This window comes from Heterodontus francisci, chromosome 8, assembly GCF_036365525.1.
Source record: "Heterodontus francisci isolate sHetFra1 chromosome 8, sHetFra1.hap1, whole genome shotgun sequence".
Classification (NCBI taxonomy): Eukaryota; Metazoa; Chordata; class Chondrichthyes; order Heterodontiformes; family Heterodontidae; genus Heterodontus; species Heterodontus francisci.
Window position 1 is genome coordinate 21239045 of NC_090378.1, and position 258314 is coordinate 21497358.

At 43.5% G+C, this 258314-nt stretch overlaps 1 protein-coding gene across 3 annotated transcripts; it reads right to left on the minus strand.

Moving 5' to 3' along the window:
• Positions 1-21179: 21179 nt before the first annotated feature.
• On the minus strand, positions 21180-207415 carry znf644b (zinc finger protein 644b). Of its 3 annotated transcripts, XM_068036755.1 has the most exons (8): positions 207079-207415; positions 138124-138279; positions 68640-68742; positions 41777-45009; positions 34649-35260; positions 28591-28713; positions 23753-23855; positions 21180-23427 (listed from the first exon to the last, which is right to left on the minus strand). In XM_068036755.1, exons 3-8 carry the CDS (start codon positions 68678-68680, stop codon positions 23235-23237), a joined length of 4305 nt encoding a protein of 1434 aa, XP_067892856.1. In that variant the 5' UTR covers positions 68681-68742; positions 138124-138279; positions 207079-207415; the 3' UTR covers positions 21180-23234. The 3 variants fall into 3 exon arrangements, with proteins under 3 accessions (XP_067892856.1, XP_067892857.1, XP_067892858.1); XM_068036756.1 differs by lacking the exon at positions 138124-138279; XM_068036757.1 differs by lacking the exon at positions 68640-68742.
• Positions 207416-258314: the final 50899 nt, after the last annotated feature.

Consider the following 258314-nt stretch of genomic DNA (forward strand, 5'->3'; position numbering starts at 1 on the left):
AAGCTGGTGTTTTCCCTGTAGCAACCAGACAAGCAGCTGGACACTGACAAGAGAAGACCCAAGTGAGGCTCCTCCTTCCTCTCTCCCCAATCCACTTTGCAAGCTTCGAATCCTGCCTGCTGACTGTGACCATTGAGGCATATCTTGCAGCAGACAACGACTCCTTGAAGGAAATCAGCCGCATTGCTATCTCCAGGAAAACCACTGAATCAGCTGTCCACAATTTCAAATCGGAAGCCTCAGGACCACCAAAGGAAAGCCACGTGACCACTGAATTCAGCCTAAAGTCAGCGAGTCACCAACCTCCACAGTCTTTTATTTCTCTGGACACTAATTCGACCAATCTATCCTTCCCCACTCTGTGACCTCTTAGTGTGTGTGTGTGAACTTCGAGTGTGTGTGTGTGCATGTGTGAAAGTTGGAGCATAGTTTATTATTTTCCTTATATCTGTTTAAGTACAATAAAGCTAACCACTTTCTTTGTTAAACCCAAAAACCTGTCCAATTGGTTCTTTTTATGATCCTGGCGCGTAAACTGTTAAACACTCACTGGATTGGCAAGTATATCCATTTCAAAAAGAAATAAACCTGTTGTGGTCAAACAAGGAGAGAGAAAGGAGGGGAGCTATTCGACCCCTTTTTACCTGATTGTAACACTGCATAGTAAGCAATTAAGAGATTTGATTACATCAACACTAGTTGCATACTTTTAGGTAGAACAGGTAGGCCCAGATATTAGACACCAGAGCACCCGTGGAATGCTCATCTTCCAGACATTGTGGAGAGAAAATTATTACATCAGGAGTCCACCCCTTTCACATTGCTCAGGACTTCTGGCATTTCTGAAAATGACAGGAATAGGGCTAAGGACAATAAAGAAAGACTTGCATTTATATAGCATGTTTCACAACCTCAGGACATCCCAAAGTGTTTTACAGCCATAAAGTATGATTTGAAGTGTAATGACTCTTGTAAATAGAGAACATGGCAGCCAATTTTTGTGCACAGAAAGGTGCCACAAACAACAATGTGAATAATGACCACATGCTCAGTTTGAATGATGTTGGTTGAGGGACAAATATTAGCCAGGACATCAGGGAGAATTCTCCTGCTCTTCAAATTAGTGCCATGGAACCTTTTAAACCCTGTCAAGTGGGCAGACATGACCTGTTTAACATTTCAACTGAACAACAGCACCTTCGACAGTGCAGCACTCCTTCAGTACTGTACTGGAATGTCACCTGAGATTTTGTGCTCAAGTCACTGGAGTAGGTCTTCAACCAACAACCTGGTTGCTCAGAGACAAGAGTGCTATCACTGAGCCATGGGTGACAACTAGGACAGGAATGAAGCAGGAAGGGACATTCCCAACCATCCCACCTCGGTTCCCTCTGTGCAACCAAAGGCTGTCCAAAAAGTGGATGAAGGGTTTGAAGGGCAGGCGACAAGGCAGGGGAGGCTAGTAAGATATGCATTGCATTTCCCTTCAAGCCTTCTAACATACTTTATGCCCTCAAAGCCTTCTGGCTTTAGTTCTCCAAGGACAGCCACAGATCCTCAGGCAAGTGACCAGTTTCACTGCTGTAGGCCCTCAAGACTGCAGCTGCACTTGTGTCCCTGTACCCATTCCTTATTGAAAGACCCTACATGCTGTGCCAGGTGTGCAACTGACCTATGCTAATGACCTGGCACATCAAATTTGGGCACGCTGAAATCTGGACAGATGCAGCGTAGCACTTGGTTGTGCTGTTCCTGTCCAGCACCCAGGCAAAGGGGGTAGGGAAAATCAGGGCCATAACAACAGTACAATTACTGATAAATATGCTGATATAATGGCAAGAAATAATTATACAAGATAGTACTTCCAGCAGGAAGCCTCTCCCACTGTCAGCAGAATTGGAAATTTGAGCCCACACTGATGAAGATTTTTCGATCACTTGGTTAAAGGAATTACGGGAGGTGCGTGTCCTGATTTCTCATTCATGCTGCCAGCAGGTTAAGATTCCCTCCCTTAATCATAGATTTGTAAAAATGCTCATATTAATGTCTTCTCTGCTTTCTTCACTCAAACAGAGACTCAACTGTCCAACAGTACAAGAATAGTCAGTAAAGCAGTAGCCATCCCTCATACTTGAACTAAGCCCCAGCCCAGATGCAGACACCCCATAACATTTAGAGAACAATGTCATGAAGAAGCAAGGCACTAGTAGTTTTGGAGCAGAAGACATGGCATCACTTTGAGATAATTTAGTGTAAGATGGTGTCTGATGTATTGCACATCTCTCATCATTTATATACAGATCTTATTAAGCCTATTTCCCAACATGTAGACAGTGCTGAGAACTCACCTAGGCTTACTCTATCAGAATTGCATTGAAAGATGGTATGAATAATTTGATCCAAGCAGTCAGCTTTGATCCACTTGGAGAACATACAATAATGAGAGATGGATTTAAAGATCTCATAGCTACCTACCTGTCAACATTCAGAGAAATCAACGGCTTCACAGGACATGCCAATCAGCAGTGGCACGAGTGGAAAAGCATAGGAGCAGCTATTTGGCACTTGTGCCAGCCATAGTCTTGTGCATCATGTAACTCTGCAAAAGTGACTGCATCTGACAGCACTGAACCCATAATGATTCGCACAAAAGGGCACTAATGCAGGTACATACAAGAAAGGCACATATATAGGCAGCAGGACTTCTGTATCCAGTGCAGATGGACAGTTGGTTGGAAAGCATCCCATCACTTCCACTCCTTCAAACACATGCATTGAAAGATAATAAAATGATTAATTTTAATATATATTACAGTATGTCATTTTTATTTAACAAAAGGAAATGTCAGTTGTGCCACAATAAAGCAAATGAAACATATTGAGTTCATGGTTAGCATCCTTCTATCTATAAAAGATGATGGACATGCAGCAAGCAATCCATTTAGCCGGGGTGTCTTCTCTTGCTGCACCTTTGTTGATGGCTGTGAAGGCCAATCCTTGAGAGGCAGGTTCTGCCACAAGTGCTGCACGTGAAGCTGCCAAGTGACGCTGTGCATTGTTGTTGTTGATGTTGGCACCTGTTGCCAAGCTGCTGTAGCAACTGGTCATCGTGGTATTGTACACCAGTCCACAGGATGTGTCGCAATTTCCCTGTTTTGCCAGCTAGTGACTCCCAGGTGCGACGGTCGACATTTAAGGCCTTCATATCACACTCGCAAGCATCCTTGAGGTGGAGCTTTGGGTGCCCCACTGGTTGTCTGGTCCCGGCTACCTCACCATGCCGAAGGTCCTTGGGTATGTAACTGTCTTCCATCCTGCGGATGTGTCCGATCCACCAAAGCCATTTCTGTTTGATTAGTGCCAACACATTGGGAGCTCTGGCTTTGAGAGGACTGCCGCATTTGTGATTTTGTCCTACCAGAATACATCCATAATGCACCACAGACAACAAAGATAGAAATTATTGAGCTTCTTTTCCTGGTTGCTGTAAGTCTCCCATGTTTCACAGCCATACAGCAAGGTGCTGAGAACACAGGCCTTATAAACCATCAACTTGGTGCTAAGGGTCAGCTTGGTGTTATCCCATGCACGTTTTGCAAGTAGGCCAAAGGTGGTAGCTGCTTTCTCTATGAGTGTATCGAGCTCTGCATCAAGGGACAGATTGAGTTCAGTGCAAACATATTCAATTTATTCCCACGATTCTGGTCCTGGGCCAACCTCTCCTTCTGTAACATGAGGTAGCAGACAATAGCCACTGCACTGTGGGGATGAAAAAAAACTCTGTGCTGTTTGTTTCTGTCAATAGTGATAGTTCCAAATCCTTACCCTTAATTCCAATTAATTGAGAAACTGAGAATTGCAGAAGTCCAAAGCAGACAGATTTTTAAGCATGTCTGTGATCCTTAGTTTCTGTAAATTTTATGCACTGTTCTGCCAAGGATGTATTACAACCAGAGCAAGCTGCGTTTTTCATGGCAACTTAAAAGATATTCTTATAGCGTTTTCATGTACCATTGACATAAATTTCTTTCATGTAACTAATCCTGTTCTGAATGGGTGTCCCGGGCGAGTTTTCCATATTTTCACACCCCCACCTCCCTTCCCTCCCCACACATAATTCAATATTTAATAATAAGGGTGGATGTGGAAAGGATGTTTCCCCTTGTGGGAGAACCTAGAACTCGGGGTCACTGTTTAAAAATAAGGGGTCGCCCATTTAAGACAGAGATGAGGAGAATTTTTTTCTCTCAGAGGGTCGTGAGTCTTTGGAACTCTCTTCCTCAAAAGGAGGTGGAAGCAGAGTCTTTGAATATTTAAGGCAGCGGTAGATGGATTTGATAAGCAAGGGGATGAAAGGTTATTGGGGGTAGGCAGGAATGTGGATTTGAGGTTACAATCAGATCAGCCATGATCTTGTTGAATGGCGGAGCAGGCTTGAGGGGCCGAGTGGCCTACTCCTGCTCCTAAACCGAATGTATGTACAGTGCCGAAAGATTAACATTACTTTCTCATTCCTAGGATATCATAGTTATTCAAGCAAATTAAAACTGAGAAATGCACACAAAGAAAAAACTCTCATGCTGGTACAGAAGGCTAGTTTGTTCATGGGGATTCAGGTGCTGTTAATGCTACTTTTGCCAAATGCACAGTTGTTTCAGAATTATTTTTTGTTACCAGGCCTGTTTGAACTGACCATCAAAATTATATTCAAAAACTTAGCTGTACTGAAAGAATAAGCAAATAACTGAAAGGCTTGCCCCTTCATCTGACTCAGTGCTGGGGGTTAATTTAAGGGAGATTGTCTTCTGCAAAGTGGCTGTTCCGAATACTCAGCCAGGTCCTTAACAGCCTTATTATCTGCCCTAAAATTCTACTCAGCTTAGAAAAGTAATCTGGTTAATTTCGATTCAGATGCAGAACCAAACTCCGTTGTTAAGAAGGTTTATTTTTATTATTCGTTTCATGGGATGTGGCCGTTGCTGGCCAGGCCAGCATTTATTGGCCATCCCTAATTGTCCTTGAGAAGGTGGTGGTGAGCTGCCTTCTCGAACCACTGCAGTCCATGTGGGGTAGGTACACCCACAGTGCTGTTAGGAAGGGAGTTCCAGGATTTTGAACCACCGACTGTGAAGAAACGGTGATATAGTTCCAAGTCAGGATGGTGTGTGACTTGGAGGGGAACTTGCAGGTGGTGGTGTTCCCATGCATCTGCTGCCCTTGTCCCTCTAGGTGGTAGAGGTCACGGGTTTGAAAGGAGCTGCCTGAGTAGCCTTGGTGCATTGCTGCAGTGCATCTCATAGGGCGGCACAGTGGCGCAGTGGTTAGCACCGCAGCCTCACAGCTCCAGGGACCCGGGTTCAATTCCGGGTACTGCCTGTGTGGAGTTTGCAAGTTCTCCCTGCGTCTGCGTGGGTTTTCTCCGGGTGCTCCGGTTTCCTCCCACAAGCCAAAAGACTTGCAGGTTGATAGGTAAATTGGCCATTATAAATTGTCACTAGTATAGGTAGGTGGTAGGGAAATATAGGGACAGGTGGGGATGTTTGGTAGGAATATGGGATTAGTGTAGGATTAGTATAAATGGGTGGTTGATGTTCGGCACAGACTCGGTGGGCCGAAGGGCCTGTTTCAGTGCTGTATCTCTAATCTAATCTAATCTACCCACTGCTGCCACTGTGCGTCGGTGGTGGAGGGAGTGAATGTTTGTGGACAGGGTGCTAATTATGCGGGCTGCTTTGTCCTGGATGGTGTCAAGTTTCTTGAGTGTTGTTGGAGCTGCACCCAGCCAGGCAAGTGGAGAGTATTCCATCACACTCCTGACTTGTGGCTTTGGGGAGTCAGGAGGTGAGTTAATCGCCGCAGGATTCCCAGCCTCTGACCTGCTCTTGTAGCCATAGTATTTATATGGCTACTCCATTTCAGTTTCTGGTAAATGGTAAATCCTAGGATGTTGATAGTGGGGGATTCAGCGATCATAATGCCACTGAATGTTAAGGAGAGATGGTCGTTGCCTGGCAATTGTGTGGCGCAAATGTTACTTGCCACTTATCAGCCCAAGCCTGGATATTGTCCAGGTCTTGCTGCATTTCTACATGGATGCTTCAGTATCTAAGGAGTCACGAATGGTGCTGAACATTGTGCAATTATCAGCGAATATCCCCACTTCTGACCTTATGATTGAAGGAAGGTCATTGATGAAGCAGTTGAAGATGGTTGGGCCTAGTACACTACCCTGAGGAACTCCTGCAATGATGTCCTGGTGCTAAGATGGTTGACCTCCAACAAACGCAACCATCTTTCTTTGCGCTAGGTACAATTCCAACCAGCGGAGAGTTTTTCCCCTGATACCCATTGATTCCAGTTTTGCTGGGGTTCCTTATGCCATATTTGGTCAAATGCTGTCTTGATGTCAAGGGTAGTCACTCTCACCATACCTTGATTAAGACTTTCCAAATTTTCCACCCATCCTAGGTCTACAGATTGTTAGATTCTAATATATTGACAGTCTGACCTACTTTCAGATTCTGTGTAATTGTAGGTAGCCACATTTTCTGGGGTTTCGCCACTCCCTGCTGCTAAATCTTCTCTGGTGACCTTCATCAGAAGTAAATCTGAACCAGTCTGTGGTTCCCTTGAGGGCAGAACAGTCTCACTACATGAAGACATATCTCTAGTCTCCAGAGCTCAAAATTAGTGTACAGTAATAAACAGTAACAGTCTTGACAATAGCTAAGAAAAAAATTGGTCATTTTCTACAGAGCATTACTAGCAAGGACACTGTCTTTTGATAGAGCTTTTCCAGGTCACTTAGATTTATAGACATATAGATCGGGTAACACCATGCCAAATGAAAGAAGATGTTATTGACAGTGCAATGTTTCAGATCAAGTCTGGAGCATGCTACACAACAAGGCAAGTCAATAAAACTAAAACAAACTAATTACTCTGTCGTACATGTTAACATAACCCTGAAGCAGAGTTTTCTGAGCTGGCTTTTAAAACAATTATTGGCACATACTTTAGAATATGCTAAAGGTAAGTGATTACAATTACAAATGAAATATTAGTAATGTCATACCAAATTGTATACTAAAATGTTAATATCAAATCAGAACAACTAAATATTTGTCAGCTCTACTTCTGTATAGAAGTAGAATTATGCTGTTCCACATAACATGGAAATTGAATTGTAGTACAAAAAAAATAAAAAACATGACTACCTACATAGTATTAAAAATCTTGGACAAGACATGCGCTCACTAACCTAAAGCATTAGTTGCAGTTGCTGTTGGTTGCATATTTAAATCAACACTTCTCACGCAATTTTGCTATGTCAATGTACTCACATTGTAACTGCAGGCTCTGGACACTAGACAGTTCTGCGAAGTCTCTCTCCCAAGTCTGTCACCATCATGTATACAAATAAGTATTATATTGGCCAATTGTCCATGAGCAATGCCACTGGCAATTTATTAATAATATATTAAATTCTTGTATATAGCATGCACATCCTGTAAGTGCAACAGGTGTAACCAGTGTAGCACTTTCCTGTCATGCTTTTTCCATCACACCTGTCTGTCACACTTAAACGTAACTATTTACTATACTTGCCTATGACTGAATCCTCCTCCCAACACAAACTCCGAGATTTTTTTCCACCGCAATACCCATTTAAGGGCTTTACAAATCTGGTCCCTTGCCTGACACTCCCTCCTGCTGCTTTTCCCCACACTCTCCTGTCACTTCTTGCACTTGTTACAACCAGGTAAGAAGGGGTCTAGGGGTTCTCTCTCAGCCTTTGCCTGGCTTAACTGTAACAAGGTTTAATTTTAGAAACACTGTGTTTTTAGCTCCCCCTCAGTGAATCCTTGTTCATTGCTCCAATTGTAACGCAAAGAAATCAATCAAGACAGGTTTTCATAATTTAAACAAGAAAGGTGGAAGTTTATTAATCTTAACATCTAATCTGGTTAACGACTACGAATATGCGATGCGACCATACTAGCATGCATACGCGATAAACACACGCGCAGATAGAGACAGAAAAAGTAGAAAAGAATAAAGGGGAAAAGTTTAAGGCAATCTCGGGATTATAATTATAGCCCTTTAAGTTCAATGTGGAGTCTTTGGTTGCTGGTAAGTCCTGCTGTTCGTTGGGGCCCAGTTCAAGCTTCAACTTGTTTCGATGTCGGAGTCTTTTCTCGAGGTTTGTGTGTTTTCCACTGGTCTGATAGCTTGAGAGAAAGTGAGAGAGAGAGAGACAGCCAGGAGAGAGGCTTCCTTGTTACAGCTTCAATTGCAAACTCTCTTCTGAATTCAAACTGTCCTGTGGCTAGTTCAAAAAACCTGGACCAGCCAGTTAGTCTTGTGACTAGTTGGTTTAACCAGTCCTGGCTATGTGGATTGTATCATCTTAGCAGTCCCTGGAATGCACTTCCTTACACCTTCAATGTCTGGTGATCAAAATCCATTTGGGTTAATTGGATCAGGGAGTAATTCTTCTGTCTCTCCAAGCACTGTCTCTTAGTTTGCAAATGTTCTTCCAGCCAAGTGTCTGGTGATCTTCCAAGTCATTTCTTCACTCCAGTAACAGTTTAAGAATCAGTGCTCATATGGCGAAATTAAAGTGCCTCATTCTTGGCAGGTGGGGGTCTACATGACACACTTCTCTACCCTCTGAGTCTCAAAGAATAGAAAAAACATGCACTTATATAGAACATCTGAAGACCTCAGAACATCTCAAAGCATTTGAAAGGCAATTAAATACTTTGAAGTGTTATCACTGTTCAATTGTAGGAAACACAGTAGCTAATTTGTACACAGGAAAATCCTACAAACAGCAATAAATAGATGATTTGCTATACTCTAAATTACATGCAGTTTAAGTATATGAGCTTGTGGCTGTGAGTATGAGATCGAGTGCCAGTGTTTCTTGTTCATCATGGTCTTCTTGCTGTTTCACCTCTTGCTCTTCCACCACAGCCTGGCCAGGTGACAGTCCTTGGGGTGGAAGACAAGGGCGCATGCTTATACCATCTGCAACCTGTAAATCAAAAAGGATTGTGGGATGAAGGTGAAGTGGGATATAAGAAAGAAGATTAGGTATGAGGATACCATCATCTTCTATGGTTTCAACACTGCCAAGGCCTCAGCAATGGCTGCTCCAATGATGGCGAACTCCATCTCCTTCATGTGGATAAGGACATGTAGCTATGCCTGTCTTCACCAGTTAGGTCCTGCTGCCCCCTTGTCCTGCAAGAGGGAAGGAAATGTGTCAGTGAGCAATATGTTTGGGTGATGTGGCTGTTATGGTTGAATATCTGGCAATGTGTACAAGCTGTGAGATGTGGGTGTGAGGCTTGTAACAGTGTGAAGTTTGTGATGTGTAGCTATGAATATTAGGTATGGGTGCTGATTGATAGGGTTTGTTGGTCGGCGAGTGATGAGTACGTGGTGTATTGAGCAGTGTGTGAGGCGAGTGAAGCAGTTCGTGACATATGGCATTTGAAGATGTATTCACTGACCTTGACCACTAGTGTGAGGTCATGGAAATTTTTGCAGCACTGCATCCAGGTTCTCTGTGCCAGATCCCTGACATTGACCATCACAGCTATCTGGTCCCACTGCCTTCACAAAGTTTGTCTGCAGGGCCTCCTGGTCTCCTGTGGATAGATGACATCTCTCCTCCTCTCCACGTTGCAGAGTGACTATGGCTTCTAATCACATGACTACATCTAGGTACTTAGCTCATTAAGCATACTGAGTTCTTAAAGGGACATCACTCTTAAGGCGATCATACAACATCCCCTTTCTTTCCAAAGATAAGTCTCATATGCTACAAGTAAAAACACATAAAATTGGATATCAAAATTAGTTATATGGGATAGGGATTATAAAATTTACAGATATAAGGACTGGGATTGTGACATTTATGAGTGCAGACACTTACACTGTTTTTGATGGTTTAACAACTTTCCAGATCTTGTTATATAGAGTCATAGAGTTATACAGCACAGAAACAGGCCCTTCGGCCTATCGTGTCTGTGCCAGCCATCCAGCACCCAACTATTCTAATCCCATATTCCTGCACTTGGCCCATAGCCTTGTATACTATGGTGTTTCAAGTGCTCATCTAAATACTTCTTAAATGTTGTGAGGGTTCCTGCTTTCACCATCTCTTCAGGCAGTGCGTTCCAGATTCCAACCACCCGCTGGGTGAAAACATTTTCCTCAAATCCCCTCTAAACCTCCTACCCCTTACCCTAAATCTTTGCCCCTTGGTTCTTGATGCCTCTGCCAAGGGAAAATGTTTCTTCCTATCTAAACTATCAATGCCCCTCATAATCATGTACACCTCAATCATGTCCCTTCTCAACCTTCACTGCTCCAAGGAAAACAACCACAGCCTTTCCAGCTGTGACCTAACTAGCATTTTATACAGCTCCATCATAACCTCCCTGCTCTTATATTCTATGCCTCGGCTAATAAAGGCAAGTATCCCATATGCCTTCCTAACCACCTTATCTACCCGTGCTGCTGCCTTCAGTGATCTATGGACAAGTACACCAAGTTCCCTCTGACCTTCTGTACTTCCTAGGGTCCTACCATCTATTGTATACTCCCTTGCCTTGTTAGTCCTCCCAAAATGCATTACCTCACACTTTTCAGGATTAAATTCCATTTGCCACTGCTCTGCCCATCTTACCAGCCCATCTATATCTCCCTGTAATCTGAGGATTTCTTCCTCACTATTTGCAACACCACCAATTTTCGTGTCATCTGCGAACTTACTGATCATAGCTCCTATATTCATGTCTAAATCATTAATGTACACTACAAACAGCAAGGGTCCCTGCACCGATCCCTGTAGTACACCACTGGTCACAGGCTTCCAATCGCAAAAACAGCCCTCGACCATTACCCTCTACCTCCTGCCACTAAGCCAATTTTAGATCCAATTTGCCAAATTGCCCTGGATCCCATGGGCTCTTACCTTCTTAACTAATCTCCAATGTGGGACCTTGTCAAAAGCCTTACTGAAATCCATGTATGCTACATCTACTGCTTTATCCTCATCTACACATCTAGTCACCTCCTAATAGTAGGAAAAGCTTCAGTTGTTCGATTTCATCAACACAATGGGCTGAATTTTAGCAGTCTCTTGACGTCGGGGGTCATGGCGGGGGGCCGTAAAATACTTGCGGGAGCGCTCGCCACGACCCCCAATGCTGAGAAGGTCCCGCTGCATTTTACCGCCAGCAGCGAGGCCTCGGAGCGGCACCCCGCTGCTCGGCGGCGGGGCCTTCATTTAAATGGTAAAATCAATGCAAATTAACTTACATATACTTACCTTGTCCCAGGGGCTGTCCCACGCCGATATTACGGCCACTGGCCACAACGCCCACACTTTCGGAATTCTGTACGAGTGAAATTATAAGGGGTGGGGGGAGCGGGGAAAACCTATTTTAATGGTTGTGGAGATGTTGGGTAGGGGTTGAGGGATGGGTTATTTTATTAATTGATAACTCAGTGGCGGGGGAGGGGCGTTGGAAAGGGGATTGAAAGTGTTTCTGGCATTTTGTTTGTCATTTCTGGGCGCCGACACCTTTAAAACTTTAGAGTCATAGAATTATACAGCACAGAAACTGGCCCTTCCACCCATCGTGTCTGTGCCGGCCATCAAGCACCTCACTATTCTAGTCTCATTTTCCAGCACTTGGCCCGCAGCCTTGTATGCTATGGTGTTTCAAGTGCTCATCTAAATACTTCTTAAATGTTGTGATGGTTCCTGCCTCTACCACCCCTTCAGTCAGTGTGTTCCAGATTCCAACCACCCTCTGGGTGAAACTATTTTTCCTCAAATCTCCTCTAAACCTCCTGCCCTTTACCTTCAATCTATGCCCCCTGGTTATTGACCCCTCCGCTAAGGGAAAAAGTCTCTTCCTATCTAACTTATCAATGCCCCTCATAATTTTGTATACCTCAATCAGGTCCCCTCTCAGCCTTCTCTGCTCGAAGGAAAGCAACCACAGCCTTTTCAGTCTCTCTTCATAGCTGAAATGTTCCAGCCCAGGCAACATCCTGGTGAATCTCCTCTGTACCGTCTCCAGTGCAATCACATCCTTCCTATAGTGTAGTGCCCAGAACTGTACACAGTACTCCAGCTGTGGCCTAACTAGCATTTTATACAGCTCTATCATAACCTCCCTGCTCTTATATTCTATGCCTCGGCTAATAAAGGCAAGTATCCCATATGCCTTCCTAACCACCTTGAGTACCCGTGCTGCTGCCTTCAGTGATCTATGGACAAGTACACCAAGGTCCCTCTGACCTTCTGTACTTCCGAGGGTCCTACCATCCATTGTATATTCCCTTGCCTTGTTAGTCCTCCCAAAATGCATCACCTCACACTTCTCAGGATTAAATTCCATTTGCCACAACTCCACCCATCTTACCAGCCCATCTATATCGTCCTGTAATCTATGGCTTTCCTCCTCACTATTTACGACACCACCAATTTTCGTGTCATCTGCGAACTTACTGATCATAGCTCCTATATTCACATCTAAATCATTAATGTACACTACAAACAGTAAGGGTCCCAACACCGATCCCTGTGGTACACCACTGGTCACAGGCTTCCAATCACAAAAACAACCCTCAACCTTTACCCTCTGTTTCCTGCCACCAAGCCAATTTTGGATCCAATTTGCCAAATTGCCCTGGATCCCATGGGCTCTTACCTTCTTAACCAATCTCCCATGCAGGACCTTATCAAAAGCCTTACTGAAGTTCATGTATACTACATCAACTGATTTACCCTCATCTACACATCTAGTCACCTCCTCGAAAATTTCAATCAAGTTAGTTAGACACGTTCTCCCCCTGACAAAGTCGTGCTGACTATCCCTGATTATTCCCTGCCTCTCCAAATGGAGATTAATCCTGTCCCTCAGAATTTTTTCCAATAGTTTCCCGACCACTGATGTTAGACTCACCGGCCTGTAATTAACAGGTTTATCCCTGCTACCCTTCTTGAATAATGGTACCACATTCGCTGTCCTCCAGTCCTCTGGCACCTCTCCCGTGGCCAGAGAGGATTTGAAAATTTGTGTCAGAGCCCCTGCTATCACCTCCCTTGCCTCACACAACAGCCTGGGATACATCTCATCTGAGCCTGGGGATTTATCCACTTTTAAGCCCACTAAAACATCTACTACTTCCTCCCTTTCAATGTTAATATGTTCAAGTACATCGCAATCCCCGTCCCTGATCTCTACACCTACAGCGTTGTTCTCCACAGTGAAAACAGATGAAAAGTCATTATTTAAAACCTCACCTATGTCCTCCGGCTCCACACACAGATTGCCACTTTGGTTCCTAATGGGCCTTACTCTTTCCCTGGTTATCCTCTTGCCCTTAATATACTTATAAAACGCCTTAGGATTTTCCTTTATATTGACTGCTAATGTTTTTTCATGTCCCCTCTTCGTGCTCCTAATTACTTTTTTTAGGTACACCCCCCCCCCCCCACTTTCTATACTCCTCTAATGCCTCCGCTGTTTTCAGTGCTCCGAATCTGCCATAAGCCTCCTTTTTTTTCCTGATCCAATACTCTTTATCCCTTGACATCCAGGGTTCCCTGGACTTGATGGTCCTACCCTTCACCTTAACGGGTACATGGCTCTATGTTGGCTTTATTGAATCTGAAGTACTTGAAGCTCTTTAAAAATGGCAATGGCACCTGCATGGTGGCACCGGACGCCATTGCCAGGGACGGAGTGTCCGCCCCCTCTACGTCATCGGGGGCAGCCGCTCTGCCCTCTCCATTTACATGAGCCCCTGTGCAAAGTAGCGTGGGGTCTCAGCGGTGGTGCTTCAGCGTCAGAAGGCTGCCGAGTTCAAAGCGCACCACCGCGATGTGTGGCGCACTAATAAAATTCAGCCGAATGTGTCAGGTTCACAATGTGAAACACCTGCTCATCTTCTGGCTGAGAATCGCTCTACTCTGAGCCTTGTTTCAGGTCTCTTTCACTGTGGACTTTGTGTATTGGCTTGCATTGATGCTGCTCTCTCGCGTTCTCCTTGCCGCTGTTGCCCTGTTGCTGCACCTGTCTTCTATTTGTTTGTATCCTATTGTGACTTCTGGCTGACTCTTTGGAGACAGATATCTTGCATAAAGGCCTGCTACCCAACCTGAAACCGATGACATGTGTCCGGTTCGGGTCAGGTCGAGTCGCTCTTCCAAGTCCGGCTTTCGGGCTCGGGTTGGGTTGGACACACACAGTACTCCCCGGACTCTGAGTCTGCGCAGTGAGTGTCTCTATGACGTCATTGCACTTATGCTGTAGCAGTGCAGCTTCCTTCCATTCCATCCATCCAAATGTGATAAGTACAGTGAGTGTACTATGGTCGGGTCGGGGTCGGGTCGGACGTGGGAAAAAATGGAAGGACTTGGGCCAGGTTGGGCTCAGGTCCAATGTGGCTCTGTCGGGTTCGGGTCGGGTCGGATTTTTTTTCCAGACCCGAACAGGCCTTTTAATCTTGCATAGGCGGGTCCAGTGTCCTTTTGCACCGCACGCCTTGCAAAGTCTTGAAATGCTGGACAACATCACGGTGAGTGGGACAAACCACACTTATGACACAATTTGCTTGCTTTTTGTGACCTAGTTATCGGGCTGATACTGTCGGCTGCACCTAATGCTTGTAGATGCTGTTATCCAGCTGCAATGGCTTCTTATTTCCTGCCATCTTCCAGCAGCGCATCACTGCTGTGACCTTTCTTTTTTCCCCAAGAGGTCTTTTTCAAATGCTTCAATAGGTGTTGAGACAATCACCAGCTCCCTTATTCGCTCCAACAGCTCAGTTTCTGAAAAATCACATTCATTACCCTTACTACAGCATCTACTAACGAACTGATCTATTGATTCGTGGCTGTTGCCCATAGAACATCAATTCCAGGTGATGAACTCTAAAATCCACTCTTACCAGGAGCTGATCTTCAAGCACTTTCCATATCTTTGCAGGATCTTTATGGTCCTCTTGAGATATGCCAGAGGTATTCATTCTGTGTAAGCCTCATTTCCAACTGCTATCACTATTTTCACAGCCTGCTTCTCTGGTTCTGTAACCGCTTGGTCTGTGAAGCATAACTGCATTCTTTAAGAAGTTTGAACTCAGATTGGATATCAATGGCCTTCCAGTTCATGCTGGGAAATTTGATATCCATCTTTCTGCTGTTCTTTTGCCTTCTAGTCTATATTTAACTTTGTTCAGTTCTGTGTGTGCCTTCAACGCTGTACTTATGACTTTTCTATTTGTGGTTTGAAACTAGTTTTGAAACTTGTTCCATTAACTCTGTGCTGTCCCCCCTTGAAGAAATTATCTTCCATTTAGACTAGCTGCTTTCATGGAGAGCAGCAGGTGCTTGACAGTTCTGTTTATTTTGCTTTCAGCACTTCAGCTTGTATGTTCGCACAGCTGTTCGATAGGCAGTTCAAGGGTTTTTCCTTTTGCTTTTTTTTTTGCTTGAGTTTATTTATGTTCTTCACGCTTGACTGGTTTACTGATTTTTTTCAGCTTTGGCTGTGTGAATGGAGACTCTGTTTTGTTTGGCGGTTTCCCGTGCTTTTTTTCCCCCCAGACGCCTCCTGTAATCACACCCACCTCGATCAACCTGAGAGGGGAATTGGGTTTTTCCTTTTTTCTCTCTCTCTCCCATGGAGCCTTTAACAAAAATCAATTTTCCTTAAGAACTTCAAAGTTTTTTTTTAAGAACTGGGATTCCTCGACCGTCGGCACAATGACTCACCCGATCATAGGAACTGATTTGCAGCCTGTCGTTCAGTGCTCTGTCTCCACAGCTGGAGGTAAGTTTTTTCTTCTTTTCACTGTTTGGGCCAGTATTTCTTTTGAACTTTCTCGCTTTTGGCTATAGGAAGGGCTGTTTTCACAGCTGTTTTACCCGTGGTCTTCAAGCTTAGATCTTGCATTTTACCACCGCTGCCACCATATTATGGTTTTGTTGTGTTATCTTAAGCAACACAATGAGGTGTGTGGATTCCAGTTTATTGAAGATCTCTAGGTTTATTAACAGCTGAACTAGTATATACAATACAGAGCAAACTATTTACAGAACCTTTGTCTAGGGTGTTACAGTTGTAGTGTGACGATGGCTTCTAGTCACGTGACTACATCCGGGTACTTAGCTCATTAGCATTCTGAGTTCTTAAAGGGACATCACTCCTAAGGCGATCATACAACTACAGTCCCACAAGAGGAGAAAGGGATAAACTTAAGCAGTTGTTATCGGCTACAACTGCATTCACCTACAAAATAAGGTTTCTGTGAATCTTTATAAAGCACCCTCAGCCATCTGTCCTATTTTTGGATGAATAAAACAAGCATAACAGTTCTTTTTGCTTGCCTGCTCAATTTGTAAAAGATTTGCAGTATGCAAACATGTATCCTTATGTGGTGAGGTAAGACAGTAGGGCTGAAGATTCATACATGCTGAAACTGTCTTCATTAACCTACACTTAACCTCCTCTGGGAAAGGATTTTTGGCGAAAGGATTTCACTCTGCTAGCACTGTGTTACATGGAATCATTCCCATAGTATGTTTTCTTCCTTGTCTGTATTTACATCTTCCTGACAAAAGTCACTTTTCAAAACTCAGATGTACTTGTCTCAGGTATCTTTGATTCACAGTAGAGATGACAAACTAGTTCCCTGCTCTCAGAATAGGGTTATAAAGACCTGTAACTTTGAAGGCAACACAGTCTAATACAAAATTATATTTGGCTTCTGGTTAGGCCATAAGTATTGACACTGTCTGCTGCAAATGCTCAGATTGTTGATAATTACTTACATAGCTGCTTCAAAAGGGCTCAAGAACTGAAGTGATATCAGTGCAATTTCCATATTAAATAACATTTGAACCATACAAGTGCCAGGCAATGACCATCTCCAACAACAGAGAATCTAACCACAGAACCATAGAAAAACAACCATCTTCCCCATGACATTCAATGGCATTACCATTGCTGAACGCACCACCATCAACATCCTGGGGGGGTTACCATTGACCAGAAACTTAACTGGACAAACCATTACAAACACTGCAACTACAACAGCAGGTCACAGGCCGGGTATTCTGCAGTGAGCAAGGCAACCCCTGACTCCCCCAAGGCCTTTCCATCATCCATGAGGCAGGAGTGTGATGGAATATTCTCCATTTTCCTGGACGAGTGTAGCTCCGACAATACTCAAGAGGCTCGACATCATCCAAGACAAAGCAGCCCGTTTGATTGGCACCCTATCCATCACCAGCGCACAGTTGGCAGCAGTGCATGCCATCGACGAGATTCACTGCAGCAACTCGCCAAGGTTTCTTTGACAGCATTTTCCAAACCCACTTAGAAGAACAAGGGCAGCAGACGAATGGGAACAACACTAGCTCGTTCCCATCCAAGTCGCACACCATCCTGATTTAGAAATATATCACCGTTTCTTTACTGTTGCTGTATCAAAATCCTGGAACTCCCTCCCGAACAGCACTGTGGGTCTACCTGCAACATATGGACTGCAACGTTTCAAGGCAGGAGCTCACCACCACCTTCTCAAGGGCAATTAGGGATGGGCAATAAATGCTGGCCTTGCCAGACACGGTCCCAAGAACAAATTAAAAAAATTCACTAAGTTGCTATCCAAGAACTGATGCATTATTATAGTTTCTTTAAAACTTTAGCAATTTAGATTCTCCGCCACCAAAACACTGGCCACCAATTCCTTCTGCGTTCATTGTATCAATAGTGCGGAGATAGAAAATTAGTCCTTTTTTTTTTGCTGTTTCCTCCATACACTCAAAAGTAAGTGTAAGTGCTAATTTGTGATAAAGTAATAGCCTGCTTGTCCCCAACAATGAAACAGAAAGCATCATTCCCAAGAGGTCTAGCAAGGTTTCAGAATACTAGGTCACCTTTTATATGGGTTGTAAGAAATGATATGTAGTATTAAACACCCTTGGTTCTGTTTTAGAAAAACATGCACTGCACAACCATAATGTGGTTAAAGGTAGAATAGTTAAAACACGAATTATGAATGTGTGTTTGAAAAGTGTGTTCTTGAAATACTTTGCAGGATTAGAAGCCTTTGTTTTCCAAACATCTCTCCAGTAGCAGCTGTCTTTTTAAGATTTCTATTGCAGGTACACAGATCACAGGTAAACAGATCACTGAAACCCAGTTTATGCATGCATCTGGGTTTCCGTCAATCTTCTTCTGGAGTTAGTGTTGCTGATTGGAAAAACCCACAAGAAAATTCTAGCTGACCATGTTCGCATAACTGGTCTGGTGAAAAAAGAAAGTAAAGTAATTGGCTTTATATATACAAAAATACAATAGTAAGGATGATCACATTTTCTTCTGACACTTTCGGCACTTATGGAATATTACTCCGAATGAGGATGAGGACAGCATAAGCTTATAGGAATGTAGAAATTGGTAGATAACTGAAGAACAGGGTCCATCTAATTCACTTCTACCAACCTGGTAGTTACATGATACAATGAGAATGAAGTTGTTGATTAACCATAGCCATCCATCTCTATCAATTAGTCTACACAGATTCAAAATGAGACGAGGAACACTCCAGTGGTGGAAAGTTTTGAGAACAAAGCCACCCATTTCCACCCAAGCTACACTTAGCACATCATGGGCTGAATTTTACCGGCCCTTCGACGCTGCAGGGGCTGGTTAAATGTTGCGGGGAGAGGCACGCCTCGATCCGTGAAGTCGAGAAGGGCCCGCCACACATTACCGGCGGCGGGGGGACCTCAGTGTAGTACCCCCGCCGCCTGGCAGCGGGCCGTTCATCTGCATATTTAAATCAACAGTAATTATATTCAAATTAACTTACCGGCCATCCCATGCTGATTTTATGGCCTCTGTTCGGCCTTGGCATGCCTTCAGAACTCCGCACGGAGTTCTGAGTCGAGAACCTGGTGGGGAGGGGAGAGTAATAAAAATTTCAGACGGGAGGGGTGGAGGAGCAAGGAAATCAATTTTATTGGATGTGGGGATGGTGGGAAGGGGTTATAGGCCAAATGTTATAAGTTTAGGGGGGTAAAGTTCGGGTAGGGAAAAAGGAATGTGTTGGTCATTTCGGGCATTGAAATGACCATTGAGAGGTTGGGGAAGGGCCATCCACATTTTATTGTTTAATAAAAATTTCATACTGCTGCCCGCTTAAAAATTTTTGAAGTAATTCTAAGGGCTTAAAGCCCTTTGAAAATTACGCCAGCCGCCTGCGGAGTAGCGTCGGACACCATTGCCGGGGACGCCGCCGCTACAAGTCATCGGGGGTGGGCGCTCCAGCCACACTATTTAAATGAGCCCCCGCGTGAAATACCACGAGGGCTCTGCAGCGGTTGCTGAAGGCGGGCACCCCCCGAGTCTGAGGGCGCTGCCGTAGAGCACCCATATCAGCCCCATATCTTGAATTACTCATATATTGTATTGCAAAATGTTATTTTCTTTTAAAAATTATCGTATTTAAATAAGTCAATATTAACTGCTTTCACAGACTCCTGAGGGAGCCTGTCCCACAGATTGACCATTCATTCACCAAAATATTGGGCTGAATTTTATCTCAGCGGCAGGGGTATCGGTAACAGGCCAGAAGACGGGGCCGGGGGAACGACCCCGCTTCAGTCCTCTGTCAGAGCTCCGGCTAAACTCAACGACAGGCAGGTAATTAACTGCCCACCAGTGATGCCAGAGGGCTGGCAGCTCAGCAGTACCAGCAGCGCCACCAGGAGCATTGGCCACTGCTGGTACTGCAGGAGGCCCACAGCAGCGATGATGGGAAGCAGGCCCTGGGACCAAGGTAAGTGGGTTTGATGTCATCGGGGCCAGTTATGCGGGCCCTGCTTTTTGTGGGGTGTGAGGGGTTATGCTGCAGGGACAGCCATTGCCGCCAACGGGCCCTCCACGGGGGCCATGGAGTGCCCCCAGAGGAGGGGCCCCACCCGTCGCTCCTACCCCACCCCCGAGCACACCCGGAGGCCACCAGATCACACCAGGCGGAGTCTCCATGCAGTGGCGGGCCCCTCCGACATTGGCTAAGTGCCAGTGAAGCAGGAGGCGGCCATAATGGGTCACTCAAGTGGCTTAATTGGCCTCCCAGCAGACTTCCCATCCGCCATGGTGCCTGCTGCGGAGAAAATGGCATGGGGTAAGGACAATGTCAGGGATGCCACCCCAAGCCATTTTGCAGCCTGTCTCCAAGGGCCCATTGTTTCTGCAAATTAGTTTTAAAATTACCCCTGTTTAACATAGGTCACTTCCTCTGTTCTGGACAAGGTGAAATAGTTGGTCATGGTCCAATATTATCAACTCCCTTTAGAATCCTGAAAACAGCAATCCTATCACCTCTGAAACATTTCTTTTCTAATGAGAACAAGAGAAAATATTATAAAAGATAAAGTTTATCAATGGTACTGACTCTGGAGTATCAAGATACAGTACCACAGAGTGAAAGGTCACAGGCCTACACACAGCTGATCTTCCAATTTTAGCCAAACTGTATGATCAGGTCTTAAGCTCATGCAGAAAGGAAGGGATAATATGAGTGGTGTATCTCCATCAGGGCACCTTCTGGTGGCAGGCTAAAGATGTCAAAGGTAGTTGCCTGAAAGCAGACCTCTAATATGTGAGATGTGTCCATGGTTTGAGGGGACAGCATCATGTGGGAGGGGGAAAAAGGAGGGTGCATAGCCTCAATGGAGAGCAATTTATCCTCATATACAGTAATATAAATCAAGAATTAGAAAAAAAACTTGATGGGATTTGTTGCTTGTTGTTACATCTGAACTATTATAGCAAGCTGTAGTGGAGCTCACTTTGTGCATCTCAACAATCTATGTCCTGTAATTAACTTGCAAAGAGGTCAATAAGAATCAGCAGGATTGCAAAATTAAAAAGAAATGAATCAAAGGACAATCAGATACAACACAGAAAGACAGCAGTTACATAATTCTCATTATTCGTGTTTGTAAACTGACTTTCAATATTGTTAAGGGATACTACTAAGACCATATCATTTGAATATACATACATTAATCAATTTACCGAACAAAGTAACTGCTAGACAATAAGGACAACTGCTGCTAATGTATAACTGTACATTTTATTTCTGCCACTAGATAAGTAGACTTGTAGTAATAGCACATTTTCACATAGTGTTTACACAGTTTACTTACAAATATGAGCGTGCACAATCACGTCTGAGCACTTGATATCATGTACCAGTGTACTTGTTCCATATACAGTAATTGTATCACCAATTTCATTAAAATGCTTAAAGGATATAACTGTTAAATTCTGGGAAACTCAACTGTACGGAGACCTCTCAGTTGCAAAGAACATGCTTTCCTTTACAGTTAAAATTGTACAGAAAAAATATAATTTTACATTATCCAATTGCTGAAATATAGGGAGCTCAGAAAAAAAAACATTAGGCAGGAGGAACTACTTTTAGCAAATCAGGAGCTACACTGAATTAGTATCTGTAAACCTATTTTTCCAAATAACTCAACTGGTTAAATACTATTTCAGCCTATTTTAGAAAATACAAATATAAAATCCAATAATATCCATCTCAATAGCAATGCACCCTGGTATTTCTGTACATGCTATACCTAGTAAAAGACAAGTACATACATTTTATTGAGGTGTCCTTAGGTAAGTGAATATTGACCTTTGTCAGGAACAAAATTTATATTTAAAGGTCTGTTTCTAAGAACATGACAATTCTAAAACATTAGTATGCTAAATGTACAGCAATACAGTAATCACTAGACTTAGGGAACTATCTACACACTACTACAAAAATGGTGTTGGCTACTAGAAAACTTGCTACTAACTTGTTAAATGTATTGTTATAGAGCTATAATTACTAGCAAATTGCTTAATAGCAAGTATCCATCTACAGATTTCAATTTCAACAAAACAGATGAAAATAATATCAGAAATAAATTGAGAACAAAATATGTAAATAATAATATTGCTACTTAAAAAGCACGCTTAGGAGGTTTTAGACCAGTAGAAAACTGCTTATTGTCAAAGATCAATGTTGAACTGTGCATTAAATGTATTTTTAGACTGGTTGCATTGAGTTTTTGCAAGAGAATAAACACTGTATACATCCTGCTTTACAATATTACCAGTGTCACTTTCTTCATATTTTTGAAGTGGCCTGGGAGTTGAAGTGGTTGAGTGCTCAACGTTCAATGAGGCTAAAAGTTTGAATTCAAGAGTAGCCGATCACTCTAATACACTTTCTTCAATTGGACAAGTTTTCTTTTTTCCTGTCACTCCTGCGCCCCTCAAATGAAGCGTGCCTCTTGCAGCCAATCACAGGGCAGTACTCAAGGCAGCTGTAGAAGAAGTGTACAGCTAGGCCATTCTGCCCTCCTGGCTAGAAAAGAATGTGTATCTGCAAGCAGTTTGCAACGGAAGAAAAATTAGGGTAGGGATGGAATTACATATTATAACAATTAATTTAACTCTCTTTTTCATTCCCAAAGGTACAATACTATGACAGTATATAGAAAACTGTATTTCAATTAAATGATTAAGATCCTGTGCAAATTTATGTTGGGTACTAAATTTTTTTCAAAATTATACAGCCTAATCATTTCTTGTGCAATCCAAGATAACTATCCACAGTTGATATACACAATGGTAAACAAGAATGTTGCTTCCTTACAAAATTGGAAGTTAGAATAGTGTTCGTAAATGTGTCAGTGAAATTGTATGCTTCATTTCCTGCTGCCATAAGGTTCCTCAGGCAAAAGGACTATCTTTCTGAAATGATTAGGGAAACATCTGATTAGCTGCGTATGTAAATACCTAGCAACAGCTATTGTAAAATATGTTCTTCATAGTATCTACAATTTTGACCAAATTGTGAGAAATTTTAACACAGAGTTTCTAATGCTGATTGACTGCTGGTGATCTATTTATTGATTTACAATTCTGAATATATGCATAATTATTTGAGTTTTTAAGGAAATCAAGCCTTTTCAAATAATTTCAAGGTTATAAATAGCTTACATTGTTGCACTGATCTATCAAGCCTTGTAATGGGAGGGTAGAACGAACTTTTACTAGGCGCTTATGGCAAAACACCACATCAAATTTACAGCAGATTAATTCATCACAATTCAGAAAATTTTAGGAAGCTGCCTGTGCCATTAGCAGCGAGAATGATGATTCAGTTACTGGAAAATTTTCTTTAGATGGCAATGAAATTTCCACCATTCCAGCACCAGTGCGAGGAAGATTCGCATTAACAACATGCCGCTGCAAGTGCTTGATCCAATCTTCTTGGACAGAAAGTGGACCTCGGAAGACTAGATCACAGAACCTGTAGATAAGTAACAAAAACATAATTCTGATTAATTTAGCACAATTACAATTATGTTGTTTTTCTTATGACTTTTTTTAAAGTTCATGACCACAAAATAATATCCAGTAAAATTACATTAAAAAAAATGAAAAATGCTTATTAAATTGCAAGGCAAATGATGGAAAGGAACCAGCCATATGAAGTTTAACTTCTCATGTTTCTCAAGAATACTTTATTATGAAACTAAAAACATTTAAGCTGTTACTTGGTAGTCTAACTATAGAGATAATAAATTTTGATTTGCAAACTGGGCCTGAAACAGCACTGTAGTCAAACTATTTACCTGCATTTGAGTACATAAGCATCATCAAGAGAAGGAACAAATAGGGAAGACTTCTTTTTGGTCCCTGACCGTGATCGTGACCTCTTTTGCTTGCAGTCAAAAGCTGAAAAAAGATAACTTTAGCTTTAGGAATAGATTGTATCCTTCATGCAAACAATAACCAATTTAAGCTGAAGGTACTTTATTTAGCCAGTTTTTAAACCAAAACATAAGAATTAATAATTTGGCGTTACTAACAAATGTGTTGAAAATTGTCTGTTACCAAATTTGTGCAATTACGAACATTTACTTGTTTGTAAAACCACCAGAGAAACTTAGCCAGCTGTTAGGAGTCATAAGCATTCCTCGGAAAACAGCTGTCAAGGAGTATATTCAGCATCTTGGTTATTTATTTATTATTTTATTTATTTAGAGATACAACACTGAAACAGGCCCTTCGGCCCACCGAGTCTGTGCCGACCATCAACCACCCATTTATACTAATCCTACACTAATCCCATATTCCTACCACATCCCCACCTGTCCCTATATTCCCCTACCACCTACCTATACTAGGGGCAATTTATAATGGCCAATTTACCTATCAACCTGCAAGTCTTTGGCTGTGGGAGGAAACCAGAGCACCCGGCGAAAACCCACGTAGTCGCAGAGAGAACTTGCAAACTCCGCACAGGCAGTACCCAGAATTGAACCCGGGTCGCTGGAGCTGTGAGGCTGCAGTGCTAACCATTGCGCCACTGTGCTGCCCAAAATTCAAAAATTTCTAATCGATTAAAAGGTGATGACACTATAGTTCCTCAACAAGCTCAGAGGGAAAGGTACATCATATATAGGTACATGGAAGGGCCCAAGATTGATCTCTCATCTGTGCTGACCCAAATGTTGTCAGCTGGGATGGTGCAGTAACTGGCTTTACTATGCCCTGATGATAGAAGGAAAAAACAAAAATCAGCTAGAATCCCATTTCTCTCTGCCGTCCAGAGTACCTGCTGGAAAATGTGCGGGTTAAGAACAGGATTTAGCTCAATTGTGATGATTCACATGAAAGAAGAGCCCACTATTGACCCACCTGATTCACACATGAAGAATGAGACCTGCCTGTCATTAACCAATATGAGTCATACTGCCCTTTGGAGGTGAGGGAAGATGAAATAAATTGGTGAAAGACAAGCACACCAACATCACCTACTAAAAAAATCTATGACGATTATGTCAATACTGTTGCACATATTATCTATTTTAATTGCATTGGTTTTTTAAAAAAAATTACCAAAATAGAGGATAATTCAGTATTATTCACGATAAAAAAAAATAAATACACAACTGGTTTACATTGATACAATTATTTCCCTCAGTGCACAGAACAACCTTAAGTGTTCAATAATTTTTGAAGATAAAACATAGCAACAGCTTTTAGTTTAACCGCTATGTCTAATATACAGATGGTCTCATCTGTATTATCAAACTTCAAATATTGTGAACTGTGAGTAGGATAGCGATAGCCTTCAATGAAACATGGACAGGCTGGTGCAATGGACGGATGGATGAAATTTAATGCAGAGAAATGTGAAGTGATGCATTTTGGTATGAAGAACAAGGAGAGGCAATATAAAATAAAAGGGTACAATTCTAAACGGGTGCAGGAGCAGGGGAACCTGGCGGTATATATGCACAAATTGCTGAAGGTGGCAGGACAAGTTGAGAAAGCAGTTAATAAAGCATACGGGATCCTGGGTTTTATAAATAGAAGCATAGAATACAAAAGCAGAGAGGTTGTGATGAACCTTTATAAAACACTGGTTCAGCCTCAAGTGGAATATTGTGCCCAATTCTGAGGACCACATTTTAGGAAGGATGTGAAGGCACTGGAGAGGGTGCAGAAAAGATTTACAAGAATGGTTCCAGGGATGAGAGCCTTCAGTTACATGGATAGATTGGAGAAGTTGGGGCCGTTCACTTGAGAGAAGATTGAGAGGAGATTTGATAGAGCTTTTCAAAATCATGAGGGGACTGGACAGAGAAGATAGAGAGAAAGTGTTCCTCTTGATGGAAAGGTCAAGAACCAGAGGAAACCGATGTAAGGTGAATGGCAAAAGAATCAGAGACATGAGGATTTTTTTTTTTAACGCAGTAAGTGGTTAGGATCTGGAATGCACTGCCTGTGAGTGTGGTGGTGGCAGATTCAATCATGGCTTTCAACATTGATTTGGATAATTACCTGAAGAGAAAAAATTGCAGAGCCAGGGGAAAAGTGGTGGAGTGGGACTAGCTGAGTTGCTCTTACAGAGAGCCGCATGGACATGATGGGCCAAATGACCCCATTCTGTGCTGTAACCATTCTATGATTCTATGAGTTTCTAATATAATTTTGTTTCCAGTTATTGCTGTGTTTTTCTTTGTAGGGGAGACAGGCATAGGGAACTTAGGTCCCTGTAGCTTGAGAAAGCTTGCCTGCTAGACGCACAAATGATATGAACACCTAATCAGAAGGAAACGAGCACAGGAGGGAGACAACCGAATCCTATGAATAGCCTAAGAATCCTATGTAGTGTAATCAAGAGGTTGACGAGGTGAATAATATAACCAAGGCAGGATGAGATCAGGGAAGGCTTTATGTGGGAGATGATGTAATTAAGAAACAGTTATCAAGTAAACCTCCTGTAAAACTGTATAAAATGACAACGGGAACAATGTACTAACAGAACTCCTACAATCATTCATGAGAGTAGGACTTCTCCTTGCATGCTCGTAAATAAAGATCGCTCGTTTGTACAAGAAATCAGACGCTTGAGGCGTTTCTGGGTACCGGGGCAAGCCCTCACCCTTACAGTTTTATATTTTATTTCTAAAATACACAAACATAGGTTTGAACAAGAGTTCTTAATAACTCATAACTGAAAATGCGATGCTTCCTGATAACTAAGGCAACATGCTGTTTGCTTTGAATCCTAGAATCATAGAAAGTTTAAGACACAAAAAGAGACAACTTGGCCCATCGTGTCTGTGCCGGCCGAAAAAAGATCCACCTATTCTAATCTCACCTTCCAGCATTTGGTCCATAGCCCTGCTACTTACGGCACTTGAGGGGCATATCCAGACTCCTTTTGAATGAGTTGAGGGTCTCTGCCTCAACTACCCTTTCAGGCAGTGAGTTCCAGACCATCACCACCCTCTGGGTGAAAAAGTTTTTCCTCCTCTCCCCTCTAATTTTTCGACCAATCACTTTAAATCTATGCCCCCTAGTCACTGACCTCTCTGCTAAGGTGAACAGACCCTTCACCTCCACTCTATCCAGGCCCCTCAAAATTTTGTACATTTCAATCAGATCTCCCCTCAGCCTTCTCTGTTCCAAAGAGAACAACCCCAGCCGATCCAATCTTTCCTCATAGCTGCATTTCCCAGTTCTGGTAACATCCTCGTAGATCTCCCCTCTACCCTCTCTCGTGCAATTACATCCTTTCTGTAATGAGGTGACCAGAACTGCACACAGTACTCAAGTTGTGGCCTAACCAATGAGTTATACAGTTCCAGCATAACCTTCCTGCTCTTGTATTCTATATCTCGGCTAATAAAGGAAAGGATTCCATATGCCTTCTTAACCACCTTATCGACCTGTCCGGCTACCTTCAGGGATCCGTGGATATTCACTCCAAGGTCCCTTATTTCCTCTACACTTCTCAGCATTTACCCATTAATCATGTATTCCTTTGCCTTGTTTGACCTCCCCAAATGCATCACCTCACATTTTTCCAAGTTGAATTCCATTTGCCACGTTTCTGACCATCTGACCAGACCATCAACATCTTCCTGCAGCCTACAGCTATCCTTCTCACTATCTACCACAAGGCCAATCTTTGTGTCATCCGCAAACGTCTTGATCGTGCCCCCTACATTTACGTCCAAATCGTTAATATACACCACAAAAAGCAGGGGACCCAGTACTGAGCCCTGTAGAACGCCACTGGAAACAGCCCTCCAGTCGTTAAAACAGCTGTCAACAATTACCCTTTGCTTCCTGCCACTGAGCCAATTTTGTATCCAGCTTGCTGCATTTCCCTGGATCCCATGGGATTTTATTTTTTTTATCCAGTCTGCCATGTGGGACCTTGTCAAAAGCCTTGCTAAAATCCATGTAGACCACATCAACTGCACTACCCTCATCTATCTTCCTTGTTACTTCGTCAAAAAATTCAATCAAGTTGGTCAAACAAGATCTTCCCTTAACAAATCCATGCTGACTATCCTTGATTAACCTTTGAGTGTAACTACCAAAAACTCTAAAGATTTCACATTTCAGTACAGTTGCAAGTATGCACGTTTCTATTAACTGGATCACTGGGAGTCAGAGCTTTGAGTTGAAACTCGTCTTAACTGCTGGGCCACAACTTCCAATGTAGATCTTATATGTGCATTTTTCTGCAAACTGTGTGTGCACTGGGCCACAAATTGAGATCAGGAAAGGTTGGGATTCATGTTGGGACAGGGGGTTCAAGTTATTTATCCTCTCTGGGATGCAACTATCTGTACTTTTAGGTTAAAAGTGATGGGGTGGGTTAGGATTATGAAACTATAGTGGGGCTACCACAACTTACAATTATCTAATAATTCTGATTATCTACCTCAGGAGAGAGGGGTTTGCTTCATTATGTTAGTTAACAGACAATCCACTGTTTGCCGATTTACTACAGTCATAATTAATTGCTTATATCAACAAGCCAAGGACTCTCAATAGTAACATAAATAAAATTTTATGTTTCTGATAAGGTTTAAAAATATTTTATGTCCCATATTTAAAGCACATCTGAAGAATCAGAAAAAGAAAAAAAATTAAGACTTACGTGTGCCAGTCAGATCCCCAGCTTGCTTTCTTCTTGCATAGACTCTGAGATGATTTGCCAGGCTAACTGCACTTGTAAAGGTTGCATGGCAATGGACACAAGTTCTTAATTTCACAGGATGTCCTTTTGTCAAGAATGGAAAGTAATAATTTGAATTACAGCTCGGTTAATGTAACTGATTTTATTTTTACTCAGAAAAATCAATTAAAGCTTTTGGAAGATTGCAAACATTCTTACTCAAGTTAACTTAAAACAATATTTAACACTAAGTATTAATGTCTGCACTTTATCAAGCATGCAGTATTAAGATTACATCTAACATATCTATTCTTATTTCACAAATTCCAGGTTTTCATTCCTGAATTAATATTTACTAAAATACCTAGTAAAATACAGCTGTAATTCTTATTATGCTCAAGGTTCTTAAGGAAAGTGATTAAAAGCCTCGATATTCAAATCGAAATAGGGATTAATGAATAATAAATAAACCTAATGTTTATTCACGATCACTTATGAGTTTTGATACTGATTCAGTACACGCGATATGGTGGCAGGACATATAAAAAGAAAAGGAGCAATCTACGATCCATCATAAATCAACAGACTGCACAAGACGACTTCGGAGGCATTCAGCGCACTGGAAGTCAAGCAGGACTAAACCAAAGTATTGATAACGTTGTAAATCCAGTGGTTACTCAAGTATTGTGAAAATCTGTTCAGGGAATGGGGAGACTGTAAATGGCTCTTTTACTTTATGTGAAATAGCTGATGAAGGCATGGGAGGTAAGGTGGTAAAAAAATAGACTGGTGAACAGCTGTTAAACGCAACACTTTAATTAGTGTTTTGTACAGTCATCACTTTGCATGTGCAGTCAATAATGAAAGCTAATGATTTGTAATTCTGATGCCTGCGCTCAAACTTTGCATTGAACAAAAGAATAGACAAACATCTAAGCAATTGTAGGAACAATCTGTATATGTTACAATGTGAATAAATGTATGTAGAGTGTCTTACAATATTTGTAATTAGTGATCATTATTACTACAAATTTACTACAAAATATGGTAGTCATCATCAAGTAATCTAAGACAGTTGTTTACACTGTAGTGGTTAAAGGAATGTACACTATTTCAGGTACATCCAAAAACATAGTAAACACTTGAGAAACTAATTAATTTGTTGAAACTAAACTAAGGGATTGCAAAAACCAGATAGGTAAATGTGTTAAGCATGCACAACACAAATAAGGTAGGATTGTCCTTTTATCCGATTGAACTATTGTTCAAAGTGATCATAAAATTCAACAAATAATGTAAAAATAAGTCTAAATACTTATAACATCCCGGAGTCAATTTTCAAGTTTCGCTCAGAATGGGCAAGAAGTGGGCAGCGATAGTCACATACTTGCCTGATGACATCTGCAGGATACAAAATATTTTCAGGTTGTCCAAAATAATGGGAAAGCTGACAGCACAAATCACTGGTCACTAGACAACTCAGGATTTGGGTGGGGACCAGGCTATTGAACGCTGGACTGTACCTCTTAAAGGCGAAGTACAGTGTACACTATGGAGCACTGGAAGTGCTGTTGTCAGCACTGGAATAAAATGACTGTTGTAAACACCCCAGTTCCTCCCTCAGTGCACTTGAGATATTAGTAGAGGAAGTCACCAGGAGGAACAAAATCCTCTTCCCTGCCAGACAATAATGGTCCAAGATCATGTGAACGATTCACGTATAGTACCTTAAGACCCGGAAGTAACACCATATGATGTTTAATGACAGACTCAGGCTGCTAAGACTCCTATCCATAGTTTTTTTTTAATTGCAAGCGGTCTTATACCACTTTAGTTTTAGAGATACAGCACTGAAACAGGCCCTTCGGCCCACCGAGTCTGTGCTGACCATCAACCACCCATTTATACTAATCCTACACTAATTCCATATTCCTACCACATCCCCACCCTGTCCCTATATTTCCCTACCACCTACCTATACTAGGGGCAATTGCTAATGGCCAATTTACCTATCGACCTGCAAGTCTTTGGCTTGTGGGAGGAAACCGGAGCACCTGGAGGAAACCCACGCAGACACAGGGAGAACTTGCAAACTCCACACAGGCAGTACCCAGAATTGAACCCGGGTCTCTGGAGCTGTGAGGCTGCGGTGCTAACCACTGCGCCACTGTGCCGCCCCTGTGTAACATCAGCAACTAAAAGCATTACCTTCCCAATGTGCAGAGTTTGTTTAGAGAGTACTTGCAAGTGGAAGCCCTCCCTGTTGACGTATACTGCAGGGTTTCGTGTTGGTGCATGCAAGATCATGGGCTGAATTTTATAAGACCCCTGACGTCGGGGGTTGTGGCTGGGGGGCCCGGAAAATACTTCTAAGAGAGGCCCGCTACAGGCCTCGACACCGGGAAGGCCCCGCCCCATGTACCAGCCTTAGGACAGCGCTTGGCAGCGCAGCATTCATTTAAATACTTAAATAAATGTAAATCAATGCTTGTCCTGACGTCCATTCCACGCCGATATTCCGACCGGTTGCCAGAAGTCCCGCCCCTTGTTAGGTCCTGGGGGAAGGGGTGGAAGAGGGGCTTTGTTCGTTCTTTCATTGTGAAAATTGAAAACACAGTTGCATTTCACTTTAAAAATGTAATTGTAAGGGCTTGAAGCCCTTTAAAAATGGTGCCAGTGCCTGCCTAGTGGCGCCAGACTCTGTTGCCAAGGAAAGAGCGCCCACTCCCTCTACGTCATCGGGGACGGGCGTTCTGCCCTCTCCATGTTAATGAGCCGCTGCCGTATTAAAATTCAGTCCAATGTGTGTGTAGTCAATGATGACCTGCATCTGGGAGAAGCCTTGTCTTCCTGCTTTGCGACTGCCATAGGGAAAGAGATTAAGGGCTGGATTTCCATTATGGAGGCGGGAAACAGGAATCAGATCTGGTTTTGGGTCAGAAAATGGGCCTCTGTGGGAAACTGATTCAGATTGCAATTTTCACATGGGTAGGCCCTTAATTGGCATGGAGTCGGGTTTCCTGTCTACGCAGAGCCAGTGGGATTAAAAATGGCAGTGGGTCTGATTAAGTGTGGGACTCATGTAGACTACTGCGGCAGCCATCACTGAGGCTGTTTGTTATCCTGAGGGAGAGATCTGCCTTCCACAGCACCATAGGGAAGCAAGATGTCACAGGGAAGCTAGAGGGCTGCCACTAGGGGCAGGGCAGACCCTCACTTCATCGATACCGACCTGGATCTATTGCCGCAGGCTGTGAGGAAGAGGAGGGAGGTCCTCTTCCCAGAGAGTGGCAGGAGGAGGCCACCTTATTGTGCATCAGGGCTCTTCTGTTCAGTGTTAGCCCCCTCCGCCCCCTTTTCCTCTTCCTCTCTTACCTCCTGCTCTGCCCCTGATGAGCTGTCTCCTTCCAGGGCCTCACTGTCCCTAAGGTCCACACTGCGCAGAGGGCCTTGTTATGGAGAGCACAACAGACCACCAAATTAATGACCGAGACTCTTGCATGAAGGTATTGGAGGGCTCCACCCGATCAATCCAGGCACCAGAATCGCATTTTCAGAAACCCAATGGCCTGCTCAATGGTTGGCCTGCTGAGCAGGTAGCATTGGTTGTTTCGCCTCTGTGTCTCTGTCTGGAGCTCCCATAGAGGGGTAAATAGCCATCTGTTCAAGGCATTTCCCTTGTCCCCTTAGATCCACCCACACACTTTGAGAGATGAAGTGAAGTACCGAGGCAGCCTGGATTGGCAGAGGATGAAGGAGTCATGGCACTACCAGGAAAGCGAGTGCATACATAGAGGAAGCTCTTGCTGTTGTCGCAGATCAGGGACATTGAGGGAATGGAAGCCCTTCCTGTTGATAGAACTCACTGGCCGGTCACTGGGTGTCTTAATGGCCACATAAGCACAAGTGATGATGCCCTGCACCTGGGGAAATCCAACGATGGAGGCTGCACCCAATGCCCTCTGTGCCTGCACAGGTCCATCTGTGTCAAAGTGGATGTAGTCCCCTGCCCTCCTGACAATGGTATCCGTGACTTGCCTGATGAGATGCTGCTGACTGCAAGAAGCCACCTTGGTCTACAGATGATCCTTGAATGACCCTTTGCATAGTGGTTTAGGACGGTGGAGACCTGGACTGCTGCAGGTAGGGGACTGCCATGGGGGCCCCGAGGCCTGAGGTCATTGTGGATCAGAGCACACAGGTCCGAGACCAGCTGCCTAGATAGACGCAGCCTCCTACAGCACTGGTACTCTGTCATTTGCAGGTGGCTGACGCTTAGGCTGTGCACCCAATGTCTTGGGTAGAGCCTTCTTCCCCTTGCTGAACTCTCCCCCACAATCACTGTGCTCCTCTGGCCCCCTGCTGTCCAGAAGGTTGCATCTGCTGAAGCTCATCCTGGCTGCGCTGTCCAATGTCAGAGTAGCACATTCCCATCTGAACTCCCTCAGCTGGGGTTTGTGCGTTCACTAAGCCTTGCCCTGCCAACCCCAGGTGCCCAAGTGATGTCGGCAGGCTCATGTCCCTCTCCAGTTTCCTGCCACTTATCACTACGAAAAGCAAGCCTTACAGCTACAGCAATGGTCACTTTGTGTCACTTTTGAAGCAGCTGAGTTTTTTTTTGGACCTCTGCAGTATTTTAATCAGTCCCTCCCATTGCCCTCATGCCCTCTGCTGTGTTCACGACTTGAACACCCTGTCGTGTTCCCCACATGGCATCCACCATATATCCAGCCTTTAAAAATTAAAAAAATTGCTGCTAGCAAGTCTGTTAATGAGCTCAACAGGGAATTAATTGAAGGTATGCACCCAACCCATTCCCTCCCACTCGGCAGCCCTTTAAAAATGGTGTCATATTCTGCAGGCAGCTTGACCCTTCAAATTGCACTCGTCTCCATGTTCACACTCAGCAGGCTTTAAAAATCCAGCTCAGGGAAATAGGTCATCTGTTCCTGTTAGGTGCAGGTCTACACAGACAATTGAACAATGTTGCAAATGTCACCTGCTGCATAGAAATGATCCAGAGGCATACAATTTCTGCACAAGGGATTTTCACATCCACAGGGAAGGAAGAGCATGACCTGGTGCTGAGTTGCAGTTGGTGTTGCAGCAAGTGAAATAGCTCCTGTTGGCCTTACTGGTAAAGCAGAGCCTACTGACAAACTGCTCCTCCCTGAAATACAGGTATGAAGTACCTGGTCTGTACACCCAAGTGGGCTAAGGCCTGGCATGAGTTTCTCTCCTTCTGCTTCTTTCTACAGTTGCGGGTCTCTAGACACTTGCCTGTTGATACTCCTCTTCCTCCTCTTCCAGCCATAATGACATCCCAATTACCACAACCATAAAGTGAAATGGAATTTGCCAGAAGCTCCTGGTCAAAATGCCACTGTAGACTCAGCCAGATAGATTCTTGGAAAATTTGAAGTCAAATCCAGTAACCAACCCAGCTAAGAAAGCAAAATCAGTACACTAGCAGCCAAAAATCAACAACTAATGATTTACCTGAGAGTAGGTGAAAATTCCTTTAAATAAAGCTGGAAATAGAAATCTCTTGACTATTAGATAGGTATATGGATAAAGGAGAATGATGGGGTATAGATTAAATTGTCCTTGACAGAGGACAAAGGATCGGCACAACATCGTGGGCCGAAGGGCCTGTTCTGTGCTGTATTTTTCTATGTTCTATGTTCTATTCCCACCCATGATTTGTAAGTCTATTGCAGAACTGATGAATGTTAATGGCATGTGGATCCTTACCTAAGTTTAGGACTTTAATTTACATTGTTAAATAGGGGCACATCGATTTCAGATGGGCAACTGGATACCTAAAAGGAGGAAAACCCAAAATAGCATCATGCACATTTCTACCAAGGAACAGTTGGCCAAGACTATGGCCAATTTTCTGGATACTGGAGGCCATGTTATCCCATTGAATATCAACCCTAGTCTTTGCGTGAAAATTTTAAACATTTGTAATTGCATATTCCATCCTCTCAATTCCTTTGCTTCTGCATGCATCAAAATTAAGATAAAGATGTCTTACCTGCTTGATAGGTTATATCCATATTTGTCAATGGTTGCGACGACGTACTAGGCTGCAGAAGTGAACTGCCGAACTGCGGCTGAAAGGGACGTCTGTGATTTGGCAGTCGTTTTTTTGCAGTTTGAACATAGCTTCTTCCTGGCTGCGTTTTTATTAGCGGTGATGTTTCCTCTCCAAATTTATTCTTAAGAATCTGCATCAGAGAACTTGACTGTACACGTGCCTCATTATATTTTTTTGGCTGCAGGTCTGGGAGGTCATGCAAGTCTGACTGTGGTAAAGGGAAGGATTTTGTTTTCAACTCATTTTGCTGCAGTTTTATAGTTATACCATTTGGAGCAAGAAATAAGCCATCACTTGTTGCGAATTTCTGGGATACAAATGGCTTGTACCTAAATTGTTTGCTACTTAACAATTTTGAGATATTTTCAGCCTCTGCTTCATTTTGCATCATTTCAGTCAAAATGCTGAGTGGGGATTTATGTGCTTCCAACTCAGTCTTCCCCAACCTCTTCAAATGACCACGGACATGGTTCGACAACCCAACTTTTGTGTCAAACCAACCACCACACAGAGGACAGGTATTCTCAGTTGACGAACCAGATTTTACTTCTGTTGAAACAAAATGTGAATGAATATTACCCAAACTACTACAATGGTAGAAAACTATGCCTATGTGGATTCTGAAATGAAAATATGACTGCTAACCAACTTGTCTAGGTTAATAATTTCTGGGAATAAACACCTGTTTTTAAAATGTTTGATAGAATTATAAAAGATTCATATAAATTAAACAAATGGTAGAAATAAATTTACATCAAGAAAAACTGCAAAACACCATATCGATTTCAAATATACACATATTTACACAAAGGAAAATCAGTTTCTTTTACATTAAGTTTAACAAATATAATTCACTACATATTGCCAACATTGTGGTCGTGAAACAGCTGGGTTACCTCTAAAAAAACAAAACTCATGTGGCAAAAGATTCTTTGTTTGGCACAATAGAGCTTTCCATAAGTTTCCCTGACACGAGATGAAACACAACTGATTACAAGTTTTTGAGTCAAAAGTATTAGAAGCTGAGTGCAGAAAATTGTGCTGATTCAAAGTGGTGTCAGGTCTTTTTTTCCCCCTTCTATTTAGTCATCTATCACAATTCACAGTAAGAGCAAAGTTTGAGGGGGTATTTATATTTATTCATGGGATGTGAGTGTCGCTGGCAAGGCTAGCACTTGTTTCCCATCCCTAAATTGCCTTTGAGAAGGTGGCGGTGAGCCACCTTCCTGAACCATTGCAGTCCATGTGGTGTAGGTACACCCATAGGGCTGTTAGGGAGGTTTTTGACCCAGCTACCCAGGAACGGCAATATAGTTTCAAGTCAGGATGGTGTCATGCCCAGTAAAGACATCATCTTCCTACTTTTAAGATATGAACTTTATTCAAGGTGGACTCTTTAAAATTGACTTTACCTTTTAAAAAAGGTGTACAATGAACACATAAGATGGCCACCAAAGATCAGACACCTGGCCTGTGTATTCGAACATTGCCTCACTGTCTTAAGGACAAAAGGATACATTCCAGGCTAAGAGGTGTCAATTACACCAATCCTGAAACCATCAAGAGACGTTCCTGAATTGAATGGGTTCTTCTGAAACAAAGAAGGTGTGAAGTAGCCACATCGTAACAGGATTATACTTATCCAGACATAAATGGATGGCCATGGATTTCACATCCTGGTCTATTGTATGGTCACACGTGGGGGGGAAACCATGTGTCAGGTACTAGAAATGCTAATGATGAATTGTGACCTTAAAAGGTAACCCTCTAAAGAGAAAGGGGTGATCACAGCAACATCACAGAAAAGCAGTCCAGCCAAGGGCTGTGGAAAGACCCAGCCTAGCAGGACAAAGCCTGCTAATTCTACACTTCAACTTGGTGCAGCAGAGAACCGAAAGTGACCGCCACCTCCAATCTGAAATCTTAACCACCAGAAAGCTGCATCATCTCAACAAGTCAAGACTATAAACATCCCAGGCCTGCATCTGTAAAAGACACTGTACTACTTAGAAGATTCAACAGGTTTACAGTAAACCACAAACACCTACCACAACCTGAATACCCTTTACCTTCTATCTATCTTCACTTGACAGTGCATGTGAGAGTGAATGAGTGTGTGAATGGTGTTGTGAATATTTCAGGGAATTAATATTGTTCAATAAAGTCAATCGCCTGTTTTAAACCTACAAGAAAACCTGTCACTGTCTATTTATGTGGCAAGTAAAAAGCTCAGGGGCTAACTCATCATTTTAAACAAAACATGATTGCGGTCAGTTAGGAGATAAAGAGTGGGAACCACCCACACCCTGACCACCTGTCCGTAATAAGAGTGTGTGGTTTGGAGGGGAACTTATAGGTGATGATGTTCCCATGCGTCTGCTGCCCTTGTCCTTCTAGGTAGTGGAGGTCGTGGGTTTGAAAGGTGCTGTCGAAGAAGGCTTGGTGAGGTGCTGCAGGTGATTTATTAGAATACGTTGCATCCATTTGCTCTGGTGCACCAAATATGTGCCAAATTTCATTATTTCTTTTCTCAGTCAGTTTTGGTTTCTATCCTCTAGAATTCAATCTCTTTTTCTCCCTGCTTATGGTTTATTTTTCCTTGTGCTTCCTTGACATTACCATTGCAATCTTGCTTGATCCTCCTTTCTCAGCATCTCCAAGAACTTGATATGTTAAAGCTCTGTGCATCAATGTGACTCTATAGTTACTTGACATTAGGGCTGATATTTTCCTTTATGAAAGCAGCAGAAAAACTGAAACAGACATGAAGCTCAACTGTGTTCATTCAAGTGACAGTAGTGTTGTCATGGATGATTAAAACAAGCTACTGTAACAGTTACATATTTGAAGTTAGAACTACATGAGAATACAAGAATACTATACAAAAATGCTGCATAAATAGAAACATCTCATTTGTGCAACTTCTTTTTACAGATGGAGGGGACGACTGTGTACTTCCTCTTAAATGAATACATTGGCAACACTAAAACATAACTGTGCTATACCTCAAAGGCTTGCACCTGGCGTACATACTCCACTCTTTTCCCATATACACGCTCAAGAAATTATACAACTCCAGAAGCTCCAAACAAACCTGCCTGCTTCAGGAGAACTAATCAGATTTCAAACATCAAAATATTGTGAGAGCCAACACTGGAGTAGGTGGTTCTATGGATAATGATTTTGTTACAAAAAGCAGTGCTGTCATCAACACGAGCGTTTAGGGTCTGCCACTGAAGTCATTCCAGCAGGATAAGTAGTTTGCCTGAAAAGTTATCATAGGCCCAAGTTTCCCCAAGAAAAAGTATGCAGAACATCAACCTTCTACTATGTGTGTAGGAGGATGATTTGTGCAGTATACTGCTAACAAACTCTGGAATCATGCATCAAAATAGCACTGGGTGTCATTCAGCCAATGGATCCTTCCATTGCAACTCCAATGAGTGATCTTTGCTTCAGGTCTATTCTCCATCAAACCTTAAGCTAAAAAGATGGACTACTCAGGACCTCCTGAGCGTGAAAAAACTCTGCGAGAATGCTCTTGCTGTTGGAACAGTCTTTCACTGTAAAAGATTGTGACATCAATTTTCTCTACTAAACTTAGAAAAAAGTTATACAAAAAACACCTTGACAAGTATACATCACAGAGAAAGCTATTATGTTCAATACAAATCTTAAACCTCCGAATCAGCAAAATCCTGAGGTCAAAAATTACTAAATCAGCAGTGAAGTAAGCAAGCCCATGTAGACTAAACGATACAGGCATTGACTAAAAAAAACTGTACTGCATCTAAGGACATTGCAAAATTTGTGAAGCTTCACATTAAAAAGAATTAGTTTTCCAACAACCTGTAATTATATAGTATCTTTAACATAGCAAAACATCTCAAGGCGCTGCACAGGAGCGTTAGCAATCAAAATTTGACAGTGAGCCACACAAGGAGATATTGGAGTAGATGGACAAAAAGGTTTAAGGAGGGAATTCCGGAGCTCATAGAGTCATAGAATCATTTATAGCACAGAAAGCGGCCATTTGGCCCATCGTGTCCATGCCGGAGCTTAGTGCTTTGGCAGCTGAAGGCACAGTCACTAAAGCTGGAGCGATTATGATTCGGGGTGATCAAAAAGCCAGAATTAAATGAGCACAGGTATCTGGAGCAGACTACAGAGATAGGGAGGATCGAGGCCATGGAGAGATCTGCAGATAACGATGAGAATTTTAAAATTGAAGTATTGTTTAACCAATGTAGCACTGGGATGATGGGTGATCAGGAAAGTAAGAGTTAGGATATAGGCAGCAGAGAGTTTTGGATGACCTCAAGTTTATAGAGGATAGAAGGTGGGAGGTCAACAGAAGTGCATTGGAATAGTTAAGTCTACAGCTAATAAAGACATGTTTGAAGGTTTCAGCAGCAGTGTCACTTGTGCTGCTGTGTCATCACAGTCTTTAACTACTACTTTGGAAGGTTCGAATTTACCCTGATTCATTGTTGTAACTTATTTGATTGCTTCCCAAATTAAGGTTAATTTAAACAATTTCAAGCATCTAAGCTCAACAAACAACATAGCTACTTACTATGTTTAAGCAGGAATAGATGAATATTATTTTGCTCCAACAAACTCACTTTAGTCTTCATAACAGAAGAGACTGAGTGAATGTTGGTTGGGCCATTTTATTTTAATCCTCTCACTATTCTACCAAGCAACACAGGTTAACTGTTCTGGTCCACATGCATCTTCCCTTTGAAAATTAGCAACAGGCAGCTGAAGTGCAGAGGTGCTTTGTGCTGGTCTTCACTTGTGGAAATGTTAATACGCCCTCTCCAAGTAGAGAAATCACTCAGCAGTTCTGTGCCTCTATTGGGTGCAATCAATCTGATTTCTCAGCAGTGCACAAAGTTGGGGCTGGTATATTTCTCGAGTCACTATGTACAAGTCTTGAAACATCATCTTAAATTCTAATCTGCACAACTGCCTAACTGAGGTCCATTTTGTGTCTTTCACACCCTTTTTCCAATGGTTTAACATATTCAATAAACTTCATTGCCCTGTTGAACCATGCACATAAGGTGTTTCTTTCTGATTTACCTAAAAGAATGAATTGCTGCCACCACAGCATCCCACCTGGGTGATTTGCATGTTCTTAAAATTACATTTGGTGTTATTTTTGGATTCTATAATCACTGGAAGACTTTTAACATGCTCCATGCAGTTAAAAAGGCTGTATCGAGATTGTTTTACGGTTTTAGCCTTACTGCTTCTTGACAGATAAACTACCTCCAATAAGTAGAAATGGTTACATCCAACCCTTTTTCTTTCCTTCCTTTTTCTGCTTATTTTGTCTCCTCTCCTTCTTGGACTATGGCTCTAGTCATTCTCCAATTCTTCACACAAGCAGCCAATGGACACTGCTCAGAGTGTGTCAGTGGGCTATTCTACTACAGGGAGCATTATAGTTGAACATAATTTTGTTCTTGCATGTCCACATGCTCACATTTCCAGTAAGAGTCGCTGGATAGCAGTCAGAAACAGGAGCCCTGGCTGAATTTCCCTCTTAAGAAGCAGTGAGATCAACTGTAGTGTTCCAACTGCTGTCGCAACTGAGAGAGAAAATAACAGCCCTACGTCCAAACTTAGGACTCCTTTGGTCTGTGCACTTAGGAATCGCTGCATTATCCAGTTTAGCCATCAAGGAAGGCCATGTCTCTGACTATGATGAAGATTCTTCTCAGTTTCCCCCCTTGAACACCAATCATATTTTGGAAGTTTTGAAATTTTAAGTTTGATTGCCCGATACCTTAAAAATGCACCTTTTAAGGCACCAGATAATCAGATCTACAAATAAATCAACATCATTAAATTATAAAAATTTTATGAAACAAACTCACAAGTATAATTCAGAGAAATTGTTCAGTATGATAAAATAGGAGACAGAAGTTAAAATTTCCAGAGTGCAAGAGAACTGTGGAATATGTTACCAGAGAAAGCCATTGATGCAGACTGTACAAATTGATTGAAGAGAAGTTTTGGAAAAGATGGGATCAATCCACGAAAAGGGACACATTTGTAAAACTTTATGGTCTTTTCCTGTTCTTAAAATTTGTTATTGTGTTCCAAGAACCTCCACTTTTCTAAAATGGAATGGAGCTACAGGTCATGGCTTCTTTTTTAGCTACTGGATGGTTCTGGCTTGCTATGTGCCATAATGGATCTCCATTGGAAAAGACCATGGGTGAGTAAAAGATAGAACATGAATGTTGTCCATCTTTCAGTTCCTTTTTATATCAAAGGATCGTTTTGACCCTTTTTGCAGCCTCACCTACTAATTGAAGTCATTACCAAAAATATTAATTGCCCTTAATATACCAAATAGCTAGTTCTGAAACATACAAGTTCTCAAAGTACTCTTGGAAGACTATGGTAAGATTGACAGACTCATCTTTCAAAGTCTGTTCCCTGGTACTACCTTAATGGACATCCATATATCAACAAGACCAGAAAAAGCCTCAATGCCATTCTGAGCTTACCACAGTGTTTTCCAAAGGTACCCTATAATCTCAAGATTAATAGGTTTATTGATCTGCAACTCAGTGCTACATTCCAGTATTGCTAGCAATGTTGGATCACTCATCAGCTGAAACTCCTTTAATAACTTTTGGGGGAGTTATTGAGAGGATGGTCATTCATAGATGTCATGAAATCATGAGTAGGTTCACAGTGTCCTCACAAGGTAGATCAATTCCCAGTGGGGATTTGGTTTGTCCTCTTTTTGGGAGGGAGAGAGGCTTTACATATTTTCTATTTAATTATATAACATTCCTTTTACTGCAGTTTCTCTCCATCTATTATCAGATCCTCAGAAGTTCAATATACTTCTGTTGTCTTGTGTTCTTTAGGTATTATTTCAATCTATTGGTGATTACTGACTGCTTGTTTCCTTGACATTGTTAACTATTTGTACATTTATCGCTAATATTTTTGCACTATATCGTCAAAAATTCATAAAAACTTAAAAACCCAATTCCTACGGATTTTATTGTAGACAAAAAAATAATTTAAGCTTACCTTTCTTTATTCTCCTAACAGGAGCATCAGTTTTTTTGATACGCCGTCTCTTGTCACTGGATGCTATTTGCTCTGGTGGAACCAGATGACGAGCATCATAAGTTAAGCCAACTCTATAAAGATGTCCTCGCACATGATTTGACAAGCCAACCCCAGTGTCAAATACAGCTGGACAGTAAGGACATGGTCGCTTCTCAGTATGAAAATCAGTCCAATTGTAGGTTATATTAAGTGAAGCATCATGTTGAAAAAGAACTGGATCCATAACTTCTATACATTTAGCATCACTATTAAAATGAAAATCTTCATTAACAAAATGGTTGTGGGCAGCATCTTGATACTCTGTAGAGTAAAGGCTTTGGTTACCATAGTCATTGTTGCCATAATCATGAATGCCATTATCAAAATCATCAAAATCATCGTCGTCGTCACTCTCATCATAAGTATCAAAACCATCATCAATGCCATTTTCATCAACTATCTGTACTTCAGTACTACTGAAGTAATGAGTTTGTTTATCACCATTAAAATCAGTCTCAGCAATAGTCACTGCCAGAGCATCATCCATACAGTTACCAGTTTCAACAATATTACTTTCAGGTGAGTTTTCTTCACCATCACATTCTAATGCATTTACACATGGCTCAAGTTTATTTAAAACCACAACAGGCGCTTTGTGAAACACATCTGGATATTGATCCAAAATATCATTGCCAACAGAGACACTAACCATGACATCCTTAACAGATTTTCTAACTGATACAGCTCCAGCATCTGCACGTTCTGTTTCTTCTGATATTTCTTCGTCATTACAGTGAAGAAAATTCAAAGTATGTTCTACATCTGCGTGCTTAGTCTCTATTAATGTAGATGTAGGACACAAGTCTTTTACTATCCCGAAGTCATTTTTAAATTTCCCATAAATCTGATGGCCAATAGACTGATCCTTCAACAATGGGACTGCATTGTTCCTTCTGACATCAATCTCATCCTGCTTTCTAATATGCTCTTGCTGTAGGAAGCTACTTTTTTCATTACCAGTGTTTAATCCTGTCACAATCTTTGTTGAAGATTTACTATAATCCAGCACAGAATCAGATGAGTGATGCATCTTTTTTGTGGCTATATAGCATGGCTTCTGTGTACCACCATTACCATAGACCTTACTGTACAATGCTGAGGAATTCCCCAGTGCTTCAGATGCTTCAAAATCCCTTTTTATATCTCGCCTTATGACAAATTTGTTTAGGTATTCAGATTGTTGCGATGTAGCCTTATTGCTCCTCACCAAATTAAACGGTTTTGAGCTCAAGCCATGTACCTTTGTTCCGTGTTCATTTTTATGCTGAATGTGGTAAAGTCGCTGATGCAAATATTTGACATGCTTTTTAAAAATACTCCTAGCTGGTGTGGTAAAAGGACATTTCCTACACACATATATACCTCCTGATTTACAGTGACTTAATAAATTTTCTAATGATACACCTTTCAAAGGTTTTTGGCTGGATTTGTTAATAACTGCATCATGAATATAAATTTGATGACCTTCAAGTTCATCCATTGATGCTGCCATGAAGTTGCACTTATCACAGCAGTAGTATCTTTTGTCCTTTTCATGTGTCTTAGCATGCTGCACAAATGTTTTAGGACAGTTTGTTCCAAATACACACTGTGGACACTGTAATTTTGCATTCCGGCCTTCATCTTGAAATGTGCGAAGCTCACGGATTTCCTCCATCAGCCTTTCTCTTTTTTCTTGATGAAGGCTCCTGTGCTTTTGGAGTGGTGCACGGTCACGAAATGCAATTCCACATTCTTTACATATATATGGTCTTGGCAGATTTGTTTTACTGTGTCCTTCTAAGTGATAAATCATGTGTCTCTGCAAATGCTTCTTTTCTCTAAAATTCACATTGCATTTTGTACAGGGGTAAAATGATGGTTCTGTCTCAGTATCATCATCTGATGGTGATTCAGATCCAGTTTGTACATCATCTATCTGTATAGCACTTCCTGGCGGAAAAACTGTTGAACCAAATGGTGAAGCTTCTTCTACATAAGTGGTTGTAGGTGCACTTGTTCTAGCTGCTTCTAAGTTTTTGACTGGAAGCTTATAATCACTAAAGATCAACTGTTTAATTGCTTCCACAGTTTCTTTGGGAAGATTTGATCCTGTCTCACCAACAAGGTTTTTTTTTGCAGGCAAGTATTTTGGTTTGACAACTGAAACTTTTGTTTCACTGTGTTCCATCCCCTCTAGAGTAACAGCAGTCTTTTTAGGTGTAAGGTGTGTATCTGCATTTTCTAGTTCGGAGAAATCTACCAACTGAACAATGTCCATTTTTCGTTTTCTTTTTCTTCCAAAGGACAGGTTTGGTTGGACTTGGGAACTTCCATCAACTTGACGAATACGATCATCATCCTTTTCTTTTGTTAGCAAAAACTGCATGAATTCTTTTTCAGGGTCCCAGTTTAAGCCATCATTTAAAATTTCTGTTTCACCCCCATGAACTTCTGAAGAACTCAAACCTCTTTTTCCCTTCATTTGTCCTATATTATTTTTTGTCTTTTCACTTTCTGTACAATACAACAACTGGCTTGTAGAAGCACCATTTGACTGGACTATAGATTTGTGATCCAATATTGGCAAAGGACTCAGCATTTTAGGCTGTGTATTAACTTGGCCCTGGAAAGGCACTAAATTGGGGACCAGTAACAGAACTGGGGCTGGTGCTAATGCCTGAACTTTATTTGAAGTACCAGACAATGTTGGAACCTGAACAGATTGAACAAAGCGAGATGATGAGCTAGAAGCTGCAACTGACTGGCACAGGGATTGAGAAATACTTAAAGAAACATCAGCCTGCTTTGCAATGGAAGATTTAGTTGCGGAGAGCTGTAGAACTGGCTCCCTCACAGCAGTTCCTATAGGCAAGGTAAGTTTTGCATTCGAAACAGTAGGAGCACCGGTTTGTATAAACGCAGTCTGCTGGGCTCCACTTAAGGCTTTTACAGGACTATCCCTGGACAGATGTTTAGACAAGCTTAAAGTATTGCTTTTTGGAACTGACAATTGATTCTCTGTTAAGGTCTGAGGTATACTAGTAGTAACAGTGGTTGATGGGAGATCTTTCTCATCTCCAAATTCGCCTTTAGCACCGTGAGAATTAATATGGGTCTTCCCACTATCTGTATTACTCATCTTAGATCCAGAGCCTTCAATTTTGTTCATCCTGCAAATCATAAAAAGAAAAAAGTTACTACATATGTACATATACAAAATAAAGCCTAATCTTTTAACCATCAATTTTAATAACAATGATTCTCTTGAAATTCAAAGACCATTTAAAATTAGAACGGCCCCTGCTAGCAGAGAACAATACAATTATCAGTTTATTAGTAATAAAATAGTGCATGGAGGTGGGTTGTCTTAATTTAACTTGTGGTTACAGCATTGTAGAGGCTCAAGAATGGCCCTTTATGGAAGAATGTAATAAAACACATCCACAATGCAGATTACTAAGACAAAGTGTACAGCCTAAAGGCTCTGCGTTTACCTGGTATGCAAATCTACACCTTAAATTATAACTTTGCTTACTTAATACTACAAGAAAAAGCTAGTTATACTTTTTATTCCATTTGTGTACTTCTAAACACATCTAAAAAGAGTAAACATATTTGAATACAAAAATACTATCTAAATATGTTGAACAACGTCAGGTACAAATTAAATGAATTTAAGCTGCCGATTTCTATCTGTAACGTAATGTGCGCCATATGTATAGTATGAAATAATGTGCTGGTAAATTTTGAAACAAATTTAACCGATGGATTTACAAATGATCATTCAAAATCTCTAGAATACACTCAATTATATTATTCAAACACTGCTCAACTGAATACTTAAAATAGACAATTAGATTTTATTTACAATATTTTTACCTTAGTTTAACTGCATGACTAAAATGATTATAAAGACATAAATCAACTTTGAATTAAAGGTGCAACTGCTTCATCAACCAAGATATTAGTGATTTCAACATCTATTACATCTACATCTTGTCTGTTGCTGAAGAAAAACGATTCCTGCTGTCTTTCTCAAATACTGGGAACTTTAATTATGTGTGAAGAATCAAGATTCCACACATTTTAGTTACAACCTTCCTGTTTCCCCTTCAAAACTCTCAGCTGCTGCTAAAATTGACCAATTTCCATGGGAACAAAATACACTTCCAATGAGATCATATTCAATGTTATCACTCTAAAATGGTGCTAAAACAGTTCCCAGCATGAGTCTCTGTGTTAAATACGCAGCAGAAGCTAAGGGGTGGGCACGTACAAACAGGTGCTAAGAATCACGACTGAAAATGTCAATGAATAGGAAAACAAGCCTGGAAATGCTATAATGTTTGTCTCATTTACCTTAACTGATTTTAATCAATATGAGCAACCTGTACAGAACAAGTGCTGTAAAATTAATTGCTGTGACAGTGAGCACTGGGAGTTTTATAACACATCCTTCCTTCCAAAAGCTCTCATTTAATTTGTAATCAAACAGAAAAAAAATAACAAGCATTTAAAACCAGCTGCAACACTCAGAAATGGTGAAAGCTTTAATTTCAAAATGACTCTGGTGTCCAAGATTCATAGCCAAATGTATGCTCAGTTAATTTAATATGCTGTACCTGTACTAGCTTTTCTCAACAGGAAGCAACGTTGCTAACGAAGTGGTAAATTCAGTGTTAATGAGTGGTGGCTTCACTGTTACCACCTCAGAGGTAAAACCTTCCGTGCTCCATATTCTACCCATCTGTTCTGGTGTTAGGGGTTCAAAGAAAGAACAGACGTTTCCCATTTAAAGCAAACTTCAATGGTACCCTCTGAACAGCAGGATAGCAAACCCTCACAATATCACGAATGGTCTCAAATTGTGGTTCTCATTATTAAAAGTATTCTATTAAGAGCCCTTTCTACAAGTTACATAGAGACAGCACATCCAAGTCCTTTAACTGCACGCCCTTATGTGCTTATAAATCAATGTCCAAGGGGGAAAAAAAATCCTATTAAATTTTGTAAGCTTAGCAAAAATTCACAAAATTGAGAGATACTGGTGACATATTAACATAAAGCAATACAAATTCTTTGCACTCTCATTATTGGGGGTGTTTGACAAGTCAATAAATGCACAAATTACAACATTGAAGTGTTGTAACAAAAAATGAACAGAGATGAGCATTGTGCCTCATCATGTAGCTTTCTAATAAGTTTTTTTATGCTCAGGATATAAAAGCTATCATTTATCATGATTTTACAAACATAATGAACATTATAAAGTGCAATTTAATCCTGATATTTTTGAAAATTATAGAATATGTTGAATTCCCTTTAATATTGCAATGCATATGGATACCTTCCTTCAAAGCTGTATCAAATTAATTGATACAAAAATCATGTCCATGAACAAAACATGTACATAAAAGGTCAGACATTTTCTTTCATTATGATAAGAGACTATAATGAAGCTATCCTTATTGACTTTCCTTAGAAATCTCAAATGTCAGTATTTTTGCAAACTATCAGCACTTGCTATAACACCCATATTGCACTACATCTTGAGGTTACTGCAGAAAAAATGAGGTGATAATTGCATATTAACATAATTATTCTGTAATCCCTTTGAGCAAGCTTCCTGGGTCATTTAGTAATACAGATTAAGTACAACCTTTCTGTCATCGGAGCTATGCTGCCCACTTTTTGTTCTTTAATCATCATTTATGATGCAACAGTCCTCTATTAAATCAACTTTGTTTATAAATAACGACCATTTCCTATGCCTACTGTTGGCTAATACTTTTGAATTAGAACTCCAACAACAAAGAATCCATGCACAAAATGATGAAATAATTCAACAAAACTAAAAACAATAAATGTAAATACCTCAAAAACCTTTAACAAGTCAATGTTGCACAGATATCTCACAGATAGTTAGCAATTCATGGCATTTTAAAGTTGGTTATTCAATTTTGTACATATTTTTAAAATGTTTTTTTTAAAATCAGGCTTAAACTGCACACGATAACGTTCATTATATTAGTGAGATCAAGACCAAACAACAACTTTTATATCCTGAGAATAAAAAAAACTTCTCTTAGAAAGCTACACGCTGAGGAGCAATGCTCATCTATGTTCTTTAAACCTATTTTTGCTTTGAAAAATGCTCCAACTTGCTACAGCACTTTGCTGAAAGACACCAAGACATGGTGGGACAAAAGTATGATGAGCTACTGTCATTAAAAGCTTTAATTGCAAAATCATTTGGATTCTCATTTATTTATGGTTCAGCCTGAAACCAAGGACTAGTTCAGACATTGTGGTCCCTGAAGCTAGTATTTCTTTCTTCCTCCTTCTCTTTCCACCCCTCTTTACCAAAATAACAGAATGATATTTGTAGAGCATAAATTATCAAACTGACATTACAATGAACAGCACATTGCAGCTGGTGTCTCAAAGAGCCAATGAGGTGAAGAACTGGGTCCCATCTATGCACAGCAATAACAAATTGCCTCAAGCTGAACTAGATAATCAGGAGAATATGGTGAGTTGGAAGACTTCAATTAATTACGACATTAAAAAATTTAACTGAATTCTTCCATTGCCGGTTCACTTTTTTTTTGGTCAAAAAAAATAAATAAAATGCACTGAAGGGAAGCAAACAGGGACAAGAGGAAGGCTAAGAAGAAGAAAAGACTGGCAGTCAACATTAAGTGAAATATCATGGGTTTCCAAAACTAAAAAAAGAAATAAAGTGTAGCCAAAGAAGGTATGGACCGGTTTGTTAGGAAGTAAGAAATCATATCCTTGAAAGTTCAACAGCAGCAGACATCTCACCTCAGTTTTTACCAAGAAGGAGGATTGTAGGAGTATCTGTGGAAGGTATAGAAGAACCATGAAGCAAGATAAATGTTCAACAGGAAATGGAATTGAAAAACTTAATGAAACTAAAAGTAGGAAAGTCACATGGTCCAGGTGATATACATCCCAGAATATTGAGGGAGGAGGGAGCCAACAGCCATAATTTTCCAAGGTCATGAAATTCAATAATCTCCGAAAACGAGCGTGGGGATCACAATGTTCAATTAACCTGCACCCATTGCTTCCAATGCAAGCTGCATGCCAACTTCATGCTGCCTGCTCATTGCCATGATTGTAGCAGGCAGCCAGCACTAACTTCAGTTTTGAGTGGCTGCAATTTTCAGGAGGGGCCCAAAATTGAGAGAGCTACTCTGCATTACTTAAAGCCAGCCTGCATTTCTTAGAGGTGCATTGTGGCTAGAGTAGGGGCTGGAAGTCAATCCACAACTTGAGGTGAGAGAGACTGCTCTTGACATCAAGGCAGCATTTGACCGAGTATGGCATCAAGGAGCCCTAGCAAAACTGGAGTCAATGGGAATCAGGGGGAAAACTCTCCGCTGGTTGGAGTCATACCTAGCGCAGAGGAAGATGTCTGTGGTTGTCACAGCTCAATCATCTCAGCTCCAGGACATCACTGCAGGGGATACTCAGGGTAGTGTCCTAGGCCCAACCATCTTCAGCTGCTTCATCAATGACCTTCCTTCAATCATAAGGTCAGAAGTGGGGATGTCCGCTGATGATTACACAATGTTCAGCACCATTTGCGAATCCTCAGATACTGAAGCAGTCCATGTAGAAATGCAGCATGATCTGGACAATATTCAGGCTGGCTTGGGTTGATGTGTGGTGCGAATGTTACTTGCCACTTAAGTGCCAGGCAATGACCATCTCCTCTTGACATTCAATGGCCTTACAATCACTGAATCCCCCATTATCAACATCCTGGGGGCTACCATTGACCAGAAACTGAACTGGAGTAGCCATATAAATACCTCGGCTACAAGAGCAAGTCAGAGGCCAGGAATCCTGCGTGAGTAACTCACCTCCTGATTTCCCCAAGCCTGTCCACCATCTACAAGGCACGTCAGGAGTGCGATCGAATACATTCCACTTGCCTGGATGAGTGCAGCTCCAACAACACTCAAGAAGCTCAACACCATCCAGGACAAAGCAGCCCCCTTGATTGGCACCCCATCCACAAACATTCACTCCCTCCACCACCGACGCATAGTGGCAGCAGTGTGTACCATCTACAAGGTGCAATGCAACAGCGCACCAAGGCTCCTTTAACAGCACCTTCCAAACCCACGACCTCTACCACCTAGAAGGACAAGGGCAGCAGATGTATGGGAATGCCACCATCTGCAAGTTCCCCTCCAAGTCACACACCATCCTGACGGAACTATATTGCCGTTCCTTCAGTGTCGGTGGGTCAAAATCCTGGAAATCCCATCCTAACAGCACTGTGGGTGTATCTACCCCACATGGACTGCAGCGGTTCAAGAAGGCAGCTCACCACCACTTTCTCAAGGGCAATTAGGGTTCGGCAATAAATGCTGGCCTAGCCAGCGACACCCACATCCCATGAATGAATAAAAAAAACTGATTCTGACCTGGAAATGGCACACCATGGCCGGAATTCCACATTGGGCGGACGGAAGCCGGCCACCGATTGAAAAGTCGGCGGCGAACCCGCTTCCGTCTCACCGGGGATCCGGCCCGCATTTTATGGGTCCCCAGGCTTTAATTGTTCCGAGGTGGGACTTCCACCCACTTGAGGGAGGAAGTCCCACCTCATTGAGCTGCAGGCCATTAGTCCCAGCAGCGCCACTGGGAGCGGTGGCCACTGCTGGGACTGCAGTCTAGCCAAAGACCTGGAGCCGGAAGACAGGTAGGTTTTGGTTGGTTCGCCGGGGGTAATTGGTCAGGCCCCGGCGAGGCAAGGGTGGTCGGTTGGGGGGGGGGGGGGGGGGGGGGAAGGGGGTAGTGTTGGGTGCTGTTTGGGGTATTCGGTAAAGCCTCCCGGAGCCTCCCGCTCCATTTTACGGCCCCCCCCACCCCACCCCCGCCACCATCCAGCTCAGTGGGTTGGCATAAAATTCCTGCCCATGGGAGAGTGCAGGCTCCTAAAAATGCCTTCAGTCAAGCATGATTTAGAGACAGTGTCAGCTGGAGAATTGAGCTCCAAAAGGGCACTGAGATATTAAATCAGTTACACACTGACTGATGTCACGGTTTGCCTACTCGAAACACTTACGATGGAGATTAAGTGCACGTGTGCCAGCACCCTCACCAATATGGCATCTGGTGTGACTCACACCAGAATTAACAGTGCACCCAGGCTGTCATTTTGTACCTCTAACGTCACTCATTGCACCCAAAAAACAGTGCTACACATCCAAATTTTGCACTCCAAATTTCTTTGTAAATTGTGGATAAAGAATTGAAGAGTGACAACCATTGGCAATAAGCCAGAAAATTACAGGCCAGTTCATCTTACCTCCATTGTGGGTAAATTTCTAAAATGAGAATTTCCGCATTGGCAGAATCTTGCAATATCTATGGTAGGACAGAATTTTCGTCCACCAGTTTGGCCAGGGGTTGACCTTGAGCACCTGCAGTCACGCAGCAGCTGAATTAGCTTTTAATTTTTTTAAATTTCTGAGGTGGTAGAGTGCAATCATCACCCTATGATCGATTACACTCCCTAGGTGGTGGGAGTTAAAAATATTTTTTTAATACCTCTCCGCCCACCACAGCAATGCTGATTGTAACACGTTGAGATTCTCTATGTCCAGTATTGCTCTGCCAGTAGAGCCATCATTACCAAGTAATTTGGGAATACACTTAGCCATTGTTACACTCTAAATAGTCAGGCTGCGAAAGACAGAACTGGAGCCTAATCATTACATACTACTAAGAGGGCATGCATTACCAACATGCACTTCCAAGACCAACAACCACAGTTTCAGTCTGCTCTTACAAATAGGAGCACAAGTGAAATCGGCAGATAATGCCGACCATCTGAATAAATTAAACGCTCATTTAATACAGAATTAATATCCATATTTCACAGATAAATCTAACACCCGCCACTGCCAATAGAAAATCCTAATGTGGCAATGACAGTCCAAAAACTGTCAGAGTGGCTCCCCATCCAATATTCTACCCCACCTCTCTCAGATTCAACTGATATCAGGCAGACTGGGAGTCCAGAATTGACCCAATAGAATCTATGGCAGTGGTTCTCAAATAGAGGACTGCAGAGAGCTTCCAGGAGATCTGCAACGAAGGGCCGGCCCACTGGTAGGCTGTGTGGGCAACCGTCCAGGGCACCATAGTCAAGAATAAGCAAGCATGCAGCAGCCGGAGACATGCTCTGCTTTCCCCCCAGCCTCCTGCGCTCTCCGCATGCTTCTGCTCTCACCATGGTGTGCTTCCCTGTTGCTCTGGCTTTTCGCCTGCTCCCCTATTGCTTTCCAAGTGCTCTGCTCTCCCTGGGCTCCTGCTCTCCCACCAAGGTTAGACAGACTCTGCAATGAGGCACACCCATTTCACTAATATCTGTAAGTAAATATCTGTTTTCATAAAAGCATTATTAAAATACTGCACATGCAACACAGTATTATAAGTTAGAAGGGGGAGTCAGTCATTACTAATCCAATTGAAAAAGGGACCTTCAACCAAAAAGTTTAAGAACCACTGATGTATAATATAGAGCACCTTTCAACATCCTCAGGACATCCCAAAGCACTTCACAGCAAATGCAGCAGCCAATTTGTGCACAGCTAGGTCCCACAAAGAGAAATTAGATGAATAACCAATTATTCGTTCTGGCAGTGATGGTTAATCAGGAACAGTCAGTATGGACCACTTAACTAATCCAAAAGAATTTAAGCAAAATAATTCCATGATCCCATGCTCCAAATGGAGAACTGCTCTGGCAGGAATGTGGGTCAGAGATAGAGTTACAACAATGCAATCCCAAATCTGACAACCAAAGCTCCACGAACACAGTACCCACACCTCCTCCTGGGGTGCAGAATTACCCCTAAAACAGAGATGAAGAGAATGTGTCTGATGTTGTGCAACTATGGATTTCAAAAGGTGATAAGGTGCTACACGAGAGACTTGTTGCAAAAATTAAGGCACATAGTATTAAGAGTGGTGGCTAGGGAGAAAGCATTGGATAAGGTAATGAATAGTTTTCACATTAACTGGTGCATGTAGGGTTGTGCTCCGAACAATTGTGCTGCAATCTCTTTTGGTCCCTGTTTACGATTCGGATACAAGAGTATTGCTACCAATACTTTTTGATGATACCAAGTTATGGATATGGCAAACACTGAGGAAGAATACAGGAGATTACGAGGTGACAAATAGGTTAGCTGAGTAAAACAAATAGGTAGATGTAATTCAATGCAGGGAAACGTGAAGTACTACAGTATGGCAAAAATAGTGAAAGTACTTTAAATTGTATGGTTCTTAAAAGTGGAAATAAAGGAAAATTATGGGATGCAAATATAAATCTTTAAACAGCAAAAAAGTCATTAAAAAGGCAAATGCAATTCCAGGTTTTACATTCAAATACACTGAATGCAAGAAGCAAGGATATGATAATTAATTTGTACAAGCTATTTGTTATCTCAAGATTACAGAACTGAGAGCACTTCCAGGCATAAGAACGATACTGGGTCGTCACTCGAATGATACCATGAATGAGAATGCTGGTTATGATTTTATAAAGTTCCCTCGGTTCCAGAACAGTCCCAGCAGATTGACAGTTAGCAAATGCAACACTGCTATTCAAGAAAGAAGGGGGAGAAAAAACAGGGAACTACAGGCCAGTTAGCCTGACATCAGTCATCCAGAAAATGCTGGAATCTGTTATTAAGGAAGTATTAACAATGCACTTAGAAAAGCATAGTATGATCAGACAAAGTCAACATGTTTTTATTTCAAATTTCCAACATCCGCAGTATTTTGCTTTAAATTAAAATATATTATATTAGAGCCAATTACTGTTGCTCTTATAAAATGTTCCTTCCTCCCTGAAATTTGCTCACGAGGACTATTCAGGCTAAATTTGCCTCATTTAGTCTTCTGTAACAGGCTGAGCTCAATAAGCTAACCCAAAAGTTAACGTATTATTAGTGGAAAACATTATGATTGTCAGTTTAATTTTTATTTAGCACATAGATGATCTTATAAGCCTTCATAAGGTGCACTAACAAGGTGCAGTTCTGGAAATGCTAAACATTTAGTTGAGGGCTCCAGTTAACGGTACTGGAGATATATTACTGTGGAGAAGAATCATCAGTGCTTTCTTGGCAAGTAGTCACTATTCTTAGCAAAATCATCGTTTTGGAGCATTACCATTCAATTGAAAAATAGGTTGCAATATATAAAATGTACAGTTAAATTTTGTAAATCCTGTTAAAAGTACCAATTTGTACATAATTACTATATTGGTGCTCATCATCATACAACTGCATACAATTTAAATATTTAAACAAACTAAATTCTGTAATGCAGCTTTAAATTGTTAGATCAAGCAATAATGTTAAAACTGTACACAAGGTAATTAAAATTCCTCTTTTCTAAATTAAGTAATACAAACCACAAAAAAGGGACACTCCAAGTGATTATTTCAATCTAAGCACATTAGGGTAACAGAAATTACCTCTCTTAACTAAATTGTTTCACTTCCTAAGAAGATCAAGAGCATTAATTTAAAATTCAAATTTCATGTGAATTCCATCGACCTAGTCTATTTGAGAGGCTTGCTAATTACAATTATAACAGACTCCTTTTACTGATACAGCAGGCTTATTTTATTGCACAAATCATATTCTGGTGACAGGACAAACATGAGTCTGTCCTGTTAAACTTGTAGTCAAGAAAAACAATGAAACAATATTAAGGCGAGCAGCAAGAATTAAACTGCTTTTACAAGGCGTGTATTTATCATTTGAATATAAACCGTTGTAATATTTTGTTAACTAATAATAAACTAAAGTGTGTTCGTACTAGTTTTGTGAATAAAAATTAAAGAACAACACATAACTACAATACTTTTTTTTGTGTTGCTGCCAAGCAGAAAACAGCTCTCCACTACCAGTGGAATAAGGCAAGTGAGGCAGCCAACATGGAGAGAAGCACAGATTTGCTGCACTCTTTAAAATGTAAAAGCCCCTTAAAGCTATGTTCACAGCAGTTCTCTATAAAACAAGGATCAGCCTTCAAAAAAGTATCAGCTCAATGGAGAATAAGTCAAGGTTTATTAAAAACAAAATCAAAAATAATTTATAACTCAAAACTCTGCAATTAGTGGCTCATCTCTCCATCATCTACATGCTTCATATCTAAACCATGATGGAATACTCACTTTCAGTGCCAGAGCTGCACTCAAAAATCGTTAAGATCGTACAGGATGCAACAGTTTGCTTGATTTGCAAATTCAATCAAGTTTGGGCTCAATTCATTCCTTTCATCATCAGCGCACTGTAGCTGCAGTATTAACCACAGTATGCACTGCTCAAATCACCAATTACTTTGACAGCCTCTCCGGCCCCAACACTCTGCTACCAAGAAGGAAAAGAGGTGCAATGTTTGGCAATATCACAACCTCCAAGTCACACTTAACTTGGACATATATAGTCATTCCTTTATTGTCACTGGGTGAGTATCCTAGAATTCCCTACATCATCACAAGGACTGCAACATTTTAAAGAAAAGACCCACCATGATCTATTCACGGCAACTAAGGACAGTCAACAAATGTATCTTTGCCAGTGTCACCACATCCTCAGAAAAAAACACAAAGGAAGTGGCAGGACAAATTAATAAAGCTGGTGAAAAAGCATACAGGACTACTGGCCTTATAAACAGACGCACAGAGTACAAAAGCGAGTAAGTTATGCCAAACCTTTATCAAAGGTAGAGACAGCCCTGGTAATTATAGACCTGTGAGCCTTACTTCGGTTGTGGGTAAAATGTTGGAAAAGGTTATAAGAGACAGGATTTATAATCATCTAGAGAAGAATAAGTTCATTAGCGATAGTCAGCACGGTTTTGTGAAGGGTAGGTCGTGCCTCACAAACCTTATTGAGTTTTTCGAGAAGGTGACCAAACAGGTGGATGAGGGTAAAGCAGTGGATGTGGTGTATATGGATTTCAGTAAGGCGTTTGATAAGGTTCCCCACGGTAGGCTATTGCAGAAAATATGGAAGTATGGGGTTGAAGGTGATTTAGAGCTTTGGATCAGAAATTGGCTAGCTGAAAGAAGACAGAGGGTGGTGATTGATGGCAAATGTTCATCCTGGAGTTTAGTTACTAGTGGTGTACCGCAAGGATCTGTTTTGGGGCCACTGCTGTTTGTCATTTTTATAAATGACCTGGAAGAGGGTGTAGAAGGGTGGGTTAGTAAATTTGCGGATGACACTAAGGTCGGTGGAGTTGTGGATAGTGCCGAAGGATGTTGTAGGGTACAGAGGGACATAGATAGGCTGCAGAGCTGGGCTGAGAGATGGCAAATGGAGTTTAATGCGGAAAAGTGTGAGGTGATTCACTTTGGAAGGAGTAACAGGAATGCAGAGTAGTGGGCTAATGGGAAGATTCTTGGTAGTGTAGATGAACAGAGAGATCTTGGTGTCCAGGTACATAAATCCCTGAAGGTTGCTACCCAGGTTAATAGGGCTGTTAAGAAGGCATATGGTGTGTTAGCTTTTATTAGTAGGGGGATCGAGTTTCGGAGCCACGAGGTCATGCTGCAGCTGTACAAAACTCTGGTGAGACCGCACCTGGAGTATTGCGTGCAGTTCTGGTCACCGCAAGGAAGGATGTGGAAGCTTTGGAAAGGGTGCAGAGGAGATTTACTAGGATGTTGCCTGGTATGGAGGGAAGGTTTTACGAGGAAAGGCTGAGGGACTTGAGGTTGTTTTCGTTGGAGAGGAGGAGGAGGAAAGGTGACTTAATGGAGACATATAAGATAATCAGAGGGTTAGATAGGGTGGATAGTGAGAGTCTTTTTCCTCGGATGGTGATGGCAAACACAAGGGGACATAGCTTTAAGTTGAGGGGTGATAGATATAGGACAGACGTCAGAGGTAGTTTCTTTACTCAGAGAGTAGTAGGGGCGTGGAACGCCCTGCCTGCAGCAGTAGTAGACTCTCCAACTTTAAGGGCATTTAAGTGGTCATTGGATAGACATATGGATGAAAATGGAATAGTGTAGGTCAGATGGTTTCACAGGTCGGCGCAACATCGAGGGCCGAAGGGCCTATACTGCGCTGTAATATAACGTATGCCAGCCAAGAGCGACGTCTCAATTCATTCCATCTTCGCTGCCTTCGGAGAATACTTGGCATCAGGTGGCAGGACTATATCTCCAACACAGAAGTCCTTGAAGCGGCCAACATCCCCAGCTTATACACACTACTGAGTCAGCGGCGCTTGAGATGGCTTGGCCATGTGAGCCGCATGGAAGATGGCAGGATCCCCAAAGACACATTGTACAGCGAGCTCGCCACTGGTATCAGACCCACCGGCCGTCCATGTCTCCGTTATAAAGACGTCTGCAAACGCGACATGAAATCGTGTGACATTGATCACAAGTCGTGGGAGTCGGTTGCCAGCATTCGCCAGAGCTGGCGGGCAGCCATAAAGACAGGGCTAAATTGTGGCGAGTCGAAGAGACTTAGTAGTTGGCAGGAAAAAAGACAGAGGCGCAAGGGGAGAGCCAACTGTGCAACAGCCCCAACAAACAAATTTCTCTGCAGCACCTGTGGAAGAGCCTGTCACTCCAGAATTGGCCTTTATAGCCACTCCAGGCGCTGCTTCACAAACCACTGACCACCTCCAGGCGCGTATCCATTGTCTCTCGAGATAAGGAGGCCCAAAAGAAAAAAGAAAGAATCTAATCTAAATGCTGGTTAGGCTCCAGCTGGAGTATTGTGGCCAATTCTGGGCACCAGACGTTAGGAAGGATGTCAAGGCTGTAAAAAGGGCACAGAGAAGGTTAAGGGAGGATTTTATAGTGACGTTCACGATTGAAGGATTGTGTTGGGTAAATAAGAGCCGCAGACTAGGAGATGCCTGACTCATAGGAGCATAGCTCACAGTAGTGTTCAGCCCAGCAGTTCATCTGTTTACTTCTGTCAGTGGGTACTTCACCATCTGCTGACTTCAGGGGAGCAACTTTGGCGATAGCAGGGCCAGCAGCCCTCTTGATCCCTTCGTACATAGCTCGTAGATTTCCTTTGTCACATGCAGTTTGGAATTATTGACATAAGTTGATCCAGTATTTGCACAGTATCTCCCTGTCCTTTGCACAGCTATCTTGACTACTTTCAGGTCATGCAGTGTCTCAGTTGTTGGGTTTATTTGTGCATCATGTAGGCTTTGTTTTTTGCATCAATGACAGATATCATTTCAGCTGAGTAGGTCTCAAACCAGTCCTTGTTGCGGGTTCTGCCTTTACCAAATGATGCTTCTGCTGCATCATCGATGATTGAACTTAGTGATTTCCAAGCTTCATCAATATCGGCATCAGTGCTTCCTGTTAAGGCTTTGGTGGGTAGCAAGCATTCCAGTAACAGTGCAAAGTGCTGGTATTTGGCATCATTGCTTATGCAACGGATGCTGATACGTGACGGGCTATCGTGTTTGGAGCTGTGGAACTTTCAGGGGTGCACCTTCACTCTGCTGCTTCTAAGAGAATCAGCGGTACTGGAATCTGCGCTGTGGCAGGTGCAGATGTGAAGAACACTGGGCAGATCGTGCTTCGTCATGATGGCCAGGTCTAGTTGGTGCCAATGTCCAGACCTTGGGTGACACCTGCCCTGGAAGAAGGTGTTGCTGATGCAGAGTTCATTCAGGACACAATGCTCAAGGTGTTGTCAGTTATCGCTGATCTTGCCCACACCATGACGACCGAGACACATTGGCCATGAATCACTGTGTGCCCCAACATGTGCGTTGAAGTCACCCAGGATGAATAGCCTCTTGCCATTTGGGATGTTCCTCAGAATGTCACCTAGGAAGTCACAGAAAAAATCTTTATCGGAGATGCTGGTGTTCAGAGTTGGTGTGCACACACATGATATTGACTGTGACTCCATCAGATAATAGCCGCAGGGAGATAAGGCGCTCTGAGGTTGCTACTGGTCCCAGTCTGCGCTTGACGCTCTTCCGTGACTTCCGGTCATGCAGGGGTTAGATGAAAAACCCTCATTACTGGAGCTGGAGAGGCCATAGACGGCCATGGAGAGGCCATAGCGAACAGAAGGGCACGTGGCAAGGATGGAATTCCAGCCGAATTGCTCAAAAAACATAAAGTTCTATCTATTATCACACCTTTATGACTTTCTCCTTCAATGCTGGAAAATAAGCAGTTCCACAGGAGATGCGTGACGTCAAAATCATCACACAATACAAAAACAAAGGTGACGGAGGAGACTGCAACAACTACAGGGGCATCTCACTCTTTAGTGTCACGGGGAAGGGCTTTGCTGGGATCATACTTAAAAGACTACAGTTACTTGCAGACCGAGTGGACCCGGAAGCACAGTGCGGTTTCCATGTTGGCAGATCTACCATGGATATGATCTTCATGTGCCAGCTACAAGAGAAGTGTAGGAACAGAGTATGCCCCTTTACCTTACTTTCGTAGATCTCATTAAGGTATTCAACAATGTCAGCAGAGTAGGGTTCTACAAGATTTGGGGAAAAATTGAGCTGTCCACCAAAACTCCTCAGTCTCATCCACTCCTTCCATGACAACATGCACTTCACCAACAGTTTTGGAGTGAAGAATGGAGTGAAACAGGGTTGTGTCCTAGCCCCACTCTATTTGGCATCATCTTCTCCATGCTCCTGACCTTCGCCTTCCCTGCAGATATGGAAGGAGTCTACTTGCACACTAGGTCAGAAGGCAAGCTCTGCAACCTATCAAGGCTGAAAACAAAGACAACACACGCATCCTGATCAGAGAACTCCTCTACGCTGACGATGCTGCACTAGTCGTGCACACGAAAACTCAGTTACAAAGACTCATGGACTGTCTCTCCCCCTCTGATCACACTAAACACCCCCCCACTGGAAGTGGTCAGAAAGTTCTGCCATCTTGGGTCCACGGTGACAGACAATCTCTCCCTTGATGCAAAGTTCAATACACACATAGGGAAAGCAGCGACCACCTTTGGCCGACTCGCAAAATGCGTGTGGAATAAGACTAAGCTGACCCTTAGGACCAAACTGCTAGTTTATAAGGTCTGTGTTCTCAGCATCTTGCTGTACGGCTGTAACATTGGCAACTTACAGCTACGAGGAAAAGCAGCTCAATAATTTCCATCTTTGCTGTCTGAGGCGCATTGTGGGTATATCCTGGCAGGACAAAATCACAAATGTGGCAGTCCTCTCAAAAGCAGAGCTCCCAAGTGTGTTGGCACTAACCAAACAGAGGCAGCTTTGGTGCATCGGACACATCTGCAGCATGGAAGACGGTCACATACCCAAGAAACATCTGTATGGCAAGATAGCCGGGCCAGATGACTAGTGGGCGCCCAAATCTATTCTTCCAGGATGCTTGCATGCGTGACATGAAGGCTCTTAATGCTAACTACCTGGGCGGCACTATCTGGCAAAAGAAAGAAATGGCGACACATCCTGCGGACTGGTGTGCACCACCATGACAACCAGTGGCTACAGTCAAAAGCAACTCACAGCGTCACTTGGCAGCTTCACATGCGGTACTTGTGGAAGAACCTGCCTCTCAAGGATTAGCCTTCACAGCCATCAGCAAAGGTGCACCAACAGAAGACACCCCACCGAAATGTATTGTTTGCTGTGTGTCCATCATTTTTCATAGATGGAAGGATGACGACCAACCAAATAAGGAAAAACAGTTTCCACTGCTGGGTGGGCCAGTAACCAGAGGACACAAATTTAAGATAATTAGCAAATGAACCAGAGGAGAGATGAGGAGAAATCTTTTTACACAGCAAGTTGTTATGACCTGGAATGCACTGCTTGAAAAGGGTGATGGTAACAGATTCAATAGGAACTTTCAAAAGAGTATTGTATATATACTTGAAAAGGAAAAAAATTGCAGAGCTTTGGGAAAAGATCAGGACAGTGGGGTTGATTGGACAGTTCTTTCAAAGAGCCAACAAAGGTAAGATGGGCTGAATGGCCTTCTTCTGTGCTATAAGATTCAATGATTCCAGGTGGAGGGTTTGATCTCCAAACCTCTTTCATGAATAGAGAGATAAGTTGGCATTTCCCCATGAAAAAAATAACTGTCACATAGTGAATCAGCTTGGCTCAGATGGTGGTATTCTCTCTTCTGAGTTAGCAGGTTGGGGTTGCCATCCTTTGTATGAGACATTAAGCTAAGGCTCTGACTGTCTGTTCCAGTGAATGTCAAAGATCCATTACACTAGTTGTGAGGAGCAGGCAGTTCTAAAGTTCTAACATTCTCCCTGTGTCTGCGTGGGTTTACGCCGGGTACTCCGGTTTCCTCCCACAGCCAGAAGACTTGCAGGTTGATAGGTAAATTGGCCATTATAAATTGCCCCTAGTATAGGTAGGTGGTAGGGGAATATAGGGACAGGTGGGGACAGGTAGGAATATGGGATTAGTGTAGGATTAGTATAAATGGGAGGTTGATGGTCGGCACAGACTCGGTGGGCCGAAGGGCCTGTTTCAGTGCTGTATTTCTAAATAAAATAAAATAAAATTCCTCCAACTCAGCACCAAAATAAATAACTCTTTCATCCTATTGCTGTGGGCTATTGTGTGTGCATATGACTGCAGCATTTGACTAGGTAACAACAGTCATTGCACTTGAAAGTAATTTGTTGCACGAGAAGCACTTTACAACATTTCAGAGAGAGAGATATGGCAATACGCTAATTAAATGCAACTCTTCCTTTCTGTACATATTCTAATAGATCTTGGATTGAGTCCCAAGGCTGAAAGGTGTTTAAAGCACTTAAAAATGCAACACATCTGACAATATAATAAAACAAACACATTCATGGACAATTTTCTCTGTTTAGATTATATAAATTTTGTTCCTAGTGTTTTTCAGGAAGCCACTAACACATCAACCACAGATGGTGCTAACCTTTGAGATAGAAATCTCTTTCAACAAGCAGGCTATCAATTTGAATCTTGCTGAATCTGTGAAGAAGCTGGCCCCTGAGTTGAGAAAGAACATCGAGATCTGGCTGGCATTACTCATCAGTAGAATGTTGCATTATCATAATTTTTGAGGGGTTAAAACCAATTTATTAAAATGAAGAAATCTCCAGAAAGTAAAAACGAAACCAATGATTGAAATGGAAGTGAAACATAAAGAAATTTTCTAGAACAATAGACCAACTGGAATTCAAGATTGTCTGTCTCTGCTCCAGGAAAGGTACAGCAGGAGCTGATTTACTCACTGTTGCACACAGATAGATTTCTGGGTAACAGCAAGTTTCAGAGATTTCCTAACATAACTTTTGGATGCACCATCAACCATTTATGTTTGCAGACAATGAATCAACTCTGTCAGCTGTTTAAAGGGAAAGATAGATTTCCAGGATCCACACTGAGATATAAACAGAAAATGCTGGACCAAGCCAGGCAGCAGGTCAGAAAACATTGCTCTGTGTCTCTCCACAGATGCTGCCTGGCCCGCTGAGTATTTCCAGCATTTTCTGTTAGTTTAGTTGTGTTGAGATAATCAGAAAACCTTGCCAAAATAATGAGCAATTCATACAGCAACCAAACAAAGGACTTGAGAATAAGCCCCTTCCTGTACGTGATAAGGTGGACCACTGTGTGTTGTCTATTAGAATGTACAGACTGGTTCAGGTCAGCGCCTGAAGCTCAAACCTATTGATGCCACACCTGCTTGGTCACCGTAAAAGAGCACTTCTAACAAACTTGGACTGGAGTTCCCCAGTGAACTAAAAATGTACAGAAAAGCATAACAACTAACACGAATGCCTTGAACTTGGATCTAAGGCATTAACTGCAGGCGGCTGTACCAAAACGTTTTGGTGGAGCTCTTACAGCAATAGGATCAAAGAAAAAAACCTTAAATTTAAACTGTGGAACAAACATGTAACTGACACTGAGGAAAGTAATCGAGACACCACCTCAAAGCTGGAGACACCCTCTGAAGAGATTTTAATAATTATTTAGAAGACCACAGCTGCCAGACCGTCATTGTGGAGGGGCAACCTCGCCACTGGATGGCCAGCAGCCATAGCTGTGACCCGACAGCTAAGGTGGGTGCGGGTTTCCCTAGCTGGATGAAGCGCTGCCCACTCTCCCACCCACCCCTGCCATCCTTTTGCCGTGTTTCGACCTCAGAGGGGAACCCAGATGCTGACTGGAATTCCAGTGGCTTCAGCTGAGTGGCCTTAATAGGTCATTTAACCCTCCTGAACCTCCTGGAACAAAAATGGCGCTGAGACGGGACCATGGCGGGAGACAAGCACGCCAGCTGGCAGTAGGAAACTGCAGACCCATCTGCCTCCAGTCATGCCTCCACAGACATTTGAAAATTTTGCCAATGATTTCTGGATTATTAATTCCGAGAATGAGAGTTCAAATTGATCTTATCCTGTACTAAGTGCAGGAAATCACTGTAAACCGAAAATTTAAATATTTTCATATAATTATGTAAAGTTGCAGTTCTTGCCAAAGTCTTCAAATTAATCTTGACTCCATTATGTTAAAACTGTTCGCTTATTAACTGATTTACTTATCAGTCATTCAAATTAAAATAGTACCCCCCCTACAACAACAAACTCAAAACAGAAATCAGATAAAATTGCATGCATTTTCAATACTTTTTAAACTAATTTTGTGTTTGTAGCAAGTTTAGTGTTTTAATTTTTTGCTGTATACAACAGCACCCTGAAAATCCATGCCCATTTCTCCTATAACACAATGTTTGAATCTCCAATCAGGTTCTGTCCTTTCCACAGTGCCAAAACAGCCCTAACCAAAATCACAAACAACATTCTCTGTCACCATGACCATAGTGTGATATCCCTCCTCATTCACACCATCATCGTCTAATGCCTCACCTTCAGTGTCCAGTTTAGTGGGACGGCTGTCTATGATTCCACTCTTGGCTATCCATTTGTAACCAAGGCATCTCCACAATGACTTCGCTTCTTGCCCTGCACCATTGCCTCCAGAGTCTCTCAAGAACCTATCCTTTCTCCCCTCCATGCGATCAACTTCCACACAACAGCATTAAGCGCCACTCTCGCCACCTCTCTCAAGAGTCAGCAATTGTTTTTGAACCTTTCCACAAATTTCTGTAACTTTGCTACCAACTCTACTTCCTTCTCCAGGTACTGACTCAGGTTAAACCAAACTGGTCACAAAACAGTCATCCTATTCGACCCTGAGCTGAACTTTCTTTTATTCAGTCCTGGGATGTGGGCTATGGCTATGCCACCATTTATTGCCTATCCCTAATTGCCCTTGAGAAGGTGGCGGCTAACACGACTTGACAGGGTAGATGCAGGAAGGATGTTCCCGATGGTGGGGGAGCCCAGAACCAGGGGTCACAGTCTAAGGATACGGGGTAAACCTTTCAGGACTGAGATGAGGAGAAATCTCTTCACCCAGAGATTGGTGAGCCTGTGGAATTCGCTACCACAGAAAGTAGTTGAGGCCAAAAAATTGAATGTTTTCAATTTGGGTCTAAAGGGATCAAAGGGTATGGGGCGAAAGCCGGAACAGGCTACTAAGTTAGTTGATCAGCCATAATCATAATGAATGGCAAAGCAGGCTCAAAGGGCCAAATGGCCTACTCCTGCTATTTTCTATGTTTCTTGAACCGCTGCAGTCTTTGGGGTGCAGGTACACCAACAGCGCTGTTAGAAAGGAAGTTCCAGGATTTTGACCCAGTGACAGTGAAGGAACGGTGGTATAGTTCCAAGTCATGATGGTCCGTGGCTTGGGAGGGGAACTTGCAGGTGGTGGTGTTCCCATGCATCTGCTGCCCTTGCCCTTCTAGGCGGTAGAGGTCATGGGTTTGGAAGGTGTTGTTGAAGGAGACTTTGAGTTGCTGCTGTGCACCTTGTAGATGGTACACACTGCTGCCACTGAGCGTTGGTGGTGGAGGGAGTGAATGTTGAAAGTGGTGGATGGGGTACTAATCAAGCGGGCCACTTTATGGAGATGGTGTCAAGCTTCTTGAGTGTTGTTGGAGCTGCACCCATCCAGGCAGGTGGAGACTATTCCATCACACTCCTGACTTGTGCCTTGTAGATGATGGACATCATTGGGGAATCAGTAGGTGAGTTGCTTGCTGCAGAATTCCCAGCCTCTGACCTGCTCTTGTAGCCACAGTATTTATGTGGCTGGTCCATTTCAGTTTCTGGTCAATGGTAACCCCCAGGATGTTAATAGTGGGGGACTCAGCAATGGTAATGCCATTGAACATCAAGAGGAGATGGTTAGATTCTCTCTTGTTTGAAATGGTCATTGCCTGGCACTTGTGTGGCACGAATGTTACTTGCCACTTACCAGCCCAAGCCTGAATGTTGTCCTAGTCGTGCTGCATCTGGACTCTGGCTGCTTCAGTAACTGAGGAGTTGCAAATGATACTGAAAATTGCACAATCACCAGTAAACATCTCCACTTCTGACCTTATGATGGAAGGACGGTAGGTCATTGATGAAGTAGCTGAAGATGGTTGGGCCTAGGACGCTACCCTGAGGAACTCCTGCAATGATGTCCTGGGACTGAGATGATTGACCTCCAACAAAACCATCTTCCTTTGTGCTAGTTATGACTCCAACCTGTGGAGATTTTCCCTGATTCCCATTGACTTCAGTTTTGCTAGGGCTCCTTGATGCCATACTCGGTCAAATGCTGCCTTGATGTCAAGGGTAGTCACTCACACCTCAGCTCTAGAGTTCAGCTCTTTTGTCCATGTTTGGACAAAGGCTGGAATGAGGTCAGGAGCTGAGCGGCCCTGGCAGAACCCAAACGGAGCATTGGTGAGCATGTTATCGCTGAGCAAATGCCACTTGATAGCACTTTCGACGACACAATCCATCACTTTTCTGATGATTAAGAGTAGACTGATAGGGCAGTAACTGACCGGGTTGGATTTGTCCCGCTTTTTGTGCACATTACATACCTAGGCAATTTTCCACATTGCCGGATAGATGTCAGTGTTGTAGCTGTACTGGAACGGCTTGGCTAAGGGCACGGCTAGTTTTGGAGCACAAGTCTTCAGTACAATTGCTGGAATGTTGTCAAGGTCCATAGCCTTTGCAGTATCCAGTGCCTTTAGCCGTTTCTTGATATCATGCAGAGTGAATCAAATTGACTGAAGACTGGCATCTGTGAGACTGGGGACCTCAAGAGCAGGCTGAGATGGATGAAAATGCTTCAGCCTTGCCTTTGCACCGATGTGCTGGGCTCCCCCATCGTTGAGGATGGGGATATTTGTGGAGCCTCCTCCTCCTGTCAGTTGTTTAATTGTCCGCCACTATTCATGACTGGATGTGGCAGGACTGCAGTGCTTAGATCTGATCCGTTGCTTGTGGGATTGCTTAGCCCTGTCTATTGCATGCTGCTTCTGCTATTTGGCATGCAAGTAGTCCTGTTGTAGCTTCACCAGACTAGGTAAGCCTGGTGCTGATCCTGGCATGCCCTCCTGCACTCTTCATTGAACCAGGATTGATCCCCGGCTTGATGGTAATGGTAAAGTGGGGGATATGCCGGGCCATGAGGTTACAGATTGTGGTTGAGTACAATTCTGCTGCTGCTGGTGGCCCACAGCGCCTCATAGATGACTAGTTTTGAGTTGCTAGTTCTGTTCGAAATCTATCCCATTTAGTAGTGCCATACAACACAATGGTGGGTATCCTCAATGTGAAGACCGGTCTTAGTCTCCACAAGCACTGTGCTGTGGTCATTCCTACCAATACTGTCATGGACAGATGCATCTGCGACAGGTAGATTGGTGAGGACGAGGTCAAGTAGGTTTTTCCCTCTTGTTGGTTCACCTGCCACAGACCCAGTCCTTTAGGACTCGGGCCGCTCGGTTAGTAGTGGTGCTACTGAGCCACTCTTGGTGATGAACATTGAAGTCCCCCACCCAGAGTACATTCTGTGCACTTGCTACCCTTCAGTACTTCTTCCAATTGGTGTTCAACATGGAGAAGCACTGACTCATCCGCCGAGGAGGGGCGGTAGGTGGTAATCAGCACATGGTTTCCTTGCCCATTTTTGACCTGATGCCTTGAGACTTCATGGGGTCCGGAGTCAATGTTGAGGGCTCCCAGGTCAACTCCCTCCCGACTGTATACCACTGTGCCGCCACCTCTGGTGGGTCTGTCCTGCCGGTGGGACAGGACATACCCAGGGATGGTGATGGTGGTATCTGGGACATTGTCTGTAAGGTATGATTCCGTGAGTATGACTATGTCAGGCTGTTGCTTGACTAGTCTGTGGGACATCTATCCCAATTTTGGCACAAGCCCCCTGATGTTAGTAAGGAGGACTTTGCAGGGTTGACAGGGCTGGGTATTCCGTTGTCGTTTCCAGTGCCTAGGTTGATGCCGGGTGGTCCATCCAGTTTCATTCCTTTTATTAGACTTTGTAGCGGTTTGAAACAACTGAGTGGCTTTCTACGCCATTTCAGAGGGCATTAAGAGTCAACCACATTGCTGTGGTCTGGAGTCACATGTCAGCCAGACCAGGTAAGGATGGCAGATTTCCTTCCCTAAAGGACATTAGTGAACCAGATGGGTTTTTACAACAATCAACAACTGTTTCATGGTCAACATCAGACTAGCTTTAGACTCTGACCTCATATGCACAACATTACAGACTGCCTACTTCTATCTATGGGCTGAATGGCCTCCTTCTGTGCCATAATTTTTCTATGCTTCTATACAATTTTATATCCCCTCCAACCCTAACTTTAGCCCATATGCTGCTGAAACCCTCATTCGTGCCTGACTCCCATCCTCCACCATCTGTATGAGAAGAGTGTTGATTGGTTGAATCGCTGGTTCATTCCTCAGGGCAATGCCTTGACCAGAGTCAAGCTGCCTGGTTTAAATTTCAAACAAAGCTTGGAAGTTAACTGTCAGTCACCATAAACTGGTGCATTCTCCATGGCAACACCTCTATCAGTCAGAGTCCACTTGCTAACCACTCAGCATTCTCTTCTCAAAGTATAAATTTGTTGTTTTCCCTTATGTTGGTATTATTGCGATTGTCCTGATGAGTGCAAGACAAAAAGCTTCGACAAAATGTCTGTTTTCAGCAATACTCTCCATGAATTAGACTTTCCTACTTTTCCAATATTTTAAATATGCCCATAGTTCTGATGAAAGATCACTGACCTGAAACGTTAACTCTGCTTCTCTCTCCACAGATGCTGCCAGATCTGCTGAATATTTCTAGCATTTCTTGTTTTTATTTCAGATTTCTAGTATCTGCAGTATTTTGCTTTTATTATCCCATAGTTTTATTTTTGGGCTGAATGCCAAATTTGGGGTCTTGATATTCCATTCTGAATAGGTTCATCTTCTCCTAAATGCTTTGCTAATTCCCCTGCTTCACTGCAATTCAATAGGAATTTAGTAACATGAACTTCTACAACCCATAAACTCTCTATTAATTGATAGCAGTGCAGTGAAGTGCGATGGAAAAAAAATTAGAAAAATTAATTTCCTGATTTCATAAGTTGCACATCCTAAAAGTTACAAAGGGAATTGTAACTACACTGTGATCCCTTCAGTAGGACATCTTGTTTTTAATGAAAATGACAAATGTTTTATGGACAGTTAAGTCATTCAAATTTCTACGGTTTTAAATATGTTAAGACACGACTGTAAAATACTCAAATCTAGACTTTAGACATTTTACCACTTTTTAAACTAATTAACTGAAACACAGCGATACTTACTCCTTACACTCCTCATCCATATCTGCGTCATTCAAGGCCATGATGCACTGCCTTGTAGTTGGAGTCAACAGGATCCAAACACTGACAATACTGATCTTGTAATCTGTTCAAAAAAATTACAAAAACTCATGATCATTGCTACAATTATTAATATATAAAAGATGGGGAATTCTTTAAAATAAAAACTTATTTTATCATAGGTTATCTAAGCTCGATAATACCCAAACAATAATGTTGCCATGCTTACAGATTTAAGACAACAATCATCCTTTTTAAATACTTAGCACTGTCATGCAGACCGCCCCACCTGCCAAAAATAAGGTACATTAAGTTTGTCATATGAACATTGTTTTGAAAACTGTTGAAGTGAAGAAAGGACTTGTTTTAAAAAAATCACCAGGCCCTTGGCTGGAAAGATATTTGCATATTAACAGACAGTGCTTGGGAAGACAAATGGATTACTTCCCTTATCTAATTTAACCCGCAATGGACTTTGAGCACCAGATGTTGAAGGTGAGGGAGCACAAATTTCAGGATGACTGCTGGGATGGCCAAATCCACAAAGAGATGTGGTCAGACCAGCTGGTCATGTGACAAGCCTGCTGGCAACCTGTTTTTTCTTAATTGTACAAACAGTTTGAACAGAGTAATAAAAGCAAAATACTGCGGATGCTGGAAATCTGAAATAAAAACAGAAAGTGCTGGAAAAACTCAGAAGTTCTGGCAGCATCTGTGGAGAGAGAAGCAGAGTTAACATTTCAGGTCAGTGACCCTTCTTCAGAACTGGCAGATATAAGAAATGTAAAAGATTTGAAGCAAGTAAAGCAGGGGTGGGGCAAGATATAACAAAAGAAAAGGTATAGATAGGACAAGGTCACAGAATAGCTGACCAGAAGGTCATGGAGCAAAGGCAAACAATATGTTAATGGTGTTTAGTTTAGTTTAGAGATACAGCACTGAAACAGGCCCTTCGGCCCACCGAGTCTGTGCCAACCATCAACCACCCATTTATACTAATCCTACACTAATCCCATATTCCTACCACATCCCCACATGTCCCTATATTTCCCTACCACCTACCTATACTAGGGGCAATTTATAATGGCCAATTTATCTACCAACCTGCAAGTCTTTTGGCTTGTGGGAGGAAACCGGAGCACCCGGAGAAAACACAGGGAGAACTTGCAAACTCCACACAGGCAGTACCCAGAATTGAACCCGGGTCGCTGGAGCTGTGAGGCTGCGGTGCTAACCACTGCGCCACTGTGCCGCCCGGTGTGTTGAAAGACAAAGCATTAGTACAGATAGGGTGTTAATGAACTGAAAACTGAACAGCCACAAGCACAAACATGAAAAAAACAGTGGGTAGGCACAGTAGAAACAAACTGAACAAACTAAAATTAAATAAACACAAAAAAAAAAGAAAAAAAAACTAAAGATAAAAGTAAAATGGGGGGCCCGTCATGCTCTGAAATTATTGAACTCAATGTTCAGTCTGGCAGGCTGTAACGTGCCCAATTGGTAAATGAGATGCTGTTCCTCGAGCTTGCGTTGATATTCACTGGAACACTGCAGCAATCCCAGGACAGAGATGTGAGCGTGAGAGCAGGGGGGAGTATTGAAATGGCAAGCAACTGGAAGCTCGGGGTCATGCTTTTGGACTGAGCAGAGGTGTTCCGCAAAGCGGTCACCCAGTCTCCGTTTGGTCTCCCCAATGTAGAGGCGACCACATTGTGAGCAGCGAATACAGTATACTACATTGAAAGAAGTACAAGTAAATTGCTGCTTCACCTGAAAGGAGTGTTTGGGCCCTGGGATAGTGAGGAGAGAGCCGGTAAATAGGCAGGTATTACACCTCCTGCGCCTGCAGGGGAAGGTCCGTGGGAAAGGGATGAGGTGGTGGGGGTAATGGAGTGGACCAGGGTGTCGTGGAGGAAACGATCCCTTCGGAATGCTGACGAGAAGGGAGGGGAAGATGCCTTTGGTAGTGGTATCAGGCTGGAGGTAGCGGAAACAGCAGAGGATGATCCTTTGGATATGGAGGCTGATGGGGTGGAAAGTGAGGACAAGGGGAACCCTGTCGCGGTTCTGGGAGGGAGGGGAAGGGGTGAGGGTAGAGGTACAAGAAATGGGCCGGACACAGTTGAGGGCCCTGTCAATCACAGTGGGTGGGGGGGGGGGGGGGGGGGGGTGGAATCCTCGGTTGAGGAAAAAGGAAGACATATCAAAAGCGCTGTCATGGAAGGTAGCATCATCAGAGCAGATGCGTCGGAGATGGAAAAACTGGGATAATGGAATGGAGTCCTTACAGGAGGCAGGGTGTGAAGAAGTGTAGTCGAGGTATCTGTGGGAGTCGGTGGGCTTATAATGAATATTAGTAGACAGCCTATCCCCAGAGATGGAGACAGAGAAGTTGAGGAAGGGAAGGGAAGTGTCGGAGATGGCCAATGCAAAGGTGAGAGAAGGGTGGAAAAAGAGTTGGGGGAGGGGGCCCGAGTAGGACTGGAACAAGGAATGTTCGACATATCCCACAAAAAGACAGGCATAACTAGGGCCCATGTGGGTACCCATAGCAACACCTTTTACCTGAAGGAAGTTTGAACAGAGTGTCTGTTTGGTCATGGACTAAAAAGATCTCTGCTGGCTGGCTCACCACAGCCTCTCCTGTCTGTCTGCTCCCATCTCTTTCTCACTTAACTCCAAATCCATTGAAGACACATGAACCCCAAGAGAGAAGAGTCTCCTACAGCGAACAAGGTTTAAGAATAATACTGGGCCCCAATGAAAAGCAAGATCTATCTACAATCAAGGACTCTGCAGTGAGCATGAAGATCCGTAACAAAAACCCTCTTCAGAGATTGCCTCAAACTTTTCCACTTTATTTCTTCTGCTCTGTTCTGTCTCTATCTGCATGTGTGTTTCGCGTCTGCATGCTCGCTTGGGTGTGTCATGTATCCGTAGGCATTAACCGAATTAGAGTTTAAGTTTAATAAGTTTCAACCTTTCTTCTTTAAACCTAAGAAAACCTGTTTGTGCTGGTTTCTTTGCCTTATAATTGGAAAGCAGTGAACAAGGGTTCACTAAGGGGGAAGCTTAAAAAAAAAGTGTGTTTAAAATTAAACCCTGTTACTGTCAGACCAGGTGAAGGCTGAAAGGGAACCCTAGACCCTTTCACACCTAGTTGTAACACACTGGACAGCTAAAATGCAGAATATAGAGTTGGCCAACAATGCACATCTCAAAATTCACACCTGTGGAGAGCTTTATATGTAAGGACCTTTTATAGTTTCACTGCTTAAGACACAACAATTTGTTCAAAAATTTAGGTGTCAGTGATATCTGAATTTTCAGGAACCTTAGTTCACATTAATGCAATAACCATTATGACTCGAGTACTGAAATGCTAGTCAAAACTGTCTTTGTTTGAAACCAACTTTAACATTTAAACTTGGTTATCCTCAGTGGTCCTTGGTTTTAGTGGCAAAGTATTGCAAGAGAAAATTTGTCCATAACTGGAAGAATCCCATCTCAACTCACAAAGCAAGTCTCCCAGTAACTGACATGGAACGGTGCTGATGGAGGCTGCAAAGAAGTCTTAATATCCTAACTGAAGAAGTGTCATTTTAGGAAAGCAACTAAGGACAGAATTAAATAACTGCCAATGTGAAACAAGAATTTTCTTTTAATAAATCACTCTGCTTTAGCAAAGTTGCCTTTTACTGTGAATGTCATGTAACAAAAAAAACCTAAAAAGTGCAAGAAAAATGCACTTTCCAAAATAAATATCCCCTTGTTAATAAAAATATGAATGTTAGAAACACACCCTTACATGCTACCATTTAACAGAGCCAACTGTCAACCTGATTTTTGCAATGTACTTCCTCATAATACAGAATCACAATGATATCACCAATAAAGTGACAGCACAATCCCTAGGATCTTAAGCATTTTTCATTACTCCTGATCATTCTGAGACTCAGTGACGACTTTGAAATCTTAGACAAGTCCTCATTTCATTGTTCTGAAACCTAGCTCCAGAGAATGTCATGCTTCAAGACAGTTACAGTTCTGATTTCTTCGTTAGTGAAGAGTTCTAACTGAACTAATATCTCGAGCTGCTTCACTATGGGGGTTGAATTCTGTGACTAGCTTTGTGAAAGACAGACAGTTAAATATTCTATTCTGAATGCTTTGATAATATAAGCAAACTTTACTGAGCAAAATACTTCCAATTTTATGTTACATCTGCCAAAAAAACAAAGTTGCTTGAACTGATTACAACCACAAGTGACGCCTCCTAGTAGGTCAAGAGAGCAATCTAGCAACCAGCCATTTAACTGTGGCACTGTGCAAGATGAAACGGAAGTGAAAGAGGAAAAATTTAAACATTCTTCTACTGAAAAAATACACGCTTTGGCATTTGCAAAACTGGGATGAAATTTAAAGAATGGCCCGTAGTACAATAATTATGGTTGAGATTAATTGCAGTACAAAAGAACATAAAAATAGGAGACGGCCATACAGCCCCTTGAGCCTGCCCGTCATTCAATAAGATCATGGCTGATCTGATCTTGGCCTCAACTGCAGTTTCCTGCCTGTTCCCAACAACCCTCGACTCCTCTATATTTCAAGGGTCTGTCTATCTCAGCCTTGAATATATTCAATGATACAGTTTCACAGGTCTCTGGAGTAGAAAATTTCAAAGATTAACAACCCTCTGAGAAAAGAAGTTCCTCCTCACCTCCATCTTAAATGGGTGACCACTTATTCTGAAACTATGCCCCCTAGTTCTAGATACCCCCATGAGGGCAATATCCTCTCAGCAACCACCCTGTTAAGGCCACTCAGAATCTCACGTTCCAATAAGATCACTTCTCATCCTTCTAAATATTGAGTATTGGCAGAATCTACTCAATCTTTCCTCGTAAGACAACCCCTTCATCCACAAATTAACCTAGTGAATCTTCTCTGAACTGCCTCCAATGCAAGTATATCCCTCCTTAAATAAGGAAACCAAAACTGTACGCAGTACTCTAGATGTGGTCTTACCAACACCCTGTTGTAGCAAGCCTTCCCTATTTTTATACTCCATCCCCTTTAGACAATAAAGGCCAATATTACATCTGCCTTCCTATTAACTTGCTGCACCTGCATGCTAACTTTTTGTGATTCATGTACAAGGGCACCCGGATTCCTCTGTACTGCAGCATTCTGAAGTCCCTCTCCATTTAAATAATACTTTGCTTTTCTATTCTTCTTACCAAAAGTGGACAGCATCACATTTTCCCACCATATACTTCATCTGCTAAATTTTTGTCCACTCACTTAATCTATTTGTATCTTTTTGCAGACTCTTTGGGTTGAATTTTTACATTGGGGTCGGGAAACAGAAGTTGGGGCTGTTTCCAGGTCCCAAACCCACACCAGCAGAAGCAGATTAAACTTACGATTTTCGGAGGGGCAACACCTTAACTGGATTGCGGTCAGGTTGAATAGTCAATTACAAGCTGGGGGAGGTGGGGCAGAAACAGAAGCGGGCCAGAAGAAGTGCGGGCCCAATTTAAACTCCCCACGGCAGGGAGTAAGCTGAAGATTGTCTTGGAGCCTTGGACTGGACTGCAGTGTCACTAAATGTCGCTGCAAAATCAAAGGTCTGACATCTGGGGCAGCGCAGCCCCTCAGTTCTCAGACAATGACCTTGAGGTTATGCTGGAGGCAGTGAGGAAGAGGAGGGAGTTCCGCCTTCCCAGAGGGTGGTAGCAGGAGGCTACCCTCCTAGATCAAACAGGCCTGGATTGAGATAGCAGCCAATAAGAGCAGCAAAAGTATCATTAGAAGATCCTGGATTCAGTGCCACAAACGGTTCAACTACCTCATACGCTCTGAGAAGTGAGTGCTAAAGGCCTGCTACCCGACCCAAACCCGACGACATACATTGGCTTCAGGTCGGGTCAGGCCCCTCTTCCGGATCCGGCTTTCGGGCTCGGCTCGGCTCGGGTCAGGCCGGGCCGCGCACACACGTTAAGTGCTCTGCTGTTAAGTATTGAAATTAAAAAACACCCAAGCTGGGAGCCCGGGACGAAACGGAGTCTGCATAGTGAGCGAGTGACGTCACTATGATGTCATTACGCATGCACTACAGCTTCCTGGAGGTCCCGAGTCCAAAGGTAAGTCAAGAGATGGTCGGGTCAGGATCGGGCTGGGTCGAGTCAGGGTCGGGGTGGGTCAGGCTTGGGGTAAAATAGGAGGGACTCGGGCTAGGTCGGGCTCGGGTCCGTTGTGCTTTCGTCGGGTTCTTTTTCCTGATCTGTGCAGGCCTTTAGTGAGTGCTACCCCTAACCTTCAGAACTGGCTTCTGGGCTTGCACTCTCCAGCAGACAGACCCTCAGGGAAAATGCTGCTCCTAAAAAAGGGCATGGTATGTGCCGAGGGCACTTACTGACCCCTCAGACCAGCTCAGAGCCATAGTGTTGTTGCACCTCCAGAGGATCACGCCAATGGAAGATGGAGATAGCCAGCACCCCAGATAAGGAGGAAGTCAGCCCTGGTGAAATGGGAACTCATTGTGGCGATTGTGATTCCAGAGCCAAAGCGCTCATTGGGTCGGGCGGGGGGGGGGAGCGGGTAGTATGCAGTGCTGTCCAATAATATGCCAAGCGTTGAACTGCACTGGGTAGCCTCAACACTGCAGTGGCTTCTATTCGCCTAGGCTACTTCTCATGATCTATTCTCGTGTCTTCCACAGGTTCAGGCATCCATCCAATAACACCCTCATGCTCTCCCTCTGCGGTCCCATAAGAACACCACAAAACCAAAGAAGCATCATCACACCTGGCAAGAGCAGCTTCCACAAGTGCAGGTCCTCTCACCTGAGTGGGTTCTGGCAGGTATTTAGATAAGGTGGCACTGGGTGAGGAGCATGGCACTATTGTGCAGGAGCAGGTGCCAGAGGCAGAGGCAGCTGTGGGCAATTACCCTTGAAGGAGGGAGGACAGACAAAACCCTGCTTAGCTGGGCACAGATGCAGGGCCTCAGCAGTCACAAGAAAGGCGGCTCCACCTAGAACAGGAGCAGATGTGCTCCCACATGTCAGAGCTCCCTGATGCAGTGCGGGGTCATGGACTGAGGATGGAGGAGTCCATCAGCTCATCTGTACTACCATGGTTAAAGGCTAGGAGCCTATGAGCTTCTTCATAGAGAGAGTGGCCAACCTTTTGGGAGAGCCATATGTGGGATTCACTTGAGTGCATGCAGGAGAAGTGCACTGACATGCACAGGAAGCATGCCACAATGCCAGAGGCCTCCCCCACAATGATGCAGGTGCAGAAGGCTCTAGCGATACCCCCAAGGGCACCTCCACGAGGAGGACGACCGCCACATACAAAGAACAAAGAACAGTAAAGCACAAGAACAGGTTATTCGGCCCTCCAAGCCTGCGCCGATCTTGATGCCTGCCTAAACTAAAACCTTCTGCACTTCCGGGGTCCATATCCCTCTATTCCCTTCCTATTCATGTATTTGTCAAGATGTCTCTTAAACGTCGCTATCGTATCTGCTTCCACCACCTCCACTGGCAGCAAGTTCCAGGCACTCACCACCCTCTGTGTAAAGAACTTGCCTCGCACATCCCCTCTAAACTTTGCCCCTCTCACCTTAAACCTATGTCCCCTAGTAACTGACTCTTCCACCCTGGGAAAAAGCTTCTGACTATCCACTCTGTCCATGCCGCTCATAACTTTGTAAACCTCTATCATGTCGCCCCTCCACCTCCGTCGTTCCAGTGAAAACAATCAGTTTTTCCAACCTCTCCTCATAGCTAATGCCCTCCAGACCAGGCAACATCCTGGTAAACCTCCTTTGTACCCTCTCCAAAGCCTCCACGTCCTTCTGGTAGTGTGGCGACCAGAATTGCACGCAATACTCTAAGTGTGGTCTAACTAAGGTTCTGTACAGCTGCAGCATGACTTGCCAATTTTTATACTCTATGCCCCGACTGATGAAGGCAAGCATGCCGTATGCCTTCTTGACTACCTTATCCACCTGCGTTGCCACTTTCAGTGACCTGTGGACCTGTACGCCCAGATCTCTCTGCCTGTCAATACTCCTAAGGGTTCTGCCATTTACTGTATACCTCCCACCTGCATTATGCCTTCCAAAATGCATTACCTCACATTTGTCCGGATTAAACTCCATCTGCCATTTCTCCGCCTAAGTCTCCAACCGATCTATGTCCTGCTGTATCTTCTGACAATCCTCATCATTATCCGCAACTCCACCAACCTTTGTGTCGTCCGCAAACTTACTAATCAGACCAGTTACATTTTCCTCCAAATCATTTATATATACTTCAAACAGCAAAGGTCCCAGCACTGATCCCTGCGGAACACCATTAGTCACATCCTTCCATTCAGAAAAACACCCATCCACTGATACCCTCTGTCTTCTATGACCGAGCCAGTTCTGTATCCATCTTGCCAGCTCACCTCTGATCCCGTGTGACTTCACCTTTTGTACCAGTCTGCCATGAGGGACCTTGTCAAAGGCTTTACTGAAGTCCATATAGATAACATCCACTGCCCTTCCTTCATCAATCATCTTCGTCACTTCCTCAAAAAACAATCAAATTAGTAAGACACGACCTCCCCTTCACAAAACCTACGCTAATAAGTTGGTTTGTTTCCAAATGGGAGTAAATCCTGTCCCGAAGAATCCTCTCTAATAGTTTCCCTACCACTGACGTAAGGCTCACCGGCCTATAATTTCCTGGATTATCCTTGCCACCCTTCTTAAACAAAGGAACAACATTGGCTATTCTCCAGTCCTCTGGGACCTCACCTGTAGCCAATGAGGATGCAAAGATTTCTGTCAAGGCCCCAGCAATTTCCTCCCTTGTCTCCCTCCGTATTCTGGGGTAGATCCCATCAGGCCCTGGGGACTTATCTACCTGAATGCTTTGCAAGACACCCAACACCTCCTCCTTTTTGATAATGATATTTTGATAATACATCTCAGCCACAGGCAGAAACAAGTGAGCAGGCATCCTCCGCCTCCTCTGAGGCCATGAGAGGAGCGCTGCATAGGAATAGTCGAACACGGAGACCACCGCATCGCACGGAGCACTGAGTGGATCACAAAGGCTTTTTCTTACTGTCTCTGTGTGCTGTTCCCCTATCTTATCACGGTATAAGTAATGGAATTTCAAGGCACATGTCCATGACTCCTTTTTTAAAATATTCATTGATGGGATGTGGGCGTCGCTGGCTAGGCCAGGATTTATTGCCCATCCCTAATTGCCCTTGAGGTTGTGGTGGTGAGCTGCCTTCTTGAACCGCTGCAGTCCATGTGAGGTAGGTACACCCACAGTGCTGTTAGGAAGGGAGTTCCAGGATTTTGACCCAGCGACAGTGAAGGAACGGTGATATAGTTCCAAGTCAGGATGGTGTGTGACATGGAGGGGAACTTGGAGGTGGTGTTCCCATGCATTTGCTGCCCTTGTCCTTCTAGTTGGTAGAGGTCGCGGGTTTGGAAGGTGCTGTCTAAGGAGCCTTGGTGCGTTGCTCCAGTGCATCTTGTAGATGGCACACACTGCTGCCACTGTGCATCAGTGGTGGAGGGAGTGAATGTTTGTAGATGGGGTGCCAATCAAGCAGGCTTCTTTGTCCTGGATGGTGTCGAGCTTCTTGTTGTTGGAGCTGCACTCATCCAGGCAAGTGGAGAGTATTCCATCACACTCCTGACTTTGTGCCTTGTAGATGGTGGACAGGCTTTGGGGAGTTAGTAGGTGAGTTAGTCACCACAGGATTCCTAGCCTCTGACCTGCTCTTGTAGTCACGGTATTTATATGGCTACTCCAGTTCAGTTTCTGGTCAATGGTAGCCCCTAGGATGTTGATACTGGGGGATTCAGTGATGGTAATGGCATTGAATATCAAGGGGAGATGGTTAGATTCTCTCTTGTTGGAGATGGTCGTTGCCTGGCATTTGTGTGGCATGAATGTTACTTGCCACTTATCAGCCCAAGCCTGGATATTTTCCAGGTCTTGCTGCATTTCTACACGGACTGCTTCAGTATTTGAAGAGTCGCGAATGGTGCTGAACATTGTGCAATCATCAGCGAACATCCCCACTTCTGACCTTATGATTGAAGGAAGGTCATTGGATGAAGCAGTTGAAGATGGTTGGGCCTAGGACACTACCCTGAGGAACTCCTGCAGTGATGTCCTGGAGCTCAGATGATTGACCTGCAACAACCACAACCATCTTCCTTTGCGTTAGGTATGATCAAACCAGCAGAGAGTTTTCCCCCCAATTCCCACTGACTTCAGTTTTGTTAGGGCTCCTTGATGCCATACTTGGTCAAATGCTGCCTTGATGTCAAGGGCAGTCACTCTCACCTCACCTTTTGATTTCAGTTCTTTTGTCCATGTTTGAACCAAGGCTGTAATGAGGTCAGGAGCTGAGTGGCCCTGGCGGAACCCAAACTGAGCGTCAATGAGCAGGTTATTGCTAAGCAAATGCCGCTTGATGGCACTGTTGATGACACCTTCCATCACTTTACTGATGATTGAGGGTAGACTTATGGGGCGGTAATTGGCCCGGGTTGGACTTGTCCTGCTTTTTGTGTACAGGACATACCTATGCAATTTTCCACATTGCCGGATAGATGCCAGTGTTGGAGCTGTACTGGAACAGCTTGGCTCGGGGCGTGGCAGGTTCTGGAGCACAGGTCGTCAGTATTATTGCTGGAATATTATCAGGGGCCATAACCTTTGCAGTATGCAGTGCATTCAGTCGCTTCTTGATATCACGCGGAGTGAAATCGAATTGGCTGAAGTCTGGCATTTGTGATGCTGGAGACTTCAGGAGGAGGCCGAGGTGGATCATCAACTCGGAACTTCTGGCTGAAGATTGATGAAAATGCTTCAGCCTTATCTTTCACACTGATGTGCTGGGCTCCCCCATCTTTGAGAAAGAGGATATTTGTGGAGCCACATCCTCCAGTTAGTTGTTTAATTGTCCACCACCATTCACGGCTGCATGTGGCAGGACTGCAGAGCTTAGATCTGATCCGTTGGTTACAGGATTGCTTAGCTCTGTCTATCGCATGCTGCTTACTCAGTTTGGCACACAAGTAGTCCTTTGTTGTAGCTTCTCCAGGTTGACACCTCATTTTGAGGTATGCCTGATGCTGATCCTGGCATGCCCTCCTGCACTCTTCATTGAACCAGGGTTGGTCTCCTGGCTTGATGGTAATGGTAGAGTGGGGGTTATGCCGGGCCATGAGGTTACAGATTGTGGTTGAGTACAATTCTGCTGCTGCTGATGGCCCACAGCGCCTTATGGATGCCCAGTTTTGCATTGAAAGATCTGTTCGGAATCTATCCCATTTAACACGGTAGTAGTGCCACGCAACACAATGGAGGGTATCCTCAATGTTACTTCGTCTCCACAAGCACTGTGCGGTGCTCACTCCTACTAATACTGTCATGGACAGATGCATCTGCAGCAGGCAGATTGGTGAGGACGAGGTCAAGTATGTTTTTCTCTCTTGTTGGTTCCCTCACCACTTGCTGCATATCCAGTCTAGCAGCTATGTCCTTTAGGACTCGGCCAGTTCGATCAGTAGTGGTGCTACCAGCCACTCTTGGTGCTGGACATTGAAGTCCTTCACTCAAAGTATATTCTGCGCCCTTGCCACCCTCAGTGCTTCCTCCAAGTGGTGTTCAACATGGAGGAGTACTGACTCATCAGCTGAGGGAGGGCGGTAGGTGGTAATCAGCAGGAGGTTTCCTTGCCCATGTTTGACCTGATGCCATGAGACATCATGGGGTCCGGAGTCGATGTTGGGGAGTCCAAGGGCAACTCCCTCCCGACTGTATACAACCCTGCCGCCACCTCTACTGGGTCTGTCCTGCCGGTGGGATGGTGATGGCAGTGTCTGGGACATTGTCTGAAGGTATGATTCCGTGAGCATGACTATGTCAGGCTGTTGCTTGGCATGAAAGGAACAGTGGTATTAGGTGGTGAAGGAGATCAAGGGTCCCTCCATAGTGACGGCAAAGCCTCTGGGCAGAGGTGCATCTTTCATTGGCGGTAAGTGTTAGAAGTTCCAGGCTTCGTCTTCAATGAATGTGTTAGCACAGGCACCCCATGCATCTCATGCTCTTCATCCTGGGGTCAGAGGGACTCAGTTGAAACATTCCTGAATAAGATAATCCCTGATATTTATGGCATCCCGACGAAACTTTGCGCACCATGCCATGTCCTGCCTGCTTCATGTGCAGGCGGCGTTCTGCATCCCCCCCTCCACTTCCTCCTCCTCCTCTATTAGGCTACCTCATTCCAGGGTCTCACCGTTCTCAAAGTCCACACCTCTCAAGAGGGCTACGTAATGGAGAGCACAGCAGACCACCATATTGAGTGAGACCCTTGCGGGAGTATATTGGAGGGCGCCACCCGACCAATCCAGGCACCAGAAACATCTTCAGAAGCCTGATGGCCTCCTCAATGGTTGTCCTTGTGAGCAGATCACTTGTTATATCACCTCTACCTCAGGCTCTCACAGAATCATTACAGTGCAGATGGAGGTCATTCGGCCTATCATGTCTGGTTAGATTGGAGAAGTTGGGACTCTTTTCCTTGACGACAAGGCTGAGAGGAGTTTTGATAGAGGTATTCAAAATCATCGTAGAGGGGTAAGTAGCCACCTCTTCAAGGGATATCCTTTGTCCCCTGGGATCCCACCACGGACTTTGGGGGGTTGGAGTGAAGCTCTGTGGCAGTCTGGACTGCTGTAGGATGAAGGAGTCAAGACAGCTGCCAGGAAAGAGACCACACACATGCAGGAAATCTCTTGTTGTGGTTTCAGACTAGCTGAACATTGAGGAACTGGAAGCCCTTCCTGTGGATGAATCTTACTGGCCATTTACTGGATGCCCTATGGCTACACTTGGGGGAAATCCAGCAATGGTCGGCGAATCCCATTGCTCTACAAACATACGAATTAGGAGCATGAGTAGCCCACAGGCGCCTCGAGCCTGCTCCACCATTCAACAAGATCATGGCTAATCTGATTGTAACCACAACTCCACATTCCCGCCTACCCCCGATATCCTTTCACCCCCTTGCTTATCAAGAATCTATCTACCACTGCCTTAAAAATATTCAAAGACTGCTTGCACCGCCTTTTAAGGAAAAGGGTTCCAAAGACACACGACCCTCTGGGAGAAAAAATTTCTCCTCAACTATGTGTTAAATGGGTGACCCCTTAATTTTAAAGTGACCCCTAATTCTTGATTCTCCCACAAAGACTTGCAGGTTGATAGATAAATTGGCCACTGTAAATTGCCCCTAGTGTAGGTAGGTGGTAGAAGAATGGTAGGGATGTGGTAGGGAATATGGGATTCATGTAGGATTAGTATAAATGGGTGGTTGTTGGTCAGCACAGACTCAGTGGGCCGAAGGGCCTGTTTCAGTGCTGTATCTCTCTTTGACTCTATAAGGGGAAACATCCTTTCCACATCCGCCCTGTCAAGACCCCTCAGGATCTTATATGTTTCAATCAAGTCGCCTCTTACTCTTCTAAACTCCAGCAGATACAAGCTTAGCCTGTCCAACCTTTCCTCATAAGACAACTCACCCATTCCAGGCATTAGTCTAGTAAACCTCTCAACTGCTTCCAACGCATTTACATTCTTCCTTAAATAAGGAGACCAATACTGTACACAGTAGTCCAGATGTGGTCTCACCAATGCCCTGTATAACTGAAGCATAACCTCCCTACTTTGGTATTCAATTCCCCTCGCAATAATGGATAACATTCTATTAGCTTTCTTAATTACTTGCTGAATCCGCATACAAAACCTTTGCAATTCATGCATTAGGACACCTGTATCTCAGAGCTCTGCAATCTCTCACCATTTAGATAATATGCTTATTTTCTATTCTTCCTGCCAAAGTGGACAATTTCACATTTTCGCACTTTATACTCCATTTGTCAGATCTTTGCCCACACATTTAACCTATCTATATCCCTTTGTAGCTTCCTTATGTCCTCTTCACAACTTACTTTTCTACCTATCTTTGTGTCATCAGCAAATTTTGCAGCCATCCCTTCGGTCCCTTCATCTAAGTCATTTATATAAACTATAAAAAGTTGAGACCCCAGCACTAATCCCTGTTGCACACCACTTGTTACATCTTGCCAACCAGATGTACCCTCTCTGTCCATGAGACCTCATCGACCGCGAAATGGATGTATTGTCTGGCTCTGGCAAAGAGGGCATCAGTGACCTGCTAGATGCAGTGGTATGCTGCCATTTGTGAAATGCCACCAAGGTCCGCAGCTGATCCTCGGAAGGAGCCAGAGGCGAAGAAGTTCAAGACCACAGACTTTGACAGCCACTGGCAGGGCATAGCGACCAATACTGTGAGGGACGAGGGCTGGAGAGTCACAGTCTTCTGTGACACTGGGTCTCGGTCATCTCCAGGTAGCTCCTTCTTAAGTGGTAGATCCTATGTAGAGAGTATGGCCTCTAAGAACAAAAACAAAGAAAATTACAGCACAGGAACAGGCCCTTCGGCCCTCCAAGCCTGCGCCGATCCAGATCCTCTATCTAAACCTGTCGCCTATTTTCTAAGGGTCTGTATCTCTTTGCTTCCTGCCCATTCATGTATCTGTATAGATACATCTTAAAAGACGCTATCGTGCCCGCGTCTACCACCTCCGCTGGCAACGCGTTCCAGGCGCCCACCACCCTCTGCGTAAAGAACTTTCCACGCATATCCCCCCTAAACTTTTCCCCTCTCACTTTGAACTCGTGACCCCTAGTAATTGAATCCCCCACTCTGGGAAAAAGCTTCTTGCTATCCACCCTGTCTATACCTCTCATGATTTTGTACACCTCAATCAGGTCCCCCCTCAACCTCCGTCTTTCTAATGAAAATAATCCTAATCTACTCAACCTCTCTTCATAGCTAGCGCCCTCCATACCAGGCAACATCCTGGTGAACCTTCTCTGCACCCTCTCCAAAGCATCCACATCCTTTTGGTAATGTGGCGACCAGAACTGCACGCAGTATTCCAAATGTGGCCGAACCAAAGTCTTATACAACTGTAACATGACCTGCCAACTCTTGTACTCAATACCCCGTCCGATGAAGGAAAGCATGCCGTATGCCTTCTTGACCACTCTATTTACCTGCGTTGCCACCTTCAGGGAACAATGGACCTGAACACCCAAATCTCTCTGTACATCAATTTTCCCCAGGACTTTTCCATTTATTGTATAGTTCACTCATGAATTGGATCTTCCAAAATGCATCACCTCGCATTTGCCCTGATTGAACTCCATCAACTCTGTGTCCTTCCTGCTCCTTGTTCCTCTCCTCTGCCCCCCTGATGTCTGGGCTCTGCCCTTCCTGCGGAGACTGTTATCCTCATTGCCACTGGGCCCAAAATCTGAGCGTCGTGCCCCCATTGCCAGCTGCTGCCTTCCTTGTGCTCAGCTGGTTGTCCTGTTGTCCTTGGCTGCCTTGCCCCCTGCTCTTCTGTCCCCACAATGCCAAGAGGGCACCAACTCCCTGCACTGCCCAAGCGTTGACTGCCCACTCTCCCCACCACCTGCAAAACCAAGGGAACCTGTCTCACAGTGGCCGAGTCCCTTTCTGTGCCATTAAAACTTTTATGGCTCCAAGCTAATTCCCTGAGGCAACCATGGCTGGCTCCCCATTCTGTACCAGTCTGCCTTCACCTGGTCTGTCCCAGACAGCACATGTAGCCCGTGTGCCCACGTGAAACTCTCAACTTCCCTCCCCACCCCCAATAAAAAGCTCTTAATGAGCTCTTCAACCACCTTAATTGCCTTTAATTGGGGCTCAGGCAAGATCACTGTCTGGCTCTCCATCACACTGGTGAACATGGCTGGTGCCAGGAATGGCATTGGAAAACCAGCACACCAGCCTGTACGATATTTTTGGGCCCCGTCCACTTCCGTTCCTGCCCCCAATGGGGGGCAATGGGCCTGAAAATTCAGCTCTTTGTGTCCTCCGCACACTCTATATTAATGATTTGGATGAAGAGACAGAGTAATGTATCTAAGTTTGCTGATGATACAAAGCTTGGTGGAAAGGTAAGCTGCGGGGAGGACATAGAGAGGCTGCAAAGAGATACAGACAGGTTAAGTGAGTGGGCAACAAGATGGCAAATGGAGTATAATATATGCAAGTTATGCAATATATGTAAGTTTAACATGCAGGTGCAGCAGGCTATTTGGAAGGCAAATGGCATGTTGGCCTTTATTGCAAGCGGATTGGAGTACAGGAATAAAGAAGTCTTACTAAAATTATATAGGGCTTTGGTGAAACCGCACCCGAAATACTGTGTGCAGTTTTGGTCTCCACATTTAAGAAAGGATATACTTGCACTGGAGGCAGTGCAGCGAAGATTTACTAAATTGGTCCCTGGGATGAGGGGGTTGTCCCATGATGAGAGACTGAATAAATTGGGCCTATATTCTCTGGAGTCTAGAAGAATGAGAGGCGATCTAATTGAGACATACAAGATTCTGAAAGGGCTTGAAGAGTAGAAGCTGAGAGATTGTTCCCGCTGGTCAGGGAATCTAGCACACAGGGACACAGTATCAGGATAAGGGCCAATCATTCACAACTGAGATAAGGAGAAATTACTACACTCAAAGGGTTGTGAATCTTGGGAATTCTCTACACCAGAGGGTTGTGGATACTCCATCATTGAATACAAATTAAGGCTGGGATACAGACTTTTGGTCTGACAGGGAGTCAAGGGGAGCAGGCAGGAAAGTGGAATTGAAGCCCAAGATCAGCCATGATCATATTGAATGGCGGAGCAGGCTTGATGGGCCATATGGTCTACTTCTGCTCCTATTTCTTGTGTTCTTTATCATCTATCTTTGTATCATCAGCAAATTTGCCTAATACACTTGGTCACTTCATTCTAATCATTAATATAGACTGTAACTAGTTGAGACCCCAGCACCAATCTCTGTGGCACCCCACTAGTTACAGTTTGTCAATCTGAAAATGACCCCTTCATCCCAACTGTTTCCTGTTAGTTAGCCAATCCTCTATCCATGCTAATATATTACCCCCAACACCGTAGGTTCTTATCTTGTGCAGTAACCTTTTATGTAGCACCTTAACGAATGCCTTTTAGAAATCCAAATACACCACTTTCACTGGTTTCCCTTTATCCATCCTGCTCATTACATCCTCAAAGAACTCAAATAAATTTGTCAAATACAATGTCCCTTTCATGAAAACATGTTAACTCTGCTTGATTAAATGTCCTGTTACTATATCCTTAAGTAATGGATTTCAGCATTTTCCCAATGACAGATGATAGGCTAATTGGCTGAAGGTTTTTTGCTTTCTGTCTCTCTTCCTTCTTTAATAGGGGTGTTACAGTTGTAGTTTTCCAATACACAGGGCCCTTTCCACAATCTAGGGAATTTTAGACAATTACAACCAATGCATCTGCTATCCCTGCAGCTACATGTTTTAGACCCTAAAATGCAGGCCCCCGGGTCCGGGGGATTTGCCAGCCTTTAGCCCAATCAGTTTTCCTACTACCTTTTCTCTAGCAATAATGATAAACTCCCCCCCACCCCCTGATTTTCTACTATTATTGGGATGCTTTTAGCATCTTCTACCATGAAGACAGATACAAAATATTTGTTCAAAGTCTCTACCATTTCGTAGAATCTTTCTTTCTCAATAGAATATATCTTTGTTGAGAATTAAATGTCTGTCACTGCTTATCTATCGTCTTACCTTTTACTCTATTTTCCTAGTCCACTTTAGCCAACTCTATCTTCATACCTTTGTAATTGTCTTTATTTAAGTTTAAGTCACTTGTTTCAGACTCGGGTTTCTCGCCCTCAAATTGAACGTGAAATTCTTTCATGTTATGATCACTCTTCCCTCGAAGATCCTTGACTATGAGATCATTAATTGATCCTGCCTAATTATGCATTACCAGATCTAAAATAGCCTGCTCCTGGTTGGTTCTAAGAAACTGCCCTGAATATACTCTATGAACTCATTATTTAAAATTCATTTGTGTGATGTGGGGGTCGCATGTCAATTAGGGATGGGCAACAACTGCTGGCTTTGCCAGTGACACCCACATCCTATGAAAGAATAAAAAAAAGTGAAGCCCATCTCAAAAGGAACTTCGTCTCTAGTACTGGTGCCAGTATCCAATAAATCAAAATCGGTTTCTCCCACACCAATCTTTGAGCTACGCATTCAACTCTCTGATATTATTGACCCTTTGCCAATTTGCTTGTGGCTCAGGCAGTAATCGAAAAATTACCACATTTGTGGTCCGTTTTTTAAATTTAGCTCTAGTTGCTCATACTCCCTCAGCAAAACATTTTTCTTGGTCCTACTTATGTCAGTGGTACCCACATGGACCACAACAACTGGATCTACTCCAAGTTCCTCTCCAGTCCCAATGAGATGATCTTAACCACCAGGCAGGCAACACAGCCTTCAGGACTCACGCTATCGCCTACACAGAACTGTATCTATCCTCCTCTATCCCCCTAACTATATTGTCCCCTACCACTACCACATTCCTTTTCACTCATCCCAATTTGAGTGGCCCTCATACCACAGTGCTGTGGTCAGTTTGGTCATCCTCCCTGCAGTCCCTGTTCTTATCTACACAAACTGCACCAAACCTCACACCTATTGGACAAGCGTAAGGGCTATTCCTCCTCCAATGCTCGCTTCTGGATCCTCATACCTCATCCCTCCTGTCCTTGACTGTGGACCAAATTAGAAGTATTTAATCTAAAGATGTGATTGCCTCCTGAAACGAAGTGTCCAGGTAATTTTCTCCCTCCCTGATGCATCGTACTGTCCGAGCTCGTACTCCAGCTCATCAACGCCTAGTCAAAGTTCCTCGAGCTGCAGATGTGGTTGTTGTGGATCACACTGGTGTCCACCAGCTTGTTCCCACATGCTACAGTAGTAGCAACACATCACCTGCCCTGCCATCTCTATTGTATTTTATTTATTAAGACTGTCAAGTTTTGAAATATCACTCAATTGACTATTACCTAGATTTAAAGTTATAAATATTGTTAACTTTATTACCTTTAGTGATATGCTTTAGGTCTTGACTGTAACTTCACAGACAGTCCTAATTTAACCCGATTTATTTTTTAATCAAGCCCCACCTCACTGAATTCCCACACTCGCCAAATTCCCTTGCACTGTGATAAAATCTCCACGCAGGTGAAGCTGCTCTGCGCTAATATTATTATTAATTCACTTACTGTTTTACTTACCCTGATTGAAATTTTTCATTTCCTGGCTCTTAGTTTAAACCAATGCCCTAATTCAGATGAAAAAAAAAAGGAAAAGAGAAATACTCATCAATTACTAACCTGCTTTCTTATAACATCACAATGTTTTTTTTCCCCGAACTCTTGATTTGAATGCGGTCAGTCTGCTCCAGTTTCACTCAGTTCCCAGTCCTCCTGGTCTCTGGACTCCTCTGCCACCGCTCTTTATATCCCACTCCAGTCTCGCTCAGCTACCACTCCTTCTGGTCTTGGACCTCCTCCGCCGTTGTTCTTTATATCCTGCTCCGGTCTCTCAGTTCCTGTTCCTCCTGGATTGTTTGTTTTCCCAATTTTCTCTTCACTCCTGAATATGTTCACTTATTGTTAGGGTACTGGCACATAGGCCTCAACACCTCACCCAGGTGGCAATTATTCACATGCAAATTCAACACTTAATACTGGTAGGCTGCTCAACAATGGGAGTCAACACAGCTGAGTCTAAGACTATCCTCAACTGACATCCAACCATGCTAACCTTACAGCAGGGAGTCAGTGGCTAGTGATGAGAAGCAGGCAGCCTGGCTGATTTTCCTCTCCCTAACTTGGAGGTGTCCAAGCCAATTGCAGTAGCCCTGCTGCCAATTCCAACTGAGATCCTTTACCTTAGCAAAAAACCAAGCATCGACCACTGGAACTTCTTGGTTCAAACACTCACTGGATAAAGTTGCTGAGGCATTGGGGGAGCCATATAGCAAAGATATTTAAACTGTCTCTTATTAACATGACGTTCATTAGCCTACTAAATTCAGCATTATGTTTACTGCAGAGGGACAAAGACTATCAAATTGTATTCACAGACCATGAGCTTCCATTTGAGGGTCCCTTCCCAAACTCCGATTATTCACATCAAAATTTAGCACCAATGCAAACTAGCAGCATGTGAGGAAGAATGGAGGCTAAAAAAAATAGATATTGAGGGAAAGAAAGGTGGATCGGATTATAATTCCTTTCTTAAATAACTTGAGTTGTTTCATTAATGCCCTGGGAACATGGGTTCAAATTCCACCTTGCAGCTGGTGGAATTTAAATTCAATTAATTAATAAAAATATGGAACTAAGAGCTAGTCTCAGTAATGGTGCCATGAAACTATTGATTGTCATAAAAACCCATCTGGTTCACTAATGTCCTTTAGGGAAGGAAATCTGCCGTCCTTACCTGGTCTGGCCTACATGTGACTCCAGACCCACAGCAACGTGGTTGACTCTTAACTGCCCTCTGAAATGGCCTAGCAAGCCACTCAGTTGTCAAAGGCAATTAAGGATGGGCAACAAATGCTGGCCTTGCCAGCGATGCTCACATCCCATGAAAGGATTTTTAAAAAATTAAGCAAGGAAATCTGGACTGGTTGGAGTACATCACAGATAAAGACAGAGTGAGAAAAAAAGGAACAGGCATGGAGAGAATAACAACAGCAGCGAAGTGTTGTGAAGAAACTGATACTCAGAATACCAGGAAGTTAAGAAATGTACAATGAAATTAGCCTCAGATTACGCACAGATTTAAAACAGATCTTCAGAAACCAAGGCAGTATCAGCACCATCTAGTGGTCACATTTTCCTCTTGATTTTGATACCCATTACAAGTTACATCACTAGATGTCACTATTATTAACAGTAAATTCACAAAAACACGTTAATTTTCTGCTGCAAGTATCACATAGTTATTTCACAGCAAACAAATTGTAAATATTGTGGCCACAACTTCTGTTGTTTCAATGACAATTATTTAAAAACACATTTTCATAAACTTGCCAGATTTATTCAGTTTTGTGCCAACTGTGAACTGTAATGGTGTTTTGGTCTTCATCTGTTGGGAAATGGGTATGGGCTGCCCAAACACATTTCACTTAGAACCCTTAGAGAGACTTTAATCCCATCTGTCTCAGATCAGTATTCCAACTCACACCACCACAGAATCATATGAATTTGCCAATTTTAACAATAAGCAAATAGCATTTTTTCAAGCCCCTATAACTGTAAATACAGATAGTAACTATATAAATCACTTATTTCTTCTGAACATACAATCAAATACTCATTTTCCATTTTACAAACAAACTGAGCTTTTTACTCAGTGATTTATGTCAAATCCGGCAAGACCTAGCATGTCAATTGCAATGAAGTGCTGCCATCCACAGGCTGGTACTTTCACTCAAGTTTATTTCTCATTGTATGCCTTTAAATAATTGCAGAAATCACCAATGTTAGTCTTCGAACTGTATTTGTATCAATACCTACTTCTCAGGCCACTGTTTTGTGGTGAATGCCAAATTCCACTATCATGAGATTCTGGGATTTTTAACCACTATTTTGGAGATTTCATTCTATTTATAATTAGACCCACTGATTTATTGTGACAGTTAGAAGTCACATTTCATTCTTATTACTTGGAATTACATGTTATGTCTGTTAAATGTGTTTCAAATAGTAATGCAACCATTGTTTCTTAAATTACATTGAAAATCTTTTAACAGAAACAAAAATGATGATACTAACATACACCAGTTTCACACCTGCAATGAAAAAAAGACAGCGATAGTGTCAGGTCTGCTCGACACTCAAGCAAAGGAGAAGCTGACTATTTTAAACACATGCACAGTTCTGCTCAGATGCCAAATGGCTCTTACTAACATTAAAAGCTTTAAGACTGTCCAGTTAAACACTTACAATCTTAAATGCCAAGTAGTGTTGCATTATTTGCCAAAGTTCAAAGCACAACTTAAAAACGTTATTTATGCTGAAGTTTATTTGTTGATCCTGCTGCACTGATGCAGAAACTACTGTATATCTAAACCCTGTAGAGCTAGCTGAATGGTTTCTGTTCTATTATGAAGTACTGATACTAGAACAGAATGTCAAATGTTAAAAGTAAATTTTATTTAATTTTCATTAATTTCACTCGCTACTCCGATATACCTCAAATTCTGCCCCCTAAGCCCTACTTCCATTCTAAACGGAGGAACATTTTGATGCTATATGTGAAAATTATATTCTTTCTGTATCCTGCTCAAATTCTCATCTGTGAAAATTGCTGGTGTGGCTTTATGAATATGAGTATAGGAGATGCTTTGCCCAAATAATATAAATGTTTCATGTCCTCAAATGGGGAGGAGGAGGAGCTTGAAATTACAACGAAAGCAAATACTAAAAAGAAAAAGAATTTTAGAGAAACTGACAACTCTTTTCACACACGAACTTTAACATATTGGAGAATGTGTGCATATATAAAGAGAAGATAATCACCAAAAATAAAATCTCCAAAGGTCAATCTCAGTTCAATTTTGATGGTTGCACTGTACTCTGTTTTGAGATTTTTTTTAATTCTTAGTTTGCACCGTGACAAAAGTGAGCTGTACCAAACAAAGGGTAAAACTGCAAGCTGAAGAAGCTTTCTTGTTTAAACATGCTTTTTCTTAGTGTCATTAAGATATTCTAAGTTTTCATATCAATTTCAGGAGCATTTTATTAAATCTCTTTCAATTTCTGCTGAGTAGTAAAACTAAAACAGGTTGCAACCAGGATCACTACTTTACATAAAGCAGTGCAATTAATGCAGCAAGTGAAGTCAATGCTCCTTAGTAAATTGGTCTCACCCCTTTGGACCACTGCAATCTCCTCTAAACATATGTCCTGTGTACCTTCCACACCTCCAATATTGGCCTGCTTCTCATTCCCCACTCCATCGCCAGCAGATACCAATCCAGCCACTATACTCTCAACTTCTGGAATGCCCTCCCTCCAGTTGTAAACTCTCTCTATGTCTTCAAAAACTTCAAAAGATGCTCCTCTTCAGCCATGTTTTCACTCCTCCTCTACCCTCTTCTTAATCTGTCCACTTTCTCTTCAAAGTGCTTCTTGTCAGTATAGAGTCTCTCTGTATCCAAAAAGTGACATGGAAATGAGAAGCTGTTGTGAAACAAAAACGTTATCTCAAATCATGTACTTTAGAGCTTAGTGGGGACACTGCTCATCATTAAACAGAACATAATAACGGTCAACTAAAAAGGGCTGAGTTTGTAAGGAGTATTCAGCATAGGTTTAAAAGCAATTGGCTGTACCGAAGAACGCAATTTTGTCATGGACTTCACAGAACTCATGAATTTCACTCCATCAATAAACAGTGGCTTTTTGCTTACTTTAAGCCCCAGCTCCAGGTGGCAATACATCTGGAATTTCACAATGCATCTGGAATGCAATAGAGCAACTTATCATTTATAAAGTGGCATTCATGCAGTAAAACATCTCAAGGCACTTCATAAGTATGTTATCAAGCAAAATTTGACACCGAGCCACATAAGTTGATATTAAGACAGGTTTTAAGCAGCATCTTAAAGGAGGAGAGAGAGGTAAAGAAGTTTAGGAAGGGAATTCCAGAGCTTCGTTGAAGGCACGCCCACCAATGGTGGAGCAATGAAAATTGGGGGTGCACAAAAGGCCAAAATTGGAGGAACGGAGAGATATTTGAAAGTTGTAGGGCTGGAAGAGGTTACAGCTATAGAAAGGGCAATGCCGTGGATGGATTTGAAAAGAGGGTATGAGCACAGGGGTAATAAGTGAATAGGACTTGGTACAAGTTAGGATAAGAGGTTTTACATGAGTTCAAGCTTATGGAGAGTACAAGACAGAAGGTCAGCCAAGAGAATATTGGAATAGTCAGGTCTAGAGGCAACAAAGGCACGAGTGAGGGTTTCGGCAGCAGATGAGGAGACAGAACAAAAGGAGATTTGGAACTAAGTGAATTTAATACATTACAGAAATTCTTAACAATAACCTAACAGAAAACAGTTCAAATGGGGAGATGGTGGCGCAGTGGCAATGTCACTGAACTAAGCCCAGGTTAATGCAGTAGGAAACACGGGTTCAAATCCCACCATGGCAGCTGGTGGAATTTAAATTCAATTAATTAATAAAGATTTGGAATTGAAAGCTACTGTCAGTAATGGTGCCACGAAATTATCATTGATTGTTGTAAAAACTAATGTCCTTTAGGGAAGGAAATCTGCCGTCCTTACCTGGTCCGGCCTACGTGACTCCAGACCCACGGCAATGTGGTAGTGTCATAGAGAGATACAGGCCCTTTGGCCCACCGTGTCCGCGCTGACCATCAACCACCCATTTATACTAATCCTACATTAATCCCATTTTCCCTCTCACCTTCCCTCAATTCTCCTACCACCTACTTACACTAGGGGCATTTTTTACTATGGCCAATTTACCTATCAACCTGCAAGTCTTTTGGCATGTGGGAGGAACCGGAGCACCAGGAGGAAACCCACGTGGTCACAGGGAGAACTTGCAAACTCCGCACAGGCAGTACCCAGCACACTAAACTGCCCTCTGAAATGGCCTAGCAAGCCACTCGGTTGTCAAGGGAAATTAGGGATGGGCAACAAATGCCGGCCTTGCCAGCAACATCCACATCCCATGGAAGAATTTTTTAAACAATTGCAGAAGCATTCCCTCATTCAAATTTTGTTTGTAAACACTCATATGGGACATTTTACTACATTAAAGACATTATATAAATGCAATTTGTTATCATTCTTTGACAGATGGTGTTTTAATTTTTTTTTCTGTTTTGTTGTTATTGTTGATTTGTTGTCAGATGGCCAGATAATGGTGCTACTGGATTTCTTTTATTTCATTAAACTGCATGTGGCTGAAAGTGGATCTGATTCAGAAGGACCGAGCGCCAACATTTTATGAATGTTTAAAGTGTAATTTCTCTACATGAAATGGGGCATATTAGACGCAAATGGGATGCATCTAGGGTCAATCTAAATTAATTTCATGCACAATGAAAAAAAAGAAAAATATTAATTTGTCACCTAACTTTTTTGTCCATAATGCAGTGAATTTACTCAGAGTATGTCAAAAAAAAAAATTAAGACAAAATTTATGCCACATTCTCTCACTTAATGCATTAGAGGGGCTAGGGTTCTTATTTTGTAATTTATTAGTGTTTAATTATACATCAATTCACAGTCCCATCAGATTGGAAAATGGAGAATGTAACTCTGCTATTCAAGAAAGGTGGGAGACAGAAAGCAGGAAACGACAGGTCAGTTAGTTTAACATCTGTCATTGGTAAAATGCTGGAATCTATTAAGGTAGTTATAGCGGGGCACTTAGAAAATCTCAACACAATCAGGCAGAGCCAACATATTGTTATGAAAGGGAAATCATGTTTGACTAATTTATTGGAGTTTTTTAAGGAAGTAACAAACAACGTGGATAAAGGGGAACCTGTGGATGTGCTACACTTAGATTTCCAGAAGGCATTTGACAAGGTGCGACATCAATGGTTACTAAGCAAAATATGAGCTCATGGCATGGGGTGGGGGCGGTGGGGTTTAACATATTAGCATAGATAGAGGATTGGTTAGCTAACAGGAAACAGAGAGTAGGCATAAATGGGACATTTTTGGGTTGGCAAGATGTGACCAGTGCAGTGCCACAGGGATCTGTGCTGGGACCTGAACTTTTTACAATTTATATCAATGACTTGGATGAAGGGACCAAATGTATGGTTGTTAAAGATAAGTAGGAAAGTGACTTGTGAAGAGGACATAAGGGGACTACAAAGGGATATAGATAGGTTAAGTGAGTGGGAAAAAACTTGACAAATGGAGTATAATGTGGGAAAATGTGAACTTATCCACTTTGGCAGGAAGAATAGTAAAGCAGCATATTATTTAAATGGAGAGAGATTGCAGAACTCTGAGGTACAGAGGTACACGAATCATAAAAGGTTGGTATGCAGATACCGCAAGTAATCAGGAGGGCAAATGGAATGTTGTTGTTTATTGCAAGGGGAAATCGAATATAAAAAGACGCGAGGGCACTGGAGAGAATACAGAAGAGATTCACAAGAATGGTTCCAGGGATGAGGAATTTCAGTTATGAAGATAGATTGGAGAAAGTACGACTGTTTTCCTTGGAGAAGAGAGGCTGAGAGGTGATTTGATAGAAGTATTCAAAATGATGAGGTATCTGGACAGAGTAGATAGAGAGAAACTATTCCCACTCGTGAAAGGATCGAGAATGAGAAGGCACAGATTTAAAGGATTTAGTAAGAGAAGCAAAAGCGACATGAGGAAAAACTTTTTCAGGCACGAGTGGTTAAGGTCTGGAATGCGCTGCCTGAGAATGTGGTGGAGGCAGGTTCAATTGAAGCATTCAAAAGGGAACTGGACAGTTATATGAAAAGGAAGAATGTGCAGGGTTATGTGGAGAAGGCAGGGGAATGGAACTGAGGGAGTTGCTCGTTCAGAGAGCTGGTGCGGACATGATGGTCCGAATGGCCTCCTTTTGCACTGTAACGATTCTGTGATTCTGTGATAAAAGTAGGGATGTTTTGCTACAGTTGTATAAGGTATTGGTGAGACCACATCTGGAGTACTGTGTACAGTTTTCGTCTCCTTATTTAAGGAAGAATATAAATACATTACAGGCAGTTCAGAGAAGGTTCACTTGACTGATACTTGGGATGGGAGGGTTATCTTATGAAGAAAAGTTGGACAGGTTGGGTCTATATCCATTGGAGTTTAGAAGAATGAAAGGTGATCTTACTGAAACACACAAGATCCTGAGGGATCTAACAGGATGGATGCTGAAAGGATGTTTCCCCTTGTGGGAGAGACAAGAACTAGGGGACACAGTTTAAAAATAAGGGGTCGCCCACTTAACATGGAGATGAGGAGAATTTTTTTCTCTGAGGGTTGAGAGTCTTTGGAACTCTCTTTCCCCAGACAGCAGTGGAGGCAGGGTCACTGAATATTTTTAAGGCATTTTTAATAAATTCTTGACAACAAGGGAGTGAAAGGGTATCGAGGGTAGGCGGGAATGTGGAGTTAAGGGCACAATTAGATCAGCCTTAATCTTAAATGGCGGGGCAGGCTCGAAGGGGCCGAATGGCCTACTCCTGCTCCTAATTTGAGTGTTCGTACGTAATTAGTTTGTGGAGCTGCATGAAATAAAAGGAATGGAAAAATAAATCTAATTTGGTTACTAAAAAGGATTTATGTGCCTGTTTAGGACTTTCACTATTATTTCCATTACTTTTTGGCATTTTTGACATGATTTTCCCAAAAAAACGTTAGCACCACAAAATTAAATTGTCATATCCAATCAGAAAACTGGCTTGGCAATAGAAGGCAGGAGGCGCTAATAAACCAAAAATAAATGTTGAGGTGGAGCAGAGTTCCACAAGGATCTTATGGGTTCTCTGCTGTTCACTTCTACCTTCAAAAGACATAACAGAAATTCCTGTGCCCATAATGAAATTTGCTGAGGATGCAAAACTTTGCAGCTAGTTTATCAACTGAAGGTTAAACAGAATTAGGTGCGATTGGAACAGTTAAAGCAGATGAATTAAGGAATAAAACATGAATTTTAATGTAGTTTTATGTAAGGTGTTGCTGCATGCACATGATGAAAGGGTCGTCATTAGCAAAGGCTGTAAATATTGATCATAAACTTAAATAAGACACTTGTCAAAACTAATCAAATACTAAGTTACAGTTGGACTATTAGTCAAAACAGTTATCTTAACGTTGTAAAGCTCATTGTTAGATCCACATAACAACGTTTTCAACTCTGGGTTCCCTATCATATTTGGTGGAGATTCTATGATTAGTAACGAGTATAATTTTGGGTCTAAGATACAAGGTAAAATTTAAAAAGTTGAAATTGGTTTCTTTGAAGAAAAGATTAAGTGAGGACACAATCAAGATTTCCTAGAAGGACAGGTTATAGAGATAGGTATAGACTTAGATGGTCAAACACTGCAAGGGGACTATATTTCCAGTCATGTTTCCCCAGCTTATCCCAACAAATGTAGAGGGCAGAAGGGCCAGAGTTGAACAGCTGAGATGCAAATATAGTTGAAAATTTTGCAATTTTACATGTTAATATTTGGGGATCATGAGTTATATTTGCAGAATCTCTCTCAAAAGATTAGGCGGTTGGGACAGAGTTCATAATTGCATGAGTTGTGTATCATCTGTAGAAGCGGCTTTGATCAACTCAGTGACCTTTCCTTATTCCACGCTTAATACCTTAAGGTGGAGTTTGATTTTGTTTAAAAAACAAATGAAGGCCTCAGAAGATAGAAAATCTACTATTCAGTGCTTCTACAAATACAATAGTGAGGGATCTTCAGTCTTGATATGCAGATTAATCTGGTGACTTTAAAGCACACAAACAACATTTTTGTAGCTGCTGTTTTGGCATGACAAATTCTTTTCATGTTTCTTTGTCCTCGACATCTTCCTTGTGTTGGAAGAATGGACAACTGAAATGATTATCTTCTTTAGTTATTCTATTTTAGTTTCAATTCTTTTGCATCAAGAAGTAAGAGGTGGTTTTGCTCTTCAAACTGCCCCATAGGACTACAATCTTCTATTACTGGATGCTTGCAGGCTTTGAAGAACACTGAAAATTGTTGCCCAAAAAGAGCAGAGCAGAGAATACCTACTTTTTCAGGAAATGAAAAGCAATGCTCATACCCATGTGTATTCTAATAGAATGCTGTTCATGGTATCTTCAATATAGTCAATTGGAACAACATCAAGGCGACACAGTGGCGCAGTGGTTAGCACCGCAGCCTCACAGCTCCGATTCTGGGTACTGCCTGTGCGGAGTTTGCAAGTTCTCCCTGTGACCCCGTGGGTTTTCGCCAGGTGCTCCGGTTTCCTCCCACAGCCAAAGACTTGCAGGTGGTAGGTAAATTGGCCGTTGTAAATTGCCCCTAGTGTAGGTAGGTGGTAAGGAATATGGGATTACTGTAGGGTTCGTATAAATGGGTGGTTGTTGGTTGGCACAGACTCGGTGGGCCGAAGGGCCTGTTTCAGTGCTCTTTCTCTAATAAAATAATAAAAAAAAAATACGAACTATTATACATGCAGAAGGAATTTGCTTTTTAGTCAAATATCAGAAGGCAAATCTTTTCCATTTAGCAGCCACCTTTTTCAGTAAATTTTCTCATCACATTTACAGTGGTTTTGACCAATGGAAGATGATGCAATGCCTGCAGCATTTTCTGCCAATAGCCCAGCTTAGTGCCAGGAAACAGAATCACAGAATCACAGAATATTATAGCACAAAAGTAGGTCATTTGGTCTATCATAATTGGCACTGTGGCTTTTTTCAAAGCCAGGTTGATCTGAAGACATGATAACATACAATAAAAAATTAACAAAGCCATAAATTAACAAATACAAATGGTAGAAACGCTCCAACAGAATGGAATAGAGGTGGAAGAAAGCCTGTTCAACCTTTATCATAAACAAGGCTGAAGTGGAGCTTACAGACAAAGAACTGCTAAATTCATCCTCCCCTCTCAGTATTCAGAGTACTACAATTATACACTTTAATATGCTCCTCCTTCCACAATTGCAGTAATGTTGCCCCATAAAGACTTTCTAATAATCAGGCATTACAATTTTGCTGCAAAATCATAATGATTAGAATTAATACAAGAGTAAATAATTATAATCCAGGACACATCTCGTGGAATAAGTCTTTTAAATAGTGGCCATTAGAACACATAATTCTTATGATGCAAGTTAATTAGTTGACATTTACCATATTATTCATATTGGTTTCAGTTTTTTAAATAATTAATATGCAAATACAAAAATACATTTCCTCCAATAGGATCTGGACAATGTTGGCAGCTTTTTTGCTTAGCATTTACTGATTCTTAAAATCACAATTCAATCTCCATAAATCCAAACACATCAGCAAATGAACTCATACTTTAAGATCACTCAATACCCAAATATAGGTCACTGCTTGAATCCTAATTATATTAGTCATTCTAACTAGTATTTCTTTGAAGGCAGGGAGAAAGTGCAAAGATGATGATCAGTTTTTAGGATAGTTGCTGATCAAGCACAAAGTGGGAGTATGCTTTTCCAACCACAAGGATCTCTGGATAGAAACCCAGAGCAGCAAACCTGGCTGACTTTGTTCCATTCTCTGGCAAGGATAACATTTATTGCCCATCCCTAATTGCCCTCGAGAAGGTGGTGGAGAGCAGTGTTCCGAACTGCTACAGTCCACGTGGTGTAGGTACACCCAGAGTGCTGTTAAATAAGAAGTTTCAGGATTTTGACCCAGCAAGTGAAGGAATGGTGATATAGTTCCAAGTCAGCCATGGTGTGTGGCTTGGAGGGGAACTTGCAGGAGGTAGTGTTTCCATTCATCTGTTGCCCTTGTTCTTCTAGGTGGCAGGAAGGGTTTGGAAGGTGGTGTCAAAGGAGCCTTGGCGAGGTGCTGCAGTGCATATTGTATTTGGTACACACAGCTGCCACTGTGCGTCGATAGTGGAGGGAGTGAATGTTTAAGGTGGTGGATAGGGTGCTGATTAAGCGGGCTGCTTTGCCTTGGAGTGTGGTCAAGCTTCCTGAGTGGTGTTGGAGCTGCACTCATCCAGGCCAGTGGGAAATATTACATCATACTCCTGACTTGTGCCTTGTAGATGGTGGACAAGCTTTGGGGAGTCAGGAGATGAGTTACTTGGCGCATAATTCCCAGTCTTTGACCTGCTCTTTTAGCCACAGTACTTATATGGCTGGTCCAGTTATGTTTCTGGTCAATGGTAACCTCCCCACCTCTCCCAGGATGTTGACGGTGGGAGATTCAGTGATAGTAATGCCATTGAACATCAAGGGGAGATGGTTACATTCTCTCTTGTTGGAGATGCTCATGCTTGGCACTTGTGTGGTGAGAACGTTATTTGCCGCTCATCAGCCCAAGCCCGAATGTTCCCCAGGTCTTGCTGCAGGCACAGATTACTTCAGTATCTGAGGAGTTTTGAATACTGCAATCATCAGCGAACATCCCTACTTCTAACCTTACCTTGAAGAGAAAGTCATTAATGAAGCAGCTGAAGATGATTGTGCCTAGGTATAAGGCAGAGACCCACTGACACAGCATGGGCCAGGGACCGAACCTGAGATTTTTTGCTCTAAATGGCTAAATAGAACAGTTGATGTCTTTATCCAATAAACCATAGGGCATCTATATATTATTTTAAAAACAATTACCAACTTTCCTCAGAAACTACCATTACATTTTAGTTGTTCGCCCATGCTGTACTGAAATGGACCTTCTTGTGGTTAGTAGTTACACTATTACCAAAGCAGAGTCCTGTCTCTTCTAGTTTTGAGTTCACCAGTTTGATACATTATTCATATTTTTGGCATATATTCATGCTTCTTCTTTGAACAATATTACTGCAGGAGAGCAACTGAATCTCAGCAATCTTCCTTTACAATTTCTGACCTAACGGCATTGCTAACCTACAAAGCCTGCAAAGATTTCCACTATCTTGAAGGCCAAGGCTTTGAACTTGTTCCTGTCAAATATTTGAAGTATCTGCTTGCTGCTCTCTTTTTGGGCAGGATTTTGCATTTTGTGTTGGGAACCTGACGTCGGGCTCAAATGGGGGGCCCAACCCTGCACTGATGTCAGGAGCAGCCACCCGACAGTGTGTTGAGAGTCCATATTTTTTTGTTAAAACATGGAATCTTGTGACCTGTGGAACAGAGGGACTTGTGCCTCCATCGTAACATATTAACTGGGGGCTCCTGTCAGGATTAAACCCAACAATGGTAGCGTTTAATTGTAAGTGGAGTAATAATAATTGAAAAAGGAAAAACAAAAGAACCAGGTTTCTTGTGTAATAGGGTAAAGTCTACACCACCGGAATGTCTGTAACAGTTCATGAAACTTTTCTGGGGAAGGAGAATGTTTCCCTCAGTGACTTGCGTTGCTTAACCAAGGTTAAACTGATGGCATTGGCAGTACAACTGGGGTTGGAATTGAAATCCGGAGCTAAAAAAGCAGAGCTTATTGAAGTAATAGCCCAACATTTGGAATTGGAAGAAGAAGAAAGTAAATCAGAGGGCTGTGCGGTTGAATTAGCTAAAATTCCGTTACAATTGAAAAAACCTGAGTAGGAACAAGAAATGGAAAAACTTAAGCTTCAACAGGAAACAAGAAAAAGAAATAGCAATAACAAAACCTGAATCGGAAAAAGAAATAGAAAAATTTAAATTTGAGTTTGAAAAAGAAGTGACAATGAAAAAACCTGAGTTTGAGGAAAAGGAGAAGAGCAAGAAAGAAAAGAGAGGGAAAGGAATTCGAATTAAAAAAGATGGAACTAAGACAACAGAGTGGTCTTGACGCCTGTGGAGATTCTGGTGAGGAAGAATCCAGCCCAGGAGCTAGCGAAAAGCTGTTTAAATTTATACATGCTCCCCCTAGGTTTGAGGAAAGGGACGTAGAGGCATTTTTAATTTCTTTTGAAAAGATAGCCAAACAAATGAAATGGTCAAAGGAAAGCTGGACACTGCTTATGCAAAGCAGGTTGATGGGCAGAGCTCATGAAGTTGATGCCATGTTTTCTGAAGAGGCTTCTGCAGATTATGAAATGGCAAGAAAGGATATTCTCACTGTGCATGAGTTAGTCATTGAAGTTTATCAACAGAAGTTTCGAAGCCTCCGGACATTGGCCGGGCAGACGTATATAGAATTCGAGAGGGTAAAGCAAATTAATTTTGATCATTGCATATGGGCACTAAAGATGGAAGCCACATATGAGAACCTCAGAACATATGATTCTCCTCAAGAATTTAAAAGTTCACTCTCTCCAGTAGTGAACTCATGCAGAGAACCAAAAGGTGTCAAGGTCCAAGACAGGCAGCGGAAATTGATGATTTTGAGCTTGTGGAAAAGCCCAAACCCTTTGCCTGTCACCCCCACAAACCCGAAAAGGATAGAAGGTGGGAGAGTGAAAGGAAAGTAAGCAGTTGGGAACAAGAAGGGACAGCTGGGAACGCCGCAGGTGCCCCTCCTTAGGCCAGAAAGGAAGGTGCTCAGGGTGGAAGTGAGGTCCGCAAGCCGAAGTATTATCATTGTCGTAAGGTGGGACATCTTCATTCAGAATGCTGGAAGTTGCGAGGTAAACCCATGGGACTTGTTGGGGTACACAAATTTAATGCAGAGAAAGGGGCGCTGACTGAGAGTACAGCAGATCAGGCTGTAACTTTGACGGCAGCTGTAAAACCAAAAACCAATATGAGTGAAAGTGTTGAGATTAAGATACCTGAAAGTTAAAGGGACTTCTTGTCTAAATGAAAAGTAATTCCTTATCCCTCGAGTGAAGCAGGCAAACCTATAGTTATACTTAGGGATACAGGAGCAACCCTAACTCCTTTGCTGGGGAAAGGTGTAACATTTCCACCAGAGAGCACACTGAATGCTAACGTTTTAGTGAATGGTATTGGCAGGGAGGAGATACCTGTACCTTTGTATTGAGTGCACCCAGAGCATGACCTAATACCTGGGATGATAACTGGAAGTTGTCTATGGTTTGCCGGTAGATGGAATTGACCTAGTCCTCGGGAATGATTTGGCCAGAGCAAAAGTATTAGTTCCTCTTGCAGTCACAGAGAAACCAAGTGAAGTTAAAAAGACAGAACAATTACAGGAAAAAGTTCCAATAATTTTTCTTTTGTGTGTAATAACCCGAGCAATAGCTAAACAAGTTCCATTGTCAGAGGTAAAATTGGCACCACAGACAGATAGCCAAATATCTGAAACTTTCTTTGGGGATTTAAATAATCCAAATGAAATGTTTAATAATTAGTCTCTGATCACAGCACAGCAAGCTGATCCAGAGTTAAATAAAGTGGCACAATCAGCTGTAACCGAAGCTGATGCAAAAGGAGTTCCAGAAGGCTATTATGTTAAAGGTGGGGTTCTGATGAGGAAATGGAGACCGCCTCACAGACCTGCAAATGAAGAATGGACGGTTGTTCGACAGGTAGTGGTATTACCTAAATATCACCAGGAATTATTAAGGTTAGCGCATGAAATTCCTATAGCAGGACGTATAGGGATCTGGAAGACCAAATCACATATAAGTCAACATTATTACTGGCCAGGTCTTACCAAGGACATGGTGCAGTTTTGTAAAACATGCCATATGTGCCAGATTGTGGAAAACCACAACCTGCCATAAAACCGGCACCCCTAATTCCCAAATCAGTTATTGGGGAACCATTTAGTAGGGTGTTGGTAGACTGCACAGTAATCTTGCCAAAAACAAAAGCAGGACACCAATATATACTCACGATCATGAAAATGGCTACTCGATTCTCAGAGGCCATTCCCTTAAGGACAATTGCTGATAAGGTAGTGGTAAAGAAGTCAACCTAATTCTTTATTAGATATGGATTACCAATTGAAATTCAGTCGGATCAAGGTTCCAATTTTATGCCTAAAATGTTTTAATAAGTGATGGGTAATTTGGGTATCGCACAATTAAAGTCTTCAGTATATCACCACAGACTCACAGAGCTTTAGAAAGGTACCATCAAACTCATAAAACAATGATTAGGGCATACTGTCATGAGTACCCCATGATTGGAATAAAGGGATAGACTTTCTTTTACTTACCACTAGAGATTCACCGAATGAGTCTAAAGGGTTTAGTCCTTTTGAATTGGTTTACGGACATGAGATAAGAGGTCCTCTAAAACTAATCAAAGAAAGGTTTCTAGAACAGAGTGATGAATTTTCTGTACTGGACTATGTATCCGTGTTCCGGGAACGCCTCACGAAAGCTTGCACTGTGGCTCAGGAACACCTTAAAGCTTCCAAACCACTATGAAAAAGTGGGCAGACAAGCATGCAAAGACCCAAATATTTCAACCAGGGGATGAAGTGTTAGGTTTTCTTTATTCATTCCTGGGATGTGGGCATCGCTGGCTAGGACAACATTTATTGCCTATCCCTAATTGCCCTTGAGAATGTAGTGGTGAGCTGCCTTCTAGAATCGCTGCAGTCCATGTGGGGTAGGTACACCCACAGTGCTGTTTGGAAAGAGTTCCAGGATTTTGACCCAGCAACAGTGAAGGAATGGAAATATAGTTCCAAGTCAGGATGGTGTGTGTCTTGGAGGGGAACTTGCAGGTGGTGGTGTTCCCATGCAGCTACTGCCCTTGTCCTTCTATGTGGTAGAGATTGTGGGTTTGGAAGGTATGGTATAAGGAGCATTGGTGCGTTGCTGCAGTGCATCTTGTAGACGGTACACAGTGCTGCCACTGTGCATCGGTGGTGGAGGGAGTGAATGTTTGTAGATGGGGTGCCAATCAAGCGGGCTGCTTTGTCCTGGATGGTGTGGAACTTCTTGAGCGTTGTTGGAGCTGCACCCATCCAGGCAAGTGGAGAGTATTCCAGCACACTCCTGACTCGTGCCTTGTAGATGGTGGACAGGCTTTGGGGAGTCAGGAGGCGAGTTACTCGCCTCAGGATTCCTAGCCTCTGATCTGCTCTTGCATCCACGGTATTTATATGGCTACTGCAGTTCGGTTTCTGGTCAATGGTAACTCCCAGGATGCTAATAGTGGGGGATTCAGCAATCGTAATGCCAATGAATGTCAAGGGGAGATGGTTAGATTGTCTCTTGTTGGAGATGGTCATTGCCTGGCACTTGTGTGCCACTTAACAGTCCAAGCCTGGATATTGTCCAAGTCTTGCTGCATTTCTACACGGACTGCTTCAGTATCTGAGGAGTTGCGAATGGTACTGAACATTGTGCAATCATCAGCAAACATTCCCACTTCTGATCTTATGATTAAAGGAATGTCATTGATGAAGCAGCTGAAGATGGTTGGGTCTAGGAACTCCTGCAGTGATGGCCTGGAGCTGAGATGATTGACCTCCAACAACCACAACCATCGTCCTTTGCGCTAGCTATGACTTCAACCAGCTGAATGTTTTCCCCGCTTCCCACTGACTTCAGTTTTGCTCAGGCTCCTTGATGCCATACTCGGTCAAATGCTACCTTGATGTCAAGAGCAGTCAGTCTCACCTCACCTCTTGAGTTCAGTTCTTTTGCCCATGTTTAAACCAAGGCTGTCATGAGGTCAGGAGCTGATGGCCCTGGCGGAACTCAAACTGAGCATCACTGAGCAGGTTATTGCTAAGCAAGTGCCGCTTGATAGCACTGTCTATGACACCTTCCATCACTTTACTGACGATCGAGAGTAGACTGATGGGCCGGTAATTGGCCGGGTTGGATTTGTCCTGCTTTTTCTGTACAGACATACCTGGGCAATTTTCCACATTGCTGGTTAGATGCCAGTGTAATAGCTATACTGGAACAGCTTGGCTAGGGATGCGGCAAGCTCTGCAGCACAGGTCTTCAGTACTATTGCCAGAATGTTGTCAGGGGCCATAGCCTTTGCAGTATGCAGTGCCTTCAGTCATTTCTTGATATCAAATGGACTGAATCAAATTGGATGAAGACAGGCATCTCTGATGCTGGGGACTTCAGAGGAGGCAGAGATGGATCATCCACTCGGCACTTCTGGCTGAAGATTGTTGCAAATGCTTCAGACTTATCTTCTGCGCTAATGTGCTGGGCTCCCCCATCATTGATGATGGGGATATTTGTGGAGCCACCTCCTCCTGTTAGTTGTTTAATTGTGCACCACCATTCATGACTGGATGTGGCAGGACTGCAGAGCTTAGATCTGATCCGTTGGTCGTGGGATCGCTCAGCTATGTCTATCGCATGCTGCTTCCGCAGTTTGGCGCGCAAGTAATCCTGGGTTGTCGCTTCACCAGGTTGACACCTCATTTTGAGTATGCCCTCCCGCACTCTTCATTGAACCAGAGTTGATCCCCTGGTGTGATGGTAATGGTACAGTCGGGGATATATCGGGCCATGAGGTTACAGATTGGGGTTGAATACAATTCTGCTGCTGCTGATGACCCACAGCTCCTCATGGATGCCAGTTTTGAGTTGCTAGATCTGTTCGAAGTCAATCCCATTTAACACGATGGGGGGTATCCTCAATGTGAAGACAGGACTTCGTCTCCACAAGAACTGTGCGGTGATCACTCCTACCAATACCATCATGGACAGATGCATCTGCGACAGGTAGATTGGTGAGAACGAGGTCAAGTATATGTTTCCCTCTTGTTGGTTCCCTCACCAGCTGCCGCAGACCCAGTCTAGCAGCTATGTCCTTTCCAACTCGCCAGCTCTGTCAGTAATGGTGATACTGAGCCACTTGGTGATGGACATTGAAGTTCCCCCATCCAGAGAACATTCTGCGCCCTTGCCACCCTCAGTGCTTCCTCCAAGTGGTGTTCAGCATGAAGGAGTACTGATTCATCATCTGAGGGTGAGTAAGGTAGTAATCAACAGGAGGTTTCCTTGCCCATGTTTAACCTGATGCCATGAGACTTCATGGGGTCCGGAATCGATGTTGAGAACTCCCAGAGCAACTCCCTCCTGATTCCATACCACTGTGCTGCTGGACAGGACATACCCGGGGATGGTGATGGCAGTGCCTGGGACATTGTTTTTTTCATTCATTCATGGGATGTGGGCATCGCTGGCTAGGACAGAATTGATTACCCATCCTGAATTTCCCTTGAGAAGGTGGTGGTGAGCCGCCTTCTTGAACCGCTGCAGTCCATGTGGGGTAGGTATGCCCACATTGATGTTAGGAAGGGTGTTCCAGGATTTTGTCTCTAAGGTATGATTCCATGAGTATGACTATGTCAGGCTGCTGCTTGACTAGTCTGTGGGACAGCTCTCCCAAGTTTGGCTCAAGCTCCCAGATGGCACAGAAAAGTTGGTGGAATGGGCAGACAGGTGGCAGATGAATTTCAGTGCAGAGAAATGTGAAGTGATTCATTTTGGTAGGAAGAACATGGAGACATTAAAAAATAAAGGGTACAATTATAAAGGGGGTGCAGGAGCAGAGGGACATAGGTATATATGTGCATAAGTCATTGAAGGTGGCAGGACAGGTTGAGAGAGTGGTTAATAAAGCATACAGTATCCTGGGCTTTATTAATAGGGACATCGAGTACAAGAGCAAGGAAGTTATGTTGAACTTGTATAAGACACTAGTTCAGCCTCAGCTGGAGTACTGCATCCAGTTCTGGGCGCCGCACTTTAGCAAAGACGTGAGGGCATTGTAGAGAATACAGAAGAGATGCACGAGATTGGTTCCAGGGATGAGGAATTTCAGTTATGAAGATAGATTGGAGAGGTTAGGACTATTTTTCTTGAAGAGAAGTCTGAGAGGTGATTTGATAGGTATTTAAAATCATGAGGGGTCTGGACAGGGTAGATAGAAAGAAACTGTTCCCACTCGTGAAAGGATCGAGAACAAGAGGGCACAGATTTAAAGTATTTGGTAAGAGAAGTAAAAGTGACATGAGGAAAAAAGTTTTCATGCAGCGCGTCGGTTAAGAGCTGGAATGCGTTGCCTGAGAATGTGGTGGTGGCAGGTTCAATTGAAACATTCAAAAGGGGATTATATGAAAAGGAAGAATGTGCAGGGAATTGCCCTTTGAGAGAGCCAGTGCGGAGATGATGGGCCAAATAGCCTTCCTCTGCACTGTAACGGTTCTGTGATTAGTAAGGAGAACAGGGCTGGGTTTGCTGTTGTTGTTTCCAGTGCCTAAATCAATGCTGGGTGGCCCGTCCAACTGAGTGGCTTGCTAGGCCATCTCAGAGGGCATTAAGAGTCAACCACATTGCTGTGGGTCTGGTGTCACATGTAGGCCAGACCAAGAAAGGACAGCACATTTCCTTCACTAAAGGACACTAGTGAATCAGATGGGTTTTTACGACAATCGACAATGGTTTCATGGCCATTATTAGATTAGATCATTAGACTAGCTTTTAATTCCAGATTTATTAATTTAATTCAAACTCTACCTTCTGCCATGGTGGGATTCGAGCCCATGTCCCCAGAGCAATACCCTGGGTCTCTGGGTTACTAGTCCAGTGACAATACCACTATACCACCACCTCCCCCATTATTACCTTTTAATACCTAGGTATTATTACCTTTACAGGGTGAACCATTAAAAGCACTGTTCAGCGGTCTGTATAAAGTGGTCAAAAGAATTGGTAAATTATTTGATTGACTGTGTCATATCAAAATGTTAAAACAATATTATCGCAGGGAGGAGGTTAAGCAAACACAGGTATGTCAGGTCGTAGGGACTGTGAAGAATGAAAGGGACAGTGAGGATGAGGCAGAAGGAGGCCTAGACAATTCTCAAATTAAACCTCCTACTATCCGGTTAGCTAATACGGAATTGCTAGGAAGATTGGACCATGCTTTCATATTTAAATATAGAACGAGAAGACCTAACAAGGCTATCACAGCATTTAAAAGAGTTGTAGGGATAAGCCAGGGTGTACAACCTTACCCACACATGATGTGAATATAAGGGAAATCCATTCCTATAAAACAGCATCCTTACCGCTTAAGTCCAAACAAACAGGCCCAAGTAAAAGCCAAAATCCGATACATGCTAGAAAGCAACTTAATTGAACCTAGTCAAAGCAGCTGGAGTTCACCAATAGTATTAGTGCCTAAACCTGATGAGTCAACCAGACTTTGCATGGACTACAGAAAAGTTAATGCAGTAACAAAGGCAGACTCCTATCCAATTTCTCGCTTGGAAGACTGTATCGACAGTGTGGGCAGTGCCATGATTCTTACAACAATAGATTTGTTAAAGGGATGCTGGCAAGTTTATTTAACAAGCTAAAGAAATATCAGCTTTTGTCACACTGGATGGGGTTTTCCAGTGTCAAGTGATACCATACAGGTTAGTGCGTACTCGAGAAACTTCTCGAAGACTAGTGAACCCAGTAGTAGCCAGTGTTCCTAACTGTGCAGCAGCTTACCTTGCTGAGGTGCTGGTCTATAGTGACATTTGGATGGAACACATGAATTAACTGGGAGGCTATGTTTGGAAGGTTGCAATTGGCTGATTTGATTAACCTTTGGGGAAAAATTTAAAACTCTGATTGCCAGAATATTCCGATGGAGTTTATTGTTGCAACCCTATCAATTAAGGATTGTCCACCTGTCAGGAAAAATAATGTTATTTTAGATGCTTTGTCGCGAATCTAACTTTGTTTGAGTATATGAGTAAAGGTGAGACCGCACCTGGAGTATTGCGTGCAGTTCTGGTCACCGCATTATAGGAAGGATGTGGAAGCTTTGGAAAGGGTGCAGAGGAGATTTACTAGGATGTTGCCTAGTATGGAGGGAAGGTCTTACGAGGAAAGGCTGAGGGACTTGAGGTTGTTTTCGTTGGAGAGAAGGAGGAGGAGAGGTGACTTAATAGAGACATATAAGATAATCAGAGGGTTAGATAGGGTGGATAGTGAGAGTCTTTTTCCTCGGATGGTGATGGCAAACACGAGGGGACATAGCTTTAAGTTGAGGGGTGATAGATATAGGACAGATGTCAGAGGTAGTTTCTTTACTCAGAGAGTAGTAGGGGCTTGGAACGCCCTGCCTGCAACAGTAATAGACTCTCCAACTTTAAGGGCATTTAAGTGGTCATTGGATAGACATATGGATGAAAATGGAATAGTGTAGGTCAGATGGTTTCACAGGTCGGTGCAACATCAAGGGCCGAAGGGCCTGTACTGCGCTGTAATGTTCTAATTCTAAAGATGGTACAAAGCAAAATTGTATTAATTGCAAGTAGAGTGAATGGGGGAATGATTGTGGGAAATGTGTTTTGAAATTTTTTCAACTGTTTCTTTCACACAATGTAATGAAACACATTCAAAAATGGTGTTTCATTTCGCCAAGGGTGGAGGTGTTACTAGAGTCCTTTTTTTTTGTTAAAACTTGGAATCTATATTATTTAAAACTAAGAAAATTTCATGGACAGTGAAACGTCTGGAGATAGCTGAACTTTATGGCTGCTTTAAAAAAAAGCAAGGTCAACAAGAGGTTCCTGGTTTTAACCAGTAAAGAAATACTGGAAAACAGGTGATGTCAAGGAAACCACAGTGGGGTTTGACCCAAGAGCTACCCTCTGCTGTGACAAGAGAGAATTCATGACTTAGCATGAGACCTGCTTGGAAAAGTAGTTTCATTCTGAACTGTTAAAAAGCAGGCTAAAGCAGGCAATTGGAATTTGATATGGACCTGCCTGGAGATCAGAAGAAAAACAGATAACTATTACCTCTCCTTAAAGAATCCTTGCTCTTGAAAAGCCAAAGCTTGTATGAAGTGGTACTGTTGTCTCCTGCATTTTTGAAGAAACCTGAATATTCGCAGAAACCTTGCATCTTTAAAAGGACTTTTGCATCGAATGTGTAATGAGAACTGACACCTGTTGCTGCACAGCTGATGGAAGACCTATGTGACACCTGCTGCAGTTGGATTTCTTTGAACGACTACCCAACACAGATTGTTTTCTTTATTATTCATTTTGTGGGATGTGAGCGTCGCTGACTAGGCCAGCATTTATTGCCCATCCCTATTTGCCCTTGAACTGAGTGGCTTGCTAGGCCGTTTCAGAGGGTATTTAAGAATCAGCGACATTGCTGTGGGTCTGGAGTTACATGTAGACCAGACCAGGTAAGGACCTAAAAGGACATTAGTGAACCAGATGGGTTATTACAACCATCGACAATGGTTTCATGGTCACCATTAGACTAGCTGTTAATTCCAGATTTATTAATTGAATTCAAATTTCACCATCAGCTGTGGTGGTATTCGAACCTCTGTCCCCAGAACATTAGCCTGGGCTCTGGATTACTAGTCCAGTGACATGATCATTATGCCACCGCCTCCCCTTCATCAACCTCATCTGGAAAATTCCTAGTGGCAGCCAACTGTTCAACTTTGGGACACCTCGCCAAACCAAAGGACTCTCTTCCAGATCTTTTCAGACTAAGTTTTTTTTTTCCTTCTATTCCTTTGTAACAGCTGCAAACAAAAATCCCTTTCTTTCCGGTTAACTGGAATTTCGAATGCAAGCGCACGTGCGCGAGGGCTAGGGGAAAAAATAAGGAGCTTTAATATCTCAATTCGTATATATAATTACTTCATTATTGATAAGGACTTGGTTTTATAACAAACAGATAATTCTGTTCTTTATGAAAGAAACCTGATTGGTGTGCTTATTCTGGGGACAAATAGAGTATCTAAATTGGCTATTTTGGTAAGCGGGAAAATTTATTGATATGCTGTGACCTGTGGAGAAGTGGAGCTGAATTAGCAGTGCACTCCTCCTGCCTCGGTCGTAACAAGCGATTTTGCCAATTAGTGACCAGAGGGTACATGTGCCGTTCAATCAAGTATGTCGGGCAGGTTCTCGAAGCTGGAGGGACAACAGGAGGCCCAATAGCATGGAAGAAGCTGCAGCCTGCTATCGCATGTAAGGCAGAGAGAGGGCGCCTCCATCTTGAGGCACCCTCTCAGCAACTTTAACAAATTTGAAATAAAAAATGGCCACAATTGTGACTGCAGCTGTGGCCAGGTGGGCCAGGAGGAGGCCTCAAAGGCATCCTGGAGTGCTGGCTTCCTGGTCCACTACTGGGAGGCTGCCTCCAGGCAGCTGCTGTGCTCCTGATGCCACAGGGGGCCCGCAGGCCGGCTGAAAAAGTCCAGACAGCCTCCAATAATTGGCCTAAATATCATAACTAGCTATCAACCACTTACGGGCAGGCCGCCATTCCGCCCCCAAACTGACCTCCAGCAAAATGGCTTGCGGGTGGGATGGTTCCAACAAACCAGCACACCGGCTTGTGGTGCAAAATTACGTGTCTGTCAGCCTCAGTTCTCACGCTTATTTTGGGGCGAAAATTCTGCCCCCTCTCCCTTGCACACAAAGATACAATACAAAAACCCACATAAATTCTTTTGAAATTTCTCCTCTGGGTTTTTTTCAAATACAGTCAAATAGATGCTATCGAAAGCTGAAAAGAACCAATGGCGTAGTTGGGCTGATTGAACACTACTCGTTTCCTGAGAAATTGGGCCCACTGCACATGCTTAAGACTGCAGGTTCTGCCATCAACCAACAGTCACAGATTTGGGCAAAAATAGAGCCCAGGCTTCTGGGAAAGGCTAAAGCCCATAAACTAAAATTTCATGAAGGTGTTTTTAAAAAAAAAATCACATAACACTTTAACAGGTAAATTTAATACTATTGTGAATTAAGTAATGCTTTGATTCAATTTAAAACCTTATTTGCACGGTAGAACATTCTGATTATATTAGCAGATGAAACATTGTTCTGAATGATTCAACTGGCAGTGGTGCATTTGACTGCCATTCTGCCCGGGTCACTTGCCCAACCAACAGCCTGCCTGTTTGACCAATCCCTACACGCACACATCACCCAAAAGTCCTTCCAGAGAGAAAAACAGAAAGTGCTGGAAATATATGTTTTTATTTCAGATTTCCAGCATCTGCAGGATTTTGCTTTTATTTTAGTCCTTCCAGAGCATTGGCCAGATACCTACCATGCATGACAGCCTTCATCTGCTGCTTGACTACATGTGTGAGTCCTTTCGACACCCAGTGAGTGTCCCACACCAGCTACTGGAAATACAGCCTGCAGCCCTCAACAGCTTCAATCGCTAACCTGTCTCTCTATTTGCCAACTGCCATTCAATAACAACAAAAAGAATGAGAAGCAGAAAAGCAAAATAAACAAGAAGCAGGGGCAGGATAAAACATGAAGAGAGACAAAGACATAAAGAGAGACAAAGACATAAATAGCAACATAACATTTACAGACAAGAAAGGGACTGGATATTCTGACTTTTTCTGAGCAATCATGGGAGACCTACTAAATATCGAAACATTTTATCAAGTGTTTGTTTTGCAAGTCACTTTTCAGGCCCCATAAACCCTAAAAGTCCATACACTAAACAAATGGACAACAAAAGTGTTGTTCTTCTATATTACATGGAGATTTACAAGGAAATTGAACTCAACTTGTATGAAACACTTAGACTATAAAACAGTTTACTAACTGTGAAAAAAAGACTTAGTACATTAACTACTCAATCATCCCTCTCAAAAACAAAAAAAACTCAACAATTTACTACTAGAAAAAGGAAGCACAGAAAAACATATCCACCTAAATTCTGTTCAGTATTTTTCTCCAAAATATATCCATTTCTGTAACCTGAATAATTTGAATGACTAGGTAATATTAATAAAAACCATATAATATTCAAAGATAACATTTAGAAGTTCAATATTGGTCCCCATAAAGTAATACATTATGTTGCCTCAAAAATCAAAATTTATGTCTGAAGCAATTAAAAGCATTTTTCCAACAGCATGACTTTTTTTGTAGGAAAACTAAATTGCAACTTTGATTTCTTGGTTCACTGTCAACGATATAAAGCTATCCTGATACAAGTCAGGATAATTTGGCCTCTGGAGATTTTTCTGACTACCATTGTGAAATAGGTGAACTTCCACAAATCAGAAGATAACTGATTACAAATTGGATTGCTAAAGATGAATTCCGATTTATAACAATGCAAGCTTTAAAAATATATGTTTCAGGTTGTGCAAAAGACAATCTGATTGACTAATTTACTAATAGGCTACCAAAACAACCATATTCAGGAGTACAAATGCATCACATGATTTAAGTTCAAAATAATCAAATATGTAGAAAATTTGACAGCTAAACTTTCACAAAATCTCTACAAATGTAAACAAATAAGGAAGTACACTTCATTATTTCATCCAAGACAACACATTACTTTGCTTCACAATATTTATGGTTTAAAATAATTATCTACTGTGTGTCTAAGACAGGTATGTAGCATGCTACAATTATAGTTCATTACCCAGAGCTTTGGCATTCAGTATACCTACCCAAAAGAGCCTCTAGTAATCAGCATTTTTAAGATGCAGTGAAGTGAACCAAGGGGCCAAATTTCAACAGGCTGAAAAGCATTGTTATTGTCTCAAAACAGACATGGTCCGAACCAAGTATGAAAGTGACTTTTGTTCTTTGCATTTTAAAAAAACTTGGATGGGCGCTTGAAGTGCCGTAACCTATAGGGCTACGGATCAAGAGCTGGAAAGTGAGATTAGGCTGGATGGCTAAGGGTCGGCCGGCACAGACACAATAGAATGAATGGCCTCCTCCTGTGCTGTTGTTTTCTCTAATTGTTTTTTCTATGAATTGTTGCCTGAATTCTCTACTCTCTAAAACCAACCACCTTTACCTCTTCTCCACACCATTTACTTTTGTATATGTTTTTTACCATTACTAGTGTTATGGACAGAGATGAGAAAATGAAATCCCAGCTCCCTTACCCTACTGTCCATAATCAGTGTGGTTTTTGTTTTGAAAAGAAAGATGGGTGTGTTTCTTAATCCCTGAGTGTATGGCTAATTTGCATAACCAGCAGCAGGCTTTTTGTGGGTTTAAATAAAGGATTATTTTTGTTCACACGTTCTCCCCAAAATTCTAACGTTACGTCACTCACTCATCACTCACCCACTCGAGAAAGAAAGCCGTTAAAAAGGACAGTACACTTTTAGAAATTACAAATGAAGGAATAGTTCCTAAGTCACATGATTTGGCTCGGCTTGGGGGAAAGGCCTGGGGAGGAAGGCGCTTTCACTCCTGAAATGCAGTTAGGTGGATTCGATAGCTGGAGTTGTATATCAATGTCGTTGCAGGATTCTCTCGAAAGGATAGATTTTCAGCAGGTCACGAAGTTAGTTGCTTGTAGTCTTATTATATCAGTTTTCTGTACTGGTGGACTTGAAAAGGAACAGGCGTGGAGGCCTTAAGATGCAGCAGTCGCCAGTTTTAAGACATAGGTGTTTTGCCTTTGCTGCTGTTTCTACAGTTGTAGTTTGCAGACTGCCCAGTCTCTCCCTGGAGCTTGAAGTAATACGATTTGATACCTGCAATTAGTTTCAGTTGAGTGACCACCTGATCAATACTTCTATTGTCCACCCAGAACAATGTGAAGTTCGAAGCCATTGCTACACAATGGGGGATGGATGGTGGCCATTCACACCTACTTACAGAGTCATAGAGTCGTACAGCATAGAAACAGGCCCTTTGGCCCACCGCATCCATGCCGACCATAATGCCTATTTATACTAATCCCACCTGCCTGCATTAATTCCATATCCCTCTATGCCTTGTTCATTCAAGTACCTGTCCAGATGCCTCTTAAATGTCGCTACTGTTCCTGCCTCCACCATCTCCTCAGGCAGCTCATTCCAGATACCCACTATTCTTTGTGTGAAAAATTTACTCCTTTGATCCCCTTTAAACCTCCTCCCTCTCACCTGAAATCTATGCCCTCTAGTTTTAGTCACCCCTACCATGGGAAACAGACTCTGGCTATCTACCCTATCTATGCCTCTCATAATTTTATATACCTCTATCATGTCCCCTCTCAGCCTCCTTCACTCCAGGAAAAACAGGCCCAGCCTATCCAATCTCTCTTTATAACTCAAGCCCTTCAAACCAGGCAACATCCTTGTGAATCTTTTCTGCACCCTCTCTAGCTTAATCACATCTTTCCTGTAGTGCGGCGACCAGAACTGCACACAGTACTCCAAATGCGGCCTAACCAACGTTATGTACAACTGTAACATGACGTCCCAACTCTTGTACTCAATGCCTCGGCCGATGAAGGCAAGCATGCCATACGCCTTCTTCACCACCCTGTCTACCTGTGTTGCCACTTTCAGAGAACTATGTACTTGCACCCCAAGGTCTCTCTGTTCAACAACACTCCCCAGGGCCCTGCCATTCACTGTATATGTCCTGCCCTGGTTTAACTTCCCAAAATGCATCACTTCACACTTGTCTGCGTTAAATTCCATTTGCCACTCCCTTGCCCACTTTCCCAGTTGATCTATATCCTGTTGTAACTTTAGACAACCTTCTTCACTGTCCACTATACCACCAATTTTGGTGCCATCTGCAAACTTACTAATCGTGCCCCTTACATTCTCATCCAAGTCATTAATATATATGACAAACAACAGAGGGCCCAGCACCAATCCCTGCGGCACACCACTGGTCTCTGGCCTCCAATCTGAAAAACAAACCTCCACTAGCACCCTCTGCCCCCTATCACCAAGCCAATTGTGTATCCAATTTGCTAGCTCACCCTGGATCCCATGTGTTCAAACCTTCTGGACCATCCTACCATGCGGGACCTTGTCAAAGGCCTTGCTAAAGTCGATGTAGAAAATGTCCATCGCCCTGCCCTCGTCAATCCTCTTGGTCATCTCCTCGAAAAACTCAAATCAAATTTGTGAGACATGATTTCCCATGCACAAAGCCATGCTGACTATCCCTAATCAGACCATGCCTTTCCCGATGCATATAAATCCTCTTTCTCAGAATCCCTTCCAATAACATTTCCACCACTGACGTAAGGCTCACCGGCCTGTAGTTTCCTGGCTTATCCCTGCTGCCCTTCTTAAATAAAGGCACAACATTAGCTATCCTCCAGTCTTCCGGTACTTCACCCGTGGCTAACGATGATACAAAAATCTCTGCCAGGGCCCCAGCAATCTCCTCCCTTGCTTCCCATAGCATCCTAGGATACACCTGGTCAGTCCCCGGGGATTTATCCACCTTAATGCACTTCAAAGCCTCCAACACCTCCTCCTTTGTAATGTTGATATGCTCCAGGATATCGGTGTCCCCTCCTTGAACTCACTAGCTTCCATGACCTTCTCCACGGTAAATATGGACGAGAAATATTCATTTAAGACCTCGCCCATTTCCCACGGCTTCACACATAGATTGCCACACTGATCCTTAAGGGGACCTACTCTCTCCCTCGCTACCTTTTTACTCTTAATATACTTATAGAATCTTTTAGAATTCTCCTTTATCTTATCTGCCAGGGAAATCTCATGGCCCCTTTTTGCCCTCCTAATTTCCTTCTTAAGTGTAGTTCCCCTATACTCCTCGAGGGACTTGCTCGATCTCAGCTGCCTGTATCTGACATATGCCTCCTTCTTTGTCCTGACCAGACCCTCAATATCCCTCGTCAACCAAGGTTCCCTAAACTTGCCAGCCTTGCCCTTCCATCGAACAGGAACATGCTGGCCCTGAACTCTTCCTATCTCACCTTTAAAAGCCTCCCACTTGCCAGAAGTCCCTTTACCTGTAACTTTTGAGAGTTCCTATCTGATGCCATCGAAATTAGCCTTCCCCCAATTAAGAACTTCAACCTGAGGACCAGTCCTATCCTTTTCCATAACTATAGAACGTAGAACAGTACAGCACAGTACAGGCCCTTCGGCCCACGATGTTGTGCCGAACCTTTAACCTACTCCAAGATCAAACTAACTACCAACCCTTCATTCTCCTATCATCCATGTACCTATCCAAGAGTCGCTTAAATTCCCCTAATGTATCTGCTTCTACTACCACCGCTGGCAGCGCATTCCACGCACCCACCACTCTCTGTGTAAAGAACCTACCTCTGACATCTCCCCGAAACCTTCCTCCAATCACCTTAAAATTATGCCCCCTGGTGATAGCCCTTTCCACCCTGGGAAAAAGTCTCTGACTATCCACTCTATCTATGCCTCTCATCATCTTGTACCCCTCTATCAAGTCACCTCTCATACTTCTTTGCTCCAATGAGAAAAGCCCTAGCTCCCTCAATCTTTCTTCGTAGGACATGCCCTCCAGTCCAGGCAGCATCCTGGTAAATCTCCTCTGCACCCTCTCTAAAGATTCCACATCCTTCCTATAATGAGGTGACCAGAACTGAACACAATATTCCAAGTGTGGTCGAACCAGGGCCTTATAGAGCTGCAGCATAACCTCGCGGCTCTTAAACTCAATCCCCCTGTTAATGAAAGCCAACACACCATACGCCTTCTTAACAACCCTATCAACTTGGGTGGCTAATCTTGAAGCTAATAGAGTTATGGTCACTGGTCCCAAAGTGCTCCCCCACTGACACATCAAGTACCTGCCCATCCTCATTTCCTATGAGGAGGTCGAGTGTAGCTCCTTTTCTAGTAGGGCCAGCCACATACTGCTTCAGAAAACTATCCTGGACACACTGAACAAATTCTTCCCCATCTGATCCCTTAGTATTAAGGCAGTCCCAAGTCAATATTAGGGACGTTAAAGTCACCTACTATTCCAACCCGTTAAGTCCTACACCGATCTGTGATTTCCCTACATATATGCTCCTCCACTTCCCTCTGACTATTGGGGGACCTATAGTATAATCCCAAAGTGATCACCCCTTTCTTATTTCTAAGTTCTACCTATATGGCCTCGCAGGACATTCCCCCCGGGATATCCTCTCTAAGTACTGCCGTGATGTCCTCCCTAATCAATAGTGCAATTCCCCCTCCTCTCTTACCTCCACCTCTGTCACGCCGTAAAGATCGGTACCCCGGAACATTGAGCTGCCAGTCCTGCCCATCCCTCAACCACGTTTCCGTAATAGTTATAATATCACAATCCCATGTACCGATCCATGCTCTGAGTTCATCTGCCTTACCTGTAAGGCTTCTTGCATTAAAGTAAATGCAGTTTAGCCTACCAGACCTTCCATGCTCCTTGTCCTGCCCCTGCCCAGCCTGCCTACTGGACTTGCTTGCTTTAACCTCTACATTTGCCTCAACTATCTCATCTGAGAGACTACTACTTTGGGTCCCACCCCCCTTGCAAACCCTCCCGAGTAGTGCTAGCAAACCTCCCCAAAAGGATATTGGTCCCCCTCCAGTTTAGATGCAACCCCTCCTTCTTGTACAGGTCACCTCTGCACCAGAAGAGATCCCAATGATCCAAGTAACTGAAGCCCTCCCGCCTACACCAGCTCTTCAGCCAGGCATCCATTTGCCTAATCCTCCTATTCCTACCCTCACTAGCACGTGGCACAGGGAGTAATCCTGAGATTACATCCCTAGAGGTCCTGCTTTTTAACCTTCTGCCTAACTTCCTATAGTCACTTTGTAGGACTCATGTCTCTTCCTGCCTATGTCGTTAGTACCAATATGAACCACGACCTCTGGCTGCTCACCGTCCCCCTTCAGAATGTCCTGCAGCCGCTCCGAGACATCCTTGACCCTAGCACCAGGGAGGCAACATACCATCCTGGAGTCTCGTTTGTGGCCACAGAAATGCCTATCTGCACCCCTTACGATAGAATCTCCTATCACTATAGCTCTTCCAACACTTTTCCTCCCCTGCTGTGCAGCAGAGCCCTCCGTGGTGCCACAAACTTGGTTGTTGCTGCTTTCCCCTGGGAGGTCACCCCCACCCCCCCCCAACAGTATCCAAAGCGGTATATCTGTTTGAGAGGGGGATGGCCACAGGGGAACTGCTGCACTACCTGCCTGCACCTACTACTCCGTCTGGTGGTCACCCATCTCTTTTCTGCCTGGGCAGCCATTACCTGCAGTGTGACCACCTCACTAAACATGCTATCCACGACTTCCTCAGCATCGCGGATGCTCCACAGTGAATCCACCCTCAGCTCCAGTTCCGTAAATGCGGGTAGCCAGTAGCTACTTTCAACTGGTTTCCTACAACTCTCTTTGTTAAGTTTCGAGCTTGGAGACAGTGAGTCTAGGAGTCCATAGATATTGAGTTTTGGGCAACACCACAAACAATAGGAAGTGTGAATTCCACAAATGGTTTCGTCTTGGTATGTCCATTCAAGGCAGGCACTCCACCCATGGTCATTCAATTAGGAACTTTCTGGAGACTTGAGAGACTTTCAAGTCTGGGCCAAAACTGCAAAAGTCACCTGACCCTCATCAGCCATCTTATGGAGCATTTTAATGTCCATTATGGCTCACTTAAAAAGAAAGTTCAGCTCCAGAAGATTTTCTATTGAATATAGTCCATGTTTAAAGTTATGACTAGAACATGCCTTTACTGGGCATGACACTAGTTTTCTCATTTTGTTCTTTACAACATTTTTAGCCTTTTAATATAAAGTTAATTTTTAAGGCTGCTAAGATAAGTGACAATGGTGCAAAACAAGCCACAAAAGGTTAGAAAATCTGGCTCAGATTCATATAGCTGGACTGACCTAACAGTGGTCCTGCCAAAAAAGAACCATTGTTTCATTTAAATATTATATTGCATTAAAGTGAAGCCTGATGCAATTTTCCATCCAGGGAGGACAGAACTGCACTGGACACTCCCTTTATTTAGCTGAAGTAGCTAAGGGAAGCTTCACAAATGATTAAGCGCATAGTATCCAAGGTTTTAAGTCTATTTTCAACCTTAAAGTACATTCTTAGTACAAGCGTCTGTTACTAATTATGAAATTTATTTGGTTCTTTCTCCAATTTGTACTTAATGTATGCATGGAATCTACAATAACTGATTATTACCTGTTAATTCACCAGAAAGTCAAATCTAACAGAAGTATTTAGAAGACTTTAGCGGAGGGGGCGTAAAAAAAAGCTCCTATTACATAAACTTTAACAGGAGGTCAGGAAGTAGCAAGCAATCTAAGTAATGAATCCCATGGCAGTCAGCACGTTGATTTAAAAATTAATCATGGTGGTTGGTTCTGAAGCACAACAAATAGAATATTTCATGGCTGAATTAGTATAACATGAAAGAAAGCATACCAGCTAAATCAGCACCACTGAAGCCAAAATATTTCCACCCACCATTATGCCAGCAGCCATAATGCAGGCCATAACACACATATCTCGCTCCTCAGGGTTACTGGTTAGCATCAGATATTGGAAGATCTCGGGTCATCTTCTGCAAGACACATGCAATCTGGGGACAGGACCGTCAGGGGCAATAGTCAAGAACGTCACTTTCTTCATTTCTTTTGCCCCTCTAAATCTTTCCAGCTTAGCATAGAAATCATTTATTTAACTCGCTGCAAACATATATATCACAATGCATTGTTGAGCGGAACACATTAACCCAATATACGAACTAGGAGCAGGAGTAGGCCACTCAGCCCCTCGAGCCTGAACTGATTTCTTCACATTACCACCAACCCCCAATAACTTTTCACCCCCTTGCTTATCAAGAATCTATCTACCTCTGCCTTAAACATATTCAAAGACTCTGCTTCCACCGCCTTTTGAGGATGAGAGGTCCAAAGACTCACGACCTTCTGGGAGAAAGAATTTCTCCTCATCTCTGTCTTAAATGGGCGACCCCTTATTTTTAAACAATGACCCGGGTTCTAGATTCTCCCACAAGGGGAAAACATCCTTTCCACATCCACCCTGTCAAGACCCCTCAGGATCTTATATATTTCAATCAAGTCACTTCTTACTCTTCTAAATTCCAGCAGATACAAGCAGAGCCTGTCCAATCATGCCTCATAAGATAGCCTGCCCATTCCAGGTATCAGTCTAGTAAACCTTCTTTGAACTGCTTCCAATGCATTTACATCATTCCTTAAATAAGGAGACCAATGCTGTACACAGTACTCTAGATGTGGTCTCACCAATGTCCTGTATAGCTGAAGCATAAACTCCCTATTTTTGTATTCAATTCCCCTCACGATAAACGATAACATTCTATTAGCTTTCCTAATTACGTGCTATATCTGCATACTAACTTTTTGCGATTCATGCACTAGGACACCCAGATCCCTCTGCAATCTCTTACCATTTAGCTAATATGCTTCTTTGTTATTCTTCCTGCCAAAATGGACAACTTTGCATTTTCCCACATTATACTCCATCTGCCAGATTTTTGCCCACCCACTTAACCTGTCTATATCCCTTTGCAGCCTCCTTATGTCCTCTTCACAACTCACTTTCCTACCTATCTTTGTGTCATCAGCAAATTTAGCAACCATACCATTGATCCCTTCATCTAAGTCATTTATACAAATTGTAAAAAGTTGAGGCCCCAGCACTGATCCTGTGGCACACCACTTGTTACATCTTGCCAACCAGAAAATGACCCATTTATGCCTACTCTCTGTTTCCTGTTAGCTAGCCAATCTTCTATCCATGCCAATATGTTATGCCCTACTCCATCAGCTTTTGTTTTCTCCAATAACCTTTGATGAGGCACCTTATCAAATGCCTTCTGGAAATCCAAGTACAATACATCCACCAGTTCCCTTTCATCCACAACACATGTAACTCCCTCAAAGAACTCCAATAAATTGGTTAAACATGATTTCACTTTAATAAAATCATGTTGACTCTGCCTGACTGCCTTCAATGTTTCTAAGTGCCCTGCTATAACGTCTTTAACAATAGCTTCCAAAATTTTCCCCAAGACAGATGCGAAGCTAACTGGCCTATAGTGGCCTGCTTTCTGTCTCCCTCCCTTTTTGAATAAAGGGGTTACATTCATTATTTTCCAGTCTAGCAGAACCTTCCCTGAATCTAGGGGATTTTGGAAAATTAAAACTAACAGATCAACTATCTCACTAGCCGCTTCTTTTAAGACCCTAGGATGAAGTCCATCAGGACCTGGGGACTTGTCAGCCCGCAGCTCCAACAATTTGTTCAGTACCACTTCCCTGGTCATTGCAATTTTCTTGAGTTCCTCCCTCTCTTCCATTTCCTTACTAATTCTGGGATGTTATCACTTTACAAAATGCAGCAAATGGCAACCATGTGGCCATCCTCAATACATCCTGTGTGCCAGTAAGAAAGAACAAATTTGCATTTATATAGCACCTTATGTGACCTCAGGACATCCCAAAGTGCTTTCCAGTCAATAAAGTACTTTTGAAAAGTAGTCACTGTTGTAACAGTGATGACTGTGGCATAGTGGTAATGTTGCTGAACTGGTAATCCAGAGACCCAGGCCATGGGAACATAGGTTCAAATCCCACCATGGCAGCTGGTGGAATTTAAATTCAATTAATTAAAAAAATCTGGAATAGTCATTTGGTAGGACAAAACTTGAGTACTGCTGAAAACAGAGACATGTTGTCGAAGCTTTTTGTCTTGCACTCAGCAGGACAATCCGCAAGAATACCAATGTAAGGGAAAACAACGACTTTATACTGTATGAAAACAGAGTGTGCTGACTGGTTGGCATTGAACTTATGAACTCGACAACTTGCGCAGTTGAGTTCAGTTTTAACAACACCATGTATGCCTGTCACGCAGGCCCCACCTGCGAGGCTCGGGGCCTTCACTTACCTTCAGGAGCGGAGAGCAGACGGACCAGTGTGGAAACCACCAGAACTGGGAGCGGATAAACCCAGCGCAAGGCTCAGGGCCTTCACTTACCTTCAGGAGAGGAGAGCAGTCGAACCTCTTCAGGCACACCGGAGTTTTGGAGAAAAAAAAGCCAACAGTGACATCACAGGAAAGCTGCAAAGTGATTGGTTGGTGAGTCACTGTGGTTAGGGACTAGCCTAAATAGCTGGGTAAGTATCTACGGTAAGAAAGGTTTACAGTTTATTTTCACATATAGTAAGCAGTGTTTTTTAGGGAGTTCTGTAGTAATGAGGAACAGGGAAGAAGGCCCTAGAGTTATTTATATTAAGATCTTCCAAAAGGTTTAATTTAAAGGGTTTAGTCATGGCAGGAGAGCTCAAAACCATGGTGTGCTCCTCGTGCTCTATGTGGGAAGCCGGGAACAATTCCAGTGCCCGCGACCAGCATGTGTGCAGAAAGTGTCTCCAGCTGCAGCTTCTGGAAGCCCAGGTTTCAGAGCTGGAGCGGCAGCTGGGGACACTGTGGAGCATCCACGAGACATACAGTATCATGGATAGCACGTGTAGAGAGGTGGTCACATCGCAGGCTCAGGCCCCACAGGCAGGAAGGGAATGGGTGACCACCAGGCAGAGCAAGAGGACTAGGTAGGCAGTGCAGGAATCTCCTGTGGCTATTCCCCTGCAAAACAGATATACTGCTTTGGATACTGTTGGGGGGACTGGCCTCTCAGGGGAAAGCAGCAACAGCCCAATTCGTTGTACCACGGTTGGCTCTGCTGCACAGGGGAAGAGTAAAAAGTGCGGGAATGCAATAGTTATAAGGAATTCAATTGTAAGGGGAATAGATAGGCGTTTCTGTGGCCGCAAAAGAGACTCCAGGATGGTATGTTGCCTCCCTGGTGCTAGGGTCAAGAATGTCTCAGAGCGGTTACAAGACATCCTGAAGGGGGAGGGTGAACAGCCAATGGTCGTGGGACACATTGGTACAAACAACATAGGTACAAAAAGGGTGCGGTCCTAAAAGCAGAATAAACGGAGTTAGGAAGTAAGTTGAAAAGTTGGACCTCAAAGGTAGTGATCTCAGGATTACGACCAGGGCCACGTGCTAGTCAGAGTAGAAATAGCAGGATATATCAGATTAATACGTGGCTGAACAGATGGTGTGAGGGGGAGGGTTTCAGATTCCTGGGACATTGGGACCGGTTCTGGGGGAGGTGGGATCAGTGCAAACTGGACAGGTTACACCTGGGCAGGACCGGGACTGATGTCCTAGGGGGAGTATTTGCTAGAGTGGTTGGGGAAGGTTTAAACTAAAATGGCAGGGGGATGGGAACCTTTGCAAGGATTCAGAGGAGGGGGGAATCAAAGGCAAGAACAAAAGACAGTAAGGGGAATAAGAAAAGTGATAGGCAGAGAAATCAAGGGCCAAAATCAAACAGTGATAGTGAAAAATAGTGGGAAGGGGCCAAGTTATGTTAAAAAGACAAGCCTTAAGGCTTTGTGCCTTAACGCGTAGAGAATTCGCAATAAATTGATGAATTAATCGCTCAAATAGATATAAATGGGTTTGATATAGTTGGGATTACGGAGACATGGCTGCAAGGTGACCAGGGATGAGAAATGAACATCCAGGGGCATTCAGTATTTAGGAAGGACAGACAACAAGCAAAAGGCGATGGAGTTGCATTGCTGGTTAAAGAGGAAATTAACGCAATAGTGAGGAAAGATATTAGCTCTGACGATGTAGAATCTGTATGGGCAGAGCTGAGAAACACTAAGGGGCAAAAAACATTAGTGGGGGTTGTATATAGACCCCCAAACTGTAGTGGTGAGGTTGGGAATGGCATTAAACAGGAAATTAGAGACGCATGCGATAAAGGAACATCTGTAATTATGGGTGACTTTAATCTGCAGAAAGATTGGGCAAATCAAATTAGTCACAATACCATAGAGGAGGAATTCTTGGAGTGTACACAGGATAGTTTTCTGGACCAGTACGTTGAGGAACCAACTAGAGAACAGGCCATCCTAGACTGGGTATTGTGTAATGAGAGAGGAATAATTGACAATCTAGTTGTGCGAGACCCCTTGGGGATAAGCGACCATAATATGATAGAATTCTTCATCAAGATGGAGAGTGATGTAGTTGATTCTGAGACTAGGGTCCTGAATCTTAGTAAAGGAAACTACAAAGGTATGAGGCGCGAGTTGGCTATCATGGATTGGGAAACGTTACTTAAAGGGACAACGGTGGAAAGGCAATAGCAAACATTCAAAGAGCGCATGGATGAACTGCAACAATTGTTTATTCCTGCCTGGCACAAAAGTAAAACGGGCAAGCTCATCAAACCATGGCTTACAAGGGAAATTAGAGATAGCATTAGATCCAAGGAAGAGGCATATAAATTCACCAGAAAAAACAACAGATGTGAGGATTGGGAGCAGTTTAGAATTCAGCAAAGGAGGACCAAGGGATTGATTAAGAAGTGGAAAATAGAGTAGGAGAGCAAGCTTGCGGGGAACATAAAAACTGACTGTAAAAGTTTCTATAGGTATGTGAAGAGAACGAGATTGGTGAAGACAAATGTAGGTCCCTTACAGTCAGAAACAGGGGAATTTATTATGGGGGAACAAAGAAACGGCTGACCAACTAAATGCATACTTTGGTTCTGTCTTCACAAAGGAGAACACAAATATCATAACAAAAATTTGGGAGAACACAGGGTTTATTGAGAGAGAAGAACTGAAGGAAATCAGTATTAGTAGAGAAATGGTGTTGGGAAAATTGATGGGATTGAAGGCCGATAAATCCCCAGAGCCTGATGGTATGCATCCCAGAGTACTTAAGGAAGTGGCCCCAGAAATAGTGGATGCATTGGTGGTCATCTTCCAAGATTCTATAGACTCTGAAACAGTTCCTACAGATTGGAGGGTAGCTAATGTAACCCCACTATTTAAAAAGGGAGATAGAGAGAAAGCAGGGAATTATAGACCAATCAGCCTGACACGGTAGTGGGGAAAATTCTGGAGTCCATTATCAAAGATTTTATAACAGAGCACTTGGAGAACAGTGGTAGAATCGGGCAGAGTCAGCTTAGATTTACGAAAGGGAAATCAAGTTTGACAAATCTACTAGAATTCTTCGAGGATGTAACTAGTAGAGTTGATGAAGGAGAGCCAGTGGATGTGGTTTATTTGGACTTTCAGAAGGCTTTCGACAAAGTCCCACATAAGAGATTAGCATGTGGCGGCACAGTGGCGCAGTGGTTAGCACTGCAGCCTCACAGCTCCAGCGACCCAGGTTCAATTCTGGGTACTGCCTGTGTGGAGTTTGCAAGTTCTCCCTGTGTCTGCGTGGGTTTCCTCCGGGTGCTCCGGTTTCCTCCCACATGCCAAAGACTTGCAGGTTGATAGGTTAATTGGCCATTATAAATTGCCCCTGGTATAGGTAGGTGGTAGGGAAATATAGGGACAGGTGGGGATGTGGTAGGGATATGGGATTAGTGTAGGATTAGTATAAGTGGGTGGTTGATGGTCGGCACAGACTCGGTGGGCCGAAGGGCCTGTTTCAGTGCTGTATCTCTAAACTAAACTAAACATGTAAAATTCAAGCGCATGGGATTGGGGGTAGTGTATTGCGATGGATAGAAAATTGGTTGGCAGACAGGAAACAAAGGGTAGGGATAAATGGGTCTTTTTCCAAATGGCAGGCAATGTTATGATACTAGTGGGGTACCGCAGGGATCGATGCTCGGACTTGAGCTATTCACAATATATATTAATGATTTAGATGAGGGAACTAAATGTAATATCTCCAAATTTGCAGATGACACAAAACTGGGTGGGAGGGTGAGTTGTGAGGAGGATGCAGAGAGGCTTCAGGGTGATTTGGACAAGTTGAGTGAGTGGGCAAATGCATGGCAGATGCAGTATAATGTGGATAAATGTGTGAGATTATCCACTTTGGTAGCAGATACAGGAAGGCACATTATCTCAACGGCTATAAACTGGGCGAGGGGAATATGCAACGAGACCTGGGTGTTCTCGTACACAAGTCGCTGAAGGTAAGCATGCAGGTGTAACAGGCGGTTAAAAAGGCAAATGGTATGTTGGCCTTCATAGGGAGAGGATTAGAGTACAGGAGCAGGAATGTCTTGCTGCAATTATACAGGGCCTTGGTGAGGCCACACCTGGAATATTGTGTGCAGTTTTGGTCTTCCTATCTGAGGAAGGATGTTCTTGCTGTAGAAGGAGTGCAGCGAAGGTTTACCAGACTGATTCCTGGGATGGTGGGACTGATGTATGAGGAAAGATTGAGTTGGTTAGGATTATATTCGCTGGAGTTCAGAAGAGTGAGGTGGGGATCTCATAGAAACCTATAAAATCCTAACAGGACTTGACAGGGTAGATGCAGGAAGGATGTTCCCGATGGTGGGGGAGTCCAGAACCAGGGGTCATAGTCTGAGGATACGGGGTAAACCATTCAGGACTGAGATAAAGAGAAACTTCTTCACCCAGAGAGTGGTGAACCTGTGGAATCCGCTCCCACAGAAAGCAGTTGAGGCCAAAACATTGGATGTTTTCAATAAGGTGTTAGATACAGCTCTTGGATTTAAAGGGATCAAAGGATATGGGGCGAAAGTGGAAACAGGTTACTGAGTTGAATGATCAGCCAGGATCGTAATGAATGGCAGAGCAGGCTCGAAGGGCCAAGTGGCCTACTCCTGCTCTTATTTTCTATGTTTCTATGTAATGAGGCACATTGATTTTGTCATATGAACATTGATTTTAAACTGTTGCTGGGAAGAAGAGAAGGCCTGTTACAAGGGCTGCCAGACACTTAGCTGAAAAACATCTGCATACTAACAAGACAGTGCTTGTGGAAACAAAGCACCGTTTCCTGACACAATAGATTTTGATCACAGAACACTGAAGTTGTAAGGAAGAGCATTCCAGAGATTTTTAAGGTGATACAATCCACAAAAGCCAGGACTGGTTAAACCAGCAAGTCATATGACTTACTGGCTGGTCCAGGGTTTTTTGACGCAGGCACAGCATTTTTGAACTCAGAAAGACTGTTTGCTCTTGGAGTGAGAAGACCTCTCCTGTCTGCTCCCATCTCTTTCTCACAAGCCTCTGGATCCACTGAGGACACATTAACATCAAGACAGAAAAGTCTCCTACATCGAACACGGTTTAAGAAGAATATTGGGCCCAAACGAAAAGCAAGACCTACCTACAATCAAGGATTTTACAGCGAGCTCGAAGAACAGTAACCAAAACCATCTTCAGATATTGCCTAAAACTTTTCCACTTTATTTCTTCTTCTCTTTTCTGTCTCTATCTGCATGCGTGTATGGATATGCATGCTAGCGTCGGTGCGTCTCATATTCGTAGGTGTTAACCGAATTAGAGTTTAGGCTTAATAAAGTTCAACCTTTTTTCTTTAAACCTAAGAAAACCTGTTTGGCTAGTTTCTTTGCCTTATAATTGGTAGTTAGCGAACAAGGATTCACAAAGAGGGAGCTAAAAAAACAGTATGTTTAAAATTAAACATTGTTACGTTAAGACCAGGTGAAGGCTGAGAGGGAACCCTAGACCCCTTTCTCATCTGGTCGTAACAGAAGTTTGGGGGCTACTGTCCTGGATTTTACCCACAGACAAACAAGAAAAATTGGAAGTGGGAAGTCAAATTGCTCCCAATCAAAAAGAGCAAGATTTCAACACAGGTTTTCTTGTGGTTGTGTGTGCTTCAATACAAACACGCCTGCAACTGAAGCTAGTAGCTCCCCAAGCCAGGGTGAAGTAACTTGGGATAAGTTAAAAGCACTGTCTATGGAGGAGTTGAGGAAAATGGCTGAGCAGTGTGGGATCATTGTACGTGGCAAGGCTAGGAAGTCTGAACTCCTGAGGCTAGTGGCCAACCATTTTTCCCTTGAACCTGAAGAAGCAGAAACAGGATTAGAAGTAGACTCCGACAGGGTATTGCTAGCAAAGATACAATTGGAAACAGGAAACTTGAATTAGAAGACAGGGAAAGAGAAAGAGAGACAGGAGAGAGAGAAAGAACCTTCCAGAAAGAATGCGAAGAGAGAGAGCTGAAGCGTCTTGAGTTAACTAGGGGGTAACAGAGTAAACCCAGTGAAAGCATGGCCAATATGGAGGAACGTAATTCAGGGCTAGGTACAAAATTGTTAAAACTAGCTCAACTAATCCCAAAATTCAATGAGGAAGATGTGGAAGCCTTTTTTGTGTCTTTTGAGAAACTAGCAAGGCAGCTAAAATGGCCAGCTGAGACTTGGCCTCTTTTATTACAAAGCAAGCTAACTGGAAAAGCCCATGAGGTTTATTCCCTGTTGCCAGATGAGAGGTCATCAAATTATGAAATGACAAAAAATGCTATCTTTGGGGCATATGAATTAGTACCCGAAGCCTATCACCAAAGGTTTAGAACCCTCAAGAAGCAAGCTAAACAAATTTATCTGGAGTTTGAAAGAAGTAAGCAGCTGGCTCTTAATGTACAGCTCAGCTAAGAGAATCTCCAAGAAGTAATTCTGAGAGGAATTTAAACACTCTCTCCCACTGTCCATAAAGACCCATGTAGAGAAGCAGGGGGTTCAGAGAGCCCGGCAAGCAGCCGTTCTAGCTGATGAGTTTGCTTTAATTTATAAGTCGGCTTCTCAGGGGAGAACCTTTCCTAGTCACCCCACAAGGGTGGGAAGGTGACAGGAGCCCAAGCAGTCCTGGGAGAGAAAGAAAAGCAGGAGACACAGGGGGCCCTCTTCCAGCCAAAAAGGTGCTGTAAATACAAATGAGACCTGGAGACCTGTGTGCTTCCATTGTTATAAGGCCTGTCATCTAAAAGCTGACTGCTGGAAACTAAAGGGAAAATCTGTAGGGTTAATCAGGGTACACCCGCTCAGTGAAGGAGAAGGAATCCTGAAGGAGAGCACAGCCGAGCAAGCTGTAGCTTTAACTGCAGCAGCAGAAAGACCCAGAGGAACTGCTACTGTGAGAATGGGAAAAGGTACGACAATCCCTGAAGGTTATCAGGGTTTTGTGTCTGAAGGGAGGGGAACCCCATACCCCTCGAGTGGGGCCAGTAACTCCATAATTATACTCCAGGACACAGCGGCCACCTTCTATGGGGAAAAGGCCTGATCTTTCCCCTGAGTGCGCCATGAAGGTCAGGGTGTTAATGAATGGTAGCGGAGGGCAGTAGCAGCCCATACCTTTACACTGGGTGCACCTGGAACGCGATCTAATTTCGGGACTAGTGACCGTAGGGATTGTCAATAGTTTGCCTGTGGACGGGGCTGACCTGCTCCGAGTAATGATCTGGCAGGGGTGAAGGTAGTAAGCTTCCTCAGTAGTGTTAGACAGACCGAAAGAGGTCGGGGAGACCGAGCAATTACAGGAGAAGGTCCCAGGCATCATCCCTGATTGTGTGGTAACTCAATCCATGGCCAAATCAGCTCCCCCAGGGGAGACTGAACTGGCACTGCAACAGATGACCCTCCCATCTGGTTGTCTGAAACATTCTTTGGGGAATTAGATGACCCAAAGAATGGACTAGACAGGTCTTCCCTAGCCGAGGCTCAACAAGCCAACCCTGTATTAAGGAAATTAGCACAAACTGCCCAAACTGAAAAAGCAGAGTGAGTCCCTGAGTGCTACTATATGAAAAATGAGGTTCTGATGAGTAAGTGGAGACTCCCCTCACAGATCAGCTGACGAGGAGTGGGCAGTGGTTCATCAGATAGCGGTGTCCCTGAGATACTGAAAAGAAATACTAAGACGGGCCCACGAGCTTCCCATGGCAGGACATGTCGGGGTACGGAAAACCCAAGCCAGTATAAGGCAACATTTTGACTGGCCAATACGCCAGAAAGATTTGGTGGAATTCTGTAAAACCTACCACACGTGCCAGGTGGTGGAGAAGCCCCAGTCTGTAATAACACCTGCCCCCCTAATTCCCATCCCCGCTTTTGGGGAACCCTTCAGCCGAGTGCTGGTGGACTGTGTGGGACCCCTCCTGAAAACCAGGGGGGGCCACCAGTATCTCCTCACCATCATGGATGCTGCTACCCAGTTCCCAGAGGCCATTGCCCTATGAATTATCTCTTCAAAGGTGGTGAACCGAGTGCCTAACCCAATTCTTCACTCGCTATGGCCTCCCGGTTGAAATCCAGACAGATGAGGGCATTAACTTCATGTCTGGAGTCTTTCAAAAAGTCATGGGCAACCTGGGTATAACTCCACTAAAGTCCTCAGCCTGCCTCTCCCAGTCCCAATGGGCATTGTAAGAGTACCACCAGACCCTAAAGACACTGAACAGGGTCTACTGCCATGACTGGGATAAAGGGCTGGGACTCCTCAGGTTTGCCACCAGGGATTCGCCAAATTAGTCCACCGGTTTTAGCCCCTTTGAACTAGTTTATGGAAACGAGGTGAGAGGCCCCCTGAAACTAGTCAAGGAGAGGTTTTTGGGGCACGGGGCAAGTTGCCTACATTGGACTACATTTCCACGTTCGGTGAGCTCACAAGGGCCTGTGCAGTGGCTCAGGAGCACCTCAAGGCCTCCCAGGCAGCTATGAAAAGGCAAGCCGATAAACATGCCAAAGCCAGAACTCTTCGGGCTGGGGACCACGTATTGGCATTACTCCCGATTCAGGGCAAACCCCTGAAAGCCCGGTTCAGTGGCCCATACCGAGTGGCAAAAAGAATCAGCCAGGTAAATTATTTAATCGACACCCCAGATCGAAGGTAAAAACAAAGACTGTGCCACATTAACATGTTAAAGCAATATCATAGCCAGGAAGGGGACAGATAGGCACAGGTCTGTCCGATAGTCCGGGGGAAGGGGACAATCAGGACCATGAGGACGAACTACAGGAAGACTTGGGGGACCTCCACATTGAACCCCCTCCTGCCCGGTTGACCAACACCAAAAAGTATTAACTAACCTAGACACCACACTCTCCTATTTAGAGGTGGAACAAAGAGGAGCCCTGGCCAGGCTGCTTGCCACCTATAAGGAAGTCTGCAAGGACACACCAGGGTGGACGACTTTAGCCCTACACGATGTGGCGGTTGAAGAGAGCACCCCACCCCCCCCCCACCCCCCACACCCCGTCCCATTAAACAGAATCCGTACCGCATGGGCCCCCAGAAACTGGCCCAGGTTCAGGAAGAAATCAGGTACATACTAGACAACAACCTGATTGAGCCCAGCCAGAACAGCTGGAGTTCTCCGGTGGTGCTAGTGTCCAAGCCCGATGGTTCTACCCAGCTCTGCACTGACTACAGAAAGTTCAATGCAGTGATCAGAGTGGACTCCTATCCCATTCCCCGCCTGGAGGACTGCATTGATAGAGTGGGGAATGCCACCTACATCACAAAAATAGATTTGCTAAAGGGATATTGGCAAGTTCTCTTAACACCCCAAGCTAAGGAGATATCTGCGGTTCTCATCCCAGACGGCCTATTTCAGTGCCGAGGAATGCCTTTTGGGCTAAAGAATGCCCCAGCCACCTTCCAAAGATTGATGACCTGTGCGATGGCTGGCCTACCCAATTGTGTGGTATACTGAGATGATCTGCCAGTCTACAGCGAAACCTGGGGAGATCATTTGGCCCAAATAGATGCCCTAGTCCAACAACTGCAGGCAAATCACCTGGTAGTAAACCTCGCCAAGAGCGAGTTCGCTAAGGTCCAAGTGACCTACCTCAGCCATATGGAAGGACAGGGGCGAGTGCTACCCAGGGCAGCAAAAGTACAAGCATTGGTGGACTTTCCTGCCCCTACCTCAAAACAGGAAATCATGCGCTTCCTGGGGATGTGCGGGTTTTACTACAAACTTGTTCCAAATTTTAGCACTGCAGCAGCCCCACTAACTGACTTACTGCAGAAAAAGGTAAAGGTGGTATGGTCAGAAAATTGCCAAACCGCTTTTGAGAGGCTAAAGACCATATTGACGAACGAACCAGTCCTGGCAGCTCCCAACTTCGATGAACCCTTTAAAGTGGCAGTTGACGGCAGCAACCTGGGGTAGGTGCTGTCCTGCTCCAGGATGATAATACAGGCATTGAGAGACCGGTAGGGTACTTCTCCAAGAGGCTAAATCGGCACCAGAAAAGGTACTGCACCACAGAAAAGGAGACATTGGGGATGTTGCCAGCTCTCCAGCACTTCAACATCTATGTACAAAACGGATATAACGAGACTGTGGTTTACACTGACCATAACCCCCTGATTTCTGTGGAGAAGTTCAAGGCCCAAAATGCCAGGCTGTTTCGATGGAGCCTGCTCCTGCAACCCTGCCATCTAAAAATTACCCACATCGCAGGGAAAAGCAACATTATCGCAGATGCCTTGCCCCGGGTTTCACACGGAACCTAACCATCTCAAAGACACCCTAGGCAGTCATGGAGATAGGCAAACTGAAGAAAAACTTCCACAAAGAACCACATGTTTAATGGGATGCCAAAAAGGGGTAGTTAAAGCAGCACCGGCACCAAGAAAAGACAGTCTGTAATAAGTTTTAGGATTTATGAATGAATGTGAACGAATGAGAGAGAGAGAGAGACAGACGCATGCTTTTTTCCTATTTCTTATATTTCCTCTCTCGACTCTTTTTGATGAAATGCGCTTTTCTCAAATCGCATTTCATTCCACTGGGTGCATTTGCTAAATAATCTATAGTGTGCTCAGAATTATGCTGACAACCAATTTAAGGTTGTCACTAGGGTTCGCAGTGTGGCACATCTGCGTGCACTGGAAGCTAAATATATTAATACACAGGGCCCTGTTCTTTACAGACAGAAAGAACATGTACAAACATTGCGCCTGTTTCAGCTAAACAAAGTAACTAACAGCTATTCGCTGGTTCATTCCTCAGGGCAATGCCTTGACCAGTGACAAGCTGCCTGGTTTAAATTTCAAAAAAAGCCTGGCAGTTAACTGTCAGTCACCGTAAACTGGTGCAATCTCCATGGCAACGCCTCTACCAATCACTTGTCAACCAATCAGCACTCTCTTCTCATACAGTATAAAGTTGTTTTCCCTTACATTGGTATTCTTGTGGATTGTCCTGACGAGTCTAAGACGAAAAGCTTCGACAACATGTCTCTATTTTCAGCAATACTCAAAAATCTGGAATGGATAGCTCATCTCAATAATGGTGCCATGAAGCTATCATTGATTGTCGTAAAAACCCATCTGGTTCACTAATGTCCTTTAGGGAAAGACATCTGCTGTCCTTAGCTGGTCAGGCCTAATGTAACTCCAGACCTATAGAAACATAGAAATTAGGAGCAGGAGTACGCCATTCGGCCCTTCGAGCCTGCTCTGCCATTCATTATGATCATGGCTGATCATCCAACTCAGTAACCAGTTCCAGCTTTCCCCCCATATCCTTTGATCCCTTTCGCCCCAACAGCTATATCTAACTCCTTCTTGAAAACATACAATGTTTTGGCCTCAACTGCTTTCTGTGGGAGCGAATTCCACAGTCTCACCACTCTCTGGGTGAAGAAATTTCCCCTCATCTCAGTCCTGAAAGGTTTACCCCATATCCGTAGACTATTATCCCTGGTTCTGGACTCCCCCACCATCGGGAACATCCTTCCTGCATCTACCCTGTCAAGTCCTGTTAGAATTTTATAGGTTTCTATGAGATCCCCACCTCACACTTCTGAACTCCAGCGAATATAATCCTAACCAACTCAATCTCTCCTCAGACGTCAATCCCGCCATCCCAGGAATCAGTCTGGTAAACCTTTGCTGCACTCCCTCGATAGCAAGAACATCCTTCCTCAGATAAGGAGACCAAAACTGCACTCAATATTCCAGATGTGGCCTCACCAAGGCCCTGTATAATTGCAGCAAGGCATCCTTGCTCCTGTACTCAAATCCTCTCGCTATGAAGGCCAACATACCATTTGCCTTTTTTACTGCCTGTTGCACCTACATGCTTACCTTCAGCGACATGTGTACGAGAACACCCAGGTCTCGTTGCATATTCCCCTCTCTCAGTTTATAGCCGTTCTGATAATAATCCGCCTTCCTGTTTTTGCTACCAAAGTGGATGACCTCACATTTATCCACATTATACTGCATCTGCCATGCATTTGCCCACTCACTCAACTTGTCCAAATCACCCTGAAGCCTCTCTGCATCCTTCTCACAACTCACCCTCCTACCCAGTTTTGTGTCATCTGCAAATCTGGAGATATTATATTTAGTTCCCTCTTCTAAATCACTAATAGATATTGCGAATAGCTGGGGTCCTAGCACCGATGCCTGCAGTACCCCAGTAGTCACTGCCTGCCATTCGGAAAAAGACCCATTTATTCCTACTCTTTGTTTCCTGTCTGCCAACCAATTTTCTATCCATCGCAATACACTATCTCCAATCCCATGCGCTTTAATTTTACACGCTATTCTCTTACGTGGGACTTTGTCGAAACCCTTCTGAAAGTCCAAATAAACAACATTCACTGGCTCCCCCTCATCAACTCTACTAGTTACATCCTCGAAGAATTCTAGTAGATTTGTCAAACATGATTTCCCTTTCGTAAATCCACGCTGACTCTGTCCGATTCTACCACTGTTCTCCAAGCGCTCTGCTATAAAATCTTTCGACTCTAGAATTTTCCCCACGACCAACGTCAGGCTGACTGGTCTATAATTCCCTGTTTTCTCTCTATCTCCCTTTTTAAATAGTGGAGTTACATTAGCTACCCTCCAATCTGTAGGAACTGTTTGAGTCTATAGAATCTTGGAAGATGACCACCAATGCATTCACTATTTCTGGGGCCACTTCCTTAAATACTCTGGGATGTATATTATCAGGTCCTGGGGATTTATCGGCCTTCAATCCCATCAATTTCCCCAACACCATTCCTCTACTAATACTGATTTCCTTTAGTTCCTCCCTCTCACTAAACCTTGTGTTCCCCAACATTTGTGTTATGATATTTGTGTTCTCCTTTGTGAAGACAGAACCAAAGTATGCATTTAGTTGGTCAGCCATTTCTTTGTTCCCCATAATAAATTCACCCGTTTCTGACTGTAAGGGACCTACATTTGTCTTCACCAATCTTTTTCTCTGCACATACCTATAGAAACTTTTACAGTTTTTATATTCCCCGCAAGCTTACTCTCATACTCTATTTTCCCCTTCTTAATCAATCCCTTGGTCCTCCTTTGCTGAAATCTAAACTGCTCCCAATCCTCAGGTCTGTTGTTTTTTCTGGCAAATTTATATGCCTCTTCCTTGGATCTAATGCTATCTCTAATTTCCCAGCAAGCTGGTTGAATCTCAACTGTCCTCTGAAATGGCCTAGCAAACCACTCAGTTGTCAAGGGCAATTGGGGACAAATGCTGGTTTTGCCAGTGCCGCCAATATCCCATGAAATAATTTTTTTTTAATGTAGGAAATGTGGCAGCCAAACTGCGCACAGCAAGGTCCCACAGACAGCAGTGATAATTGCATGCTATTATCAAACTGTGGCCTAACCAGCCTTAAGCAGATTTATCACCTCCTTGCTTATGTATTCAATTTCCCTAAATATATAAATTTTAGGGGGTCTTTTTGTCCCAAAATGTGCTACTTCAAATTTAACTATATTGACCCACATTTGCCAGCTACCTGTCCACTTCACTATCTTATTTAGGTCATCATATTGTCTCTGACATTCTTCCTCACAGTTTGCTGTGTTTGTAGACAATGTAACAAACTTGCTGCAGGTAGTTAAATCACCAAATTTCAATGCTCACTTTTTAAAGTGAGTTCCAGGGCATTTGAATTGCAAATAGACAGCAAAATACTAAGGCACCAGAAACCTTTTAAACTCAGCTTCAGACTCCTGTATCATTTTTACACAAGTTAATATATACCATCAATAATAAAAATGAAGAGCTCTAACAAATTATAAACTAAGTTACTGCATCAAAGATATACAAGCTTCCAGTGTTGTGGTGATCTTTAAAATGAAGGGGTTCGATAGAGTAGGCATAGAGATGTTTCCACTCGTAGGGCATTTAGAAACTAGGGGCCATCAATTTAAGATTGTCAATAATAAATCCAGTAGGGAATTCAGGAGAACCTTCTTTACCCAAACAGTGGTAAGACCACAAGTGTAGCTGAGGCAAACAGCACAAATGCCCTTAAGGGGAAGTTAGATAGGCACATGTGGGAGAAAAGAATAAAAGGATACTCTGATAGGGTTAGTTGAAGAGGGCACAGATCTTTGAAGGTGGCAGGACATGTTGAGAGAGACTAATAGCATAGCGTATGGGATCTTGGGCTTCATAATAGAGGTATTGAGTGCAAAAGCAGTGAGGTTATGCCAAACCTTTATAAAACTCTGGTTAGGCCCAACCACAGTACTGCATCCAATTCTACTCACCACACTTTAGGAAGGATGTGAAGGTCCTGGAGAGAGTGCAGAGGAAATTTACCAGAATGGTTCCAGGAATGAGGGATTTTAGCTACAAGGTTAGGTTGGAGAAGTTGGGGTTGTTCTCTTTGGAGCAAAGGAGATTGAGGGGAGATTTGCTAGAGGTGTACAGGTTTAGATGGGTAGACAAAGGAAAGCTATTCTCATTAGCTGATGGTACAAGGATTAAACAACAAAGATTTAAACTTTCAGGCAGAGATGCAGGGATGTGAGGAAGAACTTTTTTTACGCAACAAGAGTTAATGACCCACTACTCATTGCATTTATGACGGTGATGGAAGCAGAGAAAAGGAACGATTTCAAAATGAAATTGGATGGGTATTTGAGGGGAAAAAAACTTACAGGGCTATGGGTGTACAGCCGGGGAATGGGACTGATGGGACTGCACTGCAGAGAGCTGGCATGAACTCGAGGGGGCAAATGGCCTCCTTCTGTGCCGTTATTATTCTGACTCTATGAAAGTGATTAATAAAATTACATTCTGAAAACAAAACTTTTCACAAAGACAAAATGAATTAAACCTAAGTGGAAACCTGAAAAACTTTGGTATACAATGTAAACAAGCACTCACAAGTGCAACGTCAGACATAGGGGCTATTGAAAATAAAAGATAAAAAATTTGTGAAAAATTGTGAGAAATCTCTTACATTTCTTTCAACTTCCTTCTTTTCCCTTGCTATTTCCGTCTCCCAGTCTCTTGCGATAGTGTACAATCTAGTTTTTGTCGGCAATGCTACTTCTCGGTATTTCTAAGATGCACTGAGCTGTCTGTCTTTTTCAAATTCCAATGAATTCATCTGCAACTAAAAATAATAAATCTTACAGCATTTCAACTAAATTCACTTTGAATGACAATTTTTTCCATAGCAAAAAACTTTCATTTTCACATGAACCATCAACTTTTGAAACATTTCTTCTGCCGCTCTGCTCACATTACTAATAGAACTTTGCTTTAAAAAGGAATATATAAAATTCTCTCAGCCATGCCCTGGAGTGAAAAATTGATACGTCAGCTTCAGAGTCTAAAATTAATACATTAGTTCACTTACAAACAATATTCTGTGGACTCTTTGAACAGTGTGTAGCTGCATTATGGAAAATTCAGCATGTAATGCTACAGACATTACTATTTTGCATACTGACTGCACTGAAATAATAATGGTCCCAGCTGGGATAAATTGTCCAGAGTATTGAATAGCAAAAACACTGTTCTGCTCAAGTACTTAATGCTCTGCATCCTATCCGGGACTTCAACTGTGAACAATAAAGTCAGCTTACAAGCAGAAAGACAGCAAACTATTGCCATCACTGAGTATACTCGGACTGCACAACAAAGGATTCATAATGATGTACCAAGTTTCAGTTTTCCTTGATTTCTTTTCCATCTTCTGTGTGCCTTGAGGTTTTGGTGACAATCAATGCACTGCATGCTGAAGTCATGAGTGCTCTAATTGGTGAGATTGAAATGTACAGTTGGTTTATTTAAAATTGTACTGTTTTGGATGGCATAAATTACTTCACAATAATGTTGTGCCTCCGTTGTTGTAAATTTTCTGTCAATAACCGACTGGAAACCTTCCTCTATGACACCAAAACTTGACAATGAAGGGTTGATATCAATATATTGGGAACTAAAAAAGACTTGCATTTATATAGCACCTTTCACAACCACTGGATGTCTCAAAATGCTTCACAGCCAATTAAGTATTCTTTTGAAGTGTAGTCACAGTTGCAATGTAGGAAACACTGCAGCCAGTACTCCGCAGCAAACTCCCACAAACAGCAATGTGATAATGACCAGCCAATCTATTTTTGTTATTTGATTGACGGATAAATATTGGCCAGGATACCGGAGATAATTCCCTTGCTCTGCTTCGAAATAGTGCCCTGGGATCTTTTACATCCACCCCATCAGGCAGATAGGGCCTTGGTTTAACGTCTCATCCGAAAGACGGCACCTCCAACAGTGCAGTGCTCCCTCAGTACTGCACTGGAGTGTCAGCCTTGATTTCTGTGCTCACGTCCTGGAGTGGGACTTGAACCCAGAACCTTGTGACTCGGAGGCGAGAGTGCTACCAAATAAACCACAGCTGACACTGTATAGATGCTTGAAATGGATTTATATTAGCTGCAGTGTTTGCCCAACTAGTTTTCAGTATCGTTAGAAAAATGACCTTCCACATAAAAACCCATGGCTTAAATTGTGTACAGCCACAAGATCGACTATATAATTGTCACATAACTGGGCATGGAATTAGGGGCTAGAATTTGCAACCTTTTTTATACCCAAGTAAGAGAGGAGAAAGGATATTGAAGCTCATCCCTATTGTATCACAGCTCTCCCAACAATAGTTTGAATCCCTCCATTTTGATTTATCTCTACTATCCTACCCAGTAGATTCTTCCAAACATCTACAACTCATCGACAACTCATTGAATAAAAAAGTTCTTAATATTGGTTTTAAATTTACTTTTTACTAATTTCCATTTATATTTTCTGTTTCCCTGGCTTACTTTAAAGTAATATTCTGGATTTGGTGTATCTTATCTATATCATTTAATATGAAATTAGTAGATTTTCAGCAGCATTGTCCACAGGTAGTTTGGGACCTGCACTGTGGCTTTCAATGTCGTAAGTGGTTCTTCTGCACCCTAAATGATTTAAGAGCTTTAAAAAAACAAATTTACTTAGGTAAATTTCACATGACTAAAACCAGGTAAAAATATTACATTAAAGAGATTTGCAACAAAAAATACAAGATACAGGGCCAGGAATATCTATTACTATTTACCTGACACTTCAGAAAATTTGCTAATATATAGTTCCCTCCCCAAAATGAAGTCTCAGTTATGCACATTATGAGCATAAATAATTAGAGTTTTTTTCCTATTCCATACTTCCCATAATGGATTTGCAGTTTTTGCTGAAGTGTTGACACAACAGAAAGGCCTTTACAAACTCAAGTTTCCAGTGACTAGGATCTTAAAGAAATGGGTCCTTTGCTCCTGTCCATAGTTAGCTGGCTGCCTGGACCCATTTATTTAGTTAACTAACAGAATTTAAATTCCCCAACTACCATGGTGGGATTTGAACTCTGTCTCCAGATCATTAGTCCAAGCCTCTGGCCTGCTAATCCAGTAACATAACCAACATTTTAGCATACCTTACTATAAAGCAATAGGTTCAACTCTACAAAACTCTCTGGCCTGGCTTGATGGAATGCTGATGCAGAGATTCACAGATCTCGTAGATACCAACAGATCTGCTCTCGTGCAAATTACTAGACTTAGTGACAGAATCACCAGACGTAGAATACGTGAAGTAGGCTCAAAGGAAGCTGCTATCTTGGAGGGCAACACCACATCCACCCTATTCACTAACCCTGTACAATTGACAGTACAAATGGCAGAAAGCAGCAGGTCCAGCCAGCCACTGCAGCAGTAGATGTGTGGCTGAATCAGTTGCAGACCATGACATGAAATGGGTACAGGACCATAGAAATCTTAACTAGCCATCACTAAAACCATGAGGCCAGGATGACTCCCCTTGACATCAAGCTAACATTTGACCACGGGTGGCATCAGGGAGCCCTGGTAAAACTCAAGTCAACGGGAATCAGGAGGAAAGCTCTCCATTGATTAGAATCAAACCTAGCACAAAAGGAAGATGGTTGTGGCTGATGGAGGCCAATCATCTCAGTCCAAGGACATTACTACAGGAGTTCCTCGGGGTAGTGTCCTAGGCCTAATTCTCTTCAGCTGCTTCATCAAGGGCCCTTCCACCCTCATAAGGTCAGAAGTAGGGATGTTCACTGATGATTGCATAATATTCCCTCCATTCATAACTTCACAGACAATGGTCCACATGCAGCAAAACCTGGACAGCATTCAGGCTTGGGACATGCAAGTAATATCCGGGCCACACAAGTGACAGGCAATAAACATCTCCAACAAGTGAGAGTCAAAACACCTCCCCTTAACATTCACGGCACAACCACCACTGAACCTCCCACCATTAACATCCTCGAGGTCACCAATGACGAGCAGCTTAACTGGACCAGCCTAACAAAACTGTGGATACAAAAGCAAGTCAGAAGCTCGGCATTATGCAGCGAGTCACTCATTCTCATTTCCTAACTCCCCAAAACTGTCCACCATCTAGAGAATACAGGCCCAGTTTCTCCAATCTCTCTTCATTGGACAGTCCCGCCATCCCGGGAACAAGTCTGGTGAACCTTCGTTGCACTCCCTCTATGGCAATAATATCCTTCCTAAGGTAAGGGGACTAAAACTGCACACAGTACTCCAGGTGCAGTCTAATCAAGGTTCTGTACAATTGAAACAAGACTTCACTACTCCTGTACTCAAATCCTCTTGCGATAAAGGCTAACATATTAGCCTTCTTAATTGCTTGCTGGTGGACCTCTACTGCCTCAAAGAACAAAGGCAGCAGGCACATGAGAACACGACCACCTGCAAGTTCCTCTCCAAGTCTCATATCATCCCAACTTGTAAATATATCACCAGTCCTTCACTGTCACTGGGTCAAAATCCCAGAACTCCTTATTTAACAGCACTATGGGTGTACCTACATCAGAAGGACTACAATGGTTCAGGAAAGCGGCTGACCATCACCTTCTCAACAGCAATATAAGAATGGCTATAAATGCTGGAGTTGACACTGACACCAATATCCCAAAAATGAATTAGAAAAAGCAAGAAAGCACACGCAGTCCATCCACAGAAGAATCACTCATAAGAAATAATACACCACTGCTAATGGGAAACACCATGGTAAAATATATCACTCACACATCATGCAAAGTAGGGAAATAAAATAGCTGCAATTTATTTGTACTTTTTCCCAAAATCTTCAGTGATTGCTATTAGAAGCCTCCTACCCGACCCAACCCCGTCACTACTCGACCCAACCTGAGCCCAACCTGACCATCCCTTTACTTACCCTTCCTGACACCGAGCCTGCAGCGCATGCGTGATGACGTCATAGTGACGTCACTCGCTCACTATGATGTCATCAGTTTCATCCCAGACTCCCAGCTCAGGTAAGTTTTTTATTTTTAATACTTACCAGCAGAGCACTTACCGTGTGTGTCCGGTCCGACTTGACCCAAGCCCGACACGTCGTCGGGTCCCATCGGGTTCGGGTCGGGTCGGAGGCCTCTAATTGCTCTACTGATAACTTATTTGGCACAAAGAATTGGTATTATACTACTTGGGGAAGTGCAGAGCATAATATTGCACAAAATTTGGCCAGTTTGCGTACATTTGGAGAAGAACACTATTCAAGGAGCAACTCAGGCACCTTATCTAAATGCATGTTGTGTAAACACACCAACAGTCCTGCAAAAGAAAAGCAAAATACTACAGATGTTGGAAACCTGAAACAGAAAAAGAAAATGCTGAACAGATTCAGCAGATGAGTCAGAACTGGAAGATGTTAAGAGATGAACAGATTTTAAACAAGTGCAAACCAGGGAAAAGTGAGGCAGGAAAGAAAAGGATAGAGGGAAGGAATGACTAAATGAGAAGTCAAATAAGAAGTTATCACTTCTGTCATTTGATCACTGCACCTCATCACAGATTTCTCCTTTTTATTCTTTACCTGCCCCCCTTCCCTGGTTCTGCATTTGCTTAAAATTTGCTCATTCCTAATATCTCCCAGTTCTAATGAAAGGTCATCGACTTGAAACATTAACTCTTTCTCTATCCACAAATGCTGCCTGCCCCAAAGAGTGTTTCAAACATTTTCTATTTTTACACCAATTTTCGTGCTTGCCCTGAATGCAGGAGCTACATTCTCATTGTCATTACCTGTTTTCTGTTTCAGGCATTGTTTTCAGTTTGGCCTCTCCTTTTCTATGATTAGATATCTTTATATAAAATTTTGTGGCATGCAATCATTTTTTTAGCAACGTAGTATAACTCACTTCTTGGTCTGTCCCAACATTAGTGGAGTTCAACAAATTGAATTTATATAGCATTTTAATGTGCAAAGATGTGCCAAGGCGCTGCACAGATACCTAATTAGACAAAAACCGACATAGAGCCAAAAGGCGATATTAAAGGGCAGGACTAAACGCTTGGTCAAATAGGTAGCTTTTGAGGAGGATCTTAAAAGAAGTAGTAAATGGAGAGGTCTAGCAAGAGAAGTCCAAAGCCTAGGGGCCTAGATGGCCAAAGCCAGGGACTCCAAGAGTGGGAAAAACAGATTTTAGGGTGCACAAGCGCCAATATTTGAAGGAAAGCAAAGCTCTCATTGAGTGGTCAGACTGGAGAAGGCTACAGAAGTAGAGGAGGGTGAGGTCACGAAGGGATTTGAAGTCAAGGGAGAGAGTGAGGTAGTGGTGATGTCACTGAACTAGTAATCCAGAAACCCAAGCTAATGCCCTAGAGACATGGGTTCAAATGCCACTACGGCAGCTGGTGGAGTTTAAATTCAATTAATAAAAATCTGGAATTGAAAGCTAGTCTCAGTAACTATGCTATGACACTATCATCGATTGTTATAAAAACCCATCTGGTTCACTAATGCCCTTTAGAAAGGAAATCTGGCATTCTTACCTGGTCTGGCCTACATGTGATTCCAGGCCCACCGCAATGTGGTTGACTCACAACTGCCCTCTGCAATGGCCTGGAAAGCCACTCAGTTGTCAAAGGCAGTTACTGATGAGCAATAAATGCTGGCCTTGCCAGCGATGTCCACATCTCAAGGAGGGAATAAAAAAGGGATGAGAATTTTAAATTTAAAATATTGGGGTACTAGGAACCAAGTTAGGTCAGCAAGCATAGATATGATGGAATTTGGTGCAGGATATGATACAAGCATCATGAATTTGGATGAGGTAAAATTTATGGAGGATGCAGGATGAGTGGCCGGTCAGCATTGAAATATTTGAGTCTGGAGATGCAAAAGGGATAGATGAGTGTTTCAGCAACAGATAGGCTGAGGCAGGGGCACAGATGGGCAATGTTACAGAGGTAGAAGCAGGTGGTCTTTGTGAAGCAGAGGATATAGGGTTGGAAGCAATTTACTTGACAGATGAAAAAGCTATCAATTAGCAATGACCAATCTCCACAAAACCACCCAAACAAGCTGCTCATTTTTTTCAAAACCCATCTGGAATCAGAAGATACTATAAAGCAAATCAAAATTGCTTACATAATTTCCTTACACTGCTTTTAGCTGCTATTTTTCTCCTTCAGTTCAGTTAGCCTATACAACTGAAACATCATTTAGAAAACAACAAAAACATTGTTTTTTTCCAAAACTCTGCAATCGCGAAACTTACCCACAAAATTTATCAGTGTTAGTAATACCTGCAAGAAGTTTATCCCAGCTAGATACATTCTTCTGTTGGAGCTCTGGGAACAGTTCAGTCCCAAAGTTGAAAGTTGGGCTCACGTCCTTGGGATTTCAGCTGCTGTAGACAACTTTGTGTGTGAGAAATAGATATTTCATGGAATTTGCAGTTTTCACCCTGTTGTTCCTGTGGCATGCTCAAAGTGCACTATGACAGCTGTCATGCTCAGAAGGATGAAATAAACAATGAATTATGAAAATGTTACGACCAAGGTGGGAGAAGTGCACTGTTAATTCAGTCCCACTGTTCCACAGATCACAGCATATCAATAAATTTTCCCATTTACCGAAACAGCCAATTTGATACTCTATTTGTCCCCAGAATAAAGCACACCAACCAGGTTTCTTTAATAAACAAATCTATCCATTTATTATAAAACCAAGTCTTAACCAATAATGAAGTAAATATATATGCAAATCGAAATCTTAAAGCCCGTATTATTATCCCAGCCCTTAAGCATGTGCACATACATCCAAAAACCGGTTAACTGGGAAAAAAGGGATTTTTGTTTTCAGCTGTTTCAAAGAAATAAAAGGGGGGAAAAAACTCAGACTGCAATGATCTGGAAGGAAGATTTGTTGGTTTGGCAAGGTGTCCCAAAGTCAAACAGCTGGATGCCACTCGAAGTCTTTCCAGGTGAGGTTGATGAACAGTCTGTGTTTGGTATGCGTTCAAAGAAATTCAACTGTAGAAGGCTTCACACAATCTTCCACCAGGGGTGTAGCAACAGGTCTCAGTTCTCACGTTCAATGCAAAAGTCCTCTTTGAGATGCAAAGTTTATGCAAACATTCAGGGCTTCTTCAAAAATGCTGACGGCTACAGTACCACTTCATACAAGCTTTTGCTTTTCAAAAGCAAGGATTCTTAAGAGATAATACTTGTCTGGTTTTTCTTCTGATCTCCTGGCGTTTGAAGTTCAAAATGAAACTAAAATTTTCCAAGCAAGTCACATGCTAAGTCATAAATTATCTCTTGTCACAATGGAGAGTAGTTCTTAGGTCAAAACCCGCTGCTGGTTTCCTTGCAATTACCTGGTTTCCTCTATTTATTCACTGGTCAAGACCAGGAATCTCTTGTTGCCATTGCTTTTTTTTCCAAAAGCATCCATAAAGTTCAGCTATCTCCAGATGTTTCAATGTTCACTGAAATCCTTTCCAGTTTTGTAAAATATAGATTCTCAAGTTTTAACAAAAAATATGGACTCTCCATAACAAAAATAAAAAGTCAACTGTTAAACTACACCACAAGAACATGGACACGTACCACAGACGAAATGGAGCAGCGGTCAGCTGACCCCTCCTGTATTGACAATACAAACCTCTGTCTGTTGAGGATGAAACTCGTTAACTGCATCTGAAACAGCTCTGAGGAGAAAACACTGAAATTGAAAGGAGCACCATTGCACATTGGGGAGGCAGTGGCGTAATGGTATCACTGGACTAGTAACCCAGAGACCCACGGTATTGATCTGGGGACATGGGTTCGAATCCCACCACAGCAGAAGGTGAAATTTGAATTTAATTAATAAACCTGGAATTAAAAGCTAGTCTAATGATGGCCATGAAACCATTTTCGATTGTTGTAAAAATCCATCTGGTTCACTAATATCCTTTACGGAAGGAAATCTGCTGTCCTTAACTGGTCTGGCCTACATGTGACTCCAGACCCACAGCAATCTGGTTAACCCTTACATGCCCTCGGAAATGGCCTAGCAAGCCACTCAGTTGTACCAAACCGCTACGAAGTCAATAAAAAGGAATGAAACCGGACAGACCACCCGGCATCGACCTAGGCACTGGAAACGACAAACCCAGCCCTGTCGACCCTGCAAAGTCCTCCTTACTAACATCTGGGGGCTTGTGCCAAAGTTGGGAGTGCTGCCCCACAGACTTGTCAAGCAACAGCCTGACATAGTCATACTCACGGAATCATACCTTACAATGTCCCAGACACTGCAATCACTATCCCTGGGTATGTCCTGTCCCACCGGCAGGACAGACCCAGCAGAGGCGGTGGGACAGCGGTCTACAGTAGGGAAGGAGTTGCCCTGTGAGTCCTCAACATCGACTCCAGATCCCATGAAGTCTCATGGCATCAGGTCAAACATGGGCAAGGTAACCTCCTACTGATTACCACCTACTGCCCTCCCTCAGCTGATGACTCAGTACTCCTCCATGTTGAACACCACCTGGAGGAAGCACTGAGGGTGGCAAGGGCACAAAATGTACTCTGGGTGGGGGACTTCAATGTCCATCACCAAGAGTGGCTCGGTAGCACCACTACTGACCGAGCCGGCCGAGTCCTAAAGGACATAGCTGCTAGACTGGGTCTGCGGCAGGTGGTGGGGGAACCAACACGAGGGAAAAACATACTTGACCTCGTCCTCACCAATCTGCCTGCCGCAGATGCATCTGTCCATGACAGTATTGGTAGAAGTGACAACTGCACAGTTGTGGAGACGAAGTCCTGCCTTCACATTGAGGATACCCTCCATCGTGTTGTGTGGTACTCTTTCTTTCTTTTCTTTCTTTTGGGCCTCCTTATCTCGAGAGACAATGGATACGCGCCTGGAGGTGGTCAGTGGTTTGTGAAGCAGCGCCTGGAGTGGCCATAAAGGCCAATTCTGGAGTGACAGGCTCTTCCACAGGTGCTGCAGAGAAATTTGTTTGTTGGGGCTGTTGCACAGTTGGCTCTCCCAACCATCACCGTGCGAAATGGGATAGATTTCGAACAGATCTAGCAATGCAAAACTGGGCATTTACGAGGCGCTGTGGGCCATCAGCAGCAGCAGAATTGTATTCAACCACAATCTGTAACCTCATGGCCTGGCATAGCCCCCACTCTACCATTACTATCAAGCCAGGAGACCAACCCTGGTTCAATGAAGTGTGCAGGAGGGCATGCCAGAAGCAGCATCAGGCATACCTCAAAATGAGGTGTCAACCTGGTGAAGCTACAACCCAGGGCGACTTGCATGCCAAACTGTGTAAGCAGCATGCAATAGACAGAGCTAAGTGATTCCATAACCAACGGATCAGATCGAAGCTCTGCAGTCCTGCCACATCCAGCCGTGAATGGTGGTGGACAATTAAACAACTAACTGAAGGAGGTGGCTCCACAAATATCCCCATCCTCAATGATGGGGGAGCCCAGCACATCAGTACGAAAGATAAGGCTGAAGCATTTGCAACAATCTTCAGCCAGAAGTGCCGAGTTGATGATCCATCTCGGCCCCCTCTTGAAGTCCCCAGCATCACAAATGCCAGTCTTCAGCCAATTCGATTCACTCCGGTATGTCCTGTACACAAAAAGCAGGACAAGTCCAACCCGGCCAATCACCGCCCCATCAGACTACTCTCAATCATCAGCAAAGTGATGGAAGGTGTCATCAACAGTGCCATCAAGCAGCTTAGCAATAACCTGCTCAGTGATACCCAGTTTGGGTTCCGACAGGGCCACTCAGCACCTGACCTCATTACAGCCTTGGTTCAAACATGGACAAAAGAGCTGAACTCAAGAGGTGAGCTGAGAGTGACTGCCCTGGACATCAAGGCAGCATTTGACCGAGTACGGCATCAAGCAGCCCTAGCAAAACTGGAGACAATGGGAATCAGGGGAAAACTCTCTGCTGGTCAGAGTCATACCTAGTGCAAAGGAAGATGGCTGTGGTTGTTGGAGGTCAATCATCTGAGCTCCAGGACATCACTGCAGGAGTTCCTCAGGGTAGTGTCCGAGGCCCAACCATCTTCAGCTGCTTCATCAATGACCGTCCTTTAATCATAAGGTCAGAAGTGGGGATGTTCGCTGATGATTGCACAATGTTCAGCACCATTCGTGTCTCCTCAGATACTGAAGCAGTCCGTGTAGAAATGCAGCAAGACCTGGAAAATATCCAGGCTTGGGCTGATAAGTGGCAAGTAACATTTGCGCCACACAAATGCCAGGCAATGACCAGCTCCAACAAGAGAGAATCTAACCATCTCCCCTTGACATTCAATCGCATCACCATTGCTGAAACCCGCACTATCAACATCCGAGGGGCTACCATTGACCAGAAACTGAACTGCAGCAGCCATATAAATACCATGACTACAAGAGCAGATCAGAGGCTAGGAATCCTGCGGTGAGTAACTCACCTCCTGACTCCCCAAAGCCTGTCCACCATCTACAAGGCACAAGTCAGGAGTGTGATGGAATACTCTCCACTTGCCTGGATGGGTGCAGCTCCAACAACACTCAAGAAGCTCGACACCATCCAGGACAAAGCAGCCCGCTTGATTAGCACACCATCCACAAACATTCACTCCCCCCACCACCGACACACAGTGGCAGCAGTGTGTACCATCTACAAGATGCACTGCAGCAACGCACCAAGGCTCCTTAGACAGCACCTTCCAAACCCGCGACCTCTACCACCTCGAAGGACAAGAGCAGCAGATGCATGGGAACATCACCACCTGCAAGTTCCCCTCCAAGTCACACACCATCCTGACTTGGAACTATATCGCCGTTCCTTCACTGTCGCTGGGTCAAAATCCTGGAACTCCCTTCTTAACTGCACTGTGTGTGTACCTACCTCACATGGACTGCAGCAATTCAAGAAGGCAGCTCACCACCACCTTCACAAGGGCAATTAGGGATGGGCAATAAATGCTGGCATAGCCAGTGATGCCCACATCCCATGAATGAATAAAAAAAAATATTGATGACTCATATCTATATGAATGAACCATTTCAGACAAGAGGGAATCTAACCATCTCCCCTTGCTGTTCAACAGCATTACCATCGCTGAATCCCCGCTAGCAACATCCTGGGGGTTACCATTGACCAAACACTGAACTGGACCAGCCACATAAATATTGTGGCTACAAGAGCAGGTCAGAGGCTAGGAATCCTGCAGCGAGTAACTCACCTCCTGTCTCCCCAATGTCTGTCCACCATCTACAAGGCACAAGTCAGGAGAATGAAGGAATAGTCCCCACTTGCCTGGATGGGTGCAGCTCCAACATCATTCAAGAAGCTCGACACCATCCAGGACAAAGCAGCCCACTTGATTGGCACCCCGTCGACAAACATTTACTCCCTTCACCAGCGACGCACAGTGGCAGCAGTGTGTACCATCTACAAGATGTAATGCAGCAACTCACCAAGGCTCCTTAGACAGCATCTTCCAAACCCACCGCCTCTATCACCTAAAAGGATAAGGGCAGCAGATGCATGGGAACACCACAAAGTGCAAGTTCCCCTCCAAGTCTCACACCACCCTGATGTGGAACTACATCGCCATTCCTTCACTGTTGCTGGGTCAAACTCCCTGGAACTCCCTTCCTAGCAGGTGCTGGTGTACCTACACCCCAAAGACTGCAGCAATTCAAGAAGGCAGCTCACCACTACCTTCTCAAGGGCAACTAGGGATGGGAAAGAAATGCTGTCCTAGACAGTGACGCCACATTCCATGGATGAGAAAAAAAACTAACAAAGGGTTCTGGAGACAGACTGACTCACAGCCCAAATCAAAATGAATAGTAAAGTAGCAGCATTATAACAGAATGGTCTCCATTCACACATCAATAGATAGCCATGGGGTGGGGGGGGGGGGCGGGGAAATCAAGCCAAGACCACAGAAAGCCCGTTTCCAGCTAGAGGCTGAGAGAGAGAGAGCCAGCTAAACCATGTTTGTCCAACATACAGTCTGCGGGCCAGGGTCTGACCCTCCATAAGTTTCCATGTGGCCCACAAGAGTAAACTGCCGGAATGTCGGGCACCTCGGCGGGCAGCAATAGGTTAGGACCCCACTCCCACACAACATGGCTGCGCCCAGCGGAGCGTTCACAGCCTTTCTCTATAATCTATATTTATAGACATGGATTGCGGAGCTGGCAGTGGAGAGAGGGGGAGCGAGGGAGCGGAAGGAAGAGCAGGGGAGCAGGGGAACCAGAGGTGCACACAGAAAGAAAGGTTGTGGGGAGGAATAGAGAGAGAGGGGGGGAAGAGAGAGTGCGCGAGACAGAGAGAGAGAGAGAGAGAGAGAGCGCGACGGGGAGACAGAGAGAGAGAGAAAGACGGAGAGGGTGAGAGAGATAGAGATGGAGAGAAAGAGATAGAGACGGAGAGAGAGATATAGAGAGAAGAAGCACAAATACAGAGAGGCAGGGAGGGAGAGGCGCGGGGAGGGAGAGCAAGAGAGAGTTGTAAATTGAAAGGTTCCCCCCTCATCAAATAAATTACTTTTTACATTTAATATATTCTTCATAGCTACTCCACTTGCGCATAGAAAATACAAAAAATAATTATGCATCTGAGGATGTCACATGTCAGCTTTGGTTCAGTGGGTAGCACTCGTACCTCTAAATCATAAGGCCGTGGGTTCAAGCCCCACCCCAAAGACGTGCACAAAAATTCTAGGCTGACACTCCAGCGCAGCACTGGAAGAGTGATGTACTGTCAGAGGTGCCGGCTTTCGGTTGAGGATTTAAACCACTGGCCCTATCTGCCCCCTAAAGGTCATTAAAGACCTCATGGCACTATTCAAAGAAGGGCAGGGGAATTCTTCCCAATGCACTGGCCAATGTTTATCCTTTAATCAACTTAGTTGAAAAAATAGATTATCTGCTCATTATCACATTACGATTTTGTGGGAGCTTGCAGTGTGTAAATTGACTGCCTTGTTTCCCACAACACAACTGACTACACTTCAAAAATTCTTAATTGGCAGTAAAATGGTTTGGCACATCCAGAGGTTGTGAAAGACACTATATGCATGCAAGACTTTCATCCTTTCTGCTCTGGTTGAAGAAGCACAAGTAGAGTGAATAGAGTCACTGCAGAGCTGCAATATTGGAAAAAAGTAAACAGCATTCTTTAAGGAGGAATACCAGATCATAGAATGACACAGCACAGAAGGAGGCCAGCGACGAATTGTGCCTGTGCTGGCTCTTTAAAAAAGCGAGCCAAATAGTCCCACTCCCTTGCTGTTTCCCTATAACCATGAAATTTTTCCCCCTACATGTATTTATCCCAGTCCCTTTTAAAAGCTACCACTGAAGGATGATGAAGGGAATGCAGTGGATGTGTTCTATATGAATTTTAAGAAAGCATTCAACAAAGTACCACAGAAAAGGCTGGTTAACAAAATTGAGGTTCATGAAATAGGACAGCAGTTATCCAATTGGATAAAAAAATTGGCTCAAGAACAGAAAACAGCGAGTCGTGGTAAATAGCTATCTAACAAACTGGACAAGCAATGATTTCAAAAGGAAATTCAATGGGCACTTGAAGGTGTAACAACTGAGGCGGGAGCGACGCACTGTCAATTCAGTCATGTCATAGCATATTAAAGTTTTCCCACCCAACTGGAAAGCAACCAAATTAAACACTCCAGTAACCCCCAGAATAAAACAGATCAAACCAGGTATCTTTGGACAACAAACTATTTATTAAACACTAAATCTTAAACACTATTAAGATAAACCTATGTCTATTTTTACCTAACTCCCCATTCACACACATATACCCAAAAATTACAGTTAACCAGTTTCTTCAAAAAATGTTTTTAAAAATTAGCTGTTTCTTAAGAATAAATAAATAAGTCTTTGTGGGTTAAGTTCCGAATGGTTGAGGTATTCGAATGTGAAAATAATCAAATGCTACTTGAAGTCTCCACAGGGATTTGATGAAATAGTCTGTTCTTGATAGGCATTCAAAACACTTCGGCTGCAGCAGACATCAAACCGCTCCTTCAACGCTGAGCACAGCAACAGGTAAATTTGAATTTCAAAACCAACAGCCTCTCAGTCGAAACTTTACTGCAAATGCCAGAAAATACAGTCAAGAGAGATTCAATCTTGAAGCAAATACTTCCTGGCTTGAAAGGAAAGAAAAGGCATTTTGCAACCTTCAGCAATACAAATGGTCCCTTCAAACAAAAGGGCTTTTTTTTCTCCTTAGGCAATTAACTCGGACTGTAGCTCCTTGTAGAATTTCTGTTGCGAGAGAATAGACAGCTCTTTTCTTCAGTATCACGCCTCGCTGGTGGTTGGTTCAGACCGTTATTTGCCAGTTTTACACACAGTAAAATTGAAACATTATATCACGTGACATCTCTCTCTCCTGTGGCCTAGGTAACAAAAAGCAGTTGGCACACAATGTCTCATAAATCCCAAAACTTCTCTCTCTGCCTTAAAGGCACACTATTTTAATCAGAGGAGAAAAAAATACAGTTCCATGACAAAGGAAATAACTTGCAGGGCTACGAGGATCGAATAATGGAGTGGAATTGCTCTCTGTAGAGCAGGCATGGCCTTGATGGCCCGAATGGCTTCTTCCTATGCTGCAAATGACAGGGGGTGGGGATCTGGTGCGGACAGAGAGAGAGGGTCTGGGGGGGGGGGTGAAGAGAGAGAGAGAGAGAGAGAGAGAGAGAGAGAGACAGAGAGAGAGAGTCTGAGGGGGGGGGCGTGGGGACAGGAGGACAGAGAGAGCCGGACGGGGTGGGGTGGAGAGAGAGAGAGCCTGGGGGAAGAGGTCAGATGGCAAGCTCTACAATCTATCAAGGCTGAAAGCAAAGACAAAAACAGTTTGCGTCCTGATCAGAGAACTCCTCTACGCTGATGCTGCACTCATCGCTCACACGGAAACTCAGCTACAAGGACTCGTGGGCTGTGTCTCCCATGCCTGAATCTTCTCTTGACTATAAGCATCAATAAAACTGTGGTCATAGGACCAGGTATTGCATCTCTGCCTTTCATCACACTAAATAACATCCCACTGGAAGTGGTTAGCAAATTCTGCTACCTTGGGTCCACACTGACAGACGATCTGTCCCTTGATGCAGAGCTCAATGCACACATACGGAAAGCAGCTACCACCTTTGGCCGACTTGTGAAACGCACATAACCCTTAGGACCAAGCTGATGGTTTATAAGGCCTGTGCTCTCAGTACCTTGCTGTATGGCTGTGAAACATGGGTGACTTACATCTACCAGGAAAAAAGCTCAATAATTTCCATTTTTGCTGTCTGCAGTGCAATATGGGTATATCCTGGTAGGACAAAATCACAAATGCAGCAGTCCTCTCAAAGCCAGAGCTCTCAAGCGTGTTGGCACTAATCAAACAGAGGGCGTCTTCGGTGGATCGGACATGTCCGCAGGATGCAAGATGGTCGCCTATCAAAGGACCTTGGGGCAGATGACCAATGAGGTGCCCAAAGCTCCACTTCAAGGATATCTGCAAGTGTGACATGAAGGCCCTAAATGTCGTCCATCGCACCTGGCAGTCGCTAGCTGGCAAAAGAGGGAAATGGCGACACATCCCGTGGACTGGTATGCTCTACCACGTTGACCAGTTGCTACAGCAGTTTGGCAGCAAGTGCCAACGTCACAGCATCACTTAGCAGCTTCACGTGCAGCACTTGTGGCAGAACCTGCCTCTCAAGTATTGGCCTTCGCAGTCATCAACAAAGATGCACCAAGAGAAGACACCCCTGCTAAATGGATTGTTTGCTGCGTTTCCATCATCTTTTAAAGATAGAAGGATACGAACCAACCAGCCCATTTGGGCATTCCAAGAAACACAGAAGGCCTACTATGATGATGGTCCTCTCTTCAACCACTTTTGCAATAGAAATACACATTTGTTGCATTAGAAGCAGCACCAGATGAACTGGTCAAGCGTAGGCAGTACAGTACTGACTGGAAGCTCAAACTATCAGCTGTCTACGGATGAAAACAAGATTTCTTGCTGATTTCAGTATTAAATTTTTTTTAAACTCAATACGTTAGGAGCACTTTATAACACTTCTACATTACCCAACTCATGTTCTGGTTGACTGAACTAAATGCAATTTCACAGGATTAATGTTATAAAATGACCTTAATTGTCCTCAAAATAGCTCAATTTTTAAAATATGCGAGATCACGAGAAGACCCGAGGCACAAAACTTCCATCTTTTCTAACTTTAGAGGAAAAGTAAGCACAGAATAAATAAACAAGTGAAAATCCAAGCCAACTTTTTTTTGACTAAAAATAGTGATGACTGAATTTCATCCTTCAGTATTAACGCAATAGTCTTCTATTGTGCGATTTTATGTAGCAAGGTTTTGGCTTACAAAACCACTGGGTGCTATTTCAGCCTCAAATAGAAAGATCAGCAAACTGTTGTTGATCCTTACATTTAACAAAATGTAATCCTTACTACCCTTACATTTAGCAAAAGTCATATTTTCTCCTGGCTTGGAGGGAGTGCAGCCTAAATATACTAGAATGATACCTGGACTCCAATGGTTAAATTACACAAATTAGGGTTGTATTTCCTGGAATTTAGAAGATTAACTTGTGATTTGATTGAAGTTTTCAAGATATTAAGGGGAACTAACAGGGCAGATAGAGAGAAACTATTTGCACTGGTTGGGGCATCTAAGACTCAGGGACATAGCCTAATAATTGGAGACAGGACATGGAGGTGAAGGAGAAGAAGATGGAGAAGGAGGAGGAGAACAATTTATAGCACCTTTAAGCATAATAAAACATCCCATGGCACTTCGCAAGATCATTATGAAGCAAAATTTGACACCAAGCCACATAAGGAGATATTAAGGTAGATGACCAAAAGCTTGTTCAAAGAGGGAGGTTTTAAGGAGTGCCTTAAAGGAGGAAAGAGAGTTTAAGGTAAGGAATTCCCGAGCTTAGGACCTAGACAGCTAAAGCACAGCCACCAATGATGGAGCGGGGATGCTTACAAGGCCAGAATTAGATGAGCACAGATAACCTGGAGGGTTGTGAGGCTGGAAGAGATGAGATCAATCGGGAAGGCAAGGCCACAGAGAGATTTAAAAACAAGAATGGGAATTTTTGTTTAAATCAAGGTGGTGCTTAACCAGGAGCCAATGTAGGTCAGTGAAGTTACGAAACATTTCTACATGCAAAGGGTGGTAAAAGTTTGGAACTCTCTTCCACAGTTGACAGGAGATAAAGCAGGGATATGTATTTAGGTCAGAAATCAGCCATAATCTTGTTGAACGGTGCAACAGGCTCAATGGACTGAATGGCCTCCTCATGTTCCTACATTTCTACAACCAAGAGTTAGTTTACCTCATTTGTCAGCACAAACCTAATTAAAGTTCTCAACATGTCCAGAATATTTTAGGCGAAAGGATGCCAAAAAGACAACACTGGGCCAGATTTTGCTGTGAAAATAATGGTGAGGTTAACAGTGTTCATCGCTATTTGTTTGTAATTTAGACAACAATTTCGAGCAAGCATACTGGCATAGTTAAACTCAAAAATCTGGATGTTGCTGTCCCAGATATACAAAAACAGTTTCTCGCTGTCTGGCTCCCCTGACTGAACTACGTGAAGTTTTTTTAGGGTTGTCATAGATACAGACTAAACGCGCCATGAAATGTTAAGTCGTTATTCTAGTCTAAGTGCCATTTAACAGCATGGCAAGTCTTAATTATTACCCAATCTCTCTGCCACTGAAAATTAACTTTAATAATGCTCCATTCACAGGCCTTTCAAGCCTCACTCAATCATTTTGCTGTAATAATGTCACCTGTTTGGATTTACCTCACTCTTAAATCAGAAAACGTGTCCAATTGTTGGCGAGTCCAAAACTAGGGACCATAAATTTAAGACAGTCACTAGTAAACCCAATACTGAATTCAGAAAAAACTTCTTTGCCCAGAGTGGTTAGAATGTGGAACTCACTACCACATGGAGTGGTTAAAGCAAATATAGATGCACTTAAGAGGAAGCTAGATAAGTACATGAAGAAAAAGGAATAGAAGGTTATGCTGATAGAGCTTAATGAACTAGGGTGGGAAGATCATCATGTAGAGCATAAACACTGCCACTGGCTTGTTGGGCCGAATGGCCTATTTCTATGCTGTAAATTTTATGTATTTTTATGTAAGTGTAGAGTCTCATACATTCAGATTTTAATTATTGCTGGACATATTGTTCAAATTAAGTTTTAAAATGTTTTTCTTTCTGTCTCTTATTTCTCTCTCTCAATTCAATCTTTCTTTCCCCCCTTTCTACCTGATTTGCCATTAAATTCATTATTCTGACTTATAGAGCAAGATTTTTGCCTACGAGGTCAGAAACCTGAGTTCAGAACCATTACTGTGGCAACTATTTTGATTCATTATGCAAGCTCCAGCTCACTAAGGAGAAGAAACAGAGCCTAGGCACCTGGGGCAGGGCTGCCCCACACTTCATTGCTGCAGTCCTAGAAGTGCTGCTAGAGGCTGAGAAACAGAGAGAGGGAGGGAGAGGGAGAGAGAGAGACACACACAAAGACAGAATCATAGGAATCACAGAATCATTACAGTGCAGGAGGCCATTCGGCCCATCATATCCACACTGGCTCTCTGAAAGAGCAATTCACTCAGTTCCATTCCCTTGCCTTCTCTCCGTAACCCTGCACATTCTTCCTTTCCATATAACTGTCTAATGCCCTTTTGAATGCTTCAATTGAACCTGCCTCCACCACGTTCTCAGGCAGTGCATTCCAGACCTTAACCACTTGCTGCGTAAAAAAGTTTTTCCTCATGTCACTTTTACTTCTCTTACCGAATACTTTAAATCTGTGCCCTCTCATTCTCGATCCTTTCACGAGTGGGAATAGTTTATTTATTTATTTTATTTAGAGATACAGCACTGAAACAGGCCCTTCAGCCCACTGAGTCTGTGCCGACTATCAACCACCCATTTATACTAATCCTACACTAATCCCATATTCCTACCACATCCCCACCTGTCCCTATATTTCCCTACCACCTACCTATACTAGGGGCAATTTATAATGGCCAATTTACCTACCAACCTGCAAGTCTTCTGGCTGTGGGAGGAAACCGGAGCGCCCAGAGAAAACCCACGCAGACACAGGGAGAACTTGCAAACTCCACACAGGCAGTACCCAGAATTGAACCCGGGTCGCTGGAGCTGTGAGGCTGCGGTGCTAACCACTGCGCCACTGTGCTGCTCATCTACTCTGTTCAGACCCCTCATGATTTTGAATACCTCTATCAAATCACCTCTAAGCCTTCTCTTCTCCAAGGAAAACAATCCTAAATTCTCCAATCTATCTTAATAACTGAAATTCCTCATCCCTGGAACCATTCTCCTGAATCTCTTCTGTACTCTCTCCAATACCCTCACGTCTTTCCGAAAGTGCGGCGCCCAGAACTGGACGCAGTACTCCAGCTGAGGCCGAACCAGTGTCTGATACAAGTTCAACATAACTTCCTTGCTCTGTACTCTGTGCCCCTATTAATAAAGCCCAGGATACTGTATGCTTTATTAACCACTCTCTCAACCTGTCCTGCCACCTTCAACGACTTATGCACATATACAACGATGTCCCTCTGCTCCTGCATCCCCTTTAGAATTGTACCCTTTATGGCATATTGTCTCTCAAAAAAAAAGAGTGCTTTTGCTTCCAGAGGGTGGCAGAAGGCGGCCACCCAGCCAAACAAAGCAGAACTGGCTGGAGGTGGTGGAGTTGCAAGCAGCAAAGATTTATGCGGAGGAACTGGATGGAGTGCAGTAAGGGGTTTAATGACTTTCTTTTGTTCTGGCAAGGTGAGTGTAATGGGACACCCATTTTGCAGGCCTCCAACAGACACAACAGCTGAGCAGCCCGAGGGCGAATGCTGCTTCTGAACATTGTAGAAATGTGTACTGGAGTGCTGACTTGGGTTGCATTAGAGTGCTACAGTGGAAGTTTGGTAACTGAGGATAATTAAGGGTTAATTTTATCTTAAATCTAATCTGTCTTTTATTTAGCAGATTAACTTAACAGTTGCTGTTTGGGTTGGAGAAGGTGAGTTTTAGACCAGCTTTAAACAGGGTTCACTCAGGCTCTGCTTGCAGCTGCACCTTGTTAATTAGAGAATTGGCTTAAACCAGTTTTCAGGGGCAAGAGTCAGCGTCAGTATAAAAGTGGGCCATCTGACAGTGCTGACTTTGGTTGCACTAGAGTGTTGCAGTGCAAGTTTGGTGAGGAGGGAGTACCTTTCATTTCCTCCCTGTCCTCAGAGTGAGGGGAATGGAGAGCTTCCAAAGAGCACAGCTGACTGGTGAGTAAGTCATGGTGGGTATTTTTCAAAGTGGACTGAATTGTAAGTCATTGTTTTAGCAAGACTTAATTGTTTTTTTAATTATAATCTTCCATAGTTTTAAATTTAAAGGGTTTAGTCATGGCAGGAAAGCTTGAAGCCATGGTTTGCTCCTCTTGCTGCATGTGGGAATCTGGGAACATTTCCAGTCCCCGGGACCAGCATGTGTGCAGGAAATGTCCAGCTGCAGCTCTTGGAAGCTTGGGTTTCAGAGCTGGAACGATGGCTGAAAACACTGTAGAGCATCTGTGAGTCTCAGAGCATTGTGGATAGCATGTATAGAGAGGTGGTCACACTGCAGCTGAAGGGACTTGAAGGAAGGGAATGGGTGACCACCAGACAGTCCAGGAGAAACCGGCAGGTAGTTCAGGAGTCCCCTGGGGTCCTGCTTGCAAATCGGTATTCCATTTTGGAGGCTGATGATGCTGGTTCCTCCAGGGAGAGCGGACAGAGCTAAGCTTCTGACACTGCAAGCAGCCTGTCTGCACAGGAAGGGGGAAAGAGGAAGAGCAATAGTAATAGGGGATTCTATAGTCAGGGGAACAAATAGGTGCTACTGTGGCTGTCAACATGACTCCAGGATGGTGTGTTGCCTCCCTGCTGCCAGGGTCTGGGATGTCACTCAACGACTGCAGGGCATCCTGAAGGGGGAGGGTGATAAGGCAGAGGTCATGGTACATGTTGGTACCAATGACATAGGTAGAAAGAGGGATGAGGTATCAATAATTAAGGGAGTTAGGCAGTAGACTAAAATGCAGGACCTCTCTGGTTCTAATCTCTGGATTGCTCCCAGTGCCACATGCTAGCGAGTATAGAAATAGGAGAATAGCGCAGACGAATGCGTGGCTTGAGAGTTGATGCAGGAGGGAGGGTTTTAGATTCCTGGACCACTGGGACTGTTTCTGGGGCAGGTGGGACCTGTACAAGCGGGACGGTCTACATCTGAACCAGAGGGGGACTAACATCCTTGCTGGTGGGTTTGCTAGTGCTGTTGGGAGGAGTTTAAACGAATTTAGCAGGGGGAGGGGACACAGACTCCAAGCAGAATAGGGACACAGCTAAGCACAGGAAAGCAAACCAGTCAGAGGGAATACAGCGGAAGTAAGGTTCAAGGGAGTAAGAGCAGGATGGAAGGCCTCTACTTTAATGCCAGGAGTATTGCAGGTAAAACGGATGAGTTAAGGGCAAGGATTGATACATAGAATTGTGATATAGTAGCCATCACGGAGACATGGTTGAGGGAGGGGCAGGACTGGCAGCTCAATATCCCGAGATATAGAATCTTCAGGCAAGACAGAGGATGGGGTACAAGAGGAGGGGGCGTTTCAATATTAGTTAAGGAATCAGTTACTGCAGTAAGGAGAGATGATATCTTGGAGGGGCATCAAATGAAGCTTTATTGGTAGAGTTTAGGAATAAAAAAGGGACAGCCACATTGCTAAGTGTTTATTTATAAACCCCCAGATTGTCAGTGGGAAATTGAGGAGCAAATATGTGTGCAATTTACAGAGATGTGTAAAAATAATAGGGTAATTATATGAGGCGATTTCAACTTTCCCAACATTAATTGGGACAGTCATCGCGTTAAGGGCTTAGATGGAGTGGAGTTCTTAATGTATACAGGAGAACTTTTTAGCTCAATATGTAGAGGATCCAACAAAGGAGGGTGCAGTGCCGGACCTAATTCTGGGGAATGAAGCCGGACAGGTTGATGTGCTGGTGGGGGTGCATTTTGGTGATAGTGACCATAACATAATACAATTTAAGCTTGTTATGGAGAAAGAAACATACAAGTTGCAAAAAAAGGTTTTGGATTGGGGGAGAGCAAATTTTAGTAAAATAAGGCAGGATCTGGCCAAGTTAGACTGGAAAGTGTTACTTATTGGGAAATCTACAGAAGAGCAGTGGGGGGCATTCAAAAAGGAAATGGGGAGGGTACAGGCCCAACATGTTACCTCTAGGGTAATAGGTAGGAGCAACAAGTCCAGAGAACCATGGATGACCAGAAACATTCAGGGTACGATGAAAAGGAAAAGAGGCTTTTAGCCAATTCAAGGAGAGCAAATCAACGGAAGCATTAGTGGAGTACAGAAAGTGTAGGATGGAGCTTAAGAAAGCAATTGGGAGAGCAAAGAGGGGATATGAGAAAGCTCTGGCTGTTAAAAGTAGGGAAATTCCCAAGATATTCCATAAGTATATTAATGGGAAGAGGATAACCAGGGAAAGAGTAGGACCCATTGGGGACCATGGGGGAAATTTGTGGGTGGAGCCAGAGGACATTGGTAGAGTGTTGAACAAATACTTCACATCTGTCTTCACCCAAGAGAATGAGGATATAGATATGGATTTCAGAGAGACTGAGGTTCTTGAGCAAATTGTCATAGGGAGTGACAAGGTATTGAACGTTTTGGAAGGCTTAAAAGTAGAAAAATCTCCAGGTCCGGATGATTTGTGTCTCAGGATGCTGTGGGAGGCGAGGGTGGAGACTGCAGGGGCTCTGACCCTAATTTTTAATTCCCCTCTGGCCACGGGGGAGGTGCCAGAGGACTGGAGAACAGCTAATGCGGTCCCACTATTTAAGAAAGGTTGTAGAGATAAGCCAGGGAACTACAGACCAGTGAGTCTCTCGTCAGTGGTCGGGAAACTATTAGAGAAAATTCTGAAGGAGAGAATCTACCACCACTTGGAGAGGCAAAATTTGATTAGGAATAGTCAGCATAGCTTTGTCAGAGGGAGACCATGCCTCACAAATTTGACTGAGTTTTTTGAGCATGTGACCAGGTGTGTAGATGAGGGTAGTGTAGTTGATGTAGTTTACATGGATTTCAGCAAAGCCTTTGACAAGGTCCCACATGGGAGACTTATCAAGAAAGCAAATGCACATGGGATACAAAGTAACTTGATAAGGTGGATTCAAAATTGGCTTAGCTGTAGGAGACAGTGATGACAGACGGCTGTTTTAGTGACTGGAAGCCAGTGTCCAGTGGCGTACCACAGGGATCTGTGCTGGGTCCCCTATTGTTTGTCATTTTATATAAACGGCATAGATGACTGTGGGGGGTAGGATCAGTAAGTTCGCAGATGAGACAAAGATTGGCCGAGTGGTTAACAGTGAGGTGGAGTGTCTTAGATTTCAGGAAGATATAGACGGGATGGTCAAATGGGCAGAAAAGTGGCAGTTGGAATTTACTGCTGAAAAGTGAGGTGATGCACTTTGGAAGGAGTAATGTGACATGGAAGTATTCAATGAATGGCCTGTCACTAGGAAGTTCCGAGGAACAAAGGGACCTTGGCGTGTTTGTCCATAGATCTCTGAAGGCAGAAGGGCAGGTTAATAGGGTGGTGAAAAAGGCATATGGGACACTTGCCTTTATCAATCGATGCATAGATTACAAAAGCAGGGAGGTCATATTGGAGTTGTACAGAACTTTGGTAAGGCCACAGCTGGAGTACTGTGTGCAATTCTGGTTGCCACATTATAGGAAGGATGTGATTGCATTGGAGGGGGTGCAGAGGCAATTTACCAGGATGTTGCCTGAGATGGAACATTTAAGCTATGAAGAGAGGTTGGAGAGGCTTGGGTTGTTTTCACTGGAGCAGAGAAGACTGGGGTGACCTGATTGAGGTGTACAAGATTATGAGGGGCGTGGATAGGGAGCAGTTGTTCCCCTTAGTTGAAGGGTCAGTTACGAGGGGTCACAAGTTTAAGGTGGGAGGTTTAAGGGGGATTTGAGGAAGAACGTTTTTACCCAGAGGGTGGTGACGGTCTGGAATGCACTGCCTGAGAGGGTGGTAGAGGTGGGTTGCCTCACATCCTTTAAAAAGTACCTGGATGAGCACTTGGCACGTCATAACATTCAAGGCTATGGGCCAAGTGCTGGCAAATGGGATTAGGTAGACAGGTCAGGTGTTTTAATGTATCGGTGCAGACTCGATGGGCCGAAGGGCCTCTTCTGCACTATTATTCTGTGATCAAAGACCAGTCAGTAAGGCTCAGAGCCTTAACATTATTTGAGGACCTGGCAGCACTGATGCATGCAGCTTGCTCATTAAATGAGCCACTAGCATTGGTCAAAGAGGCCTGCAGTGTCTTAACTTTTTTTTGTCATTGCAGAAGAGGGCACATAACTTGCAGGAGAGGGCTCACACAGGAGGAGTGCCCCAGATTGCAGAAGGCAGTGATGGAAAACGCCAGGGTGGCCCCCACAGGATCAAGTGGGCAATGGAGAGATTGGAAAAGATATTGATATATCTGGATGGGAGGGGAAGGGCACTCCTCCCCATCAAACAACATGCCAAAGACTCATCTCATTGGGAAGCCTCAGCATTGCAGAGGCATTTGCTGTCACAGGCAGGTTCTCATGATTGCCTTGTGTCTCCCACAGGGTCAGTCATGGAGGAAGCGCACTAAACTACAGCATCATCACCGGGTGCCCCTCTAGTTTAGTTTAGAGATACAGCACTGAAACAGGCCCTTTGGCCCACTGAGTCTGTGCCAACCACCAACCACCCATTTATACTAATCCTACACTAATCCCATATTCCTACCAAACATCCCCACCTGTCCCTATATTTCCCTACCACCTACCTATACTAGGGGCAACTTATAATGGCCAATTAACCTATCAACCTGCAAGTCTTTGGCATGTGGGAGGAAACCCACGCAGACGCAAGGAGAACTTGCAAACTCCGCACAGGCAGTACCCAGAATCGAACCCGGGTCCCTGGAGCTGTGAGGCTGCAGTGCTAACCACTGTGCCGCCCCACAGTAAAGGTCTGCTACCCGACCTGAAGGGACCTGATGAAGCGTCGGGTTTGGGTCGGGTCAGGCCCATCTTCCGGGCTCGGGTCAGGTCGGGCGAGTCCAGGTCAGGCTGGGTCGGACATGCACGTTAAGTGCTCTGCTGGTAAGTACTGAAATTATAAAACAAAAAAAACTTAACTGAGCTGGAAGTCCAGGACGAAACGGAGTCTGTGCAGTGAACGAGTGGCATCACTATGACGTCATCACACATGCGCTGCAGGTTCGGTGTCAGGAAGGTAAGTAAAGGGATGGTTGGGTTGGGGTCGGACTCTGGGCAAAACTGGAGATACTCGGGCCACGTCCAGCTTGGGTCTGCTGTGGTTTGGGTTGGGTTCTTTTTCCCAACTTGAGCAGGCCTTTACACTCAAGCAGCCGAAACAGCAGACCCAGCATCCTACATGCGCACCATCACCAGCACAGATACACGCTCAACGGTGGGTCCACATGCAGAATTAGATAGGGTGGCACTAGGTGAAGAGCACAGCACTACCTAGCAGGAGGGGGTGAGACAGACATATGCAACTATAGGAAAATCTCTGAGGATGGGGGACAGACACAGCTATGCTTAGCTGAGCCCAGATACAGGGGCTCGGGAGTCACAAAGGAGGTTCAGCAATGTGACCAGCAGCGAGAGATGTATGCACACGTTGAAGTTCCCTGAGGCAGTGCAGAGTCATGGACTGAGAATGGAGGAGTCCATTCAGCTCATGCACATCACCATGACTCAGGGCTTTGAACCCATGAACTCCTCCATTGAGAGTGTGGCCAACCTCATGGTGAGCCATATGTGGCAACACTCTGAATGGATGAAGGAACAGCACACTGACATGCACAGAATCCATGCCACGCTCTCTCGTGTGGACCCATCAGTGGTGCTGATGGCAGAGATGCATGGAGTGGATGCCAGTTGCACCTCAGCTGATCTCCTCCAGTCATCCAGAGTGCCATCCAAGGGCTGAGGCAGTCACCAACAAGGGTGAGGGTGCCATCCCTCATGGCACGTTATCACCAGCCTCCTTGGCCCCCTCTGACCGAGGGAGAATCAATGCAGCAGGCCCATGTGATGGAGCCTTGCATCAATGCTGGTGTAGCATCCTCTAGTGCTGTTCCTACTGGCACTTCCACAATGAGGATGACCACCACGGACATCTCGGCTGCAGGCAGACACACCGAGCAGGCTGCCTCTGCCTCCACATAGAAGTGGACAAAAGCAGAAGCTACCATGTCAGTTCACTGGTGTTTATTTCACTTGTTAAAGTGCACTTTGTAACTTTTTGCTAATACTGTAAACATTGACACATGACCCCAGATGTGTGAGCTTCCATTCTTTAATAGCAAAACTGGAAGAGGGATGAAGGGAAGAAATGGTGAGACCGCCGGACAGATGAGCGCCCCTGCGAGTGAACCTAATCAAGGCTGTGTCTTCAATGGAACTGCTCTCACAGGCAGATCAAAATGAGTTCCAGACAATGCAGTCCTGCAGGTAAGAAGCACTCGGGTGAAAGATGCCTGGATCAGATGTTCCCTGATGTTGACGCCAGCCTGATGAGAGCTTTGATGCTGGAGTCTGCTCCAGCCACTTCCCTGCAGCCTGTGCAGCGTTCAGTTCCACATCTTCCTCTTCTGATGAGCTGAGTCATTGTAGCACCTCACTCACTCCAAGGTTCACTCTTCTCTGGAGAGCCATGTTAAGGACAGCACAGCAGATCATTAGTGTGCCAGACCCTTGCAGGAGTATACTGCAGGGTGCCACCCAACCTGCCCAGGCACCAGAACCGCATCTTCAGAAGCCCAATGGCCTGTTTGATGGTGGTCCACATGAGCAGATGGCTTTGGTTGTTGCAACTCTGTGGCTCCATCTCTGACATAAAGGAGTGAGCAGCCAACTCTGCAAGATTTATCCCTGGTCTTCTAGAATGCAACCACACCATTCAGGTGGCGGCATGAAGAGCATCTGCACCCTGGACAGCCGAAGGATGAAGGCGTCATGGCAGCTGACAGGATAGTGAGTGGACAGGTGCATCAAGATTTTGTTGCGGTCACACATCAGCTATACGTTGTGTAAGCCCTTCCTGTTGATGAACCTCCCTGGCCGCTCAATCGGCACTATGATTGCCACATGGGTGCAATTGATGATGCCCTGCACCTGCAGGAATCCAGCGATGAGGCAAATCCCAGTGCCCTTTGTGCTTCCGAGGCCCTATCTGTTTGAAATTGTAAGTACCACTCAGCTCTCTCAAATAGGGCATCAATGACCTGTGAGATGCAATAGTGTGCTGCTGCTTGCGAAGCATCACCAAGGTCCAGTGGTGATCCTTGAAAGAAGCCAGAGGCAATGACATTCAAAGACAACTTTCACAGCTACTGGCAGGACATGGCAAGCAGTACTGCAAGGTCTGAGGTCTTTCTGAACAGAAATCTCATACCATCTGCTTAGAAAGGCAGTCTCCTGCTGCATTAATTCTGACATGTGCTTCTTTGGCAACACATTAAATACTGAAGGAATAGCCTCCACTGCCTTCTCACCTCTCGCTCCTCTCCTCTGCCTTCCTCATGCCCAGGGCTCTGCATCTGCTCCTAAGGATGCTGATCCTCATTGTTATTTAACCCTATCTTCGAGTACCTTAATCCCATGTCCAGCTGTTGCCTTGCTTGCAGTCAGCTGGACTCCCAATGCTTACTGCGCACCCCCACAATCCCAGGAGGGTCACTACCTCCTCCACTGCCCAAGTGCACAATGACCACCTGCTCCGCTAACTCTGCTTACCTGATGGTACCTGTGTGCTAATGACCAAGTGCACATCTCCGCTATGTACCCTTTTATGGGACCAACTAATTGTATGGAGCGGCCATGAATGGCTCCCGGCTGGTTGCCACCTCCTTCCACCTGAACTGCTCCTGATCCATCAAGCAACCTTGCCTAAATTTCAAACTGGCCCTCGAAGAGCTGACAACACGCTTATTAACAAGATCAAGTGGCCTATTATCTGAATGGGGCAGTTTTTACAGGTCCCACCCTCCTGAACAAAATCTCCAGTGGTCAGAGCAGCGACGTCAAACCAACACAACAGCCGGCAGTGCTAATTTTCATGGCTGCCCACTTCCACAATATCTTCCTAACAGCACTGTGGGTGTACCTAAACCCCAAGGACTGCAGCAGCTCAAGAAGGCAGCTCACCACCACCTTCTCTCAGGCAATTAGGGATGGGCAAACAATGTTGGCCAATCCCCCGAACAAATTTTAAAAACTCTCTTCAATCAGATGCTAAAAAGCCTGCCCACACTTTCGGGTTCAGACTCCGCACTGCTCATCAGCAATTCTTCAACCTTTTTGGTTAAGGAAACACACAGTTGATGGCCCTTTCCACGCAGGTCCCAAATTGGATGTCCCACTGACAGCAATTTCGTGCAAAACGCCACAGAACATTTATGGGCAAGAGCAAGTCTAACAAACAACTGGTGTCATTTGCTGTCCGCAACAAAATCTGGCCCATCTAATTATTTAATAGCTATGATATCCCAAAATAATCTTTGTTGAAACCAACACATGCCGAAATATTTTTTTTTAAGAACAGAATTAACATGAGTTTGAATGAAAAGTTAAAGATGGAGAGAAAGAACTAAATGGCAATGATAGTGGATTTTGTTGCAACAAACTTGTTTGCTGTATCACCAAGTACATATGACTGAAAAGCACTGAAATTCTATCCAGTCATACACTTGTGCTGAGATTCAACTCATGTTTCTAGTTCTAGTAAAGAAACAAAGTGAAATACAAGATTCATACTCCTTTGTTAGGTATCCCATATTGCATACATAATGTAATGTCACAGTTCATAAATATTAAGACTGTCAAAATAACAGCAGAATTCAACTGTCTCAACCACTGGATAAATTAGGAAAACCGTAATACTCAAAATTATGCCACCTCAAAGTTGCAGGATGAATCACCCACCAAAGCAACACGCACATTTAAAATACATTAGAGGAATGGAATATTAGCCACAATGCAGAAGCAAAAAGCATTAATGAAGAGACACAGAGCTAGGCAGAGATCACCAGAGTTCAGAACGACGTCACTGTGATACAGACGTCAGTGCCCAATATCCCAAGATATTTATGCTGCCCACTGAGATGTGATTTGGATTAGGATCACTGTCAGATCTAAACTTCTTTTGGGCCTCCTTATCTCGAGAGACAATGGATACGCGCCTGGAGGTGGTCAGTGGTTTGTGAAGCAGCGCCTGGAGTGGCTATAAAGGCCAATTCTGGAGTAACAGGCTCTTCCACAGGTGCTGCAGAGAAATGTGTTTGTTGGGGCTGTTGCACAGTTGGCTCTCCCCTTGCGCCTCTGTCTTTTTTCCTGCCAACTACTAAGTCTCTTCGACTCGCCACAATTTAGCCCTGTCTTTATGGCTGCCCGCCAGCTCTGGCGAATGCTGGCAACTGACTCCCACGACTTGTGATCAATGTCACACGATTTCATGTCGCGTTTGCAGATGTCTTTATAACGGAGACATGGACGGCCGGTGGGTCTGATACCAGTGGCGAGCTCGCTGTACAATGTGTCTTTGGGGATCCTGCCATCTTCCATGCGGCTCACATGGCCAAGCCATCTCAAGCGCCGCTGACTCAGTAGTGTGTATAAGCTGGGGGTGTTGGCCGCTTCAAGGACTTCTGTGTTGGAGATATAGTCCTGCCACCTGATGCCAAGTATTCTCCGAAGGCAGCGAAGATGGAATGAATTGAGACGTCGCTCTTGGCTGGCATACGTTGTCCAGGCCTCGCTGCCGTAGAGCAAGGTACTGAGGACACAGGCCTGATACACTCGGACTTTTGTGTTCCGTGTCAGTGCGCCATTTTCCCACACTCTCTTGGCCAGTCTGAACATAGCAGTGGAAGCCTTACCCATGCGCTTGTTGATTTCTGCATCTAGAGACAGGTTACTGGTGATAGTTGAGCCTAGGTAGGTGAACTCTTGAACCACTTCCAGAGCGTGGTCGCCAATATTGATGGATGGAGCATTTCTGACATCCTGCCCCATGATGTTCGTTTTCTTGAGGCTGATGGTTAGGCCAAATTCATTGCAGGCAGACGCAAACCTGTCGATGAGACTCTGCAGGCATTCTTCAGTGTGAGATGTTAAAGCAGCATCGTCAGCAAAGAGGAGTTCTCTGATGAGGACTTTCCGTACTTTGGACTTCGCTCTTAGACGGGCAAGGTTGAACAACCTGCCCCCTGATCTTGTGTGGAGGAAAATTCCTTCTTCAGAGGATTTGAACGCATGTGAAAGCAGCAGGGAGAAGAAAATCCCAAAAAGTGTGGGTGCGAGAACACAGCCCTGTTTCACACCACTCAGGATAGGAAAGGGCTCTGATGAGGAGCCACCATGTTGAATTGTGCCTTTCATATTGTCATGGAATGAGGTGATGATACTTAGTAGCTTTGGTGGACATCCGATCTTTTCTAGTAGTCTGAAGAGACCACGTCTGCTGACGAGGTCAAAGGCTTTGGTGAGATCAATGAAAGCAATGTAGAGGGGCATCTGCTGTTCACGGCATTTCTCCTGTATCTGACGAAGGGAGAACAGCATGTCAATAGTCGATCTCTCTGCACGAAAGCCACACTGTGCCTCAGGGTAGATGCGCTCGGCCAGCTTCTGGAGGTTGTTCAGAGCGACTCGAGCAAAGACTTTCCCCACTATGCTGAGCAGGGAGATTCCACGGTAGTTGTTGCAGTCACCGCGGTCACCTTTGTTTTTACAGAGGGTGATGATGTTGGCATCGCGCATGTCCTGGGGTACTGCTCCCTCGTCCCAGCACAGGCATAGCAGTTCATGTAGTGCTGAGAGTATAGCAGGCTTGGCACTCTTGATTATTTCAGGGGTAATGCTGTCCTTCCCAGGGGCTTTTCCGCTGGCTAGGGAATCAATGGCATCACTGAGTTCCGATTTGGTTGGCTGTATGTCCAGCTCATCCATGACTGGTAGAGGCTGGGCTGCATTGAGGGCAGTCTCAGTGACAGCATTCTCCCTGGAGTACAGTTCTAGGTAGTGCTCAACCCAGCGGTCCATCTGTTTGCGTTGGTCAGTGATTATGTCCCCCGATTTAGATTTGAGGGGGGTGATCTTCTTGATGGTTGGCCCAAGAGCTCTCTTCATGCCATCATACATTCCTCTGATGTTTCCGGTGTCTGAGGCCAGCTGAATATGACTGCATAGGTGTTGCCAGTAGTCGTTTGCGCAACGCCTAGCTGTTCTTTGTGCAGTACTTCTGGCTGCTTTAAGTGCTGCGGATGTTAAATCGCTGGGGGCTTTCTTGTAGTTCAAAAGTGCAATGCGCTTAGCGGCTATGACAGGTTCCAGCTCTTCATTATGAGATTGAAACCAGTCTGCATTTCTCTTCGCACTTTTGCCGTAGGTGGTCAAAGCTGACTCATAGATGGCGTCTCTGATGTGGGCCCACTTGGTCTCAGCATCCCCTGTGGGAGTGTTTTGAAGGGCTGTTACAAGTGAATTTAGAAATTTTTGTAACAGCTGTGGGTGAGAAATTCTGCTCGTGTTGATGCGCGGGTGGCCCTTCTGCTTGGAATGATGCAACTTCTTTGGTCTGAGTCTAACCTTGGTGCACACCAGGGAGTGGTCGGTGTCGCAGTCCGCACTGTGGAAGCTGCGTGTGATTTGAACACTGTTTAAGGCGGCTCGCCTTGTGACAATGAGGTCTAGCTGGTGCCAACGACGTGATCTTGGGTGCCTCCATGAAACCTGGTGACAGGGTTTAGTGTGAAAGAACGAGTTGGTGATGCAGAGGTTATGATAGGTACACAACTCAAGCAGTCTCTGCCCGTTCTCATTCATCCTTCCAACACCATAGCGCCCAAGGCAGGAGGGCCATGAGTCATGGTCGGCCCCAACCCTGGCATTAAAGTCCCCCAGCAGGAATAGGTGTTCGGTGTTGGGGATGTTATGGAGTTGTTCATAGAACTGGTCTTTAGCTTCAGGTGCGGAACAGAGTGTTGGAGCATAGATGCTGAGTAGGTGTACTGGACCAGAGGTGGTGAGCAGTCGGATGGACAGTATGCGTTCCGAGCCATTTGAGGGATGCTCTATCATGCTGAGCAAGGAGTTTCTGATGGCGAAGCCCACTCCATGCTGTCTTGGTTCTTCAGGATCCCTGCCCTGCCAGAAGAAGGTGTAGTCTTGCTCTGCTAGAGAGCCACTCGCGGGGAGGCGAGTCTCCTGAAGTGCTGCAATGTCCACATTGAGTCTACTGAGCTCGTTGTTAATGATGGCGGTCTTCTAAACTACGCTGCTTATAAATGCACATTTCAGCCATGAATCAATTACAATTTTGATAAAGAGCAGCAAGAATGGATGATAATTGTCACATTCATGAAGTGATGCATTTAAGCAAGCAACATGACATCTGTGCAGAATGTCACAAGACCAATTGTTGTATAGTATGTAACAAATAAAGCTAGCTTTCTGGAACCAATAACCCATACTAACAGCTTCTGTATCAATTCAATAGCAGTCTCTGCTAAATCCTAAACTTCAAATCAGTTCACTTATAGAAGGTCAATCTAAAAGCACCAACAATGCCAAAAGTGTAATGACTGCCAACTTATAAAGAAAGGAAAAGAACTTGACCTCAGGACGTCCCAAAGAGCTTTACAGTCAATTAAGTAGTTTTGAAGTATAGTCCCTGTAGTAGCATTGGAAAACACAGGCAGCCAATTTGCACACAACAAGGTTCCTCAAACAGCAATGAGATACATCACCAGATAATCATTTTTTTAGCAATGTTTGTTGAGATAAATATTTGCCAGAAAGATTGAAATTCCAACTTGAATTTTTATATTTGCAAAATACCTTCAATTATTATAACTTAGAAAATTCAGAGTCAGAAAAGATTTCATCTATGATGGTTGTAGCAGCCACCAGAATCAAACCCATTCCCACCTCAGTTTCTCTCTTCTATACCTTAAGACAGACTCTTAGTAAACTTCCATGGGTGACAGCAGCCTTCTAATATCTCGCCCTGGTGGCTATTTTTCAATGTGTGAGTGTATAGACAGTGAGCGATGGCAGGCCTTCTGACAATGAGGCCCATCAATGACCCCGGCATCTGCACATAACCTGATCCGGTCCTCAGTTGACCTCTGCATGCAAGTATTTTCTGGCAGGAGCCCACTGCCACCGATGACAAACAGGAAGCCTGTCTGTTGGGGGGGGGGGGAAAAAAGAGTGCCAACATGAAACGAAGATGTGGCAAAAGGGGAATGCCACCATAGAGTGGAGGGGGGAGGGAGCGAGAAGAATGAAGCAGGATGGGGAGGAAGAATCAATGTCAGTTTGAACTGAGGGGGCAGGGATGGGAAGGGAAGAAATATGCCAATCTGAGTTTGGGGCAAAAGAACAGCACTTAGAACAGCTTGAACTGGGGTGGAGAGATGGGTGCCATTTTGAACTTGAGGGTTGGATGAGCAGTGACAGGGTGCACAGTTGTATGGCTTACAGTGTCTCTGTGAATTGAGTCCTTCAAGGGTATAGTGTTTTTGTGAACTACAGCAAGGGAGGTGAATAAGAAATACTGTTGCAGTGAGAAAAGTAATTTGAGAAAGTGATAGTTTGGCCGATTGAAATTCCAAATGTCACTTTCCATATTTTTGTTTTTAAAATGATTAAAAAATCATCACCTGCAAAAAATAAACTTATGGCACTGTTGTAATGAATTTCTCGTGTTTTGGTGCCATCCCAACGTTAAAGTAAACACAGGGTTGCCGTATATCAGCTTTGTGCTGCAGGTGGTGTGAAACCTCCCTGTGATTTACATTAAAATATGTGGCCAGTTTCTGCTACAGCTACTATATGTACACCAACTGAAACAAGCCAACGGTCCCATCAGTTTTCAAAGTTAGCAGAAAACTAACAAGATGTACACATATTACACAATTCCAAGAATCCCTCTACACACTTGTGCAACTGGCAGCATAACTGCACTGTGTAAATGATACCAGTAGTGTCTTAGCAACAGTAACAGCCAAAATGTAGAGAACTGAAACATTTCATTAAAGGGCACACTTATACTGTAACTTCAGTGTCAGCGCAAATAGATTTCCTAATTATCCTAAAGTTGCTGTGTAAATTCAAAGCCAAAGCTTGACCTGACTAATGGGAAGAGGAGCAAGATGCTTCAGAGGAGAAAGGAGATATTATATATAAGCATGGTGGCACAGTGGTTAGCACCGCAGCCTCACAGCTCCAGCGACCCGGGTTCAGTTCTGGGTACTGCCTGTGCGGAGTTTGAAAGTTCTCCCTGTGACCACATGGGTTTCCACCGGGTGCTCCGATTTCCTCCCACAGCCAAAGACTTGCAGGTTAAGTAAATTGGCCATTGTAAATTGCCCCTAGTGTAGGTAGGTGGTAGGGAATATGGGATTAATGCAAGATTAATATAAATGGGTGGCTGTTGGTCAGCACAGACTCAGTGGGCCAAAGGGCCTGTTTCAGTGCTGTATCTCTCTATGACTATGTGCAAAGCTCCAAAATAGCAATCTGTTGCTGTTCATGGGATGTGGGCATCGCTGGGGAAGGTGGTGATGAGCCACCTTCTTGGCCTGCTGCATTCCATATGTGTTGGTAGGTAGTCCCAGGATTTTGACCCAGTGACGGTGAAGGAACAGTGATATATTTCCAAGTCAGGTTGGTGCCGGACTTGGAGGTGAACATGCAAGTGGCAGCGTTTCCACGTTCCTGATGCCCTTGTCCTTCTAGGTAGTAAAGGTCACGGGTTTGGGAGGTGCTGTCAAAGAAGCCTTGGTGAGTTGTTGCAGTGCATCTTGTAGACAGTACACACGGAAGCCCCCCCACCCGTGCACTGGTCATGGAGGATGTGATGCTTTGCATGGTTTCGTGCTTCTTGGGTCTTTGGAGCTGCACAAATCCAGGTAAGTGGAGAGTATTCCATCACACTCCTGACGTGCCTTGTCAATGTTGGAAAGGCTTTGGGGAGTCAGGAAGTGAGTCACTCGCCGCAGAGTACCCGGCCTCTGACCTGCTCATGTGGCTGCTCCAGTTATGTTCCTGGTCAATGGTGACCCCCCCCCAGGATGTTGATGATGGGTGATTTGGCAATGTTAATGCCATCAAATGACAGTTGGAGATGGTCATTGCCTGGGACGTGTCAGACATCAATGTTACTTGCCACTTATCAGCCCAAGCCTGAATGTGGTCCAGGTCTTGCTGCATGTGGGCATGGTCTGCTTCATCATCTGCGGATTTGTGAATGGTACTGAACACTGTGCAATCATCAGCAAGCATCTCCACTTCTGACCTTATGATGGAGCAGCTGAAGATGGTTGGGCCTCAGACACTGCCCTGAGGAACTCCTTCAGTGATGTCCTGAGGCCGAGATGATTGGCCTCCCACAACTATCTTCCTTAGTGCTAAGTATGACTCCAGCCAGTGAGAAGTTTGTTTCTAGTGCCCAGTGACTTAAATTTTACAAGGGCTACTTGATGCCACACTCAGTCAAATACTGCCTTGACGTCAAGGGCTGTCATTCTCACCTCAGCTCTGGAATTCAGCTCCTTTGTCCATTTTTGGGCCAAGGCTGTAGTGAGTTCTGGAGCTAAGTGATCCTGGTCAAACCCAAACTGAGGATCAGTGAACAATTTATTGACGAGTAAGTGCCACTCGATATCATCATCTATCTTCACTTTGACGTGATTGAGAGTAAACAGATGGGGCAGTAATTGGCCAGCCTGGATTTGTCCTGCTTTTTGTGGACAGCACATACCTGGACAATTGTCCACTTTATCAGTTAGATGCCAGTGTTGTAGCGGTACTAGAAGAGTTTGTCTAGAGGTGCAGCTAGTTCTGGAAAAACAACTCTTCAGTACTAGAGCCGGGATGTTGTGGGGCCCATAGCCTTTGATGTATCCAGTGCATTCAGCCATTTCTTGATATTACATGGAGTGAATCAAATTGGCTGAAGATTGGCTTCTGTGATGGTGGGCTCTTCAAGAGGAGGCTGAGATGGATCATCCATTCAGCATTTCTGGTGCAGATGGTTGCAAATGCTTCAGCCTTCAGTTCAACCAATAACTGAAGGTATTTAAAGAAAAAAACAGTGTCATGGAAATAAAATGAGGGAGTAAAAATGTCAAGGAGTAGTTCTGCAAAATTATCCAGGATACCCAGTGCCATCACCAGGTTTATTCAAAATGCTGTTTCAGGCTCCACCCCAAGTTTGGACGATTTCACATGCCCATCATAATGCTTTATTAAAATGCTGAGGAAAACATTAACTCAGATTTTAAAAGTACATCGCACAATTTTCCTTTATCCTTAACTGAAGTTGGTTTTATGATTCACTACATTAGAGAATAATGGTACAGCTACTAGCTCTCCTACAGAGAAAATTAACCTTTTTAAACCCACTTTTCTCCCCCACTCTAATCTTAAGGTCTCCTTTCTCCTTCAAGTAGTTACCTAATTCCTTTTTGAAAGTTACTATTGAATCTGTTTCAACCAACCTATCAGGCAATGCATTCCACTCATTGCGCCCAAATAAATTTCCCTTTGTCGCCTCTGGTTCTTTTGCCAATCACATTAAATCTGTGCCTGCTGGTTATCGACCCATCAGCGATTGGAAACAGTTTTTCATTATTTATTTTATCTAAACTTTTCATGTCCTAGTGCATGAATCGCAAAAAGTTAGTATGCAGGTACAGCAAGTAATTAGGAAAGCTAATCGTAAGTTATTGTTCATTGCGAGGGGAATTGAATACAAAAGTAGGGAGGTCTTCAGTGATACAGGGCATTGGTGAGACCACATCCGGAATACTCTGTACAGTATAGGTCTCCTTATTTAAGGAAGGAATGTAAACACGTTGGAAGCAATTCAGAGAAGGTTTACAAGACTAATACCTGGAATGGGCAGGTTATCTCATGAGGAAAGATTGGGCAGGCTAGGCTTGTATCCACTGGAGTTTAGAAGACTAAGAGGCGATTTGATTGAAACATATAAGATCCTGAGGGATCTTGACAGAGTGGATGTGGAAAGGATATTTCCTCTTGTGGGAGAATTTAGAACTGGGGGTCACTGTTTAAAAATAAGGGGTAGCCCATTTAAGACAGAGATGAGCAGAAATTTTTTTCTCAGAGGGTAGTGAGTCTTTGGAACACTCTTCCTCAAAAGGCAGTGAAAGCAGAGTCTTTGAATATTTTTAAGGCAGAGGTCGATAGATTCTTGATAAGCAAGAGGTTGAAAGATTATCGAGGTAGGCGGGAATGTGGAATTGAAGTTACAATCAGATCAGCATGATCTTGTTGATTGGCAGAGCAGGCTCAAGGGGCCAAGTGGCCTACTCCTGCTCCTAGTTCGTCTGTCCATATGTAAACACCTATATCAAATCTCTGCTCAACCTTCTCTGCTGGAAGGAGAACAACCCCAGCTCCTCCAGTCTCTCCAAATAATTGTCTGCCTCATCCCTGGAACAATTACAATACATTTCGAAACCCTCTCCAAAGTTTTCACATCCTTCCTAAGTGTGGTGGCCAGAATTGGCACAATACACCAGCTGGGGCTGAACTCGTGTTTTGTAGCAGTTTAGCATAGCTTGTTGGCTTTTGTACTCTATACAACTATTTATAAAGCCTAGGAACCCATATGCTTTATTAATTTTGGTAACCTGTCCTGCCACCTTCAAAGATTTGTGCCCAATCATCTCCAGATTTCTCTGTTCTTGTAACCCCTTTAAAATTGTACCATTTAGCTTGTATTGTTCCCCCTTCTTCCTATCAAAATGTATCACCTCACAAATTTCTGTGCCGAATTTCATCTGCCATGTGTCCACCCATTCCACTAGCTTGTCTATATCATCTTGAAGTCAGTTAATACCTTCCTCACTGTACACTACCACTTCCAAGTTTCACATCATCTGCAAATTTCAAAATTGTGCTCTGTATCCCCAGATCCAAATCATTAATACTTAATAACAGCAGTGGTCCTTGTACTGAACACTAGGTAACACCACTGCATAACTCCCTCCAGTCTGAAAAACAGCCAATCACCACAACACTCTGTTATTCTGTCCCTTAGCCAATTTTGTATCCATGATGCTACTGCTCCTTTTATCCCATGGGCTTCAATTTTGCTAACAAGCCCATTCTGTAACAAGCCCATCCGTGTCAAAAATCGTTTCAAAGTCCATATACACATGAACTGCATTGCTCTCATCCATCCTCTGTTACGTCATCAAAAAACTCAATCAAGTTAGTCAACATGAATTGCCCCCAACAAATCATTTGGACAACCTTTTACTGTTAATATGTCTATAGATAACCTTTAAATTCCCCTCTATGTTAGCCGCCAATCTCTGTCTCTTTGTTCCTCATTTCCTTTTCGCTTCTCTTCTGTACTTTTTACATTCAAACTGATCACTTTTCCCAAGTTTGATCCTCGTTCAATTTGCTGAAATTAGCCCTCTAAATACGTTTTTTTTTATTCTGGATTGTTCCTTGTCCTTCTCCATATCTAATGTAAACCTTATGACACCATCGTCACTATTCCCAAGATGCTCTCCCTCTGAGACATTCTCCACTTGACCCAATTCATTCCCCAGGCCTAGATCCAGCAATGCCTTAACAAAAAAAGGAAATGGAACTATCAAAAGGGAAATTAAATTTTATAGTCTAAATGGGGTAGAGGCACAAAAGGATCATGGGGTACAGATTCACAAATCACTGAATGTAGCAACAGTGATTAACTAAACCATAAAGAAATGCAAAAAGCACAGGGGTTCATTGCTTTTGAATTCTATTCCTCCAGAAGAGAAGTTATGTTAGACATTTAGAACTCTGGTTAGACTGTACTTAAGATTACTGTGCACAGTTCTGGTCTCCATATTACAAAAAGGATATAGAAGCACTGAAGCAGGGTGCAAAAAATATTGTTATAGACAGGTGGGAGATGATTGGGATCGTTTCTCCTTTCTCACCTCTTGACTATCCCCTGAGCATTTCAATGGTCAACAAACAGACAAATAACAGGTTTTCTTGGAAATTTAAAAGAAAAATGTTTATTATACAACAACCGAAAATGTACGCAACTTCAGCCACTCTCACACGCGTACAGACACACGCACAAAAAAAAGAGATTGAAAGATAACATGCATTTAGGAACTTCGAACAATCATCATCACTAGGGAAAAAGTACTGAGAAAACTATTGGTGTTGAAGGCAGACAAGTCCCCAGGGCCTGATGGCCTACATCCTAGGGTCTTAAAGGAAGTGGCTGTGGAGATAGTGGATCCATTGGTTATAGTATTCCAAAATTCTCTGGATACAGGAAAGGTTCCAGTGGATTGGAAAAAAGCTAATGTAATGCCCTTATTCAAAAAGGGATGGAGGCAGAAAGTAGGAAACTATAGACCAGTTAGTTTAACATCTGTCATTGGGAAATTGTTAGAATCCATTATTAAGGAAGTAATAACAGGACATTTAGAAAGTCAAAACGCAATCCATCAGAGTCAGCATGATTTTACGAAGGGTAAATCATGTTTGACTAATTTGCTAGAGTTCTTCGAAGCTGTAACAAGCAAAGTGGATAATGGGGATCCAAAAAACAATCTCTAATACATTCAATGAACTCTCCCTCGAGGCTACCCTTGCCAATTTGACTAATCCAGTCTATATGCATATTAAAATCACCCATGACTGTTGCCGTACCTTTCTTTACAAGCCCCCAGTATTTCCTGGTTTATACTGTGCCCCACTGCGGAACTACTATTTGGGGACCTATAGATTACTCCCACCAGTGACTTCTTTCCCTTGCTGTTTATTTCTACTCAGACTGATTCTACGCCTCGATTTCCAGTGCCTATATCGTTTCTCACTGCAGCACTGATCTCTTCCTTCACTAACAAAGCTACACCACCTCCTTTTCCTTCCTGTCTATCCTTCCGAAATACTGAGTACCCTTGGATATTCAATTCCCAAACCTGGTTTCCCTGCAACCACGTCTCAGTAATCGCCACTAAATCATACCCATTTGTCTCCATTTGCACTGTTAACTCATTTATTTTATTCCGAATGCTTCGTGCATTCAGATACAAAGCCTTTAAGTTTGTTCTATTATTAAATTTCCCTACTCTTGTACGATTCCTTGGTGCAATATGATGTTCACACATTCTGTCCCTTCCTTTTATTTTCTGGTAACAATCAGCCTCACCACTAACCTGCACTCCTACCTTCTCCTTTAACTTCCTGTTTTTCCATGCAACTGAATCTTCTCCCCCACTATTTAGTTTAAAGCCCTATCTACAGCCCTAGTTATGCGATTCACCAGGACTCTGGTCCCAGCATGATTCAGGTGGAGCCCGTCCCTTCAGAACAGGTCCCTCCTTCCCAATATTGCTGCCAATGTGTCATGAATTCAAACCCATTTCTCCCACACCAATCTTTGAGCCACGCATTTACCTCTTTAATCTTATTGACCCTTTGCCAATTTGCTCGTGGCTCAGGTAGTAATCCAGAGATTATTGCCTTTTTGGTTCTGCTTTTTAATTTAGCCCCTAGCTGCTCATATTCCCTCAGCAGAACCTCTAACCTCGTTCTACCTATATCGTTGATACCTACGTGGATCATGACAACTGGATCTTTCCCCTCCCACTCTCAGTTCCTCTGCAGCCCAGATGAGATCCCAAACCCTGGCACCAAGTAGGCAACAGAGCCTTCGGGACTCTCGATCCTGGCCACAGAGAACAGTGTCTATGCTCCTAACTAAACTATCCTCGATTACAACTACATTTCTCTTTTCTCCCCCCACTTGAATGGCTCCCTGTACCACGGTGCTGTGGTCAGTTTGCTCATCCTCCCTACAGTCCCTGCTCTCGTCCACACTGGGAGCAAGAATCTCGAACCTGTTGGACAAGGACAATGGCTGAGTGTCCTGCAGCAGTACCTCCTGGATCCCTCTACCTGCCTCACTCATAGTCACACCCTCCTGTCCCTGACCACTGGCCAAATTCAAGGTAGTTAATCTAAGGGGTGTGACTGCCTCCTGAAACACAGCGTCCAGATAACTCTCCCCTTCCCTGATGTGTCGCAGTGTCCGAAGCTCAGACTCCAGCTCATCAACTCTGAGCCGGAGTTCCTTGAGCAGCCAACACTTGCTACAGATGTGTTCACCAGGAATCACAATGTGGTCCACCAGCTCCCACATCATGCAGGTACAACACATCACCTCTATTTTATTTAAATAGATTTTAATTTGTTATTTTTAAATTTCCCACTGGTCTTTAGTTTTTTTTAAAATCTGCTTTAGTCTTTAGTTTATATACTTATAAATCAATCAAGTCTTACTCTGTGTTGATTCAATTAAATTAAGTTAAAAACTTACCTGAATATTGACCCCAGCTGCTTTCCGTTTCCCTGCTGTCACTGTTCAATGTAACGTCACTCTGATGTCACTTTTCGATTTTTCCCCAGCTCCTCAGGCTCTGCTCCTCTGTCTCAGACACGATGGGCTGAATGGCCTTCTTCTGTGCCGTAACTTTTCTATGATTCTATGAGTCACCACCTACATGTAGTTCAAAGCTGGTAATCTTAGGCAGGGTCCCTTCTCTTTGATGGTATAGATGGATCTCTCTTTCCTTTTTCTTCTATCTGCATAGAATGTCTCTTATTAAAACTCATCAGAAACCTGGTTTCTGTCATGTGACCAGAGTTTCCCACTCATTGTTCTCATAAATGGTGCCTGATGGTGAGGCCACTGTTAGACAATGGGGTCTGTGTGTCACTCATCTTCATTCCATCTTGATAAAGTGGAGGTTTTTCACACCCACTCTCGAGTTTGAATTTTTAGTCACCAAGTATGCAATGCCATTTTTAACCCAATTCCATGGAGAGAAGTAGCCATTAACACAAAATGTGTTGTTTACATTTTAATGCCTTCTCCAAGCCTTGAGCAGACATGAAGATTCGCTCAGGGTTCTTGCAGTTTCAATGTGCATTAGCAGTACAGGATAAGGTCACCTGACTTCGACTCCATTCTGTTTTGTAGGAAAAGTGTCTATTTTGGGTTTGTTTCACAAGCTCGTTATATAGTTCATAAATTCTCCTTGCATGAGCATAACAATATGTACAAGGATGGTAGCAGAGCTGAAAGATTGTAAACATCAAGATAGACTAAGGCTCTTTAGGTAAGATCTTCTCTAGGCTGTAGTAGGTCTTGATAGAGGTCTTTAATATTATGAAGGCGTTTGACAGAGTAGATGAAGAGAAGATATGTGGGGAGTGGAGGGGAGGAAGGAATCCAAAACTAGCAGCTATGAATATAAGACAGTCACTAATGAACCCAATAAGGAATTCCGGAGAAACTTCTTTACTCAGACTGGTGAGATTGTGGAACTGACAATCAAATGGAGTAGCTGAGGTGAATACCGTAGGTGTATTTAAAGGGAAAGCTAGGTAAGTACATGAGAGAGAAAGGAATGGAAGAATATGTTGATAACGGTGAAATGAAGTAAGGTGGGAGAGGCTCACGTGGAGCATAAATAGTGGCTTAGATCTGTTGTGCCAAATGACCAGTTCCTGTGCTGTAGGTTCTATGTAATAATACAGGTCCATAGCTTTTTGCACTTCAGGGTTTCCTTTATAATTTGTATCTTAATTGTCCATAATAATAAGCTTTTGCATTCAACCTTATTTTTGTTCACTTACTGGCCTTCATCTTTCCCTTCAACTCAGTCCAGGAAGAGAGCTATTATGTAATTGCCAGGGTTTCTTTACTGACAGCTGTAACAAAGCACAGCTAAAAGCACAAAAAACTTGGGCACTAAGTGTACATTTAGATTTTACCAAATGGGTTCCCAAGAAACCTCAATGTAGTTAAGGCATTTTTATACTCATATTTTGTATTTCAGTAGATTTGAATTGCCCAATTACAACAGAGGCAAGTAAAAGTTTGTGAAAATTCAATAAACTACATTTGCAAATATTCATGCTAAGTCTACAAATAGCTTTATTTCCAAGTTGTTTTGAATGAATACCAACACCAAAACTTTGTATCAGATTTTCTGAGCCTCAAAAAACTTTTGCAGTGGTTTAACTAAAATTTACAAAACCAAATAAATACAGTCTTTCAATTATGGCTTCTCTCTTCCTTTGACTCATGAAACAGAAGCTGCACCAAGTTATCACTTGTAATTTGTGCAAATTACAGCCATCATTTTATGGTTGTCATTTCATCAATAAAGCAAATTTACAGTTCTTTATAAAATATATGCAGAAACTTCAGGTGTTAATTTTTTTCGTAACTATCATTTTCTGTCGGCATAAAAGTTACAACATGCCTGTGTCACACTGCCTCATTGATTTTACAGGCATTCCACCCCTGATGTACCCACATTTGCAAAAGTTAAATTGTTCAGTCAACAGTGACTAATATTTTGGACAGTAGACACAGGGATAGTCTATTCCTGACAATTTAAAAGGTTTTTTTGCATGACAGGAACTGCATTGTTCCGCAATTCAATCAATGTTTAAAAGAAAACAAAGTAGGAATTTATTACTAAACAGAAAGTGAAGTAAGAGTAGACTGATCTTATCATTTTTACAAGTAACGCTACTTGTAACCCAATGACATCCATTGCACAAATAATATTCTCTGGGTTACAGTTCAGGACCAGGATTCATAATGGCCTAAATTCAACACTGCTAGATAATTATTGATTTTTTATCATTGCTTGATTTGTTTTCTGTTTCACCCTACATTTTAATTTTATTAAGTTCTTATTGCCCCTCTCTTTTCGATGAGTATTATAAATTGGGGTCACCAACTTTTACTGTACTGCTAGTAGGGGTTTGTGGTCATGGTGGCAGACAAGTAGAGTGATGTGGGTCCATCTTACTTTTGCATAATAATGGCTTTAGTTTGGATCATTTATTTTGACCTTCACGGGCTTTTAGGATTGCACAAAAAATTTTGTGGCTGCCTTTCTTTCTGCTCTTCCAATACTGGTCCAGCTTTCCAACAGGCGACAAGAAGTTGCATAAGGTTGACACAGTGGACTTGGACTTCCTAATGCTTTCAGGGTTATAAATGCAAGTCAAAAATTACATGCTTAAATTGTGCACATACTCCATGGATGCACACTAAAGAGCCTTGATAATAACCAAACAACATTAACAAAATGAATATTCTTGATACTATAAAAATATATTGTTCATGATACATATTACAAAGTGTTATTCTAGCAGCTACTTAATATGCCAGACTTTTAAAAATATTTGCGCTTCACAATACTATAATGATGTACAATTTTAAACATGCATTTTAACAGTAACATAATGCAGTGCACATTCCATTCACAAATACAATAAATATGGTTTACTGTTAAAGTACCTTGACAGTATTTTGTGACCCTGAAAAATAAAATTGCATTATATTTTAAAACCGACAGTGAGGCCCAGAAAAGTGCTGCCTATGAGTTGTTTGAATAGTTGTCGATGGTCTTAAACTGTCTGTGCCTTATTATTCTCTTGCTTGTTTGCTCAAGATTTGGCAATATTCCAAGGAAATTTTTTTCCCCAAAATTTACCCTGGGTTTTTTGGGTTCTATTTTTCCTCAAAATTTTCTCTGTTTTTTCATTCAAAAAAAACTAATTTTAAAAGGTTCCTGCATCTCATTTGCTGTTTCTAGGACTTGGTTGCGCACAGTTGGCTAGCGTGTTTGCCTAATTAACAATAGTTACTGTACTGCAAAAGTAATTATTTGGTTGTAAAGTGTTTTAAGTCTTCCCGAGACAGTGATCAGGCATTAGAGTTGTTTCGCTCACACTACAACCATAGAAAGAAAGAAAGAAAGGTTCATAACATTGGATTTTGAAAGCATTTGCAGTCGACTGAGCTGCATAAAGGTGGGAATGGGGCAGGCAGGCAGTCAGGAAGATCTGCAAAACAAGTCCATCCTTTGCGATCTCAGCAGATCACTTCTCAATCGGGGAAAAATGGAATACAGGACTAGAAGTAGGTAGTACTATGCCCGTGTCCACAGCCAATATGCATTCCTGTACACAGATATTGTGGAGACTACATGGTAGGTGGTATAAATAACAGTGGATGTAAGTGGAGACACATCGTCTGTACCCTACCCCAGATTGCTACGAAGGAGAATATAAGAGGAGTGACACACATTGAAAGTTCAGGCACAGTTTTTCCTCATATCGCCTTTGGTTCATTTGTTATTCACCTTACATCGGCGTTCTCTGGTTCTCAACCCTTCCGCCACTCAAAACAGTTTCCCCCTATTTACTCTGTCCAGACCCCTCATGATTTTGAACACCTCCATCAAATCTCCTATTAAGTTTCGCTACGGAGAACAGACCCAGCCTCTCCAAACTAGCCTCATAACTGATATTTTTATTCGTTCTTGGGGTGTCAGCATCACTTGCAAGGCCTAATGGCCCTTGAGGTGGTGGTGATGAGCCGCCTGCTTGAACTGCTGCAGTCCATGTGCTGTAGGTACACCTACAGTGCCTTTTTCTGTGCAGGCTTGATACAACTAGTGGCTTGCTACACCATTTCAGAGGGCAGCTAAGGATCAACCACATTGCTGTGGGTCTGGAGTCACATGCAAGCCAGACTGGGTAAGGATGGCAGATTTCCTCCCCTGAAGGACATTAGTGAACCAGATGGGTTTTTAAAACAATTTGGTAGTTTCATGATTGAGACCAGCATTTTATTCTATAATTTATTAATTTAATTTTTTCCAGCTGCCACGGTGGAATGTGAACTGATGCCTCCACAGCATTAGTCCAGGCCTGGATTACTACTCCAGTATCATCACTAGGCTACAATTCCCCTAATCAACCCTAAACCTCCATTTACCACCCTTTTACTATTTATATGACAAGAGAAGACTTTTGGATTCCCTTTTACATTAGCTGTCAGTCTCTTCTGATACTCTCCATTTATTGCTCATTTCTTTGTTCACATCCCCCTCTAAACTTTTGATATTCAACCTGGTTCTCACTTGTATCATCAACCTGACATCCATCATACACACTGTTTTACAGCTTCAGCTTATTCTCGATCTCTTTCATCATCCAGGGAGCTCTGGCTTTGTTTGTCCAACCTTTCCCCCTCATGGGAATGTATCTTGACTGTATCCGAACCGGCTCCTCTTAAAAGACAGCTCCCTGTTCCATTACAATTTTGCCTGCCAGTCTTTGATTCCAATTTACCTGGGGCAGATCCATTCTCACTCCATTGAAATGGGCCCTTCCCAATTAATTACTTTTACTCTGGATTGTTCCTTGTCTTTTTCAATAGCTAACCTAAACCCCATGTATTACAATCACTGTCTCATAAATGTTCCCCTATTGACACCTGATCCACTTAACCCACCCCATTCCCCAGAACCAGTTCCTGCAACGCTTCCTTCCTCATTGAACTGTACTGGAAACATACTGATCTGGAAAATTCTCCTGAACACACTAAAAAAAAACCCTTTACACTATTACTATCCCAGTCAATATTGCAATAAAGTCCCCTATTATAACTACTCTATAGTATTTGCACCTCTTTAATTTCCCTGCAAATTTGTTCCTCTATATCTTCCCCACTAGTTTGCAGCCTATAGAATACACCCAGTAGTGCAATGGTATTTCTATTGTTTCTTAGCTCTCACCAAATAGATTCTGTCTTTGGCCCCTCTAGGACATCCTCTCTCTCCAGCAGTGTAATATCCTCCTTAATCAATACTGCCAACCTCCTCCTTTCTTTCCCATCTTTCCTAAAAAGCTAGTATCCAGGAATATAATGTACCCAATCCAGCCCCCTTTTGAGCAAGCTCTCCGTTAATCGACACATCATCATATTCCCACTTGGCTATCTGCATTAAGCTTACCAACCTTATTTACCACACCCCGTGCGTTCACATACATGCACAGTAAACCTAATTTAGGCCTTGTTGCAATCCCTCTTACTCTGACTCCACTCAATGCCTTACTAATTCTTTCTGTAGTGCTATCTGTCTCTCCCAATTCTTTGTTACACCTCCTGGTTCCCAAGCCCCTACCTAGTTAGTCAAAACCCTCCCCAACAGCACTAGTAAAACCCTGAAATGACATAGGTGCCAGCTCTGTTCAGCTGCAACCTGTTCAGCATCTAAAGCCCTCCCTCCTGCATCATATCTCCAGCCACACATTCGTCTGCTCTATCCATTTCAATACTTACTAGCAGGTGGCACCCGAAGTAATCTAGAGGCAGTAGTGTAGTGGTAATGTCATTGAACCAGTAATCCAGATGCCTAGACTAATGCTCTGGGGACATGGGTTCAAATCCCACCACAGCAGATGGTGAAATTTGAATTCAATTCATAAATCTGGGATTTAAAAAAAACATTCTAATGGTGAACCATAAAACCATTGTGGATTGTTGTAAAAACCCATCTGGTTCACTAATGTCCTTTCGGGAAGGAAACCTGGCAGACCATCTGGCCTACATGTGACTCCAGGCCCACAGCAATGTGGTTGACTCTGCAATTAGGAATGGGCAATAAATGCTGGCCTAGCCAGCAACACCCACATCCCATGAACGAATAAAAAAAAAACCTTTGAGATCCTGCTTGCTAGTTTCTTTCGTAGCTCCCTAAAATCAGCTGGGAGGATCGCATCCCTCTTTCTATCTCTGTCATTGCTAACGATATGGCTTCTCCTCCCTCAGACTGCTCTGCAGCCAGTGACATCCTGGAAGCGACATACTATCCTGGAGTCATGTTTGCAGCCGCAGAAACACCTGTCTGCGCCCCTAGAATAGGGTTGTGAATCTTTGGAATTCTCTACTGTGGGAAGCTCAGTCATTGAGTATGTTAAAGCAGAGACTGACAGATTTCTAAGTACCAATAACATAAAGGGATATGGGGATAGTGTGGGAAAAAGGCATTAAAGTGGATGATCAGCCATGATCACATTGAATGACAGAGCAGGCTTGATGGGCTGAATGGCCAACTCCTGTTCCTACATTTGTAATCCCCAATTCTTCTATTCTAGAAAGCCAGTTGGTGCAGTATGATACTGCAGCCGCAGCCAATCTTTACTCAGTCTTACATTTATTTACAGAATGAAACATTACAAGCATAGACCTCCTAACTCAACCACACATTAGTTTGTGTCTCTTTATATGTGCTCAAGTGGAACCCTGATTAATGCCCTCCACCTGGATATAATCGATATACAATTAACACCTACCACCATTGTTTCCCCAAATTTCCTCCTGCTCCCATGCACTTGAAATCTTTGGGAGGTTGCAATTATGCTAGGCTTGTCAACAGTGATCTTCGCAGGATGTCTTTTGCAAGAAACATTCAAGCTGTAACGGTCAAGTGCACTATGAGATACTTTTGCACTCTCAAGCCTTTTCCAAAGATCAATACTGGTATAGGACTGTGAGGAAGGCTTACTTTCAATGACCATCCAAAGGGAGGCTGCAGTCTCTCAAGTTGTGCTGCCCAGTAGCACAGTTTAACATCTGGAAGAATCAGTTCTATACGACTGAGCCATTGAAGGTTGTTCAGGTGATCCTCAATGCTGTTAGCTGATTTAAGTGCATTGGCAATGGGGAGACACTAAAACTGGAATTACCACCTCTGGAACAGGGAAGGTAGAAAGGGAAGTCAGCCAAGGTTCTCACACCCGAAAAATATCCCAGGAGTTTTGATGGAAAACACATGTAAAATGGATTGGGCTGGGTTACAATACAGTCATACAGCACAGAAACAGGCCCTTCGACCCATCGTGTCTGTGCCGGCCATCATGCACCTAACTATTCTAATCCCATTTTCCAGCACTTGGCCCGTAGCCTTGTATGCTATGGCGTTTCAAATGCTCATCTAAATACTTCTTAAATGTTGTGAGGGTTCCTGCCTCTACCACCCCTTCAGGTAGTGTGTTTCAGATTCCAACCACCCTCTGGGTGAAAAATGTTTTCCTCAAATCCCCTCTGAACCTCCTGCCCCTTACCTTAAATCTATGCCCCCTGGTTATTGACACCTCCACTAAGGGAAAAAGTTTCTTCCTATCTATGCCCCTCATAATTTTGTATACCTCAATCAGATCCCCCCTCAGCCTTCTCTGCTCTAAGGAAAACAACCCTAGCCTATCCAGTCTCTCTTCATAGCTGAAATTCTCCAGCCCAGGCAACATCCTGGTGAATCTCCTCTGCACCCACTCCAGTGCAATCACATCCTTCTATAGTGTGGTGCCCAGAACTGTACACAGTACTCCAGCTGTGGCCTAACTAGCGTTTTATACCGCTCCATCATAACCTCCCTGTTCTTATATTCTATGCCTTAGCTAATAAAGGCAAGTATCCCATATGCCTTCCTAACCACCTTATCTACATGTGCTGCTGCCTTCAGTGATCTATGAACAAGTATAGCAAGGTCCCTCTGTACTTCCTAGGATCCTACCATCTATTGTACATTCCCTTGCCTTGTTAGTCTGGGTGAACAGTCTGCCATCATTCACCATCAGGGTTCAAATCTGAATGATTGCTAGGGCAAGGTATCTAAAGCCTGCTGAAACCAACAGACCCTTAACCCAACAACAATCACGAGCTTTAGGAGAGCAAAAAACAAAAGGCAGCTCAGACAACAGGTGGGAGGGTAGGTTGGGGCGGGGGGTGAGGGGGGCGGTGTGGAAAGAGATGTAACTGATGTTTGCTAAAGGGTAACTCCAAGTAATATAGTGACCTGCATATTCATATGAATAGAAGAAATAGGAGGAGTAGGCCATACGGCCCCTCAGGCCTGCTCTGTCATTCAATAAGATCATGGCTGATCTGATCTTGGCCTCAACTCCGCTTTCCTGCTTTGAATATTCATAGAATTATAGAAAGATTAAAGCACAAAAAGAGGCCACTTGGCCCATCGTATTTGGGCCAGCCAAAAATGTTCCACTCATTCTAATCCCACCTTCCAACATTTGGTCCGTAGCCCTGCAGATTGTGGCAATTGAGGTGCATATCCAAAGAACAAAGAACAGTACAGCACAGGAACAGGCCATTCAGCCCTCCAAGCCTGCGCCGATCTTGATGCCTGCCTAAACTAAAACCTTCTGCACTTCTGGGGACCGTATCCCTCTATTCCCATCCTATTCATGTATTTGTCAAGATGTCTCTTAAATGCCGCTATCGTACCTGCTTCCATCACCTCCCCCGGCAGCAAGTTCCAGGCACTCACCACCCTCTGTGTAAAGAACTTGCCTCGCACATCCCCTCTAAACTTTGCCCCTCTCACCTTAAACCTATGTCCCCTAGTAACTGACTCTTCCACCCTGGGAAAAAGCTTCTGACTATCCACTCTGTCCATGCCGCTCATAACTTTGTAAACCTCTATCATGTCGCCCCTCCACTTCCGTCGTTCCAGTGAAAACAATCCGAGTTTATCCAACCTCTCCTCATAAGCTAATGCCCTCCAGACCAGGCAACATCCTGGTAAACCTCTTCTGTACCCTCTCCAAAGCCTCCACGTCCTTCTGGTAGTGTGGCGACCAGAATTGCACGCAATATTCTAAGTGTGGCCTAACTAAGGTTCTGTACAGCTGCAGCATGACTTGCCAATTTTTATACTCTATGCCCCGACCGATGAAGGCAAGCATGCCGCATGCCTTCTTGACTACCTTCTTGACTATCCAGACTTCTTTTGAATCAGTTGAGGGTTTCTGACTCAATAATGCTTTCAGGCAGTGAGTTCCAGACCCCCATCACAATCCAGGTGAAAAACGTTACCTCATCTCCCCTCTAATCCTTCTACCAATCACTTTAAATCTATGCCCCCTAGTCAATGACCTCTCTACTAAGGTAAATAGGCCCTTCACACTAAAGGCCTGCTCAAGTCACAAAAAAAAACCCAACCCGAACCCGACGGAACCACATCGGACCCGAGCCCGACTCAGCCTGAAACCCTCCATTTTCCCCCCGAGCCCAACCCGACCACCGCAATGTTCCCTTTACTTACCTTCCGACTCCCAATCTTCAGGAAGCTGCAGCATAAGTGTGATGACGTCATCGAGACGCTCACTCGCTCACTGCGCAGACTCAGAGTTTCCCTGCTTGACGTTACAGACTCGCAGCTCAGGTAAGTTTTTTTCCTTTAAACACTTAGCTGCAATTCTTACTGTGTGTGTCCGGCCCAACCTGGACCCGGCCCGACCCGAGCCCGAAGGCCAGACCAGGAAGAGTGGCCCAACCCGACCTGAACCCAACACGTCGCCGGGTCCCATCAGATTCCGGTCAGGTAGCAGGCCTTCACTCCACATCAACTCTATTCAGGCCCCTCAAAATTTTGTACTTCTCAATCACATTTCCCCTCAGCCTTCTCTGTTCCAAGGAGAACAACCCCAGCCTATCCAATCTTTTCTCATAGCTGCATTTTTCCAGTCCCGGCAACATACTCGTAAATCTCCACTGTACCCTCTCCAGTGTTCTGAGTACCGATGGAGAGAGGGTTCCTCTGGAGAGTACAGCGAGAGTCATGGCCAGAGCACCAAGGGTGGCTCAGCTGTGCAGGGAGGGAAGAGAAAGGACAAGACAGTAATAGTGATAGGAGATTCTATAGTTAGGGCAACAGATAGGCAGACATGATTCCAGGATGGTATGTTGCCTCCCTGGTGCAAGGGTCATGGATGCTGCAGGGCATTCTGGAGGGCGAGGAGCCAGAGGTCATGGTCCACATAGGTACTAACGATATAGGAAGAAAGAGGGATGAGGTCCTCCAGACGGAGTTTAGAGAGTTAGGAACGAGATTAGCAAGCAGGACCTCAAAAGGTAGTAATCTCCGGATTACTCCCAAGACCACCTGCCAGCGAGTATAGAAATAGGAAAATACACCAGATGAATGCATGGCTGGAGAGATGGTGCAGGAGGGAGGGCTTGAGATTTCTGGGGCATTGGGACCAGTTCTGGGGAAGGTGGGACCTGTACAAGCCGGACAGTCTGCATCTGAGGGTTCCTCCCTATGGGGAGGCAGTGGCGTACTGGTATTGTCACTGGACTAGTAACCCAGATATTGCTCTGGGGATATGGGTTCGAATCCCACCACAGCAGAAGGTGGAATTTGAATTCAATTAATAAATCTGGAATTTAAAGCTAGTCTCATGATGGCCATGAAACCATTGTCAATTGTTCTAAAAACCCATCTGCCACTTGGAAAAGCACAGATTAATCAGGGATAGTCAGCATGGATTTGTGAAGGAAAGGTCATGTCTTACTAACTTGATTAAGTTTTTTGAGGAAGTAACAAAAAGGATTGATATGGGTAGTGCAGTGGATGTGGTCTACATGGATTTTAGTAAGGCATTTAACAAGGTCCCACATGGCAGACTGGTCAGTAAAATAAAAGCCCATGGGATACAGGGGAATGTGGCAGGTTGGATCCAGAATTGGCTAAGGGACTGGAAACAAAGGGTAGTAGTTGACGTATGTTTTTGTGAATGGAAAGCTGTTTCCAGTGGCGTTCCACAGGGGTCAGTGTTGGCTCCCTTGCTGTTTGTGGTATATATTAATGATTTGGACTTAAATGTGGGAGGCATGATTGGGAAATTTGCTGATGACACAAAAATTGGTCATGTGGTTGATAGTGAAGACGACAGCCGTAGACTCCAGAAAGATATCAATGGTTTGCTTGAATGGGCGGAAAAGTGGCAAATGGAATTCAATCCAGAAAAGAATGAGGTAATGCATTTGCGGTGGGCAAATAAAGCGAGGGAATACACAATTAACGGGAGGATATTGAGAGGCATGTCCACAGGTCCCTGAAAGTGGCAGGACAGGTAGATAGAGTGGTGAAGATGGAATATGAATGCTTTCCTTTATTGGCCGAGGTATAAAATACAAAAGCAGGGATGTAATGCTGGAACTGTATAAAATGCTGGTTAGGCCAAAGCTTGAGTATTGTGTACAGTTCTGGTCACACATTACAGAAATGACATAATTGCTCTGGAGAGAGTGCAGAGGAGATTTACAAAAATGTTGCCAGGGCTCGAAAGTTGCAGCTATGAGGAAAGATTGGATAGGCGAGTAACTCACCTCCTGACTCCCCAAAGCCTGTCCACCATCTACAAGGCACAAGTTAGGAGTGTGATGGAATACTCTCCACTTGCCTGGATGGGTGCAGCTCCAACAACACTCAAGAAGCTCGACACCATCCAGGACAAAGCAGCCTGCTTGATTGGCACCCCATCTACAAACATTCACTCCCTCCACCACTGACGCACAGTGGCAGCAGTGTGTACCATCTACAAGATGCACTGCAGCAATGCACCAAGGCTCCTTAGACAGCACCTTCCAAACCCGTGACCTCTACCAACTAGAAGGACAAGGGCAGCAAATACATGGGAACACCACCACCTGCAAGTTCCCCTCCATGTCACACACCATCCTGACTTGGAACTATATCGCCGTTCCTTCACTGTCGCTGGGTCAAAATCCCGGAACTCCCTTCCTAACAGCACTGTGGGTGCACCTACCCCACATGGACTGCAGCGGTTCAAGAAGGCAGCTCACCACCACCTTCTCAAGAGCAATTAGGGATGGGCAATAAATGCTGGCCTGGCCAGCGACGCCCACATCCCGTGAATGAATGAAAAAAAAAAGGATAGGGTTGTTTTCCTTAGAACAGAGAAGGCTGAGGGTGACTTAATTGAGATGTACAAAGTTATGAGAGGCCTAGACAGAAGAGACATGAAGGACCTGTTTACCCTAGCAGAGAGGTCAGTTACTGGGGGCACAGATTTAAGGTGACTGGTAGAAGGATTAGAGGGAACATGAGGAAATACTTTTTCACCAAGAGGGTGGTGGGTGTCTGGAATTCACTGCCAGGAACGGTGGTGGAGGCAGAAACCCTCAATTCTTTTAAAAGGTACCTGGACATGCACCTGAAGTGCTGTAACCGGCAAGGCTATGGACCAGGTGCTGGAAGGTGAGATTATATTGGGTGGCTGGTTTTTCAGCACAGACACAACAGGCTGAATGGCCTCCTTCTGTGCCATAATTTTTCTATGGTTCTGATGCAATTACATCCTTTCTGGTCACCTCATTACAGAACTTCACACAGTACTCATGTTGTGACCTAACCAATGAGTTATACAGTTTCAGCATAACCTCCCTGCTCTTACATTCTATACCTCGTCTAATAAACGAAAGGATTCCATTTGTCTTCTTAACCACCTTATCAATCTATCCTGCTACCTTCAGGGATCTGAGAACATTTACTCCAAGGTCCTTCACTTCCTCTACACCTCTCAGTATTTTCCCATTAATCTTGTATTCCTTTGCCTTGTTTGACCTCCCCAAATGCATCACCTCACACTTCTCCGGGTTGAATTCCATTTCCCACTTTTCTGCCCATCTGACCAGACCATCAATATCTTCCTGCAGCCTACAGCTATCCTCCTCACCATCTACCACAAGGCCAATCCTTGTGTTATCTGCAAACTTCTTGATCATGCCCCCCACATTTACATCCAAATCATTAATATATACCACAACAAGCAGGGACCCAGTACCGAGCCCTGCAGAACACCACTAGAAGCAGCCCTCCTGTCGCAAAAACACCTGTCAACAATTACACTTTGTTTCCTGCCACTGAGCCAATTTTGTATCCATCTTGCTGCATTGCCCTGGATCCCATGGGATTTTTTTTTAAAACCAGTCTGCCGTGTGGGACATTATCAAAAGCCTTGCAAAAATCCATGCAGACCACATTAACTGCACTACCCTCATCTATCTTCCTTGTTACTTCCTCAAAAAATTTGATCAAGTTGGTCAGAAAAGATCGTCCCTTAACAAATCCATGCTGACTATCCTTGATTAATCTGTGCCTTTCTAAGTAACAGTTTATCCTGTCTCTCAGAATAGAATCTAATAATTCGCCCATTACTGACTGGACTGTAATTATTCAGTCTATCCCTCGCTTCCTTTTTAAACAGAGATACAACGTTAGCAATCCTCCAGCAGCACACCTCTATCCAGTGAGGACTGAAAAATGATGGTTAGACCTTCCACAGTTTCCTCTCTTGCTTCTTTTAACAGCCTGGTCTTCTTTTAACTCATCTGGCCCTGGTGATTTATCCACTATGCATTGAAAAAAGTACACCCTTAAAACACAGAATAGTTGACTTCCCAATCAGAGCTGAATGTCACCTTCTTGCCATATCCAAGGTTAAATTTATTTTTTCTGCACTAAGCCTTATTGCTCACCAGTCTTCCTTCTTCACTGAAAGTAATGAAAAGTGTGAGTTGCAGAGAAGTATGGCACACATTCATAAATGTTGTGTTTTAAGTGGTTCTGGCTGAGAACAACAAAATGGTGGCCAAATCATGAGACTAACAACTACATTCAGCCATTTATAATACAAGCCAATGGCACATGGCATTCCTTAAGTAAGTCATTATGTAGTGGTATGTCATTTGACAAGAACATTATAGCATGTAACATGTATTAATCTGCTGCTGAGGTGGACTATTATACAGGACTATCCCTTTTAGACCAGAAAGTCTAATTTACGCATGTAAACAGAATTTAATAACCATAAGAGCACATACAAATTTCTAGCACCAGGTAAGGGAATGCAAAACACAAAATAAATATTTTTTCCTGCTAAAATAGGCTTTTGACATTTCGTAAACCTGACATGCACAATATCCCCCCATACATTAGATACTGAGGAAAGAGAGGTTACCTTTAGTCTCCAGGTTAAAAAAAAGTCACTCAACCCAAGACAATGTTAGAAAAAGTGAGTAATTCCCTTTATGCTGCAGAGTTCCATCAGGCTGTTTGAATTCATAATTCTACACATCAACGGTACTCAAAGCAGCAAGCAACCTCCCTTCGAAATAATGGTAACACGATACTTCCATCGCACTCAGTACGAGCCTTATGACCCACTTTGTGACCGGAAATGGACTATAATTTACACAGAGTGAAGGTAGAATCAGACTGTAACTAGGCATATGCAGCTTAGTTACCCGAGATACACTGGCCTGGATTTGCGATCAGCTGCAAAGCAACAGTCCGCAAACCTGAAAGAAAGCTGCCAACAAAGATCTAGCGCTCTCTGTGGTGTGGATTTCCTCTTTCCCGATATAAGTTGGAATCTGGCGCCAAGTCAAGAGGATCTCCAGGCATCAAGCAACAGTGATGTTATCAAGCAAGGTAAAGAGCCATTTCTCAAAGTATTCTTACAGACAGCAAACCAGGATGTAAAGTGCACCAATCATCATAGAATGCTGCCATTCAGCCTGTCGTGTCCATGCCGGCTTTCTACTAGAGCAAATCAACTATTCCCACTCCCCTGCCTTTGCCCCGTAGCCCTGCAAGCTTTTTCCTTCCGGGTGCTTATCCAATTCCCTTTTGAAAGCCACAATTGAATCTGCCTCCACCACGCTCTCAAGCAGTGCCATTCTAGATCCAAGGCACATGCTGCCTATAAGTTTTTCCCGTATATCGCAGTCGGTTCTTTTAGAATTCACCTTATGTTGGTGTCAGACAGCACAGAAACAGGCCCTTCAGCCCATCATGTCTATGCCGGCCATCAAGCATCTAACTATTCTAATCCTATTTTCCAGCACTTAGCCTGTAGCCTTGTATGCTATGGCGTTTCAAGTGCTCATCTAAATACTTCTTAAATGTTGTGAGGGTTCCTGCCTCTACCACCCCTCCAGGCAGTGCGTTCCAAATTCCAACCACCCTCTGGGTGAAAAAACTTTTCCTCAAATCCCCTCTAAACTTCCTGCCCTCATCTTAAATCTATGTCCCCTGGTTATCGACACCTCCACTAAGAGAAAAAGTTTCTTCCTATCTAACCTATCAATGCCCCTCATAATTTTGTATACCTCAATCATATCTCCCCTCAGCCTTCTCTGCTCTAAGGAAAACAATCCTAGCCTTTTCAGTCTCTTCATAGCTGAAATGCTCCAGCCCAGGCAACATCCTGGTGAATCTCCTCTGCACCCTCTCCAGTGCAATCACATCCTTCCTATAGTGTGGTGCCCAGAACTATACACAGTACTCCAGCTGTGGCCTAACTAGCATTTTGTAAAGCTCCATCATAACGTCGCTGCTCTTATATTCTATGCCTCGGCCAATAAAAGCAAGTATCCCATATGCCTTCCTAACCACCTTATCTACCTATGCTGCTGCCTTCAGTGATCTATGGACAAGTAAACCAAGGCCCCTCTGACCCTCTGTACCTCCTAGGGTGCTACCTTTCTTTTTTCTTTTCTTTTGGGCCTCCTTATCTCAAGAGACAATGGATACGCGCCTGGAGGTGGTCAGTGGTTTGTGAAGCAGCGCCTGGAGTGGCTATAAAGGCCAATTCTAGAGTGACAGGCTTTTCCACAGGTGCTGCAGAGAAATTTGTTTGTCGGGGCTGTTGCACAGTTGGCTCTCCCATTGTGCCTCTGTCTTTTTTCCTGCCAACTACTAAGTCTCTTCGACTCGCCACATTTTAGCCCCGTCTTTATGGCTGCCTGCCCGCTCTGGCGAACGCTGGCAACTGACTCCCACGACTTGTGATCAATGTCACAGGATTTCATGTCGCGTTTGCAGACGTCTTTATAGCGGAGACATGGACGGCCGGTGGGTCTGATACCAGTGGCGAGCTCGCTGTACAATGTGTCTTTGGGGATCCTGCCATCTTCCATGCGGCTCACATGGCCAAGCCATCTCAAGCGCCGCTGACTCAGTAGTGTGTACAAGCTGGGGATGTTGGCCGCCTCGAGGACTTCTGTGTTGGAGATACGGTCCTGCCACCTGATGCCAAGTATTCTCTGGAGGCAGCGAAGATGGAATGAATTGAGACGTCACTCTTGGCTGACATACGTTGTCCAAGCCTCGCTGCCAGAGAGCAAGGTACTGAGGACACAGGCCTGATACACTCGGACTTTTGTGTTCCGTGTCAGTGCGCCATTTTCCCACACTCTCTTGGCCAGTCTGGGCATAGCAGTGGAAGCCTTTCCCATGCGCTTATTGATTTCTGCATCTAGAGACAGGTTACTGGTGATAGTTGAGCCTAGACAGGTGAACTCTTGAACTACTTCCAGAGCGTGGTCGCCAATATTGATGGATGGAGCATTTCTGACATCCTGCCCCATGATGTTTGTTTTCTTGAGGCTGATGGTTAGGCCAAATTCATTGCAGGCAGCCGCAAACCTGTCGATGAGACTCTGCAGGCACTCTTCAGTGTGAGATGTTAAAGCAGCATCGTCAGCAAAGAGGAGTTCCCTAATGAGGACTTTCCGTACTTTGGACTTCGCTCTTAGACGGGCAAGGTTGAACAACCTGCCCCCTGATCTTGTGTGGAGGAAAATTCCTTCTTCAGAGGACTTGAACGCATGTGAAAGCAGCAGGGAGAAGAAAATCCCAAAAAGTGTGGGTGCGAGAACACAGCCCCGTTTCACGCCAATCAGGATAGGAAAGGGCTCTGAGAAGGAGCCACCATGTTGAATTGTGCCTTTCATATCATCATGGAATGAGGTGATGATACTTAGTAGCTTTGGTGGGCATCCAATCTTTTCTAGTAGTCTGAAGAGACCACGTCTGCTGACGAGGTCAAAGGCTTTGGTGAGATCAATGAAAGCAATGTAGAAGGGCATCTGTTGTTCACGGCATTTCTCCTGTATCTGACGAAGGGAGAACAGCATGTCAACGGTCGATCTCTCTGCACGAAAGCCACACTGTGCCTCAGGGTAGACGCGCTCGGCCAGCTTCTGGAGCCTGTTCAGAGCGACTCGAGCAAAGACTTTCCCCACTATGCTGAGCAGGGAGATTCCACGGTAGTTGTTGCAGTCACCACGGTCATCTTTGTTTTTATAGAGGGTGATGATATTGGCATCGCGCATGTCCTGAGGTACTGCTCCCTCGTCCCAGCACAGGCAAAGCAGTTCATGTAGTGCTGAGAGTATAGCAGGCTTGGGGGTATATACCTATTTCAGGGGTAATGCTGTCCTTCCCAGGGGCTTTTCCACTGGCTAGAGAATCAATGGCATCACTGAGTTCTGATTTGGTTTGATTTACCATCCATTGTATATTCCCTTGCCTTGTTAGTCCTCCCAAAACGCATCACCTCACACTTCTCAGGATTAAATTCTATTTTCCACAACTCCACCCATCTTGTCAGCCCATCTATATCATCCTGTAATCTAAGGATTTCCTCCTCACTATTTATGACACCACCAATTTTCGTGTCCTCTGGTTCTCAGCCCTTCTGCCAATGAGAATAGTTTCTATCTGCTCTGTCTAGATGCCTCATCATTTTGAGCACCTCTATCAAATCTCCTCTTAACCTTCTCTTCTCTAAAGAGGACAGCATCAGTTTCTCCAATCTATCCACATACCTGAAGTCCCTCAACCCGGAAATCATTTTTGTAAATCTTTTCTGTGTCCTCTCAAGTCTTCACATCCTTCGTAAAGCATAGTGCTCAGAATTGGATATAATACTCCAGTTGAGGCCGAACCAGTGTTTTATAAAAGGTTCATCATAACTTCCTCGCTTTTGTACTTTATTCCTCTATTTATAAAACCAGGATCCTTTATGCCTTATTAACCCTTTTCGCAATCTGCCCTGCCACCTTCAACAATTTGTACAAATATACTCCCAGGACCCTCTGCTCCTGCAGCCCCTTTAGAATTGTACCCTCTATTATATATTGCTTCTCCTCATTCTTGCTGCCAAAACGTATCACTTCATTCTTCTCTGCATTAAATTTCATCTGTCGTGTGGCCTCCCATTCCAGCAGCCTGTTAACGTCCTCTTGAAGTCTATTGCTATACTCCTCAGTTCACAATACTTCCAAGTTTTGTCATCTGTAAATTTTGGAATTGTGCCCTGCACACCCAAGTCTAGGTCATTAATACAAATCAAGAAAAACAGTGGTCCTACCACCAATCCCTGGGAACAAGCCAAAAGACTTGCAGGTTGATAGGTAAATTGGCCATTATAAATTGTCACTAGTATAGGTAGGTGGTAGGGAAATATAGGGACAGGTGGGGATGTTTGGTAGGAATATGGGATTAGTGTAGGATTAGTATAAATGGGTGGTTGATGTTCGGCACAGACTCGGTGGGCCGAAGGGCCTGTTTCAGTGCTGTATCTCTAATCTAATCTAAAAAAACCCCCACCATAAACCTTCCTCCAGTCCAAACAAGAACCATTCACCACTACTCTCTGTTTCCTGTCCCTCAGCCAACTTTGTATCCATGCTGCCACTGTCCCTTTTATTCCATGAGCTTCAACTCTGCTGACAAACGTATTACGTGCCACCTTAACAACTGCCTTTAGGAAGTCCACGTACACCACATCATCCTCACAAAAAAAACTCAAATCATGTTAGTTCAACACAATTTGCCCTGAGCAAATCCATGCTGGGCTTCCCTCAACTAATTTATTTTCCATTATCCGAGAGTGGCTCGGTAGCACCACTACTGACCGAGCTGGCCGAGTCCTAAAGAACATAGCTTCTAGACTGGATATGCAGCAGGTAGTGAGGGAACCAACAAGAGGGAAAAACATACTTGACTTCATCCTCACCAATCTGCCTGGCACAGATGCATCTGTCCATGACAGTACTGGTAGGAGTGACCACCGCACAGTCCTTGTGGAGACAAAGCCCCGCCTTCACATTGAGGATACCCTCCATCGTTTTGTGTGGCACCACCACCGTGCTAAATGGAATAGATTTCGAACAGATCTAGCAATGCAAAACTGGGCATTTACGAGGCGCTGTGGGCCATCAGCAGCAGCAGAATTGTATTCAACCACAATCTGTAACCTCATGGCCTGGCATAGCCCCCACTCTACCATTACTATCAAGCCAGGAGACCAACCCTGGTTCAATGAAGAGTGCAGGAGGGCATGCCAGGACCAGCACCAGGCATACCTCAAAATGAGGTGTCAACCGAGTGACGCTACAACACAGGACGACTTGCGTAACTGCACATGCAGCATGCGATCCCATAACCAACAGATCAGATCTAAGCACTGCAGTGCTGCCACATCCAGCCGTGAATGGTGGTGGACAATTAAACAACTAACTGGAGGAGGTGGCTCCACAAATATCCCCATCCTCAATGATGGGGGAGCCCAGCATATCAGCGCAAAAGATAAGGCTGAAGCATTTGCAACAATCTTCAGCCAGAAGTACCAAGCGGATGATCCATCTCGGTCTCCTCCTGAGGTCCCCTACAACACAGATGGCAGACTTCAGCCAACTCGATTCACTCCACGTGATATCAAGAAACAACTGAAGACACTGGATACTGCAAAGGCTATTGGCCCTGACAATATTCCGGCAATAGTACTGAAGACCTGTGCTCCAGAACTTGCCGCACCCCTAGCTAAGCTGTTCCAGTACAGCTCCAACACTGGCATCTATCCGGCAATGTGGAAAATTGCCCAGGTATGTCCTGTACACAAAAAGCAGGACAAATCCAACCCGGTCAATTACTGCCTCATCAGTCTAGTGATGGAAAGGGTCATCAACGGTGCCATCAAGCAGCACCTGCGTAGCAATAACCTGCTCAGTGATCCTCAGTTTGGGTTCTGCCATGGCCACTCAGCTCCTGACCTCATCACAGCCTTGGTTCGAACATGGACAAAAGAGCTGAACTCCAGAGGTGAGAGTGACTGCCCTTGACATCAAGGCAGTATTTGACCGAGTATGGCATCAAGGAGCCCTAGCAAAACTGAAGTCAATGGGAATCAGGGGGAAAACTCTCCGCTGGTTGGAGTCATAGCTAGTGCAAAGGAAGATGGTTGTGGTTGTTGGAGGCCAATCATCTCAGCTCCAGGACATCATTGCAGGAGTTCCTCAGGGTAGTGTCCTAGGCCCAACCATCTTCAGCTGTTTCATCAATGACCTTCCTTCAATCATGCCAGAAGTGGGGATGTCCACTGATGATTGCACAATGTTCAGCATCATTCGTGACTTCTCAGATACTGAAGCAGTCTGAACAGAAATGCAGCAAGAACTGGACAATATCCAGGCTTGGGCTGATAAGTGGCAAGTAACATTCGCGCCACACAAATGCCGGGCAATGACCAGCTCCAACAAGAGAGAATCTAACCATCTCTCCTAGACATTTAATGGCATTACCATCGCTGAATCCCCCACTATCAACACCCTAGGGGCTACCATTGACCAGAAACTGAACTGGAGTAGCCATATAAATACCATGGCAACAAGAGCAGGTCAGAGGCTTGGAATCCTGCAGCGAGTAACTCACCTCCTGACTCCCCAAAGCCTGTCTACCATCTACAAGGCACAAGTCAGGAGTGTGATGGAATACTCTCCACTTGCCTGGATGGGTGCACCTCCAACAACACTCAAGAAACTCAACACCATTCAGGACAAAGCAGCCCGCTTCATTGGGACACCATGCACAAACATTCGCCCCCTGCACCACCAACGCACAGTGGCAGCAGTGTGTACCATCTACAAGATGCACTGCAGCAATGCACTAAGGCTCCTTAGACAGCACCTTCCAAACCTGCGACTTGTACCAACTAGAAGGACAAGGGCAGCAGATGCATGGGAACACCACCATCTGCAAGTTCCCCTTCAAGTCACACACCATCCTGACTTGGAATTATATCGCCGTTCCTTCACTGTCGTTGGGTCAAAATCCCGGAACTCCCTTTCTAACAGCACTGTGGGTGTACCTGTAGCACATGGACTGCAGCAATTCAAGAAGGCAGCTCACCACCACCTTCTCAAGGGCAATTAGGGATGGGCAATAAATGTTGGCCTAGCCAGTGACGCCCACATCCCATGAATGAATAAAAAAAAACTTTTTAATAGCACCTTCCAGAGAGCAAAATAAATAGTTGGGACATACACGTGGGATTAAGATAGAAGCTGAAATAAACAAACTTTTAAAATAATTATTTTAAAAATGTGGAATTATCATAATGGAGAAATTTGAATACCACAAAATAAAATTAGTTTTTCAGGGCCAGAGAAATTTTTCAGTAGTAATTCTGAAGTTAGTACCATTAAAAGCCCAGTTACACCTCATTCAAGGTTTATCTTTTTTTACAGCAAGACTAAGCGTGTAAAAAGGACAAGCTCGTCAGTTCAGTGATTTCTAATTGATTGCTGTCTGCGGGAGCTTCAATAACGTACCCTACTGAGAAGTGCAGAATCACTGACAGCAACTTCTAGATTTTCGCCTTTAACTGCATATGCGCAGACTCCAAAAGTTGCTTTCAGTTTTGGTGGAGTAATGACAGCAAACACAAACACTTTCCCCATCAAAATTACCAAAGCAAATCAGGGCTATTTAAAAAAAATCAATCCCACAGGCAAAATAACTGTTTTAAACACATTCCTACACATGACCCCACAGTGTAAACATAGGCCAAATGACTTGTTTCTATGCTATAATATTCTTTGACATGCATTGAAGTGGGAATTCAGTGTTTAAGGAAGCATACATGTGTGTGTGCAGTTTCCAACATGATTTTCTTTAAATAGATTGTTATGATCCTGTAGTTTTTTTTTCTGGGAAGGAAGCAGTGTGCCTTTAAAGCTGGAAAAGGAGCAGTACTGCTTTAAAGCAACAAGCTCCAAAGACTGAGTCAAAGAATGCATTCTTGTTGCCCAGGGATACAGCCACTCAGAGACTGAGGATTGAGAGATATTGTTGCCAAATGACGTTTGAAACTAGTTGAAAAATTGGCTTTTGAGACACAGTTAACAGACAGACAGCTGGACCAGCATATACTGAAGGAAATGAGGGTTCTCTCTCAGTTTATTTAAACCCTATTTATTATACTCCCATAGTTCTGATGTCAAGCCAGATTAATTTCTGAAAAGAAAATAACCAATTCCTTTAACTACTGAACTGTAATTGTTGAAATTCATCACTGGAAAAGAAGAGCATCAATTCAATTGCTGAATTAGACTACAGACTACTGTTGATGAACCTTTTTTTTCCCCCCCAAGGGACAGCTGTGAGGACTTCCGACCATTCCACATTGGAAGATTTCACTTCAGCAGGAGTGCAAATCTGCAAGGACACTATTTTTTCTATGTTAAATGTTGTTTATATCTTAGTAGTGTTTAAGAATTTAGTTTTTCAATTTGAACAATTAATTTGTTGATCTAAAAACACCTAGTTTGGTTAGCCTCATTCAGGGGTTAATAGATGGTACAATTTGGCTGGATCTTTCTTTAATTTGGAAAGTTTAAAATATGTTAGGTGATCTGTGGAGGGACGGGACTGAATCAACGGTGCGCTTCTCCCACCACAATCAGAATCATATATTTTGATTGGGGGCTTTGACTCGGTCATAACAAGATCTAATGAAAGAAGGCAATTTATGAAGTTTAATTATGCAATTTTATGCAAAAGGTTGTATTCACAGATCCAGCTTAACAGACTTCCCAATTTCTGATTAGGAAGTTACTGGACAGAATGGTTCTATACTACTTACAATAGCGTTCCACTACAGTGTAATGTTGCAAATCTTTACAGGTCCTTGCACTTTGATAGATATGTAATTGCAAGCCCTTGTACCACTTTTAGTTGACTAATTTGGGTATTCCTTATTTCTGTAACTTTGCTAGCCTATATTTATGAAGCAAATCAGGTAAGTTTCATTAGACAGCGGTGATAATTGTGTATTATTCAGACACCCAGCTAGTTTTCTGCTTGACTGAAAATAATCCATCTTGCAACTTTTAATTGACAAGATTAGAAGAACTTTTTAAACTGTCAAATAAAACAGCTACAAAATTGCATGCTAAGGAAGCGTGCAAAGTGGAATGCAAGGGACTGCTTATGCAAACTAAGCAATCACATTTGAAACCAATCATCATTGGGGATTTTAAATAAGTATTTACCCTACTCCCTGGCCATAGGCAGCTAACAAATATTTCAAATATGGTGAATGTAATTATTGTGATCAATTACAAACAGGGCGACATACAGACCAAGCTGAGCATTCTGTATGCTACAAACCTCCCACCACATCCCTTATTAGCTTCCCCTCACCCCACAAGAATAATCCTGCACTATTAAATGAAATTCAAGAAGTGGATCCGACCAGACAAAGCACAAAAAATGAAACATCGAAAGCCAAGCACCGTACAGATCCAAAAGACCGGTAGAACTTGTTCCACAATACTCTGTAGAACGACCAACAATTCTCCCTCAACCATCACCAGACAGATTAACCAGTCATTCATTCACAGTTTGTGGGACTTGCTGTGTACAAATTGGACGCTGCATTTGGCTACACAATAGTTACTGTAACTCAAAAGTAATCCATTGGTTGTAAACAGACGTCCAATCTCTCTACACCTCCATCCCCCACCAGGACAGTCTGAGGGCTCTCCGCTTCTTCCTTGAACAGAGGCCCAACCAGTCCCCATCCATCACCACCTTCCTCCGGCTGGCTGAACTTGTTCTCACATTGAACAACTTCTCCTTCAACTCCATTCACATTTTTCAAATCATAGGTGTTGCTATGGGTACCCGCATGGGTCCCAGTTATGCCTGTCTTTTTGTGGGAAATGTCAAACATACCTGTTTCAGTCCTACTCAGGCCCCCATCCCCCAAGTCTTTTTCCAGTACATTGATGACTGTATCAGTGCCGTTTCCTGCTCTCGTCCCAAACTGGAAAATTTCTTAACCTTTGCTTCCAATTTCCACCCTTCTCTCACTTTTACATGGTCCATCTCTGACACTTCCCTTCCCTAACTTCTCTGTCTCCATCTCTGGGAATAGACTGTCCACTAATAGTCATTATAAGCCCACCGACTTCCACAGCTACCTCGAATACACTTCCTCACACCCTGCTTCCTGTAAGGACTCCATTCCATTCTACCAATTTCACCGTCTCCAACACATCTGTTCTGATGATGCAATCTTCCATAACAGTGCTTCTGAGATGTTTTCCTTAACTGAGGATTCACCCCCACTGTGGTTGACAAGGCCCTCAACCGTGTCCAACCCATTTCCCACACTTCTGCTCTCACCCCTTCCCCTCCCTCCCAGAACCGCAACAGGGTTCCCCTTGTCCTCACTTTCCACCCCACCAACCTACACATCCGAAGGATCATCCTCCGCCACCACCAAATGCATCTTCCCTTCCCCTCCCCTGTCAGCATACTGAAGGGATTGTTCCTTCCGCGACACCCGGGTCCACTCCTCCACTACCCAGACACCTTGTCCCCTTCCCACGGCACTTTCCCATGCAATCGCAGGAGGTCCAATAGCTGCCCTTTTACCTCCTCTCTCCTCACCGCCCAAGGCCTCAAACACTTCTTTCAGGTGAAGCAGTGATTTACTTGTACTTCTTTCAATTTAGTATACTGCATTTGCTGCTCACAATGTGGTCACCTCTATATTGGGGAGGCTAAACGTAGATTGGGTGACTGCTATGTGGTACTCCCCACTTAGTCCGAAAGCATAACCCCAAGCTTCCGGTTGCTTGCCACTTCAATACACACCTGTGCACTCATGCCCACATTTCTGTCTTTGGCCTGCTGCAGTGTTCCAGTGAACATCAATACCAGCTCGAGGAACAGCACCTCATTGTGCACTCTACAGCCTTCAGGACTGAACAGAGTTCAATCATTTCAGAGCATGGCTGGCCCTTTTTTATTTTTTTTTTAACCATGTGCCTGCCTTCAACTGGGTTTTTCCATGTCTGTGCTTTCGGCTAGGGCTGTTCATTATTCTGTCATTAACACTCTCTCTGCATTAATGCTTTGCCTTTCACGACACCATCAGTACATTCTCTTTGACCTTGCCCCATGACCTCCATGTCAGTTCATCTCTCCGGCCCTCTGTCCTATCATACACCTTCGCTTTTGTTCTCTTTCCCCCATATCCCTGCTTTACTTGCTTAAAACCTATTACAATTCTAACATTTGCCAGTTCTGATGAGAGGTCACAGACCTGAACGTTAACTCTGCTTCTCTCTCCACAGATGCTGCCAGACCTGCTGAGTAATTCCAGCACTTTGTTTTTATTTCAGATTTCCAGCATCTGCAGTATTTTGCTTTTATTTTAGAGAAATGCAAGTTTGCTCTCTATTACTAAACTGTTTCCAATTGTTGAGATCACATTTGAAACTATACTAACAAGCAGGCATTCTAGACCAAACATGCAGAAAGAACGGCATGCATTACCCATTTTCAGTAACCAAGAAAGACAAGATAGCATCACACATTTCTAATCTAATACATTACAATCACAATTAAAACTTGAAAACTACATTATTATGCATCCATTCTCATGCAATATGTTAATAATACCAGTTGTGAACTCTTTAGCACCCTGCATTTCAAGGGCTCAATTATAAATTTTAGTTTATTAAGCAAATCCAAAAGTAAATAGCATGATCACAAAATTTACAGTTGGTTAGAAATTTTATGTAAGGACTTAAAAATATAAAATATGGCACTATACTTCATATCCTCCAGATGTAATTTAGTTTCAGTTCCACTGAACAGCCACTACCTTATGATGTTTTTTTAAAAAAAATGCAATTGTCTTGCATACAAAAATCCAAAGGTTAATGTTATTGTATATCATTGGCCTTGGTTCTAATTTTTGGTGACATAAACCATGGACGATCATCATGAAGATTAAATTTTAGGGCAAATTTCCAAGACCAGCAATCCAAGTTGGGGAGCATGGAGAAGGATAGCCAGAGAGCTCTGAAGTACAGTACAGTCCCTTTCAATTCCTACAACATACTCCTGACATGCTTCCCCCATTTTGCCCAGAATCAATGCCAGTGTTCTCACAGAATACATTTCAGTGTGTGTGGTGTCTGTGTGTGTATAGAGTTGCAGAACCTACTCAAAAATAAATAATTGCACAAAGCTCAAAACATTTTTAAATTGGAAAGAAAAGCACTAACCCAACTTTTGTTGTTGTTGTTGGGGTGGTGGGAAATAGAATGATAAAGCCCAAGTTTGGGGGGGGGGGGGGGGGGGAAGAGGCAAGAATTGGTCCGAGATGTCATGTTGCGTGGCAAGGAAGACATGGAAGCAGTGTGCCCCATCCCGCCTGAATTGCCTGAGCGTGAACATGTCACGCTGTCGAGCTGGCTGGGTCCAAACCACAACCCAACAGCCAAGGAACTGGGGGGGGGGGAGGGAATGGATGGTAGGCAAAATAAACCCCCCAGCCGAAACCCCCACCCACCCCGTCCATCATCTTCCTCCTCGGTGAGCTTATTGCGACAGGAAGGAAAACGCAACGTACCTTTGGCACCAAGGGAGTGCGCGGAGCGGCGGCGGGTTTATTGTCAGCGCTCGTCCTCCATCCATCCCAGCACCGCCGCCATTTTGCTCGCTATTGTGCCGGAGATGGTGAAGGCGGGAGGAGGGGAGGAGAGGGGCGGCAGGGCACCGGTGGCTGGGCGACTGGGTGCCCGGGGGCCGTCCTCTCCAGCGCAGGGGATCGCCTCTCGGTCGGGTTCCTGTCAGAAATGCGGGCAGGGTGGCTCGGCGGGCAGCCAGAAGGCGGAATCCTTTGTCCCCACGAACGGCGTGCTCCCCTCTGCTGGCGCCAGTGGAAGCGCCTTCCCCCCGCAGACGCCTCTTTCGGTTTAAAGTGGCAGCTGGGCTTCAGGGAGCATGGAAATGGTGGCGGCTTCCTGGCCAGGTGAGAGGAGGATCATTGCTTTTTACTCACCCTCACACACACACACAGCAAACAAAAACTACTTCTTTCGGGCAGCATTGGACCTCTGCCCAAAGAAAATTTGAATAAACTTAACCAAATCAGCAGGCAGGTGTCAAATGGAAGGAAACTCGACGCTAGTTTCACACTGCGAGAAAAATAATAATTGATGGCCAATTGGGCCAGCTCCCCATGGGACGTTGGGGAAACAGGCCTTCAGAAGAGACCAAATAAAATTGCAGTTTATATGTTGAGAAAAAATAAACATCCAGATCAGGAAAGCTCACACTATTTTGAAAATAAAATCCATCGTAACATCATTACACATGGGAAAAATCATTGCAATGGGTAGTTATTTCTTTTACAAGTGGCATGCACATTTTATAAGGCAGCTATTGCAAAGAATGGCTTAGGAAAATACTTACTGGAGTACTACTGACTCGAGTATAATGACCTGCCTTTATAGGCGAGAAGCTGCTTGTGCTGGACAGCACATCCTCAGGAATTGTTGACAAACGATTTAACTGCTCATTACATTTTGGGCATAATTCCTCTCAAAATCCCATCACTTTTCCTTCCTCCACTCTAATGGCAGCTCTATCTCCAACATATAATTAATATTGATCTATTCAGCATTTTTCACTAACATAATCTTTTTCAAATAAAATGGTTATTTTAAACCCTTGTTTTGTTTACATTTCTTCACACAGTACATATACCACTCAAGAATAATGTTTTCATTAATTTTTTTCAGGAAAGGGATAAATTGCTTCCATGCTTAGCTGCTTGTTACATAATGGAAGCAAAAATAATTCAACAAACGACTTTACTGACATTCACCAAGCCTTAGCAGTGAAGGACAGCAGCACCATTTTAAATTACAAATGGAAAGTTGCAGAAGTAAAATAATACAAACAAATTTCTAAATCTTCATTAATATGAGCTGAAAGGTTAGGGGGAAAGAGGTTCACGGACAACTGTGGTAGTCATGGGAAAAGCTTTTTCAGTAATGTGAAGAGTTAGGACTGTCAAAGGCTATATTGGCCCATTGAAAGATACTACAAGGACAGACTACAAAGGAGTCTCGGTATGGTGGAGATAGTAAATGCGTACTTTGCATCAGTCTTCATTCTTGAAGCTGTTGCTCAACTTGCAGAATTTAATGATGTTAATATTAAAATAGATGAAAATATTGTTTTAGATAGAATTAAGAAAATAAACAGGGCATCTAGTCCAAATGATATCCACCCAAGGTTTCTCAAAGAAATAGAACAGGTGCTGTGCAAGCTGCTTGCTGGAGTCAAGGACAGGTCTCCTGGATGTAGTTCCCACCTTTAATAAGAAAGATAGGCAGTTCTGGGCCATAAAGGCAGGGCTAAAGTGTGGCGAGTCGAAGAGACTTAGCAGTTGGCAGGAAAAAAGACAAAAGCGCAAGGGGAGAGCCAACTGTGTAACAGCCCCGACAAACAAATTTTTCTGCAGCACCTGTGGAAGAGCCTGTCACTCTAGAATTGGCCTTTATAGCCACTCCAGGCGCTGCTCCACACACCACTGACCACCTCCAGGCGCTTACTCATTGTCTCTCGAGATAAGGAGGCCAAAGAAGATAGGCGGTTCTGGGTACCTATAGGCCCATTAGTTTGATGTCAGTAATAAAATGCTTGAGGGATGATTAGGTACGCACTATATGAATACTTAGAGAAGGGTATATCTGGGGCATCCCACATGGCTTCAGAAAAGGACACCCTGTCTTACTAATTTGTATTTTTTTTGAAGCAGTCATAAAGAAAGGCTTGCATTTATATAGCACTTTTCACAACCACCAAATGTCTCAAAGCATTTTGCAGCCAATGAAGTACAATCTATATAAATGACTTGGATGCAGGGATAGAAGGTACTGTAGCTAAATTTGCCATTTACACTAAAACAGGAGGGATAGTAAGTTGCAATAAAGAAATAAGAAATTTACAAATTGATATGGGTTGGTTAGGTGAATGGGCCAAAATTTGGCAGATGGAGTTTAACGTGGATAAGTGTGAGGTTATCCATTTTGGTCGGAAAAATAGAAAGGCAAATTATTATCTAAATGGAGAGAAACTTCAGAATGCTTCGGTGCAGAGGGATCTAGGTTTCCTCGTGCATGAATCGCAGAAAACTAGTATGCAGATGCAGCAGGTAATAAGGAAGGCAAATGGAATTTTGGCATTTATTGCTAAAGGAATAGAGTATAAAAGTAGGGAAGTGTTGCTGCAACTGTATTAGTGAGACTGCACCTGGAGTATTGCGCACAGTTTTGGTCCCCTTACTTGAGGAGGGATGTAGTTGCACTGGAGGCAGTTCAGAGGAGGTTCACTAGATTGAGTCCAGAGATGAGGGGTTTGTCTTATGAAGAGAGATTGAGCAGTTTAGGCCTTTACTCTCTAGAGTTTAGAAGAATGAGAGATCTAATTGAGGTATATAAAATGATAAAGGGGATTGACAAAGTAGACGTAGAGAGGATCTTTCCTCTTGTGGAGCAATCTAGAACAAGAGGTCATAGTTTTAGGATAAGGGGTAGCAGATTTAAAACAGAGATGAGGAGAAATTACTTCTCTCAAAGTAGAGTGAGTCTGTGGAATTCACTACCCCAGAGTGCGGTGGATGCCGGGACATTGAGTAAATTTAAGGAGGAGATGGACAGATTTTTAATTAGTAAAGGGTTGAAGGGTTATGGAGAATGGGCAGGAAAGTGGAGTTGAGGCCGAGATGAGATCAGTCATGATCGTACTGAATGGCGGAGCAGGCTCGAGGGGCTGAATTGCCTACTCCTGCTCCTAGTTCTTATGTTCTTATGAATTGTGGGCCAGGCTGGATGAGCACAGAAAAAAACATGTACAAAAAGCACTGGATGATTTTCACAAAGTTATGAACAACATTGAATCCAGGGTTGAGTACACTGATATAGAGAAACTGGAAAAGGAAGATAGTGTAGAAATACGCGAAGAAATTCAGTATATGCTAGAGCACAAGCTGATTGAGCCCAGTCAAAGCAGTTGGAGTTCAACAGTCACAGGAACTGGTGTTAGGTCTATTGCTATTTATTATTTTCATTAATAATCTATATGTAGGTGTCGGGGAATTATCTGTAAGTTTGCAGATGATACTACATATGCGAGAATAGAGACATTAGACGATGCTGCACTACTATGAGCAGATTGAGATGCACTGAGGGATTGGGCCCATGACTTGCAAATGTCGCTTAACTTAGAGAAGTGAAGAGTTATAGATGTGAGCAGAATGTTAAATATGTAAACACTCTTCAGGCAAAGGAGTAAAGCCAGTGGAGAAAGAGATCTGGCCATCATATTGCAAATCCAAGTGCATAGATCTCCAGAGATTCGTGGTGTGCGATAGGTAGGGCTTATGGAGTGCATTTACAGCACACCAGGATACAGTGGCAATAGTGGTTATGTTACCAGACTAGTAATCTGGAGGTCTAGACTACTGCTCTGGAGACATGAATTCAAGTCCCACCGTGACAGCTGGGGAATTTAATTTCAGTTAATTCAATAAATTTGGAATTAAAAAGCTAGTATCACTAATGATGGCCATGTGACTGATTGGATTGTTGTGAAAACCCCATCTGGTCTCCACTGTCCTTTAGAGAAGGAAATCTGCTATTTTTACTTGGTCTGGTTCCAGATCCACAGTAATGTGGTTGACTCTTAACTGTCCTCTGAAGTGGCCCAGCAAGCTATTCAGTTGTATCTCTAAGGCAATTAGTGATGGTCAATAATTACAGGTCTTACCAAATGTTGCGGACTGGCACATTCCAAGGTCCAGGTCTACGTGCTGAGGGACGCACTAAAGCTTGGGGCAACCGCGGCAAAGGCTCAATGGGGAAAGACCACTGTGTAAGGTACCCCCCACCAAGGTGAACTGAGGGGCTGGACCAATGAAAAACCCCTCAACTGTATCCAGAAAATATTTGGTTTGCTGTAAAATGTACATAGCATGTAAAATGAAATGGAAGGGTTGTGAGGCAACTCACTCCTGTATTGAAGGAAACTGATCTCTTTTGCACTCCTTGTATTTTTTGACTGTGCTTTTTGGAACTGTTTGGTAATGTATTTTTTACAGTTTTTTATGAATAAAGTATATTTTGGAAATTAAAAAAATTACAGGTCTTTCCAGTGATGCGCACATCCTGTAAATGAATTTTAAAAACTACAAAATTAAAGCATATTATTTTGGCTTTGTGCAAGATCTTAGTTAGGCCTCAGCTAGAATACTGTGTCCAGTTTTGGTTTCCTTACTGTGTAGATGATATTAAGGCTTTAGAAAGAGTGTGTTAAGGTTCTGTTGTGTTTAGTCAGACCCTTTACTATCTTAGTAAAATTGGAGTAAGTACATAAAGGCAATAAGCACTTTAAAGTATATAAAGGTAGTTCCCAACTCGTGGCCGGGAACTTGGCAATACAGCCCTTCTCTGGGCAGAGGTAAGTTGGGAGCCTCGAGGAGGGAAGATTGGTCGTGGAAGAGGCTGTTTGGGTTGGAGCAGGTTGGGAGAAAGGAAAAGTCACAGGCTGTCAGAGCTGGTGACTGAGACAGATTTGGAGTGAGGACTACAATGACAGTGGAGCAGGACAAAAGCAAAAACAGCAGGTGCTGAAAATGTGAAATAAAAATAGAAAATGCTGGAAAAATCAGAAGGTCAGACAGCATCTGTGGAGAGAGCAACAGTTAACATTTCAGATCAACGGCCTTTCATCAGAAGTAGAGATGTAACAGGTTTTCAGCAAGTACAGAGGCAGGAAAGAAAGGCTGAGCAGAGAATGGAACAAAAGGAAGGTCTGTATTAGGATGGAAGGCAGAAGTGATTAATTAATAAAAGTAATGATGGCGCAAGACAAAAGAGAATGGTAATGGGCAAGTAAAGAATCAAAAGATGGGTCATGAGGAGCTGTAAATAGCAACAGCAGAACTATTACCAGCACCTGCCATTCGAAAAGTGGTTATGATCTGAAGTTATTGAAATCAATGTTGAGTAAGGAAGATTGTAAAATGCCTAATTGAAAGATGATGTGATGTTCTTCAAGCTTCTGTTGAGCTTCACTAGAACAGTGTAGGAGGCCAAGGACAAAGAGGTACTGGAATGGTGGATTAAAATGGCAAGTAACCGAAATGACATGCTTACAGACTGAAAGGAGATGTTCAGCAAAGCAGTCGCCCAATCTGCGTTTGGTCTCCCCAGTGTACAGGAGACTGCTTTGTGAGCAGCAAACACATATACTAAATTGAAAAAAGTACAAGTATATTTCAGTTTCACCTGGAAGGAGTTTTGTGGCCCTGGAGGTCAAAGGGAACATTGAAACGGGAATAGGCCACTCAGCCTCTAGAGCCTGTTCTGCCATTCATTGAGATCATGGCTGAAATGTAATCTAACTCCACTCACCCACTTTTGCTATATTTCCCTTAGAACCCTTGGCTAACAAAAATCTATCGATCTCAGATTTAAAATTATTAATGATGCTAACATCTACTGCTTTTTGTGCGAGAGAGATCCACACTTCTTATACCCTTTGCATGAAGAAGTGTTTCCTGAATGGACTGGCTCTAATTTTAAGGTTATGTTCACTTGTCCTTGAAACCCCCACCAGCAGAAAAAAAATCTCACTACCCTATCAATTCATTTCAAAATCCTAAAAACCTCAGTCAAATCACCCCTTAACTTTCTTTATTTCTGGGAATACAAACCTATTTTATGTAATCTCTCCTCAATCTAACCCTTGAAATCTGGTAGCATTCTGGTGAATGTGTAGTGCAGGTGGTACATCTCCAGCATTTGCACAGGATGTGGCGGGGGAAGGGAAGTGAATGTTTGTTGGTGATGGAAGATTGGACCACGCTGTCACAGAAAGAAGAGCCCCTCCAGTATGCTGAAATAAGAGGAGTGGGAGGAAGATGTGTTGGTGATGGCATCATGTTGGACATGGTCATGGTGGAGAATGATCAGTTGAATGAGGAGGCAGGAAGGGTGGAAGGTGGGATCAAGGGAAACAGTATCATGGTTCTGTGAAGGAGGAGAAGGAATGATGGCAGAAGTGTGGGAAATGGGACAGATATGGTCATGGGCACTGTTCGCCACACTGAGAGGAATCTTCGGTTGAGCTAAAAGGAAGACATATCAGAGGCATTTGTATGAAAGCTGGCATCATCACAACAGATGAGATGGAAAAAGTGGAAGAACGAATCAAAGAATGGTTACAGCACAGAAGAAGGCCCATCAAGTCCATGTCAGTTCTTTGTCAGAACAATCCAATTGGTCCCACTCCCCTGCCATTTTCCCATAGCCCTGCAAATTGTTTTCCCCTCAAGTATGTATCTAATTCTCTTTTGAAAACCGCAATTGAATCTGGCTCCACCACCCTTTCAGGTAGTGCATTTCAGATCCTAACCAGTCACTGCACAAAAAAAGTTTTCCTCATGTCACCTTTAATTCTTCTGCCAATCACCTTAAATCTGTGTCCTCTAGTTCTAGACCCTTCCACCAATGGGAACAGTTTGTCTCTACCTACTCTGTCTGGACCCCTCATGATTTTGAACACCTCGATCAAATCTCCTCCCAAACTTCTCTGGTCTAAGTTGAACAAGACCTACTTCTCCAATCTATCCATGTAACTGAAGTCTCTCATCCCTGGAACCATTTTAATAAATCTTTTCTGCACCCTCTCGAAGGTCTGCATATCTTTCCTGGTGTGGTGCCCAGAATTGGACACAATGGCCAGGATTTTAGCAGTCCCGGGTGGCAGGCTAGGAGGCAGGGGAGCCAGGCAGCCCCTTCGGGTGGGGTCCCTGATGCAGTCTCGCTGTCAGGCCATTTTTCCAGTGGTGGGGACAGCAGCGGCTCAGCTGCCCATCGACTGGAGGTGGGCGACCAATTTACATAATCAAACTGCCAATTGTTGCCCATATTCCTGGTATGCTGGCATTTTTGCCGACGGCAGATTGGCCCCCTGCCATGTGGGGAGGCAGCCTCCCAGCGGCTTCCAGTGACGGAGGGAGCTTTGGTTTCCAGAGGCTCCGGGGCCCAAGGAGGGGGCTCCTGAATGGCGCCCCTTTGGCACCAATGTCACTGCTGGAGGGGTTACCCCTCCAACCACCGGGGCCTGCCTGCCTGCCTGGCCCCAACACAGCAACATATTTCTCACCTCCCCTTCAAGGACACCTCAAATTAGACGCGCCCTCTCATTCTCCTTGAAGAGTCTGCCTCTCTCAGTGGTGCTGCCAAGGATGCAGAGCTGCCAGCCCTCTGATTGGACCCGTAGCGTAGAGAGCCAGACGGCAGGACTTAACTCATGCCAGGAAAAGCACGACTATTATTTCAGTTGTGGCCAAATCAGTGTTTTATAAAGGTTCATCATAATGTCCTTGCTTTTGTACTCTGTGCCTCTATTTATAAAGCCCAGGATCCCATATGCCTTTTAACTGCTTCCTGAAGTTGCTCTGCCACCATCAGTGATTTGTGCACGTAAAGCCCAGGTCTCCCTGTTCCTGCAGCCCTTTTAGAATTGTACCATTTAGCTTATATTGCCTCTCCTCGTTATTCCTACCAAAACGTATCACTTCGCACTTCACCGGGTTAAATTTCATCTGCTACATATCTGCCCATTCCACCAACCTGTATAAGTCCTCTTGAAGTCTATCACCATCCTCCTCACTGTTCACTATGCCTCCTAGTTTTGTGTCATCTGCAAATTTTGAAATTGTTCCCTGTACACCCAAGCCAAGTCATTAATATATATCACAAATAGTAATGATCCTAGTCCCAACCCCTGGGGAACCACACTATATATCTTCCCCTACTCCAAATAACATCTGTTCACCACGACTCTCTATTTCCTGTCCATTAGCCAATTTAATATCCATGCTTCCACTGCCCCTTTTATTCCATGGGCTTCAACTTTGCTGACATTATGTGGCACTTTTGGAAGTCCATACTGCATCAACCACATTGCCCACTTCAGCCCTCTCTTACCACATCAAAAAACTCAATCGAGTTAGACACATGCCTTTAACAAATTCGTGCTGGCTTTCCTTAATTAATTGATACTTATCCAAGTGATTGTTAATTTTCTCCCAGATTGCCGTTTCCTAAAACTTCCCCAACATCGAGGTTAAACTAACTGCTTTGTAGTTGCTGGGGTTATCCTTACATCCTTTTTTTGAACAAGGTTGTAACATTTGCCATTCACCAGTCCCCTAGCACTGCCCCTGTATCTAAGCAGGATTGGAAAATTATGGCTAGTACCTCTGCAATTTCCACCCTAACTTCCCCTAGCAACCTAGGATGCATCCTATCTAGACCAGGTTCCCTATCTACTTTAAGTACAGCCAACCCTTCTAGCACCTCTTTATCAATTTTTAACCCATTCAGAATCTCAACCACCTCCACTTTTACTGTGTCTTTGATAGTATCTTCTTCCTTTGTAAAGACAGATGCAAAGTACTCATTTAGTACCATTAGCCATGCCCTCTGCCTCCATGCAGAGGTCTGCTTTTTGGTCTCTTATCAGCTTCACCCCTCCTCTTACTACTCGTCTACTATTTATATGCCTTTGGATGACTTACGGATTCCCTTTTATGTTAGCTGCCTATCTCTTCTCATACTGTCTCTTTGCCCCTCTTATCTCCCTCTTCACTTCCCCTCTCAATCTTCTATATTCAGCTCTCACCCGTATTATCAACCTGACATCTGTCCTGTGCCCCCTTTTTCTGCTTCATCTTACTGTCTATCTCTTTCATCATTCAGGAAGCTCTGGTTTTGTTTGCCCTATTTTTCCCCCTCGTGTGAATGTACCTAGACTGTACTCAAACCATCCATTTTTCAATTACATTTTGCTTGCCAATCTTTGTTTCCAATTTACCTGAGCCATATCACTCTCAACCCAATGATCCAATAAAGCTTCCTTCCTTGTTGGGCTGGAAATGTTCAAGAAAGTTCTCTTGCTGGTTCCGTTTCTGGAAAATGAGGTGGGTCAAATAGATCAAATGTCAGTAGAGGAACATTTAGGGAGCAGTGGTCATAGTATCATAAGGTCTAAGATTGGCTCTGGAAAAGGACAAGAAGAAATTTAGAGTAAAAATTCTTAATTTGAGTGGGTTAAGAATGAATCTGTCCTGGAGGAAAGGTATGGCAACCTTTCGATTTCAAAATTTGCAGATGACACGTAACTTGGAAGTATTGTGAACTGTGAGGAGGATAGACTTCAAGAGGATAGGCAGGCTGGTGGACTGGGCTGACATACGGCAGATGAAATTTACTGCAGAAAAGCATGCAGTGATACATTTTGGTAGGAAGAACAAGGAAAGGCAATATAAAATAAAAGGTGCAATTTAAAGACAATTCTGGGCACCACACTTTTGGAAGGTTGTGAAGGCTTTAGAGAGGGTTCAGAATAGATTTATGAGAATGATTCCCAGGATGAGGGACTTCAGTACATGGATAGATTGGAGAAGCTGTGGTGGTTCAACTTAGAGCAGAGAAGGTTGAGAGGAGATTTGATAGAGGTATTCAAAATCATGAGGGGTCTAGACAGAGCAGATAGGGAAAAACTGTTCCCATTGATGGAAGGATCGAGAACCAGAGGATTCAGATCTAAAGTGATTGGCAAAAGAACCAAAGACAACATGAGAAAACATTTCTATACACACTGATTAGGATCTGGAATGTGCTGCCTGAGAGTGTGGTGGAGATAGATTCAATTGTGGCTTTCAAAAGAGAATTGAACAAGCACCTGAAGGAAAAAAAATTGCCGGGCCACAAGGAAAGGGCGGGGAAATGGGACTAGCTAAATTGCTCATACACAGAGCTGGCAAGGGCTTGATGGGCTGAATGGCCTTCTTCTCTACTGTAACCATTCTGTGATTCTATGACAGAAGAAGAGCTCAGCATGGTATCGAGCTCAAAATTCATTAAGCTTTGGACATTAAGAGATAAATCTGAGGCCTTTGTTGAGGACTGATCGTTCGGGGTCAAAGAGGGGAAGGCCAGAGCGTATAGTGAAAATTAGACAGCAGGCAAGAAGTTACAGGCCGTTACAGGCCTCAGATGGGTGGTGGTGTTGGGAACAGCACTAGCCGAAGCTGGAAGACACATCTGAGCACCATGAGGACTGGAGCTGGAATTAATGGCTTAAAAAGAGAAAAACAGAGTTAAGTATAAGAAATAGGGTTAAAAATAGAAAGCTTAAGTATGACAAAAAAAATGACATACAGATATGCATTAACAAGTTAGTATGACAGAAACAATGGGCAGAACTTTACTGGCCCCTGGGTGATGGGCTAGGAGGTGGGGAGGGGCCGATAAAACAGTGGGCAGCTGCATCATGGCAGCCACCCCCCCCCCCCACCGCCCCGCAGTCCCCCTGCCAGGTCATTTTCCCAGCAGCGGGACTGGATGTGGAGCGGCTGTCTACTCCAGGGAGGAGGGCAGCCGATTTGTGTGCTTAAAGGTCCTATCAAGGGACCTTTTACAGAGCTGCCAGCATTTTGCCAGCTTAATTTAGGTGGCCTCCCTGCAGCAGCCCGGGGGCCATCAGAGCCAGAGGCTTCATGGCCCAAAGAGGGGGCCAAGGGCTGGGAAGGCAGTCCCTAAGGCCCCGACAATATCCCCAGAGTGGTTTCCTTTCCCACCCTTGGGCCCTGAATTTTCCACTTCTTTTTACTTACCAGCGAGGCTCGAGGTCTCCTGCCTGCCTCAGCAGCAACAACCTCTCCCGGTGCTGCTACTGAGGCATCAGAGCTGCAGGCTCTCTGATTGGGCCGGCAGCATCAAGAGCTTGCCCGCCATCCTTAATTGGACTGTAGGCCTGCAGGCAGCCAACTGGAGGCGGTAAAATCACTGAGCCGGTCCTGCTGCTGGCAAGTGTGGGCTCGTGACCAGCTTTTCGCCTTGACATTGGGGTCCCGAAGCCTGTGGTAATGTTCAGTCCAATGTTACAGAAAACGGTTATAGGAAGTATTACATTTAGCAGAAGTGCATCTTATGGATGGATATTTGTAGCTGTGCAAATAGTTAACTATACAGGATGACAGCATTGTAGTGTTTTCTACACTAAAGTGGAATTCAAGCCTACAAATTAAATATCAACATTTCAATTATGGATTTATGGGAGAAAGGGAGCAAACGTATTCTATTTATGGATTTATGAAACCCAAATACCTTGAACATTAATGACTCTAATAAATTAGCCTTTAGAGCCGTAGAGTTATAGAGCACAGAAACAGGCCCTTCGGCCAATCAAGTCCATTGAAAAACTGTCTCATTCATCTTGTAGCACATTTTTGTGCATCATATTCTACCAGTTTTAGGTTCCCCTTTACGATATGTCATGCTGTAATAACACAGCTCATAAGGTAACCTGGTCCTACTTCTCTGCTGATGGCCTGCTCCATCTAATCACTAGGAGATCCACAAACACTCCATGTGTTTGCTTGTCTTCCAATTGCCCTTCTTATGGAGAAACATTTTGTCCTCACTTGGTATCTGCATGAGAGGATTCTGTTGAAATTAATGCAAGGATCTCAATGCAGAAATTATAGGAATAAGGCCATGTCCTGCCACTCTGTGCATTGCACAGAAATGTACTATCGTGATAGGCACCCATTCAATTCCAATACACAGCAAGACAAGAGGTATATAAAAAATTTCCATTGGACTTATTACGATCCTGCTTACTTTAATCAGTGGAATATTTCCTTGCTTTTAGCTTTTTTTGCTAGCTACTGCTTGGTGTAGATGTATGTTTTTCTTTATTATTTTGCATAGTTTAAGCAATCAGTCAATATGTCATAACTGAGAGACCTAGAATAGGTACCAGGATAAATACCATTATTACAGCTAACATTGCTGGCACAATCAACAAAGCACAGTCCTGGCACAGTTGTACACTTTGGTTTTCACAGTCTGCACGTTGCCACATTTGCTCCAGTTGGTACAACTATCACTCGTCAGTCTTCGAACCACCAGCATAATTTTTGCAGCCTGTACAGCTGCCATTATTGCACATTTGCAACATTTGTGTAAAAGTTTTACCTGATACAAAACATGCTGTTACAACTTGCAGAAAGTGTTATATTCATTAAAAATTTCTGTTGAAATGGTAGATTGTGTGTCTACAACCAGTTTGACACCAAAGTGCTTGCAAGCATAAAATAATAACATACCCTGCAATTGAAAACCTGATTTTTTTAAAGCAGGCTTTTTATTGGCGTGAAACAACATAAAATTCAGAGCTTGCACAATTAGAAGAAATTAAAAGTAACCTATATTTCAATGTAAAAATGTGCAGTTGTTTGAGAATACAACTGCTGTAGGCACACTCATAGTGATCTGATAATTATTATATCAACATTAGTGCTGGGCCATTCTACCTTTTGTTTCATTGCAATCATTATGATGGCAACACGGAACAAATTGTAATCGCTATCATGGAAAGAAGTGATTAACAAGTGAAATAATGAATTCCTAAATTATTGAATATGTTCCTGGGAAGAAGGTAAGTTGCTCTGAGTGGGTCTGGAGTCACATGTAGGCTGGACCAGATAGGGATGGTAGGTTCCCCTCCCTGAAGGATATTAGTGAGACAGTTTGGTTTTTACCACAATCTGGCAGCTTTCATGGTCATTTTTCTGGTGCTAGCCCATAAAAGACCAGATTTAATTATTTACATTTCACCACATGCCTGGTCACAGTAATCTCTGGTTTGGTAGCTCCATATCATAACCACAAGGCTGCCATATCCTCTAAATTTTATTAAATGCAACAGGAAGCTAGTGTTAAAGGAAAATAACTTGCATTTTTATCGTACCTTATTTCCACAGAACATCCCGAAGCATTTCATTACCAAACAATTACTTTAAATGTTTATCATTCTTAATATTCAAGCTGATGAAACCGAAAGACTGATATTATTTCTTTTGCGGTCTGAAGAAGACTGTGCTAAGTTACTATCCTTTGCATCAGTAATTGACAATAATAGCTTCCACTTTACCAGCCAAGCTTTATTCCCCACGACAACATACAGTTTCCACCAACATCCTTAACTCTGTAAGCAAAATATATGTAAGATAGGAGTAAAAAGATCACTTGTGGTCCACCAATAGGTATTTGACCTGATAAGTTACCATGTTATTAGATGAGCTGTAGAAATTTGATATTACAATGTCTATAACTAGACAAATCAAACAAGGAAAGAAAGGTTAGAGTTATGAAGACAGCCTCAAAAAATTGAGTCTTTTTAATTGCAACTGACAAGGTGAGGGGGGAATCCAATAATGAGTTTCAAGATTTTAAAAAGTTTTGAGAGGGTAAAAAATGAATGTTGCTTCATTAGTTTGTGAATTGGTAACATAAAATCAAAAAGGTAAATTTTGCAATGTACAATCAATGTAGCAAAAAATCTAAGGGGTCACTCTTGAGCATCCTCAGTACAAGAATTACTATCAGGCTACGTTGCTGCCTCTATAGGCTCTCAACAACAGCTCAAGTTTATTGGAGGTGCTGCACAATGAGGTAATTCACCCTAGCAAACAAGGCATCGGTGAACTGATATGTGAAGCAGTGTGCTACAGACTGGCTGATCTGGTAAATGTTCCCCAAGGCAGTTTGTGAGGAGCAAGTTGTGCTGAAGTTAAAGGCAGGAGTGACTTTCACAGCCACATTATGTCGATAAGGTGGAGTTCCCCCACCTGTTTGTCATGGAGAAGTGATGTCATCACTTTAGATTTGAACCTCACATCCAGGACTTTGAATTTTATTAAAGATGTTGACTTATATAAAGTGTGACTAACTGATTTTTGAAGGAGATTTTTTTTGTTACACATAGCTGTATTTTGTTTCTAAATGTTTCCCTGTTTGGTTTACATTTTTTTGTGCATTTCCTTTTTCACCTTATATCACTGCAGGAAGTTGGATTTATTATTTAAGTAACCTAAACTGGTAGAAGGTGTATTCCTCTGTGAATTTTCCTTGCTGTTATGGAGCTGGGTGAAGAAGGGCAGTTCCATGGGAATGCACAGAGGCAGGGCTAACCAAATCCCAACCAAATCCTAAACATGGAGGCAAGTCCATAGACCCTGCTGCAGTTCTTGGGCACAAGGAGATCAATCTTTGCATCTATGCTTTACCAAGAAATCAGTCCCTGAGCTTAATTCACCACACTGCTCTCATGCCCACATTTCTGTCCTTATCCTGCTGCAGTGTTCCAGTGAAGCTCAGCACAAGCTCGAGGAACAACACCCCGTCTTCCGATTAGGCATTCTACAGCCTTCTGGACTCAACATTGAGTTCAACAATTTCAGAGAATGACTGTCTCTTTTTTAATTTTTTTATATTTTATTTTTTAAACCATGTGCCTGTCTTAAACTTGTTTTTTCATGTTTTTGCTTTTGCACAAAGCTGTTCATCATTCTGCCATTAACACTCTCTCTGGACTAAAGCCTTGTCTTTTATTACTACTATTAGCACTCCTTTTGCCTTTTATTCTGTGATATCTTTGTCATTTAATCTCTCCTGCCCGCCGCCCTATCACACACCTTTCCTTTTGTTCTTCTTCCACCCCCCCCCCCCCTTTCACTTGCTCAAAACCGATTACATTTCTAACCTTTGCCAGTTCTGATGAAAGGTCACAGACCTGAAATATTAATTTTGTTTTTCTCTCTCCACAGATGCTGCCAGACCTGCTGAGTATTTCCAGCACTTTCTGCTTTTATTTCAGAGCTTTGTCATGTCCTTCAGTCCAATTTGCAAACTTCATCTAGGACTGCGATATCTCTTCCTGTCGCTCTGAAAATCACTGCTGCCTTTAACATGCCTTCAAAGCATATACAACTAGCTCCTCCCAAGCTGCCTCAGGGAATACTTGCCAGATCAGCCACTCTGTAGCATACGTTGAGTCGCTGATGTTTTGCTTGCTCGAGTCAATGACTTCATTAATTTTCCAACAGAAAGGCACCTGGAGGAGGAAAAAGTCCTGCAGTTTTTCAGGGCAACTGGTTTCCAAAAGTGCAAGGCTTCCCATATAGCACTTGCTCTGTACGTTGCCTGGTACTCCCTCCTCACCATCTAAATCTAAATGCCCCAAAATTGAATGAGTCTATGCTGCAAATGGAGCAAGTGACACTGAGAGATGGGAGTGAGGGAAAAGTGCTGCTGGCACCTTTTCAACACTTATGGGAAGCTATGAAGGAGCAAGTATTACAAAGGAATCACCAAAACACTTCTTGCAACAAATGCGACTTGCTAATGCTTAGTGTGACAGAATACTGACGTAGATGCCAAAATAGTGAATGATAGTTGTGTCCTCAGTACCTTGCTCTATGGCAGCGTGGCCTGGACAACGTATGTCAGCCAAGAGCGACGTCTCAACTCATTCCAGCTTCGCTGCCTCTGGAGAATACTTGGCATCAGGTGGCAGGACCGTATCTCCAACACAGAAGTCCTCGAGGCGGCCAACATCCCCAGCTTATACACACTACTGAGTCAGCGGCGCTTGAGATGGCTTGGCCATGTGAGCCGCATGGAAGATGGCAGGATCCCCAAAGACACATTGTACAGCGAGCTCGCCACTGGTATCAGACCCACCGGCCGTCCATGTCTCCGCTTTAAAGACGTCTGCAAATGCGACATGAAATCCTGTGACATTGATCACAAATCGTGGGAGTCAGTTGCCAGCGTTCACCAGAGCTGGCGGGCAGCCATAAAGGCGGGGCTAAAGTGTGGCGAGTCGAAGAGTTGGCAGGAAAAAAGACAGAAGAGCAAGGGGAGAGCCAACTGTGTAACAGCCCCGACAAACAAATTTTCCTGCAGCACCTGTGGAAGAGCCTGTCACTCCAGAATTGGCCTTTATAGCCACTCCAGGCGCTGCTCCACACACCATTGACCACCTCCAGGCGCTTACCCATTGTCTCTCGAGATAAGGAGGCCAAAGAAAGTTCTCCTAAGTGTGTGCAAGATTCAGGAAGGTAGAATAAGCATCATTACTAGCCTATAGGTGCAGAGTACCCTCCTGCATGACTGTTGCTAATTGCTTCCCTGCATCCTTTTGAGGATCATTTTTTCAAGCCCATTTAGGGGCTACAGCTAAGGCTTGTCATATCTTTCACTTGTTTATGAGCTTCTTTTTCCTACTGGCAATGTGCTGCAATATTGAGTGGCCCTGACAAAGTAATGCATGTTACCACCTGATACCAGGAGTACACAAGATGAAAGTTGCAGTTGGGAGAAAGGTTCTTAAGCTTACGTTTTTTAATAAGTGAGCTATCCTATTACAAGAATTATTTGAAAGATGCATAATGTGTAGTACATCAATCTGGGGTGAAAGTGTGATTAAGGTTAATCTTCCCAAATGTGAACCATATGCATAAATTGTCAAGTTGTACCTGTTTTAGGTAAAAGTTAATTATGCAGACATGCCAAACAATGAAATTTGATGTAACTAAATACTGGATACACTTACTTTGATAAACTTTATGAGGGATAAACAAGTTTACATTATTCTACTCTTCTGTTTGTGTGGCTGCCCTCATCATCACTGAACACTACATGATTGCTGTGTCAGCGATGGCTCAGTTGGTAGCAATCTCACTTCTGAATCAGAAGTTTGTGAGTTCTCTCTCAGCTGGATATGAAAGATCCCATGGCACTATTTCAAAGAAGACCAGGTGAGTTGTATGTGGGAATCCGGGAATATTTCCAGTCCCCGGGACCAGCATGTGTGCAGGAAGTGTGTCCAGCTGCAGCTCCTGGAAGCTTGGGTTTCAGAGCTGGAACGGCGGCTGGAAACACTGTGGAGCATCCGCGAGTCTGAGAGCATTGTGGATAGCACGTACAGAGAGGTGGTAACACCACAGCTGAAGGGACTTGAGGAAGGAGGGGACTGGGTGACCACCAGGTAGTTCAAGAAAAACAGGCAGGTAGTTCAGGAGTCCCCTGGGGTCCCACTTGCAAATCGGTATTCCATTTTGGAGGCTGATGAGGCTGGTTCCTCCAGGGAGTGCGGACAGAGCCAAGCTTCTGGCACCACAAGTAACCTGTCCGTACAAGAAGGGGGAAAGAGAGGAACAGCAATAGCAATAGGGGATTCTATAGTCAGGGGAACAGATAGGCGCTACTGTGGCTGTCAACGTGACTCCAGGATGGTGTGTTGCCTCCCTGGTGCCAGGGTCCGGGATGTCACTGAAAGGCTGCAGGGCATCCTGAATGGGGAGGGTGATGAGGCGGAGGTCATGGTACATGTTGGTACTAATGACATAGGTAGAAAGAGGGATGAGGTCTTGCATCAAGAATTCAGGGAGTTAGGCAGTAGACTAAAAAACAGGACCTCTTGGGCTGTAATCTCTGGATTACTCCCAGTGCCACGTGCTAACGAGTATAGAAATAGGAGAATAGCACAGATGAACGCGTAGTTTAAGAGTTGGTGCAGGAGGGAGGGTTTTAGATTCCTGGACCACTGGGAACGTTTCTGGGGAAGGTGGGACCTGTACAAGCGGCACGGTCTACATCTGAACCAGAGGGGGACTAACATCCTTGCTGGTGGGTTTGCTAGTGCTGTTGGGAGGAGTTTAAACGAATTTGGCAGGGGGAAGGGATGCAGACTCCTAGCAGAATAGGGACACAGCTAAACACAGGAAAGCAAACAAGTCAGAGGGAATACAGCGGAAGTAGGTTTCAAGGGAGTAAGACCAGGATGGAAGGCCTCTACTTTAATGCCAGGAGTATTGCAGGTAAAACGGATGAGTTAAGGGCAAGGATTGATACATGGAATTATGATATAGTAGCCATCACGGAGACATGGTTGAGGGAGGGGCAGGATTGGCAGCTCAATATCCCGGGATATAGAATCTTCAGGCGAGACAGAGGAGGGGGTAAAAGAGGAGGGGGCATTGCAATATTAGTCAAGGAATCAGTTACTGCAATAAGGAGAGATGATATCTTGGAGGGGGCATCAAATGAAGCTTTATGGGTAGAGTTTAGGAATAAAAAAGGGACAGCCACATTGCTAAGTGTTTATTATAGACCCCCAGATAGTCAGTGGGAAATTAAGGAGCAAATATGTGCGCAATTTGCAGAGATGTGTAAAAATAATAGGGTAATTATATTAGGTGATTTCAACTTTCCCAACATTAATTGGGATAGTCATCGTGTTAAGGGCTTAGATGGAGTGGAGTTCTTAAAATGTATACAGGAGAACTTTTTAGCTCAATATGTAGAGGATCCAACAAAGGAGGGTGCAGTGCGGGACCTAATTCTGGGGAATGAAGCCAGACAGGTGGTTGATGTACTGGTGGGGGTGCATTTTGGTGATAGTGACCATAACATAGTACAATTTAAGCTTGTTATGGAGAAAGAAATAGACAAGTTGCAAAAAAAGGTTTTGGATTGGGGGAGAGCGAATTTTAGTAAAATAAGGCAGGATCTGGCCAAGGTAGACTGGAAAGTGTTACTTATCGGGAAATCGACAGAAGAGCAGTGGGGGGCATTCAAAAAGGAAATGGGGAGGGTACAGGCCCATCATGTTCCCTCTAGGGTATTAGGTAGGAGCAACAAGCCCAGAGAACCATGGATGACCAGAAACATTCAAGGTACGATGAGAAGGAAAAGAGAGGCTTTTAGCAAATACAAGGAGAGCAAATCAATGGAAGCATTAGTGGAGTACAGAAAGTGTAGGATGGAGCTTAAGAAAGCAATTAGGAGAGCAAAGAGGGGATATGAGAAAGCTCTGGCTGGTAAAAGTAAGGAAAATCCCAAGATACTCTCTAAGTATATTAATGGGAAGAGGATAACCAGGGAAAGAGTAGGACCCATTAGGGACCAAGGGGGAAATTTGTGGGTGGAGCCAGAGGACATTGGTAGGGTGTTGAACAAATACTTCACATCTGTCTTCACCCAAGAGAATGAGGATGTAGATATTGAACTTAGAGAGAGAGACTGTGAGGTTCTTGAGCAAATTGTCATAGGGAGTGACAAGGTATTGGAGGTCGGAAGGCTTAAAAGTGGACAAATCTCCAGGTCCGGACGATTTGTCTCCCAGGATGCTGTGGGAGGCAAGGGTGGAGATTGCAGAAGCTTTGACCCTAATTTTTAATTCCTCTCTGTCCACGGGGGAGGTGCCAGAGGACTGGAGAACAGCTAATGTGGTCCCACTATTTAAGAAAGGTTGTAGAGATAAGCCAGGGAACTACAGACCAGTGAGTCTCACGTCAGTGGTAGGGAAACTATTGGAGAAAATTCTGAAGGAGTCAGTCTATCTCCACTTGGAGAGGCAAAATTTAATTAGGAATAGTCAGCATGGCTTTGTCAGAGGGAGGTCATGCCTAACAAATTTGATTGAATTTGTTGAGCATGTGACCAGGTGTGTAGATGAGGGTAGTGCAGTTGATGTAGTTTACATGGATTTCAGCAAAGCCTTTGACAAGGTCCCACATGGGAGACTTATCAAGAAAGCAAATGCACATGTGATACAGGGTAACTTGATAAGGTGGATTCAAAATTGGCTTAGCTGTAGGAGACAGAGAGTGATGACTGACGGCTGTTTTAGTGACTGGAAGCCAGTGTCCAGTGGCGTACCACAGGGATCTGTGATGGGTCTCCTATTGTTTGTTATTTGTATAAACGACATAGATGACTATGTGGGGGGTAGGATCAGTAAGTTCGTGGATGACACAAAGATTGGCCGAGTGGTTAACAGTGAGGTGGAGTGTCTTAGGTTACAGGAAGATATAGACGGGATGGTCAAATGGGCAGAAAAGTGGCAGATGGAATTTAACGCTGAAAAGTGTGAGGTGATGCACTTTGGAAGGAGTAATGTGACACGGAAGTATTCAATGAATGGCCTGACACTGGGAAGTTCCGAGGAACAAAGGGATCTTGGCGTGTTTGTCCATAGATCTCTGAAGACAGAAGGGCAGGTTAATAGGGTGGTGAAAAAGGCATATGGGACACTTGCCTTTATCAATCGATGCATAGATTACAAAAGCAGGGAGGTCATGTTGGAGTTGTACAGAACTTTGGTAAGGCCACAGCTGGAGTACTGTGTGCATTTCTGGTCGCCACATTATAGGAAGGATGTGATTACACTGGAAGGGGTGCAGAGGCGATTCACCAGGATGTTGCCTGGGATGGAACATTTAAGCTATGAAGAGAGGTTGGATAGGCTTGGGTCGTTTTCGCTGGAGCAGAGAAGACTGAGGGGTGACCTGATCGAGGTGTACAAGATTATGAGGGGCATGGACAGGGTGGATAGGGAGCAGCTGTTCCCCTTAGTTGAAGGGTCAGTTACGAGGGGACACAAGTTTAAGGTGAGGGGCGGGAGGTTTAAGGGGGATTTGAGGAAGAATTTCTTTACCTAGAGGGTGGTGACGGTCTGGAATGCACTGCCTGGGAGGGTGGTAGAGGCGGGTTGCCTCACATCCTTTAAAAAGTACCTGGATGAGCACTTGGCACATCATAACATTCAAGGCTATGGGCCAAGTGCTGGCAAATGGGATTAGGTAGACAGGTCAGGTGTCTTTAATGCATCGGTGCAGACTCAATGGGCCGAAGGGCCTCTTCTGCACTGTATTATTCTGTGATTCTGAGCTATCCACAGCACCTGGGCCAATCCTTATCCCTCAATCAACATAATTAAAAAACAGATTATCTGGTCATTATCACATTACTGTTTGTGGGAGCTTGCTGTGCACAAATTGGCTGCTGTGTTTTCTACATTACAACACTTCAAAACTACTTCATTAGCTGTGAAACGCTTTAGGACATCCTGAAGTTGTGGAAGGCTCTATGTAAATGGAAGTCCTTTTGTTACCTCATTCCACACATTCCTTTCTGCAGTCTTTTGAGGGGGATGCCTCTCAGATCCAAATATGACAAACCTTCTTTGTTGCATTTCTTGCAGCATCATCTATAGGTCTCTCTCTGTTAAAAGGAGAAGTCCTCCTTCTGCCCTGGTCATTTGAACTTCCTTTAACCACATCCCTCTTCCAAATGTGGTACTTCTGTTTTTGGATTACTTATACAGTGGCCAGTTCAACTTTAAGGCATAACAGCAGGCCTTTAAATCTGTTACTTGCCAATTATCCTTCCCTCTCCAGCAGCTACATTCACTGTGCAATGTCCAATCTATGGGGGGGAATAGATGTATAATACTGAAATGACTGGACCTTGGAGCAAAGTACCAGGTCTGCAATTAGCAACACCAACTGCATGCACTTGCCAACAGCAACACTGACACTGTAACAGGACCATACACTAAAATATGCCAGTGTCATCACAGAGTAGCCAAGATGCCAGTACCATTAAATTGGAGGAAGATACTCAAAAAGGAAACAAGGAGACAGATGATACTCAACTTGGGGTTGAACAATTTATAATAAGATGCTTATGTTGATTTTATAGGATAAATTCAGTGATCCTACATTCAGTATGGAACTGCAGTTGAAGACACAGGGGTCCACAATCAGGCTACAGCACTGTAGAGGTGATTCTCCAATCTACACTTCTTTAGAGGATGCCTTCCCACAAGAGTGCCCAAATTAATCTTATATATAAGCGTATGTATGTCAGTCAATAAAAGATTAAATCGCCTTATAACACAACATGAGCTGGTCCCATTTATGACAGCATGTCAGCATTCATGTCAGTTATGACACACGGACCTAATAGTAGAAACAGCAGCTGAGTTGCAGTGTGCAGCTTAACTTCTGTGGGGATGAGGGAAATCTTGTCCATTGTTCTTTTAGGATCATTGGGCATCAATTTTAAAAATGGAAATGCTTATTTTAATGTAGCAAGTAGCTGAATAAATTTGACAGAAACTTAGCAATGTAAAATATTTATAGAGATAAAAATCCTTACATACAGTGCCTGCCTTTTGCTGTTTTCCCTCCTTTAGTATTACAGTCTGTGTATTGGTGCCTTGCCACCATGTGATTTCTATGGGTAGCTGTGAGAGGTTAGTGTGGGACTTACTTTTACTTGGCAAAATAAAATGATGGTTGAATTGCTTTAGCTGTAGTCATCATTCGAGAGTTAGTGAATGTGTCTCCCTGGGATAAGGCAAACAAAAGATGAGATTGCTGCAGTCTTGGCTGGATAAAAATCTGTTGGAGTGCTGACAGACACAGGCTACACCCATGCAACATGCCAGTGAACAGATAAAATGTAAATGATTTGCAATGGTTCAATGACACAGTGAACTTGCATGTACAAGCACTGCCCACTTGTTTAGAAAATATGTTCGTGACCCACCTTAACCACCATTAATGATAATTAATGATAAGAATGTTAAGGCTCTGTGAAGCAAATTGGGATGTTTTTCCACATTAAAGATATCACAATAAATGCAAATTTTTGTTAATTTTCACTTTGTTTAAGGAAGTCAATTAATTATTTTATTTATATCAGAAAAAATATCAATTTGATATGAAACAAATGAAACATTATACCAAATGGATATTTTTTGATATAAATAGAATAATTAATTGACTTCCTTAAACAAAGTGAAAATTAACAACAATTTGCATTTATTGCGATATCTTGAATGTGGAAAAACATCCCAATTTGCTCCACAGAGCCTTATCATTCTGTTATGATGTGGCTACTTCACACCTTTTTTGTTTCAGCAGAATCCACTTAATTCAGGAATGTCTCTTGTAGGTTTCAGGATGGGTGTAGTTAACACCTCTTAATCGGGAATGTATCCTTTTGTCCTTTCAAGTCAGTGAAGCAACTTTTGAATATACAGGCCACATCATCTGACCTTCAGTGGCCATATTTGCAGCACAGTGTCCACTTTTTAAAGGAAAAGTCAATTTCAAATAGTCCACATTGAATAAAGTTTGTATCTCAAAAGTTAGGAATATGATACATCTTTACTGGGCATGACATCAAGGATGAGAATCTTAAATCTGAGGCATTAGGGGACCAGGAGCCAATATATGTCTGCAAGGACAGGGCTGATGAACAAGCGGGACGTGATGCAGGACAGGACACGTGTAGTCGGTATTTTATCAAGCTTTATGGAGAGTGGAGGAGTAAAACTGTACTGCAATTGGAGGTGACAAAATTATAAATGGGGGTTTCAGTGGAATATGGGCTGAGGTTGGAACAGAGGAGGGTGATGTTACAGTGGTGGAAGTACACGGTCTTTGTATTGGACCAGATACGAGTTCAGAAGCTCAGCTCAGGGACAAACAAGCTAAGTATGCCAACAATCTGCCCATTTTCATCAGCCAAGGATGTGCCCCCCCCTCAACAGGCCTTACCCACCAGACTGCTCGCAGAAGTTGGCCAATTTTGCACTGTGCATTCAAATGTTTTGTGTCTCCTGATTATGGCTTTCAGCAGATGCTGCAGCCATTTTGAATCAGTTGAAAATCCCCCCAATAAAAGAATTCCAATTCTCCTCACCAAGCTTCCTGATTCTCCTCACCTAGCTTCCACATAGCCCAGATTAGTATCATTGTATGCCTGAATCCACCGAATCCAATGTGCTAGCTCAGCCTATGGTAAATTACATTCACAATTTTTTGAGAATTGTGATATCAGACCTGACACTAAACTCAAAGTGGTTCTCCCCATATTTCTCTACGGTATCGAGACTTGGACACGTTATAGACACCATATCAAGGCCTAGAACAACATCATCAATGCTGTCTTAGAAGGATCTTGCGAATCAAGGGGGAAGACAAAAGAACAAATATGAGCGTCCTCCAAGACACAGTTATGCCGAGTACGGAGGCCATGATAATCTCATATCAGATGAGATGGAGAGGACATGTCATCAGAATACCCAGCTCAAGACTGCCCAAACAGGTGCTCTACTCAGAGATACCCCAGGGAACCCATTCACACAGGAGCCAAAGGAAATGTTTCAAAGACAATCTCAAAGCTTCTATGAAGGTCTGCTCTATTAACATCAACCAATCATAACCAAAATGGCAATCCATCATCAAAAATGGTGTCAAGACCTTCCAATCAACAACAGCAGCAACTGAAAGACAATGGCAAAAGAGCTGGAAAGAGAGGGCAGCTGCTCGAGTCAACAGTCTGCCACCACCTCTACTGGCCGACAACCGATGTCCTCACGGTGGGAGAGACTGCAAGGCTAAGTTAGGGCTCATAAGCCATTTGTGAACCCAGACCCAACAGTGACATCTCACTTCCACCCACCATCCGCAAAGAAGAATCATCCTCAACATGATTGCTGATGATGATGATGCCTGAATCCTAATCCTTATTGTCCAATTAGCACCCAACCAATGTTTTCTCCTTGTAAGATCAAAAAAGCATCAAATCTAATTATGAAGGCACATTTGGTGCAATGTTGTACTGATGCCAGGGTGCAACCAACAACAACAACTTATATTTATATAGCACTGTTAACATAATAAAAAGCTTAAAGCACTTCACAGGAGCAATATAAAACAAAATGATACTGAGCCACATAAGGAGGTATTGGGTCAGATGACCAAAAGCTTGGTCAAAGAGGTAGGTTTTAAGGGCTATCTTGAAGAAGGAAATTGAGATAGAGATGTGGAGAAGTGTAGCGATGGAATTCCAGATCATTATGAAAATAAAAATAAACATAAATAAAAGATATAAATATAAATTTAGAACAACATTTCAGTGACATTTGTGTAATGTGCAGTGCTTTTAAAGTGCTTATTGCAATTGAAATGACATCTGTGTTTCAATGGTAGCAGTCTTGCCTCTCAGACAAAGGTTCTGGATTCAAGTCCCACTCCAGAGACCTGAGCATATAAGCTAGGCTGACACATTAGTGCAGTACTGAGGGAGACATAAAAGATCACATGACATTATTGAAAAAAGAGCAGATGAGTTCTTCTAGTGACCTGCTCAACATTTATTTCTCATCATAACCTAAAACAGTTGATCCAGTCATTTATTTCACTGCTGTTTGTGGGACCTGGCTGTCCACAAAATGGATGTCATGTTTCCTTCATCACAGCAGTGGCCACCCGTCAAAAGTACTTCATTGGTTGTAAAGTGCTTTGGAACATCCTGAAGTCATGAAAGACATCACAAAATGCAGATCTTCTCTCTGTTATTGTGTTCCCCTTTTCTATTTCATGTGGAAATGGTAGGTGGGCTATCTCACGCTCTACTTCCAGGGGATTCCCCTTATGATTGTCTGAAATGTCTGAATCTTTCTTGATTTGGGCAGGACAAAACTTCATTGATATGCCCACAGTGTGGTCTGCACAGTGACTGTTGGGTGCCCACCCACTGGTGCGTAACATGGCATTGTTAGAAGGAGAAGGAAAACTTGGGAGGGGTGTGAAACAGCCGGGTAATCCAATGGAACCAGTTTTCTGGCATTGCTCTGCCACTGATTCTGCCCTTGATCACCCTGTTTTGTCTCCTATTTCTCACAACCTAAATGATGCCTTACAGTGTGTTGTGTGTGTGTTGTGTGTGTGTGTGTTGTGTGTGTGTGTGTGTGTGTGTGTGTGTTGTGTGTGTGTGTGTGTGTGTGTGTGTGTGTTGTGTGTGTGTGTGTTGTGTGTGTGTGTGTGTGTGTGTGTTGGTGCTTTCTGTGGTGGAGTATGGTGACATGTGATGCTGCTAAGCAACAGCATCCTGCTCTTCTGCAGACAGCTATGCAATGAATCTTGGTCATTTTGTTAGGAGGTAAATGAGCAGCGTTTTCTGCATAACTGTAATAACATGTTCTGTAGAGGAATTATACAGTAATTGTAAATTTAATTTGTAATCACCTTTGCAAGCAAAGCATACTGTGTATTAGTAAGACTAAGCAGCACCACAGACAAGGCCTCCAATCTCTATTTCACCACCCCCTCAATTAACCCAGTGATAAGGATGTTCATTGTGGTTTCTTCATAAGGATTGAGCACTGGTCAACACCTGTTCTCTGTTACTCAGCATTATTGAAGGTTAATTTTTTATGAAAGAGAATTATAAGCTTTAAGCTAGAGTAGTATTCATATGTTTGGTGTCAGCAAATTTTAGCAACTATATTTGTACTATATAATGTAAGGTATGCAAATATTTCTGATGTTCAGCAACCAAAGTAGAAAACAATTACATTATATAGCAATTTTCACATCTGCTGCACATCCCAAACTGTTTCACATTTGAAATGTCACAGGGCTAGACTAACAATCCAGGGAGGCAATCAAATCCCTCTATGGCAGGTTGAGAATTCGAATTCAGTTTAAATAGAAAAAAGCTGGTACTACTAAAGGTGTTTATGAAGCTGTCAGATTGCTATAAAAGTCCTTTAATGGAAGGGAGCCTACTGTCCTTACCAAGTCTGGCCTAGATGTGACTCCAGTCCGACACCAATGTGGTTGACTCTTAACTGCCCTCTGCTATGGCCTTAGCAGTTATATCAAACTGTTAGAAAGTAAAACAAGAACAAACCAGACAGACCATTCTAGGCACCAAATCAGGACACAACAAAGGCACACTCAGCGCAGTAAACTCTGCAAAGTCCTCCTCAATAAAATCTGGAGACCAGTGTCAAAGTTGGGAGAGCTGCTCCACAGAATAGTCAAACAACAGCCTTACAAACTTATACTCACAGAATCATATCTATTAGCCAATCCCAGAGTCTGCCATCACCATCCCTGGATATATTCTGGCCCACTGCCAAGCCAGACCTACCACAGGTGCGAACATAGTGGTATACAGTCAGTGGGCATTGGATGGGGAGGAGGGAAGGGGAGTGACCCTGGGAAGCCTCAATGTTGACTCTAGATCCCACGAAGACTCATGGATTCAGGTCAAACATGAGCAAGGAAACCCCCTGATGATTACCACCTACCATCTTCCCATAGCTGATGAATCATTACTTCTCCATGTTGGATACCACTTAAATTAGTTATGTGGTATAGAATATCTCCAAGCCCTTTGGTTTAGAGTAGAGCAAGTACCTCTACAGGGCTCATTGCATGGTAGTAATCCAGCTTTCTCTCTCATTATATATAAAATTATGTATCATATAATTATATATGTAATATTATGCACATTGGAAGTGCAATGATACATTTCCAGACTAACTCTGAAGAGTTATGAAAAAATGAACTTTGTCTTTAAAAGATGAACCTTTATTTTAAAAATTGAACAATGGTCCAAAATAGCCACTGATAAAAAAGTGTATAAGCCTTTTGTGTATGCAAACAGTCTGCAAAGGCAAAGGACAAATCCTCAAAGCCAAAAGGCATTAATGAAACCCATCTTACACCTATTCTAAAAACATCCTAGAAATGAATGTATTCTTCTAAAACAAAGGAGGTGTGAGGTAGCCACATCCTGGGCCATTGAGCAATCACCATGGGGAGAACCTAGAGATTCTCCTAAAGAGGAGTGAGAAGTGACACAGTTTTACCTTAAAAAAAGACACAGAGAGAGAGAGACTGACACAGAAAGTGAAGGCACTTGTAACAGCTGGCATTCCAGCAAGTCACAAAGCAAAAAATCCGACATCTACATTATACAGCAGAGAAAGCTGGAAGTGACCCACCATCTTCAACAGAACCTTCAATCAAGAGAGAAATCTACAATTATTTCAGACCTGCACCCATCTAGAACTTGAGTCACAAGAGAATTCAGTGAGTTTATTGTAATCTTTTTCCCCCACTAACAACTACCTTCCTCTTTCCCTTCTCAATTTGTTTCTTCTTGTGTGTGTGTGCAAGCAAATGCGTGAGTGGATGCGGTTGCGACAATTTCAGGATAAGGCGTATTAATCAATAAACAATTGGCTTTCTATTTTTGAAACCTATAAAAAAAACCTGTTGCTGACTGTTTATTTGAAAAATAAAACACCAAGCGACAAAATTTTAATATAAATACATTTGCTGCAGTCAGGTGGGGAGTTGAACAGTGAGAACCACTCACGTCACATCATGTGGTCATAACAATAATTATACATATAAAATTATATCATATATTATCTCTTTGGCCTCCTTGTCTCGAGAGACAATGGGTAAGCGCCTAGAGATGGTCAGTGGTGTGTGGAGCAGCGCCTGGAGTGGCTATAAATGCCAATTCTAGAGTGACAGACTCTTCCACAGGTGCTGCAGAAAAATTTGTTTGTCGGGGCTGTTACACAGTTGGCTCTCCCCTTGCGCTTCTGTCTTTTTTCCTGCCAACTGCTAAGTCTCTTCGACTCGCCACACTTTAGCCCCACCTTTATGGCTGCCCGCCATATATTATACCACATATATATAGTCCCCACACGGGGCGGCACAGTGACGCAGTGGTTAGCACCGCAGCCTCACAGCTCCAGGGACCCGGGTTCGATTCTGGGTACTGCCTGTGCGGAGTTTGCAAGTTCTCCCTGTGTCTGCGTGGGTTTCCTCCGGGTGCTCCGGTTTCCTCCCACATGCCAAAGACTTGCAGGTTGATAGGTTAATTGGCCATTATAAATTGCCCCTAGTAAAGGTAGGTGGTAGGGAAATATATAGGGACAGGTGGGGATGTGGTAGGAATATGGGATTAGTGTAGGATTAGTAAAAATGGGTGGTTGATGGTCGGCACAGACTCGGTGGGCCGAAGGGCCTGTTTCAGTGCTGTATCTCTAAACTAAACACACACACAAATAATCTCCCTTTTGACCATTTCAGTGGTAGTACCTTAGATCTACCTTTTCCTGAACAGTTCCTCAACTGGTTGGCGAAGTTGGGATGGAAAACTCCCCCTCCTGACAAATGTTTTCAACAAGTACATCAGATGGACTCAGAGCAAATCCCTCTGAGTTTCCAGCTTCCAGTACTTTCCAGACTTGATCCCGCAGAAACAAATGGCTGCGCACGGATGCAGTACTGCCCAGCCACCCAGCATGGGCAACGACACTCCAATGGTTGTCTCTTCTGGAAAGCAAACTTCTGTGGTGTGTGTTATTATTTCATTCCCTCCCCTCAACAAACTCCAATGATTCTGATTAAAAGATCTTCATCTTTGTTTATCATTCCTTGGAAAAATTAGAATGTATTACGTAACCTGGTTATTTTTGTCAGACTCCTTGAAACCCTCTTGCAGACCCCAAAGGGGCCATGGACCCCCTGGTGAGAACCCCTGATCTACTTGATCTTGCCCTCGTCAATCTACCTGACATAGATGTGGCTGTCTATAACAGCATTTGTAGAAGTGACCACAACACAGTCCTTGTAAAAGCAAAGTCCCACTGAGCTCCTGCCCTGTCCCTGCCCATGCATATGTCTGTAAATTCCCCAGAGCAACTAAGCCTTCTTCACATACAAACTGTTATTATTTTGGTAAGTAGTCTGTTATGGTCTTGTTCAGAAGGGCAAGATTATAACTCATTCAAAATTCATTCATTTACACAGAATTAAAGATGGCAGCTGTTTGCAATTGGCTGATAATATCTGCATTACTTCCAACAATGTAAGGTTCAGGAGAGGAGAAAGTGAAAATTCAGGCTTTCTCCACAGTGCATTAATAACAACGAAAACCAAATACATCTTTTTACATGGCATGTATACATGGCCTGTCACTCTAGAATTGGCCTTTATAGCCACTCCAGGCGCTGCTCCACACACCACTGACCACCTCCAGCCACTTACCCATTGTCTCTCGAGATAAGGAGGCCAAAGAAGTATACAAAGTATGGGAATTATGTCTATCAGTGAGACAGCATTTGATATTTTGATACTGGCTATTTTCCTGCATTATGTTTGTTTCAAAACACTTTGCAATCTAACTGTTCACATCCTTCCTTCAGTGAGGGTCCATAGAAACAGACTACAATGTCCTCCAGGGCTTTCATGTGTCAATGCTGACTCCAAATGTAGGAAGCCCATTTAGTACAAGATCATAGAGCAATGGGAATTTATTATTTCTTTTGGCATGTTCCCTTCCCCTTGGTGGTTCACCTGAGACTAGAAAAACTCACCACATGAGTCTGAAATTACCACCAATCTTTTTCATTCATTCTTCCCACATCATTAAATTAACTAGATTGTTATGTATAAATCATACTGTGCCAAATATTAGTGCCAAAATAAACCAACAGTCCACAAGAAATGTGTTACACTTAATGTAGATCAGCTGCTATTTTCAACTTTTACAAATTTACATTTGGAGAACAGTATTAGATTTACAAATAATTGTTTATTTATCTCAAGTAACCAGATGCCTCTCATACAACTGAGAACTATATCACTGAAATCAGAATGAACAGCAACAACAATACCAGGGTTGAAGCAGTTCAGTTATGTGGGGAGACGGGAGAAACTAGGATTGTTCTCCTTAGAGCAGAGACAGTTAAAGGGAGATTTAATGGAGGTGTTCAAAATTATGAGGGGTTTTGATTGGGTAAATAAGTTTCCACTGGCAGGGGAATTAGTAATCAGAGGACATAGATTAAGGTAATTGGCACAAGAACTTTAAGGTAATTGGCACAAGAACTAGGGGGCGATGAGGAGAAATTCTACTACACAGCAAGTTATTATGATCTGGAATGCATTGCCCGAAAGGGTGGTGGAATCAGATTCAATCACTTTCAAAAGGGAATTAGATAAATACATTAAAAGAAAAAAATTAGGGGAGTGGGATTAATTGGACAGCTCTTTCAAAGTGCTGGCACAGAAAAAATTGTCTGAATGGCCTCCTCAGATTCTACGATTCTAACTTTTGTTTTAAGTTTTTCTTTCTAAACTCCGCCCCTCTTCTCCTGAAGATATTGACTCTTGCTCTCGTACATTTCCATGGCACCAGTCACCCTCACTTAAATACTTGTTGTTTACTTGTGAATCTTGACAACAACAACTTTTATTTATACAACACCTTTACCATAGTAAAATGTTCCAAGGCATTTCACACCGAGCCACATAAGGAAATATTACAGCAATTGATCAAAAGCTTGGTCAAAAAGGTAAGTTTTAAGGAGTGTCATAAAGAAGGAAACCTCTGGTGCCCACAAGGATCTATCCTTGATGCCTTTCTATTTCTCATCTACATCCTGTCCCTCAGCGACATTATCTGAAAACACAGGGGTGAATTTTAACCTGCCAGAGTGGGTGGGTGTCATTTCATGCAGAAGGATAAAACATAAAATGCTGGCGTGTCAGGAAGCTGGCAGGAAGCCGCCAACTTCTGCATTTAAGTCAAGTGTTCCTGTGAGCGCATGGGAAACTCCTTTGGGACAAGTTGGACATATACCAAAAGCTAACTGACTGCACCTTTCACCATGGATTCTGGCTTTAACTGCCAGTGCATGGGCTTCCTATAACTCACCAAGTTGAAAAAGGAGAGAGGACAGGGGGGATTAATGGGGCTGAGCAATTGATATGCTGGAAAACCTTTAAATATAAGGATATGTCAGTTGCTTCTTTGTCTAGGTGAAAGGCTCTGCTCACAAGACTTATTCTTAGAATATGCTTTCACTGCTTAGAAAGTGAATTCCTAGACTTTGGAAGTCATTTATGCTACCTTAGCGTTTTTTGGCTTTGATCTGCATGTTGTGAACACTGGACTTTGTAGTTTGGTTATGTTTTAAAAACTGTTATTTTTAATGCAGTGTAAAATGGATATTCGGAGGAGACATGTGACCTCATACCAATTCTGCCCGTACATAAGTCTTGGTTACCATGGAAACAAGGAAACCAGATCAAAAGACCTTCTGATGACCTTTTTCTACTTTTTCGGTTAACTGGCGTGTGTGTGTGTGAGTGTGAGTGAGGGGCTAAGGTAAAAAGGGAACTTTCATATTTCAATCTGTGTGTTAATGCTTTGCATCATTACTATTTACGACTTGTCTTATAATAAACTGATGTTTTTTTTGTTTATTAAAGAAACCTGGTTGGTGTATTTTATTCTGGGATAAAAATAGTCTATGATTGACCATATCAGGAACTGGGAAAAAAATGTAATATATCTTGTGAGCTGTGGAGAAGTGGAACTAGAAAACAGTGCACCCCTCCTGCTTCAGTCGTAGCAATTGTAAAAGGCAACGGCTATTGACTTTTTGATCTGGATAAATTCAACAGGCTTTCCTAGGTCTGGGGCTGAAAGGAGGACCAGCAAGCAAAGCTGTGCAGCCAAGAGACAGAAAGAAACAGCTGCTCTCAGATTACTGATGCAGCAAAAGGCTGCTAAGAGTTGAACCCGATTCGAAAGCTAAGGTTTGCGGAGGAGAAAAGACCAATGGGGTCAGCAGAGAGTGCCTTATTAATAGAATACCAGTCTAATTTGCTTGGGAGAAGTGAGTGAAGAAGACATTGGTTTTTGAGAAGGATGCTGGGAGATCCAACCCAATGCAACTGGAAGGAGTTTGGGACTTTTAACTGCAAAGATACCTTTTCGATGAGAACACTGTGTAACGTATTAATGTGATGTGGGGTTTTCGAATGTGTTAATAAGTTACTGGGAAATATCTTTCTCTGTAATTTAGTGTGTTTGCTACCTCTTAAGTACTGTTTAGTTAATGCCGATTTTTAGTTTAGTTGTTAGAGTAAAAGTCTTAAAACACGAAATCTTGTGTAATTCTTTAATTGGTCTGGGAGTTTATATCTCTTGTATTAAAGTTAACAGTCTCTACTGAGGTCATAACACTGCACCTCCCAGCTCTCAGCCTTCTCAGCAGCGTGGAAGCAGCTTATGCAGCTCTACCTAAGACCCCTGATGAGGAACAAGAGGAGCAGCACCAACAATACTACCAACAGCAGAAGCAATAGCTGCCTTCACCTCAGCCGTCTGCCACTCCATGTGACAAAGGTAATGAATACAGAGCTCCAGCTTGCAGGAGGCTATACCCCCAACACAAGGTACACAGGCAGAGGATGAGTTTTCTGGATATGACTGAGCACCAGTGCCCCAGGAGGTTCAGACATTCAAACTAAGTTGTTGCTGACATTTGTAGCCTCCTGGAAGAAGACCTCCTGCCAAGTGGACCAGGTGGGTATGCATTGCCAGTGGCAGTCAAGGCCACCACAGCCCTGAATTTCTTCACCTCTGGCTCCTTCCAGGGATCTGCTGGTGATATCTATAAAATTTCACAATCTGCTACATACAAGTGCATCTCCTGGGTAACAGTTACCATGATGCCACTTATGTCCAATTTGTTAATGAAAGGTCAGTCAGAATGAGAGGCCCCTCAGATTTGTGCTCTGGTTGGATTCCCACTGGTACAGGGAATCATAGATTGCACACATGTGGCAATCTAAATCCCATCAGAAAAAACAGCAGTATTCATCAATTGAAAGGGATTCCACTCCATTAATGTTCAGCCGGTATGTAACCACCAAAATATTATCATGTATGTGTCTGCAAGATATCCAAGAAGTCGCCATGATGCCTTCATTCTGCACTAGTCAAGTCTCTCACAGCTATTCTCACCTCTAAGCAGAGTCAGCGGTTGGCTCCTTGGAGACAAGGACTACCCTCTAAGGATGTGACTGATGATACCTGAGAGCCGCCCTGCCACAGATGCCCAGGAAAGGTACAACAGAAGCCAAATGAGCACAGGAATGGCCATTGAGCAAACCATCGGGATGCTGAAGATGTGGTACAGATGCCTGGACACATCTGAGGCGCCCTTCAGTATGCACCAGCAAAAGTGTCCAGAATGACAGTGGTTTGCTGTGCCTTTCACAACATTGTGCAACAGAGAGGCCTGGAGATGCAGGAAAACGATGACAAATCTTCATCTTCGGAAGAAGAGGAGAAGCAGGAGGAGGAGGAGACTGATGTGGCCACTCACTTTCCTCAAGGCTGATGGCCATTTAGCATGCAACAGGCAACAATGGGAATGACTGGACAATGCAGCTTTGAAATAAAGTTTATGGTACATAAACATTGAAAATAAAAGTGACAATGTTACACATTGTTAAGCACTCAAGTGACTTCCCTTGTCCGATTACAAATTCTTTCTCTTCCTTATCCTATTACTCCAACGTGGTGCTACCCCTGTGGCTTCAGCAGAGCTAGAGGCAGATTGCTCATTCCCCTGCTCTGACTGCTCCAATGCTCATGGTCAACATCATAATAACGCAAGAATTAGGAGCATGACTGGGCCATTTGGCCCCTCATGCCTGCTCCACCATTTGATAAGTTCATGGCTAATCTAACTGTGGCCTCAACTCCACTTTCCTGTTTCCCCCCCCATAACCCTTGACTCCCTTGTCGATCAAGGTCTATCCAACTCAGCCTTGAATATATTCAATGATCCAACCTCCACTGCTCTCTGGTGAAAAGAATTCCACAGACTAACAAACCTCTGAGAGAAAAAAATTCCCCTCATCTCAGTCTTAAATGGGAGACCCCTAATTTTTAAACTATGTGCCTTAGTTCTAGACTTCCCAACAAGGGGAAACATCCTTTCAGCATCCAACCTGTCAAGTCCCCTCAGGATCTTATATGTTTCAATAAGATCACCTCTCATTCTTCTGAACTCCAATGGATAACGGCCCAAACTGTTCAGCTGTTCCTCAAAAGATAATCCCTTCATCCCAGGAATCAGTCAAGTGAACCTTCTCTGAACTGCTTCTAACGCAATTATATCTTTTTGTAGGGGATTCTCTTCCTCGCTCGAAGAAGGCCCCCTCCTCATACTTGAGTTTGTGACACCAGAATTACAAATCACAGAATCACAGAATAATACAGTGCAGAAGAGGCCCTTCGGCCCATCGAGTCTGCGCCGATACATTAAAACACCTGACCTGTCTACCTAATCCCATTTGCCAGCACTTGGCCCATAGCCTTGAATGTTATGATGTGCCAACCAGTGCTCATCCAGGTATTTTTTAAAGGATGTGAGGCAACCTGCCTCTACCACCCTCCCAGGCAGGGCATTCCAGACTGTCACCACCCTCTAGGTAAAGAAATTCTTCCTCAAATCCCCCTTAGACCTCCCGCCCCTCACCTTAAACTTGTGACCTCTCGTAACTGACCCTTCAACTAAGGGGAACAGCTGCTCCCTATCCACCCTGTCCATGCCCCTCATAATCTTGTACAACTCGATCAGGTCACCCCTCAGTCTTCTCTGCTGCAGTGAAAACAACCCAAGCCTATCCAACCTCTCTTCATAGCTTAAATGTTCCATCCCAGGCAACATCCTGCTGAATCGCCTCTGCACCCCCTCCAATGCAATCACATCCTTCCTATAATGTGGCGACCAGAATTGCACACAGTACTCCAGCTGTGGCCTTACCAAAGTTCTGTACAACTCCAACATGACCTCCCTGCTTTTGTAATCTATGCATCGATTGATAAAGGCAAGTGTCCCATATGCCTTTTTCACCACTCTATTAACCTGCCCTTCTGCCTTCAGAGATCTATGGACAAACACGCCAAGATCCCTTTGTTCCTCGGAACTTCCCAGTGTCAGGCCATTCATTGAATACTTCTGTGTCACATTACTCCTTCCAAAGTGTATCACCTCACACTTTTCAGCGTTAAATTCCATCTGCCACTTTTCTGCCCATTTGACCATCCAGTCTATATCTTCCTGTAACCTAAAACACTCCACCTCACTGTTAACCACTCGGCCAATCTTTGTGTCATCCGCGAACTTACTGATCCTACCCCCCACATAGTCATCTATGTCGTTTCTTCTTCTTCTTTGGCCTCCTTGTCTCGAGAGACAATGGGTAAGCGCCTAGAGGTGGTCAGTGGTGTCAGTCGCTGTGAGGCATGGAGGTTGAGAGTTGCCCAAGCGTCAAAACCCCCCTCTCGGCCTTTCTGGTGGGGTCCAAAGGAGTGCAGAGCACGACGTTTGGCACCGGTATGCTATGTCGTTTATATAAATGACAAACAATAGGGGACCCAGCACAGATCCCTGTGGTACTTGTAGAGAATAACCAGCAAGACAAGTTTTTCTGCTAACTCACAATCACTTTATTGAATTATCCACAATCCTTAGAGAAGGGCTACACTCAGCAATCACAAGTTTACACCCATCTCCGTGTGCATTTATACATTCCTTGCTGCTGGCTGGGCCATCTCGTCTCCAATTTTAGCAATGCTCCAAGCGTTTAGTTCTGATTGGCAACTTATGTCCTCATTCTTAATATTCCTTTTTTTTTTAAAAAAAGGTCTTCTGTGAAAGACACAGAATCACCTATTTCCTGCTGATAATCGATTTCAGGAAGACCAATCTTTCACACCTTTTCAATCCTTAGATTTACACAGTACTTGAGCCCATCTCCTTCCATTGTCTGGTTCTTAAGGTCATCAGGCACTAATCCTTTCTTCTATTGTGGTTGCAAGACATATATGCTTATTGTGCCCTTTGTTCTTGACTGGGTTATCTGACTGTGTGTTTCCAGTGAAGTCTTGTAACTTCAGAATCTCAAACATGGAGTTAACCCCTTCAGTCCTCCATTTAATATCTCCTTTAATCTTTAAATGAGATATTACCACTCAGTCATGTATATTCTGCCAATCATGGGTGACTGTAAGTATTTCCTCCCCCTTAACTAACTATGTTACATGTATATCTATCTAAGCCGTTACCCCCATTTTGCAACATTCCTTCTCTTTCCTTTTGTGATTTCATATAATCATCCAAATGCCTGTCTTTCTTATGTCTCCTAGCTAGACTAGCCAAACATACAACACTTTCTCCATCTTCCTTCTTATGGCCCACCCATACTTCCCTGCCAACCGAGAGTTGGAGAGAAATTTGCTGCACTTCAGTGAGACACTGAATGCCCAAGGCGAGGCTTTCCTCTATCTTACTTAAGCGGCGGACTGATTGTGCAGGCCATTGGCCGGGGCCAGCATGCACTCGGCTGCTTGCCTCATCTGATTCTCCATGCAGGTGGCCACTCTTTCTATAGAGGTACAAAGGCCTGAGACATCATGGCTCTTCTGGTGGAGGTGAACTCCCCCAACCCCTGTCCAATGGTGCACAGTGCCCCTGGAAATACTGACAGAACCTTTTCTGCTGCTTCTCCAGAATAGTTCTCTTCTGTGATGATCCCCAAGGCTCAGCATCTGTGTCCAGCTGAGCAGAGCCTGTAGTGTCCTGTGCCCTCTGCAGGGACTTTCCATTGTTCTTGCTGACTGCAACACCTGCTCCTGCTCACTTGTGATGTGTGATTCGCCAAGTGACAACCCAACTACCTGTCTTGGAGGAGACACCGAGTTGTACATATCTGAGCTGGTGCAGATTGCACATGAGTCATATGATGGTGCTTCCTCAGAGTATGCAACCTCCTCTGAGGAATCTTCGCCCTCCGCACCAGCTCCTGCTTGACGTTTGAAGGACCTATGGCAGATTGGAGACATGAATTAGAACTGACCAGATGAGAGAATTCTTGTTCTTATTGTGCACATCATCATTTTCTATGCGTGCTGACATCAAAGAACAAAACAGAACAAAGAACAGTACAGCACAGGAACAGGCCATTCGGCCCTCCAAGCCTGCACCGATCTTGATGCCTGCCTAAACTAAAACCTTCTGCACTTCCAGGGATCGTCTCCCTCTATTCCGATCCTATTCATGTATTTGTCAAGATGCCTCTTAAACGTCGCTATCGTACCTGCTTCCACCACCTCCCCCGGCAGCAAGTTCCAGGCACTCACCACCCTCTGTGCAAAGAACTTGCCTCGCACATCCCCTCTAAACTTTGCCCCTCTCACCTTAAACCTATGACCCCTAGTAACTGACTCTTCCACCCTTAAGCCTTTACAATTAATTTTAATTTTTAAAGGGAAATCATTAGTAATTTTTATTAAATATAAAATTAAGTGATGGAGGTTCTTCCCCAACCCTCCCCAATGGTCAACATAAAAGACTGTTGTATATCATGTGGCTGTGTTATATCTAATTCTATCGTCAGATAGCTGGGAATCCCCATCTAGGTATGCTCCAGCAAGCAGAAAGTTTCCCCCTGATTCCCATTGATTTCAATTTTGCTGGGTCTCCTTGGTGCCACCCTTGATCAAATGCTGCCTTGATGTCAAGGGCAGTCACTCTCACCTCACTTCTGGAATTCAGTTTCATGATCACTATTAATGAGACCAGTATTTTAGTTCAGATTTATTAATTAGTTGAATTCAAATTCCCCAGCTGCCATGGTGGGATTTAACCTCACGGCCTGAATTTTATGAGTGCGGCGCACTCTAATGGTGGCGTGCATTAAAAGCCTGCTACCCGACATGACTCGACAACGTGTGTTGGGTTCGGGTCGGGTCAGGCCCCTCTTCCAGGTCCAGCTTTCGGGCTCGGTTCGGGTTGGGCCGAGTCCGGTTCATGCTTGAGTCTGGTTGGGCCGGAAACACACGGTAAGTGCTCGACCGGTAAGTATTGAAATTAAAAACTTACCTGAGCTGGGAGCTCGGGACGAAGTTGAGTCTGCGCAGTGAGCAAGCGACGTCACTATGATGTCATCACACATGCACTGCAGCTTCGTGGAGCTTCCCAGTTGGAACGGAAGTAAACGGATGGTCGGGTCGGGTCAAGTGGGCTCAGGCTCAGGTCGGGTCGGGTCAAGCTCAGGGCGAAATTGGAGGGACTCGAGCCGGGTCGGGCTCGGGTCCGCTGTGAATCGGTGGGGTTCGGGTTGGGTCCTTTTTCCAGACCTAAGCAAGCCCTTAGTATGCATCCCGTGTAGATGTGCCGTCCCTGAGCCCCCACAATATTATGCGCGGGGGCTCATTTAAATAGAGTGGGGCGGAGCGGCCACCCCCGATGAGGTAGAGGGGGAGGCCGCTGCGTCCACAGCAATGGCGTCCAGCGCCACTGCACAGGTGCCGGCGCCATTTTTAAAGGGTGTTAAGGCCTTACAATTAATTTTAATTTTTAAAGGGAAATCATTAGTAATTTTTATTAAATATAAAATTAAGTGATGGAGGCTCTTCCCCAACCCTCCCCAATGGTCATTTCATTGCCCGAAATGACCAACAACTGATTTTCAAATACCCGAACTTACCCCCCAACATTCAATCTTTTGCCCTTCAACCGCTTCTCACCATCCCCACATCCAATCAAAATTGTTTTCTCCACTCCTCCACCTCACCCGCCCTGAAAATTTTATTCCTTCCCCCTCCCCATCTGGTTCTTGCCTTGGAACTCCATGCAGAGTTCCAAAGGTGCACGAAGGCCAAACGGAGTCCGTAAAATCGTCATGTGACGGCAGGTAAGTTCATTTGAATATCATTAATGTCAATTTACATATGGAGATGAAGGGCCCACTGCCAGGCGGTGTGGGGCCGCACTGAAGTCCCCCTGCAGCCGGTAAGATGCGGCGGGCCCTTCTCGACTTGCAGGTTGAGGGGGGCGTCTCCCTGCAGAATTTTACCAGCCCCCGCGCCACGACCCAGCGGCATCAAGGGGCCGGTAAAATTCAGCCCCATGTCTCCGGAGCATTACTCTGGGTCTCTAGGTTACTAGTCCTGTATTGTTACCACTGTGCTACCATCCCATTTTCGCTCCTTGGCTTTTTACATCACTACAACAAACAACCTGAAGAAAAAATCTTGGCTTTTCAGTCCTTGTATCATGGTTTCCCATTGCTCTTGCTTTGATACCAGGAAGAAAATTGTGAAATTTGTGCCCTACCACATTGAAAAAAAAGCCCTCAATTACATAATATTTCATGAATATGTAGGTTTTTCTTTGTATTTACCAGAACAACTATTTTTCTCATCTGTAAGTGAGGAAAAAGACACATATTCCCATCTTCTGCTCAATTTATGATGTTGTTTATCAAGCAGTTATCTAGTGTGATACAATTGAACAACTTAACTAGGTGCCTTGGATCACCTGATCACCAAGAATTGTCCGTTGGACACTATTGGAACACGTATCTGCTACTTTTGCATGTGTCAGATTAACCATACCTAACAGTCATAGAGCTATCAGAGGCAGCCATTACCATACTACAATTCAACATAATCTGCTGATTTGGAAGATGGTATTCCAGAAGCAGTTAGTGTCTTTCAAGTTTCATTGAACATTCTGCCTGTTGCATTCTGAATCCTGGTGTTACGGACAGAGGGGGGAATGGTGTCGGTGGCTTCCACTTTTCACCTCCCAACTGACCGTAGACAGTATTTTCTTTTAATGGTGTTTAGTCCCTGAGTGTTTTGTCTGTCAAATAAACAGACAGCGACAGGTTTTCTCATAAGTTTTAAAGAAGGAAGTTTGAATTTTTATTTAAACAGCATAACCCAAATTGATCACAACCTTCAACCTTCACAAACATATGCACACATATGGATAGTGTCACACTCACGAAAAATACTGCAATGAAAATACAGAAACAAACTGAAGAGACATAAAAAAATTAGAAAAATTTGCTCTCAACAAAATGGAGGACAAGTCACATGACCCATACCCGCTCCTGCACTAAAATACACATCCATGTCTACTAAAACTAAAACCAATTGACCCTGTCTATATGGAAATGAGACAGCTTATCACGCGTGGAAGTAAGCTATACATAAAATGAGCTAAAACTGAGACACTCCCAGAGTCTAAATCTCCAGCTATCCTTCACCACAATTGCACGTGAACAGCCCTCATATTATCAAAATGGAGCCGTTAAAAGCTATTGTACAGCTCATCAGGAACTGAAACCTTAAAGTCACATGGGGAAAACTAACACTTAATGTGTTTACCTTTAAAGGTAACCATTTTGAAGAACAAAGGAGTCTTTCTAGTTCAGTCATCAAGTCATCAACATCAGTCTGGACTCTTAAGCCACATGGCCATCATCGAAAGCCATCCTGAATTCCAGCACAAGGCTGAGAGAGAGAGAGAGAGAGATCAGTTCCAGCTACCATTTGAACTCTGCTAAGACAAGTTGAACGCCAACTGCAGCAGAGAAGAGAGAGTGCCTTTTAAACCACTCCTCCACCTGTGAAAACTGAATTAAGAATATCAGCACTGTCTTCAAACTGAAGTGAACTGCCAGAGTTCTTCAGCAACCCAGCAAATACAAGACAACAAGCATACAGGCCTGCAACTTTAAAACTTACCTTCCAAGAGGATCCCACAGGTTTTCCTGAACGAACAGCCTTTTACACCTTGAACTCTGAACACCTCTTACTCTATCGTCTCTCTATCTTCTCTTAGGTGTGCCTGTGAGAGTGAATGTGTGTGTGGGTGGTGTTATGAATATTTCAGGTGCTGAATATTGTTCAATAAATATTTAATCTTCTGTTTTAAAACCTAAGAGAAAACCTGTCACTGTCTGTTTATTTGGCAGACCAAACACAGGGGCTAATTTAAACAAAAACACTGTCTGTGGTCAGTTGGGAGATGAACAGTGGAAACTAGCCATGCCATCACCCACCTGGCCATAACAATAGATAGATAGAAGGAAAAGGGTAAGATGCAATTAAAGTCACAAGTGATGTAAGAATTTGCGGTTCACAGAAACCTGTTGAATCTTCTTGGGAGGAAAGTCTTTTCAAAGGTGCTACCCTGGACGTTTGTAGTCTCGAACCTGCTGAGGTGTTGTAGATTGCTAGTGGTTAAAACTTCAGTCTGGAGACAGCAATGGAAATTCCTCGTTTACTTCTGCAGGTGGGGAGTTTTTAAAAAAGGCTCTGTTTTAATTTCTCTGCTGCAGTAAGTTGAAGTATAGTATCAGCAGCAGGTCTTCTTGCTTAGCTGGACTGATCTCTCAGGTTTTGCTGGAATGTGGCTTTCAGTTCTTTGGCTCATCTCCCTTTCTCTCCCCAAGGCTACCTTTTAAGGTTAAAACCCTCAAGTTTGAGTTTCGGTCAAGTGTCTAAGATTTCATTCCCCTGTGGTGACCATTCAATGCTGCAGGATATGGGAGCCATTGTTGCATGATGGCCTCTGATCTCCATTTTCGATGAAGTAATGTTCTTCACGCCTATCAGCCAGGGAAACAGGCTGTCTGCAAACAGATTTTTTAGTTCATTTCTGTAGATAAGAGTCATCAATATGCAATGGGCTCCTTTCAATTTCAATGGGCTCCCCCCAAAGCTAACTCAGATGAGGTTAACGAGTTTCATCTTCAGCAGACAGTTGGGGGGGAGTGGGGGGGTGCAGTGGGAATGTATCACCTGACCTCTTCTTCCATTTTGTTGGGTAGACAAGTGCCAGTTTTTTACTTTTTTATTTCATAATTTCTCCAGCTCATTGTTTATTTCATCACGGCTCCTTCCCAGCGTGACACTGGAAATGCGATGCTCTCATCATTAACTCAGACAGACAATGATAGGAATCCCATCACCCCATTAATTCCGTGTTCATGTTACTTTTATTCTTGTCTCCAACTCATATATCTTTATTTTCTTATAAATTACAAGAATTCCTGCAGAGCTGGCAGTAACGTGATATTAATGTTGATTATGAGGAGTGGAATAGGACAGCTTATTAATTCCCTAAGATGGGCATTGCTGCATCTATAGGGGAAAAGTCAAAATTTCAAATATTGTCCTGATAGGAACACTTTTAAGAGAGGTCTAAGTGTACAGTATGTAGCTACTTGCATTAGCCTGTTACTTGTGTTAACTATCTTCGTACACCATATATTTTCTGTGAAAAATTATTTTTCAAAGCAAAGGTAAAAATAGTGCTGAAAGCAACAGCAGGCTCCATGAATATGATACCATTAATAAGGACAGAATTTGCCAGTTGTGTCAGTTGTTCAGCATTAAAGGAAAATCTTTTAATTCCGACATAATGCCCACACATCTGCAACAGATCCAAGCAAATTATGATTGCACAAATGACTCATCGAAAATCTTGGATACAAATAGGCCTTTGTTTTCATCACAAATTGTTCTGCTGATTAAAATTATGTGGGTATTTACATATTCTCCTTCACATAAGATTATAGAAGATTTTTACCAGCGCTATAAATGTGGATTTAAAAAAAACTCTATGTAATTCTTCTTGAGGCCAAGTTTTAATTTTGTTCCCAGTTTTCATCCTTATTTCTTCTTGAAGGAAATAACGCATGGTCCCAGAGGGAGCAAATCCCTCTGATATTTCACCCAAGTTGAAATTCTATCTAATTCTGACCTTCAACAGAAAACTCATCTCTCCGCAGATGCTGCATTTTTCCAATATCTTCTATTTTTGTTTAAAACATATTTGTTTGAGCCTGGGCAATGAATGTTGGCAAACTATTTGACTCTGAGCAGAAAAACAACCAAATCTGATTCAGTCCTCACCTGCCATCCAAACACACAACATTTCAAGAAGGGAACACATATAGGAGCAAGAATCCTAACTTATTCCTTTCACTGCCAGGCTTGGAACACACAGACCACTCTAAGCTGTCCTGGTTCAGCACAGAATGTGGAATAAAACTTGAACCTCATTGGAAGACACAGCTCAGTTTCATAATAACCAATGTCATTACTCACTGAGCCATCAGAAGGGCTTTGGCAAGTCATTTCATATAGAATCACTGACCTGAAACGTTAACTCTGCTTCTCTCTTCACAGATGCTGCCTCATCTGCTGAGTATTTCCAGCACTTGCTGTTTTTATTTCAGATTTCCAACATCTGCAGTATTTTGCTTTCATTTCAATATAGATTTAGCAAAAGTATTCAACTTATTTGTCAAATTGCACTACATCCCAGAGTACCTATACAAAGCACAAATACAGGAAATGATGAGATGCTAAGTTCAATTCCCATCCCAACGAGATGCCTAACCAAGCTGCACTGCTGTGGAAGGGGCAAATTAAGCAAATCGTTCCTAAGATGATCTTGTACAACGTCTTGCAGCCAGCTGTAAAATGCAGCCTTAGAAGCAGAGTGGCTGCATTTGGTGCCTGATATGGGGAGATGAAGAAGGCCTGAGGAATAAAAAGAGAGAATTGTATCCTCAAAAATTGTTAGAATTTAGCCAAATAAGTGTGCACATTCAGAAAGGAAGATCTGCATTTCTATAGTGCCTTTCATGGCCTCAAGACTTTGCAGTCAATGAATTACTTTTTGAAGGACAGTCCCTGTTGTAATGTAGAAAACGCGACAGCCATTTTGTGCACAACAAGCTCCCATGAACAGCAATGTGATAATGACTAGATAATCAGTTTTTTTAGTGGTATTAATTGAGGGATAAATATTGGCCATTACACCAGGGATAACTCCTCTGCTCTTCTTTGAAATAGTATCCTGGGATCTTTTACGACCACCTGAGAGGACAGACAGGGCCTCAGTTTAATGTCTCATTGGAAAGACGGTACCTCTGACAGCACAGGCTCTAATCCCGGTTTCATCTTCATTTTTTGCCTCATTTCTCTGTCTACAATCTCATCAATGAAATACCTGCCATTTTTTCCTATAGTGTTATGCTGCAGCATGTGCGTTTAGATATTTTTTACACTTAAGGTAACACTAAGGGGTTATTTTCCAGGTACATGCTGCTGGCAGGGACCCTCAACTGCTGCTGAAACAAACTGTATTGGAAAATCACAGGCATGCTGCTTGCAATTTGCTGTCCATTAATCTCACTGAATGGAAAATTGATAGCATTTTTCCTATGTGTGCTGGAGGCAGGTGAAGTTCCCTGCCACCAGCCGGTGCCCAGAAAAGGTAGGTTCTAGTCTTATTAATGCATATAAGTTGTAAATAAAATTGAAAGAAAAAAATTGCATAAGTTAATAATTTAATCCAGTCATGAGGTTAAAGATGAGTTTGTGCATATGCAAACATTAATTAGGAAAATAGAGTAAAATGCAAACATGTGAACAAAAGGATGTAACCTTTCAGCTTCTGACAAAATACTTTTGGGCATGCACAAATAATGTTTTTCAACTGATCGATAGGAAAGCAAATGGTTCAGAGACACATTAGGTAGTAAACAAATGAGAATCTGACCACATGAAAAAAAATGCCCTTTGAAACCTAACTTCATCTGCAGTTCCAAACAACTGTGAAGAACTGCAAACATTCAGACATGCTGCCACTGAGTCCTACAAATGATGTGATATAGCAATAGAAACCAAAACTTAACAGTGGTACAAAGGTCAGTGCAGACATGTTCAAGCAAGCTTTGAATTGCATGCAAAACATCGCAGGTACCAAAGGAAAACACTCTCTTTCATGAACAATGAGGTATATCAATCATAAAACAGAATCTTTGGGATCTTAATATAAACAGAGTGTTAAGATCCATTTTTAAAATTAAATCATTACAAAGATTTAAATTTAACATTGATGTACTTTTATTTGTTCAGCCTGTTTTTTAAAAATATGCTTGTTCAGTTAAAATCAGCGACACTGAACCAATGGATAGCAACAAGTATAGAGGTGGTGAATGAGTGGGATACATGCAGGAAAGGATATGAACAGCAGAATTTTAGATAAGTTATTGTTTGTGCAGGATGGGGCTACAGAGACCAATCAGGAAAGCCTGGAAGAAATCGTGTCCTGGGTAAGTAAAGCATAGATAAGGGCTGCAAACGTTGAGGTAAAATAGGGAAAGAAGCAGGCAAAGCTATTGAGGTGAAAGCAAACAGTCTTGATGAAAGATAGAAAATGGAAGTGGATAAGTATTTCATTAGTGGTGGGCTAGAGGAGGGAAGTGCTGTGGAGGTGGAAGCATATGTTCTTGGTGATGAATAGGATATTGGGCTTGAAGCTCAGCTCAAGATCAGACATGTACTGAAGTTTCGCACCACCTGATTCAGTCACAGTAAATGATGCTGTCATTTTAGACTCCTGGCATTTTTGGTTATATGGGAAAAGTTGGATGGGTGGGGAGGAGCAGTTTTACTTAACATGATCAAGCAAGATCAGGGTGCTGACCAGACCAGACAAGCAGCAGCTGAATTTGAAAATATGGCCTTTGGAGTTGAGGATGTGGAACTAAAGAACAAAGAACAAAGAAAATTACAGCACAGGAACAGGCCCTTCGGCCCTCCAAGCCTGCGCCGATCCAGATCCTCTATCGAAACATGTCGCCTATTTTCTAAGGGTCTGTATCTCTTTACTTCCTGCCCATTCATGTATCTGTCTAGATACATCTTAAAAGACGCTATCGTGCCCGCGTCTACCACCTCCTCTGGCAACGCGTTCCAGGCACCCACCACCCTCTGCGTAAAGAACTTTCCACGCATATCCCCCCAAAACTTTTCCCCTCTCACTTTGAACTTGTGACCCCTAGTAATTGAATCCCCCACTCTGGGAAAAAGCTTCTTGCTATCCACCCTGTCTATACCTCTCATGATTTTGTACACCTCAATCAGGTCCCCCCTCAACCTCCGTCTTTCTAATGAAAATAATCCTAATCTACTCAACCTCTCTTCATAGCTAGCGCCCTCCATACCAGGCAACATCCTGGTGAACCTCCTCTGCACCCTCTCCAAAGCATCCACATCCTTTTGGTAATGTGGCGACCAGAACTGCACGCAGTATTCCAAATGTGGCCGAACCAAAGTCTTATACAACTGTAACATGACCTGCCAACCCTTGTACTCAATACCCCGTCCGATGAAGGAAAGCATGCCGTATGCCTTCTTGACCACTCTGTTGACCTGCGTTGCCACCTTCAGCGAACAATGGACCTGAACACCCAAATCTCTCTGGACATCAATTTCCCCCAGGACTTTTCCATTTACTGTATAGTTCACTCTTGAATTGGATCTTCCAAAATGCATCACCTCGCATTTGCCCGGATTGAACTCCATCTGCCATTTCTCTGCCCAACTCTCCAATCTTTCTATATTCTGCTGTATTCTCTGACAGTCCCCTTCACTATCTGCTACTCCACCAATCTTGGTGTCGTCTGCAAACTTGCTAATCAGACCACCTATACTTTCCTCCAAATCATTTATGTATATCACAAACAGTGGTCCCAGCACAGATCCCTGTGGAACACCACTGGTCAACTAAGCAATGTATCGGGGTAACAGCAGAGTAAGAAACAATAAGGATTCTCCAGTTCCTCCGCTGTAACTTCAACAGAAAAGTCATGGACAACCCGGAATAATATGCAAAAAGAGCATTTACACCGAAGTTATGGCAGAAGAGCAGGAGAACATCTGCAGAAGTTCACCCCTTTGAGTGACTTGGAGGGAACGAGTACTTCAAAGACAGAATCAAGGCAGCTTTGTACAGTTCACAGTGATAACAGTATCATGGCAGCTGGATAGACAGAAAAGGAATCTGTTAGAGAGCTGGGGGGTGGTTTTTCCCAGGAACGCTGAGTTGAGGCAGAAGATCAGCAATGATCAAACTGAATTCTGGAGCAGGGTCAAGCAGCCGTATGTCTACTGCTCCTATTTCTTATGTTCTTATGTAGGGTGAGGGCAGAGGTGGGTGAGGTGAAGAGGAAGAGAGGCAACCAGAAGTGTTTCCATGAAAGTGTGAATAGACTGGAAGTTATTGTTATTTAAATGTAGTTTTAAATCACTGAGTTGAGAAATCATCAGCTCAGAGAGGGAAAGGCAGTAAAGAAATGCAGCTTTGGAGCATAGTAAATATGAAAGGTGTGAAATTTGACATGAGTGGGGACACAAAACTGGTGAAATCGCATTGGCTGACGACTACAAGACACGGGCAATATTTGGTTCTTTTGAAGTCAAAGGAACTGAATATTAGGAATAGTGCATAATAAGCGAGTGATGCAATACTGCCTGTGTTCATCCCAGCTGATGTCTGATTTCACCCCCAAAGACTTTACAAGAAAAGCTGGAAGGGTGATATGCTAAAACAAGGAAAAGGTGCCTGATGAAATGGAGGGGGAACCCTGTTGGGGTCTGCTGTAGACAGCTACACCACTGCCATAGCAGTTAGGGAAGAGCCATGTATTGGTGTCTTCAGTTGAGGGGAAGGATGTCACCATCTGTGATCTAAGTTTCAATCAAACCTAGAATGTCAGTTGACCCACCCAGGGTGAGATTGTGCATGGGAAGGGTTTGTTTTACTTGCATTCCAGACAGCGGATGCAACATGCAATAGACAGAGCTAAGCAATCCCACAACCAACGGATCAAATCAAAGTTCTGCAGTCCTGCCACATCCAGTTGTGAATGGTGGTGGACAATTAAACAACTAACTGGAGGAGGTGGCTCCACAACTATCCCCATCATCAATGATGGGGGAGCCCAGCACATCAGTGCAAAAGAAAAGGCTGAAGCATTTGCAACAATCTTCAGCCAGAAGTGCCGAGCGGATGATCCAACTCAGCCTCCTCCTGAGGCTCCCAGCATCACAGAAGCCAGACTTCAGCCAATTTGATTCACTACATGTGATATAAAGAAACGGCTAAAGGCACTGGATATTGCAAAGGCCGTGGGTCCTGACAACACCTGGCTGTAGTACTGAAGATCAGTGCTGCAGAATTAGCCGCGCCCCTAGCCAAGCTGTTCCAGTACAGCTACAACACTGGCATCTACCTAACAATGTGAAAAATTGCCCTGGTATGGCCTGTATACAAAAACAGTCATCGACAGTGCTATCAAGTGGCACTTGCTCAGCGATAACCTGCTCATTGATGCTCAGTTTGGGTTCCACCAAGGCCACTTGGCTCCTGACGTCATTACAGCCTTTGTCCAAGCATGGACAAAAGAGCTCAACTCCAAAAGTGAGGTGAGAGTGACTGCCCTTGAAATCAAGGCAGCATTTGACCGAGTATGGTCTGAAGGGCCGAAGGGCCTGTTTCTGTGCTGTATGACTCTATGGCATCAAGGATCCCTCGCAAAACTAGAGTCAATGGGAATCAGGGGGGAAACTCTCTGACGGTTGGAGTCCTACCTAGCACAAAGGAGGATGGTTGTGGTTGTTGGAGGCCAATCATCTCAGCCATAGGACATTGCTGCAGGAGTTCCTCAGGGTAGTGTCCAAGGCCCAACCATCTTCAGCTGCTTCATGAATGACCTTCCCTCCATCATAAGATCGAAAGTGAGGATGTTTGCTGATGATTGTACGATAATCAGAACTGTTTGTATCTCCTCAGATATGGAAGCAGTTCGTGTTCATATGCAGCAAGACCCAGAAAACATTCAGGCTTGGACTAATACATGGCAAGTAACATTCACACCACACAAGTGCCAGCCAATGACGATCTCCAACAAGAGAGAATCTAACCATCTCCCCTTGACATTCAACGGCATTACCATCACTGAATCCCCCACTATCAACGACCTGGGGGTTACCATTAACCAGAAACTGTACTGGAGTAGCCACATAAATACTGTGGCGACAAAAGCAGGTCAGAGGCTTGGAATTCTGCAGTGAGTAACCCACCTCCTGACTCCCCAAAGCCTGTCTACCATCTACAAGGCATAAGTCAGGAGTGTGATGCAATACTCTGCGCTTGCTTGGATTAGTGCGTTTCCAACAACACTCAGGAAGACTGACACCATCCAGGATTAAGCAGCTTGCTTGACCAGCACCACATCCACCATTTTAGACATTCATTCCCTCTGCCACACAGTGGCAACAGTGTGTACCATATACAAGATCCACTCCACGCCTCCTTCAACAGCATCTTCCACACCCGTGACCTCTTCCAACTACAAAGACAAGGGCAGTAGACACGTGGGAACACTACCACCTGCAAGTTCCTCTCCAAGTCACACACCATCCTGAGTTGGAACTATATTGCGGTTCCTCCACTGTCACTGGATAAAAATCCTGGAACTCCCTTCCTAACAGCACTGTGGGTGTACCCGCAATCAGATGCAGTGGTTCAAAAAAGCAGCTCACCACCACCTTCTCAAGGGCAATTAGGGATGGGCAACAAATGCTGGCCTTGCCAATGATGCCCACATCCCATGAAATGAATAAAAGAAAAGGAGTGTCCATTGTGGAGGCAACACAGTGCATGCTGGAGTTTGGGAACTTCGTATAAATTTATAAATTGCAGGAGAGGGAGAGCATAGGGATGGTCTTCAGATAAATAGGATGAAGCCATTGAGCTTTCTGCTTAGGGGAGACAGCACCAATTGCCGTTATTGGCTGTAGTAGATGGTACTCTGAGTGTAGTGCAGAAAAGCTGTTGGCATGTCTGTGAGTCTCAGGCCTATAATGGTGGCAGAAGTACAGCATCGACTGAAATAGGGAACTGAAAGAGCCATGTTGCCAGGAAAGGAGCATGGGTAGCAGAAGCTGGAAAATACAGGAGTTGAGCAATAAGAGCAGGAAGTGCCAGGAAGCAGTCAGCAGGGATCAAGGAGCTTGGGTCTAGACGGCAGTCCATGTTTGCAGGCAAATGAACACAGTCATCGAAGCTTTAGGTTACATAACATGAAACAAGAGAACTACACTGAAGACGGATAGTCGCAGACACTGTACAGAACAGTATTACAAATGTAGAAGTGCAATTACAGATTTTTGTTAAAATCTATTGTTTGTGAATTTGATATTTATTGATATTTTCCTGGAATTAAATTTATACATGATGTTTTCTTGAAACATCACTTTACACTGCAACCTATGGAAGGAGAGACCGATTTGAAGTTAATCCACAGTCATGTAAATGGTTCAGTCTCTCGAACTTCAGTTGGAGTATTTCATCCAGTTCTGGGTGCTGGACTTTAGGAAAGATGTGAAGGCATTGGAGAGCGTACAGAAAAGATTCACAAGAATGGTTTCAGTTATGAAGATAGATTGGAGAAGTTTGGACGGTTTTCCTTGGAGAAAATAAGGCTGAGAGGTGATTTGATAGAGGTATTCAAAATCATGAGGGGTCTGGACAGAGTAGATGGAGAGAAACTGATCCCACTCATGAAAGGATCGAGAACGAGAGGGCGCAGACTTAAAGTAATGGGCAAGAGAAGTAAAAGTGACATGACGAGAAACCTTTTCACGCAGGGAGTGGTTCAGGTGTGGAATGCACTGCCTGAGAGTATGGTGGAGCCAGGTTCAATTGAAGCATTCAAAAGGG

Excerpts from the sequence above, each read along its gene's own strand:
- znf644b (XM_068036756.1), bottom strand. The coding sequence starts at position 68,680 with ATGGCCTTGAATGACGCAGATATGGATGAGGAGTGTAAGGA. Across the intron at positions 35,261-41,776 it reads TGTTAGGAGAATAAAGAAAG|AAGTAAAATCTGGTTCGTCA; the intron begins GTAAGCTTAAAT and ends TTGTTTCAACAG. Across the intron at positions 23,428-23,752 it reads GCTTATGTACTCAAATGCAG|GTTCTGTGATCTAGTCTTCC; the intron begins GTAAATAGTTTG and ends ACTTATCTACAG.